Raw genomic sequence first — 210681 nt, 5'->3', positions numbered from 1 at the left:
CAGCATGGTCTGATGGGCGGTGCCATGTCCACGCCCAAGATCCGAACTGGCGAAACCCTGAGCTGCCAATGCGGAGCACGTGAACTTAACATAGTTCACAGGGACAGCCCCTACGTTTTTTTTTTTAAGCTGTGCTAGGATTGATAACACAGATACTAAAAATAATAAAGTTACATTGTAATGGTTTGTCCTGGAAAAACAAGAAAATCTACTGTTCCTGCTCTTTCTGAATTCTGCCCTCTTTGTCACTTAGACTCATGATGAGGTCCAAGAAGAAGCTTAGAAGGCCTATGTGTAATTTCTGTATTTGCTGTTTCACACCTTCTCCTGGGGGAGGAAATGTAGTAATTGTTTTGTTTAAAGCCTTCTTTCAGTCTTTGGGGCTGTCATGAACAGGAGTTACTGGTGCGCACTTTGGGGTCAGACTTGCCCAGTTCAAATCTCACTTCTGTTAGTTGTGTGAATTTGTGCAAATTACCTAGCTTCAGTTTCTTCGTCTGTAAAATAGGAATTGTAATCATAGTTCACAGTGGTACTATTATGAGGATTCATGTGTAAAACACTTAGAACAGTGCCAGGCATATAGAAGGCACTTTAGATATTACTATCCAAAATTCCAACTTAGATAAATATCCGTGGATGTTAATGCCAACAAAGTTCTCCATTTTATGCTGACAATGTCAGGAATTTAAGCAGGACTGACTGTTACTCATTTTCGTGTTTCCACTGTCCATTCCCTTCTGGCAGACAGGCCCTCCCTGTCACTCCAGGAATTGAATATAAACAAGATAGAGCTGACCCAGGAGTTTCTCCTGATCCACCCTGTCATTTAGCTTGGCTCTTCATGACCTGATGTTTCAACTTGTTTGTTCTTGCTCTGCTTTCTCGGTGCTCTCCTCTATTTACTTTTTTTTTTTTTTGAGGAAGATTAGCCCTGAGCTAACATCTGCTGCCAATTCTCCTCTTTTTGCTGAGGAAGACTGGCCCTGAGCTGACATCCATGCCCAGCTTCCTCTACTTTATATGTGGGATGCCTACCACAGCATGGCTTGCCAAGAGGTGCCGTGTCCGCACCAGGGATCCGAACCGCGAACCCTGGGCTGCCAAAGCGGAACGTGCGCACTTAACTGCTGTGCCACTGGGCTGGCCCTGGTGCCCTCCTTTAGATTTGGCAGTCTGGCTTCAGTACCAACTCCTTGACTTTAGGGTCTGTTGTGTGTTAGACTTGACTCTGTTATGGACCACGTCTATCCGCTTGTTCAGTCAGCCTTTCCCTGTGGCTATAAGAACTGGTTCCCCATACCCTCTCTGCCCCAGCTACCAACCCACTTCCAGTCCCACTGGTCAGGGAACATGAGCAGATGCCCACAGCCTTTAGCAAGTGTCCCACATGTCACAGGACCACAGTAGGACCTGGATATATGCATGCTCGAATGAGGTAGGGCTGTGCTTTGGACCCAACCAACCTAAGAAGGGAGGTGATGTAGGAAAACCAGGGGGCGGGGTGCATGACTCAAAAGTTTGCTTGATGGTGGACAGGGGAGGAATTTTCCAAACTGTAGACCACTGAACTTATCAATCCTGAGCAAAACTTTAGAAAAGTGTGTTCTCTGCTTTAGTGGTCTGTAACCATTTAGAAGTGAAGCAGTGGTCTCTAAGAGGCAGCACAGATTCACTTAGAATAAATGATAGGAAGTCACGAGAATACAGTCAAAAAACACACAGTATCTGGATTTCAGCCAGACGTTTGACAAACCTCACAACATGCTTGAGAAATGTGGGCTCCGTAACGGTGCAACTAAATAGTTAAATGACTGATTTAAACAGTCTTATTGGGGGCCGGCCCCATGGCCAAGTGGTTAAGTTCATGCCCTCGGCTTCAGCGGCCAAGGGTTTCGCTGGTTCTGATCCTGGGCGTGGACATGGCACTACTCATCAGGCCATGCTGAGGCGGCGTCCCACATAGCACAACCAGAGGCACTCACAACTAGAATATACAACTATGTACTGGGGGGCTTTGGGGAGAAGAAGAAGGGGAAAAAAGAAGAAGATTGGCAACAGATGTTAGCTCAGGTGCCAATCTTGAAAAATTAATATAGTCTTTTTTGACTCTTGATCATAAGTCTATGCTGATGTACAGAAGAATTTCAACCAGAAGGGCTTAGTAGCCACCAAAGGGATCTTTCCTTGACATGTTTTGATCAGCAGTTTATCAGCAATTTGGTTGTGATACTGATGGAATACCAAGTGAGTCTTTAGTTGATGGGCACTGGGAAGGAAAAGGATTATTTTGACGGGTTCAAAAATATCAGACAGGCCAAAGGACAAGCCTGTATCTAATCACATCAAATTCTGTAGAAGTTATAGTACAGCTTTCTACTTTTAATCCAAAAAAACAACTACAAAAGATAGAATGGGAAAAATATGACTTAACTACCCTCTGTGTGGAGGGATAAAGACTTTGGTGTTGACAAAAGCTTAACTGTGAATAAGAAGTAGAATGTGCCTGCCTAAAAGCTAACTCTGTATTAAGTGACGTTAGACAAAGAGTCTTGGTATTTGGCCAAAAATCTGCTATTTTGCCTGGGCTTTGGGCCTCAGCTTTTTTTTTTTTTTTTTTTTTTTGAGGAAGATCAGCCCTGAGCTAACATCTGCCACCAATCCTCCTCTTTTTGCTGAGGAAGACTGGCCCTGAGCTAACATCCATACCCATCTTCCTCTACTTTCTATGTGGGACGCCTGCCACAGCATGACTTGACAAGTGGTGCCATGTCCACACCCGGGGTCCGAATCGGTGAATCCCAGGCCGCTGAAGCAGAACGTGCGAACTTAATTGCTGTCCCACCCGGCCGGCCCCTTGGGCCTCAGCTTTTGAAATGCCTGCTTCAATATTATCTTCATCATCCTTGACCTTTGGCATGGTTGGTGTTTAGGTGTTTATAAAGGTTATTCTTATATCCAATCAGTCAACGCTGTTGCTGAAAAGAACAAAGTATGTCATTTAGACTTGCTTTATTATATGAATATTCATTTTCAGATACAGGCATGCATTCTAGATGTAACCCAAGTGAAAAATCTCTATGTTATTTATTTTTTGAAATTCTATCAAAAGTATAAATGTATATAAATTATTGGATAATAAAATGCTGTAATAATTGCTGATTGTGAAAGGTGTATTTTAGGCTCAAAATCAATTCAAAATAATTAAAAATTATTAAGAACTTTCAAGTGGATAAATAGGAAAAGAGATTGACAGTTACTACAAATATAAGGAGAGAATGCATTAGCTAGATAACTTAGGAAGAACAGGATGTCTTTTTTAGCCAATAAATGTTTATAAAAATTATAACACAATACAATAATAATACAAGGAAGGATAAGTAGAGATTATATCATATCATAATTCCATTTGTAGAAATGTTTGGTGTACCTAGCATTTATGATTTAAAACCAGAATTTAATTCTTATTCAATTCCATTTAGGTCACAGATCTGTGCCTAATCACCCTTTTCGCCCCCCTCCCTCCCCACTTCCCCTCTGGTAACCACCAATCCAATCTCTGTTGCTATGTGTCTGTTGTTGGTTTTATCTTCTACTTATGAGTGAGATGATACAGTATTTGACTTTCTCTCTCTGACTTATTTCACTTAGTATAATACCCTCAAGTTCCATCCATGTTGTCACAAATGGCCAGATTTCATCATCTCTTATAGCTGAGTAGTATTCCATTGTGTATATATACCACATCATCTTTATCCATTCGTCCCTTGATGGGCATCTAGGTTTCTTCCAAGTCTTAGCTATTGTGAATAATGCTGCAATGAACATAGGGATGCAGGTATCTTTATGCATTGGTGTTTTCATGTTCTTTGGATAAATACCCAGCAGTGGAATAGTTGGATCATATGGTAGATCTATTCTTAATTTTCTGAGGATACTCCATTCTGCTTCCCATAGTGGCTGCACCAGTTTGCACTCCCACCAGCAGTGTATGAGGGTTCCCTTCTCTCCACATCCTCTCCAACACTTGTTGTTTCCTGTCTTGTTAATTATAGCCATTCTGACAGGAGTGAGGTGATATAGCACTAACACTTAAAATAATAATTAGAACTTTGGTATAAAATGTTAGGTTTATTTGTGTATCCTAGAAGTTTGTTCTTTGATAGTGGTATTTGTCAGCAACCTTGGCTTCAGCTGAAAATTTAAACTCTCAGCCCTTTGGCATTTGGCTGAAATGTATAGTCAGTGTACCTCCAGTGAAGTCATAACGAAGTATGAAAACATGAGGAACAGCAAAATTAATTCCAGCTGATGGCATTACGGGAGTTTGAATGAGAAGTAGGGATTGAGATGGACAGTGAAACATGAGGAGGCTTCTAACAGAGACGGTGATAGGGAAGGCCATTTCAAGCCGCAGGGGTTGCTTGAGTCCTTTCTATACAATTGCATGCCCCAGCCATGGTACTACCTTCTCTGGTTTCTTCCTCCCACTGCTTTCACCAATGTCAGGTTCCCAGGATGAAATCCTTACCTTTTAGTTTCAAGTTTATATCTTCAGCTTAAGTTTTCTCAGCTCTCCTATAAAATACATGGCTAGGAAAAAAAACTGAACTTAAACATTTGAAGGAAATTATTTCCTAAAGGAACCCTTTAATAACAAGAAAATTGCTGCTGGCTTTAATTTGCAGGTGATGATTCAGTGTGACATGCTTTATGAGTTACTCTAGCTGGAAGTTTAAAGATAACACTAATTAGGGGTTGTAATACATTAAATACAATTACAGTGTCATTTTACCAATCACTTTCACTCTAACCGAAGCCTGAAAACTAATAAGAACCATAGTCTGTCCTTATTCAAATATTTTACCTAACAGTCAGAGATTTGTTCTCTGTGGTATGTTGAACTTAAACTGTCTCCCATCACTTGAGGTGGGGTTAAATGCACGGGGTCGGGGGGAGGGGTGCCATGCCACTTCTGTTTCAGAGGATCGCCTTGTACTGAACCGTCACTGCAGTAGTCAGCTTTTGCTTGGTCAGTCTACAGTAACAAACAAACCTAAATCTCAGTTTACTTCTTGCTGACATTACATGTCAGTAGCTGTGTTTGGCTGAGGCACTGACCCATGTGACCCACCCTAGGACCAGGCAGAAGGACCAGCCTCTATTTGGAACATGCCCTTCTCTTGGTGAAGGGAAAAAGTAAGCACACTAATGGGAAACAGCAAAGGCCCTTAAAGCTTCCACTCAGAGCTGTCCCAGTGTCACCTCCACTCCCATTCCATTGGCCAAAGCAAGATTCATATTTGGAAGCTTTGTGATTCCAATACAACGTTTGTGTGAAGAAAGAAGGAAAACCTCATACCAGATCATAGCCAAGCCTGACAGTGCAGCGCAGTGGGCGGGGCTGTCTTTTCCTCTAAAGGAGAGCAAGTACTTGGGGACAATATTTCAGTCCACCACAGGTATTTAGTGAATTTACCTTTTCACTTATTTATGTAAATACAATTTTCAGGTTTTTCGTTTTTTTTTTTTCTTCAAGAATTGTGTTCTTCTAACTATAAGCTCATAATGGCAACTCATGAAGTATAGTGTTTTTAAAAGAGAGCTCTGTCCCCATTTCAGAATGAGTTTCAGTGGGTCTTGTCCTGTGGAGCCAGCCCTGTTGCAGCTGGTGTTTATATCCGAATCAGGTCACTGGCTGGCATTTACAGGCAAACCCTCTGGTTTTGTGTCCTGAAATGAGAGGAGGAGGGGAAGGGAAGGATTCAATATTCATTTATTTACAAATACTTATTGGATACCTACAGTGTGTCAGGCATTGTTGCTGATGCTAGAGATAGAGAGGTAAACAATACAAAGTCCTCCTGAGCTTATGCTAATAAGCAAGATGATGTCAGGTAGTGACGAGTGCTATGAAAACAAACAAAGTAAAGAAAGGGGAGAAAGACAGGGTGAGGAGATCAGAGAAGACCTTTCAGATGTGACATTTGGGCAGAACCTTCATTAATACCAGGGCATGGGCCATGAGTATTTGGAAGGAAGAGCATTGTCCCATGTAGTGCAAAGATCTTGAGAGGGGAATATGCCTGGCAGGACTGAGAACCCTGAGAGAGGCCAGTGTGAGTGCAGCAGAGTGAGAGAGAGTGTGGTAGGAAATAAAATCGTCCTGTAAGGACTTGGAGTGGTGGTAACTTGGAGTTTCATTTCAAATGTGATGGGAAGCCATGAATGATTGGGGGCAGAAGGGTGACAAGATCTGATTTGTTTTATAAAGATCATTCTGGCTGCTGCTGTAGAGAATAGATTGTAGCAAGAGAGAGGAAGCAGTGAGGGAGGTTCTATTTTTTACAGTTTTATATGCTATTAGGATGTTATTCTTAACATCTCTGGTCCTATATATGGTATTTAATGTACATGGGTTTAGGAGATTCATGTTTGTAAGCCTTGTGATTACATAATGATAATATTTGTTTGAAGAAAGGGGAAAAAAAATCCAGCACCAAAGCACTTTATTTTAGAAAAAGGAACTAAAATAAGATGCAGACATTTGCTAGGAAAAAGAGAGGGGCCAGCCTGGTGATGCAGCAGTTAAGTTCGCACGTTCTGCTTCAGCGGCCCGGGGTTCACCAGTTCGGATCCCAGATGCGGACATGGGACCACTTGGCAAGCCATGCTGTGGTAGGCATCCCACATATAAAGTAGAGGAGGATAGGCACGGATGTTAGCTCAGGGCCAGTCTTCCTCAGCAAAAAGAGGAGGATTGGCAGTGGATATTAGCTCAGGGCTTATCTTCCTTAAAAAAACAAAAGAAAACAAACAAATAAACAAAGAATAGCTAAAAGAGAAAATAATGTACACCTAACACCCCATACTGAAAGGTCAGGGAGGAAACATGTCTTAGATTAAATCAGTCAGACATTGATTTAAAAGACTTTCTGCCTAAAAAGCAAAGCAAAAGAAGCCACATTGTGGAGGAAAATCCTTCTTAAAACAAACCACATCTGGGTGGCTGTAGTCCTCAGTTCTGCTTGTTCAGGAACTCCATTTTGTCAGTTTCCCCAAGAGTGATGCCTCAGAGGTATAGCAGGAATTCACAAGAGACTTGCTGGTAAGCCAGAATACCTATATATTAACTTATAATGAAATATAGAACTATCAAATGAATCCAGATATTCATCTCATCCAGTCAGAGTTAGAGAATTTGTTTCATGTACCATGGACATGGCCACAGATTATCTTACTTTAAAGAATTTGACGAGATTTAGGAGACACATTGATCAACAGTGAAAAGCATGCTGGAATTTGAGTCAGGCTACTTGTGCTTTATTTCTGGATCTCCAGTTACTAGCTCTGTGACCTTGTGCAAATTACTTAACTTTTCTGAGTTTTAGTTTTCTCATCTGTAGAAGTGGAGGATATTAATATATTCTTATAGGGTTACTCTGAGGATTGGATGAGATATTATAAATGAAGAGTTGGCACAGTGCTTGGTGTGGATTAAGTACTCAATAAATATTAGTTGAACCTGAATTCTTTAGGAAGTTGCTCTCAGAAAGCTATCTGCAAGAATATTTGAGAAATTGATTCACGCTAATTTGCCATAGGAAATAAGATGCAATGGCCACAAGATTTAATGTTGATGATCTTCTAAAAGTATTTGCCATTTAGGAGGGGTTTTTTTCTTAAAAACTGAATCATCAGTGACCTTCATTGCTGGGATTAGTAGGTGCCAGTTGCATGAAATTCCAGAGTGTTTACCTAGGGTGCTCCTTGCTCTCAGGGGCAGAAGTAGATGCCAAGAGAGGTTTAACCGTAGTTGGCTACCACACTGGGTGTAGCTGGAATGTACCTCAAGCAGGCACTTCAGTCCACTCCCTGGCTGCCTTTGGGAAAGAAGGTGTTTCAAAGCTGAGCATTACTCCTGGGAATGGTTTCCTCCTGAAGACAGACCAGGAAAATTGCCGCTGAGTGACTGAATGAATGAATGGAAGGCCATCGCTGTTCCTTCTCCTCAGAGCCCTAAAGAAAAGGCAGCCATTGAACTGTCCCCCTAGGTAATCCCATGGTCTCCATCCTCCCCTCCGGACTACCGATCTGCCTCAGTCCCCTCCCTTGAGCAGCGCCCACCTACATTGGCCCAGCTCCACCGCCTGGTGAAGCTAGAGCTTGAAGCTGGAAAGGGAGGATGGGATGAGGCCGAAACTGCCAGGGAACATAAGGGCTGTTGCTGCGACATCATCCCTGGTTGCATGCCTAAGGAAATCACTAAAGTCACTACGCTTTTGAGGTGACATCTACCTGATTTATGCCCCTCTTGTGCCCTAGCCTTTATTTGCTTACTTTTCTTTCGGTTTTTCCTGACAAGTTTAAAGTGCTCGACGTCACGTCCTCGCATTAGCAACCAAGGCTACAATACAAGCCCTGCCTTGTATGCCTCTTTAGTAAATGTCAAACTAAAGAGGAAATCTATACCAAAGAGCTTCCAGCTGCTGTTTATAGCTCCCAGAGGGTCGAGGGTAAATATTTCCACGAGTAGAGAGCGTCGTCCCAGGCTGGTGTAAGGTTTGGCATCCGCAGCCGCTTCCAAAGTCCTGCAGATTGTAAAGACCAGGGTCAGCACTGAGCTTAGCTCTCCTCGCTCGAACTACAACTCCCAGGATGCCCTACGACCCGGGAGTGCGCATGCGCATCGGTGGCGGAGGGGGAACCAGCCGCACGGACAGCGCCGGCGGGTTGGGGGAGCTGCTGGCGGGTGGATCCGGCAACTCCCTGGGAGGCAAGCGCGGGCAGACGAACGGGCGCTGGGAACTGGGCGGCAGGCAGTCCCCGCGGGTCTGTGAAGGAGGTCGGTGATCCCAGCAGGCGCCAGCCAGGTAAGCCCAGCGCGGTGCTTTCCAGGAAGTCCGTCTGCGGGCGCGGGCAGGGAGTCGCACGGGCCATGGTGGCTGAGCAGGGAGAGGTTGCTGCCTTCCAGCCGCCCGGCTCCGGTCTCTCCTCTTACCGGTCCCTCCCGGGGAGCGAGGGGACGCCGGGGGCTGCCTCGGGGCGGACGGGCCCGGGTGGGGGCCGTGGGGCGCGCTGGGCGTCGCCCGCGGTGGAGGCGCGCGAACCCCGAGCCGCTGATGAATCACTCGGGGGCCCGGCCTCCCCGGGTTCGGGACCGGCCCCTTCCCCTCCCGCTGGAGCCCGCGCCGGCCGCGGCCGAGGAGCTCGCCCTGCCTGCCCGCCCTGCCACCGCACCGAGGCGCAGCTCGGGGCACGATCGTCTGAAGGGTTTTCTCACCAAGTCTCCTTTAAAGACTTGTGCTTGTTGAAAGTTGGAAAGGAAAAAAAAAAAACCCCAAAATCTTAGGGGCACACCCTTTTTTTTTTTTAAAATCGAAGTCTAGCTTGTCTTGCATTCGCCGTTTTTATCTTTCTGCTCTGTCTTAGAATAAATTCCTGGCTGCCGTGCAGCACAGCTGGATCCGGCTGTGAAGTTTGTGTGCTGGTTTGTTTTGAGGACGTGACTGGGTCGTTTTATTTTTGCTAACAGGGGTTGGTGTGTTTCCTCTGCGAGCCTGCATTCTGATTACAAACAAATGGGAAACAGCCGCAGATTTATTTATTTTTTTTTCGTGTTTAGTTAAGAATCGCATTTCCAGCTTGCCCTTGGCCTCTCTTAAAACCAAAAGTCGTCTGGGAATGAACACGGCGGTGAAACTTATCCCAGGAGGTCGTTCTTGAACAGGAAATAAGCCTGTGGAGATTGAAGTTCGGCATGTGCGGTCTCCCTTGGTCTGTAACATTTTCATGCAGCTCCTGTTTCTTTTTCTGAGAATCCTTCAGATTAATTTTTCGGCAGATTAAGTTGATTAATTAACTGGCCTGTCAAAAAAATATATACGAGGCTTAGAAAAATAGTTTAGTCCAGCCTCATTTACCTTTGCTTGACTCTTCTTCCTAGTCCTTGGCACCTTTTTATCCTATCGCTTAAGAGCCTGCAATCATTTTATTGTTAGACTTAGAATCCCCTTTCTAATGCATTCCTATGAAAGGAACAAAAACGGAATTAAAATGTGAGATCCAATATATTCCAACTCTTTTAGCTTGCTTACTTTTGAACCTCTCAGATGTCTAGTTTGCTCATCTTTAAAAAGAGGTTATTGGACCAGGGGACCCTGAGATTATTCCAGCTCTAAATATCTCTGATTTTTTTTTTTAAAGATTGTCACCTGAGCTAACAACTGTTGCCAATCTTCTTCCTCTTCTTTTTTTTTTTTTCTGCTTTTTCTCCCCAAATCCCCCCCAGTACATAGTTGTATATTCTTAGTTGCAGGTCCTTCTAGTTGTGCTATGTGGGACGCCGCCTCAGCATGGCCTGATGAGCAGTGCCATGTCTGCATCCAAGATCCGAACCGGCGAAACCCTGGGCCTCCGAAGTGGAGCATGTGAACTTAACCACTAGGCCCCGGGGCCAGCCTCTAAATATCTCTGATTTTTAAAATTGACTTATTTTATTCATTCAGGAAACATTAGCCACATTTGTCATTCCTAGCCCTGTACTAGCCTGTACTAGGCATGAAGGAACAAAAATGATTTTTTGAGAGTGTTTGTGACCTAATGATCAGTTTCTTTTCAACATGTTCTTATGACTAATTCCAAGTTTTGTGGTATACTTTCCAGGCCAAATTACTCTCTAATTAATAACTTCGCCTAAAGTGAAATACGTATAGGTCACATCCCCCAATGCAATGATCGGTTTCACTCTAATCAGATTCTTCAAGTCTCAGCTACTGGTCCATTTGAATAAAACACAGTTTCAGTACAACAGAAAGGACTTGAATGGTGTATGCCGGTGCTTCTCAAACTTCAACACACACAAATCACCCAGGGTCTCGTAGGTTTGAAGTGGGGCCCCAGAATCTGCAAGTCAGATAGGGAATGATGTCATTGCTGTGGGAGACCACACTTTAAATATCAAGGGTTGGGAGATGTTTTAAGGTGTTTATGACAGTTTAGAGACTGATGCTGATAGCTATGATGTTAGATGCATAGTGATTGGCTTTTTCCAACTCTCAATTTTTAAAAATAATCCTACTCACTCTAACAAAAATAATTGCCTGCACAAGTTTTTTGTGTTTTCTTTTTTCTCCTCTTTCTTTCCTCTCTCTTTGCTGTTTCCTCTCAGATTTTTTTTTTTTCTTGTCCTCTTCCACCCTCAGTTGTTTTCATTCATGTTTATTCAGTAATTCAAAATGTGTTTTACCCCGTCCTGTACAAGACACTGTCTTAGGCTCATGGTGAATACAGACATACAAGACATGGGTTTTGTCTGGGCGCTTTGTCTCTCTGAGATAAGGCGTGCGTGCTTGTTTATAGTTCACAACACTGCCAGAGCCATCTGAGGGAATACAAGCGTGCAGCGGGAGTTCAGAGGGAGAGGTCTCTTACATTTCTGGGGATGGGAAACAAATGAAGTCATCTTTTTTCCATTCACTGGACATCTCTGTACCCCCAGGCTATACTCTCTGTTCTGTTTGAGCATATATGACATATTTACATAGAATACAGTACAATTTTATAAATTTATTTATTTAGAACCTGGGGTGAATGAAAATCAGTTAGATCTGAGCAGTATCGTAGGAAAGGGGAGAGTTGGTGGGGATAAAAATATACCTGGATAGAAACCAACAGAGAGAGGGGAAAAGATGAAGAGGAAGGAAGACAGGAGGACCTAGGAAAACAGGAGGAGAAAAGAGCTCAGGTTTTCAGCTGTTGATTTGATGTACACTGCTCTTGTTATTTTGGCTATGTTACCATCTTTTAAAGATCAAATTAGCTGGCAAACTGTTCTTCATCCTTTTCAGTTTCTCTTAAATTTAAATATGTATGGGCTCACTCTTGATTCAAATAGTTGAGGAGGGCCTTATTCTCTAGGCTGTAATAGTGGCTAAAGCACTGTCTTCCTCCTGTCATCAGCCTACCTTGCTGACATTTGATTTACATGCCTTGCTTATTCTCATTTTATCTCAGATTCTCTAAAATCACAACTATAAAATCATACCGAGAGGAAAATGGTGTAGAAAACAGAAAATTCTACTGGACCTGCAACAGTCCATTAAGTACATATTAAAATTGTGAAGAATCAAACTTGCTTTGGTATTTACGAAAAATTAAACATGAACTCATACTCATATCTGTCTACCTATATATAGATAATCCATTAGGTTCTTTATGGTAATGAAGGACTAGAGATCTGAATACTCCAGAGTGGCAAATAATTGAAAATGTATGTGTGGCATTCTAGAATTTCATCTGAAACAAAATCATTAACCTATGTCTTGAAGCAGAGTGTTAGTTTATATATTTTTTTATGAGGGTATAATTAACATTTAATGAAATGTACATATCTTGTGTCCAGTTCAAGGAGTTCTGGCAATTTTATATACTGTAACTTCTACCAAAACAAGGGAGAAACTATTTTTATCATCATAGAAAGTTCTCTCATGCCCCTTTCCAGCCATTTCCCTCACCCACCCTCCTCCAATGGGAACCGCTTTGTGCCTCCATAGTTCTGACCCTGTAGATTTGTTTTGCCTTGTCTTGGACTTGATGTAAATGGAATCATACAGTGGTATGTGCTTTTTGGTGTCTGGCTTCTTTTGTGTAACAGTGTTTTTGAGATTCATCTGTGTTGTTTGCTTATATCAGTGGCTTGTCCTTTTTTATGGGTGAGTAGTATTCCGTTGTATGAATATGCCCCAATTTGTTTGTCTGTTTTCATCTTGATGGATATTTGGGTTATTTTCAAGTTTGAGCTATTAGGAATAAGGTTGTTATGAACATTCTTTTATAAGTCGCTTGTATATATGTTTTCCCTTCTCTTGATAAATACCTAGGAGTGGACTTACTGAGTCATGGGGTAGATGTATGTTTAACTTTGTCTAAAAAAAACCTTCAAAACAGTTCTCCAAAGTGGTTTATATATGAGTTCCAGTTGCTCTACATTTTTAATGTTGCCAAATCTCAGTGCTGTCAGCCTTTTTTATCCTAGCCCCACTAGAGGATGTAAAATGGTAACTCATTATGGTTTTAGTTTGCATTTTCCTGGTGAGTAAGGATGTTGAGTGCTTTCTCGTGTGCTAAGTGGCCCTACTATATCTTCTTTCATGAAGTATCTGTTGAAGACTTTTGCCTGTTTTTTCATTGGGTGGTTCGTCTTTTTATTGCTGTTTCTAGAAATTCTTTAAATATTCTGAGTACACATCTTTTGTCAGATATATGTTGGCAATATTTTTTACCCAGTCTGTGGCTTTTCTGTTTGTTTTCTTAGTGATGTTGTGATGAGCAGAAATTTTTAATTTTGTGAAGTCCATTTATCAGTTTTTTATTTTATGGTGTTTTTTATGCCTATCCTTAGGGTTTTCTTCTAAAAGCTTTCTTGTCGTAGGTTTCACGTTTAGGTCTGTGAGCCATCTCAAATTAACTTTTTTTTATGGGAGGTAGGAGTTTAGGTTCATTTTCCCTCCATACGGATATCTAGTGGTTTCAGAAACACAGATTAAAAAAAACCTTTCCTTTCTCCATTAGATTCATTGGCATCTTAATTGAAAATCAGCTGAGTTACTTTGTATTTTAGTTGTGCTTGTATTGTCAGTTTCTTAAGTACCCACCCTGGATCTTCAGGAAAGAAACAAAAAACTTTTATGCACCCCTTCTAGACTGCAACTAGACTGAGGCTGATCTAGGGATGGTTACCATGTATTTCCAGATGGAGGAAAGCTAATATGAATTTGAATTTTAAGTGTCTCTTCTGTGGGTTGAGTTAATGAAGGCAAGCTCGTCAATAACAGTTGCACCACGCCCATAAGCCAAGCAGCTAGTGGGGAGAAGGAAGAAGATTCAAGCCCAGAAAGATCACCCAGGCCTCTATTAGAGCAAGCTCTAGAGATCTTAATATTTTCTTGTTTAATGACTTGTTCAAAATAGGTGTAAATATATATAACCTATGAGTTTAGTTTCCATCTTCTTCTACACCACTCCAGTCCAATCCTTTATGACGCATGAATCCTGAATTAGTCTTGGAGGAATTTCTAAGGAGAATGATTGGTTACTTTTTCTTCCAGATTTTATTGGCTGATAACACAATAAAATGAGAACATTATTTTTAAAAGAATGTCACCTCATCCATATTACATACTCTAATGTAACTATTTTAATTTTTCCTCATTTCCTTCCAGGCTTTGTTCATCCACATGCATACCTTTATATGGTTGTAATCATAGTGTGCATGTTCTTTTCTGTTCAGACAGTGAGTGGTACCCAGTGAATGCTGTTTCCCATATGTGGGTCACCCTTGTTAGGAAAGACAAATAAGGCTGGAGACAGAGGAGAGACCACTAGGGGATTACCAGTGGGAAATTGTGAATCTAAAGCTTGATTAAAATAGAATCAAGGGGCCAGCCCAGTGGCCGAGTGGTTAGGTTCGTGCACTCCACTTTGGTGGCCCAGGGTTCGCTGGATTGGATCCTGGGCGCAGACCTACACACCGCTCATCTAGCCATGCTGTGGCAGCATCCCACATAGAACTAGAAGGACTTACAACTAGGATATACAGCTATGTACTGGGGCTTTGGGGAGGAAAAAAAAGAGAAGATTGACAACAGATGTTAGCTTAGGGCCAATTTTCCTCACCAAGAAAAGCATACCTTAAAAAAAAAAAGAAATCTCAAAAAAAAAAATGGAATCAGAACAAAGTTGAGATTTTCAAAGATAGGGTTTCCCTTCTATGGAAATGCAGGACGACTTTGGTTTCTTTATTCTCTCTCTCTCTCTTTAATATATAACAGCATTTTTTTTTTTTTTTTGAGCAAGATTAGCCCTGAGCTAACATCTGCCACCAATCCTCCTCTTTTTGCTGAGGAAGACTGGCCCTGAGCTAACATTCGTGCCCATCTTCCTCTGCTTTATATGTGGGACGCCTACCATAGCATGGCTTGCCAAGCGGTGCCATGTCTGCACCCAGGATCCCAACTGGTGAACCTCAGGCCGCCGAAGCGGAACGTGCGAACTTAACCATTGCGCCACTGGGCTGGCCCCTATAACAGCTTTATTGAAGTATAATTCACATACCATATGAGTCACCCATTTAAAGTGTACAAGTCAATGGATTTTAGTGTATTCACAGAGTTTGCAGCCATCACCACAATCCATTTTAGAATATTTTCATCACACCAAAAAGAAACCCCTTACCCATTAGCAGTCACTACCCACTCTCCCCCCAAGCCCTCCCCCAGCCCTAGGCAACCATTAATGTGCTTTCTGTCTTTATGGATTTGCTTTTTCTGGACATTTCATATAAATGGAATTATACAGTAAGTAGTCTTTTGTGACTTGCTTCTTTCACCTTTATAATCTTTTTTTTTATTTAAAGATGTTATTTTTCCTTTTTCTCCCCAAAGCCCCCTGGTACATAGTTGTATATTTTTAGTTGTGGGTCCTTCTAGTTGTGACATGTGGGATGCCGCCTCAGCATGGCTTGATGAGCAGTGCCATGTCCACACCCAGGATCCGAACCAGTGAAACCCTGGGCCGCTGCAGCGGAGCGCGCGAACGTAACCACTCGGCCACGGGGCCAGCCCCCACCTTTATAATCTTAATAGTTCATTTTGAGAGTCACTGAAATACAAGCAAGCTTCCTCCAGAGATGTGTGCACCTTCTGACCTGTAAAGATATACACTCCCTCGGGTACATGTGCTCAAACACCTCCACCTGCTCACTCAGGAAGGAACACAAACACACCAAGACAAACTTACCAGCTAAGGTGACTGATCGCAGAGATAACGCTTTCCAAATAAACAGCTTCATATCCAGGCTTATCTAAGTGCTGATATCACTGCAAATGCGTACACGCATCCTGAAGCATGTGTGAGAAAATGGTGAAAATATGGTGAGCTGGGAGGGACTGAGGGCTGAGTGGACAAGAGAGAGTGAGAGCGTGATGGCAAGTTGAGTTTCTTTAAAGTGTATTCTCCTGGTGTGTAAAACACTTCCTAGAGCTTTTAGTTAAGTTTTTTTAACCTGTACCAATTGTCTGATATTTATATATTATTTAATATGTATATAGACTTGGTAAGGTTGTTGTAGTTCCTTAACCTATTGCGTAGCAGTCCTTTTGTGCAGGATGCTATTAATCATAATTATAAGGTAAGGGACTTCCATATGGAAAATTACAACCAACAAAAATATTTTGGTTCCCTGGGTATAGTGTTGTCATTTTAATGAGGAGTCATTAAGGAATATTTCTTTGCTATGCATACCAGTGAAAAGAGAGGAGGCCCCTCAAACGTATATATTATAAGTCTGACATCTACTCAGGCAGCCTTTACCCTGCGGCAAGCATGACAAGATTTGATACACCCCAAGATTTTTTTTTCATAGTGGGCAATTATTAACCCAAGTTAGTATTCTTAAATAACTGTTTTGTTTTGTTTCCTCTTTAAAATAGCCACTGGGGTGCTGCACCTGCTTGGCAGGCGGGTGGAGTGGGTGGGTGGGGGTCGCATGAGGGGTGGGGAAGTGGTGAAGAAAGCTCAATTTGATTGGGAAATATCAACAAGTATGTGATTATTTGAAGTCAAGCCCCGCCTCTCTGTTTTTCGACTCCTCGTCCCTAAGATCTGCAGTTTCTTGAAGAAAATCACAGAACCATACACAGAAATGTGTGACAGATGGGCACTTCTCTCCTCTGCAAGGCATCTGAGGCAGCCCCACCCCTGTTAGTCATCAGCACACCCTCTGTACCTGCCCCTCCTTTGCCAGTTTTTTTTGAGCCCCCGTTATTACTCCTCCTTGTTAAATGATCTCATGTCCTGCTCTCCACCAGAGAATAGCGCTTGTCACTGCGTTCAGCCCCTTAGCCTTCCCGCCTGCCAGAGCCTCTTTCTATTTTTTCCCACTGCCCAAACCCTAGCTCTGGCCCATCTCTCCTTTTGAGTAGGATACTGGGGAAGCCTCTTCAAAGAAATGTTGTTTGAACTGGTCCCTGAAAGATGTGAAAGGATCTGAACATGAGAAAAAGGGAGAGAGGCTCTGTCAGGTGTCCTGAGCAGTGTGATCTGAGGGCTGGAGCAGGAAAGCGTGGAGCTGCGTTTACTTCCTTGGCTGGAATCCCTGGCGCACGAAGAGCGCTCCTTCCTCTTTCTTCCTTCCTCTCCTTTCCCTGGCTCCCTTCCCATCCCGCGCCCCCCCCCCCCCCCTTAGCATGTACTTTGATCTCTTTGCTTGGTATATACTTCTCCTCCCCCCTCTATCTAGCTAACTCTGTCCTTCTCTGACCACCCACAGTGATCTCTGAACTTCTGCAGCACTAATTGCCAGTACCATTCTTTTGTCACTTAATTATATATTACCTTGATTTTTTTTAATAGCTTTGTCTGCATGTCTCATTTTCCCAAATAGAGTGTATTAGTCAAGGTTCTTAGGTCTCAGGGAACACAACCCACTTAAGCTAGCCTACGAGAGGATGTGGTGGCAGGGCTGGGAGCTGCAGTGGGTGGTTATGCTAAGGTGACTGCGCTCCCTGCGATGAATTACAGCTGGAACCCAGAGCAGACTCTTGGAGAGCCACTGCCCTTCCTCTTCTGGCCACAGCTTGCGTGGACTCTCTTCTTCTTGCTGTGCCTCTGCTCCATTCCAGGACATTAATTTGGATTTTTTAAAATATTGCGCATTACAATATTATCTATCTTGATTCCTGAGTTTTTTGGGCCTCCTCTTAAATCTTACACCTGAGCTAAGTGCCTCCCTCCCTCACCCTAACTCCTGCCCTGCTCCATTCTCTCCTTTATGGACTGGCTTTCTCTCGGGCGTCTGCTTTGCCCTTAGCTTCAGCTTAAATGTGACTTTGACTTGCTATGATGCTGCCTTCAGACTGGATAATATTTGATTTCTCAACTCAGGTTTTCTTTCCCAGCTTTCCAAACTCCTGGAGAATAATTGGATTTGATTTATCCTGCTTGAGCTATGGGTACCCCGTGAGCAAACGTCTGCGGGGTTGGGGGGCATGTTATGATTGCTTAGGCTGCATAATTCACAGAGCCTGGGGTAAGGGTGATCCCAGACAAGGGGGTTTAGGCTTGGTCATTCCCAAATATGCTTACTTTGGTACCAGAGATCAGAGGGAAGTTACCATGCCATATCTTTTTTGTATCTGCATTGCTTCTAGCAGATTCACAGCTAAAAAGTAGGTGTGTCTCTTGTTTAGTATCTGTTTATTGCTATGACTCTGACCATTTGACCATTAGAATTAACTTTTGGGCATAACAGGTTAAATCAGAGCAATACTTTTAAGATTTAAAATAATTTGCTAAAATTTGTTTTATCATCATATGAAAGATCTCTAATTTTAGAGCAAATTAACAATTTTTTAAATGTTTTTGAAATTTATTTCCTAGTTCAGAGAAAATAGGGGAGTAGAATATTGATAATCAATTAAACAAAAAATGGTAATCGGTCTTTACTGCCGCCCAGTTAGGATATGGTAAAATCGGGTACTCCCATCATTGATCTCAAAGTTAACTGATTCTCCCTCCTCGTTATTTTATGATACATTTATTTAGTATGTGCTATGTTGCAGACACTGTGTTGGGCTGATGATATAAAATTAAGTGCCTGCCCTCAAAGTGCTCACAGCCTGTGGAGAAGGTAGATATTTACACAACGGATTATAATGCATGAGATAAGTGTTGATAGAAGTGTGGGCAGGGTGGTGACTTAACACCTCTCTTCTTCTGCTGTTTTGTGTACATCCATCTCTCACCTTTATATTCTCTTAGTCTTCATCTGTCTCACCCAATCTCTGCAGTTAATTGTCTGTATTGTATGGATCACAGTATAGTAATGTCTCATTTACCTAGCATGAACTAATGAAGTATTCCTTAAAAATGACATTTGAAGATAATAATGATAATAATGAATTTATTCATTATTGATAATGGTAATAATTCACCATAATCACTATTCATTTAATGAATTAGTACATCAGCCCAATGAGATAGGTACTATTATTCTCATTTTACAGATGAGAAAACAGAAGGACAACAGAAAGTTCACTGAAATCTTTTTTTAAAGCTATTTTAAATGTCAAATGTATTATAAAGTTTTTCCTGGTCTTAAGTGCAGCCCTCTGAACTTGATTTAAGCAAGATGATTTGGAGGATGTAGAAGTTAGCCTTCATTGTGCGCATCAGGTAGTCTGTGCGACTGAACTGCCTTCAGAGCTTGTTGCAGTTTATAGGCTGTTGGGAATTGCATTCAATTGTTCCGCACTTTTGTGTTTTAGTTACCTCATAGTTTTGCCTTCTCTTTTGCCTCCAGCTGTGGCTTCTTGTTGCCAGTTACTGTCACTTCAATAATTTGCTTCTGTTAATGTGTAATGTGTAGTAACATAAAAGTGAAAACATGTAGAAAGCAAGTATTTTATAGAAGCTGTGTGATATGTAAAAAGCATGAATTTTAGGGACAGCTTCAAAACTCAGATCTACTGTTAAGAAAGAAGTTATATATCCTTGGGCAGGCTCTTTATCCTCTCTGAACTTCAGTTTCTTCATCTTTGGAGTGAGGTAGTAATTTTTACAGAATTATATGAGATGAAATAGTAAAGTCCCTGGCATATTACAGGTAGGCAAATAAAAACTGATTCCTTTCTTTTTCTCTTCTATAATTATATTGGAATATGGCATTTCTCTTTATTAATCTGAGAAACACAAGTAAATGGGGAAAATGTGTTTCTATGATGTAAGTAAGATAATAGTTTTATTCTATCACTTAAAAATAGTAGTTTACAGTTGGTATCATAGGTGTTAATTTTAGAAATATTTTCCTGAACTCCCGTTTTGGGTACTTACACTAAGCTCTCAGCAACCACCTTCCTTCCCTGCATTAAATCAAGTCGTTTTTACTTCTCTGTGGCTCTCTCGATATCCCTTGTTTGCTATTAAAGGAAAAATGTCCTTCAGCCCTTTTTAAAGAACCTATGCCAAGGCAGACCTTATGACCCTGGGCAGTAAACCAAGCTTCTTGACCAATAGCAATGATTTCTAAGACTTCCTTTCTTTCATCAGTTCTGCTTTTTTCAACTATCACCAGTCTTAAATATTTTGTTTTTCTTTCCATCCCCACCCCCTTCCATTTCTCCTTTCCTAGAAGCTATCCCCACTAACCGTATGGTTCTCATTATTTCAGTAGATTTATATGGTTTGCTGTATGTGTATATGTATTTTTCAAAGGCTATATTTTGGTAGTTTTCATTATCATTTATAGGGAACTCTCCTATCTTAATGTCGTAAAAAATGTTAGTTTTTGTACTAGAAGTTTTATGCCTTTTGTCTTGAAACTCCAGTAAAAACCTGTGAATACTCTTTCCTTATTGGACTGTCAGATGCTTTGCCACATGCAAATACTCCAGCTCAAGTCACCAAATTACCTTTTTTTAAAAAAAAAGTAACAATTTTATCGAGGCATAAATTACGTACCATAAAATTCATCCATTTTAAGTGTACAATTCAATAATACCAAATGTTTTTCTATCAAAAACTCTTATACGTCTGAAATTACACAATGTTATAAACAAATATGACGTCAATAAAATAACTGGAAAAAAAACCCCAACTCTTCAGTGCTGTCTTTGGTCTGTAAGAGGATAGTCATCTTGCCCTTTTCCCTTTTTGTTCCCAAGATCGCTTGTGGTCGTTGTGTGGATGTTGCTCCTGGCTCAGGGCCCACCACATCTTTTTGGTCGGTTCTACATTCACTACCTCCCCCTTAAGACATCAAGACACATTATGCAAATTGTAGGCGTGTGCCTCTGAACATTTTAACTCCTTCTTCATGTTAGTCTGAGAATTAATGTAATTGCTATCGCAAAGCTTGCTATGTCCCCAGGCCCCTGAAATTGAGGAGAGTAAAAGCAGTGGTATCCCAAGTCACAAGTCACAAGTGTGCTGTTTCTCTGAGGGTCTGCATGAAATGCCTTCACCACGTAGGAATGCTGCATGGCCCACTGGGGAGCATGCATCCATATCAGTCGGGGCACTAGATGCCTGAATCAATGGCAAGTCTTGGGGCTAAATGGTGTGGTGCACCCTGAGCATCAGAGGAGAAAGGGACTAAGTAGGGCTGGAGCAGCTAGGAAAGGCTTTGGAGAGGATGGCCTTGAGCTAGTCTTTGAAGGAGGTGCAGAGTTTGGAGAGGATGGAGAAGTGAAATTTGGGGCCGGGGAAGGGAGATTGTTGAAGAGAAGTGCACACCACTGTGAGAAACAAATGAGGCAATGAGGCGAAGGCGGACTTAGGATATTTGTGAGACCCCGAGGAAGCCAGCTTGATTAGAGAGAAGGATTCCTAGTAATTCTTAGCGAAAGTAGGAAGGGAGAGTTTTATCAAAATCACCTGAGAAACTGTCAAAATACAAACACCTGACAAATAAAACCTTCTAAGCAAAGGAATGAAATGTTGAAAGCACTGCTTCAGGAAGCATAGTCAGGTGACTATAAGCAAGATCATTAGAGCCAGAAAACAAGGCGGCTGCTCGACCCTGGGAGCGAGGGCTTGGCAAAGCAATGTTTTTACTTTCTTTATGAGGCTCCAGAAATTTCTCTAGGTACTGGAACCTTTCCTGGGAAAGGGCAGGGCCCAGAGACGCAAGGCTTTGAAGTCCTGCACAGAACTTCAGAAAAGTTAAAGTTGTTTCTCTTGATGTTTCCTTAGGGAAAAGGAAAAAAACACCCCAAAACTGGCTCTAATCCCAGTTTTAGAGTTTCAATTATATAGGGCCTTTGGTCCCAACCTGTGGAACTTTGGAGAACATGTAATTATATCTCTTTAAATGATTTTCACTATTGATCTCATAGATTGTTAGTTTTTTTAAAAATTAATGTTCTGAAATTCTTTTAATAGAATTCTTTGATGGCTGATGCTTGTTGTTTTGCTTTTCCACCAAAGCACTTTTTGCTTTACCTGGGTATGCCATGCATAATTCATAAGTCAGAGACAATATTTGTTACTGTTTTTTCATACACAGTATCAAAATGCAACAAGAGACTGAGTTCTTTAAAAATAAAGTAAATGCATATGATACAAAACTCAAAAGGGACCACTGGATATATAGTGAACAATTCAACCCTCCAGTTTATCTCTGGCTCTTGTGGATCCTTCCAGAGTTATTCCCAAGGTTGAGTGAGCTTAGACTTTTACATTCAGAAGGACCTTAGGGGTCGTTTGTTAACCGTTACAGTATCTTGTGGTAACAGAGAAAAGTGGGCCAGATTGGAGAAATGGATGAGGATGAAGAATGGGGTTGGATGACCCTTAATATCACCATCTGCAACGAAAGCCTTTATGAAGGCTGTTTCCCAAAGGCCTCCCCACTAAATTCCAAATCTGTTTTCTTTATTCTAAAGTCTTTTTGCTGATATCTTGCAGTGTTGTCCTACTCTTGAGTGTCTTGGTTTTAAAATTTAATTAAAAGAGACAATAGTTAGATACTTTAAAATTCATTTTAAAAAGAGAAAATGAAATAAAGAACAAGGCAGAAATGAATGTGCTACTTTAGTATTTTTACTGTATTAATAAAACTTCTATTTAATTTTGTGATTGAAACTTTTTTGCATTTATTCCTCTGATTTCTGATGCATTGGAAATTCATGCCTTCATAGAAATATTCTAATTTTATTATGAGAAAACAGGAAATGATCTGTAGAAATTTGCTTTCTTCCGTGACTTTACAGGAAAGCATTTATTAATATGGTCATTCCAGTTTAACTTTTTTTTTCTCTAGTACTTAACAACATTGGCCCATGTTTGACTTCATTATTTACTTTTTTTGTTGTTTAATCTATCTGTTCTGGTTTTTCAAGTCACTTTCCTGAAGTATTTTACTTTATTGTTTTTGTGCTTATCTAGAATGATTCAGCTTTCATATTTTTCCTTTCTACTCATACGTTGTTCATCTTGGCAGTGATGAGGGCAAGTTACTATTTTTTCCCAAGGTCGGGTTAATCTGGTTAAACAGCATTTCCTTAAGATCATAAACTATAGAGCTGGAAGGCACCTGAGGCCCTGAGCCCAGGGATGACGGGAACAGGCTTCACCCTTTTGCCCCTCACTTCTGATCCGCTGGTAGCGGCTGCATAAGCACTGAGGGGGAATCCTCACTCACTGGGGAAAAGGCTGTTTGATTTGCAGTGTCTGTCGTGGACACGGAAGAGTCCACTGTCAGAACCAGCACCATATTTTGGCTATTCCTTGCCTAGCCCAGGACATTGAGAAGTGAAGTGACTTCCTCAAAATAACAGAGCCCTTAAGTCCATGGATCTCCTGACCTCCAGTTCAGTGCTAGCAGCTAAGTGCTAGGCTTTTTCTCCCTGAGAAGTCTGGTGTTTTTTCTGGGATTTGTTTGTTTTTCCTCCTCGAGTGATAGTTGAATTCTATTAGGTGCTTAAACTCGTCACAGTTTGCTGTATCTTTGGGAAAGGCTCAGAAGTGTCCATCAGGCGGTCTAAAGATAGAGGATTCTCCTTGTTCTAGCAAAGGAAAGGGCTTGAGTTACATAGTCCAGCTAAAATTGAGAACTTTCTTTTCATTCATTTTTTAAACTGAAGCTTTTTCCATTAAATTTTAAAAACTTGCTACTATCTTATCCCCATTACAATCCAACCAGACCTACCCTCCAAAAAAGGGGGCAAAAGTAGAATCTTATTAGAAAGAATGAATTGTATTAGAAGAGAGATTGTTGATTCGAAACAAAATCTGGCCGGGAAGGATTTAAACACTAGTAGAATGAGACAGAGTAGGAAGACACTTTAAGAACTTTATTTTATTTGTGTTTTTGTTTTTAAAGATTGGCACCCGAGCTAACATCTGTTGCCAATCTTCTTTTTTTTCCTTCTTCTCTCCAAAGCCCCGCAGTACATAGTTGTATATTCTAGTTGTAGGTCCTTCTGGCTCTCCTATGTGGGATGCCACCTCAGCATGGCCTGATGAGTGGCGCTAGGTCCATATCCAGGATCCGAACCAGTGAAACACTGGGCCACCAAAGTGGAGCATGCCAACTTAACCACTCAGCCACGGGACGGCCCCAAGAATTTTTTGTTTTAAACATTTATCTACTGTACTGTTTGACGTTTTGGCCAAGATCTTGCATTATTTTGCAATTACAAATACAAGTAACACTATATACAACACAAATAGCAGTAGTACCTATACACTGCATGTATGTTAATATTTATTTTTTGATCATTGATTTGGGAAATCTTCATGTAAAAAATATTGTCTCTGACATTTTCCACATCTTTTGGGCCTATTTTGGTGGTTTAAATTAGTTCTCGTAATCCCTTAGAGCATTTTTTCCATGTTTTATCAAAACCTTACCTTTTTAAAGTTTCTAGAATGCTGAGACAGCTTTCATACAAAATATTCTGATGCCTTAAACTGTTCATCAGTGGGTCTTTAGGTATTGCTGGGAACAATCATATACATCATCTTCTAGGACATTTTCTTGAGAATAGTTGATTTCTCCCAAGATAGTCTCCTCATTTGAAGGTTTTTTTTAATATAAAATATAAATTTTCAGTTGAACAGTGATGTACTTCTTAATCTTTATGGTGGCACAATTGTTGATATATAGCATTGCTAGAGGGTAGGGTTCTGCATACCCATGGATATAAAAAGGGAGTGGAAAAAGACAGAAGAGCCATCCCAGTGATGGATTCCTTCCAGTGCACCGCTTGGGCTGTACTCTTATGATGGAAGGTGGCAAAAGATTTACTTTCGCTCTATGCCTAACTTTGCTCATCACCACTTTTGTAAATTGAGAGAGAGCAACAGCGCATCAAAAGAAAATTAAAAGTATTCATTTATACCTACATTTAACATTAAACCTACAATTGAGTGTTACAGTCTCTGTGCCCTATTTGTGCTGTATCTTTGATTCTTGTGATCTCTTAAATTCCAGTTTGAGAACCATTTACGAAGTGGGGAGAGAGAACAAGAATGTGTTCCATGCAATTTTCTCAAATTCTTTTCCTCTCATTTCCATGGTCCCTTTTTTCTCCCCATGTCCTACCCCTCTAGTCCAATGCCCCTTCTCCCAGGACACTACATTAAATGCAATAGGCACTTAATAAATGTATACAAATATATATTGATTTGAAGATGGGGAAGTTGGTAAGGTTGAAAAAGGAGAGTTCTTCAGAATGAAGGAAAAAATCTGGTCTGAAGCCTAGGAAATTCAGAAGGGATGAAACTGAGGGAAGATATTACTGTTAACCTTTTGTTCGCTGCACAAAATTCTACTTGTTCTGAGCATGATTTCTTTTAGTCCTAACCTAGTTTATTTTAGGATTTTGTATATAGTTCAGTGCTTACTAACTTGGTGGATTAAGAAAATTCTTGCAAGAGGAAGAATGAGTCACAGCGATACTTCCCCATGGGAGAGAAAGAGAAATAAAACCCTCAGATTGGTCTCTCCATTATATACTTGGGATGGATTCAGCATTTTGATTGATGGCTGAGCACTGATAAGCTTTCCATGCAGCCACCTCATATTATATTTGGTTGTGTCCACAGTACGGCTGGTAGAAGGGTCTCTTAGGTTAACCAGAAGAGATAAAGAGCTCTGTAACCTTATTCTCCTGAGAGACTTGTTCATATGATGTCATTTCCATTTTAAGACTTTTTGAGTTTGCAAGAACTTTTAGAAAAGCTTCAACATTTCCTAGTCTACCCAATTTATTAAACAAACAAACCAAAAAGAAGACTGAAAAACATTTGGTACTGAGAAACTGGGTATGCTGAGGGCGTGGCTGTTGTGGATTCATCTTTGGTATGCACAGAGTGGGTTCTGCTCTGCCCTTGCCTGGTATCTGATGCTGCACCTCCACCAAGAAGAATGAAAAGAGAAGAGTTGGGGTAGAACTGGGAGCTGGTTTAGCTCCTTCGAGCCGGAAAAGGAAGTGGGGTCCTCACAGGGGAGCCACAAAGTCTCTCAGTAGAATCTTGTTGAAAGACTGTTTTTGAAGGGGTATGAGTAACTTATGAAGTATTTTCTTGCAATAGTCACAGAAATGATCTGGCTGCTTTCTACTTAAAGGTTGCCCTCAGTAACCTGCTTCCAGTTAAGACTCTTCTTTGTTCTGGCCCTAACAAGTTTTTCTGGGCTGCCCTCAGACTTCAGACTTTTTTTCCCTTATGCTTTTGAGATCTATAGATCTCGTTTTAAAAATTAAATATGGCATTGTAGCAATGGCAGGAAAGACATGGATACTGATCTAATCTCATACTCCGGTTGGTTAGTTTCCGTGGAACTTATACGCAGAATAATCAACCACCATTTTCTCAAACTTCTATATGCAAAGCAGCTACGTCACTCAGATTGCGCCCATCTGGGTCAACCGCAGCAGCCCAAGAACTCCACAAAAATCATTATTTAAGGTACTTTCAGGCCTCATTGTACAGAGGAGGCAGTAAACTGGACGGAAGGATATAGTTCGCATCCAATTTATTTCCTTTTAAAAAAAGTCTTATTTACCATAATGTACATTATATATAGCTAAGATAACATGGTTTTTATTCTTTAGAAGGTAAATACTGTGTGCATAGTGCTTTGGATGTGGTGGACACTAAGTACATTTTTTGGTTGTAATTAGTGTTATCTAGAATCGTGAGCTCATAAAAAAGGAAATGACCCTATGAGACTTCTAAAACTCCCTTGCAGTTGAAGAATCTGCCACATACCATCCCAGACAGATTTTCATACTCAGCTTCTGCTTTAACAATACCAGGAATAAATAGATGACTTTCTTTATTTCTGCCTTCTCCATCAGAGAGAATGATTCTCAAACCAGCAGAGATGATACTCAAACCTAACATTAAATAAGAGAGCATTTAGATGCTCTAAACATTAAAATCTCCCGGTGGAGATAACTTAGTTTAAAATTGTTTCTAGCTTGATTCAGAAGCCAGGTCCAACCACAAAAGAAAAAAGAATGTTGATTTGAGTTTTTTAACCAAAGCAAATGCTTATGAAGTTATTGGATGGTGAACCATATCCAATTCAAAAGATTACATGGTTATTTATCCAGAGGGAATATTTTGATCCTAACTACTATTATCTAATAGGTAGCAACTTTGAAATACTTTTATTTAAAAATAAATGCATGTAATCACTAAAAGTTTTCTTCATCTTAGAAGAATGATGAGATTATCAGTCAACATCTGAAGCAAAAAGACTGGGCTGAAGGGGCAGGCCCTGTGGCGTAGTGGTTAAGTTCAGGATGCTCCGCTTCAGCAGCCTGGGTTCACAGATTCGGGTCCCAGGTTCAGACCTACACCACTTGTCAGCCATACTGTGGCAGTGTCCCACATACAAAGTAGAGGAAGGTTGACACAGATGTTAGCTCAGGGCTAATCTTCCTCAAGCAAAAACAACAACAAAAAAAAGGAAGATTGGCAACAGATGTTAGCTCAGGGCAAATCTTCCTTAGGAAAAAAACAAAACAAAAAACTGGGCGGAATTTAATAAGGGAGAGCTATGCTGGCAAGGCACAGTCTCTATGAGCAGAGGAGACCATTTCTTACATAGGGCCTTTGGGAAGCATGGAATTTGGGGACTGGCAAACTTTCTGAGGCCATAGTGACATCATCTGTAGAAGCATGATATTTGGGTGAGTCTGTTGATTGACTGGCTGGCACTCAGAGGAGTGTTACTGGAGTGAGTCTGTTCCTCATTGGCTGAGTAGTGAGAGACTGACAGTGATTGATGGGCTGGCAAAGGCAAATTGTTGATCATTTTTTGATGACTACTAATTATTATGACTATAGGACAATCAGTCTTTTCTAAGTTTGTGGAAACTTTAATTGTCAGCATGAAATACGTATAATTACTTGCACAAAGCAAGCATATATTTTTAAACTTTTTGAGATATAATCTAGAGTAATGGGAGAAAATCTTAAGTGGACAGTTTAATGAATTTTCTCCATATGTATATACCTGTGTAACTACCATCCAGTTCTCAAGATATAGCACATTTTCATCACCCCAGAATATTCTCTGGTGTTCCTGCCTAATCAGTACTCGTTGACAGCTATTCTGATTTTCATCTCCATGGATTAGTTTTGCCTCTTCTTGAATTTCATATACATGAAAGCAGATAGTATATGTTATTTTATGTCTAACTTTTTATATTCCTTTCAACAGAATGCATATGAGATTCATTCATGTTTTTGCACATATATATATGAGTAGTTGCTCTTTATTACTATTTAGTTTTCTGTTTTATGACTGTAACACAATTCATTTGTGTATTCTCCTGGTAATGGACATTTGGGTCATCTCCTGTTTGCAGATATTATGAATAAAGCTACTGTGAACATTTGTGTACACCTTATTTTTATGAACATAAGCACTCATTTCTCTCGGGTGTATAGTGAAGAGTGAAATTGCTGTGTCATTGTGGTACAAGTATGTTTAGTTTTAATAGATACTGACAGTTGGTTTTCCAAAGTGGTCGAGTCAATTTACACTCCATCAGTGATTTGTGAGAATGTCAGTTGCTCCACGTCCTTGTCAGCACTTGGTATTGTCATTCTTTTTCATTTTAGCCATGATGGTGGGTATATATATCTTTATTTTTAAAAAGGCAAATTTTGAAGGAAAAAAAAAACCTAGGCTACTTCAGCAATTTAACATGAGAAACTTAAAAATAGGGAGTTAGCTTAATTGAGTGTTAACTGTCCTATTAATTCTTAGCCTAAAAAAGAAATAAATATTAGTGATTTTTCATTTCTCAGACAGCTTCCTAACTTAGAATGATCTAGGGAGCAACATCCTAAATAAAGTTATTGTCATATAAAGTTAAGAGGTTAGTGTTTCAATAATCTTGAATGACTCCAGTTTGACTTGTGACTTTTATAAGTTTATGCTTAGCCTTGAAATTGATTGTGTTTGCTATTTTTAGTACTGAGTATGTACCACAATCTGTTCTCTGTTGACGATGCAGTAGTGAACAAAAAAACTCCCTGCTTGAATATAGTTTATATTTTAGTGACAGGAAACATACAATGAATCAAGAAATATATAACATGTAGGATAATGATATAGAGGGAAATAGAAGAAAATAGAGATTGCCTACTACAGCAGTGGGGGACCCTGTGGGGGTTGATATTTTATATATAGTGGACAGGGAAGTCCTCTCTAATCAGTTGACATTTAAATAGAGACCTTAAGGAAGTGAGGGAGCAGATCATTTTGCTGTCTCGGGGGAGAGTGTTCCAGGCAGAAAGAACATCAAGTGCAAAGGCCCTGAGGCAGGAGTGTACTTAGTTTGTTGGAAGAAGAACAAGATCAGTGTTGCTGAAGTGCTGTGAGCCAGGGGGAGCATGGTTGGAGATGAACTGGGGCTTGGAAGGAGATCACGTAGAGCCTTGTAGACCATTATAAGACCATTGGCTTTTATTCTGATTAAGATGAGATGCCATTAGAAGATTGTGAGTAGTGGAATTAACAGGATCTGACTAGTTATGTTCACACAAAAATCTGTACACAAATGTTCATAGACACTTCATTTGTAATAGTCAATAACTAGAATCATTCTGGATGTCTTTCAACAACTGAATGGTTAAGCTGTGGTACATACATACCATGGAATACAATGAAGAGGAATGAACTATTGATACACACAGCACCTTGGATGAATCTCTGGGGATTTATGCTTAATAATAAAAGCCATTCCCTAAGGGTTACATATTGTATGAATCTATGTGTATAACATTTCTGAAAAGTTTTAGAAATAGAGGGCAAATCTGTTGTTTGCCAGGATTAGAGAAGGAAGTGGGCTTGGTTATAAAAGGGCAACACCCCCTGTGGTGTGGTGGGATCAGTATCTTGACTGTGGTAGTGGATACACAAACCTACACTGGTGATAAAATTGTATGGAACCTACTACACACACACACACAAATGTGAGCACAAGTAAAACTGGGAAAATCAGAATAAGATCAGTGGACTATATCACTGTCGATATGCTCACTGTGATACACAATAGTTTCGCTAAATGTTACCATTGGGGAAAACGGGAGAGTATACAAGGGATCCCTCTGTATTATTTCTTACAACTGCATAGGAATCTATACTTATCTCAATAAAAATTTCAATTAGGGGGCCAGCCCTGTGGCCGAGTGATTAAGTTCATGTGCTCTGCGTCGGGGGCCCAGAATTTCACTGGTTTGAATCCTGGGCGCGGACATGGCACTGCTCATCAAGCCATGCTGAGGTGGTGTCCCATATGCCACAGCTAGAAGGACTGACAACTAAAAATACACAACTATGTACCGGGGGGCTTTGGGAGAAAAAGGAAAAATAAAAATCTTTAAAAAAAACAACAACAAATAACTTCAATTAGAAAACGTAAGATAGCTCTGATATTGTGGAATAGAGACCCCACAGGCATTAGAGTGGGAGAGGGTCCCCAGTCAAGTGGCTGTTGCAATAGCCCAAGTAAGAAGTGATGATGACTTGGACCAGTGTGGAAGCAGTGGGGATGGTAAGACAGGATGTTTTAAAGGTAGAGCCAACAGGATTTGCTTGATGGTTCAGATGTAGAGCATGAGAAAAGTCAAAGTTAACTCCAAGATTTTTGACCCACGCAACTAAAAGAATGGAGTTGCCATTTATTAAATGGGGAGGACAAGGCAAGAGCAGGTATAGGGGAGAAAATTAGGAGTCTGTTTTGTACATTTACATTTGAGATACCTGTTAGCCCTCCAAGTAGAGATGTTACATAGGTAGTTATTTTTAAGTCTGGAGTGCAGGAAAGAGGTCCAGATTAGAGTTATAAATCCAAGAGTTGTCAGTGTATGAGATCAAGTAGGAGGTATGGAAAGAGAAGCTGTCCAAGGACCTAAGTCCTGGGGGCACTCTGACATTTCAAGATAGGGAATATGAGGAGGAACCAGCAGAGGAGAATGAGATGTGGCAGCCAGAGAGATAAGGGGGACCAAGAGAAAATAGTGTCCCTAAGGCCAAGTGAGGAAAGTGTTTTAGATGAAAGGAGTGATCTATTGTCAAATGCTGCTTCTGATAGGTCTCATAAGATGAGGGCTAAGAATTGACAGTTGGATTTGGCACTGTGTAGGTCACTGCTGACAAGATCTCTTTGGGTGGAGTGAATGCTGGAGACAAAAGCCACATTGGAGAAGTTTTGAGAGAAAAAAAGGGCGAGGACTTGGGGTACCGAATTTTTCTTTCAAGGAGTTTTGCTGTAAAGAGGAGCCAAGAAGTAGGATAGTGTCTGGAGGGGACTATTAAGTCAAAGGAAAGTTTGCTTTTAATTTGGGAGCTATATTACAATCTGTATGCTGACGGGCATGATCCGGTAGAGAAAAGGCAGAATTACTGGAACGATCTTGTATAAATGAACAGGGATGGGATCCGGTCACAACAGGTGGGATTGGCCTCAGATAAGAGTCTGGATAGTTTATCTATCAAAGCAAGAGGGAAGGTAGAGTATATGGGTACAGGTGCAGTTCAGTTGGTAGATGTAGCTTAGATGTCCTTTTATGATTGCTTCTGTATTCTCAGTGAAATAGTGAGATAGGGTCTTCATCTGAGAGTAAAGGGTAAGAGATATTAAAGGTTTGAGGGAAAAGAAGAGGTAAAATAGTCAAATAAGGAAGGGGAGAGTGACTGGACTAGAGAAATGCAGTAGGATTACTAGGCAGCACTCTCTGATGTCAGTGGCGGTAAATTTAAATATGGCGGTCTGTTTGGGCGGTTTTCTCCCACTTCATCTGCCACTCTGGTGGAGGTGAGGAGTAAGAAGGGAGGTTTAACCAGGGTTGAGGTTTTGCCAGAGGAATTTCCAGAGAGAGAGAGGATCAAAGATGGTAAGTGTTATGGAGGAGTACAATTATTGATGATGACAAGGACTAGGTTACAACCGTGGGGATGTAGGGCTGAGGTAGGTTGAGGACCGCACTGTCAGAAGAGAGAAGGTCAGGAACTCTAGAGACTGGATGTTGGAAAGGACAGCCCTGTGGATCTTGAAATCACTGCGATTGCTGGGTGCCGAATTCATGACCATCTCTTCTTCAGCAGTCTGACTGTAGGCATTGAAAATATTGCAAAGAAAGTAAATTAGAAACAGTAATTGTGTCATGTTTTAAAAAATTATGATAAATTACTTGCTAGTTTCACTTTTTAGACTCAGCTCTTTGCAAAAGATGATACAGAAAATGGTATTATCAAAGAAATGTGCTTTACCCTACAAATACATTAAAGGGCTCACTCAGCAATTGTTTTATTTAGTAATTTTTAACTGGTTTATTTATTTGTTTAGTTAATTGGTTATTATCATTAGGGGTTTATTCAAGAATTGTCATATGAGAACATTTCACATTGCAGATCTCAAAACAAACCATTATGAAAACACTAAGAAACTTTTAAAAAATCAAACGTAGAAATATAAGTGGCATAGGACCATGTTCAGCTCTTCAGGAAAAAATAGGTCTGGAACAAAGAAATATTACATCCTAACAAATTAAGGTAGCAGTCATCCCTTAGTGCATCTCTTGTCCTTACCCCCTCACAACCAATCTGTGAACCAGCCCTTTTAGCTTTGCTTCCAAAATATATCACACGTTTATCCACTCTCTCCTTCTCCACAGCTACGGCTGCAGGCAGAGCCCCCACTGTTTCTCACCTGGATTGCTACCTTCAGCACGGAGCCCGAGAGCTGCCAGGGACCTTTAGGTCCTGGCTCAAAGTCACCTTTTCAGAACAGTCTTTTTGAACCACTTATAGTAGCCTTCCTGACCCTCACCTCCCCCATAGCTTTGTCCTGGGTTTTTTCTTGTAGTATTTATTGCTATCTGATTTTATCTTGTTCCTTTATCCATTGTTCTTTGTCTGAATGCCACCTTTAAAATAAATTAGAGCAAGGAACTGGTCTGTCTTGTATGCTGCTTATGCCTGTTGTGTGGAACAGGTCAATTCCTGGTATACAAGATGTTCAAAAATATTTGTTGAGTGAACAGTAAATATATTGGAAAGCAGATATTCATCTGGGAATCTTGAGACAGAAAAAAAAAATGTCTCATCTGGTGGGTCAGATTGGTTCAATAGCCAGGGGTCCTAGGAGAAGCCAGTGAGGAGACGCACAGTCTTGAGCCTAGCACATCTGAAGAGTGAGACTTGGCGTCTCCTGGGGAGGACATTCATTTCTTTACCCAAAAGAAAATCCAATTTCCATCGGAGCGTGTATTTAATTTCAGAGGTCTGATGACTGATAATCAGTCTTTTTTAAAAAATAATTTATAGTTTTTTATTTTATTTTTTCTCCCCAAATCCCCCCAGTACATGTCCGTATATTTTAGTTGTGGGTCCTTCTAGTTGTGGCATGTGGGATGCCGCCTCAGCGTGGCTTGGTGAGCAATGCCATGTCCGCACCCAGGATCCGAACCAGTGAAACCCTGGGCTGCCAAAGTGGAGTGCATGAATTTAACCACTCGGCCACTGGGCTGGCCCTCTTTTGTTTTGTTTTAACTGGGGAAGATTAGACAGCAGAGAACTCTGAATATTGAACCAAAATGGATTGATACTGAGAGAAGAAAAGACAATTAGTGCAGAGGCTGCAAAGGATTAGCAGAAGTATCAAAGACTAATTCTCAGTGCCTTGTTGCAATAAAGCGAATAGAGTTAGGGAGCTAGAGGCACACTAGATATGGAGGCGGGGTTGGGGGAGGAGGAAGAGGGAACTGCCAAAGAAGGGAAAGGGGAGACTGAGATATGATCCAATTAAATCAAATTTGGCTTAATTGTGTGCCAGCAGGTACTGACCCTGGTGATGGCAACCCAGTAAGGAATGAGATCTAGGAGAGAATCTCTGCTCTTCAAGGGGCTTACAATGTCTAGCAAGAGAGACAGATGAACAGTGACCTCCAATCCAGTGTCATTGTTGGTTTGACGTGAGATAGAAGGTTTCTTTAGGAGTAGCTGGCTGGCCACCCCTGATATGGAATTTCACATCCTCAGCTTTGCCTGGGCAGAGACCTGATTTCAATCCACCAGCAGGTGCCTAATCTCTTAAAAAGTGGCCCATACTAACCACATTCATAAAAGACTAGTACATAAGCCAGAATGTCGATTTATTAATTTACAGTGAGCAAAGCTATGTGGCTTGCCAAGTTTTAATTAGAAGGTTACTTGGTGAGCATGGAGAAGAATAAGAGGAAGTAATTGGATGATGTAAATGTTGAGTGACATCAGACTTTGGTCACCTGATGCTTCTTCATACCAGGAGTGCACCTGCAGTGGGAACCAGCCAGTCACGTCTGCTGGTCAGGACACCAGGCCTCCCTTGTGCTTAATGAACACAGCCAAATCTTTTTTGATGAACCCCATTTTCTTACACCTGCATGCTTACTGCCTTCTTTCTTTACTTATGTCCCCATCATACTAATTTGTTCTATCTGCTTCTTTGGGAAACATTCTCTTACCATTTTGTGTGTTGATATTACCAGTTACACCCTTAAGTTTTGAAGATACTAATGTACAACCTGTGGTTGTAAGGGAGGCACGTACAAGGATTATGGCAGCATATATAAGGAGACCATTAATCTTGCCTGGAGTGGGAATGGGGAGGGAATTTTTCAGGGAAGATATGTGTGACATTTCAGCTCGGCCTTGAAGAATGTATAGAGGCTTGGTGGAGGACAGAGGTAGATGAGAAAGGATGCCTTCATTGTAGAAAGAGGAAATAAAATAAGCAAAGGCATAGAGACCTAAACGTTTGGGGCCTCTCTGGAGTCTAGGCTGTGATGGGGAACAGCTGGAGATAATATTGAAAGGCTAGCTAGGATGAGGTTGTGAACTGTGTATCTCATGCTGCGGAATTTAGACTTTATCTTGTAGGTCAGAGGTTGGTAAACTTTTCCTGTGAAGAGTCAGATAGTAAATATTTTATGTTTTACAGACCATCCGGTCTCTTGCACTTATTCAGCATTGCCGTTTTAGCACAAGAGCAACCATGGACAATAATACATAAATGAATGAATATGACTATGTTCCAATAACACGTTATTTACAAAAGCAGGCAGTAGGCTGAATTTGGTCTGCTGACACTGTACTTTGCCTAGCCCTGCTGTAGGTAATATGAGTCTGTGTAAGGTTTTTGAGCCAGAGAACAACATGACCACGTGTGCATTAGACAACAGATAAGTCTGAAGACTCTGAGCCTACCCTGTTGAGAGAGTGATGAAATGGGGGTTAACACCTCATATATATACTGAGAGAATATATCTCTGAATCATGTAATTCCAGTTGGTTTATTTGGTTTTTTAAAATATAGTCAATGTCGAGACCTTTCTCTCTATAAAAAATGTGAAACTGGAAGAAAACAAGTGGAGACTGGTTAAATAGAGTAGAGCAGTGTTTCTCAGCCTTATGTAGTTTATAGAACCCTTTTAACGGAAAAAAGTTATTGTGGATCGTAGTGTTAACTGATGATTTCACAAAATCTAACTTGCTCTTGGATGAGAAGATGGGACTGACTGCTTCCGTGCGAGCTCTCTTTGAATTCAATGCGCCTGTCCTACCATCTGCCATTTGCGAACTTAACTCTCCCACCACTTACCTCTGTTTGAATCTCGGGGAAACTTTTGGTTCCATAGTGACTTGTCTCCATTTTGTGCAAATGCATCACTTAGGTATTAAGTCTGCCTCTGTGTTAGTTTAGAACAATTAAAGCAGTTCTGCCTGGTGCTGGTGCAATAACAAATAGAAATGTACACATGGCATCTGAAATCTCACGACAGTGCTTTGTTTGAAGTGATCCAAAAGTTCTAGAATATGGCTATTAATTTTTTTAAATTATCCAAATAGAAAGCTGAAATAGAAAGCTGAAATATAAAGCATCTCATGAAATGAGATGGCTGAGAATCCATCTGAAAGTTAGCAGGGTCCTGGGAGTCCAGTGTGAAATCTAAGGAGGATTCTAGAGATAAGCAATAAATGAAAAGGAGGTTGGTTAATGGAATGAAATCTTTTGCCCCAGAATATTCCAAGAGTTTCCCGATTCCCTGAGTATAGCCTCCGCTAACTGAAGTCCAGTGAAGCAGTGGCAGAGTGAAAAGGAAAGCATATCATGGCAACAGCCCCCGTAGACTTTGGGGACTATCTTAACAAAGTTCTTCAGCCTGTGAGTAGGACAAGATAGACTGCAGATGAGAGCAGGGACACTCAACGCCTGCTTCCTGGCCAGCTGCATCAGCACCACCCCGGAGCGTGTTAAAAATGCAAATTTTCAGCTCTACCCCAGAGCTATTCAATACGGAAACTGGGGGTGGGGCCCTGGGGTCAGTATGCTAACAGGCTCTCCAGGGGATTTTGATTCTCTCCAAAACTTGAAAACCACTGCTCTAAGAAGTGAATTAAGGATGAAGAAGTAAACAGTCTGATCATACCAAAATTTCAAATTAAAATTTTTTCTACTTCTTCCTTAAGGTTTGCCTGACTTATCTGGCCAAACTAACTTTTGCTTATATGCAAACTTTTTTTTTATGACTATGAGAACATCATGCTTAAAAAGTCTATTCCTGTGCTGTGTAAATTACCCTTTTTTCTGAGATGTATTTTACATTAGCTTAGGGGTTAAGAAAAATTCCTGTAGACACAGTATAGATTTAAAATACTTTTCTAGCACACTGTTTTCACCTCTTCACCGTTCAGAATTTGTTCCACTTGCAGTACACAGATGTCAAAGGACAAGCAGGAGAGGACCTGTTATCTCTAGGACAGAAGGCAAAGTAAAACACTGCTCCCAGAGCTTCCCTCTGGCGCTTCTGAGCTTCTCTTGCTGACCCTTGGAACATTGTCAGTATACAGATATTCCTCAGTAAAGGGTGGGCGTTGAGAGGGAAGGTATACTCAAGTTAGAGACTCAGAGGATGTGGACACCTGATGAAGTTGATGAATGATGATAATGATGCTCTTGGTAAGTTTTGAGCAACATTAGGTGGAGTGAACACCAGGTGTTTGCTTTCTGTCGCATCAGAATTGAAGCTTTGGGGAAACTTTGGTATATTGCCTGGAAGTTCTTGCCTCTTGGCAAAATTTCCTAATCTGAATCTAAAGGAAATGCCTTTCTGTTGCTTTGAAAAGGAAAAAATAAGCCAAAGAAGTAAATTCCTTAAAAAATTAAATGAAAAACACTTAGAAATATTTCCCCTTAGAAAAATACCATAATAAACTAGTAGGAGTTCGGAGAAAGTGGAAGAAGAGATTTTTTACATATAACTGACAAAGATTAGTATCCAGAGTATAGTAAGAGCATCTATTAAAAAAAAAGATAAATAACACGATAGTAAAATGGGCAACAGATTCTTCACAGAATAAGGAACACCATCGGCCAATGAACATATGAAAAGATGCTCAACCTCATCATCATTCAGCAAAATGCAAATTAAAACCACAGTGAAATAACATTTTACATCCACCAGAATGGCCAAAAATAAAAAACTCTGATAATACCAACAATTAGCAAGGATGAGCAACAAGAATTGTCATGTACTGAATCTTCTAGGAATGTAAATTGATACAACCACTTTGAAAATAGTTTATTACCTAGTAAAGTTGGGTAGTAGTGTACCCTTTTCACAGCAATTCCCTTCCTAGGTTTGAACAACTTGGAGAAACTCTTGCACATGTATACCAGGAAATAGGTGACAAGAAAAATAGGTAACTCTGTTTTTGTAGCAGAAAAACAGAGAGGGAATGACTACAAGTAACTCAAATATTCATTTATACAATGGAAGACTATATAGAAATGAAAATGAGAGAAGTATAGCTCTAAGCATCAACTCAAAACAATGTTATGGGGCTGGCCCTGTGGCCGAGTGGTTAAGTTCATGCACTCTGCTTCGGCAACCCAGGGTTTCGCCGGTTCGGATCCTGGGTGCGGACATGGCACTACTCATCAGGCCATGTTGAGGTGGCATCCTACATGCCACAACTAAAAAAAATACACAACCATGTACCGGGGGGCTTTGGGAAGGAAAAAAACACAAAGCAATGTTGAGTGACAAGAAGCAAGTCATACATACTGTATGAGTCCATTTACATAAAGGGCAAAAAAAAAGGGCAAAACTAAAACTGTTAAGGATATGTACATTTAAGGTAAAATTGTATAGGAAAGTGAGAGAATGATTAATTCAAAGTTAAGTACAATGGCTACTTCTTTTGGGGAGGGAGATGCAGCTGGAAAGGGGAACATGAACTTTCTGTAGCTGGGCAGCGTGTTCATGGCAATACTATAAACACACTTTGTGTGACAGATTTTACTTTGGGATAAAGAGCACTCTGTTGGAGTAAGCTATTTAGTCACTCCAAGGAATTCATGCTCCAAACCTATAGAACCTGGATGACATGTCACATTGCCTTTGCTTTCAAGATCTCATTCCTATCATCTTATCCATTATACTACCTTATTAGTAGGATGACCAATGAAATTATGGCCTCTACTGGAACACTTTTGAGAGTAAAGGAAGGGGATGCTCAAAATAATTAAAATCATACATATTTTTTGCAGTATTTATTAACTAAGAAATTAGCTTTGTTATATCCTGTAAACCTCAAAACTAAATATTAAACCACATTAAAAACTTTTTATATCGATTGTCCAATCATTAAAAAATAGCATAAGCTAAATAATTACTCTTGGTACATATCCATATACTTTTATCAACTTCTTACCCTTATCTGTCTCAAATACCATGTCATTGGTATTTTTATGAAGGGATTATTTTCTCAAAATGGTCTTATTTTTAATTTTTTTCCCCTAAAAATGTCTGCCACCTTCTCTAAAATTGCATTTTATGGTTAATATATTTGAAAATGCTGATACCTTCTATTGAATCTTCTCTGCAGACTCTATTATTTTTAATTGAAAAAATACACTCTCAGGATACTTGGCAAGCTTACTATCCTAAAGTTGGAAGTAAAAAGTGGGGATTTACCAGACTAAATAATGACAATGATAATTTGTCAAAAATAAAAAACCCCCAAAATCCGGGATAATTGCTAAACCAGATGAGATGCCAAGTAGAACAGGTGTAAGCCAGACCTGTCTTGGGCAGTTACACAGAATGCCTGCAATTAACGTCTGCAGAAGCACAATTCTGTTAATTTGCTTGTTATTGGACCTAGGTGGTTGCTAGCCAAATCACTAGCTGTCGGACCCCTATGGTGAACCTTCCTTTCTTCTAAGAAGATGAAAACACATAAAGGGATCCATAAAATGTTACTGGTTTGAGGAGGAAAATATATGAGTTAAAATATTAAGTTGGGAAAACTCGGGAGAAGGGGGTAGTAAAGAAAATATATCCGAACTTTGAAGAACTGGGTGTTTTGCAGCCAAGAAAAATTGAGCCAAATCTCTGGGTCTAAGGATTATTTCTCGTTCACATAGGAACATTTTATGGAACAGATGATCCACGTATATGGCTAGAATTTATAGAGATACTTTATTTTTACTTCACACTCTTGGTGGGGCTTGAGTTAAGTCTCCTTTCCTATAGAATAGTCCTACTGTATCTGCAAAGATGCTGCTGGTCGATTCACCTCATGGCTGTCTGGGAGAGACCCACGTGGTGAAGAAATGGGAAAGGTCCTCTCCTGTAGTCAGACCCTCCTGACCCACCTTGCCAGTCAGCGTGGGTGACATCTCCCAGCCTGGCTTTGAGTATTTCACTGAAACATTTTCAGAATGCTGTATTTTTTCCTTTAAAAACACATGTTACAGGTTCACTCTCCCTAACACTGTTACCAGAAATTCTCAATTCTACCAAGTAGGTGTTTTAATGGATTTGAATTTTAGTCTTTCCTCCCCTATTTTTTCCCAATTGACTTTTTTTGTTGTTTCTGTCAACGAAAGACAAAAGGTAAAGGCGTTGAATGCTCCATAGACAAGGGTAGTGTGGATATATGGTCAAAGAATATACGACACATGGAAATTACATTTCATTTAACCTAATAATAGATCTAAGTAGAGGGAGATGACTTAATATTTAAATATGTTTGTTTCTTTCCTCCATAGCTTTAAGAAATAGAAATCACTTCTCACTGCACTGAATAGTGAAAGTTAAGTGACTTCCTACACTGCAAATCATGGCGCTACCATTCCGGAAAGACTTAGAAAAGTACAAGGACCTGGATGAAGATGAGCTCCTTGGGAATCTCTCAGAAATGGAACTGAAACAACTGGAGACTGTTCTGGATGATCTTGACCCTGAGGTAGGTGCTAGCTAATGAAGAGAAATGAAATAACTTTTCAAACCCTTTGAAACTAAGTCGCTGCCTTTGAGCAGTTAGCTTTTTCATGACTTTTCCCTGGCATGCCCATCCCCTCCTCCTCTTTATCCAAATGAACTTTGTCTCCCTCCCTGATTCCCCCACTTCTGCCTCCCTATCTCTACTGGCATGCCTGTTCTAAGCTATTTTCTCCAGCATCCTTATTTTCAAACATCTCCTGAAATTTTCTGTCCTATAAGAAATCTTTTCTGTCTGGGAAGGGAGGAGCATTCTTAGTAAAATGCAGATGATCAGCTCTTGGATGTCAACCTCTGGACTCTTCAGAGCTTCTGTACCATGATGGCTGCAGTGTAGAGTGTCTCTAAAAGGTTCTTTGTGACCTTAAATCTAATTATTACCTTTCTGAAAGATGCTCACCAAACTGAATAACTTTCTAGTCATTGGTAGAATAGATCTAAGTAAACTCTCTGCAATACTGCAATCCATGTGGAGCAGACCTGAATATAGGTATATATGTTTTAATTTTCAAAGTGGATGTTATTTGTCTTATAAATTACACAAGGCTGAGGTAGAGACCCTTGACCCTTGAATTGTTATTCTCTGGTATGTATACGGGGAGGGGAGGCAGTAAGGGGAGAACCCTAAGGTTATGGCTACTTAACCTGAAGGCAATGGTGGTTTGCTAGACTTCTTTTCTTTACCACGTTTCTTTATGCCGAGACATTGATTTTTAGTGGCTTTTAAGGATTGAAGTAGAGTTTTTTCAATAAAATTGTTTTTGTTATTACCACACATTTATTTCCCGCTGGAATGTTTTTTGAATTTTTATTGAGAATTATATTCGAATTCTCAGCATTACTTCAGCACTTGAATAATGTCTGTACTAAGATCAAAACCCTTAACTGTAATTGTTATTATAAGGAAAAGTTTTCAGTACACCTAAGTCTGGGGGATAACTCAGAGTAACAGTGCTGTTTTTTGTTTGTTTGTTTGTTTTTTTAACAGTGCTATTTTGATCATGTTACAGCAATATCTTCTACCGGCTATTCAACCTATTAGACCTATGTGAATCAAGTGATGTAGAGGGGGCCGGCCCCATGGCCAAGTGGTTAAGTTCACATGCTCCACTTCAGCAGCCCAGGGTTTCACTGGTTCGGATCCTGGGCGCAGACCTAGCACTGTTCACCAAGCCATGCTGAGCAGCGTCCCACACAGCACAACCGGAAGGACCTACAACTATGTACTGGGGAACTATGGGGAGAAGAAGAAAAAAAAAAAAGATTGGCAACAGATGTTAGCTCAGGGCCAATCCTTTTTTTTTTGAGACAATAAATCTTTTTTTTTTTTATCATGGTCATAATAGTTTATAACATTGTGAAATTTCAGTTTATAACATTGTGGTATAATAGTTTATAACATTGTGAAATTAATATTTGTCAGACACCATGTAAGTGTGCCCCTTCACCCCTTGTAGCCTACCCTCCATCCGCCTTCTCCTTCATAACCACTAAGTTGTTCTCTTTGTCCATAAGTTTGTTTATATTCCACATATGAGTGAAATCATATGTGTTTGTCTTTCTCTGTCTGGCTTATTTCACTTAACATAATGCCCTCAAGGTCTATCTATGTGATTGCAGATGGGACAATTTTGTCTTTTTTATGGCTGAGTAGTATTCCACTCTGTGTGTGTGTGTGTGTGTGTGTGTGTGTGTGTGTGTGTGTGTGTCTGTGTCTGTGTCTATATATACACCACATCATCTTTATCCAATCATCAGTCAGTAGGCACTTGGGTTGCTTTCACATCTTGGCTATTGTGAATAATGCTGCAATGGACATAGGGGTGCATAAGTTTCTTTGAATTGTTGATTTCAAGTTCTTTGGATAAATACCCAGTAGTGGAATGGCTGGGTCATATGGTATTTCTATTTTTAATTTTTTGAGAAATCTCCATACTGTTTTCTACAGTGGCTGCACCAGTTTGCCTTCCCACCAGCAGTGGATGAGGGTTCCCTTTTCACCACAACCTCTCCAACATTTGTTGTTTTTTGTCTTGGTGATTATAGCCATTCTAATGGGTGTAAGGTAATATCTAAGTATAGTTTTGATTTGCTTTTCCCTGATGATTAGCCATGTTGAGCGTCTTTTCATCTGCCTATTGGCCATCTGTATATCTTTGGAAAAATGTCTGGTCATATCCTCTGCCCACTTTTTGATTGGTTTGTTTGGTTTTTTGTAGTTCATTTGTGTGAGTTCTTTGTATATTATGAAGATTAACCACTTACCAGATATATGATTTGCAAATATTTTCTCCCATTTGGTGGGTTGTTTTCTCATTTTTAAAGATTTTATTTTTCCTTTTTCTCCCAAAGCCACCTGGTACATAGTTGTGTATTTTTAGTTGTGGATCCTTCGAGTTGTGGCAGGTGGGATGCTGCCTCAGCATGGCCTGATGAGCGGTGCCATGTCCGCACCCAGGATCCGAACTGGCAAAACCCTGGGCCACTGAAGCAGAGCGCGCAAACTTAACCACTCGGCCACAGGGCCGGCCCCCATGTTTTTTCATTTTGACCTTGGTTTCTTTTGCCTTCCAGAAGCTCTTTAGTCTAATGAAGCTCCACTTGTTTATGTTTTCTTTTTTTTCCCTTGTCTGAGTAGACATGGTATTCGAAGAGATCCTTTTAAGTCTGATGTCAAAGAGTGTACTGCCTGTATTTTCTTCCAGAAGTTTTATGGTTTCAGGTCTTACCTGCAAGTCTTTGGTCCGTTTTGAGTCTATTTTTGTGTATGAAGAAAGATAATGGTCTACTTTCATTCTTCTGCATATGGCTGTCCAGTTTTCCCAGCACCATTTATTGAAGAGGCTTTCCTTTCTCCGTTGTATGCTCTTGGCTCCTTTGTTGAAGATTGGCTGTCCATTGATGTATGGTTTTGTTTCTGGGCTTTCAGTCCTGTTCCATTGATCCGTGTGTCTGTACTTGTACCAGTACCATGCTGTTTTGATTACTATAGCTTTGTAATATATTTTGAAGTCAGGGATTGTGATGCCACCAGCTTTGTTCTTGTTTCTCAGGATTGCTTTGGCTATTCAGGGTCTTTTGTTGCCCCCTATGAATTTTAGGATTCTTTTTTCTATTTCTGTGAAGAATGTCATTGGGATTCAAGGCCAATCTTAAAGAAAAAAAAGATAGGTTTAAAAAAAAAGTGATTGTAGAACTGCGAGGAGCATAAGAACTCATCTAGTCCAGAGTTTCTTAACCTTGGTGCTATTGACATCTGGGGCTGAATTGGTTTTTGTTGTGGGGGTTGTCCTGTGCATTGTGCGTTGTTTAGCGGCATCCCTGACCTGTACTCACTACATGCCAATAGCACACCCACCTGTTTTATTTATTTATTTTATTTATTTATTTACTTATTTATTTTGAGGAAGATTAGCCCTGAGCTAACTACTGCCAATCCTCCTCTTTTTGCTCACAAAGACTGGCCCTGAGCTGACATCCGTGCCCATCTTCCTCTACTTTATATGTGGGACACCCACCACAGCATGGCTTTGCCAAGCGGTGCCATGTCCGCACCCAGGATCCGAACCAGTGAACCCCGGGCCACCAAGAAGTGGAACGTGCGAACTTAACCGCTGTGCCACCGGGCCGGCCTCCCACCTGTTTTAAAGTGTACCATGGATTTTGTTTTAATCAGGTGTGGTAAGATTACAGACATGGAGACAACTGCCTTGAAAGAAGAGTTTATTGCTTATGGTTCCCAAGAGCAGGAAGTACACCATGCCGTGTAGGCCCACAAGGGGAAGCACCCAAGTTGGTCTGGAAGCAGAAGGGGTGAGGAGCAAGTGTCGCCCAGAACCTTTATTGTGGTTTCTGAGGGAAGGAATGGGCAAGGCAGGATAGGCAAGTGTGAGCAAATTTAGGATTGGATAGTTTGAATAATTTCGGTGGGCTCTGGGCTACAGGAGGAATGTCTAGATGTCCAGTATCTGGCCCTGGGTGATTTAGGGCAGGGCAAATACTGGCTTGGTCTGTGAAGGAGAAAGGAGGTACGGGTTCTGGACTGGTTGGTTTTCATAGGAAAGGCACACCAGTGGTGGGGGCGTGGCGGGGGTGGGGGAGGCAGTGTTGTTTCCTATCCCTAGGAATTAGCTAGTCCTGGGAGGGGAGTCTTTCCGGGATTAGCAAGGCCCCCAAGATGCCAAAGCATCAGAAAATACAGAAAGTAAAAAACATGATTGATACCCTCTCTCCCCAGTTGTGACAACCAAAAATGTTGCGAGACATTGCCAATTGTCCCCTGGGGGAATACCCCTAGTAGAGAAACATTGATCAAGTGCTTGCCCTCTGTTTTACAGATGGAAAACAGAAGTTAGGTGACTTGCCTCCAGTACAATTAGGGAAGGAATTGAGACTAGACTCCTCACTGCCTGATCAATCCTTGGTGGAGTCCTGTGGTCTCTCTATTAAACTTCACTTAGTCCCCTTTTAACGTACGCACTGTGCTGTACATCTAAATGTTGGTGGTGTATATTTTCTTACATACAAATCTGTGGTGTGCTTCTTGTATGGGGAGGTTCGCGTTCTAAACTCTGGATGTATTTTGCCAGCTCCCCAACCCCAGCTGCAATTCCCCCAACCTCAGATACTCTTAGTTGAGACTAGAAGAAGGGTGATATTTATGGGCAGCGTGCTACTCGTTGGCTGAAGTTTTTGGAAAGAGTACCAGTGAAGGACCAGGAAAGAAGAGACAAGGATAGTAGCAGCGCTTTAGCCAGAGAAGCACCACTGCACTGACAGAGTCTCCGAGGGGAGCTAAGAGGAGAGCAGGGGACAGTCGTCTCTGGAGCCTTGTTGTATTTTGGAGGGCTGTTGTACTTTCCTTCTGCTGCACTCAGGATATTTATTTGCTAACTGACTGCATTCTCTCAAAACTTCTATCTCCAAGACACAGTCAACCTAGACAAAGCTATTTTTTCATTTCCAAGGCTGGGACTATATTATTATGTCGAAACTCCACTGCAAGGGAGAAACATGTATTTTTTAGTGGCAGTTGTTTAAATTAGATTTTTATCTGTTTGTTAAGTAATTAAGATCCGGTAACTTAATTAAGGTACACTTGTAATATATACCTTGATTCTAATATATGCTTGATTCGTGGGTTTGTAGCCTCCAAAGCGGGTTAATTGTCATTTATTTTGTGGTCAGAGGCTGCATTCAGGGAGCCAGGTTTCCAGCTAACATATCATTTCAAACCTGTCTGTTTCACATGGGCTTGAGCAGGCAGGTGAAATGGTGCAATTCCATCACTACCACCGTGAAATAGGAGTACGTACATACATGCTTTATTGATGATGAAGGAAGGTAACTTTTATTAATTTGCCTTAATGAGAATGTTTCTTTAAAAGCATTCTCAAATATTTATTCAATAAATGTTTGGGGGACAATCTATAGAGCCCAGGTACTATGCTAGGCTTAGGGATACGAGAATGAGCAAAACAAATGTGGTCTTTGCCCTCGTGATGCAGCTGGTAGGAGTGAGGGGAGTTAGACATTAATCAAATAATCATGCCATTTTAATATGAGCATATAATAGGAGGTCAGAAAAAGCTTCCCTTGGGGGAATGGAGCTGCAGTCTGAAAAATGAGTAGCAAAAAAGGATGTGCAAAGCATTCGAAGGAAGGCCTCGTGGTCAAAGGAAGTCTATGGCAAGCACAAGGGAGGAACAAGGGCGAGTGTGGCTAGAATGGAGAGCGTGAGTGAGATGAGGCTAGGATAACAGATTGTGGGGTGGGAGCAGGGGATCAGGCAACTGATCCAGGGAGAATAGTTGGGAGGCTAATGTAATATTCCATGCCAGCCTGGATCATAGTTTGGACCAGAGAATGGCTGGCGTTGGAGATGAAGAGAAGTAAACAGACTAATGAGTTTTTTGGGAAGTGAAAATAGGTAGGACTTGATGGTTGATTGGGAATGGATTCTTCATGTGTAGTTCTTGTCTTGATTTCAAAGTCTGTGGGTAGAAATCTTGTGTTTCTTTTTTATAGACAATATCACATAGACAATTCTGTGTTATAAAAACATTCTCTCTTTTTTTTTTTAAAGATTGGAACCTGAGCTAACAATTGTTGCCAATCCTTTTTTTTTTCTGCTTTTTCTCCCTAAATCCCCCCAGTACATAGTTGTATACTTTTTGGTTATGGGTCCTTCTAGTTTTGGCATGTAGGATGCCGCCTCAGCATGGCTTGATGAGTGGTGCTATGTCTATACCCAGGATCCGAACCAGCGAAACCCTGGACCGCTGAAGCAGAGGGCGCAAACTTAACCACTTGGCCACAGGACCAGCCCGGAAAAACATTCTTGATGAAGGGTTAGGAACAGACCTCTTTTGTGTTTCATCTTTATAGGTGCACTTTCTGTGTAATGCACACAATTATTACATGAGGAGAACATGAAAGCAAATTTAATGAAAATTATTATGGATCTCAGCAAATGGCCAAAGTTAAAGTGCCATATTTTCTAGTTATAAAATGAAAGTTTCCTATTATTATTGTCTATGTAAGATCTCCTTTTATAATAAAAAATTATAACCTCCATGAGATTCAGCATCACTGCCAGTCTTGGGAGGTGTTGCAAAAGAGGGTTGGCCCTTTTGTGTGCCTTCTCTGGCTGCCTCCCATTTTCAAAGCGAAGAAATACTTAGGAATAGTGAGACAAGGCAAGATCACCTCTTTGGCTTTTGAAGAAAGGATGGAGCTCATATTGTCTAGTCACCACTTGTTTTTCCTGGGCTTGGTGAAAATAGAGAGTAGGGACCACAGGAGACAACTTTAATCCATTACTTCCCACCATTTCCCCACTCTCAGTCACTCCATACACTCAAACAAGACTGTACCCATGTGGAAACCCAGAGACATAGCCCTTGCTGTATCTCGGGATGCCTTGGTGCATGAAGAGCAATGACAGTGGTTGCTGCAAGTATGTCCCAGTGCTGATGTATTCATACATACACACACATACAAGTTGAACCTTTCACATTGTGTTGAAAGACAAAGTAAACATTAATCTCCTGATATCCTACTGTATGGTATACATGTTTTTATCATGAGAAAGTCTTTACAATGAAATAGAAGTCATTATGAAGGAATATGACATATACAGTCATTTAACATTCTTTGTAATAGAATTATTTTCTGTATATACATGTATGCTGAGCAGTTATTAAGCGTTAAGAAAACTATTTTTTGTTACCATCCCAAGACATTTAAAAAGTAAAGAGTGTTTCCTCCTAGTAGAATACTTTCTGAAGAAAATGTGTATGTGCTTATTTTAATAATATAAGTGAATTCTACCTAATAAAAAAAGCTTTGTTTGGAACACTTTTCCATTGCTGCCCTAAAATCCTGTAACAAAGTGTTTAATGCCCGTATCACTTTCCAGTCTGTGATTCTTTCTTAAATGGGTAATCTGGGAAGCATATAGCGTTGGCATTCTTGGTGGCCATAATGGCTGATTCATTCTCTTTGGCAGAATGCCCTTCTGCCTGCAGGATTCCGGCAGAAGAACCAGACGTCAAAGTCCGCCACAGGGCCGTTTGATAGAGAACACCTCCTTTCATATCTGGAGAAGGAAGCGTTGGAGCATAAGGACAGGGAAGACTATGTGCCCTACACTGGGGAAAAAAAAGGTAAACACAGAATTTTGAAGTCATTATTTGATAGCACTTGATTTTTCTTTTTATGGGTAGATCTGGAGAAAATAATATTTTTAGAGTTGCATCATTGGTAGCCTTAAAGGTTATGACACTGTTGACTCAAAAGTTTGTGAGGTAATTTGGCACTTCATTTACATTTTTCATCAACTTGGCCAAGAACGTCCTTCTTAATGATTTGTTAGTGAGGTTTTCTTACACTGTGATTTTATATAGCACTCTAGTTCTCTACTGTAACCAATTTAAAAGTGTGCTGAGGTAAATTTTTAAATTCACTCGTGGGTTACAGGATGCAAGTGATATAGAAGCACTGCTTGTTCTAACTCCTACCTTTAAAGTGGAATGCCATAAAAAACTCGGGCCCTATTTTCAAGGACTCTTTAAAGGATATCCTACAGCCTTCTGTACTAATTCACACTTAGAATCGTCAATGCTTCATAGTCATCGCGTTTGGGAAATTTCTCGGTCCAAGTCCCTCCCATTGCAGAGTTTGACCTCAGGTAGCCTCCGTGGAGACTGAGTACAGCTGTGTCTTTTAAAGTTCCACGTGTAATAACACTTAGGTGAGGCCAGTTAAGTTTCTCAGCCTTCAGTACAGCTTGGCCTAAGAAGCCAGATTCCGCTCGCACTCTTGTTTGGGGTGTCATGCCTGGAGCACCGAGGAACCGTGGCAGCAGCAGGAGAGCTGAAGAGCAGCTCTTCCACGTACTGTTTTTACATCTGAGGCCGCAGTAGTCCAGGCAGGGAGACAGGTAGAGCACAGTGCTTTCTCCTGGTGAGTTCAGCTTTTTATTTAGGAAGGAAGCCCTTCTCAGGAATCTGGCCACAACTCTGTCACGTGATGACCCCTTAGTTGGTAAAATTTTACCTTACCCTTAGTTGTAAGGGAAGCTGGAAAATTTGTTTTAGTGTTCTGGCCTCTGTACTAGAGGAAGGCTAGGGAATGACTTTTGAGTGGGTATTCTACGAGGTCTGCATCAGGCCTTTGCAAAATTGTCTGGCATCCCCAACCCCTCTGCTCTTTCTGTAGAACCCCTCTCCCCCTCATCTCTAGATGAGCATCACCATCTTAGCTACTTGTATCAGTCGGGGTTCCCCAGAGAAACAGAAACAGAGCCAAAAGGATGTGTGTGTGTAGAGAGAGAGGGAGATTTATTTTAAGGAATTGGCTCATGTGATTGTGGAGGCTTAGTGAGTCTAAAATCAGCAGGACAGGACAGCCGGCTGGAGGCCTAGGGAAGAGTTGCCATTCAAGTCAAAGGCAGTCTGCTGGCAGAGTTCCTTCTTGCTCAGGGGAGGTAAGTCTTTGTTCTATTAAGACCTTCAGCTGATTGGATGAGGCCCACCACATTATGGCTTTACTCAAAGTCCACTGATTTAAATGTTAATCTCACCTAAAAAACACCTTCACAGAAAGATCTAGAATAATATTTGCCCAAACATCTGGGCACAATGCCCAGCCAAATTGGCACATAAAATTAACCATCACATGACTGTTCGAGATGGGAGTGACATGTCCCTCAGATGTGTTGGGCCAGAAAAAGGACTGAAAACCAATGCATGCTTTTGAAGTATAGAGAATCACAAAGGTAGGCAAAGCATCAATTCTTCAGTATTTGTCATAGAAAAGAATACTGGCTATATTTCCATCTGTACAGCCATACCTATAACACCGTGTTCATAGTTTCAGTCCTGTTTATATAGGAAAACATAATTTGATGAGAATAAATATTAGTTGACCACCTTTTACTATTATGTATGTTCCAGGTGGACCCTGGGGGTATAATTAGGAAGAAAAATGGAGGTAGAAACCAGAGAGAGAGATGTGAGAAAAAGAGATGGCAGGAAAAAATATGGAATTTAAGGACAAGCAGAGAAAATAAGTGATGTGAGAGAGCTGCATGTGTCCTAAGATGACCTGGGGAGCTTCCCGCGATGCTCTTGTTTCATAATCAGTTCCCTAGGAAAAGATGTTGGAAGATTAGAGGAGGCAGGAGAGGAGGTAGAGAAGAATTGTGGGAAATAAAATATCAGAGGGGGGAACAATAGAGGTGAAGAATATGAGTGACAATGAGGGGGAAATGCCATATTCTTAACTATTGTATAATAGTTTTTATTTCCTTTTATATATTTAATTTTTTTTTAAGATCGGCACCTGAGCTAACAGCTGTTGCCAATCATCTTTTTTTTTTCTGTTTTTTCTCCCCAAATCGCCCCAGTACATAGTTGTATATTCTAGTTGTGGGTCCCTCCAGATGTGGCATGTGGGATGCCGCCTCGGCATGGCTTAATGAGCAGTGCCATGTCCGTGCCAGGATCCGAACCAGCAAAACCCTGGGCCACTGAAGCGGAGTGCGCAAACTTAACCACTCGGCCACAGGGCCGGCCGGTAATTTTTTTTTTTTTCTTAGTTTAGGTTTTACATGGAAATGAAATAAGTGGAAGTAGTTCAATTAAAAAGCAGGTAATTTTGCATTCACAATCAGTGGTTTTCTTTTTATAATACATTGAGTATTTTTACTGCCTCTTTTAGTTCTATATGCCTATTAAATACTATTTACGAGCAGCTATGATGCAGTGATTAAGACCATGGCGTTTTTAAAAATAATGAACTTTGTATTGAAGTGTAACGTGCTTATAGAGAATACACAGGTCAGAAGGATACAGACCAATGAATTATATATAACAAGCACGCAGAGGTAATCACCACCCAGGTCAAGACATTATCAGCACCTCCAGAAGGTCCCGTCATGCTTCCTCCCAGTCACTTTTCTCTTTCTTCTTCTTGAAGGTAACCACCATAATAGCTTCTAATACAATAGGTTAGTTCTGCCTGTTTTCAAATTTATATAAATGGAATCATACAGTCTGAGTATCTGCCTTGTCTGCTTCATACAGTTTTTGTGAGGATCAAATTTGTTAACGGATATGGTGAAATCACTGTAAAAATCCTTTGCAGTGTAATCCTTGTAAAGGATCATGTGATGAAGTTATTACCAAACAAGCCATCTCCATTCTCTGCCATGAAGGAGTGGTTCAGAACTGGAGATGAGTTTTTGAGTCTCAGCAATCCAGGTGATGGAAGCAGATACTACCAGCCCAGCCTGGGTGGGGTCAAGCCTTAAAAGCCATGTTACAGTACCGTAGACCTGAAGAAGGGCAAATTCATCTTCAACGACTAGAGAACTTTGGTTGTAGAGCTCTCCTTTGATATAAGGCTAAAAGCCAGCTCCATTCTTCTCAGTTCCACCCTAGGCTTTCATCCTTAAATCAGTTAGTCTTGATTTTTTTTTTTTCAATTTTATTTTTCCTTTTTCTTTCCCGAAGTCCCCTGGTACATAGTTGTGTATTTTTAGTTGTGGGTCCTTCTAGTTGTGCCACGTCGGACGCCGCCTCAGCATGGCCTGATGAGTGGTACCATGTCCGCGCCTGGGATCCGAACTGGTGAAACCCTGGGCCACTGAAGCGGAGTGCGCAAACTGAACCACTTGGCCATGGGCCGGCCCCTAGTCTTGATTATTTTTAGTCACTAATATGCCTTCCTTCTTTGGGTCTCATTCCCAAGATCTTGATCACATTCCAAAGGACAGAATAATTCGTCTCCATCTTATTAGCATACCTCCCAGTTAAGCTAAATGTGAATCCCCTCCTTAGCTCTGAAATTTTAGAAGCTTGTTTTTTTAAGATGCCTCTCTCATGACCCTTTACCCTGAACACCAGGGTCAAGCCCCAGATTTCTTACTTAATAGCTTATTTCAGAGGCGGTATACTTTTATACTGAGGATGCCCTCCCAGACAGTAGAGGTTCTCCTAGTTTTTCATAAAACAGTTTGCAAACCTACCTCTGTTGACAAATAAAAGAATTATACTTTTTTGATGTACGTGGACTGGTTAGAACCTATAAAATGTGCCATTGGTTTCTAACTAAATCACTTTCATACTAAGATATCTGGTCTCGGAGTTTAGTACTGATGGCAGTATTAGCTTTCTGTGCCAGGGAATTTTGTAGTGATGTCACTTAGTTCCTTGAGCTCCTTCCAAGTTATATGCCAAAATCACTTAGTGATCTCATTGGAAATTATTCTTAAAGATGAATCAGATGACTGCTCTTTTTTTTTTTAAGCAAAAAATTGGGAACTACTGAAAGGAATAGTTATCCATTCATTAAAGTCAACTACTATCTCATATTCTGAGACTAATCAAATGACGATTAGTTATTTGTTATTCTTTCACTTGAAGGCACACCCTCTTTCTGGAGCTAAAATCACATAGAATTGGCATGACAGAGGGAATCCTACATAAAACTGAAAATAGATATTTCAGGATTTTTCCTTTTGACCTTGAATAAAAACTATATACTCATGCCAAATTTTAACTTTCTAGATCATCTCGAAATGTTTGAAAAAGACCTGACAGACTAAGAACACTTGAGAGTTGATTAGTAATTTCACTTTGTGATTTGTGAAATGATTGTTTATAATTATACCTGTTACAGAATTGAAAGCATATGTAAACATCTGAGAAGGAGGAATTAATCCTAATTAAGTGAAGCTCAAGGCATTATGTCTTCGATACATTTGGGGGAATATTTTATACTAGTAAATGTCCTCCTTTTAATGGTGTAGTTTTATTAACAGCAAAAAGAAGGAATTAGGCAGCTAGTAAGGCACAGCTGACAAAAGATCTATTAAAGATTGTTTTTAAGTGCATTATTTACAATGGAATCCATGATATACATCTGTTAAGTTCGTGTAAATCCAACGAGCTCATGGTAGGAATGGTATCATGGTATTGAGTAATCTTGGCAAAAGTTAAAGAAAATGTCTTTCCTATGAGTCTACTATGTTCAGAATGTTGAGAAACTAAATGTTTGAGAAAATTAAAACAATAACATAATCCCAGTATACATTTCTTTTACTTGAAGATGTAATATTAAAATGTTGGGAAGCTTTTTACCTTTTTCTCCTTGAAATTTTGCAAAATATTTAACTGAAGGATAGACCAAGACAAAGATGGAGAGTCTTCATCCACCTCTTTCTCATTCTTGAGGATAGTGAAGATGCAGAGTGCTGACTCTATAGCTGATTATTATCTCCTATCATATTTTTATGTATCTTGAATATTCTCTCTCCAAGCAGATAAGGCATAGAGCCTTGCCATGGATTTGACACTGGGGAAATAATTTGCCCCAGTCTTTAATATTTCATGTTGACTCTCCTCTTGCTTTGCTGTGTCAGGAGGCTTCCTGCCCATTTCTAATATCACACTACCTCTTTACCTAGCCTAAGTTGTTTCTTTCCTGGGTGTCCCTTATTTTGTGGATGGACCAGAGCCGAGCTGCACCTCATTCACTGCACTCAGGTGTGCCAGCGGATTCCACTGGAGCTGCTGACTCACCCAGGTGGGGCTCTTCCCTTCCTTGCAGAGCACACGTGGTCTCCCTGTTGGCCCCGGGTGGGGGTTGGGGCTAGAGCCAACTATGCTTTTTGTGTTGTTTTCCCTTCCCCTCTCTGAGAAAGGACTGCCCTGGAGTTTCCTTCCCATGAACCTCACATGCCCCACCCTGCTTAATAAAGGTGAATTTAACTGGATTGCCTTAAACTAAGGATTTCTCATATGCTTTCCAAGTTATTTGTTCACAATTACCTTAGTTTTCCAGCAAGAATTATCTATGATTAACATAATTCTTAACATATTCAGTAGCTGTAACTTAATATCAGAGGAAAAGAGATAAGGACCAGTGAAGAAAGGTTCTGGCAATAAAATCGTTAACATGGTTCTCGATGCCTCTTACTGATTTTGTGACGATAACAAGGATGTTGGCAAGATATTCTTTTTTTTCCCCTCTTGGCACAAACATGGGTTTGGATAAGTGCCATGCATTTAAGTTACTGTTATATGAATTCCTATCTTGGTTTCTTCTACTTCCTTAGGCTGCCATTTTATAGTTTCAGAAACATTACTGAACTATTTTAACGTTCTTAGCAGCCGAAAGTCATAGCCCTCTTTCTGTTTGTCTTGTTTCACTGTGGGGGGAGGGGGCGGGCACATCATTTCATACTTGTCCGAGAGATTTTTTTTTCCTGATCTAGTCATTGCTTGTTTTGCTACAATGTGAAGAATTCTAATCTCAGTTTTTAAAAATTCCAGTTTTGGACTTTGCTATGTTAAATAAGGAAATTAAAGTCATTTGAGAGAATGCTGTCTACTGAAGGATAAAAATGAGTAGCTATTTTCTTAGACATTATGTTATTTCAAATAAATGCAAAAATTAAAAGTTATAAGTCAGGGTTTTTTGACCGTATTTCAAGGAGAAAAGTAAAATTAATCAGTCCAGAATAACTCATCCTAATCTTTTCAGAACTATGATTATACAGATTAGTGTTTATCAACCTGAGTAGATAAGAATCAGAAACACCTAGGGAGCTTTTTCAAAAATATCCATGTCTAGGCAATCCTCATTCCCTGAGTTGAAGAACCACTGATGTGGATACTTGAGACTACGTAGTTTTCAATCTCTTGGGTTGTTTGTTTTGGAAAACTCTCTCTGTGTCTCTCTACCTGTCTCGGTCTCTCTCTCTGTCTCTGCCTGTCTCTCTCTTACACGCACACACACACACATGCAGGAAATTCCAGGGGAAATAAGAATAAAGAATTAATGCATATCTATTATGTTTACAATATGCCAGTTCCTTTTATATATTAAATCATTTTATCAGAATGAGATTGAGTTTTCTTTAAATAAATAATCCATGATTAAAAAGAAAAACATCAGAATCAAGATGATCATAATGAAGTGAACTACTAATAAGTTTGTTAATAGATGGTTTTGGATAAAAGTAGTGTCAAATTTGTGCATTTCCCTACTTTCTTCAAAAACAAACACACCACCCTACAAAATACCTCTATATCTAATAGAAGCCTAACATTTCACTCATGCTGCAAGACACTGAGAGCACAAACTAAACTAACCGTTATAAAGGAGATCTATTATAGTTGTCAGCATCTCATGTCATGAAGATTTTTAACTTAAATCTAACTGATATAAGACTAACTTGAATTAGGACACATTTAGAAAGGCATTTTCCATTATATGGAATCAGTCTAGCGGTTTGCTAATTATGTGTTTCTCAGAAAACAGCTATTTTGACTAAGAAGCACAAGCATGCTGTCTGACTCAATGTGTCTCAGAAAATTATCTTTTTTTTCTCTTTACATTTTAGGGAGCAGTTATAAATTTTACTCAGGAAGACAGAAAAGCCCATATTTAGTACATTAGCCTTTTAGTGGGTTTTTTGAACATTGTCATTAAGATGCAATCCACATCATAAAATTTACCCATTTAAAGTATACAATTCATCAATTTTTAGTATATTCTCAGAGTTTGGCAACTATCACCACGATCTTTAGGTTAGAACATTTTCATCATCCCAAAAAGAAACCTTGTACCCATTAGCACTTAATCTCCATTCCTCACTCTATTCCCCCAGCCCTAGGAAACCACTAATCTACTTTCTGTCTCTCTAAATTTGCCTATTCTGGACGTTTCATATAATTGGAATCATACAACATATATTTATGATTGGCTTCTTTCACTTAGCATAATGTTTTGGAGTTTCATCCACGTTGGAGCACATATCAATGCTTCTCTCCTTTTTATGGCTGAATCATATTTCATTGTATGGATATACCACATTTTGTTCATCTGTTCATCTGTTGATGGACATTTGGATTGCTTCCACTTTTTAGCTATTATGAATAATGGTGCTATGAATATTTGTAGACAGGTTGTTGTGGAGATAGATTTTTCATGTCACTTGGGTATATAGGTTACATACATAGGAGTGGCATTGCTGGGTCACATGGTAACTATGTTTAACAATTTGAAGAACTGCCAAACTGTTTTCCAAAGTGGCTGCACCCTTTTATATTCCCACTGGCAGTGTATTAGGGTTCCAATTTTTCCACATCCTCACCAACACTTGTCTGTCTTTTTGATTGTAGCCATCTTATTAGATGTAAAGGCATAATAATGCATTGTGGCTTTGATTTGCTGTTCCCTAATGACTAGTGATAGCAAGCATTTTTTCATGTGCTATTAGACATCTATATATCTTCTTTGGAGAAATGTCTCCTCAAATCTTTTGCCCATTTTTAGATTGGGTTTTTAAAAATTATTGATTTGCCTCAATCAGTCATTTCATTTATTATTGATAAATTTTATATATTCTGGATAAAAGTTCCTTATCGGATGTATGATTTGAAAAGATTTTCTCCCATTGTGGGTTGTCTTTTCAGTTTCTTGATGGTATCATTTACCTCACAAAAGTTTTCGGTTTTGATGTAGTCCAATTTATATATTTATATAGTGCAATTTATTTATTTCTGTTTGTCACTTGTGCTTTTGATGTTATATCTAAAAAACCATTGCCTAACTCAAGATCATGGAGATTTACTCTTAGGTTTTTTTCTAAGAATGTTATAGTTTTAGCTCTTACATTTAGGTCTATAATCCATTTTGAATTAATATTCGTGTATGGTGTGAGGTAGCGGTTTGACTTCATTCTTTTGCCTGTAGCTAACCAGTTGTCCCAGCACCATTTGTTGAAAAGACAGCTCTTTCTCCATTGAATTGTCTTGGTGCCCTTGTAGAAATTCAATCGACCATAAATATAAGAGTTTATTTCGGGACTCTCAATTCTATTCCATTGATCTAAATATCTTCCTTTATGCACCATAACACTGTCTCGATTACAGTGGCTTTGTATTAAGTTTTGAATTTGCGAAGTGTGAGTCCTTCAACTTTGTTCTTTGTCAAGGTTGTATGGCTATTCTAGTTCCCTTGGATTTGCATATGAATTTCAGCATCACCTTGTCACTTTTGCAAAAAAAGTCAGCTAAGATTTTCAAAGGGATTGTTTGAATCTATAAATCAGTTTGGGGAGAGCTCCTTAGGTTTTGTACTCATAATACTAAACTTAATTCTGCCTAGTTTATCCTTTCTTACAAAACTAATTTCCTTACTTTTAGCTTTCTATAACTAGGTTTTGTATATGCACATATAGTGTGTTAGTGTTAAACTGACCATGAAGAAATATGAAGTACTTTTAATATTGTTAAAAGCATAATATCGTATAGTCTAAATACCTCTACAATAAAAATCTCTACATACAGGGAAATTATCATAAAGAGGAGTGCCAGGTGAAATACCCAGCTATTTCAAAGCTATATAAAATAGAGCAAAATTCTATAATCACAGAAGAATTTGCATGAGCCCTTGAACATTTTGTTGTGTTTTGCTTTGTTGTTTTCTCTGATGAGATTCATTTTGTATTTGTAAGTTTTAGCAAAAGTTTGTGCATGGGCAAAAATTAGATTTGAACAATGCCTTTATGGAATGTAGACGAGGATTACAAAAATAAACATTTTAGATTTTTATAATGCTTTAGATTCCATTGGTCCCGAGAATAAGTCACAGGCAGCTATTTGATAGCTTGTATAGTTTTGCTTAGTAAGTGAATAGCATAATCCAGTGGTTCTCAACCCTGGCTGCTGTGCATTAGAATCCCTAGAGAGCTTTTCAGAAATCCAGATGCTCCATATAGCACACCAGACCAAGTAAATCAGAATCTCTGGGGGTGGGACTTGGACGTCAGAATTTTTTTAAGGTTCCCCAGGTGAACCTGATGTGCAGCCAATGTGTAGAACGACTGCCATAGACAGTTGAAAAAAGCAGGCAAGATTGAACTCAGGAAAGTGTAATTATCCTGAAACAGCAATTAAAGTCATGCCACCTGGATTCTGTGCCACTTTAATGGTAATATCAACCACTGAGAAAAGTTCTATGGAATTATTAGGATGTAATGATTTGGGTTTGCCTTTGTCTGTGAACCGATAATAAAAGATTATCTAATAATCATCAGAATGCCAAAATTTGGTACTGACTAAGGAGATCAGTTATGCATACCACCATTTACATAGGTATTTGTTGGAGGGGAAAAGTCCACTGCTAAAATGTTAAGTTCGAAAACCACCAGTTTATTGGAAGAAGTGTTAGGTTAAGAGTTTAGGAACCCGCGCTCTAGTGTTAACTCTGCCGTGTAACTTTGAACCAGAGCATTTAAATTATATTTTATAAAATGAGGCAGTTGAAGTGGAGGTGATCACCAAATTATTTATTCTACAAATTGGATTGCCTACTGTTGTGCTAGGCAAGGATGCAGAGATGAACAGAACATAGACCCTGCCCTTGAAAAGCTCACAGAAGACAAATGTGCAGAATGTGTAAGTGTAGCTATAGTGAAATGCACAGGGAATTAGGGGAGCACAGAAGTGGCCTTCATCTGGTTCAAGACTGGGACAAGCTCTATAGTTGCCTATTCAGCAACAGTTCACAAATCCCTTCTTCCTTACCGGCAGTACCCATCCCTGAAGTAGACTGAAAACGCCAGATGCTTGCTTTCCTAGCTGCATGGACATGTGACCCAGTGCTGGTCCATGAGACCCGAGGAGAAATCTCTTGGACGGTTTTCCCTATAAAAGTTGACAATTGACAAAGTGCCCTTCCTTCCTGTCCTGACCTTGAGTGAAGACTTGATACTTATTGTTACAAAGGTCATCTTGAGACTGATGGCCTGAGAATCAAAGGCCTCCATGCTGATTATAGCCAGAGAGAAAAATGGAAAGAGCCTGGATCCTTGATGTCAGCATTGAGCTGCTGAACCACCCTACAGCCACCTACCAGTGGACGTATTGGGATCGTAAAAATGTGTAGTTTGAACACGTGCTGCTTTAAAGTGGTCTGTGGATCTGCAGGATCAGCATCCCCTGGAGACTGGTTAGAACTGCAGAACCTCAGATCCCATGTCAGACCTACCACATCAGAGTCTGTACTTTCGTAAGATCGCCAGGTGAGTAAGATGCACGTTAAAGCTGGAGAAGCACCACTTGAAACCACTTTTAATTGGATATTCTGTTATATACAGGTAAAAATGTCCTTACTAATTCAAATAGGTTGTGGATTGACCACGTGCCATTTTTTAAATAAGAGAATGCTTGACCAGAAAGACTTGTGATTGAGATCTAGAAAGTTGCAAGAGACTGTTATTCTCACTGTAAATGCTGAAACAAGCAGTCTAAGTGCATAATCATAGTTTTTTAAAAAAAACTGTCAGAGTGCTTAGGGATAAAACCTAAAATGACTCCACAAGGTGACAAGCCCTCCATAAGAAAGGCGATCCACTCCTGCTCTCTTTCCTGACTGAAATGTAGGGGAAAGGAGAACACCACCATAGAGAGGAGAAAGGCGAAGTCAGCCTAACTGCTAACAAACTTTTAATGACCATGTATGGGCTGGCATGGTAGATTAGAATCCAGAGAAGCCCTAGACCAGTGCTGTCCCCTAGAACTTTCTGCCGTGATGGAACTGTTCAATATCTGTGCTAACCAGTTTGGTAGCTACCAGCCAAATGTGGCTGTTGAGAACTTAAAATGTGCCTAGTGTGACTGAGGAACTGAATTTTTAATTTTAATTAATTTAAATAGTCACATGTGGTAGCGGCTACCATATTGGACAGTGCAGCCCTCAAGAGAGAGTGAGACTGCACTACCCCCCATTCTTTTTTACAGGTCTTCCCTTAGTGCTCGGGTACTACTCCAAGAACAGAGGCAATGGTGCAGAGCCGAGAGGAAATTCCTGAGGCTTGGGTTTTCAGCTGGGAGAACTGAGGGAGAGGCAGGAGAGCTGAGAGAAACCCCTCCCGGGGCATCCCCAACTTCACAGAGGGGAGAGCAGACAAGGCAAGAGTGGGGCGGAAAGATCTGCCAAATCCTAAAATTCAGGGGGTGGGACCAGAAAACAAAGAGAGCTCCCCAGTCCCTCAGAGAGCTGGCAGCCTGGGCTACACATGGGAAGAAATCTCTCCCACTTCACAGTTCGAAAAGGTAAGAAGCTCAGGAGATCTCCAGAACCTCATGAGGGTTTAATGCCAGGCCGTGCTGGAGAGAGAGTCCTGATCCTGCCCTCAGAATGTTCGAAGCCAATGAGGAGCTGAATCAAACTAAAGTTGCAGCAAAGCCCAGATTCAGCTGAACTGTGGAGCATATTGATTCAGCCCTGACTTAAGGGGCAAGCTCCTTTCTGGGAATAAATATCCTTTCCTCCACTCTCTGCTATACTTTAATACAAAATGCCCAGCACACAGTCATATTTCTTATGACACATGTGACCCTAAGTCAAGAAAATAGTCAATAGAAGACTCAGACATCACTTAGATGTCAGTGTTATCAGTCAGGGACTTGAAAATAACTATGACAAAAATACCAAAGAATCTGGTGGACAAGGTGCACAGCATGTGTGAAGAGATGAGGAATTTCAGCAGAGACACAGAAACTATTTTTTTAAAAAGAACAAAATGGAAATGCTAAAAATAAAAAATGGAGTATCAGAAATTTTGCGATCCTTTATATAGACTTAGCAGAACATGCTTGACCAGCTCGGCCAGATTCCTGGGAGCAGTCTGTATTGTGGACGGATTCGTATGGTTGCACTGATTGATACTCACCTTGAACAGGAAGTACACACACTTGATGCGCTCATCATACGCCCACAAACATTGCTTTTCATAGAGCACTCCATAGATTCATCAGGCCACATATTCGCTCATATTTCCCTAGTTGTTTCCTGACAGAAGAGAAAATAATTGGCACTTCTGGGAATCCATACGGAGGCCTTTTGAGCTCATTTACTTAGAATTGTCACCTGTCTAGAGAGAGAACCCAGAGGCAGTCTCAGTCCCCCGTCTGCTCCGTGTGCTTGTTTGGTGGGCTTGCGCTGCAGTGGCATCATTACCTTTTCCCTTTCCTTCATGTTGTCAATCTTGCATGGAACATATGGTAATAAAATACTGATTTTCACCTAAGAAAGATTTTAGGTTTCTGGAATAACTAATTTCTTAACAGATAATCTTGTTAGTGTTCATTGAGGCTTTGGGGAACAGTGATCAAAAGTTTCAGAATACCACGCAGGACATAGAGGAATTTTTTTGCAATTAGAACTTGAATTTCTGGAATCATAATTGCCTCTGCTATTCCCAAGTGAGCATAAGAGTTTGTTGCTTAAGAATAAGAAAGTAGGTTCCGGTTTTTTTAAATCTCTTTGAAGTTTTGTAGATTTTTTAAATTCATTCCTTCTTTTGTCTTTTAATTCAGTATTTGTAGAGCAATTCATAATTACTCCAAAAAGAGCCTATTTTTATTGCCACAAGTAGGAAAATTTCTCAGTTGATTTTTTTCTTTGTTCTAACTTGTATGGCAAAGTATTGCCCAAGAAACTTATAAATACATATCGAAGATGAAACAAAATTATTGTAGCTATTTATCTTGACTTTTTCCTCAGTTTCAATTATATATATTTTTAATAATTTTTGTTAGAGTAAAATGGTAATGAGTTGATTGCAATAGTAGTGGAATTAATAAACTGCTTTATTTTACAGGGAAAATATTTATCCCTAAACAGAAACCAATACAGACGTTTACAGAAGAAAAAGTCTCTCTCGATCCGGAATTAGAAGAAGCTTTGACAAGTGCTTCTGATACAGAATTGTGTGACCTTGCAGGTATCTCTTAAATCAAATTAATCTGTGGGTGAGTGTGGAGGGGAGCGGGCACCAGCACACTCCTACATACGTTATACAGATGCTTCCTTTGCCTGGCGAAGTGCCACTGAGTTAGTGACCCATATTTGACTTTGTTTTTTTCTCTATAGATCTGACATAAAGGATTTCATTTCTTTAAGTTCTCTCAATGGCGAAATTTTTATGTTAATGGAATTTATTGTATTATTTGACATCTTTCTCCATGTTGCCATATTTGAAAGTGTATAAAAATCTTTCATCAGCCGGTGCTCAGCTGGAAGCTGTCCCATCTGAGGACTGAAAAAGGGTCTCCAGGGTCAACTGCTGTCCCATTTTATCAGGAGACCCCAAGATGGGTAACTGGAAAGCAGATGCAGCTGTCAGTCATGAGCTGTACTCACCACTTTCCCAACTTTCCTGAAGTGTATATGGAACACTCCAAACCCCCCTGTTATTTTCATCATCGCCAGACCAGTATCTCCCCATCTACCTCCACACACACCCATTTTCCTAGATAGAAAAATGTGCTGCATGGGGAGACCTTAGTACCAGGTAACCCCAAGAACTAACATGTTTGAAAGGAGCAGTGATGATTCTTTGGAAAGGGGCAATCAAGGTGTGGTACCACAGCCAGAGCAGGTGTCTTTTTCCTTGGGAGGCCGAGGACTGATGGATTTGTAAGTTGTGCGTTTATCAGTGTGGAATGGGCCATACTGTAGCCCCAAGATGCGGCATACTGTAGCTTCCGCCCTATTTGTGGAAAAGGGCATCGAAAACCAAAACCAAATTTGTTTCTCCTAAGTGTTGTTTTTGAGGGATGCTTCTTTAATCTTAAATATGAGAAGTCAACTATGCTTTTAGTATTCTACTCCCGGCTGACATACGAATGTAAGTTAATATGAAAGTTAACAGAAGTAAAAATCGTGAAGGTTAAGTTGAAAATCTGCCTTTTATCACATCATGTTCCTAAAAGCCTTGTGAAAAGAACGATCAGCAAGAATAGATCATTTCAATGTTCTGTCTTAGCCACTAGAGGGAGCAAAGCATAGATTTAATTTAGGATTAGGCTGGCTCCAGCTGTGTGTCTGAGTTCAGAAATGCAAGGAAATCCAAATTCAGAAATGTGGGGGAAATAACAAGGTGTTGATGAGAAAGAGATTGTAGGTGGTTTTTAGTCATGTTGTCTCCTTTTTTTGGCTGCAGAATCTGTATTTTATTAAGTAGGAAAATGTCCAGAGAATGTTAAAATCCTTGATAGAAAATTTGGTTTTAAAATTAATTCTTTATGTTTAAAACTGATGGAAATGAAAAATAGCTTTCTTTTTCTATATTTACAGCTATTCTTGGGATGCACAATTTGATAACAAATACACAGTTCTGTACTATAGTGGGAAGTAGTAATGGTGTGGACCAGGAACATTTTTCAAGTGAGTACTTACAATGCTTTGTGAATTTCAATCCTTTGTTAAACGTATTCTGTTTTCTCCATATATAAACTTCAGTATATACATACAAAATGTTATGTATATATAGTTGAAACCCGAGATTCCGGTTAGATGACATTGGCATAGAAAGTCATTGCAAATAGAATATTGAATATTTTATGCTTAATGTGTCAGCGAATGTAATAGAAACAACTCTCACCTCACTGAACAATACTGATGGTTAAACAGTACAAAAGCTAATCAGACTTGGCTTTTGTTGACATTTTATTTTCAATGTTAGCTGATTTTCAAGAAATCCACAACAGTGCTGACTAACTACATTATAAAATCAGATTCAGGAAAAACCACAGAACTGTTCAGCTCCTAATCCTTTTAGTTGATGCCAAGTATTAAATAGCCTAAAGCAAAGCTTTTTAAAAAATTTATTCATAGGATGTTTTAAAATTACCAAAGCAATGCATACTTTTGTGGCACATTTAAACAATACCTAAGTGTATAAGATCAGAAGTAAAAGTGTCTCTATCCACAGACATCGTGCCTTCTGCTCCTGTACCCCCTCCCCCACCCCTCACTGTTAACAGTTTGGTATAGATCCTTCTAGACATTGTACCATGTTTGTACAAACTTATATATGTATACATGTTATACATAAATAGTCTTTTGTTTTTTACAGAAATGGGATCATATGATAAATATTTCTTGCAACTTAATTCTTCAGTAACAATACTATTGGCAGATTTTTTTGAATGCTGACTTGGGCCATGTTCTGTACACAGCTCTTGAATGTGAATTGCTCTCATTTAATCCTCATAACAGTTCTGTGAAATAGGTGTTATTGTTATCCGTAATTTGCATGTGAGGGAGCTGAGGCTTTAGAATGAATAAGTAAGTAACTTCAGTATCACACAAAGTCAGTGGTGAGGACCTTAATCCATGCCTTACAGTTTATCACTTAGCAATAAATCAGGTTTCCAATTAGAACATATGGACCTACCACATTCAAACATCTGTATAACATTCCATTTTATGAATGTTCTATAATTTGGCCATTCTCCCTAATTTTTTTACAGAAATGTTCAGACCTACATAGGAGAGAGAATAATGTATTCATCACCCAGCTTCAGTTGTTTTTGACATTTTGCCAGCCTTATTTCATCCATTGTCTGCCTCCCTCCCCACCCCTTCCACTTTTTTTTCCTGGAATATTTTAAAGCAAATCCTGTTCACTTGTATTACTTCACCCATAAATATTTCCATATGTGTCTCTCACAAATAAAGCCTATTCTTTTAACCTAACCACAATGCCATTATCAAACCTAAATATTAACAATAATTCCTTCGTATCATCTAATAACTAGTCTGGGTTCAGATTTCCCCTATTCTCTCAAAAACATTTCACAGTCGGTTGGTTCAAATCAGGATTCAGGTATGGGTCACATATGGCATTTGGTTGTCATTTGGTTTCAGTTCCTCTAAATTTCTTAACAGTTCTCCTCAACCTCTTTCCTGCTCTCTTCATGCCATTTATTTCTTGAAGAGACTGGATTATTTGTCATGTAGAATTTTCTACCTTCTGGATTTGGCTGATTGCAACCTTGTGGTATCATTTTACATGTTTCCCTATCTCCCGTGTTTCTGTAAACTGTTACTTTCTAGAGGCTTGATCAGATTCAGGTGCGGCTTTTTGGTTTTTGGTTTTTGGCAGGATTCCTTCCCAGGTGGTGATTGAATCACATTAGGAGCATATCACATCTGGTCATTCCTCTGTGGGGAATGTGTTAAGATTGATCAGTGGGTTCAAATGTCCATAGCCTGATCCTTCCATTTAAAGTTCCCTGTGAACCTTTCTTAATGGTCTCAGCACCATTTGTTGACTGGATCCATTATTTCATTAGGGAACAAGGCTCTTTAAATACATGCATTCTGCGGAGAGGGGAAAGAAAGCTTTTGGTTTTATAAAATTTAGAATTGAGGAAACACTCAATTTTCCATTCAGTGAGGAAGCTCTTTGCCAACGCTCATAATCTACCGTCTTGAAGCAGATTGCCTTGGGGCTGGTCCCATGGCCAAGTGGTTAAGTTCACGTGCTCCTCTTTGGAGGCCTGGGGTTCGCCAGTTCAGATCCTGAGCAGGGACCTACACATCACTCATCAAGCCATGGTGTGGCAGCATCCCACTTAGAAGAACTAGAATGACTTACAATTAGGATATACAGCTATGTGCTGGGGGTTTGGGGAGAGAAAAAAAAAGAGGAAGATTGGCAACAGATGTTAGCTCAGAGGCAGTCTTCCTCACAAAAAAAAAAAAAGAAGAAGATTGCCTTGCTGAACTTAGGTGAGAGGGAGCCCCCCTGTCCTTCTAGCAGAGCTCTGTTAGGAAGGTTTTCCTTGTTTTGAATGAAATTCTGCCTTCTGGCAAGGTACACCTGTTCCAACCCAGCCTTTCAGAACAACATGAACTTTCTCTCTTCTCTCTCTACAAGATAAATCAGAAAACAGCAAGCATACTTTCTTTTAATATATACTTCCAGGCTAAATATATCAAGATCTTTCAATTGTCCTCAGGAAAATAATTTTCAGACCTTCATCCAAGTTGATCTCAGAATGCTGTGTGTGTGTGTGTGCGTGCGAGAGTGCACATGTGTGATATTTGAAAAGAACACAGTATTCTAAGAGGGAATTGATTGGATGAGTGTCAGTTTACCTTGTCTTAAGATGAACTTTGCTCCTGAAAGCTAGAGGAGGGCAGAAGGGAAGAACTAAGCCAGATAGTGACCCTGTCAGTCTTTCCGTGTTAGTTGCTCTTAACTTTTTTGCGGCCGTTCGCCTCTTTGAAACATCTGAGGCTAAAGATGTTCTCCCCAGAAAATTTATCCCTAAAAGGTTGCCTGGTATAGGTATTCGTAGACCTCCTCACACATCAAAGCGCATCACTTGGATCTCATTGGAGGGGATCAAGGTTTCCGGGTCCTCTTTCAGCTTTGCGTGGTTGTGTTTGGCTGTGTGTGCGGATAGGATGTACGGTGAAGGATTGGGAGTAGGAGGAAGGAGGGCATCAGTTTGTGGAATTTCTGTCTCAGTCACTCTTCTGTGCACTGTACCTCTCTGCCTCCCCATTCCCTGTTCCTCTCTTCTTCCTGCTAGTCCTCCCCGTCTCCCCATTGCACAGTACTCCCCATGAGAGGAGGCGGTCATGTGGCCTTCCGTCACATTGCTCTTCTCATCGAGGCTGGATTCTTTCAAGTCTGTGATTCTTACTGCCTTTACAGTGTTACTAGCCAAATCTCAGAGAAAATGAAAGGAGATGTTGGATTCGATCATATTAGAACTTTATCTTAAACATTGCTAAAAATCAATGGAATCATTAGCTCATGTTATCCAGTCTATTTTAGTGGTAAAGATATCTTCTAATACACGAAGAGGTAGTGAAAATATTTATTTTTGAAGGCTGATACATTGCAAACAAGTTAATTGTTGAAGTGTGTTTGGTATATGTTCAATTAAATTTTGAGTGCTTTGTATATGTGTTAATGCATAAAAGATCTTTTAGAAATTGTGGAGAAGAAACTTTTAAATTATCAATGGAATCATTAGCTCATGTTATCCAGTCTATTTTAGTGGTAAAGATATCTTCTAATACACGAAGAGGTAGTGAAAATATTTATTTTTGAAGGCTGATACATTGCAAACAAGTTAATTGTTGAAGTGTGTTTGGTATATGTTCAATTAAATTTTGAGTGCTTTGTATATGTGTTAATGCATAAAAGATCTTTTAGAAATTGTGGAGAAGAAACTTTTAAATTAGTTCTACTGTGTGTGTGTGTGTGCACACGTCTTCTATGTGTTACCACATTAATATATGCAGCCACTATAGTAGTATCAACCAGTGAGACTCTTGCTCTTTTCATTTGTCACTACAGATGTGGTAAAAGGTGAAACGATTCTTCCAGTATTTGATGAGCCCCCAAATCCAACCAACGTTGAAGAGAGTTTAAAGAGAATTAAAGAAAATGATGTTCGTCTTGTTGAAGTTAATTTGAATAACATAAAGGTAGGTGTGCTAGGCACGTGGTAAAGTTTCAAATTGCTTTCAGGCAGTTGGATCTAGGATGCGAGCTGGGCAGTTTTCATATCATATAATTCTTTCTACTTGGCTGTAAAGTTTTTGCTCCTAACAGTATGCCAACATAGATTCCTTCATACTATAGAAATTAAAGTATTGTAGTATTTTCCTGACATGCTTTTTAAAGAGTATCATATAAAAATATAAACCTTACAGGCTGTCAGCGTAAATCTCTGGCTTCCAGAGTACTGCCTGCTTTTAACAGCATGCAGTCTTTTGGGTTTCATTTTTTCCATCAGATTTCCTGAAGTATAATTTATACATAGTAAAATTCTCCCTTTTTAGTGTACTACAGTTCTGTGGACTTTGACAAATGCGTACAGTTGAACAAGGACCACCACCATCAGATATAGAACATATCACACCCCTTTGTCATCATTTTCTGCCCCCAGCTCCAGCCCCTGACAACCCCTGAAGTGTCTCCTTTCCCCATCATTTTGCCTTCTCCAGAGTGTCGTGTGAATGGAATCACATGGCAGTACGTAGCCTTTTGAGTGTGGCTTCTTTTGCTTAGCATAATGCGTTTGGGATTCATCCATGTTGTTGTGTGTGTCAGTAGCCTGTTCCTGTGTATTGTTGAGTGGTATTCTGTTGTATGGGTATGCTGCGATTTGTTTCTCCACTCACCAGTTGGTAGACCTCTGTGTTCCTTCTAGTTTGGGATGATTATGAGAAAGCCACTGTATACATCCACATGCAGTCATATGTCTTGTGTGAACATACGTTTTCATTTACCTTGAATAAACCACTAAAAGTGGGCTTTCTTGGATCTTATTGGGTTTTAAAACAATGCGACGCTTCCTTGGAGTAAATAAAGAAGAAATGAGTTAGGAGAGCAGAGGGGTAATTAATTACCAAAGGGTAATCTCAGATTAGCTCTTGGGTATTGGCCATTGTATTATAGCTTCATTACAAATTCCTCATTTTAAATCTTGATTTGTCTGTATTGGGTGTAGAGGGAGCATCTGAATTACAAGAATCTAGGGAATAAGACCTCTGTGCTCCTTTAATGAGCGTTCCTTCCTGTACATGGAGGAAAGAAAGCCTTGGGAAAGCTAATATCCCTCGTTGATCACTAATCTTCATTTTTTTAAAAATTAGGTCCTCATATATCTCTCTAAATCAACAGTAATGATCTGAAAATAACCAGGCTACAGGGAACTGAAGTCTTGGTACTAAAAAAGGAAGAAATTAGTGCCTTCTAGAACTATACCTTTCCACATTTCAAGTAGTGTAGGGTTAATCTCTCTTAGTACCATGTAGCTTAAATTAGGTGACTAAGAACAATATGTCATCGCCCTCAGTAATCGCCCTCATTAGAGGTGGGCTCCCCCATCTCTCTTTGTAGAAAAGTGGATCCACTTTGAACACTCAAGCGTTGACTTCTTTGTATTATGAATAATGAAAAGTTGAATAGTGAGAGTTTCTTCAACCTAAATAGTCGAGAAATGGTGATATATACCCTACTCTAGGTCAACAGTTTGTGCAGACGTACCATAATGGAGAAGTCAAATAGATATGGGGGAGGCTGAATTGTTTTCATTTGTAGACTAACTGTTGTGTGTTCATGTAATTTCTGAATACATTTTAATGAAAAAAAGTAAGTACAAATATATTTGATTAATGGACTGAATCTCCTGAAAACTAAAATGTAATAATGTTCCACATCATTTGTCTTTCAAGAATATCCCAATTCCAACCCTAAAAGATTTTGCGAAGGCTTTGGAAACCAACACACATGTGAAACATTTCAGTCTTGCAGCCACCCGGAGCAACGACCCCGTTGCTGTTGTAAGTAAGCTACTATTGATAATATTGAAATTATGACTACGTACCAAGGTATGTTACAGAGGGGCCTAAACTGTGATTTATGAACAAGATTTACTCCTTTTTTTCGATTGATGTTTAGCTCATTATGTACTACCCTTTTATGTATATTTTTTCCTATGAATTTTTAAAAATATAAATGGAGTCATGCTGTTCTGCAACTCAATTTTTCACTCAACAGCATATCTTACAGATCTTTTCATTTAGTGCATTCAGTTCTGCATCATTCTTTTAACATCTGCAGAGGATTCCATTTGTGTATCTGTCATCTTGGATTTTTGTCAAATGCTTTTTCTGTGTCTGTTGAGATGATCATGTGGTTTTTGTCCTTTATTCTAGCAATATGATATATTACATTGATTAATTTTTGTATTAAGTCAACCTTGCATCCCTGGGGTAAGTGATGGTATGAACCTTTTCCTTCACTTGGCTTTGAGCACATCACTCCCTTTGATTCTCCTCCTGCCTCACTGGACATCCCTTCTCTGGTCCCTACACTGGTTCTTCCTCATCTCCCCAGTCTCCAAACATTGGAATGGCCCAGGGCTCAGTCCTAGGCCTTCTTCTTTTCTCTATCTACACTCACTTCCTGGGTGATCTCATTCTGTTTTATTGCTGCCTCTTGTCTGTCTATGCTGGTGACTCCCTGTGTCGTTATCTCCAGTTCATACCTCTCTCCTAAACTCCTACTCATGTCCAGCTCCCTACTTAACAGCTTTACTTGGATGCCTCATAGACATCTCAAATCAACGTCCCAAGCCAAACCCCTGGCTCCTATCCCATACCTGCTTCCCTCACACTCTTTCCTTTCTCACTAAATAGCAGCTTTATTCTTTCATTTCTTTAAGCCCAAAAAACTGGAGTCATCCTTGACTTCCCTTTCTCACAACCTTAAATGTATATCCAGCCCTGTCTTCAAAATATTTCTAGAATTCAACCACTTCTCACCATTTGCACAACTACCACTGTGGTCCAGGCCGCGATCTTCTCTCATCTGCATTATTGCAACAGCCTCCCGCTTGAGCTGCCTGCTTCCTTCCGTCTTACCCACCCCAAAGCCAACTCTTTACACAGGATCAAAAGTGATTCTTTTAAAACTTAAGCTAAATGACCTCCTTCCTATACTCAGAACCCTCCACAGCTCCCTATCTCACTAAGAGTAAAAGTCAAAGTCTTTAGTGGCCTCGTAAGGCATTCCATGAGCAGATCTCTCCTTTACTTGCCCTTTCATTCTACTCTTACCCATGCAGCCTTCTTGCTCCTCCTCACACATGTCACTCATGCTCCAAACTCAGGGCCTCGACACTTGTTCCTCTTGCCTAGAACTTTCTCCCTAAAAATATTATACATGGTTTCACTTCATCACTTTATTGGAGTCTTTGCTGAAATGAATGAGCCTTTCTGGTGAGGCCTTTCCCGGCCCTTCATGTACAATAGCAGCCCCACCCTTACCCCCAGCACTCTACTCTACTTTGCCTTTCTTCCTCCATAGCCTTTTTTACCATCAGACATTGCATTTTCTTACTTGTTCATTATCTCGGCCCCTACTAGAATGTAAGTTCTATCAGGCGGGGACTTGTAGGTTTTATTTCTGAATCTACAGAGCAGTACTTGTCAAATAATAGGCCATCAGTAATATCTGAATAAATGTGTGTGCAGATGCATGGGTAAGGGATTTGTTCCAGGCCACATAGCTGGTTGTCGCCAGTAGGAAGTACAGGTGTGTAGATACCTGTCCCAAGTTCTTTCTAGTGTCCCTGCCCCCATTGCCCTTTATCTTTTTCTTCTTTTCTTTAAAGATTGACACCTGAGCTAAGAACCGTTGCCAATCTTTTTTTTTTTCTGCTTTATCTCCCCAAATCCCCCTGGTACATAGTTGTATATCTTAGTTGCAGGTCCTTCTAGTTGTGGCATGTGGGACGCTGCCTCAACGTGGCCTGGCGAGCAGTGCCATGTCCATGTCCAGGATCCAAACCAGCGAAACCCTGGGCCGCCGCAGTGGAGCTCAGGAACTTAACCACTCCGCGATGGGGCCGGCCCCGCCCTGTCTTTATCTTGACCTACCTTTAGGCTTGATCTTACCTGTATTTTCTGGAGTTTGACCTTGCTTTTGACCCCTCAACAGGGCTGTTTTATATAAACTCGCACTCATATTCTTCCTCCTCTCTCTCTCTCGCCTCTTCTCCCTCTGCTCACTTGCAGGTGTCTGTTAATTAATTAATATGGTGTTTATTTAGCACTGAGTTGAATGCCTAGCACTACCATACCCTGTAAGAACTGTAATGGGAGCAGATTGAAGACATACAACCCTTGAGGAATTTAATATTTAGTTAGCCCTTCTTCTCCGTGGTCTTTGTGCTCTTGCAGGTCTAGTTATCTGTGATCTTTTCTGGCCTTCTGCCTCAGGCTTTCCTTTTGGTCTCTGCCTTGGAAATTAGTCCCTAATGTACCCTCATTTTGGCTTCACGGTAACCGAGCTGCGGCAGGACCCAAGTAAGAAAAGATGTTCCAAAGAGACATTGATGAAGTTAGTCCTCCAAAGAAACTGAGAGAAAGTCTGAGAGACACAGGAGGAGGAAGCATGCAGTAGAGTATGAATGAACTTAAGAACGTGACTAGCCGTAGAGAGTGTTACAAAGAGAATTACATGCAACAAAAAAATCTAAAGATTGTGACAGGTACGTGTGAAAAGTAGATACATGTGTGGCCTGTGAGGTAGTGTCAAACTAAAACAGTCTAACGAGAAACATTAAGGCAGTTATGTTGGTTAGTATATTTGTTTATGGCATGTACACTGTATAATGGTGCAGTCAAATTTTAATCTCCAAATACTTTCTTTAATTTTTAGGCCTTTGCAGATATGCTGAGAGTGAACAAAAACTTGAAGAGCTTAAATATGGAGTCCAACTTTATTACAGGCGCTGGGATCCTAGCACTGATTGATGCTTTAAGAGATAATGAAACCCTGGCCGAGCTCAAGATTGACAATCAGGTCTGTGTTCTCCAGCAGTGACTTTGACCAAGCACAGCCCGCACTGCTGTGTAGGGCGTGGGGACTCAGGAGGTGGGCGGGAGGAGGGCTTCCAGGGGGCCCTTTGGGAAGGTGGGGGCCTGAAAAGGGATAAGGGGACACCTGAGGATCCAGAATATTAACTTAATATTTTTAGCATAGGTTTTTAGTATTTTCATAGTTATGCAACCATCGCCACTGTCTAATTCCAGAACATTTTCATCACCCCAAAAAGAAACTCCATACCCATTAATAGTCACTCCCTACTCACCCATCCCACTAGCCCCTAGCAACCACTAATCTACTTTCTGTCTCTATGCATTTGCCTATTTTGGGTAGTTGATATAAATGGAATTATATAACGTGGTCTTTTGTGTCTGCCTTCTTTCAGTTAGCAAAATGTTCTGGAGGTTCATCTATGTTGTAGCATATATCAATACTTGTTCTTTTTTATGGCTGAGTAATGTTCTATTCCATTTGTGTTCTTTCTACTTTTTGAACGTTAGGAATAATGCTGCTAAGAACATTTATATGCAAGTTCTTATATGGACTTAGGTTTTCATTTCTCATGGGTATATACTTAAGAGTAGAATTGCTAGGTCATATGGTAACTCTGTGTTTAACTTTTTGAGGAATGGCCAAATTATTTTCCACAGCAATTACACCATTTTACATTCCTGCCAGTGTGTCTGAGGGTCCCAGTTTTTCCACATTCTTGCCAATACTTGTTATTGTCTGTCTTTTGGATGATGGTCATCCTTGTGGGTATGAAGTGGTATGATCCACACTTTTTGATGTCTGTATGATCATATACTGAACTCTAAAATTTTGTTTCTTTTATGAATGTTGTAAAATTTGGGAAAATCTAAAAAAGACCAACAGAATCAGCATGTACCTGAATGTCTTATTCTGACTTACCTTGAAAAATGTTTTGATCTAGTTTATTGACACTGTTCTTTATTTCTAATTATTCCAGAGGCAGCAGTTGGGGACAGCTGTAGAATTGGAAATGGCCAAGATGCTTGAGGAAAATACAAATATCCTTAAATTTGGATATCAGTTTACACAGCAGGGACCCCGAACCAGGGCAGCTAATGCCATAACGAAAAACAACGACTTAGGTAAGAAATGCAGCATCAAATAGAATTTTTGAATTGTCTCATTAAGTTACTGTATAGGACAGACCTTTTGTCCTTTTAAAATAAATTTTAACAGAGAGCGGTTACTCAGCCTCGGTTTCTGAAACCTGCACGGTTCTTCTTATACTGATTGAATTACAGTTCAGTTTCAGTGAGGTTCTGGTGATTATTACTTACTGGGTAAAATCTGTTCCCTGTCACAAACACAGTTTTCAGTGAACAAACATTTTTCTACGACAAACGTTGTAATAAATCCTTCCTATAACACATACTGGTTCTCAGTTACAACTCACCCCTCGGAGCTATTAAAACAAAGATTTCAACATTTACAGGAAAGTGTTTTGCCCTTTTTATCAAACGGTGGATGGAAATTTAATTTTATACGATAAAATATAGAAAAGCATCGTTTTAACTGAAGGCCTGCAGTCAGCGGTACGTGCATGTTGGCCGTGCCTACCTGTGTGCCTGCCACAGCCATGCTGCGCTGTGTCGCTCTTCTCTCCGCTCGCGTCTTGGGTGGTAGTTTCCCGTTCTTTCATGGGTCCTATTGAACTGCTGAGGCTTGTGGCTTCTGTTGGAAGTAAATTTTCCAGCAAAGGCTGAATTAAAGAATATGATACTTATCATTTCGTTTCTAAAAATTGACTCTTCAGTTAAGTTTGGTGATTGTCCCTGAAATATTTTAAAAGATGCAGTTAGACAAGAATTTAAATAAGACTTCTTAAAGGGAGGAACATTTCAAAGTGATGCAGTTCTTTGAAGCTTCAGCCATATTTGAGTTTGTGTTCTTTAAAGGTTTCTGGAGCAGAAAAAATACAGCTCCATTCTTTAATTGAGGTCCCTGTGAAAAGTATTAGTTCAAACCCCTTCTGTCCTTTGATGACTGTAGTTTCCCATAGAAGAATCTAGCCTCTTGCTCTTTAAAAGAGAAAACTGGTGTGTTTCAGTGTATTGCTGATTCTGGAGGTAGTCTGCAAAGTCATGCTAATTGTTTTAGTATTGGGTCACTATTCGACTTCTGTTTTTTTCCTTCACGTATTTAATTTTGCTTTGTAGAGCAATGTTTCTCACGTCTGGCTGAACTTGACAAATAATTGGAAAGTTCTAAGGACACATAGGTTACTGGCTCTAGAATAGTGTTTTACTTAGTAAGTTATACTTCATTGTAATTATTTATTTTCAAAGACTGCAAGCTATTTGAGGACAGGGGCCAGAACTAGCTGTTGAATCCGCAACGCTTTTAAAACCATGCCTGACAGTAGGAGGTACTTAAAGATTTATTAAGTGAATAAAGAAAGTGATGGAATTTGAACTCTGCTCAAAGTTACAATTTTCTGGTAACTGATTAGCCGTAAACTTAAACCGGAAGTATCCTCCATTTTTCCTCTCCTCTGAAACTGCCTTAGCTTTCCCAGGATTTGTAGCCCCCACTGTCTGTGACACCTTTGTCCCTCCCAGCAGCTGTCCTGCACGAGCAGCACAGTGAGAGCCCATGTCAGCGACAGGGACACCAAGTTTTGCAAGGCCACAGCATTTGTGCTCTTCTGCTGAGCTGATCGTGGCAGGCACTTTGCCCAGATTTCTGTAAGAAAAGAAATGAGCAAGGGAGATTTTGGCAGATGGAAGATGAGGGGACAGACGAAAACTCTCTCTAGGCTGCTTTATGCTGACACTGAGCAGTGGAGTAGCTGTCCACGGCAGCGCGTAATCGAGGATGGGGAGGCCACGTTGCAGAAGTTGTGGTCTGACATGAAGCAGAATGGAGAGAAAGCAAACAGCTTGGTGCTGAGAACTCTCTAGACACCACCACCCCCCCCCCCCAAGTTGTTTCATTCCGATCCAAACTAGACTTTCAGATGTGGGTCTCAGGCATGAAGTGAAAATAAAGACATTCCTGGAGTAGGGAATTGCATGGATAAAAGCTCAAATTTGGGAGCAAGGAAGTTATTTCTATGCTGAGGACAGCCTCCAGATTTTGAGAACTATCTCTCATAGCAAAACATTCCTCCAGAATAAACTTTCAGTAAGTACTTGCTGCTTGAAGCTAACACAATAAAAATGTACTGTCAGCAGATTCAGAGGGGATGCTGGGAGAAGGCACTAAAATTGCATGGTAAAGAACTTAGATCTCTTTGGATTTTACATGGGAGGCATTTGAGAGCCATTGTAGGCCACTGAATGCATGATTAACGTGATGCTTAAAAGAAAACTATTCTCATTACTCCTCTAGTGATAGGATGTGAGGTTAGCTAGGACTGACTCGCAGTTGACTGATCATGAAGCATTGAGAACTTATGTTGGTGGCGTGGGCTTTGGAAAGAAATTGCCAAAGAATTGTTCATGGGCCACATTTCTAAGCCTCTCCTCTAGAGGGGGAACTGAGGAATTGCTGGAAGGTAACGAGTAGGCACCGAGTGAGAAAGAGGACTTGGAAGTGGCCCTTTGCCCCGTCTTCTGCTGTGTCGTGCTCACGGCACCCTCCGGTTGATTCTTGTTTGTCAGCCCTACGCTTTGATCTCTGCCTATAGATCAAGGGTGCGGGCCTGAAGACCATGTTTTCTTACATGCAGTTGAATATGTGGTCACCAGAAAGAGAGATCAAAGAACAAGACCTGAAACTTGTACAGAATTTCTTGGGCATATAATTTTTCTTCACCTTGCAAATGGGGCCGTATCAGATCTTTAGTGTTCTGATTCTGACAACGTCTCTCCCTCTCCTGTTGTTTTCTTAGCCTCCACTATTCATTGAAATAGTCGTACCTACTCACCATCTTTCCAGCTAAGAAGCGTCACAGCTATAACAGCAAAGAGGTTATATGGTCCCCATGCAATATGCCATTGAACTTCGAGTCTCATATTACTATCTTTACACTAGCTAACCTCTTACTCAATTTTCTACACCTTTTTCGTTTGTCCTATAGGTCTTGTTTATAACACGTATTTCTTTGTAGCATGCATTTTTAACATCTGAAATGGCCTGCCAATAACATCCAAACCCTTCTGCAATTCAAAATTGTCTTGGAAATGTTCTCCCTTAAGAATTATCTGGTTTGTCTTTCAGTTATTTCTGTTTTTCAGAAATCTGTATACAAGAATTAGGTTTGTATTTGAGGACTCAAGTCTCCAGTTGATTTTTTTCCCTTAATATTTCAATAAACACATGAAACTTGTTCTTGTTAACATGGACTAAAATTAGAGTCAGGGGTGTACTTAATTTGATAAGTATAAAATTGTTCCTGGGAACTTGATACTTTAGTCCTCCTGGTTTGTATTTTCTAGCTAGCACCCAGCCAGTGGCTGGACAAGCTTTCGTGCACATCACTTGAATGTCTGGGCTCAGCTTCTGAAGGCCAACAAACAGAAGCCAGCATCAGAATAGCGGGAGAGCAGAGCATCTGCAGCCTGGCCGCGGGGCCAGTGCACCTGTTGGCTTTTCATTCCTCTGTTAAACAGCCAGTTCAGGCTGAACAAAGGCAGTTGCCTTCCTACCGCTTCCATAGACAGAAGAGAGCGTAAAATTAATAGACCAACAATCTAACTTACACAGAGGAACTTACTGGTAAGAGTGTCAAAACCAATAACACGTAAATGCAGAACCTCTATAAAAGCTAAATGGGCTTTCCTCATCCCCAGATGATAGCTGACCAGGCCTTTTTACCGTCCCGTAGCCCTGCTGTGGTGGGTGATGAAGCTGAGTACTCTACTGAATGCTTCATGTGTTCTCAGTACTGCACTAGACAGCATGTCGTGCCTTTAATTGCACAGCCGTGAGGTAAAGATGTCATTATTCTCCTATGACAGCGGATGAGTTGAGGCTCAGAGAGGTTCGCTTACCTACCAAAGAACACACTACAAAAAGGGGCAGAGCCGTGATTCACACTCTGTTTGTCACTGACTCCAGAACTGGTGCATTTTGTCCTCTGTAAATAGTTGTTGGCCACAACACTGAGGAGGCCTGACTGGTGGCTCTCAGCGAATGCTCTGTGTGGCTGATCGGTGAGAGGGAAGGTAGCAAGATCCTGAAGTTGGAGGCCTTGCCCTGCTGCCGGTGAGCCTAGTGGTTCCGGGTCGCCAGTCCCTGAGGAGGCGGGGGCCTCAGATGGACACGCATCTTCATCAGCTGAACGAGTGGGCTAGCCCCTCTGGCAGCTGAAGTTGACGCTGGCCAGTGTGACCTCGCCACATTGCCAGGGTCTAAGACTTTCATTACTCTGTATTTGTGGTTTTCTCAGAGCCCTGCACTGGTTCATCTTGTAGGAGACAAGAGAAGGAAATTTTGGAGAGCAATAGCAAGTCCCTTGCCTGTAAAAATGACAAAAACGTTTTTACTATCTTCTTTCACAGACTAGGGAAATACCTCGTAGTGCCTAATCAGAAGAGCACGCAAATAGTTACTTTAATACTTTCTAATCCCAGCTGCCTGAATGTCATTTCAAAATTTCACACAGTAGTTTATTAGTCATTTTTTTAAGGGAAGTATAAATTACTTTAATAAACAAATGAGACAGGCACAATGTCTCCAAGGCGATTGTTGACCTTTCTGTTCTGGATTTCTAACAATTGCTGCTGGGTCGGCACAGGGGAGCTCAGGGCATGTAGTTCCCATTTTGAAGCTCCTCAGTTTTCAACAGGTAGATGACAGTGATGAAGGATACGAATTTTTTTTTTAAGTTATTGTATTGAGATCATATTGGCTTACAACATTGTGTGAATTTTTTTTTTATTATTGAGTTAATGATAGGTTACAGTCTTGTGTGATTTCAGTTGTACATTAATGTTTGTTGTTCGTGTTGTAGGTACACCATTTCACCCTTTGTGCCCACCCCCCACCCCACCTTTCCCCTGGTAGCCACTAATCTGTTCTCTTTGTCCACATGTTTAAATTCCTCATATGAGTGGAGTCATACAGAGATTATCCTTCTCTAACTGGCTTATTTCACTTAACATAATTCCCTCAAGGTCCATCCATGTTGTTGCAAATGGGACGATTTTGTTCTGTTTTGCAGCTGAGTAGTATTCCATTGTATATATGTACCACAACTTCTTTATCCATTCATCTGTTGATGGGCACTTAGGTTGCTTCCATATCTTGGCTATTGTAAATAATGCTGCAATGAACATTGGGGTGCATAGGACTTTTGGGATTGCTGACTTCAAGCTCTTCGGATAAATACCCAGTAGTGGGATGGCTGGATCGTATGGTAGTTCTATTTTTAATTTTTTGCGGAATCCCCATACTGTTTTCCATAGTGGCTGCACCAGTTTGCATTCCAACCAGCAGTGTATGAGGCTTCCATTCTCTCCACAACCTCTCCAACATTTGTTACTATTAGATTTAGATATTTTTGTCATTCTAATGGGTGTAAGGTGATATCTTAGTGTAGTTTTGATTTGCATTTCCCTGATGATCAGCGATGATGAGCATCTTTTCATGTGCCTATTAGCCATCCATATATCTTCTTTGGAGAAATGTCTGTTCATGTCTCCAGCCCATTTTTTGATCGGGTTGTTTGATTTTTTGTTGTTGAGTTGTGAGAGTTCCTTATATGTTATGGATATTAAGCCCTTGTCAGATATATGACTTGCAAATATTTTTTCCCAGTTAGTGGGTTGTCTTTTTGTTTCAATCCTGTTATCATTTGCCTTGAAGAAGCTCTTTAGTCTGATGAAGTCCCATTTGTTTATTCTTTCTATTGTTTCCCTTCTCTGAGAAGACATGGTGTCTGAAAAGGTCCTTTTAATACTGATGTCATAGAGTGTACTGCCTACGTTTTCTTCTAGAAGCCTTATGGTTTCAGGTCTCACCTTTAGGTCTTTGATCCATTTTGAGTTTATTTTGGTGAATGGTGAAAAAGAATGGTCAATTTTCATTCTTTTACATATGGCTTTCCAGTTTTCCCAGCACCATTTGTTGAAAAGACTTTCTTTTCTCCATTGTATGCTCTCAGCTCCTTTGTCAAAGATAAGCTGTCCATAGATGTGTGGTTTTATTTCTGGGCTTTCAATTCTGTTCCATTGATCTGTGCACCTGTTTTTGTACCAGTACCATGCTGTTTTGATTACTGTAGCTTTGTAGTATGTTTTGAAGTCAGGGATTGTGATGCCTCCCGTTTTGTTCTTTTTTCTCAGGATCGCTTTAGCAATTCATGGTCTTTTGTTGCCCCATATACATTTTTGGATTCTTTCTTTTAATTCTGTAAAGAATGTCATTGGGAGTCTGATTGGGATAGCGTTGAATCTGTAGATTGCTTTAGGTAGAACGGACATTTTAACTGTGTTTATTCTCCAATCCATGTACATGGAATGTCTTTCCATCTCCTTATGTTGTCATCCAATTCTCTCAGAAAACCCTTGTAATTTTCATTATATAGGTCCTTCACTTCCTTAGTTAAATTTACCTTGAGGTATTTTATTCTTTTTGTTGCGATTGTGAATGGTATTGTGTTCTTGAGTTCTTTTTCTGTTAGTTTGTTATAGAATATAGAAGTGCTACTGATTTATGCAAATTGATTTTATATCCTGCAACTTTGCTGTAGTTGTTGATTACTTCTAAGAGTTTTCCAATGGATTCTTTGGGGTTTCCTATATATAAGATCATGTCGTCTGCAAACAGTGAGAGTTTCACTTCTTCCCTCCCTATTTGGATTCCTTTTATTCCTTTTTCTTGCCTGATTGCTCTGGCCAGGACCTCCAGTACTATGTTAAATAAGAGTGGTGATAGAGGCATCCTTGTCTCGTTCCTGTTTTCAGGGGGATGGCACTCAGTTTTTGCCCATTGAGTATGATGTTGGCTGTGGGTTTGTCATATATGGCCTTTATTATGTTGAGGTAGTTCCCGTCCATGCCCATTTTGTTCAGAGTTTTTATATAAATGGCTGTTGGATCTTGTCAAATGCTTTCTCTGCATCTATTGAGATGATCATGTGGTTTTTATTCCTCAGTTTGTTGATGTGGTGTATCACATTGATTGATTTGCGGATGTTGAACCATCCCTGTGTCCCTGGTATGATTCCCACCTGATCCTGATGTATGATCCTTTTGATGAATTGCTGAATTCTGGTGGCCAAAATTCTGTTTAGAATTTTTGCATCTATGTTCATCAGTGATATTGGCCTGTAGTTCTCTTTTTTCGTGGTGTCCTTATCAGGTTTTGGTATCAGTGTGATGTTGGCCTCATAGAATGTGTTAGGAAGTGTTCCATCCTCCCTAATTTTTTGGAATAGCTTGAAAAGGATAGGTATTAAATCCTCTCTGAAAGTTTGGTAGAATTCCCCAGGGAAGCCATCTGGTCCTGGGGTTTTATTCTTTGGGATGTTTTTGATTGCTGTTTCAATCTCTTTCCTTGTGATTGGTCTGTTCAAATTGTCTGCCTCTTCTTGAGTGAGCTTTGGGAGATTGTAGGAGTCCAAGAATTTATCCATTTCCTCTAGGTTATCTATTCTGTTTGCATAGAGTTTTTCGTAGTATTCTCTTATAATCTGTTGTATTTCTGCAGAGTCTGTTGTTATTTCTCCTCTTTCATTTCTGATTTTTCTTATTTGAGCTTTCTCCCTTTTTTTCTTTGTTAGTCTGGCTAGGGGTTTGTCAATTTTATTTATCTTCTCAAAGAACCAGCTCTTTGTTTCATTGATCCTTTCTACCGCCTTTTTCGTTTCAATAGTATTTATTTCTGCTCTGATTTTTATTATTTCTCTCCTTCTGCTGACTTTGGGCTTTGTTTGTTCTTCTTTCTCTAGTTCAGTTAGGTGTGGTTTAAGATTGCTTATTTGGGATTTTTCTTGTTTGTTAAGATGTGCCTGTATTGCAATGAATTTTCCTCTTAATACAGCTTTTGCTGTATCCCATATGAGTTGGTGTGGCATGTTATCATTTTCATTAGTTTCCAGGTATTTTTTGATTTCTTCTTTAATTTCTTCAGTGATCCATTGCTTGTTCAGTAGTGTATTGTTTAGTCTCCACATCTTTGTGCCTTTCTCAGTTTTTTTCTTGTAATTAATTTCTAGCCTTATAGCATTATGATCAGAGAAGATGATTGTTATTATTTCAATTTTTTTAAATTTGTAGAGGTTTGCCTTGTTTCCCAACATATGGTCTATCCTTGAGAATGTTCCATGTGCACTTGAGAAGAATGAGTATTCTGCTTTTTTTAGGATGAAGTGATCTATATATGTCTATTAAGTCCAATTGTTTTAGTTTTTCATTAGCTCCACTATTTCTTTGTTGATTTTCTGTCTGGATGATCTGTCTATTGATGTGAGTGGGGTGTTGAGGTCCCCTACTATTATTGTGTTGTTTTTAACATTTTCCTTTAGGTCTGTTAATAGTTGCTTTATGAACCTTGGTGCTCCTATGTTGGGTGCATAGATATTTATAAGCATTATTTTTTCTTGATGAAGTGTCCCCTTGATCATTATATATTGTCCCTATGTGTCTCTCTTTACCTGTCTTATTTTGAAATCCACTTTGTCTGATATAAGAATTGCAACATCTGCTTTTTTTCCCTCGCTATTAGCTTGAAGTATTGTCTTCCACCCCTTCACTCTGAGCCTGTGTTTGTCCTTGGGGCTGAGGTGTGTTTCCTGGAGGCAACAAATTGTTGGATCTTGTTCTTTAATCCATTTTGCCACTCTGTGTCTTTTTATTGGAGAGTTCAGTCCGTTTACATTAAGAGTGATTATTGATGCATGTGGACTTAAAGCTGTCAATCTGTTGCTCATTATCTGGCTTTCCTGCTTTTCTCTTCCTATGTGCTTTATCCTACCCATTTGATACTGCAATTTCTTATGCTGGGTTTCTTAGAGTTCTGCTTATTTATGATTTGTGTCTCTGTTCTGTTTTATAGTTTAGTGGCTACCCTGAAGTTTATATTTAGAATCTCGTGTATAATATAGTCTATTCTCTGGTGGTCTCTTACTTACTTGGCCTAGACTAATTTAGTCCCTTTGCTCTTCCCCTCCTAAATTATTATTTTCACTTCTTGTTCCAACTTGTGTTATGAGTTTGTAGTTAGAGTGATAAGATCGTCTTTGCTTTGGTAGTTTCCTTACCTTTATCCTAATGCTATAGTTGAATATTTGCTATCCTATTCTGGTTCTATTTATCTGTCTCCCTACTCTGTGGTTTGTGACCCCTTTCTCCCTTTTTTCTTTTTTCAGGTATGAGAGCCTTCTTGAGGATTTCTTGTAGTGGAGGACTTTTGGTTACAAATTCCCTTAACTTTTATTTGTCTGGAAAAGATTTAATTTCTCCCTCATATCTGAAGGATATTCTTGCTGGATAGAGTATTCTTGGCTGAAGATTTTTATCTTTTAAAGCTTTGAATATGTCACTCCATTCTCTCCTAACTTGTAAGGTTTCTGCAGAGAAATCCGCTGAAAGTCTGATGGGGGTTCCTTTGTAGGTAATTCTCTTTTGTCTTGCAGCCCTGAGTATTTTTTCTTTGTCATTCATTTTTGCCATTTGTACTACTATATGCCTTGCAGTAGGTCTTTTTACATTGACAAATCTAGGAGATCTGAAAGCTTCCTCTACACACATTTCTCCATCAATCCCTAGATTTGGGAAGTTCTCTTCTATAATTTCATTAAGCATACTTTCTGCTCCATTTTCCTTTTCCACGTTCTCGGGAATTCCTATGATCCTTAAATTCTTTCTCCTCATTGAATCTGCTATCTCTCTAATACTTTCCTCATTCCTTTTAATCCTTAGTTCTCTTTCTTCTTCTGTCTGGAGCCATTCAGCCTGTCTATCTTCAGTTATGCTAATTTTCTCTTATATGGAGTCTACCTGGGCATTCAGGGAATCTGTATTCTGTTTTATCTGGTCCATTGTGTTTTTCATCTCTAGTAATTCTGTTTGATTCTTCTTTATAATTTCAATCTCTTTTGTGAAGTAACTCCAGAACTCGGCTTGTTTCTCTATCTTTCTCTCTACCTCATTGAGTTTTTTGATTGTAGCTGCTCTGAACTCATTTTCACTTAGTTTACCTAATTCCAAGTCCTCAGGACTTAATTCTATGTTTTTGTTGTTTTCCTTCTGGTCTGGGGCTTTTATAAATTGCTGGATGGTAGAGGAGTGTTTTTTCGCATGGTGGTAGAATTCAGTTGCAGTTACAGGCTGTCGCCACTAGATGGGGGTCGAGAGCCACACGTTCTGAGCTCTCCGCCTTTGGGCAAGATGGCGGCACCTAGTGCGCTTTGCTGGGGCAGGGGCGGCTTCTCTTGCGCACTGATCTGGATTCGATCAGTTCTGTTCTCTGGTCTCCCGGGGCCCTGGGTTTATGAGGTCCCCGCGCACGGAAGCTTTCCCCTGTCAGCAGGTTTCCACTGTACCAGCGACAGGAGTCCTAGACAATCCCCTGGTCACACAGCCCCTCCCCCACTCCTTCCCGGACCCACGCAGCGATCCTGGTTTCTAGGGGATGGAGCGGTGTTCTCTCCTACCCCGTTCCAGCTCCTCCGAGGTGGGCAGTAGGGGCTCCGTCCTCTGTCTTTTGATACTGTAGGTCTCTGAGTCCTGGCATTAGGTTCATTAGCTAAAATTCAGGTGTTTTTTTCAGTCCTTTGTTGTACTTTGGAGGGGAGAGAGTCCTGGGTCAGCTCACCCCACCATTTTGCTCCACCTCCTTGGCTCCAACATTGTGTGAATTTAAGGTGTACGTCACTATATTTTAGTTTCTGTATAGAATGCATCATGTTCATCACCATTGGTCTAGTTTTCATGTCACTATACACATATGCCCTTTACTCCTTTTGCCATCCCTCACCCCATTCCCCTCTGGTAACCACCAATCTATTCTCCTTTCTATGTGTTTGTTTATCTTCCCCATATGAGTGAAATCACATGGTATTTGTCTTTCTCTGACTTATTTCACTTAGCGTAATACCCTCAAGGTCCATTCATGTTATTGCAAATGACACGATTTTGTCCTTTTTTATAGTTAAGTAGTATTCTGCTCTAAGTAGATACCACATCTTCTTTATCCATTCCTTCATTAATGGGCACTGGGTTTCTTCCACATCTTGGCTATTGTGAATAATGCTGCAATGAACATAGGGGTGCATATATCTTTTTGAATTATTGATTTCAAGTTCTTTGGATAAATACCCAGTAGTGGGATAGCTGGGTCGTATGGTATTTCTATTTTTAATTTTTTGAGAAATCTCCATACTGTTTTCCATAGTGGCTGCATGAGTTTGCATTCCCACCAGCAGTGGATGAGGGTTCCCTTTTCTCCAAGGATGTGAATTTTTTATTTTAATGGCCATGTGAACTAGAAACAGACATTTCATTTTTGTACAACTGTAACTGGATTATACAGAAACTTGTTTGTTACAAGCAAGTTAACATTGTACAAACTAACAGGGATTTCTAACATTCTTTTATTTTTCTCGTAGTTCGCAAGAGACGAGTTGAAGGAGACCACCAATAAATGCCACCAAGCTGTAGTCTTTGGAAGACTTCGAAAGGTCGCCGAGGGCTTGTGTTGGTGAAAGCAGATGTAAAATTTTCCTAGGTCTAAGGGAAAAGACTGGAAATCTTTCTTTTTCTTTTTTTTTTTAAACTACATGTATCTTTTTTCTAGTTTAAGTTGTTACCAGTTTCCAATTGTAAAATCAAAAGTAGATGATATTTTGTATTTTAAAGCATTATTTCTACTTTCTGCGAAAATCAATTTTAATTTAGCTTAATTGAATGATTTATCATGAGTCTTGGGTTAAAAAAATGCAATTGTAGAATTGCATTCTGCAGAATAATATGAAGATTTTAAGGACCAATCTTTTTTAAATCAAAAAGGGACATTGCGGATGTCAGAACTGCTGTTGCACCTCTTAGGTACAAGCCACGTCAGAGCTTTCCTTATTCCATGACATGGAGACTTTTCCATGTTTTAGAACACACAAACTTGGCAAGAGTGTGCTTTTTGCTTCCATCCAGAAAGCAAAATACCAGAATTTTAAAACAGATGACTCAAAATCTGGTCATTTGTTTAGGAGGAAAAGCAGATCTCAAGGACAGAGAAAAGGGTCTTCTGCACCTTCCAGGTTACTGCCCTTGTCAATGTGTCTCAGCAACACCCAGAGTTGTTTTCACCAAAGTCGTCAGCTTGGCCAGGTTCCATGCTTTGTTCAAAAGTATACGTATGTCTAAATTCATCACAGTTTTTTATTTGAATAATGTGGGCATTAGTAATTTTGTGAAAGCTGGTAGAACGAGCATCTGAGTGGGAAAGCAATTTCCCTGCCTGCAAAAGGCATACAGCCAACTGTCGGTTCCTTAGAGGAAAAGAGAAAAGAAAACTGTTATTAAACACATGAAATCAAAGATAATAAACACGATGGAGTTTTAGTCTGAGGAGCATGCAAAACAGTCATTTAAACTGATGGTTACTGTGAAGTAACTTAGAAAATGCCATGAGTATAAATTAAGTGTTGCACAGTATAGTGGGAAGTTCCCATATGCAATGCAGAATTCCTGAAACGGTATTTAATCGCCACTCACTACAAATTTTCCAACCAGTAAGGAAATTGTTATTGTTCATAAATCTCATTTTTATTATCGTTTCCTTTCATCGTGTACTTTTTTGCCCATATTGTATAAGAGTAATTTCTCATAACAAAAGTTATCTTCCTATTGGTCAAAGTATTAAAATAAGGGGACAGTTGACCCTCGGGTGGGAAGACTGCCTCCAGAACCGAGGGCAAGAGAGGATTTGGACCTCTGTATTCATGCCCTGTTTCAGGGCGGCCCCTGGAGCAGGCGCTGGCAGAGGCTTCAGGGCTACACAAGTTGGGGCCGGGGTGGGGGGAAGGAATCTGAGTAATCCTGGCCTCAAAAATTCAGTCCTGGCTGTGTCATGTACAAGGGGGGTGTTTCCAGAGGGAAGAATCTTGTTTCGGAGTAGGGGAGAGGTCTGCTGTCAATTCTTTAAAAACTTTTATGAAATTGAATTACAAAATGTCAGCTCCTTCAGCTTGGGCTGGACAGCTCCTCTAATGAGCTAGGCGCCTTCTTGTGTACGACGGTAATAAGCCTTCTTAATGGGCAAACGCTGCCCTCATAAGAACTGGGTGTATTTGTTTTTTGGAATCAGTATCCAGTATTTTTAAAGGGGCCAAAGATTGACTTTGCACTATTCCCTTTCAGTTACAGGTCACTGGTTTTGTTTTGTTTTTTTTTTCAAATTAGCAAGTGTCTCTTTCTCTCTCTTTCTCCTTTTCACATACAGCTTTGGAAATGCACTTGGTTTTAGAGACTGCACGGTTCCAGCAGGGTGGGGAGCGAGTATGGCAGGTCTGTAAGGCTTCCATTACACACTGAGCAAGGCTTCCTTGCTTGCACTGTCCTGTAAGTCAATAAATTAAGTAATGTTACCCCTTCCTCTCATAATTTTTTAAGAATAAGTAGGTGGGACCCTCCCTAGAATTGTGTCATACTTATTGATAATGTCTTTTTCACTTATTATTTATCAAAGTGTGAAGAAGTTGAATGTTTTGCTTGTACCATTCCAGTTCTGAGCTACGATACTTCATTATATAATTGAAGAAAAGATTTCTTCATAAATAACTTTAAAGATGAACATTCATTCAATTGAGTACAGAAAATCTTTCAAGAATTGTAATTACAAGGGAGAAAACTGGTGTTTACTTTGATCTTTAAAAATCTGGCACCTTATAACCTTCTATAACTTTCAGTATTTCTATATCACTCTAAAATTTATAATAGATTAGGGTTGTGAAATAGTCTTGATTTTTAAACCAAAGATTTTCTAAGACCTTAAGTTTTGTAGTCTAATCAACTTAAACTTATCTGCTTATCTAATCAGAGAATGTTCTTTCCATTTTTAAATTGCTGTTTTTAATTTCCCATTTTATAAAATTTGATATTCATATTTGTCTGAAGTTCTCATTTTTCCAGTATATCTACATGAAATTGTATGTATTAAAAATCAATATTAATAACTAATATTGATATTATTAAAATGGATTTTGGTGCTATAGACTTGTAGCTAAAACCTAGTAGAAATCTAAAGTGAAATACATTTTTCTAAGGGTGCCTGTCATTTAAAAGACCGAATAAACATTTTGTGTTTAAAAAAATTAGCAGGTTGTTAGAGATTTCAGGGAGAATTATCTTGGTCATTAAATTGCAAATTCTTGTGATTTGAATGAAATAACCCACACACTTGCTTTGCACAGTAGGTGTGCTCTGGAAAAGTTACATGTAAATAGAACTTTGTGAATCGTTTGCTCATTGAAGTATCTGGTGTGTTTTCATTTAAAAAGGGGATCCCCTGGCATAATAAAACTTACAAAAGAAAAAATATGTTTTGATAAAATGTTAGTCATGTTCTCTTGTCCATTATATTTAACCCTTGCTGCCATTAAAGTAAGATGAAAAGATTCACAAGGTTTCATAAAATCTTACATTTTCGGCTCTGAGTTCCCAGGGCTGCCTCACTTTTTCCTCATAAACTCACGAACCCCCGTTCCCTCCCAGCAGATCCGAGGAACGTGGTTTTTCTAGAGTCCACAGCAACTTCCATTCTCTGCAAGTTCAGGACTGTCCAACTTTGCTCTTTCATTACAATGCCACTTCACTTTTTTAAAAAAAATTTTCTACTTTTATTGAGATATAATTGACATATAACATTGTATTAGTTTAAGGCGTCCAACATAATGATTTGATATATGTATATATTGCAAAATGATTAGCATAAGTTTAGTCAGCATCCTCACATAGTTAAAAAAAATTTTTTTTTCTTGTGATGAGAACTTTTAAGATCTACACTCTTAGCAATTCTCAAGTATACAGTACAGTCGTATTAACTATAGTCACCATGTTGTACATCACATCCCCACGACTTATTGATCATGTAACTGGAAGTTTGTACCTTTTGACCCCCTTCATCCACCCGCCCCCACCTCCCCCCCGCCCCCCCCCCTTCGGCAACCGCCAGTCTGTTCTCTGTTTCTATGAGTTCAGTTTTTTTAGATTCTCATATAAGGGAGATCATACAGTATTTGTCTTTCTCTGTCTGACATTTCACTCAGCCTGATGCCCTCAAGGCCCCTTCACTTTTGAATAGTCTTAATGAAGACATGGCACCCGCGAGACCCAAACATGTGCATGAGCCGGGGCAGCTCCTGCTGCTGCTCTCAGGCCAGGGCTGTGCGCGCTCGGATCTGAATGTCCACAGAACCGGCTTCTCCATCAGCTCTCACTGAGCACGGTTTCTAGATATTTCTCATCATAAGACTTGCTTACCAAACAAAGAAACTCTTCACTGATTATTTTTAGGTTGAGAAAATTGTCTTTATAAGCAAAGATTTTTATATTCTGTCATTTTAATTTGGTCATTCTTCCTGTGTCATATTGATTTTTCTGCATTATAATTCAGTTCGCTAAATCCTCCCCTAGAAAAACTAAACAAATTGGAAAATTTTTATAATAAAACATTTGGAGCATTTTATTAAACTCTAACTTGCAGTCTGATCATTCAGAGGAGCCAATCTTAGGGCTTACCTAGGAAAAAAGACATTACTAAGTAAACGACTTGTAAGCCATTAATGAGTATTTTAGTCTTGGTTGACATATACAGAATTTTCCTTAGGACACCTACTCTAGTGGCTAGAAAAGAATCGATTGTAAAACACCACCAGCCATGTTTTCTTAACATCACTGTACAAGCTCATACAATTTTAGGGTAATCAGACACCCTTAGAGTCCACACACGTAAGGTTTAATTCTCTTTTCTACAGACTGTCAGGATGTTTTCATTGCTGCAAAGCAATTGACTGGCCTAAAATTTTTCTGTCAGATATTGTAGCCCATAGTTACACATTCAGAGAGTAAGGTTTAAGAACAAATTCTGGATGCTCCTTGGTGGGTATGCATGGCAATTTTGGGGAGTTGAAATTTCACCTTCACTCAAAAAGATAAAGTTTTTGATTCAGCTGTTACAACTTTTTAGCTTTATCTGCTTAAGAATTGTAAAAATTTGTAAGAAAAAATTGCATGCATACACTTGCACACACATAAAAACTTTTGTAATTTCAAATAAATGCCCACTTAATTTTTTTCCAGTCTTTTGGATGAATTATATTTGGTTTTAGTTATGTTTGGTTATGTTGAAAATCACCTTTGTAACAATGCATCTTTCTCTGTCACGTGAAATCAGGTATTTAAGTACATTTTTTAATGCTAAAATATCCAAAATGCTGTAAATGCTCTATTTTTTCAGTTTTTATAAATATAAAAGCAGTGAATTTTATAATACTGATATTTAAATATTACAAAATATTATTAACCTGGTTCATAATAACACAGTGAAGTTCCTTTTGAAGAATATGTACTATTGGCATTTAGAACTTACCACTTCATACTGGAATAAATAATTTCAATAAAGTTTATCAAATATCCTATGCACTTGGACTTTTTGAAAAATCCCTTTAGTTCCTACGTTCTAAAGTTCATTCCTTACATAGCTCTTCAAGAACAAGCTTATTAATTTCTGAGTTATTCTGTCCCACCCTTTAAGCCATATAAAATTGTCAATACTTGACCATAATTTTACCCATAAAAATAGTAATTTCGTATGGTTCGATCTAATACCATCAGCACTTGGTCAGGGCTGTCCACAAAATTGAACTGAACCGACAAATGTGAAGAAACGGCTCCTGTCATACAGCCCATTCCCGACCCGATGGGAGCCAGTCCTGCCAACGGACTAGAGATTATTCTTACAGTAAAGCGAAGCCATCTCTTATCAATCAGCCATACCCACCAACCGAAAGAGAAAATCAGTGAAACGTGTAATGGGGTTGAGGAAACTTTTAGAGATAAGTTCAAATAATTTAAAATCTTTAGAGTTCTGAAACAAAGGAATGAAGAAATTCCCCGTGAGTCTTTAATGTTGGCTGGCCTTCGAAGATGGCTGTTGGGCGTACATTCACGTACAGGAAGCCTTGATGTCTGTCTGTCCCCTTGGGTGAGTCTCAGGCTTAGGTGCTGGTGTTGTCAGGTGACTCCAGCTCCTATGAGTCCGAGTGGATGTGGTGCCAGCAACTGTGGCCATGGGGACGGTGCCATCATGCTTAGCCCAGTGGCACCTTGCTCTTTTAGGTACCAAAAAATCGGGGTGGCTGACGACAAGTCAGTCTGAAATCACCAAACATCTTTTGTCCTTCACACATTTTGCTCTCCCGCCTGTCCGCAGGGTTGAGGGCCTGGCGATCCCAGCCCGACTCGCCCACCCCTGTCCCGTCTGCAGACGGAGGAGAGCCTCGGGGCCAGCAGCCCCCATGAGGGGGGCCGACCTCACAATCCCACTGTGCTCGTACCTCGCAGTGTCCTGGATGCGTCTAACTTGCTTTTCAGGAGCTGGTGCTAATTATGGATGTGTTTACTACACGACTATAAAATTACACTTTAAAAGTATAAAAGGGAGGGAAATACACTTTAAATCTGGGTTTTCTGCGTGGCGAGATGATGGGCCATCTCTTTTTCTTTGACCATTTCTATTTAACAATAAAACATATTTAAAAACATGTCTAATTAGTATTCAACTCTCAGAGGTAAAGTATAAACATTAAATCATGAAGGATTTACATGGTCAAGCCCAGACCCCACTGAGTCGAGGAAACTGACTTCAGAGCAGTAGAGTAACTTGCCCAAGGTTAGACCATTGGTCTGCTCACTCAGTAGACATTGACTAGAGCGCCCTCTTAGGTTCCTGCTACTGTGCCAGCCACAAAGCTAGCAGTCACCTCTAGTATTTGGTTTCCCACTGTTCTTCTCCTGATAACTCGGGGGTATTTTGGGTGTCTTTCTCTGTAAGGTCACTGATGTACCTTCTCAGCATTGTCACTGCTGTGCATCTAAGATCCTGACCCTTGTCTCAAAAATGCTTGTTTTTTCACTTGAGAAGAAAAAGTTTTGGACAGAGGTCTTAAGTTTGTTAAACCTCAGCTTCCCCGTCTGTAAAATGGGAATAATAGCATCTGCCCTGCAAGTCGTTCTGAGGCTTAGAATTGGTAAGGCCTGTGCAGCACGTGGCAGAGCGCCCCGCATCCAGGCAGCCCTCCCATGCTGCCCTGCTCTGACAAAGTCGCAGGGCGATGTGGTCAAGGGAAAGTTAGCACCATGCCAACGGAGATGACAGCACAGAAGGGCCCCAAACCCAGCTAGGCAGGTCAGGGAGGACATCCCGGAGGAGGTCATACCTGAGTTGGACCTCAGCTCACCTGGGCGGGGCCAGGGGGACAGGGTAGGGCAGAGCAGCAGGAATGCATGAACCCCGAAGACCCAGAGCAAAGTTATCAAAATAAACTTCTCGTTTGGGAGAAATGGATGTTCTAAACCACAGACTTGCTTCTGAACATATTTTATTCACAATTAGGATGATGCCAAAGCAACTCAGTTCATCATTTCAGTCAAAACAAGGCATTTCATTGTTTTAAAACAAACTGTTGAGAACAAGATATCCAGTGAGGGCACATTTTCTGCCTCAGTCGTCCTCTTCCTCTTTCCCCTCCACTTTCCTCTTTCTGGAGGGCTCGCCACCTGAACAGATTAATAGAGAAGGTGTAAAGTTTATATGGAAAATTTCTGGAACTTTCGCTCAAGGCGCTCTGAGCTGACGGGGAGCCAGCCCTGCCCGCTAGAACTCGACCCCCAGGGGTGACCCGTGTCCGCAGACACTGTCGCTAGAAGCCAGGCAGCAAGCGACCGGGCCCAAGGGATGAGACCTTCTCACTCTGCTGACTGACGTTCCCGGCATCTGACTTGAGACACGTTCCTCTGCTTCCTCAGTACTTGACTTTCTCTACCTAAAATTCCATATTTTAGAGCCCGTCCATTTTCAAAAAGGACTGCTTGTGTTCTGTGTGCTTTTTCAGGATGCTTTTAAAGTTTTAAATATAGTTTTTTATATGAAAAATGAATGCCTCTCTTACACAGGTGACCAATGCGTAATTGAACATTTCTGCTACTGCGATGTTCGCCGCCGTCTCTGAAAACCAGGGTGAAGCGCTGAGTGACTTAACACGACGCGTGGGCAATAACGGTGATTCATGTCTAATGAGACTTAAAATTTCTTTGCCCTTGTGGTCTTATAAGTAGAAAAGGAAATAATTAAAGGAAAAATATCTTAATGACATAGAAATAAAATAACCCTCAACTACCATTGGATCCAGACAATAAAGACGCCCAGCACCACGATGCACCAGACAGACCCCTCGCTCTGCCACACTGAACTGTTTGTCCTTCTCCAGTGGGGCCTTGGTGTCTCAGGGCCCTGTGCCTTCTCTCACAGGCCTTTCCATCCACCTGGCATGCCCACCCTGGCCAGTGTACCCTGCGTGCTAACACTTTCTTCAACACCCAGTGTGGTCACCTTCTCCAAACAGCCTTCCAACACCCACACGAGCACGGGTGTCAGACCCTCCTCAGGGACCATCCTAGTCCTGTCACTGCAGTTATCTCACTGAGTTTCAGTGAAATGTGTAGACATCTGTTGTGTCCCTGAGCTGTAAGCTCCTCTGCATTCCAGGAGTTGGCTCCCGGGTACGGGGCAAATCCCTTAGAATGGAATAAATTTGGTTTTACCTCATCACTGGTGAGTTTCTTTGCTCTCAGTAATCTTTGAGCCTTATCTTTTTTGGTCCTTCAAGATTGTCTGAAAGCAAAGGAACCTGAGACATGAGATTGACCTTCAAAGATGAAGACCTGTTTATTCCTGAATTTTTCTTCTGCTGAATATTGTTACTTTCCACCATACATTTTTCCTTGAGGAACCAATAATTTTTTTATTATTATTATTTTTTGGTGAGGAAGATTGGTCCTCAGCTAACATCTATGCCACTCTTCCTCTATTTTGTATGTGGGACACTGCCACAGCATGGCTTGATGAGCAGTGTGTAGGTCTGCTCCCAGGATCTGAACCCAGGAGCCACAAGCCACCAAAGCAGAGCACGCAAACTTAACCACTACACCACCAGGTGGGCCCTAGAGGAGCCAACAATTTTTTTTTTTTAAGTTTTGATGAGAAGGTGTATATAACTTTTGGACATACTGCAATGACTTAAATTTGATTTTGTTCTCAGAGAGACTGTGTGATCACTTTTAAATACCCAAGAAGCTTCATGCACACATTTTTTAAAAACTACAAAGTTTAAATATTGGGTCCTTAATTATGCAAGCAGGTAAACTGCCTATCACATATTTTCCACCAAAAGGACATAAATTACTTAACTGATTTTATTTGCAGGTGCCTTACTTTCCCAACTAAGTTTTTCTGTGGGAAAGTGGCCCAAACAACAACAAAATGAAAATGTACTGTTGTCCCAAGTAAACAACAGCAGGCAGGGAGTCAGAGCCTGTCAGAGCAAGAGCGGGCCCGCGGCCCTGAGGTGACATGGCACCTCCACCCGACTCACCTCGGAGTTCCCCTGGGTCGTGGTTTTTAACGGCTTCGTCGCCTTCCTCCTCCTCCTCCTCGTCACTGCTGGGGTCCTGGTAGGGGACACTCGGCCCCTGCTGGGTCTGCTTCGCCCGCGGATGGACTGTCTCCTGGTGAGCAGAAGCTCTCAGACGTTCTTCTTCTTTCTGTAAAGAAGCAAACTATTTAACTTCACAAGTGAACTAGTTTAGCGCCCATGTGCACCTACTTTTCCCAGCAAGAACACGTAAACACCTGGCCCAGGACACCACCTATTTCCTGTCTTCAGAGCCCACTTCTCTCCACTCCACACCTGGTACCACACGCAGTGACGGTCTTGTTTAGTTCCAAAGTGTGAAGGCAACACACGGGGGAAGCGGCAGAGGCTCCCTCCCACTCACCGCCCATCAGAACAGGCCCAGGCCCGGCCTCCGGAGCTGCGGTGAATGCCGTGCGGCCACTCAGAGCCCAGAGAGCAGCGACCAGCCTGAGGAAGGCCAACCACGCCCAGTGGACGCCTGAGGGAGGCCGTTTCTGTTCTCTCCCGGGATAACACCCGACTTGCCCAGGTTCCACCAAACTTCCATGGTGCCCAGATGTTCCTGTCTGGGCCCCGCTATCCAGAGAGCACCCCATGGCTCCTGACGACAGCAGGGGTTCCCTGAGACCCAGAGTAGACTCCATTTCTCTCCATCTGACTGGCATTCCACACATTGGGGTTCACAAGGCAGGGCCAGCGTTGAAGGAGTCAGGAATGTCCTTTTCACCTTCGTATATCACGTCCTATCTGGCTAACAAGGTTTTATGATACCTGTCAAAAGTTACATTTTTTAAATGATCAGTTTTCCTCTGAAATCTCATAGATTGGAGAGACAGCAGCTGCATGTCTGGTTTGCTATATCTCACCAGCAGCCATTGACGTTACTGTGGTTAACGACACACTTAGAAAGTGAACTGAGCTCCCTGATAATCACAAGAAATAAAATGGCTGTGGCAATAAGAAATGGTGAGTTAATATTCTGGAAAGCACAGCTCTTTATATCCCAAAAAATCCCAGGCTAAAGCTTAGCCAACATACCTTAATCATTTCCGTGCGATGGCATTCGGGATCAGGACCGGCCATTGGTAAGATTCTAATCTGTGTCCTTGAGCATCTATTAGCAAGTGGCAGGGTCATCTTTCTGTGTGTGGCACTGTCTGTAGAGTGAGGTCTGCCAGGGAATGGACAAAAATCTCTCACTGTTTCCTCAGAACATTTGGAGGCAGTCATCCATCCCAACAGCAAACATCCATGGATAAGGACCACTTCCCCTTGAGCAGAGCAGGGAGGTACAGCCACGGGTCCTGGCACTTCTGCACCTTCCTCCTTCTCTGGTGCCCCGAGAGGTTCCTCCCTCTGCCCCACGTCCCGGGGAAAGCTGAGGCAGTGAGGTGGGAGTGCAACGGAAGGCGGAGGCAGGTGGCAGGGGCAAGGGCTTTTGCAAGGAAAACCCCTGACTGCAATCAGAGAGAGAAGAGAAGGGCTATGAACTCTCATTTCCGTGAGGGTAGCGCAGAGGCCGGAAGGCACAAGTTAAGAGCTAAAGATGAGTCTGAATAAAATTGGAAGGTCAAAGCAAGGAGGCAGGTCACAGTAGCAGGGGTACCTCATGACAGCCCAGGGGGACAATAACAGAACAGGAGGCCCCAGGGCAAAAAGCACTGGTTCCTGACTCAAGGAAGGCGGATTTTAAGTACATCAGAGAGAGGAAACGATGATCGTCAGGAGAGCCCAGGCCAGAGAGATGGGACGTAAGGGGGTAAGTTATGCTGGGCAGTCAAATGTCATCTCAGTGTGCAGCACGGCACACAGTGCAGAAAAGCACGGTTGGAACCGATGATCTTGCAGGATGCGATTCTAGAAGAACCATTGAGAGGGTGGATTTGAGCAGCTTTCACTGTGCCAGTCTCTGCACTACAGGACGTTTTCTGTATTATTTGCCTTAATTGAGGCAACATCCCTGTGAGGTAAACGTTATTATCTCCATTTTATAGATAAGGAAACGAAAAGCGAGTGAGACTGACACTCTTGCTGAGGCTTACACAGACAGAAGGAGACAGCCTCGGAGCTGTCCGCCACAGTCTCTAAGACAGACCAAGACATTTACTGAGCATAACTCACACACCATAAAATTCACTCCTTTTAACATACAAGGAAATGATTTTTTTTAATTTACAAAGTTGTGCAACCACGACCACAATCTGATTTTAGAACATTTCCTTGACCCCGAAAAGAAACCTTGTGCACAGTGGTGCAGCGTCTCAAGGGCTCCACTCCTCCAGGAAGGCCGCATGGGGGACGGCAGCGCTGGGTCCCTCAGACGGAGGCCCTGCGGCGGAGGGGAGCGGGCAGCCCGCAGACAAGGGGCCGCAGCACAGATGCGGATGCGCGCAGCACTGGGCTCAGGCCACAGCTGTCACATCAGCTAGCTCTTCCCTCTCCTCCACTGCGTGCACACACCGCAGCCTTCTCAGGGCCGGCAGCTTCCCAGGGAGATTTCTTTACAGGGAAGGGACACGCCGACCAGCAGAGTGGGCCTCCTACCAGGTGCGCTGATCAATGTACATCAAGACACCTGCTTCTGGTTCATGGTGCGGTCTCAGGTGGGTTGTGATAGCGTGACTAGCTCCCTGAGGAACAGCAGCGTGTAGTAAAGGGGAAAAGATAGTATGGGAACCAGACCGTGGTCCCTAGTGAGCCGCACCTCCACATTACGTCCACCAGGGCTGAGTGGGGCATTTGGCACAACCTCTCTGCCTTGTTGCTCTTTACCGGCAAGGCACAACCAGTCAATATGAATGCTTACCTAAAGGTGAGTTTGGATTTAAACACGGCTTGTCCCTGTAGACCAGTGTCCTCTCTGACAAACAGGTGGCTGTGATTGTCCTGCAGTGGCGCTTTGTAGACATCAAACACTTCACTGCCCAGATGGAGGGACAGGCTGGAAATGAGAAACGGTTCAGTTACGGGGCTGGATATTTAATGAATCCTACAGCTTCTGTTCCACCCTGTTAGCTTTACTTAAGACGCTGTGGAATGCAGGACACTGTCCCTGTGCTGAACTCACAAGACAAAGAAAAGACACTGTCAATAACCAGCCTCTCGCCCCTCAAAGTAAAAGGTGGTAAAATCCATCCTCCTGTCAACTTCAAACAGAATTTTGTCATTTTCCCAAACTCTACCACTTTATTAGTAAAACAGAAACTGTTTTCAAAAACATCAATTTATAATATCAAATAGCTCAACTTTGGGATCTAACACCATGCTTTCACCCCAATAAGGTAGACACCGTGAACCTGATCACGCCTGGGGTCCATTTTGAAAGCCTCCCACCAGCGCAGCAGTGTGACCTCAACCCTGTCTATTTCTCTCAAGTTTCCCAGGTAATGCGAGAGGCCTGGATTTTGTCAATTCTTTACCGAAAGATGACCCCAAAGTAAGATCCTACGGAGAGAACTTCACTCCTCCCCAGCCTCGCTCTGGGTAGTTTGACCCTCTGCAGGCATTTTGGGCTCACCTTCCATCTGACCACTTCACCATCCGAGCGTTGCTTTCTTTAATTTTATTGCCTTCTTCATCCTGGTGCATCCTCCAGCGTATAGTGTTTTCTACCTGGTTCAAAACACAAAGGCATTAGAAAAGCAGTATAACCAACCGCATGTTCTTTTTTCCCTCAAGTGACTTATAATCATGTACCAAGAATTCACAGGTCGTGATAGAATAAGCTTATAAAAAAAATAGCTGAGTAGGCAACACTGAAACCCTCCTACTACAAATACCCAGAGATATTGGCTGACCTAACCAGACATTTTGTTTAAATCTTTTCTGAGCTCCAGTTCATGGCAGTGGAAACAGAAGCTAAATACGGTGCAGGATGGAAGGGTTATCAGACACAGTAGGAGCGCCATAGGAGAGAGGATCGGGCTCTGGGTCCACACGAGGTGGGCATTTAAGACGGAGACCTCAGCCTATCGCAGGGCCCCTTGAGGGGGTGTGAACCCAGTGACAGAAGGACTGAAAAGTGCCCATTGGCCTAGTAAGACAGGGAGGCTCTGGGCATGAAATTAAAAAAATAAAAGAAGAAACAATTAAGTAATTAATAGCAAATTAAAACCTGAGACTTGTGTTTTGCCCTGTATTTTAGTTCAAATTTACCCTACCCACATGATAGGGAACTCCAAATCACAAAAGGAGGATAAACAGGGATCTTGCCCACTGCCACCACTGGGGGCCCGGGCAGAGGCTCATATGAAGAAGGCACATCCCTGAGAAGGCAATGGTAGTGCTCTGCCGTCCCAGGCCTGCTCGGGAGGGACCGTGGAAGGACAAGGCCTCTATTCGTGCATACTCTGAACTTCCATGAAGAGCCTGAGATAGTTCTGCTGTGGGAAGGTGCTTGGACCTATCCACTATCAAACGTGGAGGCTGCTCCATATACTCAGCCACACGCTCATTTATCCTGAAGGAAGGAGCTAACAATTTTCAAGAATTTTTATCTTTACTTCTGCTGAAAAACTACAACTGCAAAACGAAGTATTCTGAAAAGACATTTAATGCCTTGTTCTAAACAGTCATTTGTCGATTGAATAGTCAACATAAAAGAGCATTTCATAAGCTCATCTCAAGTTGTTATCCTTGTGTTTCACTTGATAAAAAGAAAAACTTAAAAGAAAAAAAAGAATAAAGTGTGGAATGGTACCTTTAATTTTAACCTGGTTCTATCTTCCTCATCAAGCACTTTCTCATCTGCAAATTCATCTTCATAATACTGAGGATCAAAAGGTCTAAAGATTGTTTTTTAATGTCGTATCAGCCATACTTAGTAATGACTATGATTAATACTATAAAATAATCTTTACAACATGCACCAAGATGCTAAAAAAATCACAGTGGACAAATAACTTCATGTAAAACTTCAAGGCAGTGTGCAAATTACTGTACTTTCTTGAAATTTGATTTTAAAACATATCACCTGAAGTGAAATCCAAATGTGACTACTAATCAAAATCTTCTGTGTCTGATGAAATACATCTTCTAAAATACAGGTGACACATGATCTATCTTTCCACATTTTTTAAGAAAAGTGTCATGTTTAATTGCACAAGAGCTTGTACTCCTGCACCTTTGTGAATAATATCCACCAACATTGTTCTGTTGTCCAAAATCATTGTCTTTTCTAGATTGACAATGGAACATTTGTGATTTCTCTAGCAAACTTTCTCACTCTCATTTTCCAATTTTTTAGCTTTACACTAGTGAAAAATATCTTCATCAGCTGTGATGTCTGTTTATTTATGAGAAGGTGCCAAATGCTAGAAGAATTATTAGCATTAACTCTCTCACACCAGTAATCCATCATTTTTCCACCACAGCACATCCTAAATTTATTTTTTCAGAGTTACATGAGAAGTTTCCCATCTTCGTGGTCAGAAAAAAATTTACATTCCACATATTTTTATTAAATATCTTGGGAAAGAAAACTTTCCTCAGGCCTCTTACTTGGGTTCTATGCTGAGAAATTTGGGTAGTTTAACAAAGTATAATTCATTTCCTAAATCAGAGTTGATATTGGGAATCTCTACTTCTATTCTGGTTTCTGACACTGGCTCTTCCTCCTGCCGGTCCTGAGGCGTCCCACGTTCATCCTAAGAGAGGAATCAGATGGTGAGAACTCGAAGTGACATTAGAAACGCCCTAGCTCTCCTCCTGCACTCGGCAGACGCAGGTTTGACAGGAAGTGAATTTAGACCCCACTTTAGGGATAAAGCAGTCAGCAACCCTTTTAGCCTCTCCCTAAAATTTCATCCTCTCCCCCCGAAAAACACCACCATGCGAAACAAGATCTGTTAGCCTGCATTGCCAGAAAAAATATCTATTTTGTTGACATATCTAGTTTGCATAAGATATTTAGCAACAGAAGTGTGAAATTATGCAACCCCTCAATACTAAGTAACTATTAAAATCAGAGAAGAATGTTAGAACACACTTCTTGGCACAGGTTGAATAAGAAAAACATTTTTTTTTTTTTGAGAAAGATTAGCCCTCAGCTAACATCTGTTGCCAATCCTCCTCTTTTTGCTGAGGAAGACTGGCCCTGACCTAACATCCGTGCCCATCTTCCTCTACTTTATACGGGGGACGCCTACCACAGCATGGCTTTTGCTAAGCAGTGCCATGTCTGCACCCGGGATCCGAACTGGCGATCTCTGGTCCACCGAGAAGCAGAACGTGCACACTTAATCGCTGCGCCACCAGGCCGGCCCCAAGAAAAACTTTTAAATCAAAGGTTTTCAAATTATGAGTCCTCACAGTCTTACCCCTAAAGTTTGGCATCAACATCATTCTGAGCAGTTCCTTCTATGCCCTCTAATTTCCAGAAATTCTCAACATAGCTAAGACAGTCTCCCATTTGTCAGATGTTTCAGACCGCTACTCATATTATCTGTGTCCTCTCTCCACACGAGAGAATCAGACTCATCAGCTTCTGAAACTTTCTTCTTAGCTTTGAACAATGGGACCAGTTATATTAGTGACTGTACTTACAACAGGCTGTCCTGGAATAGGTGGTTGATTGTCCCCATCACTCTCTGAAGAAATGTCACCTATGTCTCCAAACAGATCCATGGTCCCACTATAATCTTTGGTGTTGGAGGAAAATGCACAGCATTAATTTCTCTGACTGAAGTTCTTCACACGGTTCTTAGCCCATCACTTCAACATATTCCCAAGATTCATAAACCAAATCTCCACTAAACCAACCTCAAACTGGCTCCCTGAGCCTGGCCCTCAGAGGCCTGACAAGAGTGGCTGTGGAGAAGGAAGGTGGCAAAGTTGATTGGTGGAAGGCAATGTTGTGGTGATAGCCAGCTTTCCAGAAGGTTCCCAGTGATTCCTGCCTCTGGTATTCTTGCCCTTGTGTGGTCCCCTCCAACACTGCATCATGGTTTGTCTATGTGATCAATAGTAGACAACCTCACATCTGAGGCTAGGCCATGACATTTTGGCTTTTCTACCTTGTTCTTTCTCTCTTGGGTCACTTACTCTGGAGGAATCTAGCTGCCATGATGTGAAGACACTCAAACTGCTACGGAGAGACTCATGTGGTGGGCAACTGAGGCCTCCTGCCAAAGGCCATGCGAGCAAGCTATCGTGGAAACAGATCCTTCAGCCAGGCAAGCCTTTAGATAATGCAGTCTCAGCCAACATCTTGATTGCAGCCTCCTGAGAGACCCTGAGCCAGAACCACCACGCTAAGTCATTCCTGACCCTCAGAAACTGTGAGACATATTAAATGTCTGTCGTCTTAAGCTGGCCCTCTCGGAGGACGTAGTTGGAGAAGGTGAGGGGTGGTGTGCAGGCCACACAGGATTTGTCTACTCGACACTTCTATCCCCCTAAGCCTTTAGATTCCCTCCACATAAAGCCAGGGAAGCTTTGGCATGTCAACTTCATTAAGTGTAGGCCACCACCGAGTTTGTTTTAGTTAACCAGCCAAGTATAGAGCCATGCCCAGCTATATGTGCTAACGCATCAAATCCAACATATATGATAAGTGCACTCATATCAGTAAATGTAGCCCCAGCTAGTGTTTTGTCTGTCCTTCATCTCACATTTTGGAGCCCACTTCCACACATATTCCCCAGGCTTCTGCCTACACTAATTAGCAAAATCTGGTAATTCTTTTGGTGTAGAAGCTATTGCTTCTTCAGAGTCTGTGCTTTCTCTGCCAGAGTATAATGCATTCCCTAGTGATGGGTCTACAGGTAAAAAAGAGTCAGACAGCACTCAGTCGGTGAGTCTGGAGGAGAATGGAAAATGCCCCAGACGATGTTATTACAGTGTTTTCAAGCGAGACTAGTTTCCTCAGACACAGGGGGGCAAGCTGCTTCTCACAGGCAAGGGAGGCTCAAAGTGACAAGGAAATTTGAATTTTTCAGCTTCATCTGAGTCCAGACGGACATCCCCATTCTTAGTTCCTTTCTTAATGCCCTTTCCCATGAGAGACTTGAAGAGGCTGTGAATTCAATTAATGTTGCAATTCTGCAACAACACAATTGAACATAGTGTTTGATCTTCAGCTACATCAGCCCTTTGACTGCAAGATTTAAGAGATTCTTTTAGGGCTGTCATGAAAACTCACTGGTTCTCTGACCATGACTTGAGCTGAGTATTTAAAAACCTAAGCTTCTCATTTTCTTTCTGTAAGATACTCCGCTCAGAAGTATCCCCCTCACACCACAGACCTCGTAGTCATCATTTCTGCCTAACAGGTGTGGGAGCCACTTGAGCCCCCGACCAGAGGGGAGAATCAGATTCATCATGATGCCCTGCACACCATGGATCACCAGCATCCTGTTTCCCACTGGTGAGGAGCTCAGACCTGCCTTCCAACCCAAACCAATCTACAAATCTCATCTTTGAGGATTTGTTTCCTGGACCACCCAGTCAGGTCCTAGCTGGGCAACAGAAAACACACCAGTTATCTATGCTGACTTTAGAAAACTGTAATTAGGTTTAAAGTTGTTGAGTTGGTTACAAAAGGTATAAAAAGAGAACTCTAGGGGCCAGCCTGGTGGCACAGTGGTTAAGTTTGCATGCTTCACTTTGGTGGCCCAAGATTCACAGGTTTGGATCCCAGGCACGGACCTATACCATTCGTCAGCCATGCTGTGGAGGCATCCCACATACAAAATAGAGGAAGATTGGCACAGATGTTAGCTCAATCTTCCTCACAAAAAAAAAAAGAGAGAGAGAACTCTAAGGGAACACAGAAGTAGCAGATCCAGAGAGCACCTTCCACCCAGAGATGAGGGAACAAAGTGAAGAGGTGGAATTATTAAACTTAAAAACTTACAGCAAGGGGCCCCCTGGAGCTGAAACTCATACCTGAGGAAGAGAAGTATCCGGCTGGTCCTGATGTCTCTCAGCGGAGGGTAAGGAAGCTGACTCTCCAAGTGTTGGTAGAAGTGCAAACTGGATTGAGCTGCTGCTGGGGTGAAGAAGGGTTGGTGAGCCCCCTTAGAAAAACTGCAAGCCAACAGGAAGCCCCCAGAAAGTTCCATAAGTAAACAGGAAGGAGTAATCCTTTTTGTTGTTATCCAGGCTTCCAGTCTTTCTCTAGCGCCCCCTAAGAGAGGGCAGCTGGCAAAGCTGAAACGTGGTTGTGGAATGTTGGCCCCAGCATCACTAAGTCTGGTGTGGAGGGCAGTTTGGAGATGAGAGACAAGAGCTTAATAACTGACACAGAAGTGTCTACTGGTAAAAAAAAAAAAAAAAAAAAAACAAAAAACCCAAACACCAAAACTACGTTGCCTTGGCAAGGACAGAGTCAGAATGAAGGCTCTTGAGATAGGAAAGTGACATGATGTAGGACCTTCTTCTCTTTCAATGTCACTTTTCTTTCTCTATAAACAGGCTTCAGGGTGAGCCTCCCACAGCCCCCACTCCCAGATTGTACCTATAACACTAGGAAGGGAGTGAGGTAGAGGCATTCTTAAGGGAAAGATTACCCAGCTTACGTAGAAGGGCACGGCAGAAGACAAATCATGTGTGTGGTGGATTTAAAACACCTGCAAATTCTCTGCCGTTCCTACCATGGAGGAGTCAAATGTCCTTCCCCTTGAATATGGGCTCACATTACTGATGCACTTCCAGTGAAGAGAACGTGGGGGGTTCCATGTGACTTTCGATGCTGGTCATAGAAGCTAATACCAAAAAAAGGTCATATAGCTTTCCCCGGGCTCACTCTCTTGGGGTGCTCACTTGCGGAACGCAGCCACTGTGAGCGAAGAAAGCAGGGCCATGACTAGCATGCAACAAGTGAGATACTCACCTTGGGCGAAAAACATAAGGGGTGCCAAAATCTCAGCAATCAAGATAAATATTGCAATACAATATTTTTCAAACTCCATGCAAAAAACTCACAAACATACAAAAATTTTGAGAGGATCCATTTAGCTCTGTACTCGTGCAACTCTCCTCACTTGCCTTACCATGATCGCAGCCCCACCAGATCCTGCCTTTATGTAAAATTTCGACATTTTGTTCCTCATGGACTTTTTTTGCATTAATTTTTCTAAATGTTGTATTACAGTATTATTTATCTTGATTACTGTAGTGGGCTGAATAGGGACCCCTGCCAAAATTCATATCCACCAGGAACCTCAGAATGTGACTTTAATTGGCAATGGGGTCCTTGCAGATGTAACCAGTTAAGACGAGGTCACACTGGATTAGAGTTGGCCCTAAACCCATTGATAGGTGTCCTGACAAGGAGAGGGAGAGCCACAGAGCAGACACACAGGGAAACAAGCCATGTGAAGACAGAGGCGGAGGTTGGAGTTGGGCTGCCACAAGCCAAGGACGGCCAGCAGCCCCCAGAAGCCAAGACGAGGCAGGGAGGATTTTTCCCTGGAGCCTTCAGAGGGAGCCTGGCCCTGTCAACTCCTTGATGTAAGACTTCCAGGCTCCAGAACTGTGAGAGAATACATTTCTGTGGTTTTCAGTCACCCGGTTTGTGGCACTTTTGTTACAGCAGCCCCAGCAAACTAACACCATTACAGAGGCTTTTTTGGGCCCCTTTAAACTCCGCTCCTTAGAAGACTGCCTCCCTCGCCCCACCTGGCCCTGAGCAGGCAGCTTCCTTGTGGGGGAGGGGAGGAAGGGGGTAGGGCAGAGCAACAGGAGCTCCCTAAAAGCCTGAGACTCAGTGTAAAACGTTAACAAAATCAACCTGCTTTGGGAAAAATCAATTTCTTGAACAGAGACTTGCTTTTTAAATTTTTTTATTACAATTAAAATTACACAAAAGCAAATCAATTCATTTCAATCAAAATAACTCATGTTTACATCATATTTATAAAACAAACTGTACAATAAAATATATAAAATGTTTTCACTTCATTTTATACTTCAATCATCATCTTCTTCTTCTTCATCACTGATCACATACTTCTTATGCTTTTTATTTGCTTTATCGTCATCTTCTGCTTTTCTCTTTCCAGAAGGTTCACCTTCCTAAACAGACAAAATAAGAGAAGTCAATAGAGAATATTTCTCAGGTTTATCAAAAGTAGCTCTGAGCTGAATGACCCTCAGAAGACCCCAAATAAGATAACTGTTTTAATAAGAACATTCACCAGATGAATAAAACCAGTTGTCAAGGTCATGGTTAGTTTCCAAATCTCCAAGTACTAGAGGCATTCAAAAATGACAACTATACAGAGTAATTACAACTAACTACAGAACCCAACCTCAGGACTGCAGGGGAGAGCCCGGCAGTGCTGACCCAGTCTCTCAGAGGAAAGCCGTTGGACAGGGAGACGGGCAGGTGGGAAACTGGAAACGGACTTTGCCCCGGGAAGGGCCAGGGCTCTGCCAAAGAAGTTTGCCTGTTTAACCACTTGTCCTGTGGAACAGTGATACCAGGATCAGGTAATTACTTAAACTTTTTTCTCTGCTTTCTCAGCATTTCACCTCTTCATTACCTAAAATTCAGTATTTTAAAGACTCAATTTTTTAAAATAAAGATTTCTTGTTTTGGACGTACTGAAAACTCACATCACAAAGGTTTTCAGAAAAATATTTGAAGAATTTAAAGGCCTACCCTATGCAAGTTTCCACTGTTTAAAATCATGTTGTATGATGTTCTAATAGAAACAAACAATTCAGGAAGTTATCTAAAAACAATTTTTACAGATAGAATTTGAACATATCAGTATCTAAATGATATCAAATGTTGTTTAAAATGAACTGATTCCAAATATGACACTCCAGAACTGCTTTAACTCCTCAGCAAAAATTAAACAGGCTGAACAAAGAGTTGGAGGGTTGAGGTTGGGGAGGGCCAGGCATCTTGCTGCCATGACCAGAGAATGCTTCTGGACGTAGAATACAGGCGGGCATACCCACTGTTTCTGGTGGTCCTATGTCTGGCCCTCTGAGGAGTATGATACCATCTCCCACTTGTCTCCTGCCTTATTATCCCAAATGCAGCCCTGCGGATCTGAAGCGCTATAGGAGAACTCAAAGGGGAAGTTATGAATCCACAGGAAGAGACTCAGAAGCCCTCCTAACTTACTCAGACAGTGATACCGGGAGAGGCATCCTGCCCCCAGGTGTGACCAGCCCTCCTTTCTACTTCCCAGCCGGAGGCAGCAGACCCAGCTATTCCTCTCCCAACCCCACATCAGCAACAGTAAACAGCATATTCAGTTCTACCACTTGTCTTTTTTTTCCACTTATTTTCAATTGAAAGTTCTTATCTTAAACACTTTACATGCAAGCCTGTTTGCGGCAACCCTGCCCAAGTAAACCACAGTGTGTATGGTCTATTCAGCTCTAAAATTCTTTAATAAGTTCAAGTTTAAGTAAATAAAAGAAGAACTGGCATGGTACTTCTAAAAAGTGGTACAGCTTGTCCTGCATGGCCCTGGACAGGGCCCAGGAGCCAGGACATGGTCACGGCTCTCCCAAAGAAGTCTAAACAGCACCAAGCCTAATCCACTATCTGGGGTAGGACATTCCAGAATCCCACTTTGGAAATCCTGCCAGGACTGACTTCCCCAGCAGCTACAGGTAAGCACAGCCAAGGCCCGCAGGCCAGCCACCCCTATGATGCAGAAGACGAGTGGCATCCTCCAGGAAACCTTGTTCTGTGAAATTCTGCCTTACTGAATTTAGCTGGAATAAATCCCTGTGCCATGTATAAATGCAACGAATGACACAAACATTCATATTAGACTAAAATAAAGCTAACATAACCACGAATAGAGGTCCCTATGATACAGAAACAGGCAGCCCACAGTTATGAAGAAGTTGTCTTCCAACAATTTATTTTTAAGACTAATTGTAAAACTCATTTTTTTCCATAATAATAAACCAGCTTCCAGAGTTTATTTAACCCAAAATATACCTAAGAACATACATAAATAAGGGTGTCAAAGTATAAGAGACCAACACCAAGAATGTAAGGCTTCTAGGGAAGTATATTCAGAATCCCAAGCATGGGAACCCCCACAGTGGAGGGGACGCTGGGACTATCCTGGGTCCAAGGTGCTGTGGCTCCGTAAACAGAGGGAAGGGACTCTAACAGGCGAGGCAGGGCTGCCAAGGGGGGAATGGAGGTTCCAGGAGGGAGAGCTGGGAGAGGAAAGAGACACGGAGAGGAACCAGACCCCCGGGCACCACATTCTAAGCAATCCTTCTCAGCAGGTCACCTCTTTCATCTAAGAAAGCTGAGGATGGACCACGACGCCCTTCCTTTCCATTGTCTTGTTTCTTTCCACCTGGGTTTTTCCCTTTTCCACAGACTCTCCTCCTACCCATTTTTCTACCTCTGAAGCAATTCAGGTTTTCTCAAGTTTTTACTGCTTACAAAAATAAGGAAGGATGAAAAGCTCTGTTTTTCTCCTTTTTGTAACTTAGACCCTGTTAGGAAAGGGAAATTAGCATCTCCTCTTCAGTTACTACATGTTGCCGTGTCATTTCTGTTATTTACTATCCCACTTTCATATCTGTTATTTACTATAATACAACAACTTCACGAGGCAGCAAGCATAAATTCCATTGAAGAGACAAGGAAACAGACTCAGAAGCGTGAGATGACTTGCTTAAGGCCATATAAGTGGTAAAGGGTAGCCCCAAGATTCAATAATCCAGTTCATTCTAATCCAGACTTGTACGCTTTCACCCACATAAGGGAATGTTCTGGTGATGATGGCGGTGGTTCTCTCATATGGGAACTTAGGGTCTGAAAACTCCCCTATGTCTCAGAGGCAGACCCAGGCTCACGGCACTGGGGTGGGTTAGTGTACAGATGAGGAGAGGGACCTAGAGCAAGAATGACCCTTCCCTCCTCTCTTCCATTGTAACCCACGGCCAGACTTGCACTAAGGGAATAGGAGGAGGCAGTGGAAGGGGCTGGGAGCAAAATCTTTGTTGTCATGAAAGGGGAAGAGAAGGGTACAGGAAGACCTAACAGGGAGTATTTGGGTATTAGGAGGAATTCACGAGAGGTATATTTAAGTCAAGCAGTCACAGGTTTGCAATTGCTCAGCCTAGAAGAAGGCTATTTGATGGATTACATTTAATAAGTATTCACATTTCTGAGAATACTAGGAATAAACATTAGTCCCATGGCACTTCTCAATTTCATTCACAGTTTCTGCTTGCCAAGAAATAAAACAGCATCTGCTTACATGGGTATTCCCATTTGCCAACGGTTCAACACACTGTAAACGCATCATTAAGACGTTTCCTATCTAATGTGAAACAAATATGTTGCAGAATAATTTACCAATTTCTGTCCAGTTATCTTCCATAGCACGCCGCTTCCAAGAATGACTGGGAACTATTAAATGCTGTGATTAAGAAACAATAACACAAGAACAAAATTCTGCTTCACGTGAGAAGAGACCTCCCAGAAGCTCATAGTTCATAGAAGGCCAATGTGATTAAAGTGCGTTAAAGTCACGGACAATGGAAACACAACATCTATTTTCCGCAATATGGCAGAACGATCCTTTGAATAATAACTGAAAATAGTTAACTGTGATGGGAAAATATTAACAAATCAACATAATGGCAAGAAAATAAAGTACAATCAGAGGCCAAAAATTAAGAGAAAGCAAGAACCCACAGATAAGTAGAGCACTAAAGCAGGTTTTCCCCTTGAAGACATTTGCCAAACCGTGTGAACATGAGCCTTGGTTTTTATGCTTTGCAGGGTGCTGAGGCCAGGAGACTAAAGGCCAAGAGGAGCAGATTAATAGTAAATCCCAAAAGACTATGTCTTTCGTACAAAGGTGAACCAGAAACGAGTCCAGGTCCATTTCTCTGAGGCAGGGGTCAGCAAACTTTTTTGGTAAAGGGCCAGATAATAAATGTCTCTGACTTTGTAAGACATGATTCCTGCTGCAACTACTCAGCTCTGCCACTGTAGCAGGAAGACATTCGTAGAGAACAGATAAATGAATAAGTATGGGTGGGTTCCAATAAAACTCTATTCAAAAAAACAGGTGGCAGGCCCAATTAGGTCAGTGGGATGTAATTTGCCAACACCTGTTCTAAATGACCGCAAGCATATTTTCTAACCTCAAACATGAGAACTAATTGGTAGGGGATTAAAAACAAAAATAAAAATTCTAGGAAAATCCATAACCACAAGTCAGAACTCATACTTGCAGGTAATCTAAAAAGACTTTATTCCAAGAATATAATTTAAATTGGTCCCAGGCGGCTGATGCCTAAGGCACCTGGCAGAGGCAAATATAAATCACTTTTGGAGGAATCCATTAATCTAGGCCTCAAAAATTCCCATTGATCTGAGCTAAGTAAATCAATCATTTAATCACAGAACACATAGAGAAGTCATCACGAAACAGAGCCAGCAGAGGTAACAGGCAGTAAAATCACACATGTAAAGATTTCAGACATTGGAACTATCAGACATAAAAGACCATATATGTAGATTTTAAAGATTTGAAGACACAAAAGGAGAAATTGAAAATATGAGTTAGTAGCAGGACTTTTAAAAATGACCAATTTAAAAAAGAAACTAAAACTAAAAAAATGTTTAAATGGCCAATTTGAAAAAGAAATTAAACCTCTAGAGATGAAAACTGAAACAACTAAAGTAAAAACTCAATGAAAGAGATTAACAACATATTAGACACAGCTGAAGAAAGAAGGAGTGAAGTAGAAGGATCTGGAGAAATATCCCAGAATACAGAGAGACGAAAATATGAAAGAGAGTTTGAGAGTCATGGAGGATAGAGTGAAAAGGAGTAACATGCATCTAATCAGAGTTTCACAAAGAAAGGAGAGAGAGCATGGTACAGAAGTAATATCTGAAGAACCGATGGCTGAGAAGTTTTCAGAATTGATGAAAGATACCAACCTACAGATTCAGGAATCTAATAAATCCCAATCAGAAAATTAAAATACAAAATAGATACCAAAGTAAAATTTAAGAACACAAAAGATTAAAAAAGATCTAAAAAGACTTAAATAAAATAAGCAAGTCGTGGGGATGTAATGTACAGCATGGTGACTACAGTTAATAATACTGTATTGTATATTTCAAAGTTGCTACGAGCACAAATCTTAAAAGTTCTCATCAGAAGAAAAAAAATTTAAAACTATGTGTGAAGATGGATATTAACTAGACATATTGGGGTGATCACTTGGCAATATACACATACATCAACCAAATCATTATGTTGTACACCTGAAACTAATATTTTATATGTCAATTACATATCTCCAAAAAAACCCTTATTCTCAGCACCTATACTACTGTAATTTGAAAATGATACTGTTAAAAATATAAGTTAAAATATTTTAAAATTACTTTGAAATAATTTTATTATTTCAATAATAGATACATTTATTTTTAATTTATTAAATTATTCAACGCTATTTCAAAAACTATTTCATCTAAATAAAAAGAAAACAGGTTTTCCTACCATAAGAATTATTTCTGTAATTTAAAAAATATATTGAAAATAAACAAAAAGAAAAAAGACTACACCCTCTCATCTACCCACACTGAATTATTTCTAGTTCTCCAGCCGAGCCTCAGTATCTCAGGGTCATGAGTCTTTTCTCAAAGGCCTTTCCATCCACCTGGAATGTCCACCCTGGCTGCTGTGCCCTGCAAGCTAACATCCTTTTTCAACACTCAACAAGAGGTCTCCTTCTCTGAGCAGCTTTCCAACACCCATCTGAGCAGAAGTATCAGATCCTCCTCGGGGCCACTCCTCATCCTGTCACTGCAGTTATCTCACTGAGTTTCAGTGAAGTGTGCAGACATCTGTCAGTGCTCCTGGGCTGTGAGCTCCTCTGCATTCCAGGAGTTGACTGATGGGTACAGGGTAAACCCCAAGAACTGAATAAATTTGGTTTTACCTCATCACTGGTGAGTTTCTTTGCTTTGAGTAATCTTTGAGCCTTATCTTCTTCTGATCCCTCATCGCTGTCTGACGAATAGATTCTGGCTCGCTCCTCTGAAAGCAAAGCAACAAGATTTATGAGTGAATTTGAGAGACAGTGATCTATTCATTCCTGGATTTTTCTTCTGATGAATATCTCTAGTTCTTTCTGTATATCTTTCCCAAAGGAAACAAGCAATAAAGGTTTCCTGATTTAAAGATAAACGTAAGTTTAGATATGTTGAAATGAATTATTTACTCTCTCAAAATACAGGAATGGTTCATCTGACCACTTTTAAATATTAAAAAGGTTTGTGTGCAAGGTGACTAAAGAGACAGACACCAGTACCCTTCCAAAATAAGCTATGAAAGCCAGAGTCATTCTTTCTGGGGGTAACAGTTAATTCCAAGATGAGCGTTGAAGTTAAAACCAAGAGGTGGTTTCCCAGTCCTGTAAAGACCATTTGTTGCCAGGGGGACATTTCAAGGGGAGATGTAGACAGTGACAATCTGCTCTGATGCCCCAGCCCAGGTGACCCTCAGGGTGGAATAAGAGCAGCTGACTTTAGACCCAGCCCGTCGCCTCAGAACGCAGAGCCGTCCCCTTCTCCCCACTCCCTGCCCATCAGACTGCTGGACAGAACTGAACGCTGATGAACCTGTCTGTCAGCTTTTTCATCTGTGGTGAACTGAATATATAACTCTTTCCCTAAAAGTAGCCTCAATTTTTTTTTCAGCTTTTATGTGTTTTTTCCCCACAATTCATTTTTCTGTGGGAAATTAAAGCTAACAAAAAAATAAAAGGTCTCTGTCCCAAATAAATGATAGGTAGGTAGGAAGAGTGTAACACCAGCTCACCACAACAAATGCAGTCACTGCAGGAAAGGAAGAGTGTTTCACAGGAGCGTCAGAGAAGGGGAAATGTGGGTGTTCTTCAAATTTATCACTCAACAGGGACAAAACCAGGATGCATGGTCACCTAAGGTATACCTTGCATTGTACAGCGATGCCCAAAGCTCTGTCAGAGCTCACGTGGGGAGGGTTACAGCCTCCTTTCACAGATGGGAACGTGATATTCCGAGAGGGAAGTCACGTGCCTGAGCTGGTGAGTGGTAAGAACAACAGTTTCAGGTAACATTTATTTAGTCCTTGCCATGGGCCAGCTGCTGGGTGAAGTGCTTCATTTGCATTATATCATTCGGTTCTCACAACCACCTCATCTTGTAACTAGTACTGTTTTTCTCCTGATGAGGTGACAGAGGGAGGTACTGTAACTTTCCAAATCACCCCACCAAGAAGCGGCGGAGCTGACATCACAGCGGCAGGATCAAGAGTCCAGCCCAGGTCTTCCGTCTTCAGGTTCCGTCTGCTTCTCGGCACGTCACCTTACCGCCAGCTGTGGGGAAAGCTCTGCTCGCAGTCTTGTGGCTGAGACAGACGCCTCAGAAGGCAATGACCTTGGTTCAAGAACTGTCCACCTAACAACTATGTGTCTTTGGGCAAGTTACTCAACCTCCCAAAGTCTCCATTTCCTCAATAAGAACAAGACAAAAACGGACCTTGAGGGCATTATGCCAAGTGCAATAAGTCAGACAGAGAAACACAAATACTGTGTGATCTCACTTATACACAGAATCTAAAAAAAAAAGGAAAACAACAGCAACAACAACAAAAACCAAGCTCACAGACACAGAGAACAGACTGGTGGCTGCCAGAGGCTGGGTGGTGCGGGGGATGGGTGAAGGGGGTCAAAAGGTACAAACTTCCAATTATAAATTTAAAAAGTCACGGTCATGTAATGTACACCATGGTGACTATAGTTAACAATACTCCAGTGCATACTTGAAGGTTGCTAAAAGAGTATATCTTAAAAGTTCCCATCGCAAGAAAAAAATTTTGTAACTACATCTGGTGAAAGAAGTTAACTAGACTTATTGTGGTGATCATTTTGCAATAAATACAAACAACGAATCATTATATTGTAAATCTGAAACTTACATAATGTTATATGTCAATTATACCTCAATTAAAAAAAAAAGGACTACATCGTGATCAAGTGGGTTCCATACCAGGGACGCAGGGATGGTTCAACATCTGCAAATCAATCAACGTGATACGTGATATACCACATCAACAAATTGAGGAATAAAAACCACATGATCATCTCAATAGATGCAGAGAAAGCATCTGAGAAGATCCAACAGCCATTTTAAATAAAAACTCTTAACAAAATGGGGATGGAAGGAAATGACCTCAACATAATAAAGGCCATATATGACAAACCCACAGCCAACATCATACTTAATGGGCAAAAACTGAACGCCATCCCTCTCAGAAGAGGAACAAGACAAGGATGCCGAATATCATCACTCCTTTTTTTTTTTTTTTGAGGAAGGCTGGCCCTGAGCTAACATCCGTGCCCATCTTCCTCTACTTTATACGTGGGATGCCTACCACAGCATGGCTTGCCAAGCAGTGCCATGTCTGCACCCGGGATCGAAACCGGTGAACCCCGGGCCGCCGAAGGGGAATGTGTGCACTTAACCACTGCACCACCGGGCCGGCCCCATCACCACTCTTATTCAACATAGTACTGGAGGTTTTACCCAGAGCGATTAGGCAAGAGAAAGGAATAAAAGGAAGCCAAATAGGGAGTGAAGAAATGAAACTCTCGCTGTTTGCAGACGTCATGATCTCATAAATAGAAAAACCTCAAAAATCCATTGGCAAACTAATAGAAATAATTAACAATTACAGTAAAGTTGCAGGGTACAGAATCAACTTACAGAAATCAGTTGCTTTACTATACTCTAATAATGAACTTACAGAAAGAGAACTCAAGACGACAATTCCATTTACAATCACAAGTAAAAGAATAAAGTACCTAGGAATAAATTTAACCAAGGAGGTGAAGGATTTATACAACGAAAACTATAAGATATTACTAAGAGAAATTGATAATGACATAAAGAGATGGAAAGCGATTCTTTGCTCATGGATTGGAAGAATAAACATAGTTAAAATGTCCAAACTACCCAAAGCAATCTACAGATTCAATGCAATCCCAATCAGAATCCCAATGACATTCTTCATGGAAATAGAGCAAAGAATACTAAAATTCACACAGGGCAACCAAAGACCCCAAATTGCTAAGGCAATCCTGAGAAAAAAGAACAAAGCTGGAGGCATCACAATCCCTGACCTCAAAATATACTACAAAGCCACAGTGATCAAAATGGCATGGTACTGGTACAAAAACAGGCACACAGATTAATGGAACAGAAAGCCCAGAAATAAAATCACACATCTACAGACAGCTAATCTTCGACAAAGGTGCCAAGAACATACAACGGAGAAAAGATAGTCCCTTCAATAAATGGTGTTGGGAAAACTGGACAGCCACATGCAAAAGAATGAAGGTAGACCACTATCTCATGCCATACACAAAAATAAAGTCAAAATGGATCAAAGACTTGAAGATACGTCCTGAAACTGTAAAACTCCTGGAAGATAGTATCGGTAGTACACTCTTTGACACCAAACTAAAAAGGATCTTTTCAAATACCATGTGCTCTCAGACAAGGGAAACAAAAGAAAAAATAAACACGTAGGATTCATCAGACTGAAGAGCTTCTGCAAGGCAAAAGAAACTAGAATTAAAATAAAGAGACAACCCACCAATTTAGAGAAAATATTTGCAAATCATATATCTGACAAGGGGTTAATCTCCACAATATACAAGGAATTCAGACAACTGAACAATAAAAAAACAAACAACCCGATCAAAAAATGGGCAGAGGATATGAACAGACATTTTCCCAAAGAAGATATACAAGGGCTGGCCCGGGATTCACCAGTTTGGATCCCGGGTGTGGACATGGCACTGCTTGGCAAGCCACGCTGTGGCAGGTGTCCCACATATAAAGTAGAGGAAGATGGGCACGGATGTTAGTTCACGGCCAGTCTTCCTCAGCAAAAAGAGGAGGACTGGCAGCAGATATTAGCTCAGGGCTAATCCTCCTCAAAAAAAAAGAAGATATACAGATGGCCAATAAACACATGAAAAGATGTTCAACATCACTAATCATCAGGGAAATACAAATCGAAACTACACTAAGATATCACCTTACACCTCTTAAAATGGCTACAATCACTAAGACTAAAAATAACAAATGTTGGAGAGGGTGTGGAGAGAAGGGAACCCTCATACACTGCTGGTGGGAAAGCAAACTGGTGCAGCCACTATGGAAAACAGTATGAAGATTCCTCAAAAAACTAAAAATAGAAATACCATATGACCCAGCTTTCCCACTACCGAGTATCTACCCAAACAATTTGAAATCAACAATCCAAAGTAACATACGCCACCCTATGATCACTGCAGCACTACTCACAATAGCCAAGACGTGGAAGCAACCCAAGTGCCCATCGACTGATGATTGGATAAAGAAGATGTGGTGTATATACACACACACACACACACACACACACACACAGCAGACACAATGGAATACTACTCAGCCATAAAAAAGACAAAAATCATCCCATTTGCAATAACATGGAAGGACCTAGAGGGAATTATGCTAAGCAAAATAAGCCAGTCTGAGAAAGACAAACACCAGATGATTTCACTCATTTGTGGAATATAAACGAATACATGGACAAAGAACACAGTTCATTGGTTAACAGGGAAAGGCGTTGGGGGTGGGCACAGGGGGTGAAGGGGTGTACTTATGTGGTGACAGTCAAGAAATAATGTACAACTGAAATCTCACATTGATGTCAACTATTATGAACTCAATAATTAAAAAAATGTTTACTTAAAAAAAGGGAAAAGACAATAATAGTAACTGGGTCATAAGTTGTTATGAGGATCAAACAGGATGTATGTAAAGTATGTGAGCGTTTGCCGGGGATTCAGTATGTGCTAAACAAATGTTAACCAATATAAACTATGTCACCCTCAGTATCTGCAGAGGATTGGTTCCAGAAACCCCTGCAGATACCAAAATCCACAGACACTTGAGTCCCTTATATAAAATGTCAGAGTACAGTGAATACGGCCAGCCTCCGTATCTGCAGATGTGAAAGCCACAGATACGGATGGCCGACCGTACTTGTGAAAGAACACGCATGCAAGAACTGTGAAAGGAAACACCACGTAGTCTCTGAAAAACTCAACTTCTTCATTCCCAATTAGTAATAAAAAAAGTTGAGAAAAGTTCCAAACATAATTGGCAGACTTTCAAACCAGAAAGCAGAAGCTCAAGGGACAAGTCTGAAAGTGGGAACAATAGCAGTTTCTACCCTCTCAGGCTCGCCTGGAAGAATTCTGCAATAATTAGCTCACCAGACCTTGAAAGGTATCACTCATTAACAATGATTCCTTAAATATAAAATGTCCAGCGACTGGGCACTGGGCCAGAGTAGGCAGGCTGCAGAGCTAGATTCCTGAACCCTGAAATGATGAAAGTTAATTTCTGCACAAACTCACCTCGAATGCCCCCTTTGTATCGGTTTTTAATGGCAGCCAAGCTGATGGACTCCTCGCCTTCCTCCTCCTCATCGTACCGGTCAGGTTCTAGGTAACTGGCACTCAGCCCCCGCTGGTGCTGTTTCTCTCTCATTCGGCGCTGCTGAGATTCCCTACGAATAGAAGCTCTCAAACGTTCTTCTTCTTTCTGTAAAGAAGCAGACAAACTATTTAACTTCACAAGTGAACTAGTTTAGCGCCCACGTGCACCTACTTTTCCCAGCAAGAACACGTAAACACCTGGCCCAGGACACCACCTATTTCCTGTCTTCAGAACCCACTTCTCTCCACTCCACACCTGGTACCACACGCAGTGACGGTCTTGTTTAGTTCCAAAGTGTGAAGGCAACACACGGGGGAAGCGGCAGAGGCTCCCTCCCACTCACCGCCCATCAGAACAGGCCCAGGCCCGGCCTCCGGAGCTGCGGTGAATGCCGTGCGGCCACTCAGAGCCCAGAGAGCAGCGACCAGCCTGAGGAAGGCCAACCACGCCCAGCGGACGCCTGAGGGAGGCCGTTTCTGTTCTCTCCCGGGATAACACCCGACTTGCCCAGGCTCCACCAAACTTCCATGGTGCCCAGATGTTCCTGTCTGGGCCCCGCGATCCAGAGAGCACCCCATGGCTCCTGACAACAGGAGGGGGACGTGCTGGTCAAGGAGGGTCCCTGAGCCCCAAAGCAGAGCCTCATTCCCTTCCATTTGCCTGGCATTCCACACGTTGGGGTTCACAAGGCAGAGGCAGGATTTGCGAGGTCAGGGACATTCTGGCATGTCTTTGAACTCCTCCTTTAATTGCTCCGTATTACTACACACGACTCTCATTCTGCTGCTACACGTTCAGTGCAGCAAACTGTTTCATTAAGCAGTATGTGGTTGTACTGAGCATAGAGTAAACACCGCTGTCAGTAGGACAGTGATTAAGAACAAACTGGCTGATAGTTGGTGCGTCTCCACAGAAGCTAGGGAAGTGGATGAGGGTTTGGGGACCTCCAAAGGTGGCCCAGAGGCTCTTCCAATAATGCTGAGACCGGAGGCTGCAGGTGCCCCCAGCTCCCCGAGCTTGAGGAGAAAAGGTGGGGCAATGGAGTAAGAAGTCAGAGTCCGAAGCCAAAGTCCCTCCACAGCCTGGGTTAGGCATGGCACCGAATGTGGATTAGTGAACCTGCCTCCGTGAACAACACATAAGCAGGAGGAAAAGCAGGGGCCCAGGCCAAACCCTCAGCAGAGCCAGCACTGGGAGCAGCAAGAAAGGGCCTGAAGCAAGCAGAGTGTCTTGTCTCCCTGTGCCCGGACGCACTAAGGAAGGAAAACACGCAAAGCAGACAGAGAAGTGCCAAGATCTAGCAGGGATCAGAGAGGACGGAGAGGAGAGGGAAGGAGACAATACCACTGCATTGAGCTTCTCCCAGCAAGTGCGGCACAAAAGGCCAATGGTGTCGATACAAGCACACACTCCATCATTTAGGGACAATGCCCCAGAATTGAATTTGTGCCTGACAGTGGTGTCAAATTTGAAAACCTACCAGGCAGAACGTGAGAAAACTGACCTTAAAAGACCACAAGCTACTCTGCCCAATTCTCATTTACGCAGTCTCCCATCAAACTCCTGATCTATTTTCACGTTATTTCAGACTAAATCTCTAGCATTTCCACTGATTTTCGACATGGATTCTAAGCCAGACACAGGTGATTTAATCATCTTTGGGATTATCTGTGAAAGCTCAGATTCTTTCAGTCACCAGTTTGTCGGTGAACTTTCAGGACCTGGTGGGAGAGAACCTGAGCCTTTGTGTCTGCCTTAAGACAATCGTAGTATCACATTGTTTTGCAAAAGATTAGGAAAGCAATGCAGCTTCATTCTCTTTATGCCAGCTGGAAGGAGAAAAGGTGGGTCATTAAGAGATGACGAATAAACCTTTTGGGAAACACTCTTCTTAATATACCAAAAATTGCAGGATAAAGCTTTGCCAACATACCTTAATCATTTCTGTGCGCTGGCATTCAGGATCACGACCGGCCATTGGTAAGATTCTAATCTTCTGTGTCTTTGAACATCTATCTGCAAGTGACAGGGTCATCTTTCTATGCGTGGCACTGTCTGTAGAGTGAGGTCTGCCGGAAATGAACAAAAATGTCTCACTGTTTATCAGACACATCTGTGAGCCAGTCATATCAACATCACAAAAACAAGAGGCCAGTGATCATTTCCTATTCTCTAGAAAAAATAGGCAGGGACACTACACTGAATTTACTAGGTGGGGGATTCTGAACTTTCTTCATTCTGTGGCCCACTGATATTATTTATTTATTTTTTGGTGAGGATTGTCCCCGAGCTAACATCTATGCCAATCTTCCTCTATTTTTTTTGTATGTGGGATGCCGCCACAGCATGGTTTGATGAGCAGTATATAGGTCCATGCCCGGGATCCAAACCTGCGAAGCCTGGGCCACAGAAGCAGAGTGTCACTTTAACCACTATGCCACTGGGCTGGCCCCTCACTGAAATATTCTTATCTTAGGAGTAAAGTGAAAAACGGAAAGTGGAGTAAAAAAGGCTTTACAAAGCACAATCACCTTCTAGAAGCAGCAAATGGATAGGTTCCAGGAGCATTCATTGAATACTGAGTGCCAAGCACTGTGCTTTGTGTTTGATATGCTCTGCGACTTCACAGCTACTCTATGAGACAACTGGTGCATTTTATACACTAGGAAACTGAGGCAAAGAGACGTTGAGAAAGTTGCATAAGGTCATACAAGTGGAAACGGGACTCAAATACAGGTCTATGTGATTCCAAAGCCTACACTTCTGACCATTATGATTCTCCAAAAGCTACGTTATAACCAAGATTATTGTGCCCTCTCTAAGTTAAGCATTACTCAAGGAGGACAGTCTGCTTAGAATCAAGAAAAGAGAAAGACAAACATTTCAGTGTAGTGCCTACACGGTCTAGAGAAGAGGAGCCCTTGCCAGCTGCCCTGAGTATTCACATCCCTGGAGCGGTGCTGGATGCAGCAGGTCCAGAAACAGGATGACCACAGCCTTCACACCCACCAACTCACTGCCTCTCCTAACTGCATGCACACCAACAACCTCCAGTTATCAGTTAGTCTCCCAGATCAATTTTACTAAAAAGAAAGGACACACTGACCAGCAAGCATTCTAGGCCTCTTGCTACTTAACAGTAATCACTGCAACTAATACACTGACATTCTGGTTTACATAACAGTCTCCTGTAAGTCTAGTTAGCATGACCCGGTTCCCTGTGAAACAGCACCTTTCAGTGCACGTGACAAAATAGCCTTTGAAGCTTCAGAGCTGAGAACCAGGCCCTGCTCTTTGGCGAACTGTACCATGAGGTTACGGCAATCAGGAGTCGGGCATTTTGGACAACATCTATATTTTGCTGCTTTTATTGTAACAAACAGTATGTTGATAAGAAGAGTTACCTGAATGTGAGTTTGGTTTTGAAGACGGCCTGTCCCTGTAGACCAGTGCCCTGTCTTATGAAAAGATGGTTGTGATCGCCCTGCAGCGGAGCTTTGTAAACATCAAACACTTCATTGCCTAAATGCAGAGACATGCTGAAAAGAAGGAACACTTCACACAGTAAACTCGTAAAGCTTTCATCTCACCATTTTACATCGCTTAAAACATGATTCAACTGCTGCTTTCTCCCCTCACAGAGAACTCAGAAGGAAAGAAAAAAACAAAGATGGCAGTGTGAAAAATGACCTATATAGAAGTAAAATATGCTGTATGTTTACGTTTAGGAGTAAAGTAAGCTTACAGGTAAAACGCTGCAACATTTACTCAGCCTCAACCACTTTCCCAGTGAAAGGCAGTTTTTCTAACATGTCAACTTACAGTCAGCAGCATGCAATGCGGGGGAAGCTGGTCTAACTTTTCCAAACTACTATGCTGTAGCCGAAGAGGATGACCACATTTTCAGCCTACTTTTAACGTCTTCCACCAGTCTGTATGACCCTCAACTATCTGTTTACTCCTCTCAGGTTTTCTAGGCAATGCCAGGGACTAAGCAATGGAAATTCTCTGATAAGAGGCCTCCCCCAAATAAGGTCTTATTCCAAAACTCGATCCCTCCCAACCACATCCTGGGTAGTTCAGTACTCTGCAGGCATTCTGGGCTCACCTTCCATCTGACCACTTGACTATCCGAGCATTGCTTTCTTTAATTTCATTGCCTTCTTCGTCCCGGCGTATCCTCCATCTTATAGTATTTTCTACCTGTGTTAAAACACAAGTGCCTTAGAACACTGTAGTTTATGCTTCTTTTCTCCTCAAGAGACACATAATCATAGAATAAGCATGCACAGGTAGTGAGAGAAAAACAGACAACATTGAAACTCTCTTGTTTTAATTATCTAGAGATGTTGGATAAATTAACAACAGGAAAAAAATATGCTTAAGTGAATTTCTGAACTCCTAGTGCTGGAATCACAGAGGGAGTTAAGTGCCAACGCATTTGAGCAGATGCTAAACCTGTGGTAGTCCTGATGTTTTAAGACACAGTAAGAGCTACGAGGACAGGAGATAATGCTTGAGGCCATATGAGGTAGCAATTTAGAACTGAGACGCCCTATATACAGCGAGTTCTCTCACAGAGCTAAAAACTCTATAAAAGTGGAACCAAAAACTCTGCCTACTGGCCTAGGGAGCCAGGGAAGCTCCCCACACATGAGTAAAGAAAAAAAGGCACTCTATGAAAATGAAAACCCCAGGCCAGAGCAGGTTGAGAGCCTACCTTTATTTTAACTGCATGAGGGGGAAACACTAGGCAGACTTGGAAACCATTTAAGAGCTTCCTAAAATGAAAACTACTGTCATTGAAACTAAAAACTCAATGGGACTTCTGGGAAAATATAGCACACTAAATGCATGTAGTTTATCACTGCTGCATCCTGGAAACCCACTAAAACGACACAGAAGAATTAAAAAGGGAGACACTCACAAGGATAAAGAGAATGTGAATTAAGATGGCAACAAAGAGAAGCAAACATTTTGAAAACTGACAGATCTAAGGTCCTGCTTCCCTATGCCTCGTCTTCCACCATCAATCCCAAAAGCAGCTACTCCCGTTCCCATTGAGATTTCTACTGTTAGCTGCAACGGTCTTTGCAATTGGGTGCCAATGGTTCCCTTCTAGTTTTTCCCTTTTTCTTCTTTATGCCTCCTTAAACAAAGGAACAATTATGAAGCCAGCTGATTAAAGAACTCAATAATATTCATGAATTAATAAATATGATGTCACATCTGAGAGTTCCTTCAAAATAGTCTGGGTAAGATGGGGTGCAGAATATAGATGAAACAAGACTGTCCAACTTGACAACTATCGAAGTGAGAAATGGGTACATGAGAGTTTATTATACGGTTCTCATTGTATTTGTGTATGTTTAAAATATCACTTAATAAAGGAAACAAAACAATCCGTCACTATTCCTGCCATCCCTCTCATACAAAATAGGTTACCTAAACAAACACAGGCAAAAACATATGGGCCATTATTAACTGAGAAGCCATTTTGAAAAATGCTTTCTATTATATAAGGTGATTCAAATAATAATGAGGCTATGACAGGATGCACTGCCAGGTCTTACCCTACAGGGATGAAAGACACATTAAAGCACTTCTAAAGACAGAGGACCTCACAGAGGCACCTAAACTGTATCTGGTTCATTGTTCACTAAAGAATTAATTACGCCACCTTTAAGAACGGTCAGAATGGTCAGCTTAGTCTCAAGAACATCACTCTAGAAACAAAGAATCCAGGGTTATCTTCCACCACACAGCAAGGGTTTAAAAGACAGCAGTCTGTCATACACCAACATTTTGTACTCTAAGCAACAAGGTTTTAGAGTAAGATATTTATTTCTAAACTTTGATGCCTACACTAGAGCCTAGTATTACATGGTCTGAAAATGTAACAGATATACTGATACCTGCTAATGCATTACTAGGAACTGAGTAAATAACTCTCTCCTAACGGTCAACAAAAGCAATGGAAGAGTACAAAGAGAGCCACAGAGTGAAGTGTTAGGCACCCGCAATAAATTCTCCTTTTGTATGTAACTTGCTTATCAATAGATCAGAGAGCCTGAGGAACTTCCTCTTGAAGGAAGTTGCTAGAACTTAACCCACAGTAAATATGGAGGCAGTTGTTCTAAACAGCAAATCACAGCATTACCTATTCTGAAGGAAGTAGCTAATCACTTTTTGAAAACATCAAAAAGTGTAACAGTGAAAGAAGTGATCGAAAACTTGACATTTTTACAGAGAAAAGCTACATATTTTCTTCCTTAAAATATTCTGAAAAGGCAGACAATTCATTTGTTGATAAAACAGGAAACATAAAAAATCATTTTCAAAAGCTCAAGCCTCAAGTTGGTATCCCCAGGTTTTATCTCATGAAAGAAAGGGAGGAAATATGGAATGGCACCTTTAATTTCAGCCTGGTTCGACCTTCTTCATCCAGCATTTCTTCATCTTCAAATTCATCTTCGTAATACTGAGGATCAAAAGGTCTACAAATTGTTTTTAAAATAAACTATTAATCATATTTTGTAAGGAATAGTACTACTGTCATGTAATAGTATCTCTATTAATACACACCATTATATTAGAAAATCATAATTAAAAATCATAATGGTCAAATATCTTCATGTTCAACTTCAAGGAAGTATTCAAATTACTCTACCTTCTTGAAATTTGGGGTTTATACATATTGCTTGAAATAAAGTGCAAGCAAAGTTAAATATTCAAAATATTCTTTATTCTTATGTAAGTCTTCCAACTAATAAGCCACACAAGCTCTAGCTTTCCAGCTCATTTTGCTTCGGGGAAAAAATTTAAATTGCACAAGAGCTTTCACAATACTTAGCAAATAATACTCATCAATACTATTTAACTGTCCCAAACCATCAGCTTTTCTAGATCCACAACGGCTGCTACAGTGGACATTTGCAATTTCTCTAGCAAACTTCACCATACTCAATTTCAGCTTTTTCAGGGCTGCAATAGTCAAAAATACCCAGACTTAGGATGTCTGTTAATTCATAAGAAAGTATTAAACTGCTAAAAACAATTATAAGCATTCAAAGTCTCCGTTACCAATAGTCCATACTTTTTTCTATCACAGGATATGCTTGATTTATTCTTTCAGAGATACATGACCAGGTTTTTACTTTGTGATTAGTCAACTCATGTAAAATAAGACAAATACCAATACTCAACATATTTCTAACCATCTAGAAACACTTTTAACTGATCCCCTTACCTGGGCTCCACACTGAGAAAGTTGGGCAGTTTAACAAAATACAAGTCGTTTCCTAAATCAGTGTTTACTTTGGGTATTTCTACTTCTATTCTGGTCTCAGGAATTGGCTCCTCCTCCTGTTGGTCCTGAGGCAACCCATTTTCATCCTAGAAAAGAATCATGGAATTTTAGAGCTTCACAGGACCTTAGAAATGGTCTAGCTCAACTTCCATACTTAGGTAGGCAAGAAGCATACTGAGACGCCCCTTTAGGACTAAAGCAGCCCTCAGTCCCCACTCCTCCCCACCCAGCTCCCAAAAACCCTCATAGGAAACAAGATAAGTTTGGAAGCATCAATATAAGAAAATAAGATTTTGTGATAAATCTATCTTCCACATATTCACCAACAGAAGTGTGAAATTAAGCAACACTTCAATATATAAAGTCACTCTATCAATTAAAATCAGAGAAGATTATTAGCAGCACACTCTTCTTGGCACAAAAAATAATTTTGCCATTTCAAGAACGTTATATAAGGGGAATTGTACAGTATGTAACCTTTAGTATTGGCTCTTTCTCACTCAGCATAAGCCCCTGGAACTTTATCCAACTTGTTGTGTGTATCAATAGCTCATCCTTTTTATTGCAGAGTAGTATTCCATGGCATGGTGGTGCCAGGGCAGTTATTTCTACTCTCCCTCATAACCAAGAGTCCACTACATAACTGAGAAAGTCATCTGTTCATTGTATTTTCATACTGCAATTCACTTATCAACTTCCTCTTCTCAGCATAAGAGAGACCCTGAGTCTCAGAAACTTTTTACTTAGCCTTGAATAAGGGCCCAGTTCACATTGGTGATTTTACTTACAACAGGCTGCCCTGGAGTAGGTGGTTTATCTTCTCCATCACTCCCTGAAGATATATCATCTGCACCTCCAAATAGATCCATGGTTCCACTGTTATCTTCAACATAGGAGGAAAAATGCACTGTATTAATACCTATAACAGGTTCTTCAAAGTCATCACTTCAACATATTCCCCCAGTTTCTAGACCAGGCACCAGGAAACCACCCAGACACAGTTCTGAGCCTGGCTCTCAAAGATCTGACTAGTGTGTCCATGGCGAGGGAAGGGACAAACCCAGTGAAAGGCAGAGCTGCACAGAAGGTACTTCTTTCTCCCTCCACTTTCGGCATCCTTGTTCTTCCATTCTCCTTTATTCCCAGGAGCCCAAATGTCCTCCTACAGTCTAGACACTCAAACGCGGGACACAAGCCCCCCGTACAGGCCTATTCTCTACACAGTCCCTCAAGTTTTAAAATTACAGGTCCAAGTCCACCCAGCCCCCTCCTCTCAGGCAGAACTTCACCTCAATACAGGTAATGCAACAACCATAATAATCTGTAATAAACTGATAAACCAAGGTGGGGGAGTAGAGGGGGAGAACAGAAAGACAGGGGGGTGGTCAGAAAGTGGACAACGTAAAATTGAGATTACAGAAGAGTTACAATTATTGGTGACATGGTCTAGGATAAAACTATGAAAGTGAGTTACTGAAACAAGGTGGAGGACAGATCACTGAAAAAGAAGAGGCAACCTATTAGAATGGCTGAAATCCAGACTCTGACAACACGAAAGTCTGGCAAAAATGCGGAGCAATAGGAATTCTCATTCATTGCTGGTGAGAACACAAAATGATACAGCCACTTTGAAGACAGTTTGGTGGTTTCTTACAAAACTAAACATACTCTTACCAGACACTCCAGCAACTGCGCTCCTTGGTATCTACCCAAAGGAGTTGCAAACTTATGTGCACACAAAAACCTGCACATGGATGTCTGTAGCAGTTTTATTCATAATGGCCAAAACTTGGAAGCAATCAAGATGTCCTTCAGTAGATGAATGGATAAACTGGTACATTTAGACAATGGAATATTATTCAGTGCTAAAACGAAATGAACTGTCAAGCAATGAAAAAACATGGAGGAAACTGAAATGCGTATTACCAAGTGAAAGAAACTAATCTGAAAAGGTGACATACTACATGATTCCCACTGTATGACATTCTGAAAAAGGCAAAACTATGGAAACAGTAAAAAGATCAGTGGTTGCCAGAGGTTAAAGGGGAGGGAGGGACAAACAGGCAGAGCACAGGGGATTTTTAGGGCAGTGAAACTACTCTGTATGATACCATAATGATGGTTATACATCATTATACATTTGTCCAAACCCACAGAACATACACCACCAAGCGTGAACTGTAGGGTAAACTATGAACTTTGGGTGATTATGATGTGTCAATGTAGGGTCATCAATTGTAACAAATGTACCACTCTGTTGGGGGATGTTGATAATGGGGGAGGCTGTGCATGTGTGGTGGGGGTAGGGGATACATAGGAAACCTCTGTACCTTCCTCTCAATTTGCTGTGAACCTTAAACTACTCTAAAAAAATAGTCTTAATTAAAAAAAAAAGAGAAGGAGGCAAGGAAGTCAGGGTATTAAAAGTGCATCTATATGATAAAATTACCAAAACTACAACCCCACCCACCAACACTCTCATGTCCCTTCTTGATTTATTTTCTTCCTAGTTCTTATCACCATCCAACATACTAAATATTTAACTTACTTACTGTGTTATTGTCAGTCTCCCTATCCTACCTCGAGCCCACCAGAATGTGAGCTCTACAAGGTAGAGGGGTGTTGATCTGCTTTGATCACTGCTACATTCCCAGTGCCTCAAGAGTGCTAGCACACAGAATATTCTCAATAAAGAACTGTGAACAAAATCAAAGAATAACCATATCTAATTCTCACAACTCTAGAGGATGGTTAGCATCATTATCTCCCTTTAACATATCAAAAATTGAAGTGTAATAATTAATTTGACCAAGATTATATAGTTGGAAAATGGAGCCACAAAGACTCTAACTTGGGTCACCTTTTTTTTTTTTTCCAAAAGTCTGTGCACATAACTACTAGCTATAGATGTAATGATCTTTCGGTAAATCCCAGAGCTTGCTGTTCTGTCCAGCTCTCTCCTTTTCTCTCTAGTTGACCCTCTAAAAGTTTGCTTTAGGTATAACATTACTTATGATACTTTATATAAGCTATTTAATGTTAATGCCTAATTACATTCAGCACAATAATGGATGTGTACAATCAAACTATCAAAATTATGCTTGCTGTAATCTTTATACTAACATCCTTATTGTATAGTAATTTGCCATTTGAAACATTGCCACAGAGAGAGATGAATAGGTAGATCTTTTGGCCTTAAGACAAACCCATCTTACCTAATCACGGGTTTTTTGTTTGTGTGTGTATGTGTGTGTTGATGAGGAAGATTGTCCCTGAGCTAACATCTGTGCCAATCTTCCTCTATTTTGTATGTAGGATACCACCAAGAGGACAGCTTGAGGAGCGGCGTGTAGGTCTGCACCTGGGATCCGCACCTGGGATCCAAACCTGCGAACCCCCGGCCACGGAAGTGGAGCAGTGAACTTAACCACGACGCCACCAGGCCAGCCCCAACACTGGGTTTTTATGAACTCTTCATCTAACCCACAGCTCAAAGAATCAAGTTCTTCATCTGATATTAACCTATTAAGAACTTAAGAACAAGCTGCCCTGGAACTGTCATCATTCAAACTGAAGAATGGACATTGCCACCTCCACTTCAACCAGAGCCTCTGCCCCCTAACAACAGATTCACTCTTAACTATAAATGAGGAAGCAGGCTCTTCCTCAACTGATTAAGCATGAGAGTTTCTCATATCTGTACAATTTCCCTGTGTATACTAACTGTATCCCCACTCTTTTCTGTGGGTCTTACAGTCTGGAGTAAACACCCAGGTGAGAAACGCACTACAGTTAAAGACAGAAAGAGGGATGGAAATTACAAAAGAAGTAATTGGAGTACCTTTTGGTACCTCAGTGTCACTATCCGCTTCTGAATCAGATGCAATTGCATTCTTGCGTTTCATTCGTAAAACTTCATCTTCGCTATCACTGCCTCTTGCAGATTCTGTAAGAGCAGAATTAGAGGTTCTGCACAATCACAGTCACACCACAACTCTGAATTTTGTGTTTTAAAAGCAACGCTGGAGATAAACAAACTGGGTACACCCACACAATGGAAAACTACTCAGGAATAAATAAGAATCAACTACTGATACATGTAACAATTCGGATGAATCTCAAATGCATTACGCTAAGTGAAAGAAGACTAAAGTGAAAGAAAAAAGGCTACATACTGTACGATTCCATTTACATGATGATGTTCTCGAAAAGAAAAAACTTTAGTGACAGATGAGAAGTAGTCAGGGGTGGGGGAAGGGTGTGACCACAAGAGGGACAGTACGAGCGAGTGTGCTAGGGTGACGGAACTGTGCTGTATCCTGACTGTGGTGGTGGTTACACAAATCTATACAGGCGTTAATATTAATAGAACCGTACATACACACACAACAAAAATCAACGCAGTTAACTTAAAAATAAAATTAATAAAAGGAACACTGGGTTTTGTAAGCAGAAAAACTTGGTAGAATGAGAAAAGTAATACTGAAATTTATGATTAAATTTATATATTACTCATTACAGAAGAAAAAAAGAGGTAAAAATAGAATGAAGAGAGAAACATATTATTATTTCTGGAGAGGACAATTGTTTACCTAATGGTAAACTTCAAGATAATCAATTAAACCACTGTAGAACTAGTTAAGGGTTAAGCAGGATGACCAGCTACAAGATTCCCCACTATGACCCTGGTCTTATGTTAGTCTGCTAGTATTTGGGACGTAGTGCATGAGCCTTACTGATTCTGGTAACAGCACAAATGAGTCTACCCAGAACTAGTTATGGAATTCCCACTGCAGTCCTACAGTCTATACAGACCTATACCCATCTCTGAAAATTTTCTGACCTCCTCTCCTAAATAATGCCAAAATGTGGTCTTGAATGCTATCGTGTGAGGTATGGATTACACGGAAAAACTCCCTCCTCCCGTATTTAAGCTCTCTAAGAAGACAGGATCAACAGGTAATTAGAATCACCCACCTATAGAAATGAAGCCATACAGGTATTACTTCAGGAAGACTTCCAACCTAATCAAGATGACTTTTATATAACACAAAGAAACAACATCTCTAAATTTTTTTAATATTCTACGTAAAGAATGTGTTAACTTTAGGGAATGAGTATTCTGACCCAAGCACATCTCCCTAGGATAAGGACGCACACGTCAAGCTATCACAGCTGAGATCAGCCAGCCATGTTTTCATTTACTGGATGTTATGCTTCCCAGGCAACCTCCAGATTATTATAATTTGGCATCCAATGTAGATTTTCCCCAGGGGGAAGCATACAATGATAAAAGAGATATAACTGATCCTCTTCAAAGGAACAAATTTGCAATTCGATTTTTATAAATTAGTTTCTTGTGAAATTGATTAGTTTGAGTAAACTCCTTGGAGCCTGATTACCTCTGGATGATCAAACTTTGGATCTCAAAAAACTGAGCTAAACATGGTGTTCACACCTCAGCACAGTTACCACATTTCAATGGTATTTTTCCCCCAGGCAAATCTATTCTCTCCTGAGGCATGCTCTTCAGTTACCCACAGAAATGGAACCAACTCTATTCATTATCTAGCTGCCTTAGCACCATACATCTGTTTTCGGGACTGTCCTCTTCAAATTTTTTTCTTCCTGATCTATCATCAATTAATAAATGGAAGGGGAATAGATAGAAATATAAATGGAATAGGAAAATTTTTAAAAAGCAAAATGCATAGAGTTAGAAAAGGTTGAAATGAAGGGACAGAAGAAAAAAAACAGGGTACTAAAGGTGGGAATGTAAAAAAGAAAAAACCAATGGGCCACTGCTGTATCTGGATGCTTCTACGAAACCATTTTGGTTCTCATAAACGTATTACCTGACTTATGGTCCTGTTCCTCTTCATCATCTGAAGGCCTGCGTTCTTCATCCGAGGCCTGTGGCCTTTCATCATCAGAATTTTGCATTTTCTCCTCATCAGACAACTGCGGCCGTTCTTCATCATCAGAATTCTGCTTCTCATCATCATTATCAGAAGCTGCTGGCCGTTCTTCATCAGAATTAGCCTTCTCCTCCTCAGACAGTTGCTGCCTCTCATCATCTGACAGCTGAGGCCTCTCCTCGTCATCTGTGTTCTGCATTTTCTCGTCATCATCAGAATTCTGCAGCTTATCTTCATCAGATGCTTGTGCCCTCTCTTCATCATCAGAATTTTGTATCTTTTCATCATCTGACTGGTCACTTTTATCTTCTCTGCCCCATTTTTCATCATCTGAATGTGCTTTTTCAGAGCCTTCTGCTTCTGAGTGATGGCTCCCTCCATCTGATCTATGACCTTCATCTTCATCGTCATTATGGGCTTCTGATCCACTGTGCTGATCTACATCTGAGGGGTCATTGTCTTCATGGTCAGAACGCTCAGAAGCTTCTGATCTATTGTCCGATCTTTCAGAGTGATTATCACTCCCACTATGATGAGAAGCTCCCTCATCCTCACTGTCATCTCCAAACAGTTCCTTATTACTTGGTTTTCCTGAATCACCTCTTTCATCTTGATCACTTTCACTTCCAGAGGCATTACTCCCAGAAGCAACGTTCTCTTGGTCAGAATCAGAGTCTGATCCAGAATCAGAATCTATGGGACCATATAAACACAAGATGATGTCAGCAAAAAAGACGGAGTAAAAAACACCAAAAGTACATCCCAACATAAAAGCAATGAACACATTTGTCAAAAACTGTTAGAATCCACTTTCTTGGTATTCTGGAAATTAACCAAAAGTTGTAGCAACCAGGGAAACGCTTAACGAGAAAAACCAGCTGAATCTCAGTAAGAAAACAAAGTTTTGTGGTGTTTTAACTTAAGCTGGTCCCCCCACAACAACCCACCCCCAAGCTCAATGGTGGCTTGAAGATAACAGCCTGAATTTCTGATACATGTACTGCTACTGCAGGGAGCAGAAGCGACCTCATTCACAAAGAATCATGGTTGTTAGTTTTGATCTGTCTGACGCATCACTGAATGACTGGCTCAAAGCTTTTAACTTTATTCTCACTTAACTTGGAACCCTCCCAGTGCTGAGGTGGCTACCTGGGAGTATCTGTCAAAAAACATTCACAGGTACATGTATTAGTTGCCTTTGCCTGGGACAATGGATAGCAGCTGAGGCAAACAACAGCCTAACCAAAAGGCCTGGGAAGAAAGGCTGGGGGCACAACTAGAAGGACCCACAACTAAAAATATACAACTATGTACCAGGGGGCTTTGGTGAGAAAAAGAAAGAATAAAAAAAATCTTAAAAAAAAGAAAAAAGGCTGAGGAATGGCATAATACGGGATATAGGGAGTAAGGGCTTTTAAAAGCTCCCACATATTCCTAGAGATCTGGAAGCCCACACACTTCCTCAGAGCTGTGCACACATTCAAGAAAGAACTGAGAAGGCCCTAAGCTTTCACTTCTGGCTGACCTTCAGGCTCTGTGCAAGCAGAACAAGAAGACCAAGACAGGTTGTAAACTGCCTGGTTTAGTATTAAAAGCACGCCCCAACACACACACAGAGCCAATCCGCAAAAACTGGGAGGTTTTTCGGATTTTTTTTGTTCTAGGCATCTAAGGAAATCTCTGTCTAATCACTAGCTGACCACTAAGCTAACGTAACAGAGACTTCAGTGGCCACACATGACAAAGATTGCAGACTTTACAATATTAGTTCAAGAGTCACTAAACAACCACCACTAAAATAAACAGCAACGACAGATCCTGGGGAGAGGGGAGAACATGATCTCTTGAGTTGTCATATTATAATATTCAAAATGCCCAGTTATCAACAAAAAATTATAAGGCATGCAAAAAACAAGGAAGTATGGCTCATACATATGAAAAAAAAACGCTAGAAACTGTCCCTAAAGAAGCCCAGACAATGAAAATGAAAATAGAGGATATCAATAAAAAGACAGATATTATAAAAAAGAACCAAATAGAGGGGCTGGCCCCATGGCCGAGTGGTTAAGTTCGTGTGCTACGCTGCAGGCCGCCCAGTGTTTCGTTGGTTCGAATCCTGGGCACGGACATGGCACTGCTCATCAAACCACGCTGAGGCAGCGTCCCACATGCCACAATAGAAGGACCCACAACGAAGAATATACAACTATGTACCAGGGAGCTTTGGGGAGAATAAGGAAAAAATAAAATCTTTAAAAAAAAAAAAGAACCAAACAAACTCTGGAGTTGAAAAGCACTATAACAGAAATGAAAAATTACCCAAAAGAGTTAAATGATGTGAGCAGGAAGAAGAAAGAATTAGCAAATGTTAAGATAGGTCAATTGAGATTATCCAGTGTGAGGAACAGAAAGAGCAAAAAAATGAAGAAAAATGAAGAAAATCTAAAAGACTTGTGGGATACCATCAAGTGTATCAACATATACATAATAGGAGTTTTAGGATAAGAGGAAAGAAAGGGCAGAAAGAATATTTGAAGAAATAATGGCTGAAACTCTCAAATTTGATGAAAGAGATCAACCTATACATCCAAGAAGCTTAATGAATGCTAACTAGGATAAAGTTAAAGAGATCCACACCTAGACACAACACAACAAACACAAAGAAAGAATCCTGAAAGCAGCAAAAGAGAAGCAACTTGCCCCATATAAAGGATCCTCAATGAAGATAACAGGTATTTCTCATCAGAAACCATGGAAACCAAGGCAGTGGGATGACATATTTAAAGTGGTGACAGGAAAAGACTGTCAACCAAGAATCCATACCCAGCAATACTATGCTTCAAAACGAAAGAGATATGAGCAAGAAAAAGAAAAAAATAGATAAATAGGACTCCCTGAAAATGAAAAACTTTTGTGCAACAAAATATATCATTAAGAAAGTGAGGAAATATTTGCAAACCATGTATCTGATAAGTGTCCAGTATCAAGACTATATGAAAAATTTACAACTCAACAACAAAAAGACAACCCAATTAAAAAATGGACAAAGGAACTGAAGAGACATTTCTCCAAAATTATACAAACAGCCAACAAGCACATGAAAAGCTGCTCAGCATCATTAGCCATTAGGAAATAGAAATCAAAACAACGAGATACCACTTGACACCAACAGGGATGGCTATGCTAAAAAAAGAAAAAATGAAAAAACAAGTGTTGGCAAGGACGTGAAGAAATGGAATGCTTGAACACTATTGGTGGCATAAAATGGTCTGCTGTGGAAAATGGTTTAGTTGTTCCTCAAAATGTTAAACAAAGAATTACCATGACTCAGCAATTCTACTCCTTTGTAAATACCCAAAAGAACTGAAAACAGGCACTCAAGCAAATACTTGTACATAAATATTCATAACATCACTATTCAAACAGCCAAAAGATGGAAACAACTTAACATCCATCAATGGTTGAATAGATAAACAAATTGTGATATATACATACTGTGGAATATTACTTAGTAGCTAAAAAGGAAGGCAGTACTTACCACAATGTGGATGAACCCTGAAAACATTATGTTAAGTGAAAGAAACCAGACACAAAAGGCAACACATTGTATGATTCCATTTATATGAAATATCCAGCATAGGTAAATCTATAGACACAGAAAGCAGACTGGTGGTTGACAGGGGCTGGAAAAGTAGCAAACGGGAAATAACTGCTTAATGGATGTGGGGTTTTATTTTGGGATGATGAAAATGTTTTGGAACTGGATAGAGGTGGTAGTTGCACAACCTTGTAAATGTGCTAAATACCACTGAATTGCTCCCTTTAAAATGGTCAGTTTCTTATATGAATTTCACCTCAAAAAAACAAACTGGCAAAATTAAGACATTGTCAGATAAAGAAAAACAGAGTTTGTTGCTAGTAGACCTGCCCTACAAGAAATGCTACAGGGAGTTCTTCGGGCTGAAATAAAAGACAAGACAATAACTTGAATCCATATGAAGACATAAAGAACATCAGTACAGATAACTAAAGAGGTAAGTATGAAAGTCAGTATTAATGGATTTCTGGTTAGTAACTCCTCTATTTCAATTAGATTTAAGAGGCAATTACATAAAACAATAATTATAAATCCATGTCACTGGGCAGACAATGTATAAAGATGTAATTTGTGACAATAACAACATAAAAGCAAGAGAGGGTAGAGCTATATTGAAAAAAGTTTTTCTATATTACTGAAATTAAGTTGGTATTAATCCAAACTAGATTGTTATAAATTAAGATGTTAATTGTAATCACCAGAGTAATCACTAAGAAAAAACGAAAAAATATACAGAAAAAGAAACAAGGGAATCAAAACAGTACACTAGAAGAAAATTAGTTATAAACAAAGACAGTATTAGAGGAATGAATGAACAAAAAAGATATGACATATAGAAAGCCAAGAGCAAAATGGCAGATCTTCCTTATCAGTAATTACTTTAAAGGGAAATGGATTAACCTCTCCAGCGAAAAGGCAGAAATTGGCAGAATGGATTTTAAAAATAATCTATCCATATGCGGTCACTTTAGAACCAAATACACAAATAGGTTGAAAGTGAAAGGATGGAAAAAGATACTGCATGTAAACGGTAACCAAAAGAAAGCTATAGTGGTTATCCTAACGTAAGACAAAACAAATCTTAAGACAAAATTGTTACGAGAGACAAAAAAGGACATTATAAAATGATAAAAGGGTCAATCCATTATAAACATATATACACCTAAAAACAAAAACTGACAGACTTGAAGGGAGAAATAGACAGCTCGACAATAATAGTTGGAAACTTCAATACTCTTTCAATAATGGCTAGGACAACAACACAGAACACGGATAAGGAAAAGACGACTTGAACAACAGTATAACCAGACGTAACAGACAGTGACAGAACACTCCACCCAAGGACAGCAGAATTTCCATGCTGCCCAAGCGCACGTAGAACATTCTCCAGGACAGACCATATGTTAGGACACAAAACGAGTCTCAATAAATTTAAAAAATTAAAAACATACCGAGTATCTTAAGGAAATCTGGAAGATTCACAAACACGTAGAAATTAAACAATGCGCTCAAATAATCAAGGGTTCAAAGAAGAAATTGTAAAGGAAATTAGAAAATATTCTGAGATGAATGAATATGAAAACACAGCACACCAATACTTAAGGGATGCATACAAAACAGTGCTTGAAGGGAAATTTGCAGCTGTAAACATCTACGTTGAAAAAGAAAAATCCCAAATTGGTAACCTAATCCTTTACTTTAAGAAACTAGAAAAAGGAAACTAAACCCAAAGTAAGCAGAAGGAAAGAAATAATAAAGACTAGGGTGGAGAGAAATGAAATAGAGAATAGAAAAATAATAGAACCAATGAAACCAAAAGTTCATTCTTTGAAAACACTCACAAAATTGACAAACCTTTAGTTAGACTGACCAAGAAAAAGAGAGAAGACTCAAATTACTCAAATTGGGCATGAAAGTGGGACCATTACTACTGACCTTACAGAAGTAATAAGGATTAAAAGAGAATAATACAAACAACTGCATGCCAACAAATTAGATAATTTAGATGAAATGCATTAATTCCTAGAAACACACAAACTGCCAAAACTGGCTCAAGACAAAATAGAAAATCTGAATAGACCTGTAACAAGTCGAGTCTGAATCAGTAATCAAAAAATTTCCAACAAAGAAAAGCCCAGGACCAAATGGCTTCACCGGTGAATCCTAGCAAACGTTTAAACAATTAATGCCTATACTTCTCAAACTCTTCCAAAACTTGAAAGCAGAGAGAACACTTCCTAACTCATTCTATGAGGCCAGTATTACCCTGATACCAAAGCTAGATGAAGACATCACAAAAAAAGGAAAACTACAGACCAATATCCTTTGTGAATACAAATGCAAAAATACTAACCAAAATACTAGCAAACCAAATCCAGCAACATATTAAAATGATCAAATGGGAGTTATCCTAGGAATACAAAGGTTGGCTCAACACCTAAAAATCAAAGTGAAACATCTTATTAATAAAATAAAGGAAAAGAAAGTGATCATCTAATTGATGCAGAAAAGGCATTTGACAAAATCCAACACTTTTTCATGATAAAACCACTCAACAACTAGGCATAGAAGGGAATTTCCTCAGCCCGGAGGGCATCTGAGAAAACCCTCACAGCTAACAGCACGTGTAACGGTGAAGGCATGGATGCTGTTTTCCTAAGATCAGGAACAAGACAAGGACCGCCACTCTCACTATTTCCATTCAACGATATAGAGAAAGTTCTGGCCGAGGCGATTAGGCAAGAAAACTAAATAAAAGGCATCCGAATTGAAAAGGAAGAAGTAAAACTATATTCGCAGATGACATGATCTTAAATTCAGAAAATCCTAAAGAATACTCAAAAAAAAAACTATTAAAGCTAATACAAGCAGCAAGGTTACAAGACACAAGATTAACATACAAAAATCAGCTGTATTTCTATACACTGGCAATGAACAATCCAAAAACGAAATTAAGAAAATTCCATTTGCAGTAGTATCCAAAAGAATAAAATACTTAGGAATAAATTTATCCTAGGAGGTGCATGATTTAAACAATAAAAACTATGAGACATTGTTTAAAGAAATTAAAGACAATCTGGCACGTTTAAAAAAGACACGCTGGGCCCAGGTAGGGAGTCTACCTATTGTTAGGTCAAGAAATTTGTCAGGTGTAGTTATTTTCCACAACTCTCTGTGCACAAGGAGATAATGAAACATGCTAGGCAGAACAGAAATTACCCTGTCACATCCATACTACCTTCAGGACCACCAGAAACCTTCAAAGGCAGATTTGGAAGTAAATCCTATAGAGTCCTATTATCCGATGGTATGATGGAACAAAGCAGCAAGATCTACAAGGTAAAACATGAAGCCCAGAGAAGCAACCATCTCCATACATCACTTCCCCACACACTCTCTGAGTTTGCAACGGGAAGAAACCGCAGGGTACACCTTACTAAACTATTGCTTCTACCCATCCAATTATTTACCAAATATGCATCGATGTAAACTGGGGGTGGGGGGGTGGGGGGGTGGGGGGGACAGAGATGATCTTTTCATTATTATATCCCCAACACCTTGCAAAGTAGCTGGAACATGATAGGGGATCAATAAATACTTACTGAATGAATGAACAACTCCATCAAGTGAGTTCACATAGAACAGTGCCTTGAAGGGCAAATGGGATATGGACAGGGGAAAATGAAAACATGAGCAAAGGTAGAGGAACAAGAGTTAGTATACAGGATTCTCTACTTCCAGACTCATCCTGACTAGAATCTCCTGGATACCCATCCCAACAGAGCCCTCACTCCAGATTTCCAGCTGGAGCTCGCTCTAAAAAAATATGAATTGGAGTTGGAGAAAGGGAAAAAAAACCCCCACAATAATGCACTTTGCTAAAGAAAAAAGTACACACGTTACTTTGAGCCTGAAGGGTTGCAAGAATTATGAATTTGGTCTTGAGCCCTTTCTCACTTCAAGTAACTCCTATTCATATTTCAAACTCAAATATCCACAGTCTTTGTGCCAGAAATACTCCATGCACCATAAAGACTCATTCACTCATCAACAAATCCTTCATCTCTCCTCTCCAAACACAGACCCCATATGTTCCCCAATCTAATGCCACAGACTGAAAAAATTCTAGAGTTTCTGCACAGGCTCTCAGAATCACATTCTCTCCGGTGCATAAAGCCTATGTGTAGCGCTAAGCCGGTATCCTTCCCGGTCTCCTTACCCAGACCTGTCACACTCCCCAACGGGCCATGCTCTGGTTTCATTCAAGAGCGCATTCTGAGGCCCTCTGTAAATTCGTCTACCCCATCCCCAAATTCCTGAACACTTGCTTTCCATTCATTCACAAACAGCTCTTACTCTGCGCTCCCCTGTGCCAGACAGGACAGAGCAGGACCCCGAAGTTCCTCCCCGGGCTGCGCAGGCTGGCCAGCGCCTCCACCCCGGCCCCGCGCCCCCTTCGCTCCACTCGCTCCCAAGCATCGCATGCTCCACGAAGGACCTCGAGGTGCACACGCTGTGTCTGTCCCTCCATTCCCGCCGCCGGGGAGGCTGGCACCGCCGGGAGTGCAGGGGGCGCTGAAGCAGGAGCGGAGGAAGCGCCACCACTCGCCCGCAACGCCGGAGCGTTCGCACACCCGGAACTGGACCGCTGTCGGCCTCCCGCCGCAGAAGCCCCGCCACGCACCCCTCTCCCGAAGCCCGGCTGATCCCACCTTTACGTTCGGCATCACTGTCGGCGTCGCTCCCGAAGAGGTCCTCCATATCCGCCATTGCCCCGCACCTCCCCGGCTGCCTCGGCTGGGCGCTGCTCCCGAGGCTTTCTTTACGGCACGGAACCAACGAAACGCGACAGTGTCGCAAAGATTCGCTACGAGGCTCCTTTCCTTCTGTGACCTAGTTTTCGCGTGCGCTGTGAACCAGTGCTTATCGACTCCTGGACGTCCTCACGGTGAACAGACCCCGCCCTTTCGTCAATGTCTGCTCTTATTCGCCAGGATTCTCGCCGGGCACGGGGGCGTTCCCCGTCTGGGTGCCCGTGGAGTGGGCGGTGCTTGGGGCCTGCCCTGAATCAGGCCTGAAGTCCTTTGTTTTATGCCGACCCGCGGTGCTCAGACGATCGAGAACTCCAAAGCGCGTATGATGATGTGGGTTACATCTGTCTGTTTACGGTATTAGTAATTATAGCAGAGATTTTAAAAATTCACTTTAAAATGATAAACAGGTTAGGATAAATAGCATTTAAAATCTTTGACTATTTTTCCTAAAACAAAAAAAATTAGAAGAGTGGAATTGTTTCAGTTTTGGAAAATAACTGCGATGTCCGGCTTAAAAGAGCTGAAATTCTCATACCTGCTTCTGCGTTCAATCTGTCGGGAAATGTTTCGGTTGAAGCATATAAAGAAAATCTGGCTTTACACGGATATGTATGTAATCTGGAAAGGAAGGACTGCTCAGACTTCTTTTTTTTTTTTTTTTTTGCTGGGGAAGATTCACCCTGAGCTAACATCCGTTGCCTATTGTCCTCCTTTTTTTTTCCCCCCCCTTTTTTTATGTGGGCCTGCTGCATCAGCGTGGCTGCTAACAGAGGAGTAGTGTATGTCCTGCCCCAGGATCCAAACTGGGCTGGAAAGGGAGGATGCTCAACTTAGCCACTAGGTCACCCAGGCTGGCCCTCTCAGACCCCTTGATAGGGTATGTCTCAAACCACAACTGCAGCTTTAGAGCAGTGTGTCTCAAGCATCATAAATTTTCCATCCTAACCCAATACACATTTTAGGTATAAAATTGAAATAAATATTTCACAAAACAATATTTCCCTTACTATTAAGATGCAGTCTGAGATTTCCTATTCTTTTCTATTTTATTCTGTTTCGGCTTTTATTTCGTTTTGTTTTTGATGCTGGCTGATGGTGCACTCAGTACATTAATTTCCTACTTTACTAATGGGTTGCAACCTGCAGCTAGAAAAACACTATTCAGAGGGTTCCATTGGCTTATTTTGTTGGCTTATATATTTTGTTGGGAAAGTTTTCTTCTTCTTCTTCTCCCCAAGGCCCCAGTACATAGTTGTGTATGCTAGTTGTAAGTCATTCTAGTTCTTCTATGTGGGGCGCCGCCTCAGCATGGCTTGATGAGCAGTCTGTGAGCCTGCGCCCAGGATCTGAACCACAAACCCCGGGTACATGGAAGTGGAGCACGGAACTTAACCAACCCCTGGGCCACGGAGCTGCTGCCCCCTCCCCCCACCCTGAAAAAGTTTGATTTTGCTAGGAAATGTGGCTACAATTGTACATTATAAAATCAGACAGTACAGTAGTACCCTTTTATCCATGGTTTCACTTTCCATACTTTCGGTTACCCATGGTCAACCAAAGTCTGAAAATATTAAATGAAAAATTATAGAAATAAACAATTCATATTTTAAATTGCATGCTGTTCTGAGTAGCATAATGAAATCTTGTGCTGCCCCGTGTGAATCATCCCTTTGTCCAGCATATCCACACTGTATAGCCACTTGCCGGTTAGTCGCTTAACAACCAGCTCAGTTATTAGATCAATTGTTGAGGTATTGCAGTGCTTGTGTTCAACTAACCCTTGTTTTACTTTATAATGACTTCCAAAGCCAAGAGTAGTGATGCTGGCAATTCAGATATGCCAAAGAGAAGCCTTGAAGTGCTTCATTTAAATCAAAAGGTGAAAGTTCTCAGCTTAATAAGGAAAGAAAAAATCGTATGCTAAGGTTGCTAAGATCTACAGTAACTTTTATTATAGTACATTGTTATAATTGTTCTATTTTATTATTAGTCATTGTTAATCTCTTAGTATGCCTAACTTATATATTAAACTTCGTCATAGGTATGTATGCATAGAAAAAGCATGGTATAAATAGGGTTTGGTACTACCCAGGGTTTCAGGGATCCACTGGGGGTCTTGGAACATATCCCCTGGAGATAAGGGGGAATGACTGTAACAGAATTTTCATAATAGGTCAGTGCTAGGTAAACCCTCTTGCTCTACAGAAGGTGAAAGAAATGAAGTGACTTGCGCATGTTAAGGGACTAGGTCTTTTTTAGAAAGCTTATATTTTAGTTTTTAAAAATGTACCTTCTGTGTTCAATTACTATCTGATTAGGCCAATATGAAGGTTTTGATCTTGGACAAGCAACAATGGATTTTTAGTTTGGAGATTATGAGATATGTTTTTGTTACAAATAGGAGTTCCTGACAGGGTTCAAATGGGCAAGAAGTAGGATGTGTATATTATCATCAATCTTAGAGCTGTTAGGTATAAAGTGGATGATGTAAGAGTAGGTAAATGGGATCACTTTAAAACCTAGAATACTGGAAAAACAAATATTCTATTTGAGTGTGATTCAGTTTCATTTTCATTTAGAGTACCATCCTTGAAAAGTGCATTGATTAAATCTTCCCAAATTGAATTACAGTAAGGCCTGCTGAATCACCATACCCATATTCATGAGTAGCAGAATTAATGTGTTTATCTTATGTGAACAGTGCAAAACAAATAACTTCTGGTAATTTGATTGTTTTTATTTTTGTTTTTGCCATACTTTATGCTGGTCGTTGCTCTTCTATCCATTGTCTTTCTTCATACAGGATATAATCCATTCAATTAGATTTCGTCTAAATCAATCACAATCATTTCCCAGTACTGCTTGCCCGAGGTTTCACCCAGGTCACTTTCATTGATGTTTCGAGCGTTAAAATAGTCTTTTTGTTTACTAGCAGAGACAGAGAAGTTCATCCTGTTGCGTTTGTGTTTGGCCAACTTACCTTTCGGTGTTAAGGTTATCTCTTGATTTGCTCCCAGGGATGGAGAGTTTCATCTGTTAGGCATGTGATCGAATAAAACAACTCTAGAGTCCTTTTACCTCATCTACCAGTTTTTGAGAGGTTATCTCTTTTTCCCCACATTCTGCCCTCATAAGGTGAACGTAGATCCTCAGAACACTGACTTTTGAGACCCCCAATACCCCCAGTCAAAGAACAGAGATTCAGCTAAGTTGATTACATAACACAACACAGTTAGTGTATCCTTACAAACATTTTTACATGGTAACAAAGAGGCTCTTAAAATGTGTCAAATATGTGCTCCCATCAGGTTGCAAAACAGGAATCTGTGTTTTTAAATGTGTTTGACATCTCACAGACTTAGAGGAAAAACAACGGTTTGATTAAACAATATATTAATTGAAAATTCACTCCATTTATGGTAAACTGCCATGGGGCTTATTTCTGAGTACTGTGGAAGGAGCTAGCCTTTAGAAAAGACAGGTTGATCCGGACTAAAGAGAGGAGGGGAGATATTTCTCCCTCTCTCAGTAAGTAAACCACAGGGCACCCCATTTCTTGGAAGACACAGGGCATTCACTCATAGTTTGCTTTTATTGGATTCTCTACTAAATGAGATCCCTGCGATGGGTGCTATGGGAGTATAAAAATAACAGCAGGGGCCAGCCCCCGGCCCAGTGGTTAAGGTTGCGTGCTCCGCTGTGGCGGCCCAGGGTTTTGCCTGTTCGAATCCTGGGCGCGGACATGGCACCGCTCATTGGGCCACACTGAGGCAACATCCCACATGCCACAACTGGAAGGACCCACAACTAAAAATACACAGCTATGTACCGGAGGTCTTTGGGGAGAAAAAGGAAAAATAAAATCTTTAAAAAAAATAATAAAATAACAGCAGACATGGTTCCTTTATGTGTATGAAAGAATTTGGGGGAAATGAAACAAATAATCTAAAACAGTTGAAGAGTTTAAGTTTTAGAAGTAAATTATAAACTATGTACAGGTGCTGAAGAATGGAAAGCCAGCAAATGATAGCAGTTGGAGTTAGTCCGGAAAGGCATTTTCTGTCATTCTTTTTTTTTTTTTTTTTTTTTGAGGAAGATTAGCCCTGAGCTAACTGCTGCCAATCCTTCTCTTTTTTTGAGGAAGACTGGCCCTGAGCTAACATCCATGCCCATCTTCCTCTACTTTATATGTGGGACGCCTGCCATAGCATGGCTTGCCAAGTGGTGCCATGTCCGCACCTGGGATCCAAACTGGTGAACCCTGGGCCACCAAAGTGGAACGTGCATACTTAACCACTGCACCACCAGGCGGCCCCAGGAAAGCCATTTTAGACAGTGGTGTTGTCTAGACGTTTGTGTCCCCTCAAAATTCATGTTGAAATCCTAATGTCAAAATGATGGTATTAGGAGGTGGGGCCTCTGGGAGGTAATTAGGTGATGAGGGTGGAGCCCTCATGAATGAAATTAGTACTCTTATTAATGAGATCCCACAGAGCTCCCTAGCCCTTTCCACCACGTAAGGACACAGCAAGAAGTGAACCAGGAAGAGGGCTTTCACCAGACTACCACCATTCTGGCACCCTGATCTTGGCCCTCCCAGCCTCCAGAACTGTGAGAAATAAATTTCTGTTCTTTATAAGCTACTCAATCTGTGGTGTTTTGTTACAGCTGTCCAAACGGACTAAGGCAGGCAGGATGATTCAAGCTAAATTGATAAAGTAATGGGAGTGAACCCCGTTTGGGGGACATAAAATTGAACACAACCTAAAATTCAGCCAAGCAAGACTTCAGTTAGTTTATCAAGTCTATTCCCTGATTCACATGTTTTAGACCATGCGGTAAAAAGAGCATTTTAAAAGTGTCTAGAGGGAAACACTAGCTGATCTATAAAGAATCTGGAATTAAAATGACATTGGACTTCTCCAACAATTCTGAAAGTTAGAAAACAGTGGAGAATTGTTAGAAAACAAAATCCTGAAGGAAAATGATCCATTCTAGAATTCTATCCCCTCCAAACTGTCATTTAGTACAAGGGAAGAATAATGATATTCGGAGGACCCAGCCTCTACGTAAGCAGTCTAACTGCCCTGAGGCTGCCATGCTGTGAGGAAGCCCGAACCAGCCCACGCAGACAGACCGAACGGACAGGCCCTGAGACTATACAAAAACACATGTCTCACCAGCCCTCAGCTGCTGTGGACCTCCTGTGTTTCCATATCCAGTCTGAATGCAACCTCAGGGAGAGACCCCAGCCCACAAGGGCCCAGTTGAGCCTTTTCTATCTCACAGAAATCAGGAGAAAATCAGTGGGCATTGTGGCATAATGCCAATAAGTTTTGAGGTGGTTTGTTACATAGCAATGGCAATCAGAAGAGGTACTCAAAAATTATACAGTCTATGAATTGTGGTCCATCAAAATGACGAACTAAACCAAGGAAGAGAAAAGCTTTAGAGGCAGGAAACTCAAGATGAGAAAGAGGCAAAAAGAATTCCTGGGATGATAGTTGGACCTACAGGCCTAGAAGGCTGCTTGGTCCAGATCCCAGCAAGAGAACGGAAGGCTCCAAAGAGAGCAGGCAGAGAAGGAAACGGGGCTAACAGAGTACCTGCTACATCCACTCATCCAATCAGGATTTAGGGGCCTTCTCTGTGCCAGAAACTATTTCAGGCCCTGGAGATACAGCTGAGGGCAAAACAGACCAAGTGTCTGTTCTCAGAGACTTGGATTTGGTGAAGGATGAGACCACGATAAAGCAATATGCTAATAAATTTATAAATATATACACTTTAAGTTTTGTATATATATCTGATATATTTTAATGTTGTTTTTTGTGTGTGTGAGGAAGATTTGCCTGGAGCTAACTTCCATTGCCAATCTTCCTCTTTTTTGTTTTTTTGGGTTTTTTTGCATGAGGAAGATTAGCCCTGAGCTCCTCTGTCCTCCTCTTTGTATGTGGGATGCCTCCACAGCATGGCTGATGTGCAGTGTAGACCACACCCGAGATCCGAACTCAAGAACCGTGGGCCACTGAGGCAGAGTGTACAGAACTTTAAACACTCAGCCATGGGGCTGCCCCCAGTTTTAATATTTTGAATGGGCATTTTCCTGTAATTTGTATATAAGAAAATTTGTAACTGGCACTCTAAAACTAAGGAAACAGAAATTTTTAGGTAATTATTAACTCTAAGAAAAACAAAATGAACGGACATGCAGGATACCACCTGGCTCAGCTGATAATAATAACAGTTAATACATAATGTCTGGTGCTGGGCACTGTTTTAGGTGCTTTTTATATACAGGTCCGCAGTCCTTTATTCAAAACCCCTGGATCCATATGTATTTCAAAATTCAGATATTTTCCCAGATTTTAGAAATATAATATGGTGCATATGGTCTGTATTACCTAACACATCCAGCTGGGTCTGAGCAGTATCCTATAATCAAAATTAAATTTCTCTGATAAAATCTATGAAAACCCAAACTAAGAGGGATAAACAAAACTTTAAACAGCTTTAGATCAGTTCCGGGCAGCATTTGCCACCAAATGAGTTATGAAAGAATTTTTCATTTCAGAGCTTTTTGGATTTCAGAATTGTGGATAAGGGCTTATGGAGCAGAACTAACTTATTCAATCCTCACAACCACCTCTAAGGGAGATCCTATTATATTCCTATTTTATACATGAAGAACCTGAAGGAAGCACGGAGAAGCTGACTGGCTTTGCCCCATGTCACATAGCTAATAAGACTTGCTTAGTCACAAGAATGTAAACACTGAATATTTTAAGTTTGGTAGTACTATTTGAGTTTTTAAATGTCACACACACACAATTTTAGTGAAGAATATTTTTATGTTTTGATATGGAAAGAGCCAAGATAAATGAGTAAGGAGAAAAAAACATTCTAAATAGTGCATATATAAAGCTAGTGTTAAAATTTAAATGTGCAGGTGTGTGTATAACGTGTGAATGGATGCACAATCTCTGGAAGCCCGCATCCAAAGCTGGAAATAGTGGGTGCCTCCGAGGAGAGAAGCTAGGGAACCGGAGGACAGGAGTAGGAGAGAAACGCCACTTTGTACTGTGTACCTTTTTGTACTGTTGGAATTTTGTACCAAGTAACTGTACTCAAAATTAAATTAAGTCGAAAAGTAGTAAAAAGAAATACCAAAATGTCAATACTGCTTAGTTAACTCTGGATGCTGAGGTTTTATTTTATTTTGTTATTTTCTACCATTAACATGCAACAGTTTTAGAATAAGCAGGGAAAAACCTTTCTTTAGGGAATATATCCTTTATTCAACTATATTTTTCCTACTAATTTGGTATCGAGGCTTCTATGACTATAGAAGTCTTCAGATTCTGAAGAATGAGTACATCTGGGTTTCTTGGGCTAATAGATGAAAGCTGTTGTTATTGTCATAATCCGTCATGGACCTCAAATAAATTTGTGTGTGTGTATGTGAGGAAGATTGACCCTGAGCTAACATCTGTTGCCAATCTTCCTGTTTTTGCTTGGAGAAGATTGTCCCTGAACTAGCATCTGCACCAATCTTCCTCTGTTTTGTATATGGGATGATGCCACTATAGCATGGCCCAACAAGCAGTGTGTAGGCCCACGTGGGGATCTGAACCGGTGAACCCACAAACCCTGGGCCACAGAGTGCTGAACTTAACCACTATGCCATCAGGCCGGCCCCCTCAGATAATTTTTTTACAGGAGCTGTTTACTCGGAGTTACGAAAGCTATTTGAATGTAAAACTGATTACCTCATGGAAGAGTTTTAAGGCCATCAAGAAAAAGAAATATACATCTCATAGTAGAATTTCAGCTGTTTTCCAAAACGATAGCAAGTCTGTTCCTAAATCTCTCACCATCCTTAATCTAACTCACTTTTATAAGACTCAAGGGTCAATTCCAAAGCCCTAGTAAATAATTATTCCCTATGCAAATAAGAGTCAGGATGGGCAAATATGAGCTTGGAAAACATCCCAGTACACTTCCTATGAAAATTTGCACTTACACTGAGAAAAAAGAACAGAACAAAAGTAATAAGTCAGAAGCTATTTCTTAGGACTGAAGCAAAGGTTGTCCTTTGGAAACCTTTCCTCTCGAATCTAGCATTAGGTAAAGGGACTGGCTTCCTTGAATAGGTAGGATTTAGGTTCCTCCCTGAAGCTTCAGAGTTACCAGGGAGCTTTGTCCTTAAAAGACCTATGCAGCCGACCAGATGAGGTCAGTGCACTCAACACCAGAAAAGCCAGAACATCAGCTTCCGGGAGAAGGAATTAGAATGAACAAAGAAAGGAGGACACAGAAGTGGGGGGGGGGGGGGGGGGGGTTGCTGTGGGTGTGGATATTAGTAGAGAAAGCTAAATAAGTAAAGTGATATGAAGCCAACATACCAAAGAAACTGAAAATGAGAAGTATGAGGAAGGAGAGAAAAGAAGGGGAAAGTAGATTAAAGAAATAAAGCGAAAGGAGGAGCCATCCAGAAGAGAAGAGGATGGGAAAAACATGTTTTTAAAGAACACAGTAAAATAGTACTAAAGTGGGACAATATTGAAACAAAAATGAGAAAGCACTCTGACAGTATAACCAAAGAGACAGAAAAAAGTTAGGAGGTTTATAGACTCCCCTGCCAACCTATATTTTTACAAATCAAAGGGGACCACTAAAACAGATTCAGCTCAAACACAAAACAAAAGGGAAAATTTTCCTTTACAGTAAAACTACTCTGATTAAATCTCTTCATTAGATTTCCTTTTTCAACCTGTTGTTTCGAATCCTTCGAGAACACAGTATTAAGGCAGAGATGACATCTCCCTGCAGGGTGGGACCCCTGGCATGCAGCCTGTATCTGGCCCTCAGCATATTTCACCTAATCCACAGAGGGATCACCAAAAGGAGATACACTGTACTTCATGCTTGCAATTGCAAAAAAGCGTTACCGTGTTAAAACCCTTAACGGTAATATGGCAAAAGGCCACAAGATGGTGATGGTATACACCAAAGAGACCTTGCTCATCTGCAAAATGAGACACACACACACACACACACACACATACACATACATACACACCCCTTACCAATTTTTCCTTAGGAAAAAATTGGCTCAGTGGAGTGAGGGTGGTGTGAAGCAGAGAAGAGATTTGGAAAACACTGACTTTAGATAGTAATCAAAACACTTCTCTTAAAACTTAGAAGTATTTATCCATTTGGTTTCTCTTTTTTCCCAATTTAAAAAGAAGCAGTGGCAAACACTGAGGAAATATTTTTCAGCTATAGGCACTTGGATTTTTAGGTATCTATTGATAAAGTGATACATTTAAATAAAGTAGCTGTTACCTTTTGGGGAAATTTAAACTTTTTCTTGGCTCCATAAGATGAAATTTCCCTAAAGAGTCCAGTGAAGATTTTATTTCCTTGATTTCAATTTATTTCATTACTCATTAAGGAAATGACAGGCAAGGTTAATCCCTTACCTTAAATGGGTGTGACATTTTAGGTTAATAATGGCTCATGTTGATGTATGGATATGTTTAACTTTCCAACATGCAAACAGACATGTACATACACTTCTATCTGCTACTTAAACAGAAACAAAATTTGAATGAGGGGAAAAGGGTAGAATCCTGGGCCTAAAATGCCAAAGAAGTAACTAAAGGGAAAACAGCCTGTAGCTTATTCGACAACCATAAGACTTTATTTCCAAAAACAATATTAGTCATTAGAAATATTTTTTTATTTAGCATAAAGTAAATTCTTAAAAACAACCTTAAGTTTTAATTATTGGCCTGACGCTGATAATATGTATCAAAATGTCATTAAAATATTCTTATCTTGCACTCTGTAATTCCATATCAAAGAATTTATCTTAGGAAAATAAGAGAGTCACATGAAGATGTACAAGGGTGTTTATTATAGCCTTGTTTATAGAAATGCGAAATGTTGGAAATACCATAATAGGGAATTGACCAAATAAATTATGACATACATAAACTGAAATACTCCGCAATCATTTAAATTATGTTTTTCATGGCATTGTCATATTCTAGTGAAGGGAATATAAAAATAAGATGACCTTTTGAAAAGGCCATTTGGTATCATCTATTTAAATTGTAAATGGGTATACTCTTTGATTCAACATTTCTGTGTCTAGAAATTTACCCTGAGAAGATAATTTGACAGATATGCAAATATTTATGGACAAAATGTTCACTGAAACTTTGTTTATAATAGCCAGAAATTGGAACCAATCAAAACACTCATCAATGGAGAATTGTTCAAATAAAATATAATGTATTCATACAGTGAAATACTAAGTAGCAAGGATTAGGTAGATGAATGTGTATTGAAGAGAAGAGCATTATATGTTGTTGGCTTGCTAAAGCCAGTTAGAAAATTGGATGTTTTCTACAGTACGGAGGTTCCTCAAAAAATTAAAAATAGAACTACCATATGATCCAGCAATTCAACTTCTAGGTGTATATTCAAAGGAAATGAAATCTCTATCTTGAAGAGATATCTGCAGCCCTATATTCATTGCAGCAATATTTACAATGGCCAAGACATGGAAACAACCTGAGTGTCCAAAGACAGATTAATGGATAAAGAAAATGTGGTAAATATCCACAATGGAATATTATTCAGCTATAAAAAAGAAGGAAATTCCTCCAGGAACTACGTGGATGAAACTTAAGAGCATTATGCAAAGAGAAATAAGTTGGTCAGAGAAAGACAAATAGTCTATGATCTCCCTTAAATGTGGAATCTAAAAAAACCAAACTTACAGAAACAGAGAGCAGACTGATAGTTGCCGGAGGCCAAATAGAGGTGAGGGTGGGAGCGGGGCCTAGGAGAGAATGGGAGCAGGTGGTCAAAAGGTACAAACTTCCAGTTATAAGATGAGTAAGTCCTAGGCATACAATGGATGGCATGGTGACTATAGTTAACAATACTGTATTGTGTATTTGAAAGTTGCTAAGAGAGTAAATCTTTTTTTTTTTTTTAATATTTTTCTTTTTTTTTTTTTTCTTCTTAACATTGGCACCTGGGCTAACAACTCTTGCCAATCTTCCTTTTTTTTTTTTTTAAGGATTGGCACCTGGGATAACAACTGTTGCCAATCTTTTTTTTTTTTTTTAAGATTTTACTTTTTCCTTTTTCTCCCCAAAGCCCCCCGGTACATAGTTGTATATTCTTCGATGTGGGTCCTTCTAGTTGTGGCATGTGGGATGCTGCCTCAGCGTGGTTTGATGAGCAGTGCCATGTCCATGCCCAGGATTCGAACCAACGAAACACTGGGCCGCCTGCAGCGTAGCGCGCGAACTTAACCACTCGGCCCGGGAACAGCCCCCAATCTTTTTTTTTTTTTTTTCTGCTTTATCTCCCCAAACTCCCCCTGCACACAGTTGTATATCTTAGTTGCAGGTCCTTCTAGTTGTAGGATGTGGTACGCCACCTCAACGTGGCCTGACAAGCTGTGCCATGTCTGCACCCAGGATCTGAACCCTGGGCCTCTGCAGCAGACCACACAAACTTAACCACTCGGCCACGGAGCCGGCCCAAAGAGAGTAAATCTTAAGTGTTCTAACCACACACACGAAAATTGTAACTGTTTGAGGTGATGAATGTGCTAACTAACCTTATTATGGTAATCATTTTGCGATAAATACATATATCAAATCATTACATTGTACACCGTAAACTTATACAGTATGTCAATTTTATCTCAATAAAGCTGGGGAAAAAAATCAGATGTTTCTTGGGACCGGCCCGGTGGCACAGCGGTTAAGTGCACACGTTCTGCTTCGGTGGCCGGGGGTTCACCAGTTCGGATCCTGGGTGTGGACATGGCACCATTTGGCAAAAGCCATGCTATGGCAGGCGTCCCACATAAAAAGTAGAGGAAGATAGGCACGGATGTTAGCTCAGGGCTAATCTTCCTCAAAAAAAAAAAAAAAGATGTTTTCTATGCTTATATAAGCAAATATTTAAATATGCAGAAAATGTCTAGGAGGCTATACATAGTGATGTACTGGTAAAAGTTTAACAACCAGCTCTCTGGGAAAAAAAGCCCTGATAGGTGGTGTTTGCCAGTTTCCATGGTGTAAATCCTCCTGCCATGGCTGATTTCAAGCTATCAATGTATAGATGTTGAACATGGATTTGGGAAGAGATGCACACAATTAGCTCACTGTGCTGGTGTGGGCAGGCTCCAGCACACCTCTGTGCCTCTGAGAGGTGAGATTTTGAGAAGACTTTCATGTTCTACCTTACATACTTCTGTGTTTGTTTGCATTTTTTACAATAAAATTGTATCTGTTGTAATCAACAAAAAGAGTAAAAATGCCAATTTGGAAAAGCAAAGATTTTTAAAAATAAACTAAATACTTATATTATCTCAATTTCATTTATGTATATATCTAAATATAAATATATATTTATAAATATATTTATGTATCTATTTGTATATATATATTTATATATAAATTTATAAATATAAATATATACTTAGATATATATGTTCCTTTGAACAGGAAAATGTCTGAAAGGAAAAAAGCAAAAATGTACATAGTGGTTATAGCTGAGCAATGGAATTCTGGGTGATTTTACTTTTTGTTTTACTTTTCAATATTTTCCATGTTTTCTACAAATGCTTGTATAATTCTGTAATGCTTTTATATTCAGAAAAGACATCATTATAAACAAAACACTTAGGCCTGCTGTCACTACTTACAAGGTTATTTCTTCTCTTTTGGATTGCTATTACTGCAATCAACGTGTACGACTATCATAAAATAAGCAGGTAAGTGGATAAGCAGAATCTTTTATCTTTTTCCCCTCTCTTAAAGGTAAAAGAAGAAATTAGTCTATATTTATGTGGCCCATGATCTTGAAGCATATATACATATTTCCTGACCCTTAATGGAAAAATTTCCCAGTCACTTACTTTATCAATTACTGCCATATACCCCACCCCAATTTTCTCCCAGATTATTGTAACTGCCTTGACCTTCTCTTTCTCTCTCTATTTCCATTTCTCGCCTCAGTACAGTCCATACTGTAATTAGAAGAGATTAGGGAGATCTACCTGCATGTTGCCAAAAGATTAATCATCTTAAAATAAGGTTTTTCTTTCCATTTTGCTCAAAATGTTTTTTGTGTTTTTTTGAGGAAGATTAGCCCTGAGCTAACTGCTGCCAATCCTCCTCTTTTTTTGAGGAAGACTGGCCTTGAGCTAACACCCGTGCCCATCCTCATCTACTTTATATGTGGGACGCCTACCGCAGCATGGCTTGCGAAGTGGTGCCATGTCCGCACCGGGGATCCAAACCAGGGAACCCCGGGCCTCCAAAGTGGAACGTGCGCACTTAACCGCTGCACCACCAGGCCACCCCTGTTCAAAAGTCTATAATGGCAGGTTGCAAAAGAATGTTTACAGCATGATTGCATTTCTGTAATAATTATATCAACGTATTACTATATGCACAGAAAAAAAATCTGAAGAATATACCAAGTTGTTAGCAAAACTTCCCTCTGGGAGTAGTGGAATCATAGGGAAATTTTACAATCTAATTTTTATTTTATTTTATTTTTAAAAAATTTTTTGCAGGGAAAGATTCACCCTGAGCTAACATTTGTTGCCAATCTTCTTTTTTTTTTTTCCTCCCCCCTAAAGCCCCAGTGCATGGTCGTATATCCTAGTTGTAAGTCCTTCTAGTTCTTCTATCTAAACTGCCACCAAAGCATGGCAACTGACAGACGGGTGGTGTGATTCCACGACCGGGAAACCAACCCCAGCCACCAAAGCGGTGAGAGTGCCAAACTTTAACCACTAGGCCCTCCGGGCTGGCTCTCTACATTCTAATTTTTGTGTCTCTAAAATCTTTTAAGAAAAGCTTAGGGGCTGGCCCTGTGGCCAAGTGGTTAAGTTTGAGTGCTCCGCTTTGGCAGCCCAGGTTTTCACTTGTTTGGATCAGTGGACGTGGCACCGTTCATGGCCATGCTGAGGTGGCGTCCACATGCCGCAACTAGAAGGACCCACAACTGAAAAACATGCAATTATATACTGGGGGATTTGGGGAGAAAAAAAGCAGAAAAAAAAAAGAAGAAGATTGGCAACTGTTGTTAGCTCAGGTGCCAATCTTTAAAAAAAAAAAAAAGAAAAGCTTAGATTACTTTTATACTACAAGAAGAAATAACAGTGAGGAGGGAATTTTTTACTAAATTCCCACTGCTCAGAGGATGAAATCTAAACTCCTCTCCTTTTGTTGAAATGCCTATCTTCAAAATCTACCTATTCAATAAAATTCACCCAATCTATTCCAGCTCCCTCACAGATTACTCGCTTTTCTGAATTTCTACAGCACTTCCTGACTTTGGCACTTATCTTTGCATTTTATCATACATTGGGTGATAACACTATATAAACTGTTTCTCAATTATAGATACTTAAGGGTGGAGTTTGTGCTTATTCTTTATGTCCCCCAAAGTCTCTAAATAATGCCAGACACAGAGCAGATAGTCACTCAATGTTTATTAAATTGTTTTGAAACCCAACATCTAAGGAAATTGAAAAGGATACGAAAGGTTGTTTTCTTAGAGACATCCACAGGAAAAATCTATTAGGATGAAAAGAAAGAATAAAATGGAAGTTAAAAATATATATATATAGGCAAAAGAAGGGGAGCAGTAAAAAGAAAGTATAGCAACATTTGAAATAGAAGATTCTGTATTAGTCTCCTGTGGCTACTGTAACAAATTATCACAAACTCGGTGGCTTAAAACAACAGAAAGTGGGGCCAGCCCGGTGGCACAGACGTTAAGTTCGCACGTTCCACTTCTCAGCGGCCCGGGTTCCACGGTTCGGATCCCAGGTGCGGACATGGCACTGTGTGGCAAGCCAAGCTAGGTAGGCGTCCCACGTGTAAAGTGGAGGAAGATGGGCACAGATGTCAGCTCAGGGCCAGTCTCCCTCAAAAAAAGAGGAGGATTGGCAGCAGATGTTAGCTCAGGGCCAGTCTTCCTCAAAAAAAGAGGAGGATTGGCAGCAGATGTTAGCTCAGGGCTAATCTTCCTCAAAAAAAAAACCCAGAAACTTATTCTTTCACATTTCTAGAGGCCAGAAGTTTGTCAGTTTCACCGGGTGAAAAAAGGTGTCATCAGGGCTGTGCTCCTTCCAGAGATAGGGATGATCTGTTTCTTGCCACTTTCAGCTTCTAGAGGCTGCCAGTGCTCCTTGGCTTATGGCCACATCACTCCAATCTCTGCCTGCACAGTCACACTGCCTTCTCCTCTTCTGTGTGTCATATCTCCCTCTGTCTTCCTATTCTAAAGATACATGTAATTGCATTTAGTGCCTACCCACATAATCCAAAATAATCTCTCATCTCAAAATCCTTAACTACACCTACAAAATTCTTTTTTTCTATACAAAGTAACATCCACAGAGTCCTGGGATTAAGACATGGACATCTTTTGGGGCGTCATAATTCAGCCTACCACAGACATATGCCAGAAAGAATTCTATTAATATAAAGGAAAGCTCTTCATGGTCCCCAACCCTGCCTTCTCCATGCAGTTCTTCCGGTTTCAAGGCATGATACAGAAACAGAAGCTTAAAATTCTTTTAAACTGCCAACTCTAGAAACTTGTTGCAATATCTGTCAGGACACTAGGGACAAACAGAGGTCTTAAAGCAGTAGGATAAAGCATGAGAAGAAGAGCACCAAAAGTCCATATTTTTGGCTACTGAACACAACAAGTTTAGTAGTGACACCCTAAGGGAATGAAGCACCCTGAGACTAATTTGGTGGAATCATTCATTGCACATGTATGGTGTGCTACTATCACACGTAAAAGAAGGATACAAAAGAGTTAGAAAACACCTCTGAGTCAAAGAGTTTTCAATCTAATGATTGCCCTTGCAATAAACAGTTAAATGGAGAAAAAATATGACAAAGCAGCCTAGATTTTTGATAATGCCCTACTTTGGAACAGATTATGAGAATCAAGGCTAAGACCAATGCAAAAGAAGCAGGTCGGTCTATGGTAGCTACACAATTCCTATGGGGAGTGAGGAATTGGGGTCATCTCTCTGCAGGTGGAAATATGATTTTATTCACTATGCAAAGTAATGCATATGTTCCAGAGACAATGTCAATATTTAATCATTTCAAAAGTTAGAATGGTGTACCATTCGAGCAGGATAAAAATATAGGCTTCCATAGGGAAATATGAATTTGCTTTGAGAATAGATTTTATCTCTTGGTATACTAATACGACCTATTACATCATGTTGGGAGAAAGATAAACACCTTCACTTTCTTGTCCTTTGATGATAAAAGTAAACATCTTTCTCTTCTATGAAGAAGAAAATTTAGGTCTCATACCAGAAAGGACTACTAGGAAGTTTAATTGTTTTAAAGAGTGTACTATGTAAAGAAAAATTAGTATAAAATATATAAGCCTTTATCATGTTTCAATTAAACAAATGTGTAGAGCCCCTACTATGTGCAAGGCCTCCAGGAAATAAAGAGATGAGAAAGAAATGTACCTGTTCCCAAGGAACTAGTTTCCAGTCTCCTAGGAATGATAATTAGAATACCTCAGAAAAGGATGCATACAAAGTTCTATGGGGGTCCAGAGTTGGGGATATTGGCAAAGGCTTTGGTGGGAGGTAGCATGTGAAGTGTACTTTGCAGAATGTACTTTGATCTTTGGAGAAGCTGTGAGAGGATGGACCAAGCAGAAGCACCAGCATGAGTTAAGGCACATGAGTAGAACAGGTTGGGGCACATTTGAAGAGAAGTGAATAATCCATTCTTACTAGGATCTGGGGTCCATACAGCTTTAGGACATTTGAAGTATCTTCCCATGGGAAAAAGTCTAGCAGAAAGTTAGAGGCAACTTAGATTCCATTTAAAGTAACTTTGGGGGCTGGCCTGTGGCCTAGTGGTTGAGTTCAGCGTGCTCTGCTTTGGTGGCCCAGGTTGGGTTCCCAGGTGTGGACCTACACCATTCATCAGTGGCCATGTTGAGGCAGCAACCCACATACGAAAGAAGAGGAAGACTGGCAGAGATGTTAGCTCATGGGGAATCTTCCTCAAGCAAAAAGAGGAAGATTGGCAACAGGTGTTAGCTCAGGGCTAATGTTCCTCAGCAAAAAAAAACCCACCAAAAACACAAACAAACAAAAAACCCCAAAAAACTAACCTAGAAAGATTAACAAAGTTCTGACAGGAAGAGGAAAAAGGAGAGAGGGAAAGAAGTTGGAAGTGCTGTAGCAAGATACCCTTTCCCCAAATATACATGCCCATAGCTATATATTACCCTGAAAACCCCACTGAGAAGAATGGTGAAAAAGGGGAATTTCCAGCTGAGCAAGCTGTTATGTGTTGACCTGTGTGAGCCCTACTGGTTCTGGGAGAGGAGATGGCGGCCATCATAGAGAAGGAATGGGCTGAGCAGGTAACTTTGGCTCTCCTGGCAAACACAAATTTAACAGACATGATGACAGAAGTAGATCTAGCCAAAAACCAAAATGGAGGTGAATCACAGAAAAATGATTCTATTAAAAATGAACTAGGGCCTGGCCCCGTGGCTGAGTGGTTAAGTTCGCGCGCTCTGCTGCAGGCGGCCCAGTGTTTCATTGGTTCGAGTCCCGGGCGCAGACATGGCACTGTTCATCAAACCATGCTGAGGCAGCGTCCCACATGCCACAACTAGAAGGACCCACAATGAAGAATATACAACTATGTACCGGGGGGCTTTGGGGAGAAAAAGGAAAAAAATAAAATCTTTAAAAAAAAAATAATGAACTAAAAAAATGAATTAATGGTCTGCCACTTCTTTCTCCACCTTCCCATTCTCTTCCCTCCCCTTCCTGCATATCAGTCCAAAAGCCATTACATGGGGCCAAGCAAGGTGGGTGCCTGGGGTAAGAGTGTGGAGCCATGGGGGTCAAAAGGTGTGAGGAGGGCATCTGGATAAGAGGTCAGCCTAGTGCAGGTGTCAGAGCCCAAGAGGGGTGAGAAGGGCATCTATGTGAAGGGTGGCTTGACTGGGATGAGGAGGGTGTCCTCATAAGAAGGAGGATACCAGGGTGGTATTCTGAAGAGAGTGAGAACGGAGTCCTTGCAGAGGGGCAGCCTGGCGCCAGGCATTGGAGCCCAACGGAGGGGTAGGACAGCTATCCACATGGTGCAGAGGATGGGAAGAGGAAGAGAGGAGGTCTAGCATGGTGCAGAGATCAAGCTGGGTGAGGAGGGCATCCATGAAGGAAGGCCAACTGGCACGGAGTGTCACAGTCAGACCAGGGTGGGGAGGGTGACTATGCAGGGGGTGGTCCAGCTTGGGCACCGGAGCCCAAGCAAGATGTAGAAGGTATCTGGGCAGAGCAGTACCCCAGTGCAGGGTGAGGAGGGTGTCCACACTGGGGGGAAGGGGCAATCACAGGAGTTTTTTTATGTATAGAAGGATTGATCAAATAAGTAGTCATATTAAGGATATTAGGAGTCAGGTTTCTTACTGGTAGAGATGGTAGTTACGTACATGAAAAGTGAAAAAACTAGAATGAACAATTGCTGTTGGATTGGAATTGGAGGTATCAGAGTGAACTCATGATTTTGAATATATACACAGATCTTCTTTGATATGATGGGGTTACATCTTGATAAATACATTGTAGGTTGAAAATTTCGTAAGTTGAAAGTGCATTTAATACACCTAACATACATCTAATCTTAGTTTAGCCTACTTTAAACATGCTCAGAACACTTACATTAGCCTACAGTTGGGCTAAATCATCTGGCTTAAAGCGTATGTTATAATAAATTGTTGAATATCTCATGTAATTTATTGAATACTGTACTGAAAGTGAAAAACAGAATGATTGTAAGGGTATCAGTTGTTCACCCTCATGATCGCATGGCTGACTGGGAGCTGTGGCTCTTTGCTACTGTCCAGCATCGCCAGAGGGTATCCTACCACATATCGCTAGCCTGGGAAAAGGTCAAAATTCAAAATTCAAAGTATGGTTTCTACTGAATCTGTATCACTTTCACACCACCATAAAGTCAAAAACTCATAAGTTGAACCATCATAATCGAGGACTGTTTGTAGATATAGAAATAAATATAGATGTAAATGTGTGTTTGTATAAACAATACATAATTTTATATATAAATACACATATATGTGTATTTATGTGCATACGTAAGTGTATTTCATATAGTCCCTAGCTCTGTCCACTGAAAGGGCCTGAGCACAGTGACACCTCAATAGCAAAGAGTACACCTAATGCCAGAGATACCGGTTTCTAAATGCCGTTCTCCACCAAAAGGAAATGGAGTTTCTTGGAGAAATGGCTGATTCCAGGGCTGGGGCAGGGAAAGTACAAAATAAGCCTGGACTATCTTGCACAGCAAGTAATGAAGGGTAAAAAGAATGACGGAGATATGTCAAAAGGATTAAGCATTTGAAGGGGCTCCCACTGGCCAAATGTGGAACAGTTTGAGTGTCAAAATAACGAAAGTAATGGATTATAATCCATTGAATAAAATAGGAATTCCTTAGCCAATATGGATGTAAATAAATAAAAGAATACATAGGAAATTTGATGAAGAATGAGATATTTACATAGCCTCATTTCCCCCGAAAATACTTAATTACAAACAGGAAAAAGAGTAACTTTGCAGTGGAGGCAGACACCACCTTAATCGAGCTAACATCACCAGTGATGGGACAAATTGAAGTCATATGCCACCTGATAGGATGCAACGAGAAGAACACAGTGTCACTTCTCTAATAGTTCTGCCAAAGATGTATAACCTGAGCCTAATCATGAAAAAAATCTCAGAGGAACCCAAATTGAGGGACATTCTACAAAAATAAGTGGCCTGTAATCTTAAAGAGCGTTAAGGTCATGAGAGTAAAGGAAAGACTGGGGGACCGTTCAAGATTGAAGAAGACTGAAGAGACAACTAAATATGATGCGTAATTTCTGCAAAGGATCCTTTTACTACAAGAAAGACATTATTGAGACCGTTGACAAGATGTGAATGGGATCTGAAGATTAGATAGCAACATATCAATGTAAATTCCTGATTTTGATAATTGTGCTGGGCTTATCTGGATGAACATTCTCATCAGTAAGAAATACACACTAAAGTATTTGGGATGATGGGGCATTTTCACAGTTTAGGCTCTGCAGGAAGAAGACTCTGAGTCAGAGTTTAGTGTCCAGGATGTTTATTAGGAAGTGCCTTTGGGGTCAACACCTGTGGAAGGGAAGAGAAGGAAGCAGATTTAGACAAAAGGAAAAGCAAGCTGCATGTAAGGAAGCCCCAGCAGCCTCAACTGACCCCATGAGGAGCTCTGGAGCTGAAATGGCCTTTCAGCATTGTCCCAAACCAGGCTGAAATGGCTGGGCTTTAAAACAATGCCTTGATTGGTCATTGGATGTGGGCTGTCCCCCAAAGGGCATGGGCTTTAGGAGCTGATAACTGAAGGCTATCTGCTGATAGTACGCCAAGTAGCTGGAATAAAAAGTCATTCTGCAAAGGGAAATCTCAGTGGCTCATCTCCATATTTGTTCCCTTTGCTGCTCTTAGATCCACATCTTTGTGTATGTTGAGGAGTAGCTTCTTCCAGTTTCTGATGAGCCCCTCCTCCTGGGGAGGCTTCAAAGAGGAAGGTTTGTAGGACAAACTACAGCCCTCTCTGCTGTAGCTGGTCTTGGAGCTGCAATAGAAACTCAGCTTCCTTCCTTGACCATTCTTTCTAAACTCCTCTTATTCTCAGCTACCACTTCTCTCGGCCTCAGTGTCTTACCTGGGGACATGATCTAGATTCTCATCCCAGAGAGATCTGAGTTCCTAGTCACTATATCCTTGCTGCATTATCCATTTAGCATCGCAAGTGGGCAAGGGAATAACAAGAAGCATCCACGTAGATATCTGGGTGCTGAAACATCATTTCCTACCCCGACTGGATAACAGCAGACCTAACTCCCTCTGATGAGCAGAGTTAATACCCATGCCAACATTTTTCTTCTACTTTCAGCCCATTTTTCCCTGGATGCTAGGAGCCCAGAGTGCCCAGGCAGCAATTCTGGCTAGTAATCCAAAGGGACTTTTGCTGTATCCTCTGGTGGAAATATTCCCCTTATGGGAGCCAAGTCCTCTAACCCGGCAGAGTCCGGAACAGCAGGAATAGGAAGCATAAATTTCCCAAGGGGTCATCGGGAGTGCTGATAAGCAGGACCACTCCTACTTTCATATTTTGCTTCTCAGAACCATGTATTCTTCCTCTTGGGGACACAGCACCATATAAAGAGCTTTGATTCAATGTGTTTAATGTGTTCTGGAGGATGGCACTCACAGAGTGTTGCATCTGAGCTAACACTTCAGCTCTGCCTTCAACAAAGCATTCCAGTGCTCTGTCAGGCCAGGAGCTCTAGGGTGCTGCAGTGAGTGATAGGACCAGTAGACGCCCTTGTCATGGGTCCACTCTCATACCTTTTTTGCTGTCACTTGGGTCCCCTAGTCTGATGCAACGTTATGTGAGCTCCCCCGCTGCTGGATTAAACATTGTATAAGCCCAGGGCGTGAGACCTGAAGCTAAGACATTTAAATCCTTACCCTGAATATGTGTCCATTCCTGTCAGAATGAATCACTGGCCCTTTCAGGGCAGAAGGGTTCCAAAGTAGTCAACCTGCCACCAACTTGTTGGTTGGTCTCCTTGACGAATGGTGCCATATTAGGAGCTCAGCATTGATCTCTTTTGCTGTCAGGTTGGACATTTGGCAGTGCCAATAACTCGATCAGCTCTGATAAGTGGGAACCTATACTATCAGGCCCAGAATAGCCTCAGTCTCTGCCACCATGGCCACTTCATTCACATACTCTGCCAGCAATGGTGTGGGAGGTGGAGTCAACTGGCTGAGTAATTTACATGAGGGATTTATACCTGCCATTTTGCTTTCTTTTCTACATGCCATGTCCTTTCTGTTGTTCCTCTATTTCTATATTGTTGCCTTGTCTTGTGTTAAAAAGATATTTTCCAATGTACCATTTTAATTCCCTTGTCATTTCTTTTACTATATATATTTACTATATTTTACTATATATATTATATAAATATATATATATATATATATATATATATATATATTGAGTTATTTTCTTAGTGGTGGTTGCCCTGGGGATGACAATTAACATCTTAATTTACAACAATCTAGTTCAGATTAATATCAACTTAATTTCAATAGTATACAAAAGCTTTGCTCCCAAATAGTTCCATTCCCTTCACCCTCTTTGTTTTCTTTTGCTTGTACGGGCTGAGTAGTACCTATATTGGCTACCCATCTATTTTTCAGCAGGTGACACCGTGTTTTATTAACTATCTCCATACCGCTCTGCAGGTCAGGTGCCCCTGATCGCCACTTTGATCTTGCCACTCATGATCATAATTGTGTCCACATGGTTTCTGAGTGTTGCGTGATGCCATATGGCTCAATTATTTTGGGATTGTATTATCTCCATCGCTAATAAAGAGCTCAGTTTTATAGCAGCATCTCCTACCATCAGTCCAGCCTGCAAAAGAGAGCCACCACTGAACTTCATAATGATTCTGGTGCCCCTTCACCAACACATTCTTTTTTTTTTTAATTTTTATTGAGTTAATGATAGGTTACAATCTTGTGAAATTTCAGTTGTACATTATTGTTTGTCATTCGTGTTGTAGGTGCACCCCTTCACCCTTTGTGCTCACCCCCCCACCCCACCTTTCCCCCCGGTAGCCACTAATCTGTTCTCTTTGTCTGCATTTTTAAATTCCTCATATGAGTGGAGTCATACAGAGATTGTCCTTCTCTATCTGGCTTATTTCACTTAACATAATTCCCTCAAGGTCCATCCATGTTGTCACCAACGCATTCTTTATTGCTTTGGTAGACGGTGTATCCTCCAGGTCCTCCCATGGAACAGTCCTCACCTGGGTTGTGCTGTCATTTAACCCTAGTTAAAGATTTAGAGGACAGGAGGGTAGCTGGGGAAGATCCTGAGGGGGTCACATGCTGTTTTGCAGGGAGAGGCCTTGGCACTGTCTCAAGCAAAGGGAGTGTGTAGCTCTTAGCAGGGGAAGGTGGCTCACTCCTGTAGGCTCAGAGGGTCAAGAGAAATCTGGGAAGAATTCAAGAGTTTGGGGGGCATTAACTCAGATGTCCCCATCCCATGTGTCAGAGTCGCATTCTTTTCCTCCACAGCCCTGTCCTTGGCAGAGGAGACTTATTTTAGTTAGTAGTTTTACCTTCTTTGGAGCTTGGCTGCATAGTTCGGTCTGGTCCTCAGCTTTCTCGGCCCTCCCGCTGCAGGTTATGGAAGCCTCTTCACATGCCACCAAAGAGACCCTCTGGTGTTCACACTTTGCTTTCAGTTGCCTGCTAGTCACTTTCTCAGCTTTCTGTTTTCTTTTCCTAGAGCTTCAGAAGAGCTAAGCACTAACCATCCTATCCCATTGTCCTTATAGTTACTATTTCCTCCATATGTTGCACCAGCTAATACATTCTCTTTCACGAGTATACCGTCCCAATTCACCACTGGTGAAAGTTTTAATAACTGGACCACCACCTTGTGCCAAGGACTATCTGTGCTCCATCTATGACTGTGACAAGGTCCTTCTACCAGCTGGGTGGTGAGTGATCAGCTCCAAAACCCCATCTTATCACCTGCTTTCTCAGAACTCTCCTGGCTCCAACTGTGGCAGTTTGAGTTTTCCAGGAAGCAGATTCTGTGACAGACTTTAGTGTTCAGGATAATTATTAGGGAGAGCTCTTGGGATCAATACCCATGGGTGGGAGGGAAAGAAAACAGGATTGGGCAGAGGGAGAATCTGATCTGAGATGCAGGCTGATAAGGCCTCAGCTAACCCCACTGGGAGCTCTTGAGCAGAAATAGTCCATTGAAGTTGTCCTTCACAGGGCTGAAATAGCCAGGCCTTTCTATCCTTGCCTTGCTCAGCCATTGAATTTGGGCCGCCCAGGAAAGGAGCCTCTCCTCAGGCAAGGTGGCTGTCTGCAGATGAGGCAAACCCCGAAGGAAATGACAGCTGACAGCTGTGTGCTGAGCACTCTCCCCACGGCTGGGCAACAAGTCCTTCCTTGAAGGGCATCTGGCCAATGCATCTCAATGTCCACCACAGGTATCATGTCAGCAACTTCCTGTCAAATTGCTCAGGTGAAAAAAAAGTTCGTTGTGCTATGTGTGCAACTTTTCTGTAAGTTTGAAATACTTTCAAAATAGAAAACTTAAAAAAAAAATAAACATACTTACATAAATTAAATGTGACTAAGGAGACACCTAAAAAAGAGCCTCTTGTTGCTGACACAAGGAAAGAAGAATGATGTTGAGAGACAAAAATTCATTTGAATGAGTAAAATATGGATCACCAGAAGAATTAGTGACAAGGCAAGTTGAGGCTTCATCCTTGCTGACACAACATACTTCAGAACAGGGCAAGAACAGAAATGCCTATTTCATCAGTTAGACTGGCCTTTAATTTCACCTCACCTCTTCTGAGTAGGTAGTCTTTTATAGATTATCTTTAATAGTTACTGTGTCCTATCTCCCTCCTCCTTTTGTTCTTTTCCTCTCCAAGGCCATCATGGAACTCAGAATGTGGCGATGCGAGTCTCCGCTCAGCTTCCCCATACTGGGATGAAGATTATTTTTAGGATTAATCTCTGAGTCACAGAAGGAGGAGGGAAAGAACCATTTTCATCTCTTCCTTTTCCCTCCTTCATAACCTGCTGCACAGCTAAATCATTTTAAAAATTTGTCTTTTTCCCTCTTCCCCAAGAATCATTTGCTTTCTATTTTTCCTTCGGAGATAGTACTTATAAACCTTCATCAGAGGCTTTTAAACACAGAAGAAGTTTTTCTTTGCTGAATGGACCACAGGCTAAATCAAAGGAGATTGCCTTAAGCTGCTTTCATGTAAGTAAATCTATTTATTATAATACTGCTTGTTGGGCTCCGAGAGGTTGTATATAGTTACTCCTCATCCCCTTCTCGCCATCCTCTCAGCTGGGCCCTGCTCTGGGCTTTCCCTTCTATCTCTCCTAGGCTAAGGGTAGAAGGCATTCCTGCTTTCTGTGGGGAGATGCAGGCAGAGATTGCGTTCTGCTCTTCTACCTTTGCAGCCACATGCTTGAGCATGTCTCATGCTTCACTATTTGACTACGTTTCTTTGAGGGATAAATAAGCACAGATACAGTGAACGCTACACTTTTTAAAAAGTTCCTACCAATGTACACATTAAACATTGAAAAAAAAAGCTCTACCCAAATAAATTATCGAGAAAGTTCTATCTTGGATAAAGTAGGCACTTAAAGAACATCAAAGGAATGAATTGAATGAAAGAAGAGAGCTGGCTTAACTTCAGGAAACCATGGTTTAAACAGGTGAGCTTTGGATGGAAATATTAATAACACCCTTTATTTATACAGTCGCTTAGCCTTTTCAGAGTGCTTTCACACACATCATCTCATGTAATTCTTGGAATAACCCTGCAAGGGAGGTGAGGCAGGTGGTATTTTTACCATTTTAGGAATGGAAATTAAATGACTTGCCTGGAATCTAACAACTACTGTGTCAGAACTGGGGCCAGTACCCAGTCTACTGACTACTGTTGGTGCCAGGATACCAGATGGAGTCTTCCTGTTTCAGAGTGGAGCCCTCAAGGATTACCTCTGGGGGACTTGTCTTCTTTAAAACTTTTACGGACTGTCTGAAAGCAGGCTCATAGAAGAAAAGTCACTGGGCTGAGATGTCCTTAAGCTCTCCAGAGTAGAAAACACCCAGCAGATGGATCTAAATGCAAGAAAAGATAAATTGTGCAAAGCTATGTGAGTGGACAGAAGTATGGCAAATGAATTTCATTCTGTGCTGATTTTGGATAATGCATTTAGGATTGTTAGTCTGAGGTACACTTAAAAGAAGATGAGCTGGGAGTTATGTTTTATTCTAAGAAAGAGAACCATGAGTTATTGTTGACTATTTCCTAAAGTCATATAACAATAAAATGCTAGGCCTCATTGCCAAGAACATGGAAAACAAAACTGAAAGCATTGTTTTGTCCTACATTCAACATAATGGTAGTGAAGCTATACCTGGAATCATGCATCTAATTCTGGCCTGAAACCTTAAAAAAAAGAGAGCCTAGTAGATACACCTGGTCATAGAAAAGGGCAACTAAAATAATCAAATAGATTCTCTAAGAAGAAAGTTGCTTTAAAAATAGGATTAAATAAGTGGATATTTGGAGGAAATCCTTATTCACCTTTCTGAAGTTTATGTCATAGAGGGCAATTACAATATTCAAAAGCACTTCATTTTCAACATTTATTGAGAGAACACTATATTCAGCACTACGCTCAACACTAGAGTTAATGAATAAAACAGAGAAGTTCACAATCATTGTCAGAGAATACCAGACTGGATGAATCTTTAGTCCAACTCAGCACAGCTTGTCTGGTGTTCTTCATGGACTGGCATCTGGTTGAAGGTGCAGACTCTTGGGTTTGGGTGGTGCATGCTGGTTGCCAGAGACCAGTCATCCCTGGAGAACCAGCAATCAAGTTCTTCAAGTTGCAAATCTGAAGGACTGGACTCTTCATACCACCCAGTGGATAAAGGGAGGTTATTAGTATTAACACCCCTCTCATTAACGTTTAGTTGTTTATCTGGGACTTACAGATACCATCCTTCTCTGTGGTCTCAGCATTTCTGAGAAGGTACAGAAAGTACAGGAAAGGTACAGAAAGTCCCTGTATGACCGAGTTATGTTCCCCAAACTTGATTTCTAACTTGGTTGTTTGAAACTGAAAATGCATTTTCCCCAGAGAAACAATGTGACAAATACTGGTTACGTTCTCAGGCCAACTCTCAGAAACCCATTTAGCCCACATGCAGCTGACTAGGAGAGGATGAGAACCGTGACCCACACATTCTTTCTATGGGCAAATGTGCCCCAGCAGGGGAACAAGATCTTCCTTCCTCCCCCGCTTCCTACCTCCATGAGTGTGGAAGCCAGTGTGTTTACTACGGGAAATGCAATTCCTGCACGTGGGCGGCTGGGCCCTGCTCAGCCTTGGACGCTTTATCCTTGAGGAAAGAGAATTCTTCGCCTCTCCTGTCCTAGCTCTGGTAGTGGAGGCGGGGAGGTTGGGAGTCTTTCCCTGACCGACTTTCTTCAGAGTAGGGCTGTTGGGACTTCGTTGGGGGAAGTTCAAAGCTGGCTACATAATTTCTGGGGCCCTTTGTTCAAAAAGTAGAAAAAATGCTGCTAAGGTACTAAAATATAAAGCTTTTTTCCTTTCTTCTGGCGTCTCTCTCTTGACTTCTCATGGTGTTTATTATTATTATTATTAAACACTAATTCTTTTTTTTTCTTTTTAAAGATTTTCTTTTTCCTTTTTCTCCTCAAAGCCCACTGGTACATAGTTGTGTATTTTCAGTTGTGGGTCCTTCTAGTTGCCGCATGTGGGACACCGCCTCAACATGACCTGACGAGCAGTGCCATGTCCATGCTCAGGATTCAAACTGGCGAAAGCCTGGGCCGCCAAAGCAGAGCACATGAACTTAACCACTCAGCCACAAGGCCGGCCCCTTGTCATGGTGTTTTTAATTTAGATAACTATTATAACCAATAGTTCTAAGTAAGGAAAAATAAAAAATTTAAGTCGTTAGCATGAAGTTTATAAGTAATTTTTATATGGTGCAATGCCAATTTGGAACACAAATATAAGAGCATTAAACTCCTATGTGAAATGACCAAAATGACAATTTCTAGTTTGTAGCTCAGACATGCATATATATTTTCTTACCAGAGCAGTGGAAACACAGCAGAAAATTAACTTAGCCATTATTATTTCATTTCTTGATACACATTCTACCAACACTTTCTACCCTTGACTTGCTGAGGAGTAAAAAGATGGAAAGGAAAAGAAAATGTTTGGGGCCGGCCCTGTGGCTGAGTGGTTAAGTTCATGCCCTCTGCTTCGGAGGCCCAGGGTTTCGCTGGTTCGTAATCCTGGGCACAGACATGGCACCGCTCGTCAGGACACGGTGAGGCAGCATCCCACATGCCACAACTAGAAGGACCCACAACTAGAAATAAACAACTATGTACCAGGGGACTTTGGGGAGAAAAAGGAAAAATAAAATCTTAAAAAAAGAAAGAAAGAAAATGTTTTCAGCATAGGCGGTTGGCTAATACAGGGAAGTAATACAAGAAAGAAAGGATCTGACAGAGTTCCTTGGTCTTTTGTGTTTCTTAGAATGCCATTGCCCTCTTTTTGCATTCGAAGCAAAATCTGGTTCCAATGGAAAGCAAGACCTCTCAGAGCTGTCAGCACCTCCAATTACTCAGTTGTAGACATAACATACCTTGTACTTATTTGCTTTATTTCACTGAACTGCAGCACATTGTGGGTCCACCAGAATTCTGTGCTCATTGGGCACTGAGAACCCTGTATGTAAATGGGGTGGTAAGGAACAGTGGACGTGACTATTGTGCCTATCTCCTGCTCATACGCATGCTCCACTGTCCAACAGCACCACTAAACATGAGTTCAAAGATAAAATTATCAGGAACTTCAAGATGGCAACAGTAGAGTATTAAACCAAGCATGGGGTGTTTCTGAATCTGGGGTCCTGTGTAATGCCCTGGGTATGGGGGTGGGTGAGAGGGGCTAGAGGTCTGTGGCAGTGGGGTGGGCAGTCACAAGGACAGAGCTTCCCAAGGTGGGTAGATGGATCTTAGGCCTCCTGAGGGCCTGGCCATTTTCCCTGCAGGGCACCAAAACTAGGTCATTGCTAGAGACAGTGATAGCTGCAGTCAAGGCTCCAGAGGTGGATACCAGCCTCTGGGGATGGTGACATCTTCAGGGAAGGATGTTCCAATGGTGGTAACTACCAGCTGGCAAAATATTTGTCAAACAGAAGGCAAGAGTTGGGATTGTGGGAGGTAGACCTACTAAATCATATTATATACTAGTTGATAACCTGATCACTCAGAAACCAATGTAAACAAATCTTCAGCACAAGTTTACTTAGAGTAACAACAGTGGTTACCTTCTTTCTCAAAGGATAGTGAGCTTGACTATTGGAGAGCAGAGGGGAGGGGAATGACCTTGTATAGTGAAAGCTACTTTGCCTCCACAATTCAAAATATTTATCACTCCCTGTAGATGGGACGAGGGACAACATGTCCATTCTTTCCTTTTATTTACTGTGGTCATGTGGCAAGAGACCCAGTTGTTCTCAAAAACTGAGGATGGTTATAGAAGACTGTGCTCTCGTGAGATTTAAAAAAATAGGAACTATCTCCAGAAATTAGGAGCATCTGTTCTCCTCAGGCTAACGGGGCCCTCGAGAGAGAAGGACAGAATGCAAATGAGAAAACCCTTGGAATTTCCCTAAAGCCAGAGAGCGTCACTATCTCTGTGCTCCTCTGAACAAGTGTGTGGGGGGGAGGGAAGCTACAACTTTGTATTAATAGTTTAATTCTACCATTTCTACTAATTTATCCTGCTTCCAGAAAATACTGACTTTCAAGGCAGATAAATTAGAGAGAGGGTACTTTGATTATTTAATTATTGGGTTTATAAAGTTATCCCCATAGGTATTTCTCAGTACATTTAAGTGTTTAGTTACACACCCATTATTCAAAAACTGTACAGATTTTTGTTCCAGAAAGCAATTTCATTACAAAGAAAGCCAAATGTTGTCTAAAACATTTAAGTAGCTTGTTGCAGCTTTTCCACAAAATCCCATGTATCATAGCCTAAGAGAAGGATACAATGTTTATAAAGTGTTTACCTAAAACAGCCCTACTTGGTAGGAACTTGACAAATGATGCTATTACCATACTCCCAACGGGCAAGCTCTTTGTTGCCCCACCAAGTTAAATGTGGGATCCTTGATTCTCATTTACAGGCATCTCCCACTTCAAAAAGCGTTCAAGTGATCTGCATCTCATCGAATTTTCATACAGCTTCGATGGTTTTTGACTGAAAACATCCTCTTTATAATCTTTAACTATACTCAATTCTCATTATTTGCAGATTCTGTTTGCGAATTTGCCTACTTGCTAAAATGTATCTGTAACCCCTAAATCAATACTCATGGCACTTGCACAGTCATTTGTCAACATGTGCAGAGTGGTGAAAATTTGAGTTGCCCTATGTGCGTGTTCCCATTGACAAGGAACAAGGCAATACTTTGCCTTCTTGTTTCAACTCTCGTACTATGAACAAGTGACCTTTTCCTGGTCTATTTAGTGCCATGTTTTTTTGCTTTTTTGTTGGTAATTTCACTGTTTAAAAGGCCCCCCAAGCATAGAACTGATGTGCGGGCTACCGTCCCTGAGCACAAGAAAGCTGTGATATATCTTTCGGAAAAAATATGTACGTTAGATAAGATTCATTCAGCATGAATTATAATGCTGTTGGCCATAGTTTGATGGTTAATGAATCAACAATATATATTAAATAAGGTCTTTAAATAGAAACAGAAGCACACATAAAACGAGGTTAAGTATTGACTCATTGGCAAAAATGCTCTGACTTGCAGGAACCAAATCCTGTATTTCCCTAGGAGTGATGGTTCGGCCTCCACTACTTTGGAGTTCATAGTTACTTTTTAGAACATTACCACAAGCAATGAGAATCAGCTGTACTTGGGAATGAGTTTCTTCAGTGGAAAGTTGTATTGTTTACAAATCAAATTACAATGTGTTCTTTTAGAACCATGTCTGGGAGAGCAATCATTTTAAATTAAGAGGATAAACACAGACACATAGAAGCTTCAAGTTAGAGAAGACCTGGGTTGTTATCACCTCCCTGGTGGCCTCTTTTCCCCCCAGCAATTCCTTTGATAGTATCCCTGACAGGTGCCCATTGTTTTCTGATTGAATGCCTCCAGTGATGTAGAGCTCACTTCACCAGGAAGTCCTGTCCACTATGGCTCAGTTCCAATATCCAAAACTGTCCTTTCTTATGATGAGCCAAAACCCGCCTCTCGATAACAGCCCTTCCAATGGCCTTAGATCTGAACTCCAGAGCAACATGGGATAAGTCTGCTCTCTCCTCTCCATAACAACCTTTGGCAAATCTCTTTTATGCAGGTTAAGCAGACCCGATTCCCTCATCTTTTCTTCAGAGAGCATGGTTTCCACACTCTTCCTGGTTCTCTTCCGAACAAATTCTGTTATGTGTGGTAGCTCTTTTTATGTGGTATCTATATTTGAACACATAAGTTCAGAAATCTTGAGCTGAATAGCACAGGTCTGGTACCCCTGTGACTTCAGCACATTCAGCACCTTGGTTGTTATCACCTCCCTGGTGGCCTGACTTCATTAACACAGTTTACATTTTCCTAGTTTTTTGGTGGCTGCTCACACTGCATGAATATCTGTAACTTACCATTACATTATCAGGTCAAGCCAAGTCGCCCAAATCCTTGTCATGAAAATGATTTTTCTGAACAATGACACTATATTTTATATTTATTGCAGCCAAAAGTCATCTCTTTTTAAACAAACATGATTTTGAATAATTATTGTCATCTATCATATTCTGATCTCTGCGAGTTCTGCATCTTCTTTAAATTTGGTAAGTATCAACTCAAAACATTGATAAAAATATTACTCAGGACTGGACAAAAGGGGAAAAATCTGTACTGCTTTTCTTAAGAATTCTAGGCCTCAAGATGTCACTCCATTAACCAACCTTTCTTTGCAATAACCTAAACTCACATCTCTCCATCTTATCCACAAAAGTGTCTTGACTTTTGAAATGACCAACATCTTTGTTCAGCAATGTAATAATTCTATCAAGAAAGGAAGTGATATTTCTTTGTAATGACTTACTTGAAAAGAATCCATAATGATTCCTATTAACTGTTAGATTTTCCCTAACACACGGTTTTCAGTGATTTATATTAGAAAATTTCCAGGGAGTGGCATCAAGCTTAGTGGTCTATATTTCTAAAATCTGTTTTCCCCTCCATCTTGAAAGTCACAATATTGGCAGTTTATCTTCATAAGAAGATAGTAACCGAATTGTAAAAAAACCAGTAGCCTAATGAGAGAATTTAAACTCAAATAGGCAATGAGGGAGCAACTGGGTGACTGAAGACTTACCCCTCGCTTGTCTAAGCATTCACCAAGTCTAGCTGATTCTGCTCCACAAATACTGCTCATGCTGTCATCCCCTTTCTGTGCCTACCAGAGACACACTCTCTCTCTCAATCTCTCTTTCTCTTATGCTTAACCCAGAGTTTGGGTTGGGTTTTCCGTCACTGGGACAGAAAGAATTCTGACTTACACAGGAAAGGGTGGCTCCTTAAAGGACCTCAGAATATTGTTACCAGAATAAGGTAGATTGGATGCAGGGCAGACAAAACAATGGATTCTCCTACCCTCTGTCTCCAACTTCTTGCTCATCTAACCTCTCCTTCCTATCCATGCCTGAACTACCGTTCTAAAATACTAGTTGTATAATCTAAATTCCTCTGCCTTTGGCACAAACCCAAAAGTTTTGGCATCCAATCAAGGCCTTCTCAATCTGGTGCTAACTTGTCTTCATTCCCCCAGGCCTGTCAAACTTCTCCCGTTTTCCAAAGTGTGCCTGACACATTCATGCCTTTGTATATTCTACTCTCTCATCCAGAAATGGCTGTGTACTTCTGATGGAATCAAGCCCAGCTCAGACACTCTCTCTTTCATTTGAACCTTTACCCGATGTCCCCAGACCTCAATTGTTTCTTCCATCATAGTCTAACAAGAGCAGGTAATTTGCATCTCTGCTCAGGAAGCACTCATCTCATGCTGCCTTATGGTGTACTTACCTGTTCCTCTCCTGCATTCCTCCACTACAACAGTGGCTTTCCAACTCTTCTACCAATAGCATAGCTCATAGCAATGAGCAATAAATAGAAATACTTTTACATTGTGATCCAATTGGCACATTTATACATATCTTACATTTCATCAGTTTGAAAAAGCACTTCCTCCATTTTAATCTGAAATCAGGATGCAGCGATAGGGTATCATATTTTGATAGTTTTCGCTTTCTTAATAGTACACAAAATAACGGCAAGTCATAACTGACATTTTAGATTTGTTGAAATGTGGCCCGTAATCAAAACAAAAGTTTCACAAAACAGTGTTTACTCTTTGTTATGGACGATGTTCTCTAGTTTTTTGTTCTATTTCATTAAGAAAAAATGCAGGTCATAATCCATCAATATGATCTCACTACTCACTAATGGATCATAACCTGCAGTTTGAAAAACTACTGAGACCTATTTTCGGCCACACAATAGGATTAAGAACTAAGACTGACTACAATAACATGACTGTACAACTCCACTGGCTGCATAAACATGACTTTAATTCCAAGAAATTCTTGCCAGAGAAGTTGCAAATAACTTAAGTGCAGCTTCAAGAACTTCTTCAAAGTCCACTTATCTGAACAACAGACTACTGACTGACCCAGCCTTCGTCAGGGTAAACAGCCCCCCCCTCAACAAGATTACTCTTTTGGGTTTATTGAACAACTGCTTACTCTTTTAGGCTTGCTTCAAAACTCTCCCCTCCCTGTGTCCACTCATCCTAAACTACTATATCACAAATTTAGCCCAGTCTCAACCATGCTCTTTTACTGAGAGACCTGTCTTAAACCAGATCCCCTGAATCTTATAACTATCCTACCCTTGACCTTCCTCTTTGAGACACTACTGAGACTGTCAACATAGTGGTCTCTCTTACTGCTGTAAGCAATAAACTTGGCTTTGATTGATCAACAGGTTATTTTGGTGGTCTCTGCTGGACCTGTGCTTGTGATTTATTCCCCCCCCCCCCCCCCCCCCCCGGTGATCAAACATTGATGGATGGGGGAGGAAAGGTGTCTTAGGAATCTGAGGGGAGCCTAGAGCAGGGCAGTAGGCATGGATAGTGGTCACAGGTAAGGAGATCTTGTTGCTTTTGTCTGCATCCACAAATTAGAAGCCTTGCAGTTGGAACATGCCTCTCCTCTGTCTTAGTTTTATCTGCTCTCCGTCTCCTCTTCACGCCTGGTACTGAAGGTATTATTTTAAATAGAAAAAATAAACATTCACGATCCATACCAACCACTTAACTTCAAGCCACTACCTTGGTCTTTGAAGTGGCCTTTGCCTCACACTTGAAGCTTAAAGATGGGCATAATAATGGATAAGGGGCGGCCAAACGTTTGGTTCTCATCAGGAATGGTGATTAGTCATTGAAAAAAATGTTGACCCGCGTCTCTAATTTCATAAATACCTACATAAATTTCACATAAACACTGGAAAGGCTCCGCGGACTCAAGAAGCCATGATTAATAAAATAAGTTTGCTTTTCATCCACGTGGGCCCTAGAAGGCACCAATCTTTGTTGCCCACTGCATCTCACAGTACCTCCCTTCCCAAATTCTGCGCTTCAGTCAAAGTGGCCTAGTCCCAGTTCCTGCAACAAGTCAGGTGCTCTCCTCCTCGTCGTTGCTCACACTGTTCCCGCCGCAGGAACACCCTCCTCCTCACCTCCTCCGGTTATATCAGCTCCTTCTGATACAGCTGAAAGGTCACCCGTGGCGACCTCCCTTAGAAGCCTTCCTTCATACCCGCGGGCAGATTTAACAACCTCCTTAGCACCTGGCCTCTAACGCGTTTGCCCTGTACGTCGGCTGTTGCCTTCTAGCCAATCCATCTTCAGCTCCAGCCTTCTCGTTCCAGGCCCATTTCCGGGGACAGGGACGAAGGCCTATTCCTCCTGGACTGCCAGCGCCTTGCACGTAGTAGGTGCGCAGGAAACGCTCGCAAGGAGTTGGGTCGCTGTGCTCCAGCGCGGGGACAGGGAGCATAGCAGAGCGGTCGCGGGTCCAGCCTCCGGAGGCGGCCCCAGCGCCCGCGCGCCCTCCGCCGCCCCCGCGGCCCGCGGAGCCCAGTCACAGGCTTTGGAAATTCCGGCGCGTGCTGGCGCGCGGGGCCGGGCGGGGGCGGGGGAACCCGTGGAGTGAGCCTGTGACGTGCGGGGGCGTGGCCCCGGAGGCCCCGCCCCATCTCCCTCGCCCTCTCTCTCGGGTCGGGGTTACATGGCGGCGACTGCGGCAAAGCGAGAGCCTCGGAGACGCCGCTGCCGTCAGCACAGCCGGAGACCTGAGCCGACCCTGGGGGCTGTCCGCGGGCCCCGCACTCCCTCGATGAGCCGGAGGAGTCCCGTGAGTGTGTGTGTGTACGTGTGCGGGGCGCCGGCGGGGCGGCTCGGGAGGGCGCCGCGGCGGGCCCGGCGGCGGCGGAGCCGGCTCCCTCCTCCATTGTGTGTGACCCTCCGGCGGCTGCCGCTCAACAAAGGCGCTTTTGTTCCGTCTCCCGCCCGCCCCCTGCTCGCCAGCCGGCCTGCCCGCTCGGGCCTGGTGGGCGCGGGCCGGCGGGCGGCGGGCCGGGGTCCCCGCGTGGGGCCGGCGGAGCGGCCGGCGCGCCCCTCCCACCCGGCACGCCCCTACCCGGCCGCCCGGCCCGGCCCGGCCCGGCCCGGCCCGGCCGCGCCCGCCAGCCCCGGGGCCCCGCGTGTTGGCTGCCGCCCAGCCGCCCGCGCCGGCTCCACGGGTTCGAAGCCGGGCCGGGCCGGCGGGCGAGGGGCGGCGGCCGGGAGGGGCGGCCCGGGGAGCGGGAGGGAGCGCGGAGTCTCGCCTTCCTGGCGCGCTGCCTTCCGAGCTGCGCCCGCGTCTCCTCCCCCATCCCGCTCGGGTGACTCGGCCTCAGCTGACTCCGGCCGGGCAAAGTCTCCGGTGGAGTCGGCACGTTGCGCAGCGCGCCGCTTCCCCGGCCCGGCGCCCTGGCGTGCTCTGCCCAAGTTTCGAGTCTAGCCCTAAACGAGGTCGGGAAAACTCATCGGAGTCGGCATTCCTTGTTTCCTCGCGGTCTCCTGCAGCCTCTCCGTCGCCGCGTTCGGGTCGTGGAGCGGTGGTCTGTGAAAGTACCCAAATGAAAACTTGTTTTGTCAGTTTCCTAAAAAGGGCCTCCTCGCTTGGCTGTGCATTCTTATCTGACTGGGTGAGCTGCCTTGAAAAATCAAGGTGTTCCCTCCGTCTTTTGTTCCTTGGCTTAGTAAGACTCGACTGGTTCAGGTGTTACGTGGGAGCTCTGTGAGGCAGGATCTTTTTTATTCCTTCCCTGTTTTATTTTTTCTTTTGCTTGCTCATTGGAAAAGGTCCAGTGAAGGGAACTGGTGAGTTGGAATTAGAGACCTACTGGGTTTGCAGCAAAATTCGTGTTCTTTCCTTCAGTGCTAAAAATGCCCTTAAGTCAGTCTCAGTATTAACTTTTTTTTACGGAGGCGAGATGATTTGTTAAAAAACGAACAGGGGATAAAATGGAGCGCAGCCCGCTTCAGGGTAATTTTCTGATTGCTTGATTCATCTAGCCTTGTTATTTTTTAAAGTTGTGATTGGACGTATCCTCCTCTCTTTTCAACGTTGGGAAACTGAGATGGAAAGAGTAAACTGACTAGAAGAATGTAGGGTCCAAACAGAGTCTGGCCCTGAAAGGGAACTGCCTCTAGAGTTTCTTCTTGGAAATGTCAGATTTTAATATCTGGGGAAAAAAATTGAATTGGGTGGAAGAAGCTTTACATGTCTTTAATGAGTGGTTCAAACATGTTTATGAATGGCTTGCTATGTGCTGAGGAGTGTAAAGTCCCTTCACGTATATATGTTACATCACTTAATAAGAATTGCTTTGTGAAACGTGTAAAACTGCTTATTGGTCCTAAATTCAGTAATTGCGGTAACCTAGGAGAAATGCCAGATTTGACCAGGACATGTTTTGTCACCTAAATCTTACTATTCAGAAAAAAATTCTGGGAAATGGAGAATTGTTTATCAAAACCTTTATATATGACCATATTTTGGAGATCAGTTATTTGCAGAAGAGGATTAAAAGAAGCGTTTGGTTACTTTCTGTGATTAAGAAAGAACCTAGAGAACATTGATTTGAAAATCAGTTAATTTTACGATAGAAAAAAGCACGTGTTCTAATGACATGTGTTAGCTCTGAAAGTGTTCCATTGTTTTGCATAAGTTAATTTAAGCGTCGTGAGAACTCATAACTGACAAAATAGTAAAGGTTGCTGACTCAGGGTAGGTTGCTGAAGGGGATGGGGTCAGGTAGGAGGAAGCTTAGAAGTGCTGCAAGTTTTGAGTTGGGTGATGACTCATCTGCCCACGGACTGCTACGTGGCCCTTTTTTTTTTATACACTGTATTTTTTTTAAATGATAGGCTAAAGTGTTTCTGTCCACATTATAATTCTCTCTCTCAAGAGAAACCACAGTTTCTCTAAAAAAGTAATGGCTTCTTAAATTGCATTTTAAAAGGATATTGTATATCCTACAGGTGGAATTTTGTAACATTTGTTGAGAGGAAAGATAAAATTAATTGCTGGTCAGTTGCTGCAATTAAATGTTTGATTGTAACAGTTCTTTGGTTCTTATCGGGAGAGATTTGTTATGGATTATTTACAAAGGACAAATAGTCCTTTTATGAGGTGGGTAGAAATTAACCTTATGTTTTCACTGGTAATGTAAGTTATCCTTACAATATCTAGAAATTAGTTTAACTGTTGTAAAGGTACAGAAATGTTTAATCAGATATAGCTCTGAACATGATCATTTCACTCTGATGGAATTACACATAGTGCTTTCTCCTGATCTATATGAATTTTGTTTTGATAAAGATAACTGGAAATAGTTATTGTTATAGGCACAGTTTTTCATCAGTCTTTTTTTAAGATCAGCTGAATGTACACTTCCAAATTTAGGACTTATGTTGAAGTTTGGTACCAAGATAACTGATTTAAAAAAGCTACCGTTTAGCAGATTGGTTTAAAATAAGATTGAGAATAGCAATTTGTTTTAAAAGTGAGAAGAAAAAAACCTCCCTATTCCCTAGTTTTCCTTTGTATGCTATTTATCTTCCCAGAGTGATTTATTTGAAGAATTTTGTGGGCAGTAAAGTGTATTGTTACTGTGAGTCAAATCTTTGGAGAGATTTTGGAAGAGCATTGCGTAATTTATATAGAAGAACTTGAATAAAGTTTAATTCAAACTTTAAAATAGATTTCACGTAAAGAAAATAGAAAAATACAAATGTAAAACTATTGTAGATTTTCAAAGCATCCGGTCACTTAGAGGTTGAATGTGTATTTTCAGCATTTTTTTTTTTTAAAGAATGTAGGTAATTAGCTGTCATGCATAATTCGGAATTTATAAACAAACTGGGTATCTTAGCCTGTCTCCTTTCTGTGAGGTGTTGCCTTATGAAGGGGTCAGCCTCACCACTGCTCTCCAGTTCCTTGTTTGCATTGCCCACTTGAACCGTGTGTTACCCTAGGGCCCCTGTTGAAAGAGAAGGAAGATGCCCCAACAGTAAATTGTTTGCAGCCTTATTGGCTGCCCTGGTCAGCTCCTTCAGCCTGTTTTGTGGGCTGTTACATTACACTACCGCCTGCTAGTGGTATGGGGATTTTGGTTAGTTTTATTGCTCAGAGCCCTGACTGAGACTTTACAAAAACAGCAATGATGTTATTGTAGTTAATGGCTTTTTTCAGGGAGTTGCTTTTGATGTGGAGCTGATGCTTTTAAGGTAACAGTGGTGTGGGCTGAGTCTTGCATTGGATTTTTTCCTCCATGAACTGCATATTTGGAAAATATAGCGTGCCCCTCTCATAGTTTTGAAAAGATTTGTCTTTCATACACGTCAGCCTTTTAAATCCATTTCTGAAAAGTTGTACAGAGAGTGAATGTTTATATAGCAAATCACATTTTCCCATTGATTTTCATTTAAATTTGATACGTCTTTTCATGGAAAAAAAATGGTACCACAAAAATTGTTAGAATCCTAGCATTTACTTCATGGAAGGGTCTGCCTTTGCAGGGTGTGTGAAGTCTTGTGCATTTAATTCTGTACAACCATAAACTGTAAAATGCTAGTATTTACAGAGGGGTCATGGGCATTATCTTGCCCCAGGTACATCATTTGACCGCTCAGGAAACAGGCCCAGAGAGATGAGACGTTGGTGCTCAAAGTGTGATTTCTAGACCAGCAATATTAGCATCACCTGGGAGTTTGTTAGACGTGCAGAAGCTTGACCCCATCTCAAGACCTACTGAATTAGAACCTGTGTTTTAACACAATTCTCGTGTGATTGAAGTGCAATTCATTTCTAGAAGCACTGCTAAGAGATAGAGACATAGTTGCTCAGCTGGTTAGTGACTCACATCTTCCAAGTTGCTCTTTCCATTGGCCCTCCTGAAAAAAGTCAAAAGGAAAATTGAGGATCTAATCACTGCTAGTAGAACTTTCTGTGATGATGGAAGTGTTCTAGTCTGTGCTGTCCAGTGAGGTAGCCTATAGCCACATGTGACTGTTGCGCACTTGACAGGTGGCTTATGCACCTGAGAAATGAATTTTTAATTTTATTTAATTTTAATTAACTTATATTTAAGTAGCTGCATCTAGCTAGTGGCTAGCATATTGGACAGCACATATCTAGAAGATCTTTGCCCACACTAAATTTAAAATAATCTAAGCTGTAATTTAATAAGCTTAGTGATATCCCTCTTCATTTACAAATTGGTAGGTTTCTAACTACCTGCTTTTCTAATATGCCCAGATATTATTTTGTTAGTTTTATAAAGCAGTGACAATTTTCTGATTGATACTCTTGTATTCAATAAAGTAGACAATCTAAGTTGTAAGAATGTGCATTTGCCCATTTGTCTCAATAAAAGTGTTTTTGCTTGTATAAAAAACATTAAAAGTAGCTGTTAAATAAGTGTTCCTTAATTGTCTTGTGGATAGCATTGAGGGGGCAGTTTTTGTTTCTGGCCTAGCACCTCGAGGCTTCTTGGCACATGTTGATAGTTGCCAGATTGATCTGCCATTTGTTATGTTATTTCCAGATGCAGAAACGTTGAGTGGTTTTTAACTTCCCACTTTATGCAGTGGGAAGATTCTAACCCTGGAGTAAGCCAGACTGGCCTCTGTCCAAATCTTGACATTTATTATATGTTTGATTTCAGTGAAATTGCTTTACCTCTTGAAACATCAGCTCTTGTTTGTAAAGTGAGACTTACAAGGTAGTGCTTATGAGTGACAGCAATAATTTGTCACTTGGAAATGCCTGGCACCTCATAGATGCTCAATAAATATGAAAATCCTTCCTTCCCCCTCCTGCTTAGCTTTTATAACCTTCTGTAATTTAGTCTTAGGCTTAAGATTCCAATCAGGCTTAAGACATACTCTGATTTTAAGTCTTGTTGATTCCCACTGGTTATTATAACTTCATGCCGTGCTTCATTCACGTTATATCCCTTCTGGATTCCTCCACTTGTGTTCTGGATTCCTTCTTTTGACTTCTTCAGGACTCATCTCTTGCCTGCATCATGAATTTTTCCCTTTCTGTTGGGTCACCTCTTGTTAGAATACAAATGTGCCCTAGAGCTATACTGTCCAGTACGGTAGCCACTAGTCACATGTTGCTATTTAAATAAAAATTAATTTTTTAAAAATTCAATTCCTCAGTCATGCTAACCACATTTCACTTGTTCAGTAGCCATATGTGGCTGTTGGCTACCATACTGGACAATGCAGGTATAGAAATCTGTTATAAACCCTCTCCTGATTCCACATTCTTCTCCTCTAGCTACTGCCTCATTTTTCCAGTCCTCTTTCAAGCAGGTTTTCAAGAGTTGTCTTTGTTTGCCCTCTCCACTCTCTGCTCTTCAGCCTACTTCAGACTGCTTTCTCTTAGCGTCTCACCGCTGGAATTGCTCTAGTCAAGGTTACCAGTGACTTCCACTTACCAAATCCATCTTACAGGATCTTGTAGCAGCATTCAGCATAGTTGACCACTGTTTTCTGCCTATTCACCTGCTTCTCTTAGCTTATGAGATGTGTATTCTTGTTCTCCTACCTCACACCTTGCCAGACTTTTTCACAGGCTTCTCTCCTCTACCTGCTGCTAAGTATTGACATGTCCCAGAGTTTAATCCTGGGCTCTTCTTCCCCCTTCTCTTTCTAAATTCTTTCCCCATGTGGTCTCATTCGACTTATTGTTTTAAGTACTATCTACATGTGGATAATTCTTACATTTATATTTCTGGTTTAGACTTCTCACCTGGGCTCCAGACACATTATCCAACTGCCTGCTTGATATTACCACTCAGTTATCTAAATAGACATTATCTAAATAGACTTAACATGTCCGGAAAGAACTCTTTCTCCCATATTGTTCCTCTCCCATCTTTCCCTTATCCCCCATATCTAATCCATCACCAAATTCTCTTGTTCTCGAAAATATCATTTGAAGCTGTCTCCTGTTTTATATCTTCATTTCTACAAGACCAATCTCAGCCACCATTGTCTTAACTGGCCTACTGAAATAGCTTTTAACTTGTGTCTGCTTTTACTCAACTGTCTTCTTCCATCCATTCGCCTTCCAGTAGCCAAAATCATCTTTTTAAAATGTGAATGAAACCATGCCAGTTGTCTGCTTAAAATCCTTCAGTAGCTTTCCTTTGCTCTTAGTTATAAAATTCAAAATCCTGCCTTATGTGTCCTTTCTGCCTCTCCAATCTTATCTTTACGTCGGTCCCCACTCTCTTTGCTCAGGATACTGTGTCTACACTGGCATCTTTTCTTTTCTTCCAAAATACCAGTTCTGTCCAGCTTTAGGTTATGTTTGCTGTTTCCTCTGTCTAGAATACTCTTCCATCTCTTAGCAATGCTGGTACCTTCTTATCAATCACGTTCAGCTCCTCAGATGGCCATTTCCCAGTCACCCAGTCATAGCACTTGGCCAAATCTGAAGTTATATTACTGGTTTACTTGTTTGTTAGTCTTTCCTCACTAGAAAGTAAACTCTCTGGAAGCAGAAGAACCTTAACTGTCTTATTCTCCACGGTATCAGCCAGCAGTGTCTGGCACACACCACATGCTCAGTAAATTTTTATGGACTATATAAAGTGTTTGATTCTCTTGAACCTCTAAAGGGAAAAAGTATGTTCAAGATTGCACTGTGGTCAATGTAACGTGATTCTGGACTGAGTCCTTTAGCTGTCAAGTATACTCTTGGTACAATTGCAGAAACTTACATGGGATCTGAGTATTAGATGGTAGTACTGTACCAGTGTTAATTTCCTGATTTTGGTTATGCAGGAGAATGTCCTGTCCATTGGAAATACACTCTACTCTCAAAGGCTCGGGAAGATGTGTACTGTACTTGCCGATAAAAAACATTACATTATTACTTGAGGCTTTGGTTTATAAACCTGAGGTTCAAATCCTGGCTCTCTCACTGATGTGTATTCTTGAATGCATTATTTAAATTCTCTAAAGATCTTCAGACCCAGTTTGCAATGTTGTTAGGAGGATTTAGTGTAAGAGTATATGCCCAGCACAATGCTTCGCACATAATACATTCTTAATCAAGCTTGCTATTGTTTCTTATATTCTCTTAAAATTCAAATATTAAAAAAAAATTCTATTCTCATCTTCAGTGCTATGACTTCCTTTATAATATAAACAAATACTTTTTTTCGTTAATTGCTTTTATAGTAGTTGATAATATGGGATAAATATGTACCAAATATGTTATTTATATCCCCAAATTAGAACTTCTGGGTCATATTCCGTAATACAATTTTTTAATATCTTAAAACTGTATACTTTTAATGTGGAAAGTAGAGCTTTCAATTAAAATATGTATATTTATCTTGGTTAACACGGTTAACTTCCATTTCCTTTGGAATTGTCAATGAATCTGTGGTATTTAAATGTTAATGTATTAGTTTGTATTATTTTTGATGTAAAAGCACACAAAACTGCTTGGCAAAACAAATCATTACTTACAATTGGTGATTTATTTAGTTTCCCCTCCTTTACTCCCCATTGATGGACATGTTATTAAGTAAACATAGTGATCAAAAAGGGAGGAGGTATTTAAGGATTACCTGTAAGCCTTTCATTAGTTATCACGGTGTATTTTAAATAATATAAATGGCTCATCAATACTGTGAACCTTACAGTTGCATGGGTCACCTTACCCCTTTCCAGTCCAGTGTGTTCTTATTGTCTTATATTTTACTTCTACATGTACTATAAATCCCACAATATATTGTTATGATTTTTACTTTAAACAATCAGTAGTCTCTTAAAGACATTTAAACGTGGGTAGATTTTTTTTAAAAAAAGACTTTTATATTTTCCAGTTGTTTACTCTTTCTGGTGATTTTGTTTCTTTCTGCAGATCTGGGGTTCCATTTGGTGTCATTTTCCTTCATCCTAAAGAACTTATTTCAGCATTTCTTGTAATGAAAGTCTGCTGGAGACAAAGTCTTTCTGCTTTTGTCTCTTTGAAAATGTCTTTATTTCATCTTCGTTTTTGAAATGTATTTCCCTAGGTATAGAATTCTAAGTTGATAGTTTCTTTTTTCTTTTGGCACATTGAAAGATGATGTTATATTGTCTTCTGTCTTTCCTTGTTTCTAGTAATAAATCAGCCATCATTCCTATTGTTCTTCTCTAGTATATACTTCTTCTCTTTCCCCTGGTTGCTTTTCGGTTGCTCTTTTTTTTCTTCCCCATTTTCCATAGTTTGACTATTGAATAATGTGCGTAGGTATGGTTTCCTTTGTATTTATCCTGCTTGCAGGTCATTGAGCTTCTGGGTCTGTGAGTTGGTGTCTTTTATCAGTTTTGGAAGGTTTTTGTCCAATATCCCTGCACATCCTTCTGCTCCATCAGCCCTCAGAACCGTGGGGCTCTGCCTTTCAGCCCAGCTGCCAGCTCTTTGGGCTGCTTGGACGTTTTCTTTGCTTTCCAGTACCACCTCAGGTTTTCTTTACCTTGTGTTTTTGCCCTATTTCTTTGCCTTAGGAAGAATATCTGCCTTAGACTAGAATGCCTCTCATGGGTTTATCTTATGCTTCCTGTCTTGTCCCCCGCCTTCAGAAGGCAGCTGCCTTGGACACAGGGGATAACTGCTGTCACTCATAAGCTTAATGAGATTCTCTCTCAACTTTACTGTCTTGTCCCCAGACTTTTGCACTCAGTGCGTACCCATGGGGAAGAGTTGGCAGGTGGGGCTTGTAACTGGGCCTCCTCTGAATTCTAATCTGTTATCTGAGTCCACATGCAGCCATTAAAAGTTGGTTACAAATTTGGCTGGTTTCTTCTTAATCCTGTCAGTGGAAAATTCCTTGGCCTTCTGCTACTTTGCCAGGAATGAGAATAGCCAAGGTCTCTTCTCTTATGAAGGGCTTTCCATTTTCTGGAATTTAGTTTATTTAGATTTCTTTGCATCCTTAGCTTTCTGACTTTCTTTTTTTAAGATTTTATTTTTCCTTCTTTTCCCCAAAACCCCCCGGTACATAGTTGTATATTTTTTTAGTTCTGAGTCCTTCTAGTTGTGGCATATGGGATGCTGCCTCAGCATGGCTTGATGTGTGGTGCTAGGACTGCGCCCAGGATCTGAACCCAGTGAAACTCTGGGCCACTGAAGCAGTGCACATGAACTTAACCACTCGGCCGGACCATTTTTTTAAACTATGATTTTGTAGCTTATCCATCTTGTCATGGTTTATAGGGTGAGAGTAATGGTGTCTTGCAACTTTCTGCATTCTAATCAGAAGTGGAAATCCTGAGCCTTTTATTAAAATTAGAAAATTTTAGTGCTGGAAGAGATCATAGAAATCAGGTAGTTTAGCTACATCATTTTGCTGATGAGGAACCTAGAAACGTGGAATGCTTTGATTACACGCCTAAGTTAGTCACAGATCCATCACTAGATGTCAGATCTCTTTAACTCATGGGTTTTTTTTCTTAATATGGCCTTAGTGAAATCAGACAGGAATTTTTCAATAGTACCAAACTCCAGCGTGAACCTGATAGGAAACTTACACTGTTTTTTATCTTGGAAGCTTTGTTCAGGGCTGGAAAAAGTGAGAAACAAAGGAGGAAAGGTATTCTAGAAAAGTTACATGCCATTCTGAGTCATTCTTTGAAAATTGGGCTCTCCAACCAAGCATGAGGTTCTTTCCATTTGATGTTAGTGCAGAAATGTTTTGTATAGCCTTGCTCAGTGTGGTCTTCTTTAAACTCTCACCAGGGTTAGCTAAAAAATGACAGCAGTTATATTTGATGTGCAGTCTGGAAAGCTGTGGTGCTAGATGCCATAGACTCTGTTAGGATGGACTGAAGAATAGTAAAATCAGAGTAATGTCAAGGTTTTGTGTATCTTCATGATACCTACTTGGTATTACATGGACTTGTGGGACTTTTTACGGAATCCTGCTTGTCTGAATTATATAGGACACCATTTCAGCGGCACAGCCCCTCCCCACTAGCTCAGCAAAACAAAACTGGAGCTATAACGAAGCTGAAGTGTTTTTCTTTCTTCAATCTGAGCAGGCTGAAGTCAATTGCTTTCTTCATGTGTTGGCAGACTACATGTTCACCATATGGTGAGGCTCCTGAGGGAATGCCTGGAAAGGCAAGTACCATGTCTAGGAGTCTTCACTCATATTCTCCATGGCAGGTCAGAATGTGATCAGATTCTAAAAAAATTGAGGGTAGAACTTGCCTTCTCCAAAACCTCCTCTTATCAAGAAGAGTGTGCTGTTTACCTTAATTCATTCAGTGCAGTTTTTAAGGTGCCTACTAAGTACCAGGTACTATGTTCAGAACATGTCAGTAAAGCTACTTAGTCTCAAATCTTGTATTTTAAAATAGAGTTACAACAAAGGGGAGGTGAGTGGTGCCCTGGAAAATGCAGAGTAGAGGATCAGAATAGAGATCAGGTTAGATTAGATTAGATTGGGGAAGGATGGCAAAAGCCAAGGGAAAGAGAATGCTGTTAGAAAAGAGGAATGTTAGTGAGTCAGGGAGGAATCTACTGTAATGCTCTAGGAGTTTGTACTCCAGGAGGTCAGGTTTATGTTGTGTTTTTTTTTTTTCTTTTTAACCATTTTGACCCCTACTGTACCTTAGTGCCTGGTATATAGTAAGCACTCGAAAAGGTTTTGTTAAATGAAAATGTAATGGATGGATGGAAGAATTGAAACTGCCTAAAGCTGTTTAAAACACCTTGGTTCTCTCTGCTTCGGGGACCCTATCAGGATTACATTTCCCCACTCCCTTGAAGTTGGTGTTACCATGTGACCTGCTTGGGTCAATAAAATGCAAGTAGAAGTGAAGTACATCATTTGTGGATGGAAACTTTAGGCACCAGTGAGACAGGCCCACTTCCTCCTTCCCTCTGGCACATTGAGTGGCGATGGTAGCTACTTCAACAGCTTGGATGACAGCTATATTGGACTTGTTGCACGAACAAGACTTAAAACAAATGAAATCATTGAGATTTGGGGGTTATTTGTTACTGTAACATTATCTAACCTATCCTGACTGCTACAGAAATTTATATTAAGTTTCATCTGGTTGGAATCCTCAGATGTCCAAAGGTACTTGAAGAAGGAGGCTGCCCACGTCTCCTGCTTATATATTTGCTCCAGTGTTTCCTTAACGTTAGTTCGAAGAGGAGTCTGGGAAGTGAGGACTCTGGCGGGAGGGGGATAAAGGGGTATACTTATTTTAAAATTTCCAGCTGTAAATTTGTAGAAGGGATTGTGTTTGTTTAATGTTTATATATGGCAGTTTCAAACACGTTTCCCCCATTCTGGGCATACTACCATAATAAGTGCTTGGAAACAAAAACCAGTGAAGTAAAAGACTGTGCTGTGCTTTCATAGATCATAGACTTTTAGAGTTGGAAGGGTCTTTAGAGATTCTTTGACTAGTTTATCCGATCTGTGAAGTTCCAGTATTCCAATATGGATACCCTAGAGTAAATAGCAACTGGAGATGAGCATCAAAATAAACATAATGGCATTTATTGTATAATGGCTTTTTAAATGGTCAGAGGCAAATGGAAGTCCCTAATGTTAAAATGTATTTAGGCAGAGCTTCAAACAATTTAAGAACAGAAGTTGGGTGTAGAAGAGGAGTTTTTTAAAAATTGGATACTTTTTTAGAAGCTGTGTGATCATGTGTCTTTGGCTTTGAAAGTTTGTTTCTGTAGCTAACAGTAGTTACTGAGAGGCAAAGCCTCTTAGGCTTTGATGTTTTTGTTTTAAGGTGCTCCCTCCCACCGCAGATTCCTAAAATCATTCACTGACACTAGTTTGCACTGTGGGTCTCCTTGAGGTCCTCCTCAGAGATCCTGAGAGGGGTCTCTGATAACTCTTAAGGGTATCCTGCATTAGGAGCAAGGGCTTTGTCAAGAATGCATATGAGCAAGCAGTTAAGCTGTAGCCTTTGGCCTTCTCTGCCCTAGAAATTTAGTACCTTTGATGAGCGCTTGAGACATGATCTTAGGGAAGAGTGAATTTGCTATAACAACACCTCTCTGTGCCAGGGTTAGGAGACAGTCCTAGGCGAATATAAGTAGAGCTTAACCTTTCCCTCGCTCCAAAAGCAGCTAGGTTTTGGCTGGGGAGATGTGAGGCTGGCTGGATTCCAGTTAACTCAAATTACTCACTTGACCCTAGAGAAGAGCAAAATAGGCAAGAGCCATTGGGGCCGGTGCCGGGGGTGGGGTGGGGGGGGATTGCGGGGGACTGTCAGTGAGTGTGATCAGGCCAGGTGCCCCGTGTCAGCATTTAACCTGAGAAGCAGCAGAGAGGAAGATGGAAGAGGAAAGCCAGAAAAGTAATCTGAATGTTTAAGGGCCTCACCTCAAACTTGCTTTGCACATCCAGACTCCCTTTCTGACACAGGTGCAAGTTTCTGGATAAGAAGAGAAAGAAAATCCAGTTTCTATAGGATGAGATGGGGCAGAGTGAAGTTATTCTACTGTCTTGTCTTTCCTTCACATTTTATAACTTGACTTCATATACTTAGGCTTGACTCAGAGTACTAGCATTTCTTTTGGCATGAGGGCAGGCTAAGTGACTGAAAGCACAAGGCAATTTAGGGAAGAAGGAGTGCTTAAGGAGACAGTTATGGTTAATGCAGTCCCAGAGAACTGCCTTGTAAACGTAGGAAGCTGGTACCCAGCCTGGGCTACATAGCTTTTACTTCTATATTGTGGTGGATCACTGAAAGAAGACCAAAGGTAAAGAATACAGCCAACTTCATTCTTACAAGTCATTCTCTGCACTTCATTATATTCACCAAATTGTTGTTAAAAATAAAACCACATTGGCCCAGCTAATTAAACTTTAATTAATGATCCCTCTCCAAGCAACATAGTATCAGCACTGAGGTCAATAGGAATGGGTTGCGTTTGGAGGCAGAGAAATTGAAAGGATGCTGGGAAGGGTCATTTTAGGTTACTGTCCTGTCTTAGTTTTCCCTTTCCTCCCTTGAAGTATGTGGAAAGTGCAAAATGAACATGAAACCCCAGATCTTTCCTGAGTCTAAACTTTGAGCTTTGCTTTTATGAAGTTAAATATGAAAGATGGTGGAGAAAAGGATATAAATGAGGCATTTCGAGAGGTCGTTGATGTGGATGCAGGATGCTCTGACCATTAATCTGCTGGTCCGGTTGAATTGTACCTGTGTGCTTTAGTCAGGCCAGGGAGCGCCATGATTGGTGTGACAGGTGGAGGTGGTTGGAGAGATCAGGATTTGGAATATAATTGCCGTAAAGGTCAAGGTGATAAGGAGGAAGCAGTTTTCATGGTCATTAATAGTGAGTTTGGGAGGCCTCTGCCTTTTTATGGCTTACAGAAGCATACATCCTGACCTCCCTAATTAGGTCAGATCCTCCAGTGTGTAGGCTCTCATTGCATCCTCTACCATTCCTTGGTATCACTTTTCCCTTTGCATCTCTCTTTTTCTTATTGTTAGTTTATTATTGTTTGTCTCCAACCATACTGTGAACGCCATGAGGGCAGGGCCCAAGTCTGTTTTTACTTATTTTATCTCCAATGCCTAGTACACTGACAGATACATAATATATGATTAGCAAATACTTGCTCAATGGAGCACGACTGAATTGGAGACATTTACTGGATTCACTTTATCATGCAGAGGCATAACATTACCTCCAACTTCCTGAGTACACTGGGCTTACTTTCCAAGCTTCTGGATGAAAAGGTCCTCCAGTAGCTGTTGATCTAATGGATGTTGAAGGACTTTGAAGAATAATACTCACAGAGCAATGAGGCAAATCACTGGGCAAGCACTGCTGTTGTAAATAATGGGTTCTTTTTTTCCCAAATGTTTTGTTGTTGCAATTCTCAGTGTCTAGTGGAATTACAGTTTTGTTGATAAATATTACCTTCTTTGTTTAGAATGGTCTTATATTTCTGGAAAGTCTGTTCAAAGCTTTCTGTATAGTCCTCACTGAGTCTGTAATGAGGGTCTGCAGTCCTCACACTAAGCACAAGTGTCTGCCTTCTCCAAGATGAATTTTTGCCTCTTTCTACCCCTGTAAGTGCTGACCAGTCTCTGAGATTTCTGAAAAGGCATTCTCATCCTTATAGTTGCTTCTAGTCTATGATGCTTTTTAGTCTCACTACAATTTAAAAGGAGCAGATGTGGATGGAGCTCTTGAGTAGAGATTTTTCTCATTCTCATGGCTCTGTAATAATCTGGCTGCAATTCCTACTATAATGCTATTCTGTCAGATAATAGTGGTGGTGTTTTTGGCAGAGAATTATTTATGTTTGACTATGATTGCTCTATTAGAGAACTGGAAGCTTAAGAGAGTACTTAGAGATTTTACTGTTCTTAACTTAAGTCTGTAGAACTGACTTAAAAATATGCATGTATCTAAAGCTTGAAACCTGATTGAGCTTTAAGGAATTGTCTACATTAGAGCCAGAAGGTAGGTATGAATAAGCATTCTAGTTCAGGTAGAGACTGGAAATGTGAAATTTCAGAAATGCTGGAGCCTTTGAAAAAAATTGTTTTTCTAGGATATTTGGTAGGAAACAGGAAATATCAAGATGTATATAAATAGAAAAAATGGGACAGAGGAAGAGAGTATGAATTAGAGCCCTTTGAAAAACTGAAGTATTTGTGTGTGTGTGTGGGGGGGGGGGCAGTGAGGAAGATTGGCCCTGGGCCCTGAGCTAACATCTGTGCCCATCTTCCTCTACTTTGTATGCAGGGCACTGCCACTGCATGGCTTGATGAGTGGTGTAGGTCTGGGCCTAGGATCCGAACCCATGAACCTGGGCTGCTGAAGCAGAGGACGGTGAACTTAACCACTATACCACCAGGCCAGCCTGAAGTATTTTTTTTAATTCAAAAGTTTATTTACAGTCTTTAATTTAGCTTTTAAATGTTTTACTACAAATAGACTGATAAGCTATAGAATTTTTAGGAGTCTTCTTGTTTTGTCTTGTCTGATTTCTGAGAAGCGGATGAAAACTTGCAAACAGAAGAAACCATCTCTGTTACAGCAAAATAAAGAAAGCTATTATGCTATAAGTGTCCTTCACAATATTAAGCAGATAAAGGAGTGCTCATATTTTTAGAAAAAACTCAGGGATAGTAAATATCAGTTTTTATTAAATAAAGCTGTTGCCATAGGGATCATCTGTCTACTTAGTCTCTGAGTTGTTAGTATCATCAGTGTTTCTTTCACATTATTATTTTTAATGTTTGTGGATTTCTCAAAATTGAAGATTTGCTCAGATTGAGGCAAATGCTTTCACCTTAATCTTAGATTCCGACATTGAAGCATGTAGGGCTACGAAGCAGGCAGGAAATAAAGGCAGATTCCCTGTTGTACAAAAGCATCACCACTGTGAAACAACTGACCTGTTTGAGAGTCCTCACTCTTCTTTCTCTTAAGCTACATCTGAAGGCGATTGAAAGTTGTCACATCTTCAAGTTCAGAATGGACTGCTTTATTTCAGACACTGACACAGTTTCTCACTGCCTTTAGATAATTGGCCCGTTGATTAAAGGAATGTTGCTCCTGTCCCACTTCCAATCCCTTCAGACCCATTCAGAAAATAACACTGTATATACACCTATACCAGCTTTTAGATCAAAAGTCAGCATCAGGACGCCTTTCCATTTAAGGTCTAGGCTGTAATATTTGCTTATAGGCATATACATTTAAATGAGCTACTGTGTGGCCTCCTAGTTGTTTTTCAGACATGAGATGCACACTCACCCTCAGTGGCTTTCAGGTGCTAGCCCTTCTGTCTGGAACAGTGACTGCCACGCAGCATCCTTGAGGCCCCTTCACTCCCTTTGCTCCAATACTCCCTTCTCAGAGAGGCATTCTCTAACCACCCTCCCTGTCCCCTTTCTTTTCTTTTTTCCATACTTCTTATCACCATCTGACTTCAGTGTGTTTTGCTTTTTTGTCAGCCTGTCTTCTCCCACTATAATATGAGCTCTTCATATACATACATGGATCTATAAGAGTCTAATAATTTGTCATACCTCGGTTTTTTCCAAAAGAAATAACATATTAAAGATATACTTGAAGCATGCCGTGTAACCCATCCTGATCCTAATCCCCTCCCTCATTCCTCAAGGTAATTATCATGAATTTCTTATTTATCAATCTCATTTTTTTATACTTTTGCTACATATGTAGCACCCATAAAATAGCATTATTTTGCATGTTTATAAACCTGATATAATTGGATTCAGCATGCCCATTTTTATCTGTAATTTGCTTTTTAAATGTAGTGTATATTTGGTCATTTCAACCATCTCTATTCATTTTTACTATTATATAGTAGTCCACATATAAAAATAACTCATTCTCCTACTGTTGAAAGTTTAGGCTGTTTTTAATACTTTGCCATTACCAAAAAAAAGTGAGCATTGGAATGTTCATTTGCAAGCATTTCTGTAAGGAGTGCTCCTTGAGGAAAAATTGCCAAGTCATAGGTATGCTATTTATTTATCATTTATGTATTTATGCCAAATTGCTCTGTGATGTTCCTTTACTAAACTCCCACCAATATTACGTGAAAGTTCCTGTTTTTCCACCTTCCTCCTCAGACTTGATATTAACAGACTCTTAAATGTTTTTCCATTCTGAAATGTTATCTTGTTGAGGTAATTCAATTTTCTGATTATCAATGAAGTTAAACACCGTTTCATGGGTTTATTCACTGTTTGAATTCACTATTTTGTAAATTGAAGAGTGTGCTCTGTAAATTTCTTATTTATACTGTTAGGTTTTTGTTCATTGGATATTGATAGGCATGGTTAATAAGTAAATGTGTTCTTTAATGAACTGACGCATTGCAGGCTAATTGTGTGTTCTTCTAGAGAAATGTTACTAATGTTTTACCCCTCAAAAAAGTCTAAAGAATTCTGTAAAAATATTATGAACCTGGGGCCAGCCCCATGACTGAGTGCTTAAGTTCGCGCGCTCTGCTTTGGCGGCCCAGGGTTTCGCAGGTTCGAATCCTGGGCGCGATCATGGCACCGCTCCTCAGGCCACACTGGACCGGCGTCCCACATGCCACAACTAGAAGGAACCACAACTAAAAATACGTAACTATGTACTGGGGGGGCTTTGGGAGAAAAAAGGAAAAATAAAATCTTTAAAAAAAATGTATTATGAACCTTCCTTCCTTCGTTCATTGGCATTTAAGAAATGATACAACCTAATGGGCTTAAATATTACAAGGGATCTGGTATGGTGGGATCTGGAGTCTGAAGCAACACATGTGAATTGCTTACAACAGGTATAGCTATTTTTTTTTTTTTAAAGATTTTATTTTTTCCTTTTTCTCCCCAAAGCCCCCTGGTACATAGTTGTATATTCTTCATTGTGGGTCCTTCTAGTTGTGGCATATGGGACGCTGCCTCAGCGTGGTTTGATGAGCAGTGCCATGTCCGCACCCAGGATTCGAACCAATGAAACACTGGGCTGCCTGCAGCGAAGCGCGCAAATTTAACCACTCGGCCACGGGGCCAGCCCCCAGGGATAGCTATTTTTAATTGAGGGTAATCTTTCCATTTAGTGATTATAAGTAAATAAGTTTACTGTCAATACCTCATTAATTTACTACTACTGGTAGTAGTACTACATTGATTTACATTTAATATGCTACTCTCAGTAGTAGTTTATAGCTAAATGCCCGGTCATGTCATTTTACAAAGTTGAGGAAACTAGCATCTCCTGTAGTACTGACTCTTTTCCTTCTTTTTTCTCATTCCCCAGGTTGTATCAGAGTAAGATGGACGGTAGCTTTGATTGTGATTGTGGTGAGCTGGAGCCACCTGATCACTAACAAAAGACATCTTCTGTTAACCAACAGCCGTCAGGGCTTCCTGTTGAAATATATAGCAACAAAGGAAGAAAAGAAGCAAAACGGAAATAGTGCTTACCAGCACCTTAGAATGATGCTGCTCAGGACCAGTCCAACACTGAATGTATCTGCACTGTGAGGAGAATGTTCATAGAAGCCTGTTGTGTGCATATTTATTCACATTTTTGTTAAATGTTAAATTGTTTAGCACAGTAAATCTGAGTGCATAGTATGTCATTTCATTCCGTTTGAGTTCCTTGAGTGTTTTCTTTAAATGTCTGCAGAGTTGCTGCCCCTTTCTTGAACTATGAGTACTGCAATCTTTTTAATTCTCAGTATGAGTAGAGCTTTTTGAGCTTTACATCTAAGGGGAACTCAACGGGCCTGGTTGGCATATGCAATGAACATCAAGAAACCATCTTGCTGTGGAAGCAAAATTATTTTTTTTCTCCCTTTTTGAAAGATCTTTCCTTTTGATGCCAGTTTTCTTCCTTGTTTACACAAGTTCAACAGTTCGAAAGGAAAAGGCAATAGTAAGGGTTTCAAAATGGCAGAGAAATTTGAAAGTCTCATGAACATTCATGGTTTTGATCTGGGCTCTAGGTATATGGACTTAAAACCATTGGGTTGTGGAGGCAATGGCTTGGTTTTTTCTGCTGTAGACAATGACTGTGACAAGAGAGTAGCCATCAAGAAAATTGTCCTTACTGATCCCCAGAGTGTCAAACATGCTCTACGTGAAATCAAAATTATTAGAAGACTTGACCATGATAACATTGTGAAAGTGTTTGAAATTCTTGGTCCCAGCGGAAGCCAGTTAACAGATGATGTGGGCTCTCTTACCGAACTGAACAGTGTTTACATTGTTCAGGAGTACATGGAGACAGACTTGGCTAATGTGCTGGAGCAGGGCCCTTTACTGGAAGAGCATGCCAGGCTTTTCATGTATCAGCTGCTACGTGGGCTCAAATATATTCACTCTGCAAACGTACTGCACAGAGATCTCAAACCAGCTAATCTTTTCATTAATACTGAAGACTTGGTGCTGAAGATAGGTGACTTTGGTCTTGCACGGATCATGGATCCCCATTATTCCCATAAGGTATGTGGAAAGCCACCCGACGTAGACCTTTAAACTGATAGACGTCATCAGGAATAGGTACTTGGATTGCCTTTGTAGTTGCGGCAGAATTTTTAGTTAGTTGTATTAAACTTTACCTTAGTACCTTTTTATCTGATACAGATCTACTTTCATTCACAATCTCCCTTTGTTTGAAATGAAGGTGGAGAGGGATCCTAAAATTCTTAATAAAAGTGTATGGTTATTTATTATAACTGACATTCTCCCTCATTTAAAAGTGGGATATGTTCCTATGTGTTTAGGGCAGTAGTGTGGTCCTATCTGAAAGTAAGAGGGGTGCTATTTCAACTTTTAGGTCTTCTTTTGTCTCTTTGAGTCTATACTATTCTGGTATGCCTCGTTTAGGCAAGCTTAATTTAGTTGAAATCTGAATTTGCATAAAGATAAAATAGGCAGTAAGAATAGCCAAAAGAATTCAAGTAAGTTTGCCTTAGATAACAACTTGCCTTTGGTCAAGAAGTTAATAATATTTTTGGAACCAAACCCTGCTTTTTTAGTTTTCAAATAAAATCGTCTATGGGTTTCTGATATTTAAAATATAAAATGGAGCTGCTTTGGTTATAAAGAACCCCTAGGCCACCTGCTTAGCACATGTCTAAAACAAACAAAAAATCTTTTCATTCACATGTATCATCTCACATTAAGTATAACTTAATTTCTAAAACATTTTAGCACAGGAATTAGAGTACTAAAATGAAATGGATGACCACATCCTCTTTATGGGTAACAGTGAAGTATTGTAGATAGAACACTGAGCTAAGTTACACACTATCTAAAATTGAGTTCTATTTCTGTATTCAACTAAGCTATGTAACCATAAGCAGATACCTTAATCTATTTAGATATTATTGCTCCGGTAAGCTGGAGTCAATACCTACCTTCACAATTTCTCAGGGTTGTTTTGAGGATGAAATAAGACAATATATGTGTAACTGCTTCTGTCAAATGCTTTATAAATAAACATAAAGCAGTAAAACTGATTAGGAATGTGCTGTGTAATAGAGCCGGGTCGCCTGGGTGGGTGGGTTGGTTGGTTGGTTTTAGATCAAGGATTCCTTAATGAGTCAAGTTTTATATCCTGTTCTTCAGCTAAAGTAAAAAATTAAAGCATGTTTTTGTTTCTTTTTCAGGGTCATCTTTCTGAAGGATTGGTTACTAAATGGTACAGATCTCCACGTCTTTTACTTTCTCCTAATAATTATACTAAAGCCATTGACATGTGGGCTGCAGGCTGCATCTTTGCTGAAATGCTGACTGGTAAAACCCTCTTTGCAGGTTAGAAAGTTGAAAATATATGGAAAAAAATTATCCCAGAGAGAAATACTTTTCATGTATCTATGAAGCAAGATTTATATAAGATTGGAAACAATTTATTATAGTCTGGAAAAGATAAAATTATGGTTATAATATTTAAAAAGTTGAGAAAACTTATTCACATATTCACTGACTTGTTCACTCAGTAAATTTAGTCAGAATTCCAGTGTTCTTTTGTATATATCTCATTTCTTAAATATAATTTCATATTTTTTAGATCCATAATACTTGTTGGTAACCTGTGTTAAATGATACCTGAGTTGCCTGGTTCCGTCACTTTGTCACTTCCTGGTGAAATTTTTTAGCTATTGTTGAAAATCCAGAAATTACTTCTTTGCCCCCCATTATCCCTGTTACTAAACTACCATATCCTATTGCCTGACTGCTGTGGCCTTTCAGAAACAACTGAACAAGTAATTTTTGCTGAGTAGTCTATGAGGTAATCTAAAGAAGTATGAGAGAGAGAATTTAGTTCAGATAGGAAGAAGTGAATAATCCGTGAAAAATATCAGAAAGCAAAGTATGAGTTAGTATCAAATTATTTAGTACAGACTAAAAGAGCTGCAAACTTGGAGAGACTACAACAGCAATGGCTGGAATGGAAGGCATAAAGGAATCAAAGGAGAGGCCAGCCTTGTGGCCTAGTGGTTAACTTTGGCATGCTCCGCTTTGGCGGCCTGGGTTTGGTTCCTGGGCACGGACCTATACCACTTGTTGGCAGCCACATTGAGACAGCAACCCACATACAAAATTGAGGATTGTCACAGATGTTAGCTCAGGGTGAATCTTCCCCAAGCAAAAAGAGGAAGATTGGCAACAGATATTGGCTCAGGGCAAATCTTCCTCAGCAAAAAAAAAAAAAAAAAAAAAGTCAAAGGATTTTTCACTACATAGGAATAATGAAGAATTTTGACAAGGGGGACGGAGAGGAAGAGTGGTATCTATTTAAGGGTATTTATAAAAATCAGGGCATAAGCCTGGTACATTCATCAGTCAATGAATTTGATGAAAGTTTGATGAAAGCAAGGTATCAAATAATAATGAAGATATTTATGACTAGTTACGATGGGGCCAGAGAGGGTCAGCCCTGTGGCCGAGTGGTTAAGTTCACGTGCTCCGCTTCAGTGGCCCAGGGTTTCGCTGGTTTAATTCCTGGGCGTGCACATGGCACTGCTCATCAGGCCATGCTGAGATGGCATCCCACATGCCACACCTAGAAGGACCCACAACTAAAAACACACAACTATGTACTAGGGCTCTTGAGGAGAAAAAGGAAAAATAAAATCTTAATAATAAGAAAAAAAGCTGAGACCAGAATACTTAGAAAGTAGACAGAGGAGTTTCCATAAAAAAAGTAGGAATTAGTAGAGTACTGGAGATTTTTTAGTTAGAGAAGTGGTGTGATGATGATTTACGTCTTTTTCTCTCTTTTGATGTTACTTTTTTCTTCTCTAACCAGTCTTAGAGGGGACGTCCCACCACTCCGAAATTGTGCTAAGAGCAGAAGGAAGGGAAGGGGCAAGGGTGTGCTTACAAAAGAAGGATTAATGAAAGAAAGATTAGGGTGCATAGGAGAGCATTGTTGAGGAAAGGATGGTAAGCATAGATGCTCTTTAATGTTTTTTTAGTGCCAATACTTGTTGCAAAACTCAGCTTACATAACATTAGCCAATCCTTTGTAATTTTTCCCTAAATTTATCTGAAATTTCTTCTGTGATATATGATAGTGATTGAATTTCAATTTAGAAAACAATGAGAAAAAACTAGTGATTCTTAGAAACTAAATTTTTTCCTAGGAATGATACTATGATTGGAGGTTATATTCCTGATATTCAAGTACCTTCCAGTATATAGAAAATAATTACTGTATTATTTGCTGCTGCATGACAAATTACCTCAAAACTTGTGGCTTAAACAACAAACATTTATTATCTCACAGTTTCTGTGGGTCAGGAGGTTGAGAGCAGCTTAGCTGGGTGGTTCTAGTTCGGATTAGGTTAGTCAAGATGGTGGTCAGGGCTACAGTCATCTGAAGGCTTGACTGGGGCAGGAGGATCAACTTCTGGATAGTTTGCTCACATGACTGTTAGCAGGAGGCCTCAGTTCCTCACCATGTGGACTCCTCCATTGGATGGCCTGAGTGTCTTCACAATATGGCAGCTGGCTTCCCCCAGAATGAATAACCCAAAAGAGAGAGCAAAGAAGAAGTTAATGTATCTTTTTTTTAAACAAGTTCTATCAAGATATAATTCACATGCCATACAGTTTACCCATTTAAAGTGTACTGTTCAGTATATTTAGTATATTCACAGGATTTTATAGCCGTCTAATTTTAGAACATTTTTGACCCTCCTAAAAGATGCCCTGTAATCATTAGCAGTCATTTCCCATTTCCCCCTTCCTCTAGCTCCTGGAAGCCACTAATCTACTTTATGTCTCTATAGATTTGCCTATTCTGGACATTTCATATAAATAAATCATACTACATGTGACATTTGTGACTGGCCTCTTTCACTTAGCATAGTATTTTGAAGGTTCATCCATGATAATAACATCTATCAGTACTTCATACCTTTTTATGGCCAAATAATATTCCGCTGTATGGATATACCACTTTTTGTTTATCTCTTCATCAATTGACAGACATTTGGGTTGTTTGCCCTTTTTGAATATTATGAATGATGCTCCTTTGTACATTAATGTACAATTTTTGTGTGGAAGTGTGTTTTCAGTTCTGTTGGGTGTGTATACCTGAGTGGAATTACCGTGTTATGTTATAACCTATGTTTAACTTTTTGAAGAGATGCCAGAGCAGTTCTACCACTTTGTATTCCCTCCAGCAGTGTATGAGGGTTCCAGTTTCTCTACATTCTCACCAATGTTTATTTAAAGTGTGATCTGTCTTATTGTGTGTCTTTTTGGATGAAGCAGTATCTCATTGTGGTTTTGATTTACACTTCCCTAATGACGAATGATGTTGAGCACATGTTTATTGGCTATTTGTATGTCTTCTTTGGAGAAGTAGCTATCCAGATCCATTGCCTATTTTTTAGTAGGGCCATTTGTCTTTTTATAATTGAAGTGTAAGAGTTCTTTACATATTCTGGATACAGACCACTTACCAGATAGATGATTTGCATGTATTTTCTCCCATTCTATGGGTTATCTTTTCACTTTCTTGATGGTGTCTTAAAACACAAAAGATTTTAATTCTGATAAATTCCAATTTCTCTATTTTCTTTTGTCACTTAAGACTTTTGGTGTCATATATATGAAACCATTGCCTAACTCCTAAGAATTTTATAATTTTATTTTTTTTTATTTTTAAAGATTTTAGTTTTCCCTTTTCTCCCCCAAACCCCTGGTACATAGTTGTATATTTTTAGTTGTGGGTCCTTCTAGTTGTGGCATGTGGGATGCCACCTCAGCATGGCTTGATGAGTGGTGCCGTGTCTGTGCCCAGGATCTGAACCAATGAAACCCTGGGCCGCCAAAGCAGAGTGTGAACTTAACCACTCTGCCACAGGGCTAGCCCCAGAATTTTATAATTTTAAATGCTTTTAAATTTAGGTCTCTGATCCATTTTGAGTTAATTGTTTGTGTGTGGTGTGAGGTAAGGGTCTGGCTTCATTCTTTTACACGTGGATGTCCAGTTATCCCAGCACCATTTGTTGAAAAGATTATTCTTTCTCCATTGAATTGTCTTGACCTCCTTATCAAAAAACACTTAACCATAAATGCAAAATATCTTTTTATGACATGGACTCAAAAGTATGAGACACGCCATCACTTCCACTTTATGTATTATTTACAAGTTTCTAAGTACACCTCACATTCAAGGGGAGGGGAATTGGATTTCACCCTTTGAAAGGAAGAGTATCAAAGATTTGTGGATATATTTTAAAGCTACTACAATAATGAATATTGTTTCAGGAAAACAAAAGCATAATTTGTTTAATTTAAAATCATTAGATCATACTCCAAGTACTATGAAATAGAGTCAAAACTTGCTGTATTGATTATACAGAGGCACTTAGTGTATTTTTAAGTGTTTATTTGGCATATTCAGAGATTGTTCAGTATAGCAATAAAAAGAATTGGATTAAAAACCAACCTCTAAATAACATAATTTTGATCTTAAACCCATGTAAGCTACACATTTAGTTAATGGGACTTGTTTGTGAAATGATTTGAAAGATCCAGCTGTAGTTCACTTCTAATGCTTCATTGGTATGTTGGTGAACCTTTGAGTAAAAGCAGCATGAGGGGGAATCTAAGTGTTTGTTAGGTATAGACCTCAAATGAACAGAGCAATAAAAGGCAAGGACTAACGACTAAAGAATATTGGAAATCTGTGTATTTTTAAGCTATGGGAAGTGTCCTAGCTTTATTATTCGGTTCTACTTCATATCTCCACTTGGATGTCTAATTGCATCTCAAATTTAACCTATCCAAAACCGAACTCTTCATATTTGTCCCTCATACTTTCTGCTGTGTTCCTCATCTTAGTAAACCAGATCTACTTTTTAGTTGCTCAGACTAAAATCTTGGTGTCATCCTTCACATCTGTCAGTACAGATCCTGTGGGCTCTTGCTTCAAAATAAATCCAGAATCTCACTGATTGTTATTATCTCTATCACTACTCCCCTCCCCTCAGTTCAACTGAGTAGTTCAACTACTATGTCCCTCCTGGTCTAATGCAGAAGCTTCTAACTGGCTTTCCTGCTTCAATATTTGCTGTCTGTAGTCTAGTTACCACATAGCAGCCATGGTAGTTCTCTGAAAACATAGATCATGTCATTTCTCGGCTCAAAACTCTAATGGCTTCCCATCAAATTCAGGATAAAGCAAACCCTTCGTGTCCTGGTACCACTCTGACCTCATCTCCTATTACTTCCCCCCAGCTCCTCTACTTCAGCTACGCTTGTCTAATTGTTGTTTCTTGGACACACCAAGCCTGCTCTCACCTTTGGGCCTTTTCCCATTTTTCCTGGAACTCTCTCCCTCCATATGAATGTATGGTGTGTTCCCTAACTTCCTGAATTTTGAGCTACTCAGTGAGGCCTTCCTTGGTCATCCTGTATAAATTAACAACCCTACCCCCGACAGTGCTCTCTGTCCCCCTTAGCTTACTTTGTTTTCTTCATAGCATTTGTCACCAGTCTTCCTCAACTAGATTGTAAGCTCTATGAAGGCAAGAATTTGGTCTGTTTTGTTTCACAGCTTATTCTAAAGTGCCTTGCTCATAGTAGGCACTCAAGAAAAAGTTAAATATTGAATGAATTTCTAGAAACTAATGGAAAAGCAAACTGAATTTTTTTTTTAATTGCCCGTTTAGGCTGAAGTTTCTTCTCTTATTTCTTTAGTGGTCCTGAAATGCTAACTGACCCTAATACGTAACTGTAAAACTTTTTGTTTCACAAATCTAACCCAACCCTCCATTTCATTGATGATAAAATCAAGTCATCACCATGTTAAGTATTCCCTAAGTTATAGCCAGTTAATTAGTGATACAGGTAATACTAGAATCTAGGTCTCTTGAATGCCAATTCATTGCTTTTTCACTACTTTATGATACCTTAATGTGAAGCTAAACTTTAAGAATTGGTTTCTTATGGAAACAAAGCAGCTAAAACTGAATCAGTGAGAAGAAATTGAAATAGATACGCTTTTTGAGCAGCTTAATGATATTCAAAGCAATGAAATCTGCTTATTAATGATTCAGTTAAAACCATTTTCCCCCAGTGGTCGTTAGAATATTTTAATTAGTTTCCTATAGCTTTAGAATGTTTATTGCCAAATAAGTAAACGTTGAGGAATGTGTTTATTTATGTTGTATTTGGTGTTTTTTTAATCTCGCTCAGGTGCACATGAACTTGAACAGATGCAGCTGATTTTAGAATCTATTCCTGTTGTACATGAGGAAGATCGTCAGGAGCTTCTCAGTGTAATTCCAGTTTACATTAGAAATGACATGACTGAGCCACACAAACCTTTAACTCAGCTGCTTCCGGGAATTAGTCGAGAAGGTATTGTGACTCAAGGGTAACCATCGTGTAATGGGGGGTGTGTGTGTGTAGGCAACATCTGTATAGTGAAACTTTAGCGTTTTATTCTTAGATGTGCAGCTTTCTCCAAAATAGTCTTTAGACACTTACGGTATACCTAAATCTTCAACTCTCACTTTTCGTTTTTTAGCCTGGCACTTAGGCTGGGATCTGTTTCTTTGCTCGTCTGAGTAATTTTCCAAATTCCGAAAAGTGTACCCCTCTCTTCTGGTTCTAACTCCATCTGCTTTCCAAGCTTATGCCTATGATTATCCACCATAGGTGAGCATATTGAATCACTGACTTGCTAAACTGGAGAGGAGTTCTGTGAGGGTTATATGATGAGTAAGTGTGGTTATGAATATGGATGTGATTTAGATAGGAAAGAGCAGATTGAGTCGGGGAAAGCAAAGGCTTCAGGGCAAGAAAGGGATGGAGGAAAGAACAAAATTCCATACGAGCAAACGCATTACATGAGAATTTGCAGGTTAATGTTAGGAGTATTAGGTGCTAAATGTGAGTGTTTGTGCAAGCTTAAAAGTGGTAGGAGCCTGGAGAGAATCAAAACTTCGTTGACTACTAAAGCAATTTCATGTCTCAAAATAGAGCAACCTATCTTTAGGATTTGCTGATGTAAATGAGATACAAAAGGCTTTAACTCTTGTAGTAGTTATCTGTAATAAGATAACCTTTTTTTAAGAAAGAGCGTTAGATATGAAAAGTAGCTTCCTTAAAAGTTGATTGTCTTATATCGTTAAAAATTTATCATACTGTATTAAGATACGTTGGTGTCAGGATTATATAGTTCTCTCATAAATCAAAAAGTTAGGGATATATAGTTTCCTAAACATCTTAAAGTCTCTTAATTATACACCCATTATTCACATCACCCACTCTGATCATTATATGTGGTTCAGGTTAGCGTGTATCAGTCTTTTAAAGTAGCAAGTGTTTTGAGAAATAGTTGGGCACTGGATGGCAAAATCATGATAACATGGTCTTTTTTTTTCCTTAGATGTAGTAAATGTTGCAATAAAAAGGAAGAAGCTGTATTTAGTTTTAACAGATTTTGCAGCCTTCCTTTTCAATAGTTCTACGTTCTTCAAGTCTGTCTTCACAATCAGATTCCATTGCTGGCTCTCTTGCTCCTACCCTCGTAGCCACTGTCATGACATCCCTGTTCATAACTGAACAGCAGGCATGTAGCACTTGACTATGCCTCAGAGTCATCTCTGGGAGCGCTTTAAAAGTGAAGACTATTATGTCAGAATCTGGAAGTGGGGTAGGGAGCAGGGTGGATGTCTATGTTTTTAAAACCCTCTGCAGGTATGACCCTGCTCAGCCAGGTTGAGAGACACTGCTCAGGAATAACCTGGACTGGGTTTAGAGTCATTGTTGCTATTGCTGTGTCTTATCAAAAGAGACAAACTAGTAATATAGGATATTGCTGTTGAAGCATTTGTAATCTCGCTAAATTTGAACCTTCTTTTTCCCTACCCTCATTAGGCTGGGGACCATTTCTTAGCTATGAACCAAGCTGAATATTGACTGATGGCTTGGATTTGTTCATAATGTGTTGAATGAGTGTCTTTGATAGTGGATTCATTAAATTAACCATTGGGAAAAGATCCTTGGTATTCATAAGTGGCAGAACTGCGCTCACATACAAGTACAATATAAAGTGTTTAAAGTTCCTGAGGCTAAAGATGTATTACACAGATATGTTCCACACCAGTTTCTTCTTGATTAACATTGGAGCTTTATTTTGGGGCAGAGCATGTTCTGGGACAAAGGGGACTTAGAATAATACGTGTTCTTTTCTCACACTCTGTGATCTTTGGAGGAAAAAAGCACGCAAGCTTAAGTACATATGAATTACACATTAAGACTACCAGGACCCTTACTCTGGTTAACATTTTTAAGTGATTACCCTCTTTTTCATTTCCCTCCATACTTACCTCTCATCCTCCCTTTTTATGTTGTTTACTACATATTTCTATGTCGTAGCACACTTCAGCACTATTGTAGCAAATAGACCGATTTCCTCTAGAGCAGTGCTGTCCAATAGAACTTTCTACAGTGATGGAAATGTTCTGTGCATGCATACACTTGGAAGCTCAGCCTGACTAGTTTTTTGCTTTCTTCTTCCTGTTTCCACCTGCTGCCTACAGTTCCCAAATGTTGGGGATTTTAGGGTATTCCTCTTGTGTAGTTGGGTATATATCTCCCTTCCCCCTGAGAAAGGTGATTCTGCTGAGTCAACCATCCATCACTGTGCATTAGAGTCTCTCTTGCCTTGAGACACATGGGCCCTGGGTTAATTAAGACTGACTCTTGCAGGAGAACCAAGAACAGTTTGATGTCTGTGAAATGACTTCCTATGTTAGGGTAATATAATAGAGAGGAGTGGGGTAAAAAGGAGGGAGCCAGGAAGGAACCTCAGCCCTGGGCCGCTGGAGGGCATGAGTAGCACTGAGACTTAGGTTTCTTCTCTTTAGTCTTTAGTGGACTGATTTGAGGATTGAATGAGGTAATGTATGTGAAAGTACTTTGTAAAATATAAATGGCTATAAAAATGTCAGCTGTCATTCATATTAATGAGAGATCGGGAATTGAGAATAGAGTCTTTTCCTTTGAGATGGAAGGTAAGGATAAGAGGATGTGTGACAGACCATAGAGAAGAAGTAGGGATTGCGGTAATGTGAAGTGGGTTTATCTGTTGAGAATGATAGAGAAGATTGAGAGCATGAAGAGATGGTGTGGAACATTGCTGAGCCAATAGCAAAGGCCTAATTGAAATTTCACAGTGTGAATTTATAGTAAGCCAGATATCTATGTGATTTTTTCATCTAGCCTTCATCAGTACTGTCTGCTAAGGAGCAGAGAAAGTAGATGGTGGAAATGATGCAGAGTTGAAGCTTGGTATAAGTCGTAAGGCATACAAGTGTGTGTGGTGATGTAAGGGCAGCCTTCAGGTTGGTGAGTGGGGTTCAGGCTGGGTAAGGAGCTTCGGAAGGCCTAACAGACTGAGTTGGTGGGAAGAACTGGGTGTGTGTGGTAGCTCCACCAGAGCTCTATGGTGATCAGGTGTGTTGTGTGATATGCTACAGTGTGACGTGAAACAGAGATCAACAAATTAGTACAATAGCTGGTCAGTGAGATAAGGGAAGGAAAGGGGAAAGCATTTTTAATTAAGTGCTAGACCCTATGCTGTACATTTTAGTTTTAAATGTAATTATTTATAAGCTGTCTATATCCATTTTATACATGAAAAAACTGAAATTCAGCAAGTTTAAGTAACCTTTCCAGCCCTACACGGCTGGTAATTTAGTTAAGCTAGTGGAGAGATTAGGACCTATGTATTAGGTTGAGCCATATAAAATTGTTGTTATTTGACCATTTTTGACTGACAAAAATGGAACTTTCGTGTGGTTCAACTTAATATATTCCTTTTCTTTCTTTTTTTATAACTGACCATAATACGAGGTTGGGGTACATTTCATATATTTATTATGTTTATTGAATAAATGTCTTTTTAATCTGTATATCAGGTAAATTAGTTTTATTTCTCTGACAGAACTTAACTTACCTATTAATTGTACATGTATAGTCCCTTTGTTTTCCTTTATGAGTTGGTTGACCTCCAGTACTGTTAAGGTGTTTGATCCCTTTCTTTGGCAGCACTGGATTTCCTGGAACAAATTTTGACATTTAGCCCCATGGATCGGTTGACAGCAGAAGAAGCGCTTTCCCATCCTTATATGAGCATATATTCTTTTCCAATGGATGAGCCAATTTCAAGTCATCCTTTTCATATTGAAGATGAAGTTGATGATATTTTGCTTATGGATGAAACTCACAGTCACATTTATAACTGGGAAAGGTAAATGGTGGATCCCAAATTAGAAAAGTATCATTTATTGTATTGTCAATAAACCATAATTCACTGAGTTTTATTTTTAAATTATATATGATAAAACAATGTAGAAATATTAAAAATTTAGTAATGGTCTCTTTGAGTTTCTGCTAAACTTATTATCTTTGAATAACCTTTATGCAACTTAAGTATTTAAGTAATTTAACCAGTATTTAAGTATTTAATACTGGTTAGGATATATGTAATGGGAAAAGGTTAAATGCTATTTTGAAACATTTTCAAAGCCATTAAGGTATGTTTAGTTATAAAATTATAGGGTCCTTCAAATGTAAAGGTTGAAGGTTGGAAATCTGAAGCATTGTAAACTCTTATGAATATCGTAAACTTTTTTTAAGATGTTGGACAACAAGACAACCTTATCCAATAAGGTATCTCCAAAGTGTCTCAAATTTTTACATATAATGTGTTATATCTTAGTATAGAAATTATTTTTGATTCATGGTATATGCTATATTCAAATCTGTTTTCCTGATGACATAAAATTAATTTGGGATGCTTTACTTGGGTTCAGTATATGGAACTTTTCTAGTCTGAATGATATAAACCATCAAAATGGATAACATCATACATTTTAGTTAAAGAATTTCTCCTCTCAGCTTCCCTTTACGATTTTTAAATTTCTGGGGAAGTTTAGATATAATTCTGCTTCAAAGTAGCATGGTAGCATATACTAATGAATCAATATTATTTAAAATCTGCAGATGATTTTGATATTTAGCTAGGTTTAGGAATTACTAATGACAATTTAAAACTTTAGGATTTCATATATTTCTCTGTTTAAAAGAAAAATGATTGCTGAGTAATAATTAAAGAAGTAGTTAATGGTGCAATTAGCTTGTTTACCCATTGCATTTTTTCCTTCTAAAATGTTGAGGTATTTGTGAGTGTGTTTACGCACGTCTGCCAACCACCCATTTTTTTTCTTCACACGAACATTTCTAACACCTTCATATAGTTCTTTCCACACATACCCAAACATCTTCCAGTTTCTACCTTCTCTGTCATGCTGGTGTAGTGAAGTCATCTAATCTCCTTTTCTGTTCCCTCGTCTCCATCGCCCAACCTTTTGCTTGTGTGTGTCTCAGTCTGCCTCTGCTTGGGGGTGGTGTGGTCACCTTGCTGTGATGTGTCAGTAAGAGGATATCACATTCAGTAGCACGTATAAATGGAGAGTTTTTTCTGTTCAAGGTGCTGAGTTCCAGCAAGACTTCCTGTTTTTCTAGTCTCTCTTATTACCAGTAGAGTGAAAATCTGTAAGAGACCTGATTGAGATCTGCATTTTGTGGCCATAAAGTATTTTTTCTTCATGTGAAACTGTGTTGGAATTGAACTATGGATGTGCCAGCCACTCAGATGTTTGTGTTTGAGGTGGATGACAAATAGAATAGGGAAAAGATGGAATAAGTGTGAAATGATAAGTGGTCTTATTTAAGAATGGAGGACTCGGAGTTTTATTATAATGATATACTTTATTGGTAATTATCAAGTATTGCCTCATATTGCTTTGTATAGTAACAGATCTTACCTAGCCATTAAGATGATAAGTTCCTGGAGGGCGGGGAAGGCTCGTGACTTACACTCCTATTATCTCCTCATAGACTAGCACAGTGCTTTCACCTAAAAGGCATTCAGTAAATTTGAAAATGAAATCATACACCTGGACTAACACTGATGTATTAATTCTTTCAGGTACCATGATTGTCAATTTTCAGAGCATGATTGGCCTATACATAACAACTTTGATATTGATGAAGTTCAGCTTGACCCAAGAGCTCTGTCTGATGTCACTGATGAAGAAGAAGTACAAGTTGATCCTCGAAAATATTTGGATGGAGATCGTGAAAAGTATTTGGAGGATCCTGCTTTTGATACCAATTACTCTACTGAGCCTTGCTGGCAGTACCCAGATCATCATGAAAACAAATATTGTGATCTGGAGTGTAGCCATACTTGTAACTACAAAACGAGGTCATCATCATATTTAGATAACTTAGTTTGGAGAGAGAGTGAAGTTAACCATTACTATGAACCCAAGCTTATTATAGATCTTTCCAATTGGAAAGAACAAAGCAAAGAAAAATCTGATAAGAAAGGCAAGTCAAAATGTGAAAGGAATGGATTGGTTAAAGCGCAGATAGCTCTAGAGGAAGCATCCCAGCAACTGGCTGACAAAGAAAGGGAAAAGGGTCAGGGGTTTGACTTTGACTCCTTTATTGCAGGAACTATTCAACTGAGCGCACAGCATGAGCCTGCTGATGTTGTTGATAAATTAAATGACTTGAATAGCTCAGTGTCCCAACTAGAATTGAAAAGTTTGATATCAAAGTCAGTAAGCCGAGAGAAACAGGAGAAAGGAATGGCCAATTTGGCTCAGTTAGAAGCCTTGTACCAGTCTTCCTGGGATAGCCAGTTTGTGGGCAGTGGGGAGGACTGTTTTCTCATAAATCAGTTTTGTTGTGAGGTGAGGAAGGATGAACAGATTGAGAAGGAAAACACTTACACCAGTTACTTGGACAAGTTCTTTAGCAGGAAAGAAGATACTGAAATGCTAGAAACTGAGCCAGGAGAGGATGGGAAGCTTGGGGAGAGAGAAAATGAGGAAGGATTTCTGAACAACAGTGGGGAGTTCCTCTTTAACAAGCAGCTTGAATCCATAGGCATCCCACAGTTTCACAGTCCCGTTGGGTCACCACTTAAGTCAATCCAGGCTACATTAACACCTTCTGCTATGAAATCTTCCCCTCAGATTCCTCATAAAACATACAGCAGCATTCTGAAACACCTGAACTAAAACACTCAGCAGACATTTCTCTTTGTATTCTTCATGAAATGTGTTTTGTCTTTTTTATTACTAGTGTTTAAATCATTTTTTTACTTGAATCAGATGGTGTCATTTAGAAAGGATTTTATTAGTTCTTGGTTTTTAAAATCCAGACTTTTTTTCTACATGTGAGATGGTTTTCATTTTAACTGGCATGTCGTTTGCACACAAAAATAAAGAATAGAGCAAAATAATGCAATGCAGGAGGAGACAAAAGAAATGCACTAAGACAAGTAAAAAACATTCTCTCATAGAACAATGATCTGTTTTACAGGAAACAAAAATCTTGCCTTGAAATTTACACAGTGAGACTGTACATAATTGCATGAAAATATCTATTTTTTTCCTAAAACATTTTTCATTCATGAGTATTTTCAAGTTTTTCATACTGTACACATTTCTTAAAACACATGATACCAGCAGCAACTGAAAATGAATGCCGAATTTGGTACACATGTGTTATCTACCTCAAGGTAACAAAAGTATGTGGCAAAACATGTACCACCCATAGTGCTTCACAATATGCACTTCTATTTAGCCAGCGTTTATTGTAGTAAACTATTCTTAATAAGATTCACTCACTGTTTGTAAATGTTCTGGTATGCATTCTTTATAGTGAAGTGTTAACTACATCACATCCTATTTATTTTAGCAAATCAGTATGTTTTCTGTATTTAATTATAAAAAGTTACCTTAGTTTTTGAAATTTATTTGCAAATACACTTTTTCCATTTGGCACTATGGTTTGTTGCCTACTTAGCTGAATATATAATGTCAGCTTATCCTAAGGCTGTCCACGTACTTAATTTACTTAAGTATTCATTTTAAGTAAAGTGCTCACTGTGTATAGGAATTTGTATTTTGGAGGTGCTTGATCTATCTACAAAGAAAAATTAGGAATTACTTTATTATAAAATGCTCCTAGAAGTCTTAATTGTGTTTATTTTTAAGAAAAAGATGTAATGTTAGACCTTGTGTGCATGGAAGTAATTAAGGTACATCATTATTGTAGTTTAAAAGTTGTACATGATAAGACATATTTTGTTTTTACTGTATGTTTTTACCGAATGATCTATTCCCCATCCCAAAGCAAGCATGAATAAAATTAGGTTAAATGTAGCATGTGGCATCGCAGTCTCTTAGAATTTGTTTCATCTATTTTATTTTATCGAATACTGTCTGTATCTTTGGTTACCCTGTTTGAAGAAAAAAGGACAAATAAAACATGGCCAGCAAATATGGCTCCTGTATAACTCTTTACGTAATGAAAATTACCTGCTAGAATGAAAATTACTAGCCGAATATCTAGTTAGACTTTTCAGCATCTTTGAATTGTGGCTGTAGTTTCAACTGTGTTGGGCTAAAAGGCTTAAAAGAAAAAGGTTCTTTATCTCCACATAAAAATCTCTTGTTGACTTACCTTCACACATTAAAATGGAATAGTTTCAAAACTATTAATAAGCTTTGAGCCAGCAGTCTGAGGATCTTCCTTTAAGTGTATTTGCTCTACAATACGTTATCTTTCCTTTGCTCAAGAACTTGATCCTTTTACCTATCCAGTTATAAAACCATTCTTCCTTTAACTTCACGTTTTGGTTTGTCTCCATCCTTGTTTTGTACAAAGCCAGTACTGTTAATAGCTAGACTTCTGACTTCCCCATGACTTATTCATTCATTTCATCTGGATTCACAAAGCTTTAGAAAATGCAGATATTTTCTGGATGAATATCACTGTCACATGTGAATTGAAATATGTACTCAAGTTACCTTAAAAAGACCAGCTTTTAGAGGGGAAGCTTTTGAGTTTTTCACCATTGGATATGATGTTAGCTGTGGATTTTTATATATGGGCTTTACTATGTTGAAGTAATTTCTTTCTATTCCTATTTTGTTTAGTGTTTTTTATATGAAAAAGGGTTGAATTTTGTCAAATGATTTTCTGTATCAATTGAGATAATCGTGGTTTTTGTCCTTCATTCTGATAATGTGTTATTACATTGATTTTTATATGTTGAAGCATTCTTGTATTCCAGGAATCCCACTTGGTCGTGATGTATAATCCTTTTAATGTGCTGTTGGATTCAGTTTGCTAGTATTATTTTTGAGGATTTTTGTGTCAGTATTCATCAGGTATATTGGTCTGTAGTTTTCTTATAATATCTTTGTCTGATTTTGTTATCAGGATAATGCTGGCCTCATAGAATGAGTTTGGAAGTATTCTTCCTCTTCAGTTTTTAGGAAGAATTTGAGATGGCTTGGTGTTAATTCTTTTTTAACTGTTTGGTAGACTTCTCTAGTAAAGACACCTGGTCCTGTGCTTTTCTTTGTTGGGAGGTTTTTGATTATTAATTCAGTTTCCTTACTAGTTATAGGTCTGTTCAGATTTGTAATTTCTTCACAATTCATTCTTGGTAGGTTGCATGTTTCTAGAAATTTATCCATTTCTTCCAGGTTATCTAATTTATTGGCATGTAATTATTCTTTATAATCTTTTATGATCCCTTTTTATTTTTGTATCACTTGTAATGTCTCCTCTTTCATTTCTGATTTGTGTTGAGTCCTTTCCCCTTTTTTTCTTAGTCTTGCTAAGGGTTTGTTGATTTTGTTGACCTTTCTGTTCTCTATTCCATGTACAGATCTTCTTACAACTTACAACAGGGTTATGTCCTGATAAACTTATCATAAGTTGAAAGTATCGTAGGTTGAAAATATATTCAACACACCTAACCTACCAAACATCATAGTTTAGCCTCGCCTACTTTAAATGTGCTGCGAACACTTACATTCGCCTACAGTTCGGCAAAATCGTCTAACACAAAGCCTGTTTTATAATAAAGTGTTGACTATCTCATATAATTTATTGAATATTGTACTGAAAGTGAAAAAAGGAATGGTTGTATGGGTATGGAATGGTTGTAAGTGTATCGGTTGTTTACCCACGTGATCACATGGCTGACTGGGAGCTGCGGCTCGCTGCTGCTGCCCCGCATCAGGAGAGAGTAGCATACTGCATATCACTAGCCCAGGAAAAGATCGAAATTCAAAGTACGGTTTTTATTGAATTTGTATCACTTTCACACCATCGTCAAGTTGAAAAATCATAAGTTGAACCCTCATAAGTTGGGGACCATCTGTATTTCCACTCTAATTTTTATTTCCTTCCTCACGTTAACTTTGGGTTTAGTTTGTTCTTTTTTTAGTTCTTTGAGGTGTAAAGTTAGATTGTTGATTTGAGGTCCTTTTTTTTTTTAATAAACTTTATTTTTTAGAGTAGTTTGACCTTCAAAGCAAAATTAAGCAAAAGATACAGAGATTTCTGATGTACCCACATATGCATAGCCTCCCCCATTATCAACGTCCCCCGTCATAGTGGTACAGTTCTTACAACTGATGAACCTACATTGACACATCATTATCACCCAAAGTCGTAGTTCACATTAGGGTTCACTCTTGGTGTTACACATTCTACAGTTTTGGAGAAATGTATGATGACACGTTTCCACCATTGTAGTATCATACAGAGTAGTTTCACTGTCCTAAAAATTCTGTGTTCTGCCTACTCATCCCTCCTTCCCCTTAACCCCAGGCAACCACTGATCTCTTTCTCCATAGTCTTGCCTTTTCCAGAATGTGATATAGTTGGAATTGTACAGTATGCAGCCTTTTCAGACTGGCTTCTGTCATTTAGTAATATGCATTGATCCACTTAATTGTGTCTCATAAGTCTCTTAGTCTTTCTTCACTTTTGTTAATTCTTTTTTCTTTTTGTTCCTCTGACTTGATAATTTCAAATGACCTATCTTCAAGTTTACTGATTCTTTGTTTTGTTGGATCAAGTCTAATGTTGATTACCTCTAGTGAGTTTTTCAATTCGGTTCTTGTAGTCTTTTGGGGCTGGGGGAGGTGAGACAGATTCGCCCTGAGCTAACATCTGTGCCAATCTTCCTCTTTTTTTTTGTATGTGGGATGCCTCCACAGCATGGCTGATGAGTGGAGTAGGTCCATGCCCAGGATCCGAACCTGTGAACCAGGGCCACCAAAGTTGAGTATGCAGAACTTTAACCACTCAGCCACGGGGCAGGCCCCAGTTCTTGTGTTCTTTAGCTTCACAATTTCCATTTGTTTCCTTTTTTTATAGTCTCTATATCTTTGTTGTATTCTCATTTTGTTCATGCATTG

General features: G+C 40.4%; 4 protein-coding genes and 1 long non-coding RNA gene across 13 annotated transcripts; 2 read left to right on the top strand and 3 right to left on the bottom strand.

Annotated features, from left to right (window-relative positions):
- The first annotated feature begins 8559 nt into the window (after positions 1-8559).
- On the top strand, positions 8560-89651 carry TMOD3 (tropomodulin 3). Its single transcript, XM_070580062.1, has 10 exons — positions 8560-8873; positions 40128-40324; positions 47870-48026; positions 61544-61666; positions 63022-63111; positions 67049-67179; positions 68935-69042; positions 71927-72070; positions 73065-73209; positions 84624-89651. Exons 2-10 carry the CDS (start codon positions 40199-40201, stop codon positions 84656-84658), a joined length of 1059 nt encoding a protein of 352 aa, XP_070436163.1. The 5' UTR covers positions 8560-8873; positions 40128-40198; the 3' UTR covers positions 84659-89651.
- Positions 89652-91596: 1945 nt separating this feature from the next.
- Positions 91597-102755, bottom strand: LOC103548456 (RNA polymerase-associated protein LEO1-like). The gene is made up of 9 exons (XM_008516233.2): positions 102594-102755; positions 100251-100345; positions 99207-99352; positions 98407-98491; positions 97225-97319; positions 96514-96648; positions 94746-94878; positions 93666-93834; positions 91597-91791 (listed from the first exon to the last, which is right to left on the bottom strand). The coding sequence occupies exons 2-9, from the start codon at positions 100329-100331 to the stop codon at positions 91736-91738; spliced, it is 900 nt and encodes a 299-aa protein (XP_008514455.2). The 5' UTR covers positions 100332-100345; positions 102594-102755; the 3' UTR covers positions 91597-91735.
- Positions 102756-104474: 1719 nt separating this feature from the next.
- On the bottom strand, positions 104475-138468 carry LEO1 (LEO1 homolog, Paf1/RNA polymerase II complex component). Its single transcript, XM_008516234.2, has 12 exons — positions 137752-138468; positions 129379-130134; positions 127365-127469; positions 124312-124406; positions 123464-123609; positions 122627-122711; positions 120323-120417; positions 119619-119753; positions 118148-118283; positions 116133-116319; positions 110616-110713; positions 104475-104723 (listed from the first exon to the last, which is right to left on the bottom strand). The coding sequence occupies exons 1-12, from the start codon at positions 137807-137809 to the stop codon at positions 104619-104621; spliced, it is 2001 nt and encodes a 666-aa protein (XP_008514456.1). The 5' UTR covers positions 137810-138468; the 3' UTR covers positions 104475-104618.
- A 23932-nt stretch (positions 138469-162400) lies between these two features.
- Positions 162401-207739, top strand: MAPK6 (mitogen-activated protein kinase 6). 8 transcript variants are annotated; one of them, XM_070624260.1, is made up of 7 exons: positions 173374-173435; positions 173597-173997; positions 191154-192343; positions 193513-193657; positions 199562-199726; positions 203426-203627; positions 205371-207739. In XM_070624260.1, the coding sequence occupies exons 3-7, from the start codon at positions 191789-191791 to the stop codon at positions 206470-206472; spliced, it is 2169 nt and encodes a 722-aa protein (XP_070480361.1). In that variant the 5' UTR covers positions 173374-173435; positions 173597-173997; positions 191154-191788; the 3' UTR covers positions 206473-207739. The 8 variants fall into 8 exon arrangements, with proteins under 8 accessions (XP_008514461.1, XP_070480396.1, XP_008514457.1 ...); XM_070624268.1 differs by lacking the exon at positions 173374-173435 and adding an exon at positions 189335-189504 and having other exon boundaries at positions 173709-173997; XM_008516239.2 differs by lacking the exons at positions 173374-173435; positions 173597-173997 and adding an exon at positions 162401-162855.
- LOC139083978 (uncharacterized) lies at positions 163325-172603 on the bottom strand. 2 transcript variants are annotated; one of them, XR_011541201.1, is made up of 2 exons: positions 172486-172603; positions 163325-163731 (listed from the first exon to the last, which is right to left on the bottom strand). It is a non-coding gene; the product is annotated as an uncharacterized lncRNA (long non-coding RNA). The 2 variants fall into 2 exon arrangements; XR_011541199.1 differs by lacking the exon at positions 172486-172603 and adding an exon at positions 164352-164482.
- Positions 207740-210681: the final 2942 nt, after the last annotated feature.

The sequence above is a fragment of the Equus przewalskii genome, chromosome 1 (assembly GCF_037783145.1).
Source record: "Equus przewalskii isolate Varuska chromosome 1, EquPr2, whole genome shotgun sequence".
Lineage (NCBI taxonomy): Eukaryota > Metazoa > Chordata > Mammalia > Perissodactyla > Equidae > Equus > Equus przewalskii.
The sequence above is the reverse complement of the archived record's forward strand: the minus strand, read 5'-3'. Positions and strand labels throughout refer to the sequence as shown.

Coding starts and splice junctions, on each gene's coding strand:
- LOC103548456 (XM_008516233.2), bottom strand. CDS start 100,331: ATGGATCTGTTTGGAGACATAGGTGACATTTCTTCAGAGAGTGATGGG. Junction 99,353..100,250: donor CTATTCCAGGACAGCCTGTT/GTAAGTACAGTC, acceptor TTCCTCTCTTAG/GATGAACGTGGGACGCCTCA. Junction 96,649..97,224: donor GTGAAGTGGTCAGATGGAAG/GTGAGCCCAAAA, acceptor TCTCATTTCCAG/CCTGTCCCTCCATCTGGGCA.
- MAPK6 (XM_008516239.2), top strand. CDS start 191,789: ATGGCAGAGAAATTTGAAAGTCTCATGAACATTCATGGTTTTGATCTG. Junction 192,344..193,512: donor ATCCCCATTATTCCCATAAG/GTATGTGGAAAG, acceptor TTTCTTTTTCAG/GGTCATCTTTCTGAAGGATT. Junction 193,658..199,561: donor TGGTAAAACCCTCTTTGCAG/GTTAGAAAGTTG, acceptor AATCTCGCTCAG/GTGCACATGAACTTGAACAG.
- LEO1 (XM_008516234.2), bottom strand. CDS start 137,809: ATGGCGGATATGGAGGACCTCTTCGGGAGCGACGCCGACAGTGATGCC. Junction 122,712..123,463: donor TTTCTCAGTGTGGAGCCCAG/GTAAGGGGATCA, acceptor AACAATTTGTAG/ACCTTTTGATCCTCAGTATT. Junction 118,284..119,618: donor AAAACCAAACTCACATTCAG/GTAACTCTTCTT, acceptor CATTTCCGGCAG/ACCTCACTCTACAGACAGTG.
- TMOD3 (XM_070580062.1), top strand. CDS start 40,199: ATGGCGCTACCATTCCGGAAAGACTTAGAAAAGTACAAGGACCTGGAT. Junction 61,667..63,021: donor AGAATTGTGTGACCTTGCAG/GTATCTCTTAAA, acceptor CTATATTTACAG/CTATTCTTGGGATGCACAAT. Junction 72,071..73,064: donor AGCTCAAGATTGACAATCAG/GTCTGTGTTCTC, acceptor TAATTATTCCAG/AGGCAGCAGTTGGGGACAGC.